Raw genomic sequence first — 288,358 nt, forward strand, 5'->3', positions numbered from 1 at the left:
ATTAAAAATATTTGTATCTCCAAGATGCAATGTATGAAATCTTCAGTTGTAATATTCAGTAAACATTAAGTGAATATACAAAAAATCATCATTAAAAAGGGTACATTATTCAAACATTGCATAATCTAGTGCTATCAAAAGTGTGGCGAGATTGTGATTAATTCCGACGCACGTTTCGGCGCTATACCAGCGCCTTCTTCTAGGGAATCGAGCCGCAGATTCCTGTGTCTCTAGGAGCAGATGAGAAAAGAATGATATGAAACTCTTCTTGTCTTTAAAATGAGAACACAATGGTTGTTCTGTAAAGGGATAGCAGTGCTTCCTCCAGGTATTCTTTATATGATACTATTTTGGCGAACGTAGATAGAGGACGTTTTTCTCCTTCGTGTTGAAATCTGGAAGAAGTACTGGTCTCCAATCAGATGGGCTTGGTTTAGGCAATTTCTGGAGGTAATTGCCGACCCGTGGAGATGTGATGTTAGAGTGGGCAGGGTTGCTGTTCATAAAACCAACAGATGATGAAAACCGGGATGGTGTTTTCGTGGATGCGCTTTGTAGTAGCGTGGACTGCTGCCCGGGCCGCAATGATATATTCGGATAAAGACAAGGATTGGTAAGTCATGGTTTACATCTATAAGTCCTAAAAGGACTCAAATTACTGATAGGGTGATTATATTAGTAATTAGTTACGCAGGACTACTAGTTCAAAGTGTGAATGTTATATGGGCCCAGGTGAGAATGGTAAAATTGAGCTAGTTGGTCCCTGCGCGCTCTATCAGTAGTACCCCCATCTTCATTAAAGCCACTTTGCCATTGATAGTGGCATCCTGATCCACCCATTTACCTGTTCTTCAAGTTTGCCAGGTACCGGACCAAAGTTATCATTGATTACCCTCTCCGGTTCGTTATGTATGCAGGTTCCCAGGTACTTTACCGGGTCAGTATTCCACTCCAGTGGAATTCCAAATTAAGAGGTTTGTGTATGGTGTCAGTGGGATGACAAATGATGTGTTCAAATTTACAATAAGTCCAGAGTGTCTTTTGAACCAGATTTACTCTTTGAGCAGTGGTGCCAGATGCACTGATGGTTGTCTTATATAGACGACCATATCATCTGCATACAATGACATGCGTATTGGGCGCTGGCGAAACTTAAGCACTGCCTCCACATGTCTTTGACACACAATGCAGGCCAATGGTTCTAGTGCAATTGTGAAAAGGAGTGGTGAGAGAGGACATCCCTCTTGGATGCCTCGATGTGTGTGTAGTACCGAAGACATGTGTCTGTTTATCTGAACCCTAGCCACCGGCCTCTGTATAATAATTTAACTAATCTCATGAATGAAACTGGTATATTCTTGTGTTCAAGTAGTGTAAAGATATATTCCGATTCTATTGAGTCAAATTCCTTGGCCCCCATTGAGAAATAGAGCCATGGCCTCCAGCTCTGGGTTCAGCTGATGTTGCAGTATTGATTAAAAGTTACTCTATTTTTCTAATTTGATGTGAGCAGACCTGCCAACTTGAAATAAAATTTGCTGTGTGAGAAAGGGGGCATGGCCCTGAACGTCACACTGCTTTATGATGAGAATTATGTTTGAGGCCTGTCTGCCGATGTGGCCTGCCCCATCTACCTCCTTCACCCTCCAATAAAACAAAAACACTAATCTTGCTGTGGCTGCAGCCATGTCCAGGGGTGTTTTCACAGCTCCTATTGGACTTCAGCTGCTATATAGCCTTCGAAGAGGAGATGAACATCAACACTTTTTAGTGGTTTCCATGTACTCTTGCTTGCTACCATGTGGTTTTGAATCCTCACCGGGTGACTGTGTGAAGAAATCCAAAATCGCGTGACAAAGGGTGGCACCATATGAGTTAGCAGGTCTGTGTGGGATTTTCCTTGTGTTGTGTTTACATTTTTTTTTTTAACTTTTTTTTTCTTTCTTTTTTTTTTTGTCCTCATTTGCCTTACCCTTAATATGGGAGATACCAACCACCTTGCGAGTCCTTCACTTTGGAGTGGGACAACATTTCCTGTTTTTTTAACCTTCTCCTGTGCCAGGACGCAAGTTGTTTTATTGGTGGCAGAGAGGTCCCAGTACAAGAGGGGCTTGTGCTGACTCCATCTAGGTATATTTCAACCTGTAGGACCAATGTCGTACCGAGGCTAAACCCGGTCCAAGAAGTATTTATGGCATAATCATAGGACCCGGGAAAGAAAAACCCGCAATACTTTCTCCACTTGGTCAACAGATCCCAAAAAGCCAGGTTACGTTTACTACATTATCTATTGAGGTCAGCTTTGGATGTTTCATATAAGGAAGTGAGCCACCCTGAGTGTGTTAGGGCTGTTTTCTCTGCCCAATATATGCAGATTTGCCTTCTGGCCAGTAAAATGGCATAGAAGAGGAAGGACCTTGCTTTGCCAGTGATGTTATCTTCCAGACCAAAGATGATAAGTGAAAGAGTTATTGACAGTGATGAATTTAGAATAGAGTTTAAGGTAAGCTTCACTTCCTCCCAGAACCGACCGATGTCGGGGCAGTCCATGAACTTGTGGATGTCAGATGCTCCCATAAGGTTAGATTTATTGCATTTTTTATCCGGGAGGAATTTGGAAAGTTTCAACGGTGTTATATGTGCACGATGGGCTGAAAAATAGTGATTTCTTTTTAGCTATGATGGTTTTACGATTTTGTGAAGAAGAATGAAGGAGTTTAACCACATCTCCTCGCAATGAAGGCCAGTCGCCTCCCCCCACAGTTCATCAGGAAGGGTAAACTTCCCGTTAATTTCTTCCAACAACTGCCAATACCATAGGGCTACCTCTTTTCCTCCCCCTGGTCTTTGTACTAGCTGCTGGTCCAATATGCTAACCTTCCCAAAATGTGCATCTTTGCAGCACTGGGATCTCACCCAGCTGTCCAATTGAATGTACGTAAATCTTGAAAGTCCGGGGCCAGTGCGGTCATATACCTCATCCCATGCTATTAATGATCCTTCGTTCAATAGTTGACCCCATCTTGTGATCCCGGCTTGTTCTATTGTGGAAGAAAGACTGTCTCTCAAACATAGTGGTAGACCAGGCGAGTCCCAAATTGGGGCAAAGTTAGAATACTAGGACAGCCCCAATCTCTTTTTGATGTTAAACCAGGCCTTAGTCCATGACTGTAAAATTATTTGTTTGATTTTTTGGAAAAATGTCTGACTCCCAAATTTAAACATGAACCCATCTACTGTTAAATTTGCCCCAATTAGCATAGCTCTATACATTGACCCATTAGGATGATTGTATGGTGTTTTTAAAAGCATCTTTGAGTGTGACATCTGGAAGGCCCATGCATAGTATAGTAGGTCCGGCAGAGCAAGACCTCCCTTCTCCCTCCTCCTCCTCAGTTTCTTCCATGCAAGTCTAGTGGATTTATAGTTCCAAATGAAGGAGTTAATTTCTCGTTGGCATTTTTCAATCGTTTTAAGATCGAAAGGCAGGGGAATAGCATTAAAGATAAACGTAAACTTTGGAAGAATACACATTTTGACCAGATTGACTCTGCCCATTATAGAAAGTGGCAGATGAGTCCAAGATTTCATGAACCTTTTACTCTCACTATATATTCTGTCCAAGTTAGTTTGACCAATGCTGCCCATATCTTGGGTAACTCGTATCCCGAGGTAACGCATGGAGGTTGAGATGTTTACGCTCAACTGTCTATCTGATATATTCCATGTCATTATTTCACTTTTACTCGAGTTAATATTATAGCCTGAGATTTGTCCAAACTCTTCAGCCCGCTTGATGGCAACTGGAAATACCTTTGCTGGATCAGATGTAAAAACCAGGATGTCATCTGCATAGAGGGCTACCCGCCTTTCCCACTCACCAAAATCAAAAGATGGAATATTAACCTCCTCCCGCAAAACCTGGGCAAATGGTTCGATATATAAGTTAAAGAGGAGGGGGGAAAGCGGGCAGCCCTGCCTTGTACCTCTGGTAATTTTAAAGGTATCCGTCAGAACCCCATTGACTAGTAACCTAGCCGACGGGGCGCCGTAAAGTTGGACTATAGGTCTACAAAAGCCTTTCCCAAAGTTAAATTTTTTAAGTACATCATTCAGATAGGGCCAATTCACCCTATCAAAAGCCTTAGTTGCATCTAAGGTGAGGGTAGCCAAAGGTAGGGAAAAAGCTGAGGAGATGTCTATAGCCCCTATCAAGCCATGTGCTAGATCTGATAGTTGTCGCCCTTTGATGAATCCTTTTTGATCTTGGTGGATTATAGAGCCAATTACACTGGCCAATCATGCTGATATAATCGTTGTAAAAATGTTATAGTCATTGTTGAGCAGCAATATTGGTCGATATGACCCGCATTCCAGGGGGGATTTTCCTGGTTTCGGGATAAGTACAATTGTTGCTTCCCCCCATGATTTTGGCGGTAGATCTCCTTGTATTAAAATGCCATTAAATAAATCCATCAACACGGGGGCAATGACCTCTTCCAAAGATCTGTAAATCTCCCCCAGGAGACCATCTGGGCCTGCCACTTTCCCTTTTTTTGTTTGACAGATTGCTTTCCTCACCTCGGCCTCTGTTATCTCAGTTTCTAGGGACTTATTCTGTGTTCTTGAGAGTGCTGGAAGTGTGATTGCTTCCAACCATCTATCCCTTGCCTGCTGGTCATTGGGAAGATCTTCTCTATAGATCGCCTCAAAGAACTCAAAAAAGGCTTTACCAATGTCTAGGTTGAAGGATCTTGTCATGGCCTCCCCCTCTACTCTGATTTCTCTAATATATTTGAGGGCTTTGTCAGATTTTATCTTCCAAGCCAAGACTTTCCCTGCGGCTTCTCCAAATTCGAATTGGGAGATCTTACTCGCTTTCCATCTTTTGTTTACTCTCTCTTGTAAAATATTTTCCAGTTGTGATTTAAGTTCAGCCATTTTTGTCTGCTCCTCTGATATTGCTAAGGACGGGCCAATTTTTAACTCTAGTTGCTTCATGTCCTGCTCCAGGCTGGCTATCTTTTCTCTATATAATTTCCGCCTATAGGAGGCTCTGTTAGTAATCTGACCTCTTAAAAAGGCCTTATATGCCTCCCAGACTACAGCCAAGGCTGAAGAATCCAGATTTATGTAAAAAACCACTGAGGACTCAGCTACCAGAAATGTAACCTCTTCTTCCTCGGGCAAGAGTGTTCGATCAAACGACCGAGATGGTTGTTTGATCATGCTTCCAGATCTCATAATGAATGTTAAGGCGGAATGATCTGACAGATGTGATGGGAGGTAATCTATCGTTGTCAAAGTGTCCTTCAAACAGTAGCTAAAAAAGGCATAGTCGATTCTAGATTTATGTTTGAAGCGGTTATTCCGAAATGACACCCCCATCTTGTTACCGACTCTTTCTCTCCACAAATCTGCCAACCCAAGTTGTGACATGATTGTAATAAGGGTTTGCCTAGATTTAATGGAGCTGCAGGCTTTTGAGTTTGTTGATTTATCTAGTCTGGGGTTGAGCACGATATTAATTGCCCCATCCAGATCACCGGATTCTGGGCTGATATCAACTGATTCCTAACGGCATCCAGATGTGATGGATCATCTGAATTGGGACCGTAATAGCCCACCAAGATGCGGATCTGACCATCCAGCGAAACTCTCAGTAACAGCCATCTCCCTGTGTGGTCCTCTTTATAGTCTAGAATTTGTGCTTTTGCAGATTTAAAAAAAAAAGAATATTACCCCCCTGATGTTAGCGTTATGGTCTGTCGAACAGAATTTATCGATCCATCTCTGTGTTTTAAATATAGTGGTGGCCTCTGCTCTTAAGAGATGTGTTTCCTGGAGGACTATGATCTGCGCTTGAGAGTCTATCAAGTATTGTAGAATACGATCTCGTCTACCTCTCACTCGCAGACCATTGACATTCCAGGACATGTACTGAACTGATGTCATGTTATAGTAACTATCTCTAGCTCCATCGCTCTTCTATGCCCCCTTTGGCAGATTCTTGATATTAGCATGATAAAAGTCACAATTTGAAAAAAAAGGACAAGCTGAAAGTCTAAAAAGGGCAGACTCTTGAGGACGTTTTATTATATTAACCTTTCTTCCCCTCCTCCCCTCCTCCCCCCCGGGAAACCCACCCCTACTTACTCTGGCCTGGTGTCTGGCCAGATTTATGCCCACCTACAGCCTTACCCCTAGGCCCCCCGCTGCTGCTGTATTTGAGGTAAGGAGCTGCTTTTGCTATGGACATAAAATAGGAACCCTTTATCGTGTCCCAGATAATGATTTTATTTTTATACATTAGACAGTTTGTAGATTGTTTTGAGTTTTTCTTTTTTTTTCTTTTCCCCTTTTCTACCCTTTTTTCCCATCGAAAACTGGTGTAGGTTATATAACCCCCTTTTTTTTATACAAGTATTATTTTTAGTATGTTAGATTCGTTTATTTGTTTATAATGTTTTTTTTTGTTTATAGTGTATTTTTTCCACTCTGATTGGCGTAGGAAGCTGGGAAAACGTACATATAGGCGCCTCTATACTAATCTGGCCAAGCCTGTGTTATTTTGTGCTCTGGGCCTGGGCATGATCTCGAATGGATTCTAATAAATCATCAGCATCCTGTATAGTACGGATATTGTGCATCTTATTATTGTACATAATCTGTAGGAATGCTGGAAACCTCATTTGTACTGTTGCGCCTAGTGACCTAAATGTATCCATGCGCTGTCCCAACTTCCACTGTCTGTCAAGAGTGGTTTTGGAAAGGTCTGACCATATCTCAAAGGAGAATTCTGGACCCTGCATCATTCTAGCTTTCAGGGCAAGATTTAGGATCTTTTCTTTGAGTGCGTATGTCAAAAAGTTAATTAGGACCGTTCTAGGTTTGTTTCTTGCCGGGTTCAGGCGGAAAGGATCTCTATGCACTCGCTGAATATCCTTGTCTAGATCTTCGATTGTTTTGTCAAGGTTGAGGGATTCTTTTAAAAGCTTGGTTATAAAGCTTTTAAGGTTAGCACCTTCCTTTCCCTCGGAATCTTCAAAAGTCTAATGTTGTTACGTCTGGAGTAATTTTCCAACACTTTGATCCGTTCTCACATACTCTCTCCGTCTCTTTGGAGGGTGTGTATTTTAGATCTGGCAGCCTCTAAGTTTGAGGTCAAAAGACCCACTGAGCTTTCCAATATTTCAGTTCTTTCACATAGGCCATCCACCTTTTGATCTAATACCTCACATGATGCTCTTATTTCATTCTGATTAATTTTGGAGACTGCAAAGTCATGTCCTATCTCCTCCCTCATTGCGGCTATGGAACTGACCAGGGCCTCGAGTGTGTCACCTACTCCCAGGTCTTCTTTTCCTCGAACTACTCCATCCTGCTTTGTCTCCTTTCCTGATGTTGTCGCAGATCGTCTCCCCTCATCTACCAACTCATCTAGTAAAATAGGCGCCTCACTAACATTAGTAGTCTCAGAGTCTGTTAAAGGGCCAAACGGGATGGCATCTAAAGGAGCCTCGGGCGCTTCCACATCGGGAGACGGAATAGAGGAGGAAGCCAAATCAGGATCGGCAGTAGATATACCCTGCTTATCCTGCTGCAGACCCTCTCCCCTAGTTGCTGCCATACCTTGAGTGATCTCTAACACTTGGGGTAGCACTTTGAAGAAAGAGCGCAGTGATGGAGTTATACCTCCGGGTACTTTCGGATTTTTATTTTTAGACTTTTTTTCCTAGAATTTATGTTTCCCTCCTTTTCAGTTGCTCCCTTGGTTTCGACTAGCCTTGTTTTGGACTCCTGACCTGTTGTTGAAGCCAACCCCAAGGTGCACTCTGGGGCCTGTGGTTTCCTCTCATCCAACCTTGACCCCTTGCCTTGATTCCTGGTCTTACTCCTTGTAATCCCTACTTGCAAATCTTTGCTTTTACCACTACTTGCACCAAACCCATCCCTGGTAAAATCAAACACCTTAAAAAGGTTTGGGGAGAAAAGAGTTCTCCCCAAACCTCTGACTCAGGCGAGTCTGCCACCTCACCGATTGTATCCAGCTTCGACGCCTTACCAGCTAGGGGGGATTCCTGCAGGGCGGTGTCTTTCGGCGTTGTTCCCCTTCCCTTTCTGCCACCAGAGACCACGCTGCGGATCCCCTGAGCAGCGGCCGCACGGCCACGCCTAATCTCCACGGCGGCCCTCCTCCAACACGGGAGAAAGGCGGAGGCAGGAGAAGGAGGTGTCGCGGGCAAACACATTCACTAAATCCCGACGGTTCGTGCAAGTAAAAAAAAACCTAGAAACAGGTAAGCTCCGTTATACTAGATTTCTGCGGGTCATGTCCTTCGGTGTAGCTCCGTTGTCTACGGTGCAGTGGTGCAGAGTCTCAGGAGGCTGCTCGGAGCGTGCGGACCGCTCTAGCCTACGGCCACCAAGGTTCCCCCCACACATTACAATCTGTGTTTACATTGTGTTACTATTTGAAGTGCTGCATAAATAATTTATACAGTGCCTACCTACTCTGTGCCAAGCTACCAGAGGGTTAAGCTCAGGTTAATTTGGGGTGTGGCTGTTATTTCACCCAAACAAAGAAATGTGGCTGCTGCTTGAGTAGGGTTTCACTTCTCTCAACCAGTAGCCCAATTTCCTACACAGGTTTGCTAGCTTTAGTAAATCTGGGAATGCACCAAAAACAATGGGTACACATTAAAACAACTATGCACCACTCATGGATCGCCTCCCAAATGCAAAATAAGCAAGGCAGTGCTATGCCCTGTCTTGCCTTCCTTTCATGGGGAAAATCCCCCACAAAGGCACGCAAATCTGATTTGCATGACTTTGTAAATCACAAAACACATTTTGTGTTGTGAATGCAGCAAAAAAGTGGTGCATCCATGACCTCAAATGCTAGTAAATTAACCCCTATGGCTCCCATTATCAGTGTTCTGTATCTGTTAATGTCGGTTACTTACCGGTAAGGTTCATTACTCTAAGTCTACGACCTCCTCGTCACAGTCCTTACATCAATAAGCGACAGCTCCTCCCTGCAGCCTTAAAAAAAGGAAACAGAAAAAAAGAAAACACCTACAGCTCCATCCCTTCCCTCTAGGTCACACCCCCATCCGGTGGGATACAAAACATCTGACCTCAAATCTGGAAATCCTGTTTTTTTTTCTGCTGTATGTCTTCAAACAGGTTCTTCGTTTCACAAGTCTCCGGGATGTGCAGCTGAGTATGTACTGGTCTGCCTCAGCTGCTTTGACCGGATTTTGCAGGGTGTGAGAGTTCCTGCTTTTGTGCGACCTGCTCTGCCCCAGTTTTGCCTTGAGCTGGAGCTCCCTTTAACCCTTTGGGCGCGGTCGCGATTCTGCGCCTCTGCGGCACTTTTATTGAGTGGGTGGGTTCATGATGGCCCCCAGCCGTCATCAGCACATGAGCACCGTGATGCATGAAGTCCGGGGGCAGTCATCAATCAGCATGGAAGGGGTTAACGGGGCCCACTTTCCTCGGTGCTCCGAGCCTGCTGTGTGCTGCTGTAGCTGCCAGCACGCTCTGCTGTGTGTGTGCTGAGTCAGTACACTGTGCTGCCATTGGCTTGGACAGGGCGAGCCTCTCCTTGGTTCTTTGTAGACCTCGTGCTCGGGGCCAGGTGCAGTGGCATAGTGGCCCGCCATGGCTGTTTGGATGCACGGACCTCCCTGCTGCATGGGCTCAGGTGCCTCCTAGGGAAGGAGTGGTGTTGTTAGGTCTTCCTTTTCACACATGTTATGTTATGTTAAGCTGAACTTTTTGAGCGCACGGCTACCCCAAAAGGGTGTCCCGGCGCTTTAGCAAAGAGGCCCAGAGAAACAAGAAACCAAAGGCATACACACTACAGTCACAGCGGATTACTTGGTAAAGAGCAGAGTCTTCAACTCCTTCCTAAAAGCTTCCTCAGATAGTTGGGACCAATCGCATGGAGGGCTTTAAACGCCAGAGTGAGGAGTTTAAATCTAATTCTCCCAGAGATTGGCAGCCAGTGCAACCTAGCTAGGAGCGCAGAGGCACTGGCTCTCCTGGGCAGGCCATAGATGGCTCTGGCCGCCGAATTCTGGACAATTTGCAGTCTGGATAACAGATACTTAGGTAGGCCTGCAAAAAGCGCATTTGCATAGTCCAGGCGGGATCCCACAAGCGCCTGGACTACATTCCTACGATACTGCAATGAAAGCAGAGGAAGGAATTTCCTAAGCATCTTAAGGATGCCGAAGCATTTCCCTGCTAATCCCAGAATGTGTGGACGGAAAGAAAGATCATCGTCAAACACCACTCCAAGATTTTTTACCTGAGAAGATGGTTTCTCTGGGGGGAACATGTCCTGGGGCCACCATGTCTTCCAACCCGGATCAGGGGCACAGCCGAAAAAGAGCAGCTCAGACTTGTCTGAGTTGCATTTCAGGCTGTGCCGCTGAAACCACGCAAAGACTGCACTCAGACAGTCCTTGATTCTGCCGCCGTTGAAGACCTCTCCCTTCCTGCAGGTGAACAAGAGCTGGGTGTCATCAGCGTATGAGATGACCCGGGCCCCAAACGCCTCCGCTACCTCCGCTAGAGGGGCCATATATATGTTGAAGATGGTGGGGCTCAGGATAGAACCTTGAGGCACCCCCACCTCCAGCGAAGGCATTTCAGCCGAGAACGGCGGAGCCCAGATCACCTGTCGGCGGTCGGCAAGAAAGGATTGAAACCAGTCCAGCACCGTCCCTCGCAGACCAATCTTCCTGAGTCTTGAAAGGAGACCTGCGTGTGGGACGGTGTCGAACGCCGCCGATAGGTCCAACATGACTAACATAGCCTTTCCCCCATGATCGAGCGTCTCCCTGATGGCGTCGGTAACCTCTACCAGAGCTGTCTCCGTGCTGTAATTCGCACGAAAGCCAGACTGGGAGTCATGCAGCAGTTTGTTGTTCTCAATAAAGGTGGTCAGAGTATGCTGAACATGTTTCTCCAACACCTTCGCCAGAGCAGGGAGGAGGGAGATCGGTCTGTAGTTAGCCCATTGCAGGGGGTCGAGCAGAGGCTTCTTAATCAACGGCAGAATGAGTGCGTGTTTCCATTGTCGTGGAACCACCCCTGAGCTCAAAGATAGATTAAGCAGGGGGTTCAGCAAGCTGTTCACCGCTGAGGCCACCCTGCCCAAGCATTTCGCCGGACAGGCATCCAGAGGCAAGCCAAATTGCAGCCGGGATAACAGCTCGAGCGATGTCTCACAGGACAACTGGGGAAAGACAGATAGTAAAGGCCCAGATTCAGCCTGTAAGGGAGCTAAATGGGTCGACTTACCCCCTAAAACAGCGTCAGCCGTTCGGCAATCCACAGATGGGAAAGTGTCCTGAATCTTTAAGATTTTAGCCACAAAAAAGTCGGCAAGCTGTTTGATCCATTCTTCAGTATGTGAATGGACAGGGGTACCTACAACAGGATTGACAAACTCCTTCACAATCCTAAAGAGTTCCCGGCTCGTATTATCGGCTTTGTCAATTCTCCGCTCGAGATAGTTCTTTTTAGCTGCGGCAATCTGTTTATAGTATGACTTTATCGCGTCGCGGTATTTCGTTTTCTCCACAAGATCGTACTTGCGCCGCCAACGCCTTTCCAACTTTTTGCAGTCTTGTCGCATTATGCGTAGAGTGGAGGAAAACCAAGGAGCAGAATCAAGATGAGGGGTTGTTCTAGCAGACCTCGATGGGGCCAGCTCCTCGAATCTTGCCTGCATCCAATTCTGGACCAGGATTAAGTCGGCTTCCAAAACCCCTGTCAATTGACACGGGTATTGGCAGAGAGCATCAGAAAGCATATCTGCTGTCACTAGGTGGAAGGCTCTAGATTGCCGGGAACCTTCCTTCAGAGCCCTTTGGCTAGGCTTAGATTCAGCACTAAGGCAAAGTTTATAAGATGATGATCTGACCAAAGGACCGGGAGTGGGGGGGACACCTCAATAGGCATAGAGGAAAAGATCACATCTAATGTGTGGCCTATCACGTGAGTGGGGCTGTGAATAAAGGGGGCTAGCCCTAACATCGCCGTGATATCTCGGAGTTTGGCGGCTTCAGCATCGGTTAGACAGTCCATGTGCAGATTTAAATCACCTAATAGCAAGCAATGCGCCGAACGCATGCATGGTACTGATAAGGCCGACTGTAGATCCTCAAAAAAAGGACCCGATGGGTCCAGGGGGTCTGTAGAGGAGAATTCCGGTACAGGTCTGGGACGCCGATAGGCGGAGCGTAAAACCTAAGGCTTCACATCCAGCAATGTTGTCCACCGCAAAGGAGGAGCAATCAAAGGCCTTGTCCACTATCAGAGCCACCCCACCTCCTCTTCCCTCAGTTCTATCCTTCCTTAAGATGGAATAGTTAGGCGGAACAGCAGATGCAATGTCGGGTTCCGAACCCACTCCCAACCAAGTCTCAGTTAAGAATAAGCAAGAGATCTTGGAATTCGCGAGAAGATCCCATATGTCCGAGGCATGGCGAGGAAGGGACCTAGTGTTAAGCAACGCGCAATGGCAATGCAGAGGAGGGGTAGATAGAACACGAATAGATGGTAATGTAGGGTGCCAGTTACACACGGGGCAACCCTTGCCTAGTCGGCGACCGCCGGGGAACAGAGACAGACAGTCAGAGCGAGGGGGGCGCAAAGCAAACAAGCTAGCCGCGCTATACGTAATCATCCTGGAGCTGTTGGAAGTCAACCACTAGGCAGGCAGACAGCAGGAACCCAGAGCAAGATGCTGGAGCCAAGAGCCAGAGTCCGGCCTCGTCCGCCTCCGAGACGCGGACGAGCGCAGACGGGCAGGACTCTGGCACGACTCAGGCGCAGGGAAGGCGCTCCGCTGCGCGTTACCGCTGCACGCAACCAGCGAGCATTAAATAGCGTTGTCTCGGCGTCCCAGGTGACCTGGACGCTCAAAGATGGCGCTCGCGCTTCCTCCCAAACCAAGATGGCGCTGAAACCCACAACCTCCCGGTAACCCGGACCCGCCAAACAGCGGTGGTGATTCCTGAATTACAGTGCAAGGTAGGGGCCAGGAGCACATTAAAAACAGGGAAGAAGGAAAAAATAAAACTAACAAAAATCCGAAAACGGGAATGTTTAAAAATAAGCTAGGCAGAAATAGCGCGCGACCAGCGCGAACAGCAGCGGGGCACCAGTGAGATTCTCGCCCTCAAGGGCACTAAGCAGGCTCACCTTCCGGTCAGCTCGCCCTAAATAGCGTCGTCTCGGCGTCCCAGGTGACCTGGACGCTCAAAGATGGCGCTCGCGCTTCCTCCCAAACCAAGATGGCGCTGAAACCCACAACCTCCCGGTAACCCGGACCCGCCAAACAGCGGTGGTGATTCCTGAATTACAGTGCAAGGTAGGGGCCAGGAGCACATTAAAAACAGGGAAGAAGGAAAAAATAAAACTAACAAAAATCCGAAAACGGGAAATGTTTAAAAATAAGCTAGGCAGAAATAGCGCGCGACCAGCGCGAACAGCAGCGGGGCACCAGTGAGATTCTCGCCCTCAAGGGCACTAAGCCCTTGGTTCACCGGGGGCTTGCATTTTGTCGGAGGCTCACGCATGACGGTCCTTCGGCAGAAAAAGTCTCCTCTCTGGTGTTCTTTGTGTCAGGGGGGGCTCGCGCAGTGACTGGAGCAGTTTGAACATCCTTGGAGGTGTTGGTTGCTTCCGCCGCTGCTCCTTCTTTTTCGTGGGAGTTCCAAAACTATTGGTGGATTGACTGTTTCTTCTGCGTTTCTTCCTTGTTTCGGTGGTTCCTAGTCTTTGGTGGTTGTGTTCCCCTGGGCCTCCCACTCTTGCTGGTGGTTTGTAAATCTGCCCCTACGACTCTCATTATCAGTGTTCCGGCCCCTAAAATCTGCAGGTCTCAGTATTTTCTGGGCATTTCCCCTCACTAAAACTGCGAGAATACAGTGTTTGTTGTATAACTCAGAATTCCTGTAAGTCCAGTAATAGTTATACCATATTTAAACAGGCAACTCGTAAACATTTACAAAATGCTAGGTCTTTGTTAAGAATCAAAAACCAAAGAACAGTTCAAGTATCAATGGATTCCAAGGTCCATTCAATCCTGTGGTTAGCTGTGTCGGGCGAGTTTGGTAGTGCTGTGTATAAATCACCATAGTACAGATGTCTTCAAACTGTGGCCCCCCCCCCCCCCCCCCCCCCCCCAAGGGAGGCGTGGAGACATCTCAGGGGGGGTGCGCGAGCTTCACAGAAAGATTTCCCCTTTACAACATTTATTCGAACATTTGAAGCACATTTACTGCCGTTTATTTTCGTGAATCACGGCCATCGCAAACAGGACTCTCTGATTGAAGGCAGCAGTTAGAGCAAATAATAACTATGTGGAAACTTCAATTTTGACATTCCTTTAATCCGAGACACAGCAGCATATAGGCAGAAAATGGCAGCAAATTTCACTTTCATACTACATGAAACATAACATATGCAGCTTTGCAAGGAGAGCGGTGCTTATTCCCTGTCCTTTGCTTTTCATGCTGGTGCCTTTTGGCGTCATAGCTGCTGCCTTTTACATCGTTTCATTGGACATCTGTCTAAACATTTGAAGCTACTCGTAGGTCAAGTTTAAACATTTTCCTGCAGTATAATTTCCTTATTCCCCCATCTTCTGTTTTTTTACCACTGCCAAACATAAATTGAATTTTGACTCACAGCACAGCACTTGTACAAACATTATCACTCAACAGGTGTTCACGCTATCAGTCGAGCTGATATTCTCTCACACATAAATACACACGTAGGGCATGCAACAGTTCCATGGACTGTACACGTTCTTGAAACAGGGAAAGGTTCACAAAACGTGGGTGGTTTTAAGCACCACCAAAAGGGAAAGGAATATTAGTGACTCGGAATCTAATATCCAGAAACTTTGGCACGCGCTGGCTTTCAGATTAAAGCAACCAAGTCACTCAAATTCTACTAATTAGGGGTCGCACCAAAAGGTACACTTCTGGAGTCACTTCTGTCGACCTTCAATGTCCGTGTGATGCTTTATTTGCTGAGAATCTTTCTGAGAGGCAGAGGAACACCCTGATAGCCAGACAAAAAGGAACATTAAATAAAAATAAACGGAAAAAAAATAGAGCGATTTGAGGTCTTACACAGGGCATAACTGTGCCATGCAAATGCTGATGACCTAGCAGCCTTGCACTTTGTTGTCCATTGGTCTCAGTTGAGAGTTATCTCTGTGAGTGCTGGCAATTTAGCTAATAGAAGTTTGGCCTCTGCAAATCTGCTGTGATGCAAGCATTTTCAGAGCTTGAGGCAAAATTACATTTGACCATTTGTCATAGTATTTTCCATAATATGGTATTTTCAGGCCATTAGTTGCAGTTTTGCACCCAATCCTGTTCATTTGTAATAGTGGATTCAAGGAGCCTCCTGCACAGCCTTAATGTAGTTTCAGCCCATTAAACCCCAATACTTGATGTGTATTCCAATCCCAGCTCTAGTCAAAGAAGTTATTTTCATTGCCGGCACCAGGGCCCATGATATCTATACTTCATTCACATGATAATACAAAATAAACATATATAGCAGTGAAAACTTCAATTGAGATGTATTTTCTGAGCAAAGGCCTTGCCCCGAGAATGATGTAGTTGCCAGGTCTGCCATCATTCTGCATGTTAGCTAGATCAGGCTGCATGGTATTATATGTGGTCCTAAAGGGCGGGGGTGCATGCACTGACCTTGTGGTGGTTTTCCCATTAAAGGGCGTTGAATGACTTCAGTGGTTGTGGGCCAGATTTTCAACTCACAAATCTCAACTTTACAAAACCCTGCTAATGTTGATTTGCTGTTGTGAACATTAGTTGTCAGCTGACACCTCAGGGATAAACAGGTTATCAAAGGTGCCAAATCCCAGAAATGTTTGTGATGGGGGGGCTCGGCTCTTAAAAAACGTTGCCTAAAAAAGTTTGAAGACCTCTGCCCTAGTATAACACAGTACACTTACTGCACATTTCATTTTTGCATTCTCGCCCGCAAGCCTCAATAAATTTGCATGTGGTGTAACCCAGGTATATGGTCATATTTTTCAATGTTGTGTCCACTGTGTATGTGTAATGTAGGATATATGTCACAACGTATACTTATTTGTCAGCTTTGCTATTTTATCACTTTTAAAATTCTCTTGGCTCTGGAGATGCTGCGTTGGAAAAATTGAAGTGCATGGTATGGTACAGGATAAAAGACACACTTTCATCCAAAGAGATAGAAAATGTTGGATGGGACCACCGTTAACAAGAAAAAGATGGTAGATAGAACTCAGAAGAAATTCCTATATTTGTTTTGGTCTTCAGTGTTCTCTGATGGCTATTAAGAACAACTCTCACTTTCCTGATTTTGCCTGCTGTTGCTTACACAGCGTACACAGTTCAACCCCTGGAGTCTGCCCGGTGAGGGAGCGAGGGAGCGAGAGAGCGAGGGAACTTCAACTCCCTACCTGCAGAGTGACGTGCCCACCAGCACCGTCACTGCATCGTCATTGGTCACGCCTGGAGGCGCTTAAGTGGCGGCAGGGGCTACCGCAGCGAGGGCGCTGATTTTCCTTATTGTGCCTGCTGTTACTTACACAGCACACACAGTTCAATCCCTGGAGTCTGCCCGGGGAGGGAGCGAGGGAGCGAGGGAACTACAACTCCCTACCTGCAGTGTGACGCGCCCACCACCACCTTCACTGCATCGTCATCGGTCGCGCCTGGAGGCACTTAAGTGGCGGCAGGGGCCACCGCAGCGCAGTTTTAAGTTTTAAAGACAATTAAAAAGGGAAACATAATTAACTGGTCCCCCCAAAAATCGCCGCCTAATTGCCCATGCCCACCCCAAGTATTTAGCTACCCCAATAACTATCGACTCCTGGGTTGAAGTACACAAAATTCTTAATGCCACTGCACTGTCACGTGTCCCAAGGTTTTTGCATACAGGTGTAAGCCATACTCTCCTAGGTGATGAGTAGGCTTTACATGCAAACAGTAAGTGGCCTACACTTTCCACAGCTGTTTCACATACTGGGCATAACCTATTAGTCGACCTCTGACAAACCCGCCGTTAGTTTTTTTAGAGGGATAGAACCAGATCTTAGCTGAAATACTAGCTTCCTATCCATAGGGACCGTAATAGTGTCCCAGTAATTTTCCAAAATAGGACAAATTTTTGGTTGTGGCAGATGGCGAAAGTAGCTCTGGCTCCGAGTCTGAAGTACTGGAATTTGGAGATAAAAGTGGCAGGATTGATCCCAGCCTGAAGAACAAAAGTTCTAGTGCATCTAACCTATCTAATTAAGTTCTCGCAATTATGCCTGGCCCTTGTGTTTGGAAATCTCTTCCGAAATTTCTGTAGTACCTAACTCACCGGAACTGATCTCACCACATGCGAAAAGGTCTGAGCAGCAAATGGCATCAGCACCGCTAAGGAATGGCTCTATGAAACCCAAAAAAAGGGACAAGATGGCAAATGAGAGAACGTCCCAAATAGGTCTTTATGACGTAGCACCATATGCGCAAGTCATTGAGACTCTTTTAAAGAAATTACACGGGTAGATAGACACTATTGAGAGACGAGTTATGTCCGAGCTAAAAATTGTGCAAAAAGACATTTCAACACTAATGGAATTGGTCTCAGCTCTGCCGTCACCACATGTTAATACTTCATGTCAGAGACCTATACCAGAGAGGAAGGATAAAGACAAGGAACTACAGCAAAACAAGCGAAGCCCCATTAGTGATGTAACAGAGTCTAAGAGACAAGAACCCTCTGTATCGCATAGTAAGGATATATCAGGTTTGCCCAGATCACAACCAGCTACTAATTGTACAAATGGTAAACTACTAAATGGTAACCTAAGGAATGGTAAAATATACACACAACTGTTTGATAACCACCACCGACTAAGGACAGACGAGGAGGGATCCCTTAGTTTGCCCCCCAGAGCTACCCCTTATGTCATTGTCCTGAAAAATGTCCAAAAACTTAGTGAAAATGTCACCGAAACATGGGACTCCCTAAGGAATGTACACTGGTTCCCCAGTAACACTCATTGTAGTCCTGGGTTATTGTTTCAGGAAATTAATTATGCTAAGAAGAGTGGGCTGGGTGGACAAAGGGGATAAGCAATGTGATGGGGATTGTATTGTAGTTAATTTTCATCATACAAACGTGGTAGGTCGCCTATTGGAAGAGGCTTCAGCAAAACACTCTTGGCAATACAACGATTGTAATGAGGGCATAACTGTTTTACCTCTGGGGTAATTTTATAGAACTAGTTCTGAGCCATCCGTTCAAACAGGGAGAAATCACCGCAACCCTGCAAATTTCAGGGTATCGTTCATGCCTAATAGGTTTGCACCCCTTGAAAGCTGCAGTGAGGTTGACTGACTGGGCTTAAAAAAAACTATATTGGATAATAGGCTATGCAACTTAAATCAAGTAGATATATCTTGTGATGTAGTAGTTTGTAAGATAGCGGAGAGGGTGAAGGAAGTTAATCCTTGCTTTCTCTTAAAAGAAATATAAGTAAATCCTATGGAAGAGCTGCAATTAGACACTTGTAGCAATCCTACTTACCAAAACAGTATAATCTGGGTAGTTCCAACAGACTGCTCACTGGTCGGGTCACTACAAGTGATGACAGGGAACATTGCAGGGGTCAAAAATAAATTACTAAACCCAGTATGGCTAAAGAGCATACAGCACTGTTCCCTGATCCTTTTACAGGAAACCTGGGCAAAGGAACCCTTTTATATTAATGGTTTTAAAACTTTCTTTTCAAATGCAATACCATCCATGGATGGGGGGAGCAAGCGGAGGCTTTGTAGTATTAACTTCTATACTAGCACCCCTGTTTTAAAGAAGAACTGTACAAAGTTAATGTATTTTCTGCTTCTAGCTTGTACCCTCCAAGGAAAGAAGAATATTGTACTTATTAATTTTTTATAACAATATATTTGATAATACTAGACAGGAGATAATTGCACAATTGGAGGGAGAGTTGGATAGTTTTTTTAATGGACTGAGGGGAGGAAGCATCATGATTTGGGTAGGGGATTTTAATACGGAATTATGTGGATATAAAATAGGGGACAAATTTGGCCTTGCAGACGTACTTGGCGATCACATCTCTCACTTCCCTCATAATTTATATGGCGAAGCAATTAATCATGTTATGTTTAATTTCAACGTAGAAATTATGGAGTCAGGATCTCATGAGGGAGTACATATTAAACACACTTATAAGGGGGCCAGGTCCGCTTCATGTATTGACCACATTTTAATATCCAGAAATTGTAGGTGTATGGTGGAAAATTGTGTTATACTACCTAGCCTGCTAAGTGATCATCACCCAGTTCTGTTAACATTAAATTCTAAATCATTCTATAGAAAGAAGTTAACCCCACTCGCAACTAATATTAAAATCCAAGGTGAAAATAGGATCTCGATAAAATGGGCAGGGGTAGACCCCACAGCCTTTGTGGAGACCATAATGCAAGAAAATAATCATCACATAATAAAATGCTTGGACAACCAATCCGGTAATGTAGATATTGTCTCGGTCTTTCAAAATATCTCTGATGCAATTTCCAAGGAATCGAAAGCCAAAATTAATAAAAATACTAATGATTGTCCACATTGGTTTAACCTTCATTGTTCCATATTAAATAGGAATTTGAAGGAAGAATTAAAAAAAAAAACAAGGAATGGAGAACAAATTATTTGCCTTCGGAAGAGCTATAAACAAGCCCTAAAGCAGAGAAAAACCGAAATAAGGGAGAATGCTTGGGATAACCTGGTCCAAGCAGCTGAGACAAAGAACTCTATTCTATTTTGGAAAACTATCGACCAGCCCTTGTTTAAAGACGCTTCCTTGGCTAGGGTTAACACATTAGTTACGCCGGCTGAATGGTTACTTCATTTTGAAAAAAAATGTAATCCCTCACAACAGGTGATGGAAATCGAAGAAACCCGACATTTTATTCTAATAAATACTCCCAAGATAGTAAGAATCACCAAAGAAGAGATACAAATTAAAAAGTAGTGTAGGTGGTGTCCCTATTGATGTTTTTAAATATGATGTAGAACTTTGGTCCCCTATTCTAGTCCACCTGTTTAATGCTATTGTTAACAGGGTGTTACTATTAACCTGGGCTGAAAGTGTGATTGTCCCCATTTTTTAAAAAAGGTCATAGAGGTAGCGCAAAATGCTACCGACCAAACTCCCTTCTGGACTCCACCTCTAAACTTATGGGTAAAGTCCTGTTAGCCAGATTGGAAAGCTGGTTAAAAGAAAAAACATCTTAACAGCCGCCCAGTACGGTTTTAGAAGGTGGATTGGAATGGTGGAGCAATGCGTAAATCTAGTGCTGCTTATTGGGAAATACACACAGGCCAAAGAAGGATCGCTCCACCTTTGTTTTGCCCCTCTCTCCAGCGCGTTTGACCTGGTAAATCATGCCAAAGTATGGCAAACTCTACCAGATATGGGCGCACCTTGTGATATAACATATTTTTGATCACAGATATTTGCCCAACTAATTTCGAAAATATGCTATGGCCAGAAAGGGGAATGCACCACACATTTTACAGTCACTAGAGGAATCAGAAAAGGTTGTGTCCTCGCACCTCTTGTATTTTCCCTATACATCAATGGTATTGACTTTTTATTACAGAGCTTTCAAACTGATGCCCCTGTTATTGGTAAACGTGTCACCCCTGTTTTATTATATGCATATAATGCAGTCATAATATAAAGGAATGCAAATGGCCTCCAGCTTTTGATTGATAATTTTACAACTTTCATGACTGAAAAAAATCTACAAATAAATTTGAGTAAATCACTGGTCATGACATTTGGGAAAATGAAATCAAAAAGTAGAAATCATAATGTTGGGGGAACCATAATTGAAAGAACATCCACTTTTTCTTATCTGTGGTTACTTTTTAATGGCAAAGGACCTTGGGCTGCACATGTAAATTCTTGCAAATTGAAGTTCTTGAAAACTAGCGAGGTTATCCTTAGATTCTCTGAGGAAATAGGGAACATGTGAAATATTAAAGCTATATGGGAGTAAGTGCATCATAAGGGTGGGTTATGGTGGAGCACTTTGGGGTATGGCAGACATCTCCCCATTACAAACTCTCGAGAATAAATTCTTGAGACAGGTTTCATCTGTCCCAACTTCAAGAGCGACCTATATAGTTCATAAGGAGTTAGACACACCGTATATGAGTGACCTGATTAATGTAGCAGCCATTGTATCCTGGCATCGAATTTGCACTAAAGTAGAAGCTCACTTTACTAAAGAAATAATCTTAGATTGCCTCAAATTAGATCACCATAGGAACATACCTGGCTGCATTATATTCATAGTCTCATGGCCGAGTGCAATATGGAAATTAATTTTAAATATCCTGTGAGCATTCAGACCTATAGTAAAATAGAGCTCAAGAGGAGATTCCTGAAATGCAGAGAAACCAAGAGGTTAGCTGAACTTAGCACAAAATCAGGTGTTAAATCCTACTGTGTAGGACCGCTTTCCTCTGGACACAGCCGTACCTTATCTTTACTAGAAATGTACAGCACAGATTTTACTTGACAAAATTAAAGTTGGGTACACTCCACTTCAAAGTAGCATTCCCTGAGATGGGTAAATGGAGTCGAAACCTACCTAAGTGCCCGTGTGATGGCAACAGCCCCCAGAGTACTTTGCACTTTATATTTTTTTGTAACTTTTACAGGGACATCAGAAAATCAATTTCACAACCCCTTTTTATCATAAACAAATTGTATTTTTATAAGTCTGCTTTTTATCATGTCTGTAATTTTAATATTTCATCAATATGTAAAGCAGTGATCCTTTTTACTCAAATGGCACTTAAACGGAGAAAGGATCTCACATATGTGGAACTGCTAAATTATGAGCTTGATTAGGTTGAATTTTCCTTATAAATCTTATTATCATACATTTTGTTATTAAGTTTTTTTTTATAAATAACATGCTGTTATTGTTTTGAATTTTAAATTAGATCTGTATGTATCCTCTTGAGACCTGTGAAGCTCTATACAATCTATATTGTGTATACTTTTAAATATTTAAGGATACTGTTGTCCACACTCATGATGAATTATGTTCCTGTGAAAATTTTCAATACTATTTGTACTTTTTTTCTAAATGTTATGATGAAATGCTTTTTCATAGATGTAGAATGCTTTTATGGTTATATATTTATGTACCAAATAAAGCTTGTTTGATTAATTGAACTCCCAAAGTTAGACCGGTGAAATGAGTTTCAAAGGCACACGTAAGGTGAAGGAAAGAGGCGGACTAGTGCTCCCTATTGCAATATTCAGAAACAAATTAATTTTTAAAGATCAAAGTGGAAAAGCACTTCTACAAACCGCCAGCCTGGATAATCCCGCAGACGAGCCCTGTTTCTTTTGTATAGAGCCCAGTGTTGCTGTGGTGCCTGTAAAGGCCACGCTAACAAGCATTAAACAAATTGGCAGCAGTTTGAAAACATGTTTTATATAATATAGCATGATTATTGATTTCTTCTGTCCATGTGCTTTTCCTTCAAATGGATTCGGCATTCGCCTATTAACCTCTGAACATATAACTACCAAGAATGTCCCTTTTTCCATCTGTGTGTCTCTTCACATTCCGTCCCCCACAGACATTAAAATTGGGGTTGAACTGTGTTCTTTAACATTCTCGTGAAGACAAATGTCCAGGTACAGCCCTGGTGAGCTTCTAGGATGCCCAGCTTGGTTGAAACGCACATAGAAAGTCAGTGGGAGACTGATGAGCATAGAAGCAGATTTACGAACATTTAACACAGTGCAGCAACCAAAAGTGCTGCATTGCGTGATAGGGCAGGCAGAACACAGCCGTATCTAATGACATTCGGTGCTGGTTTATCCCCCACCTGCACCGAAGCTCCTCGAGTTTACATTGTGCCATGCAAACACCCTTGCAGAATAGGGTAAGAGTGTATATGTGATGTCTAGCATACACTTTGTACAGGAAGGGTGTGGCTTAACGATCAGAGCTGAAATCTGGAACTAGGCTCGAGCCTCAGAGTTGGCTCAATTTCCTCTGATTCTGGGCAAATTGCTCAATCTCCAGGTGCCCAAAAAAAAGAATGTGTCCTTGTGTAATATAATTGGTGCTCATGTAAAGTTCTTCAGGTCAAGTCACACCATATACAACAGCATAAACAAAGAGAACACTATGTTTAAAATAATTTAAAATGCTTCCCACATTGGGTGCACACACGTAATCATGGAAAAGTTAGGAAAAATGAAAGCTTCTTGGTATTGGCATTGTATTACCAATGGGGTGCCTCATTGATGCTAAGCAAAGCAAAATAGTGCTAGCATTATTTTGCATTACTTTAGGGCTACTTCCGGTGCAAATAAAGTTCTTCAATGAAAAGTAAATCTCAAATCAACAGTTTCTGATGGTTTGCTTTTGTGACACAAACCCTGTGCAAATTGTTAGTAAATGTGCCCCAAAGACGCAAAGAACTGTTGCATTTGTTACAATTGGTACTTCCTGCAGCTGAAATCCCTCTGTCTAATCATTCATTGGGTTATAGTAATTAGCTTTGGACTTTGAGTAACGCCCCAATCAGATAAGTTATTACTACTGTCTTTGTGTTTGAGTCAATCAATCTTTATAACATGAGTTTTGTATATTTCTGCAATGTTTGCACGTTGTGCTTCTTCAATCAAAGTGTTAAGTGTTGTTAATCAGATAATACATTTGATAAAACTGTTATTGGTGATAAAACTATTATTTATCCTTCATTTTTAAATCAACAATAAATGCGCAGGTACATTAATAATTGTATGAATTCAGAATTCATCTTTTTGTCTTTCCCTTTACCCTGTTCACTACTCCTGTGTGTCAATCACCCCATAATACTTCACGAAGGTAGTCATAAGTGAGTGATTAATTGTTGGATCCACATGGCCTCTGCAAGGTTAACAATGGCACCATACAGGTTAGTACATGTCGGTGTTTAATAAAAAGCAAAGGAAAAGAACATTATCTGAGAGATATGGATGCATAGGCGAAAACCGTGGTCAATTTGGTGAGCATGTTAACTATCTTTCCAAATGAAAACCCGAGCCGCTGCCTTGAATTAGTACAGTAAAAGAGGGTCACAGCAATTCTGAACCAATGGTTGTGGACAACCTGCAGCCTCAGCTCACCCCATTCCCATATGATCAGTGGAAATTACTGTACCTCTTGACACTTGTCGCCAACTGTTACGATCCTTCCCACTCATTTCTACTCCAACTGTTTCACCAAACACAAAGTTACCCACAGCACAGACCCTGACAGATGAGACTAAGGGCCACATGTATCAAGATTTGGAACAGTGATTACCTAATTGCGATTTTCAACGAATCTTAATTAGGTAATCACTATTCCAAACGTATGAAACTCCAAGAGTTTCATTTAGCGAATTGTAGGGACTCGCAAATCGACCTACCTCATTAATATTAATGAGGTAGGTCGCAATTTGTTACCCCCCCTAGGAATCGCTAAAATCACGGGGATGGACCCATTGCTTGTAAATAAAGCAAGCATTTTTTTGTTTTTAAAAAAGAAATATGAAAAGTTTTCAGTTTTCAAGAGCAGGCAGAGGTCCATGAGACCGACTGCACACTCTTATTAAACTTTTTTCGCCACCATTCCCAAAGGGAAAGGGGTTCCTTAGAGACCCCTTCCCATTTGCAAATGGGTTACCATCAACTTGAAGTTGGTGGTAAATTGTGAATGTTTTGCGACCGCATTCATGGTCAAAAAACATTCATACATTCTGCTGCAATTCACTATTTGAAGGGACGCCCTATACACGCCCCTGCCAAATGCCAAATAGCTAACCCAATTTGCTATTCGGTAACAGGTTACCTAATTGCAAAAAAGCGTTCATACATGTGAATAGCATTTTTTGCATACACAAATGAGCCGATTCCTCAAATCGGTCCGTTTGCGAAGGCAAAATTGGATGATACATGTAGCCCATTGACTTCCACAACCACAGCTCTTTCCCTATCAGCATATTTCTCCAGGGATGTAAACATATTTTTTATTTTCTTCAATGTCCGTTGCATTTTCTGTGTTGGGCAGTGCCATTCCCAACAAACACTCCAAAGGAAACTTATAAACCTGGATCAACAAATCTTGGCATATTAAAGCCCTCAAAAGACTGAAGCTGCACATATTTTTTATTACCACACATACATCCAACTGGAACAAGTTCAGAAAATGTCCTTGTACAAAATATAACTTAAATGAATGGAAACCTGCTTCAGAGTTGAATCAGCAACTGGGTTAAATTAAATAATATAAATGAAAAAAAAACAGCATGTGGCGTCACACAGGCAGGGTCTTCGTTGAACTTGTCATACCGCTCCTTCCAAAGGTTTTGGTAATGTCCTTGATTTTGTAACCTATGTCTGACATGTGCAATGCATCAATGCTACAAAAATATCTTGATCTCTTATTTTTTGGGGAAAGTCGCTACTACTTTTACCACCAATGTGTTCCCCCATATGCTTCAGCACTGAAAAAATATGTTCTACTATCAAACACCTAGGTTCCTTACAAGTCTGTCAAGTGCTATGGAAGACAGTCAGATGGATCGGTCTGAATTAAATGTCATTGAACCTTTGGGGCATATTATCAAGGGGGTTTATCTCTGCTTTTTTGGCTTTAAAAGCCAAGAAAGCGGAGATAAAATTATCTCCCTATTACCTAGCTGTCGCTAACACCAGTTAGCGACAGCTAGTAGGAGATAATGACCATCTTGTGCCCCGCTTTGCTTGTCAGTGATATTTATCACTAATGACATGCAAAGTGGGCGTGCCAAGATGTTAGCGACAGGAAACAGTTGCTAACATCGCTATCTCCTATTACCAACTTTTGGAGATATTCGCGCTAAGCGCGAATATCTCCAAAAGCTAACCCCTGCCCTTGAGCAGTTCTTATCCATGTTATCCAATGGTAGGTGGATAACATGGCTAAGAGCATTAGCTCGGTAATGCATGAATATCGCTGACATTTCAGCGATATTCATGCATTTTGGCCGATTTTTATTGCTTAGGAGATAAACCTTGATAATAGCAAGGTTCCTAAGCGATAAAAATCGCTGCAGCTCGGCGATAAAAATATTGCCGCTAAGCCAACATAGCGATAATTATCGCTAGTTGTAGGTAAAATGCCCCCTTGTTTGTTGATAATAGGCTGCATCAATCGCCACATGACATGTCTCCTTAAAAGTATCCTTCAAATTGCATGAAATTGCATGAAAAGCAAGGGATATGAAAGTGCTGATATCCTGTCCCCTCATTTTTAGTTTAATGCTGTTGCAAGCTACAGTGTTTTTTTTGTCCCCACAAGATGATCAGATACATCTGTTACTTTCTCCTAACCGACCAATCAGATTTCAGTTGACTCCTTCACTGGCATTTAGGTAGACAAGGGCAGCAAAAGGGCAGGTCAGCAAAGCGTCTTCAGGTGTGTTGCAAGCCAAGATACAGTCACTGCTGGGTTCCTTCAGGTCAGTGTTGGCCACTGGCTGCATGGAGCTGTATGTGTTTTACCTGCAGGACCCGGCTCCAATGTGAAACCTTTCACATTCCCCAAAATAGGTATGACATTATCTCTTGTGCATAAGTTCCAGTGTTTAAGATTATTATTACATACTTTATGCAGATAAAGTTTTCATGTATTTCCACACACAAAAATATGTACACATGAATTGGCCCACATAGACTCAGGGAGTTAATTTAAGAGGGGCAGTAGGTATCACATCTGAATGCAGCTACAGCACTCCAAATCTTTGAATGCTGTTTCCAGGGAGTGAATTTACTGAGAAAGTGAAAGGGGCCACACCTCCAAGGCTACATGAGAAGAGATCAATAGAGGGTCTCAACATCTCAGGACACACCAAGGTTATTCCTGATGAGAACCTGATTCTTAGTTTTAGGGGAACTTCTGGGGCAGGACCCCATTAATCTGATTTCAAAACGCAAGAATGCAGTGACTCTTTTGGCCACATAGGGAACAATTTTGAGATGTGAACTGCACAGATGGCAAATATTTTTTGTTCTTACACATGATACATGTTTTTCCGAGCGACAATTAATGCTTCAAAGCCATACTCAGGTATTGCGATGCAGTTGAAGGACAAGTAACAGGAAAATTAGCAAGCCCAGACCATCAAAATCCGACTTCTATTTAATGGGATAAATGTGGCATCCTTTTGAGATACAGCATAACCCCAGTTTCTCATAAAGCATTGTGCTCCAAAGACTTCTCTTAAGTGGCAAAACAGTGACGAATATTGTGCATTTGGTTGGGCGAGGATTCTTTCCCTTTTCCCTAAAGTTCAATACTCGGTTCTTTGTCTGTCTAGCCTTCCCTCCACTGGTACCATGGCTACTGCATTCAAAGTCAAGCAAAGGGGAAAATGCCAACTTCTACGAATAGTCTACCAAGCCTGAGCAACCCACTTTTTAGGCACATACTTTTTGATCACTGGTGTAGGCTTTCTAATCACTTTCTTTTTCCACTAAAGAAATAGATGACAGCTTTTTTGCTCAACAATGGTTATGAATAACATCAGACAAGTAATATCGTTCAAAGATATTGTGCAATGTTTTGGGCACATCTTGTTTCATATCATCTATCTCACAACACTGACTTTCCTGATCAGACTGCTAGCTAGACAACATAATACAAATGTAGTTAACATGCCAAAGGAGATGTGGTTAAGATGGCTCTTCTTTCGTTTTTAGTTGTTTTAAGAAATTGGGTTGGTGGTTGACTGGGGTGTGAACCCTTGTCCTGGTCAAGCAGCAGGCACAATACTTGTCAGGGTGAGACACAACCCAACCCTAAATGAACCTGTGGTCAAGCCTCTGGTAGCTTGGCACTGAACAGTCAGACTTAACTTAGATGTAATGTGTTAAGTATTTGTGAAACACTTCAAACAGTAATTAAGTCAAACATACTACACAAAAAGAGTCATACCAAGTTAAAACAATAGAACTATTTGTAATAAATAAAAGAAGACCAAAACTACAAATTCCAAATTGTAGAACCAGAGATATACAATTTTAATGATTTCAGCGAAAAAGTGTCAAACAGTACAAAGCACCAACTGTGGATGTCTGGTTGCGCCCGACCAGGACAAAGTCACATGTTCAGACTGACTGCGATGGAGCACGGTCCGGCTGCGGAGACCAGTTAGGCCAGCAGAATGAAGCACCTTAAATCCGGGTTGGAGGAGAGTTGTGAGGGTTTGCGTCGAAGATGCACCATGTAGCTGAAGTGGTGCATTGATTCCAAGATGTTGCAAGGCTGCGATGCGTTGTCCGGCTTCATCATTGAAGATCCTGCTGATGAGGGCTTGTGATGCGGAGTCCAGAGTCAAGGATGTGTCGTGCAGTCGGGGTGATGTGTCGGCTCCTGCATTTGATGTCAAACTGACCCAGTTATAGTCCAAACCTAACTAGCCTATTTACCTAGTGCCTCCTCCTGTATCGTACCTTTGGCTTCCTAGCTGTCACACCTTAATTTATCTGGTTTCTAGTCCTCAGGCTCTCCTAGTAGTCAAAGGCTTACTGGTAGCTTGGTTATCACCAATTCCTTTTTGAGAACCAAGTAAGTCCTGGACCGAGTGGAATGGGGCTGGAGGTTATTCTGTCTTGTATGAACTAGCACCTATGTACTTTGTTTAGGTGGTAATTGGGGGGTGTGTGCAACCACATTCGTGTCTGAGGATTACCAATACATGTGAAGTTGGTACCAAACAACTAAAGAAACCTGCGCTGTTTCTCTAACCCATACCCCCATTTTACCCTAGCTGAGAACCCGGCTATGAACATCTGGCACTCGTGTCATTCTCCCAGAGTAAAGCCTTGCGTTTTAGCATAAAAATCCATCAAACGTACCCTTTAAGTCTTGAAACTCAGCAAGAAATTTTTGAACCATCATTTTTGACACTTAAAAAAAATTAAACAACAATTGATTAAAAGGAAAATTACAAAGTAATTACTTAGATTAAAGCTGGCAGATGGAACAGGAGCTCCAGTGTGAGCTCCTGAGAGCCTAGATCACCATTTGTTGGAAACGCGGCACAAGCAACGAGCACAGATGCAGGTGAAAAGAATGAGTTGATTAGAAAAAATAAATAAATTGGAAATTGTTTGAGAGGACTTACCAGCTAGAGATGACCCCGGAGCGCTTTCTGCAGATGCAGCAACAGGAAAATTCAGGGGGATTGCCCTCTGCTGAGAAGAGAATGATGAGATGCCCTCAATCTATCGTTGGAAGACTGAGACAAGGCTGAAGATCTCTCCGCATCACCACCGGTGAGGGTGAGTCCAGAGCTCTGCTGCCCCCAGGTACGGGGGCTCCGCTGTCCTGGGGGCTGCAGGTCAGGGTGGGAGGGGGCATGGATGGATGCTGCTGCGGCTCTGCTGAGAGTCTACTCTCGGTCGCAGACTGGAGCGATCCTGCCACAAACCTGTGACTCAATCGGAGCAGGCTCCATGCTGGCAGACCCCACCAAACCTCCCCCGGTGAGGGTTCTCATTGTTTTCCTTTTCTCCCCTCCCAAAACCAGAGCCTGTTAATGGTCGGTTCTAGCGGCCCCAATTAAGTCCCCGCCCATGACTGTCCCCCCCCACTATTTTCTACCGGTCCTGGTGCCCTAGGATGAGGGGCAGTATCTAAGGATCAAATGCACTAGATGGCTTGGTCCCTGGAGTGGATACAAGAACCCATTTTGGATTTTTTTTGAGCCACCATTTTGAAGACCATATCATCTCCTCTTCCCTGGTGCAGTTGTAAAAGAGAAAAAGGGCTATACTTCAGTGCGCCAGAAGTAAAAAACATAGAAAGAGGACTACCTTAGCCCCTCTATGAGACTCTAAAAAGAAGAACACCCCTCCCCTCCTGAGCATCAGCCCCCTCCTACAGAGACCGTAGACACTGAAAAGGAAAGATGACTATCCAAGACCACAGAGCGGCCATCTTGGATCAGGAAACCTCCTTTCCACTGTATATACCCTTCTTAGTCTCCCATCCGTTACACCAACTTTTGTGAATCTAAATATTAGCCACCCTTCCATTAGTTACAACTGTAAAAGTAATATAAATATTTAAATTTACTCATGTTTACTTAGACACATGTCCTGTAATCCAGAGTAACCAAAGAGTCTCTTGATTCTGTCATATCCTTCCAGTCCATTTCACCACGGCCCACCTTTGGGGGACTAAATGAACAAAATAGCACCCATCCCACATTTATTTATCCCACCAGTCCAAATCATCATGTCTACCTCCACAGTACTCCACTTTCCTATGTCACATCACCTGAAATCACTTGGCCCGAACTCCTTCTACATCTCCTACCCCCGAACCTCTCACTTACCAGTTCCAAAAACTTAAACACAATCTGATAAAATAGCATGATGAAACACTCATAACAGATCTTTATCAACCCCTCCAAAGGTTAGGAGAAAACGGATCTCATCTTCTACACTACCTTCCTGCGAAATGGAATACTACCCTCACTAACTACCTACGCATTATCAGAACCTCTAACATACCACACAGACACATACTGACGATCTCACACTCTCCTATTTTTAAAGGCAAGGTCACCCTCACTATCTACAGAAATGGAATCGCACAGATTGAAGCCAAAGACACCTCCCTTCGCTCCTTCAAATCCATATTCCCCACACTCTGCAAGGCTCTCTCCCACATGCTCAACTCCTCCTGAACACAACCCCCACACAGAAGCCATCCAACAAGAGGTCATCCACACAAGTCTCCCCTGTATTTACAACCTTTCCCTCCTCAAGACCACGGTTTCCGATCCCACCCTCTCTCACTCTAAGCTGGACACCAACACCCCACTCACCTAGATCATAATCCCCCACTCCCAGAACATTGACCACACAGTTAGAAATATCCTGCCATTAGACAGAGGTTTGCAAAGACTGCGGGAAAGAGAACCATTTTGCAATAGTCTGCAAAGCGAGAGAACGATCAAGTGCATCACATCGAGAAAACAAAATAGAGGCAAGATCAAGTGCATCACATCGTGAAAACAAACTGGATACCAGAAATTTACAGATGCGATGTTCTACGCACACCCACCAGGCCAAGCAGCAACATCATTTGAGGTAAGTAGAAACTGTATGATGCTGATTGTCAACAAGTTCTTCATCTAAAAGTTTGCCACCATAATTTTCAAGCAACAGTAAAGAAAATGCGTGTGCAATGCCAATGGTGACTGCCAGATGATGTGCACATGTAGGATTAGCTTCTTGCAAGGAAGAATGCTGGTCAAAACTAGGCCGACAAGTAAAAGTGCAAAATTCATTTGGAACGTGTCCCAGGATTGCACTGAAAGTAAATGGGTGCTCCATACCTTTTATCATAGACAGTGACACATTGATAAATAGTATACTTGTGGAGGATTACAATAAACTTTCTTCAGTTGCCCGTTTAACTCTCTCAGAAACCAAAGTTAATGCAGGGGCTGCTTTGACATGACTGGAATATCAAGGTTCATTCATAGCCACTGTGAAGCATAACAATACGAAAGTACAAGCTCCGATTCATGTCTTGGCAAGCACTTCATTGAGCGCATGTTTACTCAGTTTCAGTACCGCTTCTGACATGGGGCTGAATTCTGTAAACTACCACATCAATGCCTATCACAAGAGAGTGAATCACTTTCCGTATTTGTTTCATTGATTAGGAAGGCTTTAGACCATGGAAGTGCAACTTCACATAAATGAGGAAATTGGTCCTGTTGCTCAAATATATTGTTGAATTGTATTCCATTTACAAGATGCTTTTGAGAAAGAATGTGATACCTTATTAAAGCATAATATCATTGAGAGCTCCATTGGTCTCACACCATGGGCATCACCCATAGTGGTAGTGCTGAAGAAGGATAGTGGAGGAACTGAGCAGATCTGCGTTGATATGTACCAAGCAAACAAAGTGATTGTAAGAGCATTCAGGTCCACAAAATGCCAACATGATTAAGCAGCGGAATGGAGCTAAAAAAAAATTCTGCCTTGATTTGAACAAAGGGCATCACCAGCTCGAACCCACACAAAAGTGCAAGTACATTACTACCTTTTTGACTCATGTTTCTTTGTTTCAACATTAAAGGCTAAGTTTCAGAATGTCACCAGCTTCTGAAAATGTTCAGGATGACATTTGTTACATAATACAGCCAGTCACAAATTCCTTTATTTCAGTGATCATATACTTGTTTTTGGGGCCACACAAAAGGAACATGATAATGCTCTGAAACAAGTGTGTTGTATGCTTGCCGATGCAGGTCTCACTTTAAATGCAACAAAATGTGAGTTTCACAAAATACTCAAGTTCTTTGGCCATGTCTTTTTTGATGGGGATGACTCCAGACCAGAAGAAAGTGCAAGCCTTGTCATCCATTTCTGCCCCACAGGATGTAACTATGCTGAGATCTTTCTTTGGTATGGCCAGTAACTGTTCAAGGTATATACATGACTTTCTCACTGTAAGTGCCCCAGTGAGAGACTTATTGTAATGAAATGTCACATTTAAATGGTCAAGCATATGCAAACAAAGTTTCAAGAAAATCAAGACTGCAATTGAGAAAGCAACTGAAATGGCCTACTATGATCCGAAATTGCAGACCAAGGTTATTGCCCTGAGAAACATTGTGTCTTATGCTAGCTGAAGTTTGTCAACAACAGAACATGCTTATTCACAACCTAAACAAGAAAGCCAAGCTATAGTGTGGTCTTGTGAACATGTTCATGTGTTCCTGTATGAAAAACATTTCACAGCTGTCACTGACCACCAAACACTGCTCACCATTTGCGGCAATCCTAAAGCCAAGGTGCCCCCTCGTGTTGAAAGGTAGGATTGTGATTACAGGAGTATGATTATACAATTGTGCATCATCCAGGAGAAGTTTAAAGCCTTGCTGACTACTTTTCATGTGTGCCAATACAGTGTCATGACACTTCTTCTAAAGCAGATGATGCCTATGTTAAATTCAATGTGAAGTCCAGTATCCCTGCTGCCATATCGGTTGGACAAATCATTGCTGCCATGAGTACTGACCAGGATTTGCTTATACTCAAAGACATTATTACACACCAGTAGTGACAAACCCATACTAGACCTCTTCATGATGACCTTCAATACCAGAAAATCAAAAAAGTGCGAGGGAAAATTTCAGTTACTCCAGAAGGCCATCATCTTACGAGGGTCAAGAATTGTAATACCTGAGAGTCCAAGACAACAAGTTATTGAACTGGTCCATGAGCAACATCATAGGGGTAGTTGCTACTGAATGAAATTTACGGGAACAACTCTGGTAGCCCCGTCTTGATTAAAGAGTTGAAAAAGAGTTACAGGCCTGTCATTTGTGCAACTGTTTGTCATCTAAAACAACCCGAAATCCGTTAAACATGTCTGATCTCCCAAAACATGCATGGAAGAAGATAGCAATTGACTTCTTTGGACCCAATGACAATGGACATCATCTACTAGAATTACCAATGAATATTCCTGTTTTCCTCTGTTGGAAGCCCTGTCATTAACTACTCATTACAGAGTTATTGATAGACTATTAAGTATTTTTGCAATGTGAGGTGTTCCGTTGATTTTGAAATCTGACAATTGCCCACCTTTTAATAGTCAGACATGTAAAGACGTTATCAGTCATTTAAATATCAAGCTTCAGAAAAGCATGTCTCTCAGGTGAATGGTGTGCTTGAGAAATTTGTAAGTACCCTCATGAAGACAGTTCAAAGTGCTGCATGAGAAAATCTTGAACTCAAATCAGTTCTTCAATCTACGCTTCATTCATGCATCTCAGTAGCATTACAAAGGGGGGGAGGTCTTCCCTGGGTGGCATAAGTTTTGGGGGCAGCAGCCTCCACCCCCAGCCTGCCACTCCTACTTGTGGCCATCACAGCAAACACAGGAATCGCCAGCACCCCCTCTCTTACATTTGGCCGTCACAGACGGCAAACTCAGGCCACAAGCGGCACAAAGCCTAACTATGCCACTTGATACAGGTCAACTCTGCATCTACTACAGGTGAAAGCCCGACCACCTTAATGTTTAGGAGAGCCATGGACATCAAGTTGCCACAATGGACAAATGAGAGATCTATTGATACATTTTGCAGTACTAACTTTTCTCACAAATGTCACATGAAGGCCTTTGCATATAGAACCCGCTATGCTCGGGACACTGTGTTCAACAGATGAGACCAAGTGCGACTTATCAACCTGAGAGTCCAGAGAACCCTGTTACTGCACAGATATCTTTGTCACCAATGCCAGTCAAGAACCCTTCTCCGGTATCTCCTCAGTCTCACACGACCAGTTCTGGGCAATTTATTTCAGCACCAAAATGACTTATTGAAGAGTTGTAACATATATATGTATTATTGGTACTATTTATGTGACAAAGGGGAAGATGTAGTGTCTTGTGACTTCGAGTTGATGGGCTCTTTTGGCTCCTGATGGACTTCGTAGAACAGTAACATAAGTGTGTGGGTGATCATGGTTACACACTGATTAATAAAGATGCGTTACACCTAGCTCAATGTGTGGCGTGATGATTCACAAGTACCTAAGCTGGGGTAGGACGCCACAATTTGCAGTTTGTTATTTATCACTGATAGACCTAGAATGATTAGCCTGTGGTCCAGTTTGGTCTCTCCAAGACAGTACATGTTCCAAATCTGGTCTTTTAGGGATATCCATTAATTGCTACTCTCTAGCATGCCTCCTTGCTCTTCTGTGGTAGGTTCTGTGGACTTATAAGACTGTCACTAGGATGATCCCACTTTTACTTCTGAGTGGTCCAAGCAAACCAACCAAACTAGGTTGCACAGGCCTCTAAGGCTATCAATAGGGTAACTACACTTATGGACAGATCACTGTGGTTTCCATGTATTTCTATAGTAATCAGATATTAATATGTGGGTGGTCTTCTGGGGCTATCACTAAAATAGGCTATATTTTTGTTTCCAGGTCTGCATCATCAATTTAATACTACAGGCTCTGTTGGCTAATGAGACCATAGTGGACCGATTTCCCTTCTGTCTGCACCCGCAAAACTTTTAGATAAACTGACTCAGTGACAGCTAGCTGACCTTGTAGAGGCAAATGGCCTTCTACATGATTCTCAATCGGACTTTGTACTTGGTTACAGCACGGATACAGCTTTGGTAGAAGTAGCTGAATCAGAGAGAGCCACTGCTGATGGTGGCCCATCTGCCATGATAGTCTTGTTAGACCTGTTAGCAGCGTTCAACATGGTCGCACACCTGATCCTACTAGAAAGATTAAGTCATGTTGGATGGCGCTCTCCTGGATTCTGTCCTATCTATAAGACTGCTCCCAGCGGGTTTTTCTCCTTTCATTTTGATCTTCACTAAAGCTACTACTGTGTTAAGTGCCTCAGGGCTCCGCCTTGAGCCCACTGCTTTTTAAAATGTACCTTGCTCCACTGACTACTCTCATTGCATCGTGGGGGGTGTAGGGGGTTTCTTATGTGGATGACACTCAGCTGGTGTTTTTTTAAAGAACAATCCACTGCTGCCTTCCAGAAATTCAAGGAGTGCCTGAAAAATATCTCAAATTGGATGAGCAGTAACTGCCTGAAAGAAATGCTGATAAGACTGAGGTCTTGTTTTTAGTCAGGCACTTCCTATCCCTTCTTGCCTCTGGTGGCCCGTAGAGCTGCCCCCCAGACTGTTCCAACGGACTCAGCAAGAAATCTTAGCATGAAGTGCCAGATGTACGGCGCAAGTCCAGCAGATCTCTTCAGCTTGTTTTTGGAAGCTGAGAACTATCATGAAATTCCTACATTTGCTGCCAGAGGAGAACCTTAGGTTCACAGTCCATGCTTTGGTGACCTCACAGTTGGATTATGCCAGCAGCCTATATCTGGGTTGCCAGCAGGGGGGGTGTGGCTAGCCAGCCACAATGGCAGTCGGCTGTGGCTAGAGCTCCGAAGCCGCCTGGGGGCAATTGCCTGGTTTGAAGCATCTGGAGGGTCCCTAATTACAGCTGGGATGGGAATCCTGCTGGGGGAACCCCTTGAGAGCCTCTGTGTGCAGCCGAATTCCGCCGAGGGTCGCGGGACGCCTTTGCGGAGGACCGAGTCTGCTGAGGCCTAGTCTGAGCCTGTAGCCGGGGACTAAAGTTGATGCGGCTGGAGGAGCCTGGCCTCGGGGCTAGGAATCACCTGGAAATATCTGGACTGTCGGAGAGCTGACCGTGTGAGTGGCGGCTACCTCAGGCACCGGTGTAGGCCAGCAGCAGCGGGGGAGGACGGTGGCACTGAGCTACCCGCCAGGTGCCCCAGGAAGAGGGCAGGAATTGCGGACCGCACTAGCGCTATGGGAACCTGGCCCCATTTCCCATCGGAGGACCCCAAGCGCTGACACAGGCATAAGGGGACACTACGAGTGGCGCCGAGAGGAGGGGCTCCACCGCGCCACGCTTAAAGGTGGGTGGTGAGGCGATTGAACGCATTGGACTCGGGGTGGCCCGCTGCTCCTCCCCCCACTTGTCTTCTTCTCCTGGTTTCCCCCCCTCCGCCCATTGCTGGACCTGCGGATTGCCCAGGGGTTGAGTGACAGCGGCTGCGGTACTACTTGTGAAAAGGGGACTGTATAATACATGGCGCTGATTATACCCTAGAGGGAGGCACCCCTCCTATGCCGGGGAGCCCTGCTGGAGCGAGGATAAGATTTATTGCTGGACAATACCAGAACTATAGTTGGATGCGCCTCGGATGGTGGCAGGCCGGTGCGTGGACACTGCAGTTGGGGCCCGTCGACCGGAGACTGCTGTCCTGGCCTGGAACATTGAGCGGTGGCCTGCATCTTGGGTAGAGTCTGCGAGATAGCGCGGCAAGGTGCTGTACCCCGCGGAACTACCCCACGCTGTATTGCCTCGCTGGCTCGCATGAACCACGACTGAATTTAGACTGTCACCGAGCTTCCCTATCATGGTCCGAAAAGGGATGAAGACATTAGAGGGCCGGGAAGGCTTAGCCGCAACGCAACATGATCCGGCCGCTGAGGAAGGAGGGGCATCATCGGGTGCTGGAGCTACAGCTTGGGGCCCTCACCACCAATCTATCTCTGCTCAAGGCAGACCACAACGAACTAGCTGACAAAGACAAAGATCACAGCCTAGCGGTTGCGGACTTTACCCCGACTGTGGCGGACCATACTACATCTATCCAGCAGCTGCAGCCGCAGGTTGCCTCTCTAGTGGATCGCGTGGAGGATGCGGAAGGCCGCAATCGATGTAACAATATCCGCGTCATTGGCCTTCCGGAGCGCAGCGAGGGGCTTCACGCAGTGGACTTCATGGAGCAATGGTTCCGAGACCATGTCACTGCGGAGGGTTTATCGTCACACTTCTGTGTGGAGAGAGCACACCGCATCCCTACTGGGAGGTCTAGGCAGGGACGCCCACCTCGCCCCCTGATCGTACGAATACTAAACTACAGAGATAGAGATATCCTCCTTCAGAAGGCGAGAGAGAATTCCCTCATACAATACGAGAACTGTCGAATTTCACTTTATCCGGACTATACCAACGTGGTGCAGAAGCAACGTTCCTCGTACCAGGAGGTGAAAAAGAAACTCTAGAAGGCTAAGGTGAAATATGCATTATTGTTCCCCGCTAGGTTAAAGATTGTGTACGATAGAAAAACGCATTTCTTTGAGAGCCCCACGGATGTGAAGGAATGGCTGGAAGTAATGGGCATCGATGGCAGTCAGGACGCTACCCAGGACACATCCACTGGTGGATCGAGGGGAGGGCCGGGGCGAGCTGACAGCTGAGTCAGGAAGTAGATCAGGACGACGTGGCAATCAGCGGGAAGTTGTTGCTCTGGTGGGCAATTTTCGTGAGGACCAAGAGAAGATTAACACAGACACGGATGACAGTACAATGCACTCTGACTCGGACCATAGTGCGGTCCTGTTCCCGACGTCACACCCAGAACGGCAGATGATATGCTGGACAACTAAGAAGTCATGGGGCCCGGATGGAGATGGACAGACTACTTGATAACTTTTGGTATCCTTTTGGTGACAAATGGATGTTACTTGCAATTATAACACGCAGGGGGGTCCCGGGGAGGAGGGGGAACTGTATTTAGTTTGATTGCCGGGGAGGGGATGAGGGAGGGGCTGCTACTTCGTGGAGTGAGACACAAGGGCGAGACCACCCTGGTTTGCTGTACCCCAATAGGTATATGTACCCCCTTATAGGGACCTCCAGTCAGTAACTAAGAACAGGATCCTGATAATAATGCCCCTGGGCTGGCTAACCGTAGAGCCAGCGGCACCCGGCCTGACGGTAAAGATGAAAAGAACAGTGCTAGGCCCACCTCCCATTGCGTATGCAATTGTGTTTGGATTACTATGTTCTTGATTTTTCTGTTCGGCCCAGCACCGTTATTTTGCTGCGCCAAGTTAGTTTTGTTTTTGGAAAGGAATATAGGGGTCTCCTGGTCGATACTTACATTATGCATTGGGAAAGCTCTACTAACACTCAGAGTCCGGATTAAAAGGAGTCATGGCTGAGGTAGCAGGATCCTATAGATTTGCCACCTGGAATGTGCGTGGGCTCGGTGCGATACAGAAAAGGCATCAGATACATGCATTTTTATTGCGGCAACACACATAGATTACATTCTTGCAAGAATCCCACCTAACGGAATCCGAGTCTCAGACACTGAGAAAGAGATGGAGGGGCACTATATATTCCACATTCTACTCCGCCTTTTCCAGAGGGGAGACTATTTGGGTTCGGCATGGGATGCCCTTTGTAGAGATAGAAAGGAGAGTGGATGATCAAGGGAGGTATACTAAGGTGAAAGGCGCACTAGATGGAACACTGCTTGTAATCAGTAGTATATATTCCCCGAATTTTGACCAAGACGTATTTCTGAGTACGGTGAGTCGAGTACTGTCAGACTGGGTGGATATCCCTTGGATCTTGAGAGGTGATTGAAACATGGTATTAGACATAGGCATGGATAGGTTGCATCCTCCCCTTCAGATGGCCGGGGTAATCAAATTGACTGAGATGTTCATGACCTGGGCTGCAGGCTGGGGTCTGGTCGATGCATGGCAAGACTTAAACCCGACTCATAAAGAGTATTAATACTACTCCCCAGTACATAACTTACACACACGGATTGATAGATTTTTATGTTCTAGTTCCTTAGTGTCAAAGCTCAGTAACTTGGAATATTAAGCCAAAACTTTCTCTGACCACAGACCCCTAACACTTGACATTCTCTGGGGCAGGGTGCCGTCCCCGGTACCCACCTGGAGACTCAATCCACTACTCTTGGAAGATCGCCCCTTTCGTACATCTATGACCGACACTTTAAATAACGACTTTCTTGAAAATTGGGACTCTGCAACGTCCAACCTGGTGGTGTGGGATGCCATGAAAGTGGTGATACGGGGTGCTGCTATTGGTCAGTTAATAAGGGCCCGGCAAGAAATTCATCAGAGACTCTGTGAAGTAGAGACCCGACTGAAAATACTGGAGAGGGAGGCGAGTATAGACACAGGGAAGAAGGGTGATCTCCAGGCAGGGAACATTAACCATGCTGAAGTATACTGGAAACACTGAGGACCATTGATCATAAAGAATACTTACTCAGGCAACATGCAGAAGCTGACAGGTCAGGTACCTTATTAGCCCGCCTGGTGCAAGATCGTCCGCCCCCCCCCCGGTGATCACTCGAATCCGTGACAGATCGGGTAGTATAGTCCACACACAGTCCGAGATTAATTGGGCGTTTCATGCCCACTTGCAAGCGCTATATGCCCCTTTTCTCACAGAAGACCCAGACTGCATAGTGGATTTCCTCCAACACCTGCCCTTTCCAGTCCTGTCTAACGCTAACACAACAGGAAATCCGTGCTGCTATCCGGTCCCTTAATAGAAATAAGACACCAGGCATGGACGGGCTCCCCGTGGAGTTTTATCAGACGTACTCCGACATCCTAGTGCCAGTGCTGTAAAGGGTATACAAAGCGGCTTTTGAGGAAGGCCATTTGCCCGTATCAACGATGCAAGCCCTGGTCACATCCATACCCAAGCCGGGAAGGGACACGCTTGAATTGACTAATTATAGGCCCCTATCAATGCTCTCAACGGAGTACAAGATCCTTAATAAGGCTGTCGCCTTAAGGATACAACCTTATCTCCTCAACCTGATACACCCAGATCAATGCTGTTTTCTCACAGGAAGGAGTACATCCCGGGAATACGCGGAGGCTCCATGCTCTTATGACTGCCACACCACAGGACCACTCCCAGGCGGGCTGTATAGCACTGGACCTCAAACAAGCGTTCGACTCTCTGTCTTGACATTTATGTTTGAAACTTTGCGACGCTTTGGCTTTCCGGAAACCCTGCTGAAATGGGTCAGATTATTATACACGGATCCCTCGGCCCGTGCACGTAAAGGTCGGTACATCTCAGACAGCTACCCAGTTTACAGAGGTAGCCGACAGGGTTGCCCTTTATCGCCAATACTGTTTGTGATAGCATTGGAGCCCCTAGCCATAACCCTTAGGGCTTATGGAGAGCAGATGGGTATTTCGATTGGAGGAACACATAATCTGATATCGATATACGCTGACAATATCTTATTGTACTTTCGTGACCTAGAGGAAGATCACTCGGCTATAGCGGACGTCTTTAGCCGGTTTGAGGAAGTGTCTGGCCTAGCCATTAACCCAGAGAAGTCCACTGGTTTCTTTTATAGTGAAGCACCACACCCCCCATTTCTCCACTTTGGGAGATATCAGATCCCGGTAGCCCAGACTACGTTCAGATACCTGGGTATACAAGTTTATAAGCGGCCCGAAGATCAGATCCAGGGCAATGTCAGAAAGGCCATTACTAGCCTTCGCAGCAGTGTGGGGTTTTGTACGTCCTTACCCCTATCCATCATTGGTGGAATCGCCATATCAAAGATAATCCTGCTTCCCTGCATGCTATATTATTTTGTTAATTTGCCAGTCATTCTCCCACAACAGATATTTAATACATAAAACACGATCTTGATTGATCTCATCTGGGGTTCCGGACGGAGATGCATTAGTCTCCGAAAGCTTCAACTATAGACTAGACTGGGATGACTCAGGGTGCCTGACCTTCGAGGGTATTACTATGCCAGTCAACTTCAGTGGCTCGCGGGATGGGTAGCGGGTAAAAATTTACACGAGATTGACCTCACAACAGACCTGCTGGCACGGGGAGAATTGCACTCCTTGATATTGCCCAGAAGCAAGCTCCCTCCAGACTGCCATCCTCTCCTGCGCACGGCTCTGATATGCTGGAGAAAGGCACTGGCTTATACATCAACCACAGTGCCCTTTGCGGAGAATGTTCCCCTGTTAGGCATTCCAACACCACAGTGTAGACTTTCACAGCGCAGACTACGGCACTGGGTAGAAGCTGGGGTGAAGGACATGGGCGCATTTTTTGGGGATGACACTCTGATGGACCATGACTCCTTCCTACAGGCCACGGGTGCCCCTCAGAGAATGTACCTGCTGCACGCTACAGTATCCCACTATATATGACATACCTGGGCTCCACAGAGACTTAAACCCACACAACATGAACTGGTCCACTTGCTCTATTATATGGGAGCGGGTGGTCATTTGGTACAGTGGCTGTACACGGGGATCAGAGAACATGCAGATATTCCACTCACCACACTTAAAGATACATGGGTACAGGACACAGGAGAGGTGCTGTCAGATAAGGCTTGGCAGATGATTATTGAGCATCCCAAAAGGGTATCGAGGAATGTCAAATTTAAATTCATACAGGTTATGGTGCTCCACAGGGCGTACCTCACCCCTCAGAGACTACACAGAATGTTCCCGGACTCTCCCCACTGTTGCCCAAGTTGTAAAGAGGACGAAGCTGGCTTTCTCCACATGTTATGGGCATGTTCGAGACTGTGAAGTTACTGGGCGGAGATTTGCAAGATAATGCGTACAGTAACTACCCTGCCAGTGCCCGAAAACGCTCTATATTGTTTAGAAGGGTATCATAAACGACTTAAGAAACAAAAAGGTAAATTAAAGTTCCTGGACCTGGCCCTGTTGTTAGCAGTTAGAGCTATAACGATGAGGTGGAAGTCTCCTAGATCACCCAGATTATCTATGTGGCAGTCTGAACTGATCAGGTAGGGTAGGATGGAGGGTACGATGCTGAGGCGGGAGGAGGAGAGAGGGCAAAGGAAGCATCCCATAGCGCAAGACTGGGAAATTATATTGCTGGCATTGGAAGAGATAGAGATGACAATATCACAGGCGGAGTTGATGTAAACAGAATGGAAAATACAGGGTATGTCAGTGTATGTAGACCAGGAGAAGTAAGGGACAGGGGTGGGAGTTGTGGGGAGGGAGGAAGGATCAGGGGTTTGATCCTTTATATTGTTGGTTATTGAAATGGGCAATGACACGCTGAACTGTTTAATGGTGTGCATGCAAATGCTCCTACAAAATAGCATATCGACAATTTAGTACGGACTATTATATACTCCTATTTGCGCTGAGCTATGTTATATGCCATGATGTAACTGCTACTGACCGACATGTTTTGTTGGGGAGAAAATGAGAAAATGACTGTACTGTATAATAGGTGGATAGGATATGCTATATTTCTGTTGTGCATTGCGAATAAAAAGTTTTTAAAAAAAATAATCTGGGTTGCCAGCCTTCCTGGTTCATAGATTTCAGATGGTCCAGAATGCGGTGGCAAGGCTAATTTGGCAGATTTCCTTTCATCATCATACTTCCCCTCCCTGAGACAGTTACATTGGCTCGCAGTGGCTAAGAGGATAGAATGTAAGGTGCTGACCCTTACTTTTTGAGCCATGAGCGACATGGCCCAGGCTATCTTAAGCTAAGGTTTAGCCCATATCGATAGGAGCACACACTGAGATCCAATTACCAGTGACTGCTCTGTGTCCCACTATATGCCAAGAGTAAGACTCAACAAAATGCAAAAAGAACAATTGATGGACAGAATGCAGAACAAGTCATACATTCACCCCAGTACAAAGAGCTGGGCATAAATCCATAGTTATTTTGCTCCCCATGCCATTCCAGTTTGAACCCAGCCATATACAAATCAGTCTTGACCCTGCATCCAATGGAAACACTCCAGCCTGAACTACCAGGCCAGGTTCTCCCTGGATTGGAAACAAGCATCCTGGGACCGGTTTCGGGGTATGGCTGGGTCCAAACTGGGGTGGCGAAGTGAGCAGAAGAATTACCATGGATTACACCCAGATCTGTGACTGGGGGTGAGTGTCTGAAAAGTTTCAGCACTCCGTCCATCATCTTATTGTGCTTGCTATGTTCACCCTAAGTGGCCAGGGTATGCCCAGATGTGGGTCCCTTGCTCACTTTGCCACTGGATTCCAGCTAGCCTGGCTCATGAGGAGTGAACCTCCAAAACCCGTCCCAGGATGCTTGTTTCCAAGTACAGGGATGACCTGGCATGGTAGTTCTGTTGTAAATAAAACAGCGATGATGTTAAGCATTCGCTGAAGACATGTTATTGTGTCTTCGTTATAGTTTTCCCGCTCATACTTGGAAGTACGGCCGGACTCCATCTTGTTTTCCAGCGTCCATCTTGTAGGCTGCATTGTGCCATGTGCTCACCACGAGGCAAGTCCTACTTCACTGACCGTCACCCCTGGAGTTTGCCCAGCAACAGGCTATAAATAGTTTTAGCTTATCTAGCGCATGCCCAGTACGTGTAACATCTGTTCCTGCTTAGGGAGGATTGGAATGTGCATTCGAGGGGTTCTTTGAACCGTTAACTCCACCCATGTATCAATCACGTTTGAGAAATGTCCATATAAGGCTGTAAATCATGCTTTCCAAGTTGTAACCGCCCACTTATGAGCCCCTTCGTTGTATATAAAAGGGGACCACATGTCCGAGTTCTTTGTGCTACCTTGTACAATACTGTAGAGTGTTGTGTGGGCTGTAGTACCACCTTTAAAGGTTTATTAAACTATGTTTTTTTATTTCCAGTTTCCATGCCAACTTCTTACGTAGTCTGAGGACTTTGCGTACAGAAGGGCAAACTCTTTTTCGCAATCGCAGGCCTTACTGAGGCCTGAACACATCAGTTCTGGCTGGACTGTTCCCATGAGGCACATGGTCAAGACTGATTTGCATATGGCTGGGTCCAAACTGGGGTGCCTTAGTGAGCAGAAGAATGATGATGGATAAAACCCAGATCTATGACTGAGGATGAGTGTCTGAAAAGTTTCAGCACGTCAGCCATCATCTTATTGTGTTTGCTATGTTCGCCCTAAGTGGCCAGAGTATGCCCATACATGGGTCCCTTGCTCACTTTGCCACTGGATTCAAGCTAGCCTTGCTGATGAGGAGTGAAACTCTGAAACCGGTATTAGGATGCTTGTTTCTGGTCCAGGGAGGACCTGGCCTGGCAGTTCTGGCTGGACTGTTCCCATGAGGCACAGGGTGAGGACTCGACAAGATGATATGTCCTTCTCAATTAGGACCGTTAAACTGTGGAATTCTGTGCCAATTTATTTGCAGCAGATGGAAAAAGAACATGAGTTTAGGAATGTCCTAAAAACCTGGCTCTTTAGGCAGGGGTAGTGTTATTGGCTGATCGCTCGCTATAGTCTGCTTAGCACCGGGAAACCTATGTTTGAGGTAGCTGCACGCTCTACAAATGATTACTGATTGATTGATTGCAGAAAGCAGATTCACCTGATTTAATGTGGGCTATATTCGAATTCCTAATGGGTATAAAATTGGTGTTATTCAATATATGTGCTAGATCAATGCCCTCAACTAACGAATTACCAATTATATCTCTTTAGATGATTTGATTGTTGAGTTCCAGAAGAATGCTGAAGTGATTGTAGCCGGTGATTTTAATTCTTCATTTGAACCTTTTCATTCTCTCAGTATAATAATTGGAAAGGAAGATGAACAGGGGGGTATTCCTAGCCTTGAGGGCAAACCTCATCAATGCCTCTACAATGTTTCCCTACAAATTGCATCAGTAACAGCGGTGCACAGTCTGAGAGCATATAAAGGGAGAACACGATCTGACCAAATGAGAGCTGCTATATTCAAGAGGGGAGCTGCTGCTAGTGTGATTGACTACATTTTCCTGGAGGTCAGTCTCTGGCTTCTTATTTACATCATGGTGGTTTTACCGCATACAGACAGCGACCATAATGCCCTGATTGTTAAACTTTTAGGGAATGACCTATCAAGATCACCATCAATGCAGAGTAGAGTGGTTCCTGAACCTGTTGTGGCCAACAACTACAGGAGAGTTTCATGGCTTAGGGTTATGGCCAATGAGAACATTCTTTCTGAGATATATCAGTGATTCATACACTGTGGGGGCCATTAGGGTGGGGGTCCCGTGGGGGGTATTAGGATGAGCCCGCCACAGTGGCGGGCGCATCCTGCATTTTTAGCATTGTGGCGGACTGTGCTCTCAGCACTGCCCGCCACAATGCTAAAAATGCATGTTGTGCATGTGCATGCAGAACGTGGCAGGCACCGCGCGGTGCCTGCCATGTTGTGAATGCACATGTAGGTGGGTACCATAGGTACCCCCCATGTGCCTCCCCCCATCATCCTGGGTGCCCGCAATGGGCCCCAAACTTAAAGACCGCATGCCCCGCCACGGAATGTCACCCTCCCGCCTGCATCCTAATATGGAAGGCGGTGTCTAGCAGACACCGCCACCATATAAACCCTTTTCCGCCCCATAATATGGCGGGGGAAATGGGTGGCGGGTGGGCAAGGATGGCAGGCGGATCACCACTGCCCGCATGGCGGTGGCGATCCGCCCGACATCCTAATGGGCCCCAGTGTATCTAATTATGAGTTGCCCTGAGGAGGCTATACCAATTCTAGATATTCATGATAGTTTTTTTCAACAACTAACAACGTTTTTAAATGAAAAATCCAAAAGTAACATGGTATCCCCTCCCAACTGTGAGCAAGCCAAGGAAGCGCTGAGAAGCGCTATTAGGAACCGCAATTGACTCGAGATTAGCAAAGCCCAACGGGACTAAGAGTGTGCTATAGAACATGCAAAAAGGAAGTGTGAGGATGGTAATTGGCAGGACATGCTCCAGGCCCTTAAAATGAATGATGGGCGAACATTTTGGTACATTATTGCAAATAGGACATTTAAAAGTTTTAATCCCAGGAGGAACAATATCCCGCCAGAAACATCTTCAGTCTAGAAGACAGCCTATCTGCTATCAACATTCTTAATGGTACAAAAAGATTATGTCCCAGTGGAAATCAAATGAAACAAAAGATCGATAAAGCGTATTAATCAATAGCATCTGATCAAAGTGAAACACCACCATTTATTCCTTTCAACAATGAGTCTGCTTTAATTGAATCATAATATTTGAATAAATCATTGCATACAATGGAAAACAAATCCTAGAGGGATATATTCTTTAAAAACAGGTGCACAGAGGAGTGAGGTGGTAGGTGTATAGGAAGGATTGTGAAAATGGACAGCGGTGCATACATGTACATCAATAAGATAATTGTAAACTATCCTGACAGTGATACTGTCCAATCAATAAATGTCAAGTTATAACACATTTACAGATAAACATTCTCTGTCACGTATGTCTGACATAAAAATATAAAAGTGTTGACATTTCGACCCTAAACGGAACAGTCAATTTCACACATTGTGGGCGGGGTCTTTATCAGGACAAAGGTGAGGGTGGGGAGGGGTTTTGGCACAAGTAGACACAGCTGTATTGTTTTGGGCTGTATTTGAGAAAAGCTTGGCTCGTAGGTTCTCAGACTTCTTAAAGATGATTGAGGTATTCGAAGGTAAGGGCCCAGGTTGATGAGTAACCTGTAGTTCCCTGCAGCTGGCAAGAACGGTGATCAGCTAACCAACATACTTAAGGCATTAAAGACACCCGATCCCAATCTCATCTCTGGTGACCTTTATAAATCAGAACCTGGTCTGTGGGCTAGTTACATGAATATCCTCTATAATGCAATAGCAAGGGATGGGGAGATTCCCAATATTGAAAAAGGGAAATGCTAATTGTCCATATATCTATAGGCCTATTAGCCTAGTAGATAACCTTTAAAAAATATTCGCCAGGCAGATCTTAAATATATTACAAGTGTGGATGGAAGACCAGAGGATTTTGAATGTCTTTCCATCAGGATTTCATGCCAAAGTTTGTACTTTAGATCAGGTTTTTAAATTTGCGCTACTCTATTGGAAATATGTCTTGCTGGGTAACCTACAACTCTATGTGGAATTTGTGGACCTGCATCCTGCATTTGACTTGATACCTTGGGAGTGTCTTTGTAGAGTACTAGTAGACATGAGAGTGTAGTTTAGTTCCTATATTCCCAATAGGCTCTGCGCATTGGAATAATATATCCTATAGATTAGACGTAGGACTGAGGTTGACTAGGTCTCTATAGAATATATTAAACTTAATAGTGAATGCCAGCTAGCTCAGAGGTCACTAGAAACGTTCTCGAATTCACAAGAAGTGATTAGTTTCTGACAACCGCATAAACATGACAACTTTGTTTCCCAAGAATAAGAATTGTATCTCTAGAGTCGTGGAAACAATAGATAAGTGTTTCACTCAGTCACTCGTGCATGCTTAGTTTCTACAGAGGTGCAGAGAAATAGAGAGACGGCGTTTTCATTGAACAGTCTTCTTTCTCATGCAAGAATAGAGAACTGCTACAATCGTAATGCAGACTACAAAGTATAATGCGTACAACGAGAACAATATTATAAAATAATACTGTGAGAGCATTGTATGGTTTCTAAACCATATATAAATACATAAATAACAATGGCTAAAAAGTACTCAACTGGTGCTTCTAAAAAACGCCTACCTCAATGTGCCTAACCTAAGTCTAGTAGGTGGGAAGGAGTAAGTGTGGTGTAGCATAGGTTTAGTTTTTCTTTGCCAAGAATATATCCAAGGTTTCTCAAGGTTCTAATCAGCTCCATACCTTTAGTTTAGAATGAAGGAAGTCTGTTATCTCAGTCTCAGGACTCGATTTCCCAACACCCCGCAAGGGGAGCTTGGAAACACTGGAGCTGGATTCGAGAGAGAAATGAAGCCTCTCGATCAGTGCGACAGCTGGAGGGTCGGCTTCCTTCGGCACTTGCTGTAGCGAGCTGCGTCGGGAAAGTAGATAGTCAAACTGCTCTGAACCACCGTGTCTTGCTAGAGCAAGTGAAGGCATATTTATACCTTGAAGGTGTCTAGTTTGATGTAAAGTTGAGCATAATAACGTCAGAAAAGAACCCCAAGGGAATAGTAGTACTTTGTAAAGTACAGGAGTTCTTGGACAAATCAATATTCAAGCAAGGGAAGGTCCCTGCCTTTCCAAGAAATCGTTGTGAGAAATTGGTATGGGTGAAAGTAGCCATGCCTGTATTTGGTCTGCATGGGCTATGTCTAAATAAGGGAATGATTTCTATGCCTATATTAGGGCAATGAGAATTGTACCTATATAAGGGCATGAATCGAGAAAATTCACTCGGATCCTAAAATGCCATACAACAAGAGCCTCAGGGGGGTTAATAGAATTACTCACTAGGTTACATGAAAATAACTACGCACGGGTCTGGTGGGGCAGAGAAGGTGGGTTGAGACAGCACATCCCAGTTGCAAGAGGTTTTTGACAGGGGTGCATTCTGGCCCCCACTTTGTTCATCCAATATATAAATGATGTGGTTGAGGACCTGACAATGTGTGTTAACAGATCCCCTGCTCTCAATGGGGTAAAACACCAATTACCCTGTATGCTGACGACTCATTATTAATCTCCAAATCCCCGATGGGGTTACAAAATCTGTTAAATACATTTTTGGAGCTCTGTAATCACAGGGATTTGGAACTGAACTCTGCAAAAACTAAATTTATGGTTCTTGGTAATTGTGTCAAGAACAGCTGTTCAGTAATGGCTTGGAAGGACCGTATACAAAGGGTTTTTAGTTTTGACTATTTGGGGTGACCCTTTTGGACAAAATTAGATAGTCCATCCAGGTAAATAAATGAGCTCTTATGATATCTCATTGCGCTGCAATATATGGCGCAGAAGTCTGGGGCTACAGTGATTTGACACGGCTCACAGTTATGGGAAACACAATTTTTTAGATCACTGCTCTTGGTCCCTGTAAGTACCCCTTTGGTTCCACTTAATTTTGACACAGGGATGAAGAGCATCTTGTGCATTTAAAGTCACTAATATTTTGGCTCCACACCTGGACTACTCTGGAATTCTCTGAATATAAAGATCGCTTGTGGGATGTCAAGAATAAGGACTGTGCTTTGGAGATACCTTGGTTAAGGTTTGTTTGCAACTTGTTTAAATAATTTGGTCTGAGCAGAGTGTGGGAGTCACCCAAATTACTGTGTAAGGCGGACACCCGGTCTTAAAATCATCCTACCAATCACGCCTTTTCCGTGAGACGATTTATGTTCAGTTTATGGATTAAGCAGAAGAAGCTTCTGAATTTATTGCAAATCCAGTAGTTGAATACATAGGTAGTCCCATGGGAAACAATTAAATTATAATTCTTATTTGTGTAGGGAAATTGTGTTTTATACAGCTATTATCAGTTGGCCAGTCCAATTTTTTAGCACTTTTTATTATTTTGTTTTTATGAACTATCATGAATTTTATATATTTTTGGAAACTAGGATTAGATGTAATTAATAAAATAGATATGTAGGGGGGGTGTGGCTTGGCGCCCGACGTGAATGGCGGTGTCCGGGCGAGGCTCTTTGGACGGTCCGGTGTACGGCATCTCTACTGACTCGCTCAGCCCTTGCTCGAACCCTATACAGAGATGGGGGACGTCGGAATATCTACTCCTCCTTCCCTAATTTTTGTGGCTTCTCCGGAGTGCGACATTTTGATTTATGAACTATGTAAGTTCCGCAGCTGCATTGCCGCGCTACGACCGCCATTTTGTTTCTCCCTCAGCTGAGCTCCGTCACCATATCAATGGTTTTCTTGGAACTCTGTGGTGATTTCTCCTTCATCCTCATTTTCCTTTATTCCTTGGAGGTATGGTACTTTCTTCGCGCATTTTTCAGTAATTTTCTCTACTCTTTCTGACTGACTTTCACTCGGCGGCCATTTTGTCGCTCCCGCGACCTATGAAGACAGTCTGCTTCAGTTTCTCCTATAACGCAGCTATTTATGGGTAGATCTAAAAGCAATACGACTGCAACGCCCACCAAGCATATTTTCATTAAAAACTCGAAGATTTTTACCGAGTTTTCTCGAACCCAATCTACCTTATCTTCTCTTTCTGAAGACAAGATGGCGGCATCTGAGACTCCTACAGCACCTACTGGGAAATCTCTCACAAAACGCCTCAGGCAAAATCCCCCTTCACCTCCGAAGCCATCATCTCCTGTTTCGATGGAGTTATTATTGGAGGAAATCCGGGCTTTGCGCCCTTTTATGGAAGACACGAATGCGAAGCTCCAAGTCCTCGCCGATTCCTGGTCGCAGCTCGACTCCAGGGTAACAACTGTGGAGCAATCGCTTTCTTCTCTATCAAATGACTGTGTGAAGATATATCCTCTACATTCTCAAGTGTCTACCCTTCAGCGTCAGGTGGAGGAGCTTGAAAACCGTAACAGGCGCAACAACCTTCGTATCTACGGCCTTGAGGAAGGACAAGAGGGGACAGACCCTATTGGTTTCTTCAAATCCTTCATCCCTAAGGTTCTTCGTATGCCAGAAGGTACCATGTTGAACATTCAAAGAGCACATAGATTAGGTCGCCCTCCGTCTTTGACCTCTCCTTCTCAGAAGCCTAGAGGGGTGATCCTGTATTTCCTGGAATACAGGGACCTTTTGAAAGTAATTTCAGCAGCGAAATCCTCTCAGCGCATTACCTGGTCCGGATCTACTTTATTCTTTGCTCAGGATTACGCCAAGGCCACTGCTGCTAGGAGGAAGGCCTTCTTGGATTTAAGACCTGCTCTTCGGGACATGGGTGCTCGTTATGGCCTTTTTCACCCGTGCCTTTTTAAAGTTACTTATAATAACAAGACTACAACATTTGAGGACCCTCTTCGCCTTCGAAGCTTCATCAACGCTCATCATACTGATCCTATGGAATCCTCCTCCTCCGCTGTTGGCTGACTTTATGTTCCCTACCCCTCACTCTTTCCTCATCTTGTCCTGTCGCATTTCCTGGTTTTATTGCTGACGCATGTTTTTCCCCTGTTGTCGTATCTGTGACAATTGTTCTCCTATTTTTCTCCACAGTTTCTCCCTCCCCTTGCTGCGATGCCTCCCGGCCCTCCGTCCTGTTTCTCCCCGGTACACCCGTCACTCCGTTTGGTTCCTCCTTCCCCCTTGTCTCTTTTAAATCCGTCATTTGTAAGTATGTCACAATTTCATGTTATTATCTGGTTGTTCTGTTTTCTTTTTCTCTCTCTTTCTCTTTGTTCTCTCTTCTACTCCTCATTTTTTCTTGTTATCTCCTCAGCTGATATTCCACCCATTTTCTTCCTACTTCTTCTTCGTTTTCCTTCTTCCTTCATTTCTTTTTTCATCTGTTTTACTCCCCTTCATTCTCAATTTTATCATATCCTTCTCTTTTCCTGCCTCATATTCTCCTTTAAATACAATTCTCCCTTTGGCACTATGTATTGCATTGTTTGCTTTATTTTCTTTGTTCATACTTTTACTGCATATCATTCAGAGTTACATCTTGGAATGTTAAAGGTTTAAATAACCCAATTAAAAGACAGCGTGTTTTAGCTCATTTGTCTAAGTTAAAAACTGATGTCGCCATGTTACAAGAGACCCACCTTAGTGATACTGAATCGTCTAAGCTAAAAAGATTATGGGTTGGTCATGCTTTTTCTTCTCCTTCTTTAGGGAAAAAGAATGGCGTAGTTATACTTGTTCATAAAAAATTTGCTGTTACTGATTCTCATTTTGAAATTGATACTGATGGTCATTTTGTCTTATTACGAATGAAGATTGACAATGTGCCTATTGTTCTTTTTAATGTTTATGCACCAGTTAATGTTGACCATACCTTTTGGCCCCTTATCTCAGATAAATTAATTTCTCTAACTGTTATTTTTGGTGGTGACTGCAACCAAATTCATGATCCCTTCCTTGACAGACACTCCCCAGTTACTTTTGTCCGTTCCAAAATGCATAACCAGTTTACTTCCACTGTTCGTCGTAATTCCCTTACTGATATTTGGAGACTCTGCCATCCGGATCTCCGAGAATACAGTTATTTTTCCCCTCCTCACAAGACTCAATCACGTATCGACTACCTTTTCCTTAGTAAATCCCTTACCCAATGTGTCCTTAATTCTGAAATTGGCTCCATTCTCATTTCTGACCATGCCCCTGTCCTTGTAGACTTTGACCTGATACCCTTCTCATCCTCACCTGGCAGATGGCGTTTCTATAACTCTCTCTTAACTGACCCCAAGTTCACAGACCAGTTCGGTGCTTTTCTTACTGACTTTTTTCTTACTAATTCTACCCCTGATTCCTCCCCTGCCATGATTTGGGACTCCTTCAAGGCAACAGCTAGAGGTTTTATAATTAATTTTGTCTCTAAAAAACGGAAAGGTTATGAACGTCAGTCCTCCCTCCTTTTAACAAAAATTAAAAAACTGGCATATTCCTACTATCAATCCCCCTCTGACTCTTCTCTTAAGGACCTTATTTCTGCGAAAGTTGCTTTCAATAAAGCCTCCACCGATGCCGCTTCCTCCTATCTTTTGAAATGTAATGCCCGCTATTATGGCGGTCAAAACAAGATGGGTAAACTTTTGGCCAACTATCTAAAAACCCGTAAAGATAGAACACGGATTACCTCCATCACTGATTCGGATGGAGTCTCTCACTTCAAAGATGAAGACATTTTGAACAACTTTGTTTCCTTTTATAAACAACTTTATACCCCTGAATCCTCTCCTCTTCCTGATGATTTAACTTCTTATTTTCATTCTCTTACCCCCCCCTTCCTCTTCTCATGTTGATTTTTCCTCGCTTGAATCCAACGTCACTTTGGCAGAAATCTCTCATGCAGTCTCTGTACTCCGGCGTGGCAAAGCCCCTGGCCCTGACGGGTTTACGATTGAATTTTATAATCACTTCTCTAAGCAACTTTTACCCCATATGCTCTCTCTTTTCAATTCCTTTATTTCTGATGGCTTTTCTCGGGGTACTTTTCAGGAGGCAATGATCTGCCTTATTCCTAAAGACGGCAAAGACCCTACCCTGTGCAAGAATTATAGACCCATTTCCCTTGTAAATACGGATTACAAGATTTTTGCCAAGTTACTTGCCCTCCGCATAGATCCTGTTTTACCTGAACTCATTGGTCCGGAGCAATCTGGCTTTGTCAAAGGTCGTTTATCCTCTGACAACTCGAGAGTTTTTTTTAACGTCCTTACTAAAGCCTCCACTATTCCATACCCTTTAGCTGCCATTGCTCTTGACGCCGAGAAGGCTTTTGATCGTATAAGTTGGGATTTTATGTTTCGTGCCCTTTCCTGGATTGGCTTTCCCCCAAAATGTATTTCCCTTATTGCTCTCCTGTATTCTGGCACCAAAGCTTCTATTTTCGCCAATGGTAAGATTTCTGATTATTTTTCCCTCTCCAGAGGAGTTGGCCAAGGCTGTCCCCTCTCCCCCTTATTGTTTATTGTTGCTCTCGAGCCCTTTTTAACAAAGATTAGACAAGATAATTCTATTACTGGTTTCGGCTCTGGCCCTGCTCAAGTCAAACTATCAGTCTACGCTGACGATATTCTTTTTTACTGTTCCAATCCTGAATCTACTATTCCCTCCTTCCTTCGTCAGGTTGAAGCTTTCTCCTTAGTTTCTGGTTACCGACTTAACCGTGATAAGTGCGAGATCCTTCCCCTCAATGTCTCATGCTTGCGACATTATTTTGATCAAACCGGATTTTCCTGGCAATCCTCAAAAATTAAATATCTAGGCCTTTGGTTTTCCTCTTCCATTTCAGACACTCTAAAATTCAACTTTGACTCTATCACTAAGAAACTTTCAGATTCTATCACTAAATGGAGTCCATTATTTCTTTCTTGGTGGGGACGACTAAACTCGATTAAGATGATGCTAGCCCCTATTATCTTATACTCCCTCTCTATGATTCCTATTCACATCCCTAATTACTACTTCAAACGACTAGATTCTCTGCTATCTAAATTTCTCTGGCAAAACAAACCTCCTCGGATCGCGCTCTCCTCTCTCAAAAAAGAAAAATCTCAGGGAGGATTAAAATTCCCTAGTTTTAAAACTTATCACCATTCCTTTTCCCTGAAACAATCTCTTCGCTGGATTTCTACAGATCTCCCCACATACCCACCGACTTGGTTATCCTTGGAAAAATCTTTAATTTCTCCTTTTGACTTTTCCGAACTCCTTGCTTTTTCAGCCCACACTTCTTCTTTGCGTTCTCCTATTATTGCACACTCGTGTCATGTTCTTACCCCTCTCCTCCCCTCTACTTATCCGTCCTCTGCTTCCTTACCTCATCAACCCATATGGCACAATAAGCAACTCCGCATTAAAAACCGCTCCTTCTGCTGGAAATCCTGGCACTCTAAAGGCATAAAATGGGTTTCACAGTTGCTTTGTGTTGGAGCTCCCTTATCCTTCTCGGAATTGCAAACCCGTTATCTTCTTCCCAATTCCTTTCGCAAGCAGTATACTCTACTCCTTCCTGCACTTTTTTCCTTCCTTCACTCTCTTCCGGCTTCCTCTGAATTTCCCCCACTTTATCCTCTCTTGTCTCCTCTCCTAACTTCCTCCCCTTCTGCTTCTCGTATCTATTCATGCCTCCTAACACCTTCAGAACGCCCTAAATCACCCACTGAACTGGCCTGGGAACAAGACTTATCAACCACATGGTCCGTCTCTTTATGGGATAAACTGTGGATTAAGATTCACAAAACTTCCCGTGCTGCCAACACCACACAAACCCTTTATTTTATTTACCAAAGGCTATTGTTTTCTCCTTCCAAATTGGCTTCCTTCTCCCCTGACCTTTCTCCAGCATGTTGGTCCTGCTCTTCCTCTTCGGCTGATTTATCCCATATGTTATTCCACTGTCCTAACGTTACCTCCTTCTGGCATGGAATTTGGTCACGTATTTCTGCTATTTTCCATTTCCAGATCCCCTTCACTCCATCCGTCGCATTCCTTGGCTCCCTCTCTCCAGAATTACCTCAATCCCCTTCCCATTACAAGCTGTTTGATCTTTTTCTTGCTGTAGCCTTTCATTTAATTACTTCCAATTGGAAAGATTCCTCTAATCTTACTTATTCTGCCTGGTGGAATGCCATTTGCTTTAATCATCGTTTAGATACCAACTATGTATCCCCTGTTTCCCTAGCCATCAAACGTGACCTTCTTTGGATCGCACTCACTGCGTACCTTTCCTCTACTTCTTCCCCTTCTCCTCCTCCGATCATTGCTACCCCTCTTCCCATACCTGATGCAGTTCGTAAACCCCCCTGAACATTATATTGTTGTCTTTTTACATACTCCTGGACCGTTTTTTAGTATCTCAACTGTTACTTATATGATTATTTCCTTGTTACTACTTTGCATTCAATGTAATCTGTGCATTTGATATCATAATTGAATTTGGTTTTCTTATCTATTATCATTCCCCCCTTTTTATTTTTCCCTCTCTAATTCCTTTTTTCATGAACGAGAGTGTATCGTTTATTGATTCCACTTTTCATTTATTTTTTTCATTGAGTATTTCACCTTTCCTTGTATTGTACTTCTTCATAATGCATTTCATTTTGTATTTTCTGTTGGTTTCAATAAACTTGAACTTAAAAAAAATAAAATAGATATGTAGAGATACGAGTATTAATCTGAGGGACTCTCCTGATATTTAGAGAAAAAAACAGCCTTATTGTAATGGCACTGCACATGGGCTGCTGGGGTGTGTTAAATGTTGTAATGTTCTTTGAGAGCATATTTATGTATTATGAATGTTAAATGAAGCAAAACTGTTGCATCTATTACATCGATACGTTGTACCTTTGATGGTTTGTAACTGAAAAAAGGATTTTGAGAAGTACATACAAACCTGCCATGTAATTTATCAGCACCTAACCTCTTTTAAACTGGAATAAATAGGACTATAAGTCCCAGAGTTCAAAGAAAAACATTAATTTGTGAGTAGCACATCATGAATAGATATGAAAAACTATGCAGATCTTTTAATACATTGTTAAGTATGAGTTTAACCATTTGCAAAACATTTTTCTCTAGCAATTGGAGCATGCAGTAAAACAGCAGATGTACACTATACAGTTCTAGCGCAATACATTATGAACCAAATTTTCACACACCTAGTGGCTGATTATGATGTTGGTCGGAGTTGCCTCTGACTGACATCATCGTGGAGTTGGGAACTACTATCCTCCGGCTGGCGGTTCTTTGGATGCACAGAATTGTGTTGTGCCCACATATGGTGTGGTTGCATACTACCATTTTCTTATGGGAGCTTGTGATGTGGACATAAACTGGCCACAGCACAAGCTCCCATAGGAAATGGGAGACTGTAGGAACCTCGGCGTTCCTGCTACATGGTGCAGGGATCAACAGGTACCACCATAGGTGCCCCCTCAGGCCCCAAACGAAGGCCACAAGGAGAAGAGGGCCCTGCTAGGGACCCTCAAACTCACTTTCTGACAGGCTTTGCATGTCCAAAAGCCCGGCATAGACAGCCTCGGTCTATTGGGATTATGGGTCAAACTCTGACCAATCAACGGGCTCCTTGAGCATATCAGAATCCAGTCAGAATATCCAGTAGGTTTCAATTCTGTTGCCTACATTGAAATTAGGCGGTCAGAATTGAAACCATCGATGTTGGTCGAAAAGTCTCCGACCTGCGGTCAGAGGCTTTCCGACCGACATCAAAATAGGCACCTGAGTCTGCACCTATAAACCTCGCATACACAAATACCTTTTCAATTCATTTTTTTCTCAAATTCCAATGTAAATCACTTACCTAGAAATTGAGTTTGTTGGTGAAATAGGTTTTTTGGCTCTTATTAGATAGATTCAATACTCTCAGGAAATGAGGAATCTAAGCATAAGAATGGCACACCACTCTCATACAAAGCAACAATTAATGGCAACCTTTTCAACTTTGCACTCTCTGATTGTGCAGAAGGCAGCAAATAAAAGCATGCCTTTCATAGTTTAGCTTTGTAACTACACTTACTGATGTTTGGTATTTGTTAACCCTTTCAAGCACTTTCATAAAGAAGCCCAATATAGTAGAGTTTTTGTGCGTATTCACAACTTATTCACAATACTCACAACGAATTTGTGAAAAAAAACTGGAGTCCAAAACGTATTTAATTTGCTAGTTTTATGACTTCAAAACTGCAGAACACTTTAGTAGCAAATCCTCATTAGAAAAGTAAAACCTTATTATACAACAATGACTCTAAACACCTCTAATTTCTAAAAACAGATATCTCTCTCTTTACCAGCCTTCCCTCAATACACTCTTAGTACAGTCTCCATAGCTACCCACTAGAACCAGTAGGCCACAAGTTCGCAGCACATTCTAGAAGGGCCATACTAATTACAAAATCAACTACAGCAGGTGTGGTTGATTATTCAGAATTAAAAACATTAACTTGGTTGCATTACATATTTACTTTTTTACCAGAGCAAATAAGAGATATGGGTCCAGATGTACAAGGCATTTTACCTGTTGCAAATGCCCCATCAGGCTCATGGACCACTGCCTACTCTGAAAAAATAAAAAAGTAGCTTTTCATTTTTATTTTTTGAATGCCTCCCATTTTCCTTTATGGAAAATAGGCTGTATTAGGTAAAAAATATTGCTTTATTTAAAAATCAATCACAGACTTGGTGGTCTGCTGACCCCAGCAAGCCACCATCGATGTGATTGTAGCCATACACAATGGGTCACAAATTGCGACCTTCCTCATACACTGTTGTACATCGCAGTTTGGAATTTCCTAATAGCGAATCGCTAAAATTTGCTATCTGGAAATCGCAAACACATGATTTGTACATTTGGTCCTACTTATTAATCCTCTAAAGACACTTCCTAAATTTATTAACCTGCATATTCACAGCAACTAATCACATTTCTCTTTTTTTAAATCAGCACATGATATAATTTTTAACTTCCTTTCATTTTGAAAACTGGCACATTCAGCTCCAGACTTCTCCTGTCTGCTACGGCTGCTTCACTTAAAAATGGTTACAGTGTGGATTGTGGGCCACAGCCATGTTTTTTGGGCCGGAAAGTCTGCTAGAAAGAGTGGTATTGACATTTATTTATAAAGTTTTATATAGGACAAACTTGACCCAAGAGGGTATCAGAGCGCTTTACATTTAGGATTGTTGCGTTACAAGTTACATCAGATACAAGAGCGTAGGAAGGTACAGTACACATAAACAATGTTTCAATATTTCATAGGAGGGAGGGGAGGAAGGAGTAATAGCGGGGAGATGAGGAGGAACAATGCCCATTGTCCGGCTGGGTAGGTGACGGTCAAGGGGGAAACCAAGGCCAATCTCCTCATTAGCTGTCAAGCGGCTCCACTGGTCATCAGCCATGTTACACAGGTCTCAGCGTTCAGGAAAAAACTGTTTTTTATTTATTTTTATTTGCAAAGGTTATATAGCGCTATCTAGACCCGGAGGTATCAGAGCACATAACCAGGGGAGCGTTGCATTAGATGGTACATCAACAGGATTATAAAGCACTGGCTAGACCCGTAGGTATCAGAGCGCTATAACAGAGGAATGTTGTGTTACAAATTACATCAGTTACAATAGCGTAGAAAGGTACAGTAAACAAACAACGAGGTTGAGAGAATTTATAGGAAAGGAGGGGAGGAAAGAGCCATAGCAGAGAGATGAGGAAGAACTGTGTCCAATATCCAGAGAGACAAATATAGAGGGAAAGGGGAGAGGTGGAGTGAGAAGGGAAAGGATGAGGGGGACGACAGAAAAGAGAAAAAGGGAATGCCAGCCCAAAGACTGAGTGGGTAGGTGACAGCCAGGGAAGATAATCCTAAGCCAGTCTCCTCTATAGCTCGCTAGGAAGCTCCAACAGGCATCGGTCCGACAGCTGGAAAGAAAGGCGTTGAGGAGAAAGCAGAGCACCAGAAATTCAATGACGGGGGGTGGGCGAGACAGGGAGAAGGGGAGAAACTTTGCCCGTTCCGGCAGGGCAGGTGAGGGTCAGGGGATGAAAATGCTCGGACTCCGCTATCAGGATAGAGATCATGTGTACTCCGGGCGAGACAAGTAGAGAGGGAAGGAGGAGAGGTGGAGTAAGAAGGGAGTGGATGAGGGGGGAGATGGAATAAGAGATAAAGTGAAAGTTAGCCCAGAACGGTAGGTGACGGCCAGGGAGGAAATCTAAAGCCAGTCTCCCCTATAGCTATCTAGGAAGCTCCTATGGGCTTTGGTCAAAAAGATGGAAAGAAAGGAGACAAGTAAAAGGCAGAACAGCAGAAATACGTAGAGGGGGGAGTGCGAGGCAGGGAGAAGGGGAGAAAACTGTGTCCAGTATCCGGCTGGGCAGGTGACCATCAGGGGATGAACCAAGGCTGATCTCCTCAATTAGCTGAACAGAGCAGCTCTACCGGGCGTCGGACAAAATGCTTGTACTCTTCTGTCTGATTAGAAGTCAAGTGTACTCAGGGGAATGTCAGAATTGTGCGGGGTTGGGGGGAAGGGGGTGGGAGCCATGGTCCGAGAAAATTCCAGACGTCCTTTCGAGGTGGGGCACAATCCTGGCAGGGTTTTGTAAGTAAAAGTAAAAGATCAGCAAGGGGGGAAAAAAGTCACCACTGTCGGCCATGTTGGGGTCGGGCATCCTGGAACTCTTTTCCACACCGTGAGTGTGCCCAGAATGACAGAGGTTAAAAGGGAAGGAAGGGCCAGACTCCTAATAGTTCTAAAAAAAAGGACACAGGATCTCACCAATGCCCTCCACGTATGTCACTGTGTCTCAGTAGTAGGTACAGTCGCTCTCTCGATTGGGAGCCACGATTAACAAATGTCATGACATCAGTCAAGCGTACAGCAAATAGGCATGTAGGCATACCGTGTTTCCAACCTTCTCGTTACCCGCTCCAATTGTGGCGGACTCTACAGTGGAGCCGGATTGGTTGTTGGCGTGCTTGCAGTTCTCTCCGCTTTCTCTGCTGAACGCTGTGTGCTGCGGTTGCAGGTGATATTGTTATTTCTAAGCCCTCACCTTAGCAAACAATGAAGAGAGAGGGGATCAGCAGGTCAGTCCACTGCAAATACACAACACCCAGAGCAGCCCAAGAGCAGTATCCTGCCTGTACTCCTTCCCCCCTGTGAAAACTCAGGTCCCAAGTGCGGCTCCCAGTGCAGGCCTGCCGCGCAGCCACAGCAGAGGTCACGTGGCAGATGGGGAGAGAGAAGGCAGCAAAGTCCACCGGAGGCACACCCCGTACCTCTTGTTAGGTGATGTTGAATGGCTTACTTGGCGCTCCTTTTCATGCAGCAGCTCCTGGGCAGTAGCTCATCGCGGGGCACCGCACCGAGTTTGCACGCCAGTCTGCGGTCAGATAAAGACCTCCCAGCTCTTTCATAGGAGTAGCTCTGAGAAATCTGGAATGAGGATCACCTGGTTATAGCGAGATCTCAAATATACTTTGTGCACAGACTCCTCTGCAATGGGAGAGACAGCAGGTCACTCTCTGGGTATTTGAGGGGGGCTGGGTGTACTGCTTCCCCCACTCCCGCGGAGAGGGGTGCAGAAGGCAGGCTCCGTGGTTGTGGGACCCAGCATGAACATCCCCGGTTGGGGCACCCCCGGGTCAGCTCCCCTTACCTCTCGGTGCATAGAGGCCGCACAAGCGCTGTGCTCAGTCCCGCTCCGGTAACTGGTTCCCTTCTGTGGTGGCATAAGGGCAGAACCGGACAAGCAGCATATTGTGCACAAGTGGGGGATCTGTTGGTGTTGGAGCCCTATTCATAGGTGGGTCGTCATCCTAGGTGCGAGGGCCACATGCATCGAGAACCGCAGCCAGATCCACCCCCACACCGTCCGGGTGCTCCGAGGGTCGTTCACCTCCGTGTTTGGTGCGGGCGCATGTGTAGCACTCTGTGGGCCTCTCCCTGCATTCTGGGGCTGCTACAGGACCTTACTCTGTGTGGCTGTGGTGGTGTCTGCCATAAGGAAGTACTCCCTTCATTGAATCCGCAGTTGGTGCTCAGGAGTGAAGCCGCGACGGGGATCACACTGACATTGGCAGTAAACCACAATGTGCGCAGTATAAACTTCCCAGCTCAGCAGCGTAGACATGGAGATGGGTTTGGTTAATGTGGACTTGGATTGGCCAGAGAGGGTTGAAGTGGCGTTAATTGCTTCCTTTGGTTGAAAGCATTGTGGATTGCCCAACCCCGGATGTCATAATTGTGCATTGTGGTGGCAATTACCTAGGCATACTGACTTCGATAGGACTGGAAATCTGAATGAAGGATACCTTTGTACAAATAATGATACTTTTCCCTCACACTGCATTGGTGTACTCCAACATATGCCTAAGGCAGAAATGGAAGTGGCCTAATCAATTCTGTCCACGGACCTTGTGGATGTTTGCATACTCCACGTTCTGCGGAGAATGCGAAGTTCATGCAAAACGTCTGACTCCGCAGTGGAGCGGAGTTCAGCCCCAGGCCCTCCTGCCTCTACCCCCTCAAATAAATATTTATAAAATAAAAATTAATGTAAATAGAACTAACTTACCTTTATCGATGCGTCTATGGGCTGCCCTCCTCCTCCTTGCCGTGCTCCTGGAGAATCCCCTACTTCAGACAAACATCTGGTGGCACTGCGCATGACGTAGGGTATTCTGCAGGACCACGACAAGGAAGAGGGCAGTCCAGAGATGCAGCGATAAAGGTAAGTTAGTTTTATTTACTTTCATTTTTATTTTATCCGTATTTATTGAGGGGGTGGAGGCACATAGCTGAGCTCCACTGAATTTTTGCCCATCTCCGTGGAGCTCCGTGTAGAGCAACTTCACTTGCTCGACCCAGGATTTCTTTCTGTATAAATATCTGTTTGTTTTCAATTTTTTTTAATTTTTGCCGCAACATTGCAAATAAACAAAACAAAAGCAGACATTCAATATACACCAGCACATTCAAAATTCATAACTATATGAGTAAATCTGTAGTTCACACTGGATACATCACTATCAAAATAAATCTACAAAAACAAGTGTGAGTCTCTAAGCGCATCTGTGAGTGCGTGTGTGAATGTTTGAGTCGGTCTGTTAGTAGTTGCATAACTTTCTGAGAAGGTCTGTTAGAGGCTGTATGAGAGACTAAGTGCATCTATAAGAGTGTGTGTGAGTGTCTAAGTAAGTCTATGAGTGGATGTATGAATCTCTGAGTATATATGTGAGTGGATAAGTGAGTCTCTGAGTGGGCCTGTGAGTGGATGCATGAGTGTCTAAGTGGGTTTGTAAGTGGGTGTCGGAGATGTGAGAGGATCTGTAAATGGGTGATTGAGTCTTTAAGTGGTTCTGTGAGTAGGTGTGTGAGTGTCTAAGTGGGTGTTTGAATGGCAGCATGAGTTGCTCAGTGGATCCGTGAGTGGGTGCATAAGTGTGTGAGTTGGTCTGTCAGTGTGTGCATTAGTCTTTATGTGGGTCTATGAGTGGGGGTGTGAGTGTCTGAGTGGGTCTGTATGTGGGTGTGTAAGTCTCTGATTAGGTCTGTGAGTAGGTGTGTGAATGTCTGAGTGGGTCTGTGAGTGGGTGAATCTCTAATTGGGTCTGTGAGTACATACATGACTCTCTGTGTGGGTCTGTGAGTGAATGTGTGAGTGTCTGAGTGGGTCTGTGAGTGTGTCAATGAGTGTTTGAGTGGGTCTGTGAGTGAGTGTGTGGGTTTCCAGGTGGGTCTGTGAGTGACCGCTTGAGTCTCTGAGAAGGTCTATGAGTGAGTGCATTATTGTCTGAGTGGGTCTGTGAATGGGTGTGTGAGTCTCTGATTGGGACTATGAGTGGGTGTTTGAGTATCCGAGTGGATCTTTGAAAGAATGTGTGAGTATCTGAGTGGGTCTGTGAGTGGGTGTGTGAGTCAGGTCTGTGAACTGGTGTGTGGGTGTCTGAGTGGGTCTGTGAGTGGGTGTGCAAGTGTTGGAGTAGGTCTATAAGTTGGTGTATGAGTCTCTGAGTGGGTGATTGAATGGGTGTGCCAGTGTCTCAGTCACTCTGTAATTGGGTGCATGAATCTTAAGTGGGTCTGTGAGTGAGTGCCTGAGTCTCTGAGTAGATCTTTGAGATGGTACCTGAGTGTCTGAGTGGGTCTGTGAGTCGGTGTGTGAGTGACTGAATGGGTTTGTGGGTTGGTGAGTGAGTGAGTGAGTCTCTAACTAGGTCTCTGAGTGGGTGAGTGAGTTTCTGACTGAGTCTCTGAGTGGGTACATTAATTTCTGAGTGGGTCTGTGAAAACATGTGTGAGGGTCTGTGAGTGGATACATGAGTGTCTGAGTGGGTCTGTGAGTGGGTATATGAGTATCTGAATGGTCTGTAAGTGTGTATGATGTTCTGAGTGGATCTCTGAGTGGGCATGTGAGTCTCTGAGTGGTTCTATGATGGGGCGTGAGTCTCTGAGTTGGTGAGTGGGTACCTAAGTCTCTAAGTGGGTTTGTAAGTGGGAGGATGACTCTCAGTGGGTGTGTTAGTGGGTACATGAGTCTCTGAGTGGGTCTGTGAGTCAGTGCATGAGTGTCTGTGTGGGTGTGTGAGTAGGTACATGACTCTGAGAAGATCTGTGAGTTGCTGCATGAGTGTCTGAATGGGTGTGGGAGTGAGTGCATGAGTTTCTGAGTGGGTCTTTGAATAGTATGTGAGTCTCTGAGTAGATCTGTCGGTGGGTGTATAAGTGTCTGACTGGGTCTGTGGTTGTGTGCATGAGTCTTTGAGTGGGTGCATGGCTTTCTCAGTGGATATCTGAATGGGTGCACAAGTCTCTGAGTACATTTATGAGTGAATGCATTAGTGTCTGTATGAGTCTGTGAATGTATCTTTTCTTTATTTTTTGGCTATATTCATGAATTTGTCATGATGGTACATGGGGCCACGCTGATGTCATGGCAAAATTGTGAATTTGCATGTGAAAAAACTGTTTTGCAACATATATACATCAGGGGTCCCTCAAAGATCCCTACATTATAGCCAAGGGGTTAGGCTACATCCTGCCAGACACCTTTTCCCAGTTTTTACCATTTCATTTGAGCCCGGGGCTGTTCTGAGTAACTAAAATGACTGCTGTCACTCCCTGCTCAGGTTGTGGCCAACTAATCATGGCATTCTTGTTGATGTACGCATTTTTGATTCATCCTGAATTAGTCACAAATTAGCATCGATAGTAGCTATACAAATTTGAATTCCCTTTAATATCTTGAAAACTGCGTAAAGGATTTACACCAAATAACAGAAAGCACAATCTATGAAGCAAAAGCTAGCTTTCCGCCCAATTTGTTGTATTTCTGTCTAATGGTTTACGCTGCAGACATGTCTAAAGAGTCTATGGGAATTAATGTGGAAATAAACACTTTCTTTTGACTACCCTTTTTTCTCAACCCCTGCTCAAAGAATCACCCCAACACTTTCCATACCTAACAAGTTTCATGGGAATAGCTTTTTTAGGAAAATTAAGGGAAGATTGACATGGACAGAACCATCCACACATCCACTCACACCCCTATACAATATCTCATATACCCACTCAACACCCATACAACCACACTCACATACATATTCACAGACTCATACAAGTACTCAAACAATCACTCAATCCTTGATAGAGCCACTCAAACACCCACTCACTCACTCACTCACTCACTCACTCACTCGTAAAGCCACTCAAACAACTATTCAATCACCCATACAGCCACTCCTATAACCAGTTACTCACCAATACAGCCACTCACAGAGCCATGCAATTCCCTATGCAGCTACTCACACACAGACCTGTTCACCTATACAGACACTCACACACCCACTCACTCACCCATAGAGCATCTCAATACAGGCCCTCACTCTATCATACAAGCTCTCATACACTCAGTCACACACCAACACAACCAATTATATACCCATTCACACATCCATATGAGTACTCCCATATCTGCTCACTTACCCATACAGCCATTTACAAAGACACTCACTCTTCAATACAGCCACTCACACACCAAATCACTTAACCACTCACTCCAACAGCCACTCACTTATCCATAGAACCACTTACACACCCAGTTGCTCACTCATGCAGCCACTCCTACACCCACTCTCTCACCTACACAGTCACTCACATACCCACTCATACAGCCACTCACTCACCCATACAGCCATGACACATCTACTCACACTGGATACAGCTACTCACATTCCCATTCACACACCCACTTAGCCACTCACACAACCACACATATTTGGGATGCACAGAGTCACACAGCCACTCACATAATATATCTTAGAAGGAGTATCACTTATTGGTAGTACACCTAATATACTAAGTTAACTGTTTTAATAGCTTAGTAGATATGTTTAACAATCATAAATTCTTAGACCACTCGCTGGATGATATCACTGAGGTTATCAGTGATGTCATTTGAGATGTCACACAGCTACTTACTCACCTATTTTTCTATTTTTATACCAAGATGCTCCTTTGTGTATTAGTAGCGCTATACAAGTACGCTTTTACATTACATTACATTACATTACATACCCTTATAGCCACTGACACACCCACTCACATACCATTGCAGACACTCACACACCCACTCATATACCCATACAACCAATAAGACACCAACTCACACACCCATACAACCACTAACATATCTACTCACACACCCATAGAGATAGTCAGAAACTAATACACACACCCATACAGCCACACATGAATACACTCACATGCTCATACAGCTACTCAGACATCTACTCACACACTGATACAGAAAGTCACACAGCCACTCAGATATTGGAAATAATATCACTCATTAGTAGTAAACCTAGTATACTAATCAAACTTTTGTATTAGGTTAGTTAACACATTTAACAGTCATACACTCTTGGAAAAAATACTTACACACACTTAATATCTGATGCACTGCCTCCACCCTAACGTAAACCTTCATACACCCTCTCTCAAAGACATATTACCATTTTTGAAACCATAGACACACCAATACCAGTTAGTACATACCCACTCACTGATCCATGGGTCTATACAAACCTCCACTCACTCACCCATACAGTCACTCATACACACAGTCACTCATCAAAACAGTCACTGATTATATGTACTCATACACCCATACAGACACTCACACATCACCACTCACCCATAGAGATACCCACGCACCTATTCAGTCACCCAAAGAATGAACCGCACAGCCATTTATTCATCTATACAGTTATACACACACCACCTCACTTATTCGTACAGATAGTAACACATACTTACTCTCTTCTACAATCACTGACACAAGCACACACTCACCCATATAACCACTCTCACACTCCCTCACTCACAGATACAGTCACTTATATACTCCGACACTTACATATACTGCCTTTCACATATGCAGTTGCTCACCCATATACCACTGAGCCATCCATACACTCACCGACACAGCCATATGCACACCCTTTCAAGCATACTGTCCCTCAATGACACATTCATGAACCCATACACCAAGGGATTCACCCACTCATACATCCATGCAGGGAGTCACAAAGCCCCTAATCAACCAACTTAGACACTCGGGTACCAATACAGGTACTCAGAAAACTAATTAATAACCCATATAGACAGTTATGTATCTACTCACTGTTAGAACTGGGGGTCTCTAGTAGGCAATGGCTTGCACTGTTGTCAAAATAGGGACCCTTGCTTTAATCAGAGTAAGGGGGCTACACTCCTAAATAACCCTGCTCAACCCTGTGGTAGCTTGGCATGAGCAGGAAGGCTTATCTCAGAGGCAGTGTGTAAAGCATTTGTGAACACATACAGTAATACAGTGAAAACACTACAGATGGACACAACGTGGGTTTTTATCAAAATAAGTATCCTTTATACAGACTTAACACAAGACACAAACGACACAAATTGACAATACGGTATTAAGAAAATGACATTAAGATGGTAGAAATAACTTAGTTCACTTTAGCTGGTAAATGCAACATGTTTCTCACAAAGTACCCTTGGATATATCATGCAAAATAAACAAAAGTTAAGCAGGGAGAACAATGCGTTGGTTTCTTGCTTCGGGGGCGGCGATGCGTCTGTTCCTCAGTGCTTGCGCAAAGTAGGCAATGCGATGAGACAAGATGGCGCCTTGATGCGATGTGATGATCCGGTGCGATGCGAGAAGATGGCGCACTTAATGCGATACAACAAGGTGAAGATGATGTGTGCACGTCCGACGGCCGTGCGGCGACTCTGTAACTTTGGAGCCACGACAGGCCCTATGACACGCATCTGCAGTGATGCGACGACGACCCTTACATTGGTGACTTGCTTCTCCGGGGATACAACGGCATATAGCTGCAATGAAGATATGCTTCTCCGGTGATGCGACCCTTGCAGTGGCGATAGGCTTCTAGGATGATGTGACTAGCAACAGCTGCAGATTTTACACGCTTCTTCTCGTTGAGTCGTGCTTCGTGCCCCCAACAACACACAGACTTCTGCAGACAAAATTCCCAGCAAGGACATTTAGGGGGAAGCTGGTGGTGAAGTCTATCCCTGAGACATCAGCAGGAGGCAAGCACAGTTCAAGCCCTTAGAGATTCTTCTTCAAGATGAAGAAAGTTGCAAATAAAGTCTTTCTCCTTTCCTTTGCAATAAAGAAACCACTGTCAGTGTGGGCCAGGGTCATCAGACGTGCTACAGGAGGTGGAGCCAGCATTGTGGGAGGCAGGCCCAACCCTATTCAGGCCCATGTGCTACTCCTCCCACCACTCCCAATGCATATAGATCTATTCAGCCTAGTGCTGACTCACCCTGCCTTCTTGGGCCACCCCAGCCCCTGTCACTCATATACCAGACATGCAATACACAACCTAGCTTAGGCAGGCTGGATGGTTAGGCAAGAAAATACCTATCTTCTAAAAGTGGAATTTTCAAACACAGAATTTGAAAACCAACTTCACTAAAAGATGTATTTTATAAATCTGAGTTCAGGCATACTAAATTCGTTTTTCTACTATGTTCCCTGGGTCAGGTACTATTATCAGATGTTGTAATCAACTGCCCATTCTGGCCTATCGGGACAGGTAGTCTTGCATAGGTGAAAAACAAAATTGGCTGTAATTCACTATCAGGACATGCTAGAAACATCAGGGCAGGTACTACCTTTCACGTACAATGCACTCTACCCTAGGACCTACCTAAGGAGTGGCTAACATGTAGAAAAGGGAAGGTTTAGGGACTGGGAACTGGGTGCACTTACCACGTTGACATGGCAGTACTAGACTGCACACAGGCTCTTCAATGGTAGGCCTGAGAAACACTTTACAAGCTGCTTCTGTGGGTGGTACAATCAGTGCTGCAAGTCCACTAGCATTCTTTGATCTACAGGCCCTGGGCACACATGGTACACTGTACAAGGGTCTGACAAGTAAATCAAATTAGCCAATCATGGAGTCACTAACCCATTACAATAATTTACAATAGGGAGCACTTGCACTGTGGCACTAAATAGCAGTAGCACAGTGCCCAAAGCATCTAAAACCAGCAAAAACATATAAAAAACAGAGGCGGTAACAGCAAAAAATGGAAGGGAGACTCACGCAAGGGTACCAGGTCTAACGCTCACCAACCCATGCAGCCAATTACACACCAACTAACCGGCTGATAATTTACACAAATTAGTCACTCACCTATACATTCACTAAGGCATATTTAATCACTCACTCATAGTCAGTAACGCACCCAACAAATCATCCATGCAGACACTCATACGCCCACTCATTCTTCAAATACACCTTGGGGTATATATATAACACTGGTTGGGTATGGGTTTTTGGTTGGCAAAGTGATTTTTAGGTTTTTTAGGATGGGTAGGAGTTGTTGGTTGGCACGTGAATTTTTAGGGTTTAGGGTGGGTATGGGTTTTTGGGTGGTAAGGACATTTTCTTAGGATGTAGAGTGGGTGTGGATTTTTGGCTGGCAAAGAAATTTTTAGGAGTTAGTTTGGATATGGTTTTTGGGTGGTAAGCGATTTTTTAGGTTTTAAAATTGGTATCGTTTTTTTGGGTGGCAAGGGCATTTTTAGGGTTTAGGGTGGGTATGGATTTTTGAGTGGCAAAGATATTTTTAGATTTTAGGGTGGGTAAGTGTTTTTCGGTGGTGAGGGAATTTTAGGGTTTAGGGTAGCTATGGATTTTTGAGTGGCAAGGGAATTTTAGGGTTTAGGTGGCGGTAGGTTTATGAGCTTGTGCGTGTCAATGGATTATTTAGGGTTAAGGGCTTGTATTGTTTTTTGGGTGGCAGGGTGATTTTTAAAGTTTAGGGTGAGTATCGGTTTTTGCATAGTAAGGGATTTTTCATGGTTTAATGTGGGTTTGGGCTTTTGGATGGCAAGGGGATTTTTTGTGTTTAGTTGGTTATTGGTTTTTGGATGGCATGTCAATTTTTAGGGTATAGAGTGGGAATGGGTTTTTAGGAAGGTAAGGGATTTTTTAGGGTTTAGGATAGATAATAGTTTATGGGGCAAGGAAACCTTTAGGGTTTAGATGGGTATGGGTTTTGGTTATAAGGTATTTTTTAGGGTTTAAGGTGGGCATGGGTTTTTGGGTGGCAAATACTCTTTTAGCATTTAGGGTGGGTATGGGTTTTTGGGTGCAATGGAATGTATCGGGCTTAGGGTAAGTATGGGTTTTTGGGTGTCAAGGATGTTCCTAGGGTTTTGGATTGGTATGTGTCTTTGGTTGTTAAGGGATTTCTTTAGAGTTTAGGCTGGGTGTGAGTTTTTGAGTGGCAAGGGATTTTTAGGGTTTAGGGTGGGTATGGGTTTTTGGGTGGGAAGGACATGTTTAGGATGGGTAAGGTATTTTTTAGGGTTTAGTGCAAATGTTACAGTGATATTACAAATTATGCCATAGAAGATGTCGTGAGTAATGTAATATCTGGGGTAATTAGCAGTGCATGGCAAGGGTGCACATCATAGTTACCTTAGGGCACACGTTATAGCTACTTAAAATAACTCTAACCATCACAGCTGAATTTCTAAGGCTTTTTGGATGTTAAATCTGAACGTAACTAGAATGTCCCTGTAACCTTTAGCTTTTTGATGAATTTCTATGTTTAAAAAAATATATTTCTTAACTGTAATGTCCCTGTAACCTTTGTTTTTTTCAGTGAATTTCTAGTATTTTTTTACATTAAGTAAAATGCCTATTATAATGCTGTTGATGGGGGCGAGTTGGCCACAGGTCCTGACCTGGCATTGTGCAGCCCTCACCCAAACATTCTGCTTCTGCCACCTCCTCCTTGCGATCCATTGGTCAAGTCCCTGCAAGTGCTCTTCCCACCCGCCATGAACTATTACTTGCGGGCCCATCAACCTCCTCCCTACCATCTATCATCTGAATCCATGCTCCTGCCCCGCTACCTCCTGCCTGAATGGTCCAATGTGCTGCCACTGCCCTCCATTTAGCTTGATGTCCCTGGCCACTCCTCCTGCCCTCTGTTGCCCAATTGTATGCCCCATCACTGCTCTCCTGCTTAGCCTCTTTGTTTAGCCTGCTGCCCCTAACCTCCTTCCTCTGATGTCTGTATTTTTGCCCCTGCTCCCTCTTTTTTGCTCACCATTTTCAGTGGACTTGCCACTTATCTACTCTGAGTCTTCTTTTGAGCTTCTAATGCCCCTCCCACCTGTCTAGCTTGGTCAGATAACTGCCACTTGTCCCTGCCACCACCACCCTGCCTGTCTGAGTTCCATCCCCCTATGCCCTCCCTTGTGTTTTCCCATGGTTAATTTTTCTGCCACTCCCTTCTGCCCTCCATGCACTGTTCTTCTGCACCTGCCCTTCCTGCCTACCATATGTGGTCTGATGTAAAGCCCTTTCTTCTACCATCTCTTGCCTGTGTTCAGCCCCTACCAATCCCTAATGTCCTCCATTGTCCTTTGGCAATGCCCCTGCCCCTCCCTCTTACCCACCTTGGTGATTGTGTTGTCACTAGCCCTCCCGCTTGCCATGCATAGCCTTCTGTGCTGCCACAGACCCTCCCACCGGCCCTGTGTGGTCAGCTTGCTGCACCTGACCCCCTACCACCCTCCCACCTTCCCTCCACTGCCTGTTTGTATGCTATTATAGTTTAACTGTTACCCGCCATGGTGTGTTGTGTTTCCAGTGTCCATGCCGCCTGCCCTCTATTGCCAGTTTGCTGTTCCAGACCTGTACCCTTGCCCATTGCTCTCTATTTCCCTGGTGCTCCTTCTCTCCTGCCTTGTCTGGTCCATTGTCATGCCCTTCCCTCCTGACCATCATGGTCAGATATGCTGCAACTGTCCCATCTGTCTGCCTGGTATGGCCAACCTGCTGCCCTTGCCTCTTTCCCCTCTTTTGTGCATGTGCATGGCCCTGTCCCCTCCCTATTGCTTTCCATGATCTGTTGTGCTGCACTGCCATCTCACTTGCTGGCAGTGGTGTGTTGTGCTACTGAAACCACTGATGCCTGTCCTGTAAGGTCATTTGGTGCCCCTGCCAATCTCTCCCCTGCCCACTGTTATCTAAGTCCATGTCGCTACCCCATTCCTCCTTCCCTCAATATTCCAATGTATCATATTTGCCAACGCCAAGAGGGAGATTTTGGAAGCAAAGCCTGGGGAATTGTTTTGCCCCATTGATTTAGATTGAAAAAGAGGTGATTTAAGGCAGGAGATAGGTAAAATAAATCCCTTTTGGGCTTATATACATCAGGAGTCTCCTTCCTGAATCAGGTCTTTTGGAATGTAGGTACATATATATTACCTACTGGTGGTTGCCAGTAGGTAGTTATAGCTAGGACATAGTTTTATTCATTTTCCAATAACTGTGACTTTTTTGGATAACTCCTTGCGAAATATTCAAAACTAGTTTGCCACTCACTTCAGCTTCTTTTTTGAATGTTTAGGCCAATTCATCAAGTGGGGTCCGAGAAAAAAGGAGGTTCCAAAACCCATTTTCCCATGCTCTTTTCCATTGCAACTTTAAACACTGCTGCAGACCGACATGCTGAATGGAATTACACCAAATTTAACAGGAAGGCAGATGTTGGTTCAGGGAAGTGCCTTTTTTTGATTTAGTGTAAATACGATCAAGTTGCAGAGTTATTAACCGAAATCCAAATTTATATACATAGGGATGTGGATCCTCCGGGGACAGTCCCTGCACTCAAATGTGATTGGATGCTAACACTTCAAACCGGGAAGTGTTGGCAGCCATCTTGGGACTTGGCTTGAGCCGAGTCCCCCAACAACCACTAAAAAGATTTAAAGGGGGCAGGGTAGAAATACTTTGACCCACTAGCCTTCTTAGGGGGTCCCACAGGGACCCTAAAAGGCCATGTTTTTTTTCAAAATAAATTTGGTGGAAGTTGTGTTCAATCTACAACTCCTGCCGATTGTTTTTTTTCAAACTAAGCGTGGCCTACTGTATTTCATTAGTGGGCCAGGGCCAGGGCCGGTTCCTGGAGGCATTTTCATATTAAAGGAGCAGGGTACATGGACCCCCCTATGAGGCCTATTAATGCCCCAGGGACCACCAGTTACCCAGGGCTTGTTTATTAATAAATGTGGCAGCCTCTTGGACCCACCACAGCCCCAGGGCCCACCACCTCCCCTGAGAATACATTTTATTGAATGGAAGACTGTGTGGACCTCCCCCAGCTGCTGAACCGCCACCTCACCGGGCCATTATTCTAGAACAATGTGAGGGTCTGAACAAACTCCCCAGACATCCTTTCACCACCTTCTTCTTGTGGCTTTTCTTAAAGTGAATGTGGGGCTGCAAGGACCTCCTTAGAGTCCAGGGAACCACCATGTCACTGGGGCAACATCGAAGAAAGAAGGGAGGCTGTTTGGCCCTCCTACTGGAGATATCCATGGCCACTCCCCTAGGGCCAGGTCTTGCTATGTCCTTGTGTGCTCACTCCCGGAACATAGCTGCTTGCTTTACCGTTCCTGCCAAAGCACAGCAAAGGCTCTGTTTCCTGCAGGCGAGAACATCATAAATTCTCTCGCTTGCTAGGCTCAGAGCAGAATTGCTTTTAGACAGAGGGAGCTACATACTTAGCAGCTCACTATGTCTAAAATCAATGCTGCTTCCCGTAGGTGGCAAGGACCCAGGGGTCCCCAACAGTTGTGAGTGGGTACCCTGCGTGGGACCAGGGCACCAACAATAGAGTTGGGTTGAAATTGGCATATGGAGGTGGACAGCATGGCCCCCTCCACTATTTCAGAGAGGTCGGGTCATCAGGAATTTGGGGGCACTAAGCCAAAACCAGCCCGGAAAAGAGGGCCACAAAGCTCCTTCCCATAAAACCATAAAAATACATTCTAAAGGGATAGAGCCCCAGGGGACGGGGTCCCCTGTGCTGAAGTCAGCCTTGGAGGGAGGCCGCAAGGCCCCCTCTCTATTTTAAAAAGGTCGGGCCCCAGGGCACGGGAGGCCTTTGGACCAAATCGGCCCAGGGAATAGTGCAATGTAGCCCCTCTCCCTTAATTAGAGAAGGAAAAAAAGCCAACAGGCAAGTCACAAGAGGCCCTACCCCTTTCCCCACTACTCTGAAAAAATGCCTCCTAGCGGAATACTAGTTGGGGGATGAAGTCCCTTTGACTCTGGAGTGTCCTTGGGAGTCAACTACCCCTCCAGTAACCTCCAGTATGTCCCACACAGCAGGATTTCTGAGAGGTTGTCAAAGGCAAAGCCTCTTTCTCCAGCACTCTGCAAATGCACCTCCTAGTGCACTACTTGCTAGGGGATAAGATCCTGTTGGCTCTTAAGGGTCCTTGGGGGCCAACTACCTCTCCTGTTAGTTCTAGTAAGTCCCAAACAGTGGGATTGCTGGGAGGCTGTTGGGGCCACACCCCTTTTCTCCTCAACTCTGCAAACATACCTCCATGTGTACTACTAGTTGGGGGAGAAGTCCCCTTGGCTCTTGAGGGCCCGTAGGGCCAACTACCCTTCCTGTTACCCCCAGTAAGTCCCACAGAGTGGGATATCTGAGAGGTAGTAAGAGGTCACAATCTCTTTCTCCACCACTCTGCAAACTAACCATGTCTTATGGGTGCCCCCAGGTCACCTAGTCTCCATTGGGACAGCCGGGGAAGACTAAATGCTCCTGTGATACCTGCTGGGTTCCCAACTCCTGTGGGAGCTGGCATTGCTTTTAGATATGAGGAGCTGCTTAACATGCATCTCAATCTGTCTTAAAGCAATTATGATCTGCTTCCAACAAGCAAGAGCATTTTTAATGCTCTCGCTTGCTGGAAGCAGAGTGTTTGCTGTCATTTGGCAGGTGTTGTACAGCTCCCTCCAAGCCACAACAAACAGCTATTTCCCGTGGTGGGCATCCCACCACTGGCAGTCCCCAGATCCATGTTTGACTCCAGGAGGGGGAAAGAGTGGTCCCCTAAATTCTTGGACTTTGCACATTGTTTTATTAACAGTGGAGATTCTATCATCAGGAAATGTATTTCACCTACTGAAAAGAAAACTTAAAGACATTTTTTAAATAAAGTTTATTTCTAAATATTCAGTAAAATATTGTTTTAACTTTTCTTTCTGCAATCAATATAGAAGAAAGCCCCTTTTTAAAAAATAAAAAAATTGTAACGACTACCAAAGTCAGATGGATGACGTCGGTAGTCACGAAGAGCACATGGTTTATATGAAGTGAAAAACATATATATAGATGTATTATACAGTATTTTTAACAGAAGGGCTTTATCAGTGAACTGTTCAAGCTCATATTTTTCTAGTGAGTTTCCAGTTTAATCACCTCCAAACCCTTTTTCCTGGTTCTGCGAAACCAGAGGAAGTTGTGATGACGTCGGTAGTGGTGAATAGCGTGCGTTTTTCAACAACTCAGAAAAATATATGTAGAGGTACTGTGAACAAATTTAGTATATCTGTTTCCTATTATGTTGTTGCAAGTTCAGCTTTTCTTTCCATTTTTCAACAAAACTTCTTTAAACTTATATTTTGCATTTCCGCTTCACTGTGGTAACTGTGACTATTTCAGTCACTGCAAATATCACATGACCGGTCAAGCATGGAATATGATTAGATAATATGCTTTCCTGCAAATTAAATAGGAAGTGCATATCCACTTCTACTTCTTGAATCTTCTTTCATAGAACTTCATTCAGAGCAGATGGATTCATTTTGCTGTTTTTTTTCAATCAAAAATGACAACACAGCAAGGAGATGAGGATCAGCAGGAAAAACAGCTGGACCAGGATGAGGTGGACAGTGAAGATCTGGAAAAACAGGAACTTCGATAATAGACAGCCAAATTGGCTTGGGATTTTTTTACAATCCCATCAGGTGAATCAAAAACAACTGCCAAATTCGTGCAATGCACAATTTGTGAGAAGACCTTCTTTAGAATTAAGAACAAGAAATATTCATGTTGGACAATGTCTATGTTATACCATCTAAAAACCTATCATAAAAAACCTCTCCAAAAGGTGATCAAGCAGATAAAAGCTGGCGGACCATCTACTTCAGTGGCAGCTACAACAAGTCCTGGTTAAAACCTCCCTTCTGAGATGGAGAGTACTGCAACATATATGGCTTCAGAGACTTCAAGAATGGCCACGTCCTGAATGGACTGTTTTGTTGTCATAAGTGCTGGGGAGCAGTCTCTTACAGCTATTCTCAATGCTGCAAAACAGAATTCATGCAATTTTTTTTTCCTCTTTTATAAGTTTTGCGCATTTATCAAGGCAGATTTGTTCAATTCCTGCTATCCCAGTTGCCATTGTTGTTATTATGGAAACCCCCCAAAGAAATTCAAACTTTCCTAAAGCATTTAAAAAAATCTCCTGTTAATGACTGGTGTATGGATAGTTGAATGAGTGTAGAGTGTTATCGGTGAAAACTACCACTATTAGTAAAGATACTCATATTCTGACTACCATTAAAAGTAAAGATACTCATATTCTGACCCCCACCAATCCTTTTTATACGTCCATCCTTTGGTGGAAACGTTATATTGATGACATCCTGGTTGTGTGGCGAGGAGATTACGGGTCCATTCAGGATTTCCATCAATGGCTGAATGCTAGGAACCAGTACTTAAAATTTACTGTTGAAATCAGTAAGGAGAGGTTAGCATTCTTGGACTTGTCTATATATGCAACATCAACAGGTTTACAGACTGAGCTGTATCGTAAACCTATGGCAAGGAATTTGCTGCTACAATATGATAGCCAGCATCCTAAGGCCCTGAGGGACAACTTGCCTTATTGGCAATTTCTCCACATAGGGAGAAATTGCTCTACTGATCAATCACTTCGACAGCATGCTAGGGGTCTGACTGAACAACTTAGAGAGAGACATTATCCATATGTGCTGATTAACCGCTCATTGAATCGCGTAAGAAACAATCATCGAGAAGCGCTACTGGAGCCCCCGGCTGCGAAACCACCTTTGGATAGGTTGACTTTTGTAAGTACATTTAGCACTAAAGCCAACCAAATTCAGAAGATAGTCGTAAGCATTGGCGGATCCTCAATCACAGCAGTGATAAGATTGCACAACCCTTATTTGCATTCAAGAGGGCGAGTAGTATTAGTGACCGGCTGGTCCACACTCGGCCTAATACTGTGCCTAAAAAAACTATTGGCACCCTTTGGAACCTCCCGGCTGTGGTAGGGCATCACCCGTGTGGGAGCTGCTCCGTCTGTCCACAAACGAGGCACACTACCAGTGTGGACATCGGGACAGACCGACCCTGAGAACAAGTGCATTTCTCAAATTGTAATAGTCAGATCCTAATCTATTTACTGAATTGCCCTTGTGCAATTAGATATGTAGGCATGACGACCCGGAGGGTACCTGTACGCATGCTTGAACATAAGAGCTCATTCAGGTGTAAGAAAACCATCACCAGGCTTACAAAACATTTTGTAGAGAAGCATCATGGACAAGAGGACTTCCAATGGACTGTGTTAGAGATACCCACTATGCCATCTCACATAAGTGATATCTATTTACAAAAGAGCAAACGTGGATATTTAAGCTCCACACAGATATCTCGGGACTCAATGATGACATACCTTGGTTGAGCATGTAACCACACGGGGACATACGTATTGACCAACTAGGCCTTGTCCATTATTCCTTAGGGCTGTTCCTGCTATTATGCCTGATTGAGTCTGTTTGGGCACATTGGTAATACATACCACCTGTTAATGGTGACTTGTTACTGTTATCCATCATTTATCGTTACCCTAGAGTTACCAACGGCAGGTACATACAAGCATAGCTATCACAGGGGTTATATCACAGCATCTGTGAGGACAGTCTTTAGCTCCTTAAGATAGGAGAATCTATACACCAGTCTCTCTTGAACTCTGACATCTGATAGTGTATGGAGGTGTACCTGAAAATACAACACTTGATAATCACCTCTCTAGCTGTTGACAGAGGTGTGAATTTGTTTGACTGCGCAAACTTTAGTTGTGACACTCTGGACAAGACTCCGTAGTTCTTTTGCGTTCAGTTAGGGACACGTTTGGTAGATGAGCATTTTTTGAAGTAATTACATATGCCTGAAACGTCTTGTCCTCGAGTGATCCTCTACTACTACAAGCGGGGTAAAAATCTTCACAGGAGTGATGGTTGTATAGGTATATCACATTTGCCTGATCGGTTCCTATCAGGAATCAGAGAACCCCAGAGCGATAGATTCCTAGAGAGGGTTAACTTAACCTTCATATAGTTTTAACTACTGACGCAACTTTGTAGGCACTAATGCGCTCAGCTAAGTATTCATGAGGCGTAACACGCAAGCACAAGAACTACTGACGTCTGAATTTTGATGTCACTTTGTAGTTCTTTACCGGGGAGATTGATGGGTTATTATCCTCGTGGGAGTGTTTTGCACATTAATGCCCCCAGCCTAAAGTTTAACCTCGGGGTCATTCATCTTTGATAACTGATTGTTTTATATAGGGGATATGAGCAATGTTTCTCGAACCTCAAGAAAACTACAGACGCCATGTCTAGTGACGTCATTCTGTAGTTTCTAAGACGCGCCTGACCATGTTTGCTCGTCGAAGACACACAAAGAATCACAATAATCCGAATTGCGTGTTGGTCGGCGATGATACACAAAGGATATCAATAAGCTGAATTGCGTGTTGTAATTCTCACCTCAATATCTGGTATGTTTCGAGAGGGACAAATGAGTAAAGGGTTTTTCGATTCTACAGTAAATTACAGACAACATGTTTATGACGTCATTCTGTAGTTCGAAAGACGTGCTCTGCCGGGACTGTTTGGCAAAGAAACTCTAAGAATAACAACATTAGATCTTTGTGATTATAACAGGGAAAGCGGCGCTTGTCTGTGCCCATATTTTACAAGCATTGGGCAGCTTGGTTATAGCTTGCTGAACCGAAACAAGCATCGCCTGCTAATGTATTTAAGGCCGCCTCCTGTTCATGCCGGTGCCTCCCCCAAGACTCAGAATAGTCCAGAGGCACCGACGAACAGGTAGGTGGTATTTGGCTAGTGTTAAGAGCTGCTTTTACTGTGGGGTGACAACCTATCATGTGTTAGAGTTCAGGTAGTGATTAGAGGATTGCTAACTGTTCAGTGTGAACCTCACTAAGGAAAGAGAAATTTATGAAAGTAGAGATTTACAAACTGGATATCAACGAGATAATGTTATCTGAGACAGAGTTAAACATATACACATATATACTGGTCTCACAATTGTTAGAGTACTTAAGAAGGGCGATAAACATTCAATCCCTACTTTATATACAGACTAATGATCACTGTTGTGGACATGTGGAGAGTTCGCCCAGTGGTTTTCTTAAGAGACTGGAAGTTGTTGAGGGGTTCCTAAGGGATGGAGAATGCACCGGTGGTGGCTGTGAATAGAAAACCTTCTGGTTAGCAGGAATTGGAGTCAAGGGGGGCTAGGGTTTTGTAACTTGAAGGGACTGTTAATGTTTGCAGCTCCTGGTTTATATACCCTGCAGCCTCCTTGTTTTAATCTTGCTTTCTGCAGGAGCGGGGCTTCCAGATCCTGAGCACGGTCCAGGTGAGGTGAGGTCTAGTCCCCGGTGAAGCTGGGTGAGCATAATTAGATTCATTCATTACATTTAAACATTTATTTTGTTGGATATAGTACCCAAGAAGTGACCAGAGAAATGTATCATAAGTTATTCTGATTTATTTTAGATGCCATCTGCATACTTTGACGTGGAGGATCTGTTTTATACTGGTTGTATTTATACAGCTTTTTAACCGTATGTTTGTTATTACAATGCTGAATAACAAAATATAATATTATAGTTTTTCATGGACAAAATAATTTTCACGAGTTAGCACACACATATAAGCACTAGCAACTTATTAGAGCAGAAGCCCTGAAGAAAGGCTAGGGACGGATAGCCTGCCTGGCTGAAACATGTCAGCTCTTTTTGGCAGTTATTATTCCAAACTGCATTTTGCACTGTTCTGTTTTTAGTTAGGGGGTGTGTCGGTGTTTATTAAAGTTTATTGTGAAAGGCATACCACCCTATTTTATTCAACACTTGCACACTTTTGTGTTTTGCACTGCTTCGATCTATTCGCAGGTCCGTTTCCCACTAGACTGCTTAAAGTGAATGTGTATAGTTAAGGAAAAGTACCAGCAAGGGATTTATTTTAGGTATCAAAGTATACAGTATGATAGTGTCTTTCTTACTGAGACTTATCAACTGAAACAATCAGTCACCGTTATGATTATTTGTATTTGCTTAAGTACTCATAAAAGCTACCACACTAGCCCTGAGGAATTACCACAATTCAAGATAATAATTCTTGTTCAATAAATGCAGTTTAGAGAATAATGAAAAGCAACACAAAAAGATGTTTTTAAAGAAACTTATTATTTGTATCTTCAAATCACATTCAAGTTTTGCAAGGGCTTTGCAAGGGTTCATGATCAAAATAGTTGCTGATAAGTCTCAGTAAGAAAGACACTATCATACTGTATACTTTGATACCTAAAATAAATCCATTGCTGGTACTTTTCCTTAACTATATACTGTTTGCCCAAGCCCGCAAGGGTATATTGGGTTACCCACTTCTTTAAAGTGAATGTGGACGGTATTCGGCTGAGTACCTGTTGGGACTGTGTACTCTATTGATCAAGAGATACACCATCCCATTGAACCGTTTAACCAAATGAGAAAACTGATCATGTGGAATAGTTGATGGTTACTTGGATATCAAGAAAAGCCGTTTTCCACCACATATCACGTTTAATGGTGAAGGGTGAATGATTGAGTGCATGGCTAGTGCCTGGGTGATTGGATGAGTGCATAGGTTGTGCCTGAGTAAATAGATGAGTGCATGCATAGTACCTGAGTGAACTGATGAGTGCAAGGATAGTGCCTGAGTGTTTGGATGTGTCCATGGGTAATGCCTGGGTAAAAGAATTAGTGTATGGGTAGTGCCTGAGTGAATAGGTGAGTGCAAGGGTACTGGCTGAGTGATTCAATATGTGCATGGTTAGTGCATGGATGAATGGATGAGTGCATGAGAGAATGGATGAATGCATGGGTGATGCCTCTGTGAATAAATTAGTGCAAGGCTAGTGCTTGGGTGAATGAATGAGTACATGGATAGTGCCTAGGTGATTGGGAGAATGGATAGATAGTGCCTCAGAGAATGGATGAGTGCATGGGTACTGGTTGGATGATTAGATGAGTGCATGAGAGGTGCCTCATTCAATGGATGAGTGTATGCATAGTGCCTCAGTGAATGGATACATGCAAGGGTAGTGCCTGGGTGATTGGATATGCGCATGACAAGTGTCTGGGTAAATGGATGATGCAAAGTTAGTACCTGGGTGATAGGATATGTGTATGGTTAGTACATGAGTGAATAATGAGTGCATGGTTAGTGCATGAGTGAATGGATCAGTGTAAGGATACTGACTGAGTAAATGAATGAGTGGATGGGTAACACCTGAGTGATTGGATGAGTACAATGTAGTGCCTAAGTTATTGCATGAGTACATGTTAGTGCCTGGGTGATTAGATGAGTGCATGGATAGTACCTGGGTGATTGGATGAGTACATGCGTAATGCCTCAGTGAATGAATGAGTGCAAGGCTAGTGCCTGGGTGATTGGATGAGTGCAAGAGTAGTGTCTAGATACATGGATAATGCTTGGGTGAATGAATGACTGTATGGGTAGTACCTGGGTGAATGGATGAGTGCATGAGTAGTGGCTGAGTTAATTGCGGAGTATAAGGGTCCTGCCTGAGGGAATGTATGAGTGCATAAATAATGTATGGGTAACTGGATGAGTGCATGGAAAGTGGCTGGGAGAATAGGTGAATGCATGGGTAGTGCCTGGGTGAATGGATGAGGTAAAGGGTAGCGCCTTGGTGATTTGATATGTGCATGGTTAGTACCTGGGTGAATAGATGAGTGTACGAGTGAATGGATCAGTGCACAGTAGTACTTCAGTAAATGAATGAGTGGAAGGATAACACCTGAATGATTGGATGAGTGCAAGGTAGTGCCTTGGTAAGTACTTTGGTGCAAGGGTAGTTCCTGCGTGATTGGGTGAGTGCATTGACAGTGCCTGGGTCATTGGGTGAATGGATGCATAGTGCCTGCATGAATGGGTGAGTACATGGTTAGTTCATCTAAATCAACAGTTTGGTCATTTTTTATATTTTTTGGAGAAAAAACGCAAACAAAGAGAACAGTTCTTCATGTCTAAATTTAAATCTTATTATCTGGGACTGAACAATAGAGAAGAGTGGGAAAGAATGGTCAGATAGAAAGAACAATGTGAGCTAAGGGAATTACGCATAGATCTGATCTATTAAAGTGAAAAGAGGCTTGGATGATACATTATATAAAAAAATGACCAAACTGTTGATTCAGACGAAATACAAATGCATTGGTAAAGTAAATGAATAGGAGAAATGTATCTGATGTCTACATGTATGCATATGTAAACCATTAGGCAATATGAATTGATTGTAGACTGTAGTTGAACAATGTAGGGGTCTGATAACCGGTGATGCTAATACCATATATTCAGCCTCGACAGTATTGAGATATAGTGGATATCCAATCTAGGGGTATCCACTTCTGGGGATTAATTCGGATCTCCGTGCTCCTAAGAATACCTGGATCCATCCATATATAGATATACATTGGATGTATGGAGCACTACATTTGGCCGTATAATTGCAGAAATTTATTATTCCTAAGTGCTATATGATTGTTACAATTCTTAATGATTAGGTATTACTGTCGATTGACTGAATATGAGGTATGGCATTCCCAATGATAATGGTATCAAAATAGACTGTAGTCCTACTGAACATAATGTATGGCATATACTTATTATGTCGATATCATAAGAGATGGGATATGTTAATGACCGTAGAATTGTATAAATCCTTTACATCTAGAAGCCACATGATTGTCATAAGTCTAAATGACTATGGAATACTTTCGATTTATAAATTACAAGGTACGGTACTGTGATTATACCATGATAAATTGTAGTCCTCTGGAACAGAATGTATGGCATTTATTCATTATGTCGAGATGAGAAGGGAAAACACGATGGTTAATTAATAAATACATATTGAAGTATATATTACTCTTGAGAGATAAATATGTATGTGTTGTCACTGAGGTAGTAAGAGAGAATGCCTATAAATAAAACATACAGGGATTAAACTACAAAAATGACGGCCAAATTATAACGAAGTTATATGAATTATGTAAATAAAATTGCCAATGATTTAAAACATAATAGTTGGATTCATAATGAATAATACATGAAGGTAGAATTAAAACATAATGGACGCCCCAAGTTCTTACTAATACGTGGTTTACTACAGAGTAACGATATTGTCAGAGTTATTTAACTTAATCTTTACTTTGACTGGGCCATCGTAATAAAGGTCGTTTAAAATAGAATGAGGTGAAATATACCGTAACTGGAGTGAATTGCGACTAACTAGAAAAGCAGGGAGGATGTCTCCATCGTTACATTCCATCAAACTACTGACAACAATATAGAAGAACTACAAACATGGCGCTCATAGAATCGCCTTGCTAGGGGGAATTGAAAGTAACCACCAATCGGGCCAAAAACCAATCTGTTTTGGACATGCAATCTTAATACTGAAACTCGTATAACATAGAGAGAGCTCAATATAGAGTGGAGAGATCACTGGTTTTAAATCAGATGAAATATCGATATAGGATGAATGGATAGTGACATATTATGAGCATGTTACACTAGCAACCATAGAAACAAACTACAAAAATGGCGCTAGGACGTCGGAACGGGACAATCATTACGTATTGAGTTAATTGATGCCAATTATGCTAATTATGTCAGCAGCGCTGGTGTATATAAACATCCAATCACAAAAGAGGGGCGAGGGTCAGATAAGTTTAGACTCTACCACCCCAAACCCTCAAGGACCTAAACTGTACACACGAAAGGGGTGGATAGAGTAAGTAACATACAAATACATATATACACAACAAACAGAGAGGGCCCCAATAGGGCAAATCGCTCTATTTGAAAAAACTGCCCTCACTCACATACCAAGGTATGTGACATGCTTCATCATTAGGCCTGCTTACAATACGCCCTGGTGTACCGCACACAGGGCGGAACATGAGGGAGGGGGAAAAAATAATACATTTCTCTTAACACAACATATAATCAAGAAAGATGAACATAGACAACACTTAACACATAAATTGGTGAGAATCGTACAAACACCAAGTGATCTCAACCGAAGAGTGCGACAAAAAAGTGCAGTATGAGGAGTGAATAAAACTGATTAAAGGTGTCAACCAGAGGGCAACCTTTATTAACCTTTTCTTGACACCTCTACCAGGATTAAAAATAAAGGAAAAAGGATGGGAAAACGCCTCTAAGAGATAATTAGGAACCTCAAGGCTTCCCTCCTACCACTGCAAGAGTCAACATGTTTCGACCGCTCTGTATGCGCCTGTAAGGTCACTCCGGTCTTCTTCAGGACCGTCGCATTCGGTGTCACTCTGGGTTCCCCCGTACTTTGGAGAAAAATTACCCCAACCGGGAGGCAGGCCAAATCGATCCGTGCCTCTCCTGTAATGTATGTGGAGAGTGTCCCCTCAAATGCGGGAAAACATTTGCTATAGCAAAGAGAGAGAGTAGAGAGAAGGTGATTAGAACCTTTATTAGAATCCACCTGCTCTTTCTATCAATTGTATCGTGTCTTCATTGTCTATAGCCATTAAAATTCAGTGTCTAGTGTTGAGTAAAAGACCCCGAATGCATATTATGCACGGACTTCTGTTCAACTTATCACTTGTCCCTATATAGTCAAATATATACAAGACACATTCCTTATAATTAACCATGTCTCTGCATTACCGTAATCACTCGTACCTAGTACCTAGCCCCACTTCAATAGCCGAGGGGCCATCATAATACCACAGTCTCCAGCTATTGCTGTTAAAGTGCCCCCACTCAGGATGTTGTATATTGGGTGGTTGACTTACCGAGTTTATATCAATTACAAACTCGAACTGGTGTCCGGTGAGGAGGACGCCAAAGAACGCAATCTGGAAAATAAGTATGGGGGATATGTTACCTTTGAAATCTCCGCATCCCCGTATACGTCTGTTGGTAGATATCTCACAAACTGCTCTTGAGCATTAGAGAGCCTTCGTTGGATGTTGGCTGTCATCTGCGATAAAAGCGCTCACCCCCTCGAGCCCTCTCCTTACCGTTCTGTAGGCTCGTCCTGGCTCAGTCACCCACGACCCGTAACATCCCGTAGATCATGCACGCCGTGTTTCAACATTCTCTTAATGTTGTGAACCGGCTCGGGCGTCCCACGTGACAGCGCCAGAAACGTCGTTACGTTCTGCGCTCTCTCACTCGTCAGGGGACCCATGGGAAATGTAGTTTAAGCTTAGAATGCTGCTTCGCAGCTCACTTCCAGGAAAAAGGACATGGTATTGATTGAGTGTTTTCGCCCCTAGTTTAGCAGGGCTATACGTGGGCGCCTTTGAGCAAATGACAATTCTTGACGCCAGTGGCCCATGGGCGAATAACCTGTGATTATGGCGTCGCTACATTGATGACATCCTAGTGATCTGGAGGGGCGAGAGAACATCAGTTGACCACTTTTTGGAGTGGCTCAACGCCCAAAACCCATTCCTCCATTTCACCTCTACAGTCACCAAAACCCATTTACCTTTCTTGGACCTGGTGATCGAACCCTCCAACGGTACCTTAAAGACCAAGGTCTTCCACAAACCGACGGACAAGAATTCCTTACTGGATTTTGGGAGCTTCCATCCTCGCTCCCGGCGGGTGAATTTACCAGTGGGACAATTCTTCCCGATCCGTCAAAATTGTTCGGGGACGGAGGATTTTTTTAGTCGAATCAGAGATTTTGACAGGTAAACTCCGACACCGAGGGTACCCACCAAAAGTAATCAAAAAGGCTAAGAAAAGGGCCCCAATGCCAATCGAGAGTCATTACTCATGAAGACTGTTAGACCTGAAATGAATAAGCCAGTGTTTGTGTCAACTTTTAATACAGCTTCACACCATATAAAAAGCCTAGTCATGCAGAATTGGAAAGTCCTAAACACCGGGGGGATGAACATTACAACACCACTCTTTTCATTCAGGTGTAGTCAAAACCTGAAGGATTTACTGGTATATACCAGACCCAGGGATCTTGGGGGAGTGAGGGAAACCAACGTACTACCTGGTTTACCTAGACTGATTGGTCACACTAGGTGCGGTTCATGCAGCGTCTGTCACCTTACACGCAACTCTAAAACCATCGACCTTGCCCTTCGCACTCCCTGTGTACAGAGATCCCATACCAACTGCAATTCCCAGTGAGTGATATACTTGATTACATGCCCTTGCCAATGAAGGTATGTCGGGATGACAAGTAGAAAAATGCGCGTGAGAATTACAGAACATCGCAGTACAATCAGATGTGGAAAGACCAACACTCGACTCAACAGCTCACTTCCAGGAAAAAGGACATGGTATTGATGATTTGGAGTGGACCGTCATCGAAAAAATCCAACTAGGCAGATACCAAGCAGATGATCAGGATCTTTTGCTCCGGCTGGAGCAAAGATGGGTGTATCGTTTGAAGAGCCATTTGGTAGGACTGAATGATGACATCCCATGACAGCCACTGAGCAGACAGTAGATTGCCACTAAATAATCAGGCGGTGAAGTTCCAACATGCAATGAAGTCTCTTGATAATGAAGATTAGTCTCTAGAGTTACATGGCGTCTTCTATTACGTATGATCACCCCAGGGTCTGGCCCTCCTTGGTATTTCTAAGTGCTTTTATGTTCTATTTAACAACTTACCCAAGTATCTACTTGGAGGTCTCTGGGGAGCCAATAGTGAACGTGAGGGAGTCCATAATTAAGCACCATATAGGGGGTATTCCCTTGCCAAACTCCAGTTTTTCCCATCTGAGTTCTTAATAAATTTTATCCTTATGGAGAGAGCTTAGTTAGGAGGTTCGTTTACATCATACACCATTCATTTAATGATATGTATGTTGTCTGGGGGCAGTCAGGTCTACGAGCGAGTGTTACTTGTCCACTGATCAGCTTTAGTAGTAACCTCCTATAGCCGCTTTGGTTTTTCGTTGAAGTCTATCTACTAAGTCACATTATTGACTTAGGGTAGACTATGGGAAATTATGTAATGCAAATATATATATTTGAATTTTTAAATAAATTAGACAGCGCCATAGGAGTCTTGAACTCTGGACGCGAAGCAGCATTCTAAGCTTAAACTTCATTTCCCATGGGTCCCCTGATGAGTGAGAGAGCGCAGAACGTAACGACGTTTCTGGCGCAGTCACGGGTGACTGAGCCAGGACGAGCCTACAGAACAGTAAGGAGAGGGCTCGAGGGGGTGAGCGCTTTTAGCGCAGGTGATAGCCAACATCCAACGAAGGCTCTCTAATGCTCAAGAGCAGTTTGTGACATATCTACCAACAGACGTATACGGGGAGGCGGAGATTTCAAAGGTAACATCTCCCCCCATACTTATTTTTCAGATTGCGTTCTTTGGCAGCCTCCTCACCGGACACCAGTTCGAGTTTGTAATTGATATTAACTCGGTATGTGAACCACCCAATATACAACACCCTGAGTGGGGGCACTTTAACAGCAATAGCTGGAGACTGTGGTATTATGATGGCCCCTCGGCTATTGAAGTGGGGCTAAGTACTAGGTACGAGTGATTACGGTAATGCAGAGACATGGTCAATTATAAGGAATTGTGTCTTGTATATATTTGACTGCATAGGGACAAGTGATAAGTTGAACAGGAGTCCATGCATAATATGCATTCGGGGTCTTTTACTCAACACTAGACACTGAATTTTAATGGCTATAGACAATGAAGACACGATACAATTGAAAGAAAGAGCAGGTGGATTCTAATAAGGGTTCTAATCACCTTCTCTCTACTCTCTCTCTTTGCTATAGCGAATGTTCTCCTGCATTTGAGCGGACACTCTCCACATACATTACAGGAGAGGCACGGATCGATTTGACCTGCCTCCCGGTTGGGGTAATTTTTCTCCGAAGTACAGGGGAACCCAGAGTGACACCGAATGCGACGGTCCTAAAGAAGACCGGAGTGACCTTACAGGCGCATACAGAGCGGTCAAAACATGTTGACTCTGGCAGTGGTAGGAGGGAAGCCTTGAGGTTCCTAATTATCTCTTAGAGGCGTTTTCCCATCCTTTTTCATTTATTTTTAATCCTGGTAGAGGTGTCAAGAAATGTTTAATAAAGGTTGCATTCTGGTTGACACCTTTAATCAGTTTTATTCACTCCTCATACTGCACTTTTTTGTCGCACTCTTCGGTTGAGATCCCTTGGTGTTTGCACGATTCTTACCAATTTATGTGTTAAGTGTTGTCTATGTTCATCTGTCTTGATTATATGTTGTGTTAAGAGAAATTTATTATTTTTTCCCCCTCCCTCATGCTCCGCCCTGTGTGGGGTACACCAGGGCGTATTGTAAGCAGGCCCAATGATGAAGCATGTCACATACCTTGGTATGTGACTGAGGGCAGTTTTTTCAAATAGAGCGATTTGCCCTATTGGGGCCCTCTCTGTTTGATGTGTATATATGTATTTTTATGTTACTTACTCTATCCACCCCTTTTGTGTGTACAGTATATAAACATCCACCAAACGCAGTCAGTTTATACAGGAGCTGACTGCAGTGAAGACGTGAGACCTGGAACTCGAAGGTATGTGGGACATGCGTTGCTAATAGATCTGAAATGGGAGGTTGTCTAGAAATGCTAAGTATGAGACAGCACTATGAAAAAGAAGACTTGGACGTGGGAGGGGGTCTTATACTATAGAGATATGAAAAAATGTATTAAGTAGAGATACCCCCAGTGAAAAATATACTTACTTTTCCCATGCTTAGAAAACCCCAGTGATTAGAAATGTATATACGTATCCACAGCCACTAATTTAATATGGCTGGCACCATACTTGAGGAAATATCAAATGAAGGAAGTTAACCTGCGGCTATGTGTATACCGTTATTACCGCAAATGTGATGGTCTATAATTGATATGGTTATAAGTTGACCATACTTGCACCATGTATACAATTTGCAGCTATGATTGTGAACTATGTTGCGAGTTTGCACTACGTAGCATTCCACTTTAAGAGCAATGATAATAGCGGTCTATAGATGAATAAAATGACTGAATAGACGACTGAAGTATTTTATAAGTGAAGGAATATTACATGTATTATCCCGCCCTTTCAGGTGCTAAAATACGCCGCCATTTAATAAAAGAGGTGGAAAAATATTGCTTAAGGCAGTCCTATCCCATGAGACCCTTCAATCTACACACCAATTGAGACCATCATGAGAAGACTGGTTGATCTATAAATAAAAGGAAAAGATCCTATATCCTTTGTACACAAAGTAAGTGTTGTAAGTATGTGGATGGAAGGGATATCGATCAGGAATAAGTGTAACTTAAAAAAACTAATAATGAGTCTCTTTGCTCTAATATCATAGGCAACTGAAGTTAAATTAAAAAGACACTCCGAATAATAGAGACCCAGAGAAGGATGAGTGAAGGTTCACCACTGCATGAATGAAAGCCAATGGTTTGGCAATTCATGTAAGGAAAATAAATTCATTTTTTGATGACCATTCTAGTTGACACATTTTAAAAAATAAAATCAAAGGGTAAAACTGTTTAAAATAATAGGTGTTTCTATAAACTTACACAGGTATTCATGATTCTAACTGTATACATTTATTTTTAGATTGAAGATGATTTGTTTTTAACTGATCTGTCCTGAAGAAGGTGTATAAACAACTTAAAAGACACCGAAACGCGTCGACAAAAGGACTTTTATTAGTATTGTTTTAAATTGTTTGTATATTTCATTGTATATTAATTTTCATGTGAATATTGCTGTATACTAGATTATAGACGCAACTTGTTAGAAGATAGAAACTATAGGCCGAACGAGTACGATCTGAGTCAGCCAGACTCAAAACTGTGTTGTTGTCTATATTAACTGATGTACTGAATAACTTTTATTGATGAAAAGAGAAAAAAGTGTTTTAAATAAAATCAACAAACGAAACCTATTTTGCATTTGAACAATCCTTAAGTTGTGTCATGATAGTTACTAGATGTTCGTTTTATCATTATGGGAATTAATTGAGGAACACAGAAAGGAAATCTTTTTGTTTATTATCTTCAGATTAATGTTTTTCATATTTGAATTTGCTTCCTGCAAGAATTTCTAGCAGGTCATCCCAAGCATATTCAGCACAATTCAGTGTCAGGTGTTAGGAATCGAGCTAGTCCTGTTTCAATGGCCATGCCTTGCTATCATGTGACCAGGGGTAGGGAGATAAATAGTCAGTCCTACCTTTAGCTCATTGCTCGATATTGCCAGTGTTTGGATTCCCTTCCTGGTTGTTGGATGCTGGAGGCTTCAGAGCTGAATTTTTCCTCTCTGTGGTCCTTTCCCTTGTTTGCTGAGCTGTACCCTCTCACGGGCTCGTGAGGAGGGTCATTCCTGTTTTTTATCTTGTTCCCGTCCCTTCCCCGTCTTTTCTTTCCCGTGTTAGGTATTTAGAGGTATCCTGGTATCCCTCCCTTTTTTCCCTTTCTTTTCTCTTCTCGTCAGTGGGGGGTTTAGTTTTGCTTTCCGTTTTTTGATTGAGTGAACCGGGGGCTCCCGGTCGCTCTAGCGAGCCTGCCAGCGTTTCGCGGTAGTGCTGTGAACCGCCGCTACACTTTAGCGCGTCCCCACTTCAGCGCTATCCGCCTCCTTGTTTGCAGAAGTGACGTTTCGGGTCACTCCGCGGCGGTACTGATTTTACACAAGCGCTGTTTGGAAAGCGCACGAAGGGTTCCCTTGTCTCTGCCCCTTCGGATTCTTGAAGTCCTCTAACGGGGTTTTTTTGGTAGTGGCTGCTTGCCTTCCCTGACCTTTTTCCCCGGTTTAACTTTTACAGCGCCAGTGTCATGCCCCATGCTCCCACATTGATACTGCTATAGTCTATACAGCAGTCCGAACCTTACAACGTTTGTTTGTTCACGTTACACAGCATCTTTGCGAGGTCAAGCCTGCACAATACACAGGTGAGAGGGGCTAACTGGTGGACAAGGCATGGTCATTGGGGGTTGATATTAGTAGTGCCCAGTGTATGTACAACATGTTGTTTTTCCCTACTTGTGCTGCAGGTGCAGAAGCGTAAAGATCGTGGGAGCAGTGTCCTGGTGCTGTCAAGGGTGGCAGACTTGGTGTCTTCTTCATACAGCCACCCTCTTTTCTAGTCCATAGGTGCACCCACAGTGTGGTTCCTGTGGGTGTCCAGTGGGCAGGAGAAGGGGACTGGTGCATGCTACGTCCCTGCAGTGTTCGGGCCGGTTGGGGCAAGAATTTCTAGCAGGTCATCCCAAGCATATTCAGCACAATTCAGTGTCAGGAACCAAGTAGGTGCTCCAAGGTTCCTTAACATGCACCTGAGTTCACCATGGTGCTGATACTAATGTTCATTCGTCCCACACGAATAAAGCATGTTACAACACATGCTATAACATCGCGTACTGTTGCAACGACTGCTTTGTTATTACGCAATGCATTTACATCGTAAGTCATTACAACAACTTGCACTAGGGGCGCACTGGACTTAGGAATAGTATTAATTACTATACCTAATCCAGTTTGCGAAACAGTAGGGAAGGTGTTGGAATTTATTTCCGATACCTGAGCGCCACCCCAGTGCAAGTTTTTGTAATACCTTGCAATGTAATTGCATCGCATACTAACAATGCAGTTGTTATAACAACCGGGTTGTAAAGGTAGCGCGATGCAAAGATAGCGTTGTAAACACTGTTTCTCGCACCACGCTGACATGCCATTAGGTTTATTAAATTGTATTCCCAGTGCTCATCTTTTCCCTGAACTATTTCCAAAAGTTCTCTTCTCTTTCTATCATGCAAATTAACTTGTGTTTTTAGAATATAGTTCACAGCATATGAGAAGCTAGACAAGTCACTCTTAAATAATATGTGCAATATATACGGAATACACTGAAGAAATCTAGGGTATTCTGAATAAAGTCTACTACATCTATACTCAGCTGCAAGTATTTCGACAGGCTGATCATCATACCTGAAACCTCCTCCAGCAGAAAAAAGATTTGGGAAACGCAGAGTTTTTAAACTTTCTTCCTATACACTTAATGGAGCTGTTAGGCGAGCAACTACAAGATTCCAGATGTTCCGCCTTGAAGATGACTAGTACCAATACCTTCAAGAACTAACTAGCGTGACAAGGAAGTACACTCTTGGCACTACCAGTTAGCCCCTAAAGGGAAGGGGAAGTGGAAGAGAAACAAGAGAAACAAACAAACACAGGAGCTCTTCAAATATTGTTGTCTCTGTTTCTGAAGATGTATTCTGGGCTTTCTTCCTGAGCTGCGACTTAACTTGGATTTGGTAACTATGTTGCATAAACTAAAACAGAATACAAACCCAGTTCAGAGACAATTCCGATATTCACTTAAAATATAACTGAATACCCTTTTATAATCCAATAACATACCAAGAAAAGAAAAGCCCATTCATATACTTCTATGTAGCAAGGTAAACTGTGTTTTTTCTGTTCGATTTGCTTTAACCTTAAAATGAGAACACAGTCATTATGAGCCTTTAGATTAATTGGATACACAAGGAGAGCAAACACTAATCAAATAACTTGTTAGTATAACTTAACTATCATGCAAATAACTGTACCTTTCCTACCTTACATACATGTGATCTTATCTGGAACTGGGTTTCTGTAATTAGATGGGTAAACGAGAGAAAGAGATATACAGGAATAACCTAGAATTGTAACATACCCTTGTATTGTCAGGATTGACTTTAGATCAAAACAATGCAAGTTAACAGTTTTCTATCACTGTAACTATTATTCAAGATTTACATCTTCTCAATAATTGGAATAGTCTTTGGAAATTGTCCTTGAAATTGCACTCCGTTTTCAAAAAGGTCAAAAGTCTTATTTTTACCAAATCAGAACCATTGTTCGAGTACTGTTTTTGCCAAGGTTTGTTTGGTTCAAGTCCGTCGTTATTTACACAAATTAAAAGTCTTACTTCTTTTCTTTAGTGCACCGGAAGGAAGCTGGCAAGCGGAAACCTTTGCAGGGGGACGAGTCCTTTACTGAAACCGCTCCGACGCTGAAAACCGGAAGTCCCGGTTTCCGACTCCGACAGGAACGAAGAAATCATCCGGACCTCAGGACTTAAAGCCGCCGCCGCAGCTCCGTGGACGAAGGGAGGAAAAGGTAAGAGGTAGAGGGAAGGAGGGAGCAAGGTAACGGGTAGAGAGTACCTTGAAGGCAGGGCTGGAATCTTGCAGAGACGCTGATAAGAAGACGCTGCAATCTCGAAGCGAAGCGTTTAAATAATTACCGATGAGGCTTTTATAGTCTCTCAAGCGGCAATTCCACGTGTGGCTCGATTACAGTTAGCGCACATGTCCCATGTGTATACCTCATGAATATTCTTTGATGCAACAGTTCTGCTATTAATCCAAAATATAACAAGCATTGCTAACTACAAGTTTTGCCCAAAGAATAACAAGCATTGCTAAAAAACAATTTGCCCAATACAATAGTCTTGTAACCTTACAGCTTTAAGTGTTTTACCAAAGAGTTCTGAGACAAGCTTGAAGGAACTAAGTACTCATGACAGTCCCCCCCCCCCCAAAGGTCTACTCACAGGTTGTGGCTTATTTGGATACAGAGCATGAAAAGAGCGAATTAAATGAGGAGCATGTACATGATTATCTGGCTCCCAAGATCTTTCTGAAGCGTCATAACCTTTCCAATCGATCAAGTAATGTAAACGACCTCTAATACGCTTTGAATCTAGAATTTTCTTGACCTCATACTCCACATGATCTCTTACAATAATTGGGGGAGGTGGATCATCAGAACGAGTGTTTAGGTTTACAGGTTTTAACAAAAATGCATGAAATACTGGATGAATTTTATATTCCTGAGGTAAAACCAATTTTACAGAAACAGGATTTAAAATTTTCTCTATAGGAAATGGGCCAATGAATCGGGGTTTTAATTTTCTAGGACCTTCAATTTGTATGTTCTTTGTAGACAACCAAACCTGATCTCCAGGTTTATAAACTGGTGCTGGGATTCTATGCTGATCAGCATAAACCTTCATTTTATGTTTATGTTTGATTAAAGTTTGTTTGACATTCTCCTGAAAATTACGTAAGCTGGCTAATCGTTCAGAGACTGCTGGCATATCAATTACTTTTTTTGGAAATAGTATGGGCAAAGTTCGGGGATGCTGACCAGTAAGGAAATAAAATGGGGAACAAACAAGCGCAGAGTGCAAAGTATTATTGTAAGCGAACTCTGCTAAAGGTAGAGCTTCAACCCAATCAGAAGATAAAGTAGTGGTCAAACATTGTAATCTCTGTTCTAAATATTGATTTAACCTTTCGGTTTGGCCGTCAGTTTGAGGGTGGAAGGCAAATGATAACGCTAAGTCTATTCCCAATTGACCACTCAATTGTTTCCAAATTTTTGACAAGAATTGTGGGCCCCTATCTGAAATAATCTTTTGTGGTAATCCGTGTAGTTTCACTATATTAGATAAAAACACATTACTGAATTCTACTGCTGATGGAAGTTTGGGCAAAGGAATGCAATGTCCCATTTTAGACAGCAAATCTATTACTACTAAAATTGTAGTAATTCCAGATGATTTAGGTAAGTCTGTGATAAAATCCAAACTAATGGTATGCCAAGGTGTCGGAGGAATTTCAATCGGTTGTAACAACACCATGGGAGCTGAATCAGACGATTTCTGTCGAGCACATACAGGACAACTCTGAACATATGGCAGTATATCAGATCTCATTCCATTCCACCAGAAATGTCTTTGGCACAACTCAAGAGTTTTATTATCTCCAGGATGAGCTGCAATAGCTAAGTCGTGATTCCATTTAATCACTAGTTCTCTCAAATCTTTTTTGGGAATAAACAATTTGTTTCTATGATAAAATAAACCATCAGATATTGTAGACTGTTTTTGTGAAAGCCAATCTTCTTGATTTAATTCTTTAGTCTGATTTCTGAGCATTGTTAGAAAATCAAGTTGTGAAATTTCTGCACAAATCTTTTCTTCTGGGATAATACTTTGTAATTCCTTAATTGACTTTAAATCCTTGTCGCAAACCAAACGTGAAAGTGTATCTGATAATAATTCTTTGGCCCCTGGTCGATAAGTAATAGGAAAGTCAAATTCACTAAAAAATTGTAACCAACGCATTTGTCGTGGTGTAAAAGCCTTACCGTAGAATAAAACTGCAAATTTTTCTGGTCAGAAAAAATTGTGATTGTATGTTTTGCTCACAGGAGGTGATGTCTCCATTCTTGAAAAACTGCTTTTATTGCTAAAAGCTCACGCTCAGCAATAGTGAGATGTTGTTTGGCTGGTAACAACCTTCTAGAATAGAAAGCTATTGGATGAAAATTTCCTGAGCTTACATCCTTTTGAAGCAGAACTCCCCCAATGGCTGTTTGTGAAGCATCTGCTTCAACAAAAAATGGTCTGTCTGTGTCAGGGTGTTTCAAAATAGGAGCTGAGGTAAATGCTTTTTTGAAGATGTTAAAAGCTGATTCTGCCTCTGAACTCCACTGGAATTTCTTTCCTTTTTGTAATAGTTGTGTAATTGGAACCACAATTTCTGAACATTTAGATATAAACCTTCTATAAAAATTTGCAAATCCCAAAATCCTTTGTACCTCCTTTACAGAGATTGGAGCAGGCCACTTTAAAATAGCTTCTACCTTTTTTGGGTCCATTACAATGCCTTCAGGGGATAGCCAGTAACCGAGGAATTCAACCTTAGGAGTTTTAAAAACACATTTTTCCAGTTTGACGAACAAGGAATTATCTCTCAATTTTTGAAGAACAGATCTAACATGTTCTTCATGTTCTTCAGAAATTTTAGAGTAAATTAGTATATCATCGATATATACAATGACACAGATGTCCAAAGAATCATGCAATACTTCATTAATGAAGTATTGAAATGCTGCTGGGGCATTACAGAGACCAAAGGGCATCACTGTATATTTGAAGAGTCCAAATTTAGTGTGAAATGCAGACTTCCACTCATCGCTTTCTTTTACACGAATTAAGTGGTATGCACCTCGAAGATCAAGTTTAGTGTAGATAGTTGACCCTTTTACTTGATTTAAAAGTTCAGGGATCAAAGGTAAAGGGTATCGATTTTTAATTGTAGCTTTATTAACTGCACAATAATCTATGCATGCCCGCAAATCTCCTGTCTTTTTTGCTACAAAAAACAGTGGAGATGAGACTGGTGAGGTGGAGTGACGAATAAAGCCTAATTCCAAAAGTTTGACCAAGTATTTTCGTAAATATAGATTTTCAGGTTCAGTAAGAGCATAAATACGACTGCAGGGTAGGATAGCTCCAGGGATTAAATCAATCCTACAGTCGTAAACCCTGTGAGGAGGTAATTTAGTGGCTTTCACAGAATCGAAAACATCAGAATAATCCTGAAATTCTACTGGAAGCTCAATAGATTCTGAATGAACAATGGCACAAGTAAGAGGGAAAACAGGGTCTCTATTCTCTTGATAACAATAGTTTTGCAATATACTGAATCTAAGGTTACAGTACGTTTAACCCAGTCTATTTTAGGATTGTGAAGTTGTAGCCATGGTATACCCAAAATGACCCCAAAAGCTTGAGTATCAATTAGATCAAAAGTGATCAATTCAGTTTGTCCATTATCAGCTACTAGAAGTAAGGGTGAAGTATGAAACCTGATCAGACCAGAATAGAGTGCTGAATCGTCCACAGATCGTACAGGTTCAGGTTCTTTTTTGGGGACTTGAGTTAAATTTAGTTTCTTTGCAAATCCTAAGTCAAAAAAGTTTCCTGTAGCACCTGAATCAATCAGTATTGGGATACTGTGCTTTTGTTGATTGGACAAAATAAAAATCACTCTTAAAGTGAAATGACGTGGCACATGATTCATAACACTTGTTGCATACTGTGAGATCTCTATGTTGTTAACTCTCGAGGAATCGACCTCTTCTTCCCTCGAGACATTTAGTTTTCCGATTCCTGAATTGAATTTTGGTTTATGGAGAAAAGTTTCTTTTTAACTGGTCTAATAGAGCAATCTTTGGCAAAGTGACCTGATTTTCCGCGATAAAGACATAAGTTGGCCTTTCTTCTTCTATCTTTTTCTTCTTGCGACAGGGGTCCTTTAATTCCACCTATCTGCATAGGTTCTATTTGTGCATTTTTTTCTTCATTAATTTTCTTTTCCGATTTAAAATGTAAATTTCTAAAATCGTTTCTTGGTCTCTCATTTTTTCTTTCTCCCAATCTATGATCTAACTTGACCACGAAATCTTGGAACTCAGTAAAATCTTCAGGTAAAATAACAATGTGCGCCAAAGCATCTTTCAATTCCTCTCGAAGTCCTTGATAAAATAAGTATATTCTTTTATCCGCAGGCCATTGGGTTTCAGCTAGCAACCGATTAAAAGTGGTCACACAAGTAACTAGATCTTTTGAACCTTGGCGCAAGTTCAATAACTCATTATCTGATGCTTGTAAGAAGACGTGTTTGGCGAAAAGACTTGACATAGCTGCCTTGAAGAGTGTTAAGTTATGAAGTAATGGGCCATCTTTATCTACTAAAGGCATAGCCCAATTGGCCGCAACACCTCCTAAATAGGAAATAATAAAAGCCACCTTAGTGGTATCGAAGTGAAAATTTGTGGTTTACACAAGAAGTGCAACTGACATTGACTCATGAAGGTGTTAAAATTAGTACTGTCCCCTGTAAACCGTTCTGGATTGGCTAAAGGAACTGGGTGGGTTGATACTACTGTTAATTGGACTGGTTGGGCTGCCTGACTTTGACCAAATACAGGTGTATGTGTTGGATTCTGAAATCTTGAGACTCCGAATTAAGGTGGTGTTAAAACTGGTCGTCTAACTTCCTCCTTATCTCTCCAAGATGAAAAACCATCTTTAGTATCATCTAGTTCCTGTCTAAGAGACTGATTTTCTAAGCGTAACCCCTGTACCTCATCATTCATTTTGCAAATGATCTCTGTCAATTCGGAAATATTCATGTTTGATAGATCCATGGAAATAGTCACCTTCAAGAGGAAAATAAGGATAGTTGGCTTCGCTTTCTGTTAGGCGAGCAACTACAAGATTCCAGATGTTCCGCCTTGAAGATGACTAGTCCCAATACCTTCAAGAACTAACTAGCGTGACAAGGAAGTACACTCTTGGCACTACCAGTTAGCCCCTAAAGGGAAGGGGAAGTGGAAGAGAAACAAGAGAAACAAACAAACACAGGAGCTCTTCAAATATTGTTGTCTCTGTTTCTCGAGAAGTATTCTGGGCTTTCTTCCTGAGCTGCGACTTAACTTGGATTTGGTAACTATGTTGCATAAACTAAAACAGAATACAAACCTAGTTCAGAGACAATTCTGATATTCACTTAAAATATAACTGAATACTCAATTTGCTTTCACCTTAAAATGAGAACACAGTCATTAGGAGCCTTTAGATTAATTGGAAACACAAGGAGAGAAAACACTAATCAAATAACTTGTTAGTATAACTTAACTATCATGCAAATAACTGTACCTTTCCTACCTTGAATACATGTGTTCTTATCTGGAACTGGGTTTCTGTAATTAGATGGGTAAACGAGAGAAAGAGATATACAGGAAGAACCTAGAATTGTAACATACCCTGGTATTGTCAGAATTGACTTTAGATCAAAACAATGCAAGTTAACAGTTTTCTATCACTGTAACTATTTATCAAGATTTACATCTTAATAATTGGAATAGTCTTTGGAAATTGTCCTTGATATTGCAGTCGGTTTTCAAAAAGGTCAAAAGTCTTATTTTTACCAAATCAGAACCATTTTTCGAGTATTGTTTTTGCCAAGGTTTGTTTGGTTCAAGTCCGTCATTATTTACACAAATTAAAAGTCTTACTTCTTTTCTTTAGGTGCACCGGAAGTAAGCTGGTAAGTGGAAACCTTTGCAGAGGGACGAGTCCTTTCCTGAAACCGCTCCGATGCTGAAAACCGGAAGTCTCGGTTTCCGACTCCGACAGGAACGAAGAAATCCTCCGGACCTCAGGACTTTAAGCCGCCGCCGCAGCTCCGTGGATGAAAGGAGGAAAAGGTAAGAGGTGGAGGGAAGGAGGGAGCGAGGCAACGGGTAGAGAGTACCTTGAAGGCAGGGCTGGAATCTTGCAGAGACGCTGATAACAAGACGCTGCAATCTCGAAGCGAAGCGTCTAACTAATAACAGATGAGGCTTTTATAGTCTCTCAAGCGGCAATTCCACGTGTGGCTCGATTACTGTTAGCGCACATGTCCCACATGTATACCTCATGAATATTCATTGATGCAACAGTTCTGCTATTAATCCAAAAGATAAAAGCATTGATAACTACAAGTTTTGCCCAAGCATTGCTAAAAACAATTTGCCCAATACAATAGTCTTGTAACCTTACCGCTTTAAGTGTTTTACCAAAGAGTTCTGAGACAAGCTGGAAGGAACTAAGTACTCATGACAGGAGCTCCTTTTGCTTCCTTCATTTGAAACAGCTCAATGGCATCACCAAAAACCTCTTTAAAATGCAAAGGGTGGATGCTATAATGTTCATAAGTTTCTTCTGTCCTGGACTGATCCACCTTCTCAATCTGACCTGTTGATGGAAATGTCTGACCTCCATATGTGTGATATCTTACAGGCTTTCCACATTTCTGTAGTAAACATTGTTTTATACAAGATATAAAGATGGGGAGAGGAGTTGTCCTAACGGCTAGGGTGGTCTACCTCTAATCTGGGGAACCAGGTTCAAGTCTTGGCAATGACACTGAACATCGTGTGATTCTGGGCAAATCACTTAGGGCCAGATGTAGGTAAATGCATGCTTGCAATTCCTAATAGCGATTTTTAGGAATCGCAAAATGCCATGTAGGTAGGAATAATTGAGATTAAGGAATACCTTCCCATTTATTCCTATGGGCCAAGAAGCCCATAGGAATTAATAGGAATTGCTCCCACTATTTGCGAGTCACCAAGAGGCACTCAGAAATTGCGGGCGCAATTTCTTGGGTGCCAGGGTTCCAAATGGAGACCCGGTTGCACCCCTGAAATGTGCATGTGTGCACACGTGGTGCACATTAAGTATGGGTAATTTTTTGAATAAGCGGTTCACGAATTTGCACGAAATCGCTAAAAAATCCACGAATTGGCCGATTTCCCAGTGAAATCGCGGATTTTTTTGCGATTTTGCACCATACTTAACTGGAGTACTTTCTACTGGCTAATCAGTAAGTGCTACCTCGTTGGGTAAATGTATAGTGCTTTTCCTGCACTACAGCTGCATAGGGCCAGAAGAGTTGCCTCCAGTGACCATGTGTGTGTAACTTTGCCATCGCACCGAAGGGCGCCGGGGTCCCTCGAGTGAGCTGTCCATCATAGTGTGTAAAGGGCAGGAAGATGGTGCACACCGCTAGTGTGTGTGTGGGGAGGGCAAAAGGGGGGGGCTTCTTTGCGAGTTCACATGCCTCTTGTGTGTATAAGAGGTCAGGCACAGATCAGAGCAGCCGATGAGGAGAAAGAAGCTACTGGTTACAGGAACTGCACGGGGATTGCACTCGTGAAAGTCAAGGATGAAAAGGCGTCCATCAAGCATCATAGCTAATTTTCGACGGTAGATATGGGGAGAAAGCACACCTGCCCAGCCTCGACAAAATGCACATTTTTTTGGGGCTGATTAACTTTGCCATTGCGCCGAAGGGCGCCGGGGTCCCTCAAATGAGCTGTCCATCCTAGTGTGTAAAGGGCGGGAAGACGGTTCACACCGCTAGTGTGTGTGGGGGGAGCAAACGGGGGTGCTTCTTTGCGAGTTCACATGCCTCTTGTGTATATAAAAAGTCAGGCACAGATCAGAGCAGCAGATGAGGAGAAAGAAGCTCCTGGTCACAGGAACTGCACGGGGATTGCACTTGTGAAAGTCAAGGATGCAAAAGCCTCCATCAAGCATCATAGCTAATTTTCGACTGTAGATATGGGGAGAAAGCAGACCTGCCCAGCCTCGACAAAATGCACATTTTTTGTGGGCTGATTATCTTTCCCTTCGCGCCAAAGCGCGCCGGGGTCCGTCGAGGGAGCTTTCCATAATAGTGTGTAAAGGGTGCGAAGACGGTGCACACCGCTAGTGTGTGGGGGGGGCAAACGGGGGGGCTTCTTTGCGAGTTCACATGCCTCTTGTGTGTATAAAAGGTCAGGCACAGATCAGAGCAGCAGATGAGGAGAAAGAAGCTACTGGTTACAGGAACTGCACGGAGATTGCACTCGTGAAAGTCAAGGATTGCAAAGGCCTCCATCAATCAAATTCAAATTCAAATTCAAATAATCTTTATTTCGATCATTAGAGATCATAAAAGATGTACAAATAAATGCCACATAAAAGCGTTAAAAAAGGAGTTCAGTGTTTTAGAATACAAAAGTTCATGATTATAATCAAATTTAAAATAATACATTTTGGTTTAAGAACTAATGGTTCATGCAGTATTAGAATCCCTTATAAACCTTGCGTGTATTCTCCACATTGCCGTCAAAAATTTCGCCATTACAAACACAGTTGGAGCTGTTAAGTCTGTTTTAAGCACTCTGTAGGCTGGGGCATAAGTTCGAAAGCCCAAGTTCCTTAGATAGGGGACCAGCCAATAGCTCCTGATTCTACTGTAGGCTCGGCAGAACAGTACCACATGCAGATCACTTTCCAGCTTGTAGTTGCATGCTGGGCAGTTACCCAAATCCAAATTACCGGCCCAGGATTTAGTAAGGGACCTCAAGGGGAGAGAGCCGTATCTCCATTGCAAGAAGATCTTTCTCGCATGCACTGGCGTCATAGCATCTAAGAAGTACTCAGGACTGTAGGAGTCTTTTGCTTTGATAAACGTATCGGTTAGGGAAAGTTCCCGGATTGAGCTCAGAGTTCTCTGGCACATAAAGCTGTAAAACAGTTTAGAAAGTTCTTTCCTCGAGAGCCTTACGGACATTGCTTGCGGGTTACTCCATAGCTCTGGGACTCCAAGGGTCGTACACATGTCCCTGATGTACTTCAGCCATGGGATTTTAGCCACGTGGATTGACCTGAGAAGCTCCTGCAATTCTCTTCTATAGTGGGCCAAATCCTGACTACTCCACAAACGTCTCCAGTGGGTCAAAGGTTTGAGGCCCAGTTCCTCGGTGATTGGTCGTAATGCCAAGGCCATTCTCAAAGGGAGAAGAGGAGTACTCGGTGTGAGAGCCGCCAGTTGTCTAAAAAAGTTGTTCTCTGCGACCTGTATAGTCTGTAGCGGTGTATGTCCCCATAACTCGGCCCCGTAGGTAATGCCTCCCCTAGCTTGGGCTTTGTAGATGTGTATGGCGGGGGCCAGTGGGCGAAGAGGAGATTTTTTTGCGATTCTTGTAATTGCACCCGCCCTCTGAATTAGTTTTGTGGTTGCCTTTGTTTTATGTGGCAGCCAAGATAGATTCTGATTGAGGGTTATCCCAATGTACTCAATTACATGAACTCTTTCTAGGGATGTCGGTCCCAAGCGGGGATTTGGGCAACTTTTGAGTTTATGATTGAGAATCATGAATTTAGTCTTGGAGGGGTTTATTTCCAATCCCCTTTCATTGCAAAACTCCAAGAATCCATTCAGTACTCTCTGTAGCCCCATTGGTGTTTTTGACAACAGCAGGGTGTCATCCGCGAACATTATCGCTGGCACTCTGCTGCTGTTCAATTGCAGCGCATCGATATTAGGGATCCTGCACAGATGCTCTATCACCCCGTTCGTGAATAGACAGAACAGGGTCGGCGCCAACACGCAACCCTGCCTTACCCCTCTTTGGACAGGGAACCTATCTGTCAGCCTACCGCCCTTGCCGTATCTTACTCGGGCGTAGTTGTCTGTGTGTAGCCTGATTATGATCTGGAGGTTATCTCCAGGGACGCCCAGATCAACCAGTACCGCCCACAATTTGGCCCTAGGGACCAAATCGAAGGCGGCACGGAGGTCCACGAAGACCGCATAGAGTGACCCTCCTTCTAGATGAACCGTCTTCCAGTACAGGATGTTCAGTCTGAGTATTTGATCAACTGTTGAGACTCCCTTCCTAAATCCCGCCTGGAGGGGGCTTAAAATATCTGTCTCCTCCATCCAGCTTTGCAGCCTATCTAGGATTAGTCTGCCAAACAACTTCTGGGATACATCAATGAGGCTGATTGGGCGATAGTTGGCGGGGAGCAGGGGCGACCCTTTTTTAAATATCTGGACCACCTCCGCTCCCAGCCAAGTATCCGGTATTTTCATTCCTCCCAGCACTGCATTGAATAAAACCATCAAGTAGGGTGCCCAAATCCCAGGTTCCTGCCTGAAGAGGTCACCCGGCACCCCATCCAAGCCCGGCGCCTTTCCAGCGGAAAGCCCCGCTATTGCAGCCCTAATCTCTTTTATGGTAAAGGGAACAGAAGTGTGTGTGGCAAGAGTAATAGGTGTTGTTATTTCTAAGTCCTCATTTTCGGGCGAATATAGCTGCTGGAAGTGGTCTTGCCAGACGTTTGCTGCAATGTTGGGTTCGATAGCCGAGGGAAGATCCCCGCTCCCATGGTTGATTATTCTCCAGAATCTACGGGAGTCCCTTTTGGCTAGCGACTCCGATAGATTCTCCCAATACTGTACGTCCCACTCTATTTTAGCGTTAGCTATAAGTGATTTGTAAGCACTCCTTTTGGAGCGAATCTCCTCCCTAGGGCCTCCTTCTTTTATAGTGGATAGGAGGTCTCGTTTTGCCAATCGACATGTGCTATTATACCAAGTGTTCCTGGTTGTTCCCTGGATTCTTGGTCGCCTTGTGCTAAAAAGATCACCTTCAAGCTTCTTAATTAGGTGATCGCGTACTTTTGCTAAGTCCTCGCTATTTTCTTGTATGGAGTCTAAATTCCATAGGTCAAATGCCTCCTCGAGGATAGGGATAATTCCAGCATAGAGAGAGGCTAGCTTAACTTCACTAGAGGCAAGCTTTTCCCATCCTATCCGCCTCCTGTTGTTGTCCAACAGGTGTCCCCCTTTCAATTCCTGTTCGCTTGATGCAGTCACCCACGGAGAGGGGATGGCATACTCTAACTCCAAGGCATTGTGGTCACTATCATGCCTGGGTATTATTTTAAAATCCACTACCCTTTTCCATGTCTGCATTTGTACCATAAAATAATCTAATCTGGATTCTCTCCCTACTTTATTAAATGTACATTTGCACGGGATGTCAGACCTAGTGCGGCCGTTACAGACTCTCAAGCCATAGGTGAGATTTAATGTATTTATTTGGACGGCCAGCGGTGTCCATGCTTTAGGAGGGGGCGCTTCTGTCTGGGGAACCTGCCAACTTGAATCCTCCTCTAGGGAGGGTCCATCAAGTAGTCCAGGTAGTGGTTCAAAATGAGAATTGAAGTCCCCTCCTATTAGGTAAGAGATATCCCCAGGGATGGTTTCTAGAAGGAGCGACAGTGCCTCTATGGTTTTGGAAATGGACGCTATTTGGACTGGCCTGGAATAGATATGTATGACTAGTAGTTTAAAAGGACCCGGCCATTCGAGAAGGACGGCCAGTATGTCTTCCGAATCTACTGTATATCTTGACGCTTGGCATCCTAAGTCGGAAGCCACCCAGGTTGCCAAGCCTCCAGATGGTCGGCCCTTCCCACCCCAGGTAGCTGGAATTGAAAATGTCTGGAAGCCCCTGAAGGAAATCTCATACCTTGTCCAAGTCTCTTGAAGGAGACAAACACTTTTTGGGAGTATTAGTTCTAGCCATAAGTCGGAGTCTATTTTGTTGGCCAGGCCTGCCACATTCCAAGAGAGTAATTTTAGAGTTTGTGGGGCAATCTGCGTACCAGATTGGTTAACCGTGTGACTTGTGAGGTATAACCGTAGTGCACTATCTGTATGCCCTTCAACCATGCGTAGGCCTTTCGGGGCAATTTCCCTATTATTTGTCTCATGGGGTAGGTCTGAATTCCCAGTAGTGGGCCTCTCTTCCCTGTGGTTTGGGGAGTCATGGTTGCCTTGTTCCGCCCCTGGTGGTTGCTCATGTGCCCCTTCTACAGAGGCCAGCTGTCAGTCCACCATTTCAAGGCAGTCATAACGGTTAGACAGCAATAGAAATGGTGGCTGGTAAAATCTTGGGGGCCATGGCACCTCTCTATCAAATCCATCCCTTCCCATTCCTCTTCTCTGTACAGATTCCCATCCCCTGCAGTTGTTATATATGATCTGATGATCAGGGGGAATTCGCATTTGATTAAAGGGGAGTCTCCTCCTTCCCTGGCTACCCTCCCAATTTCCCTGTGAGTTCTGGTGGTATCCTCTTCTCTGGTCGCTAGTTGTGTGGTCATTTGCTGGATAAAAGAACGAAAGAGGGACTGGGTGAATGGTACTTCCTTCGTCTTCCAGAAAGGAACTACAGATGAACGGAACTGTTCCGGGTTCTTTAAAACTCACCAGTATACAGTCACCGCTGATTGTTTTAGGTCTCTTGCCTACCCACGAGACTCTCCTAACCATGCGGATGTCGCTGGTCAAACCTCTGGGAAGAGGTCTGTGTATTGAGAGCCAATTGAGTACTTTGTTTTTTTAAACGCCGTAACTGGAAAAATTACACCCCTGAACGCCTGATTAACGAATTAGAGAAACATACCCCTCAGGTTTGTCAGTCCTTACAAGACACATGGAACAACTATGAACGATGGCTAGGTAAGGCATTAGACAACATCGCCCCGTGGACCTCGAAACCCCCTGTCAGGAGAACCAAATCAGAACCGTGGTACTCAGAAAAATTAAAAATAGCAAAATCCCATTGCTAAACAACAGAACGCAAATGGAGAAAAAACTATTCCCCTGAGCTTAAGGGAATTTACAAGTCGGAACTAAAAGTATATCAGAAAATGGTAAGAGAGGAAAAAAGCGCATTTTACAAAATCAGAATAGAAGAGGCAACCAATCCCTCTAAGGAACTGTTCCGTATCTATAAAGAGCTTACAGACACCTCGTGTTTAGATACGCAGGACACATACTCCAACGACATCTGCGAACAAATAGCCGATTTCTTCATCGAAAAAGTCGAGAAAATCCAAGCCACTTTTCCCAAATCCTTTATATTAGTAAATGAGGTAAGGATCAGGACCCCCCCCTATTCAAAAACCTACCCTTACTCAATTCACTACCCCTGAAAAAAAAGACTTGATCACCATTATTAACAGCATACATTCTGGTTCCCCCACCGATGTATGTCCTCTGGACAAAAGTAAAGACATTATGGAAAGCTTTCTAATAGATCACATAAGAAATATGATAACTCTTTCTTTTCAAGAATGCAATGTACCAGAGGATTGGAAAACAGCGCAAGTCATCCCTCTCAAAAAAAAACCCAACATCCCTATCACTCAATTTCAAAACCTAAGACCCATCTCCCTCCTGCCAACATGAGCCAAGATCATAGAAAAAATAGTCAACTCTCAACTCATGGCTTTTCTTGAAAAGGAAAATATACTCCACCCCACTCAATCGGGTTTCAGATCTGGATATTCTACGGAATCAGCGGTACTGTACTCAACAGAATGTATCCGCAAGATGGTATACGAGGGAGAAACAGCAGCGCTGGTCATGTTAGACCTAAGCGCAGCTTTCGATACTGTGCTTCATGCCACGCTGCTGTCCCGACTCTCAGACATTGGAGTGAAAGACCACGCTCTGGCCTGGTTCCAGTCCTTTCTTTCTAAAAGATCATTCCAGCTGCACTGTCCACCCTTTAAATCATCTTCTCGTGACGTGAGCTATGGGGTTCCTCAGGGCTCGAGTCTGAGCCCTACCCTATTCAATATCTATATGGAGCCCCTGGCCCACGTCATAGAGAGCTTTGGGGTGGGCATTGTCAGCTATGCCGACGACACCCAGCTCATGTTCAAGCTTACCCCTGACAGCGAGAAATATGCCTCTAATTTCTCGGACTGCATGAGTGCCGTAGCCACCTGGATGGACAATAATTGCCTACGTTTGAACGGAGACAAAACAGAGGTGTTGGTGGTAGGGAACAATGCTTCTATATGGTCCCAGGCATGGTGGCCTACGGCTCTGGGCGATCCTCCCCACCTTGTGGAAAAGGTGAGAAACTTAAGGGTTATGATTGACGCAGATCTTTCAGGAAAATCTCAAGGCAATAAAATCACAGGCAAATGCTTCGGCACCCTAAAAACACTACGCAAGATCATTGACCTCATCCCTACGGAGACCAGAAAAAACATAGTACACGCGCTCATAACTCCCCACTTAGACTATGGAAATGTTCTCCTATTAGGCCTTAACCAAAAACAGTTACATCAGCTACAATGCATACAGAATGCAGCCGCCCGCATGGTTCTAGGTCTTCCCAGAAGAACATCCTCCAAAGCAGCCCTTTCCAAACTTCACTGGCTCCCTGTTAGGGAACGAATCAGGTTCAAAAGCCTCTGCTATGCCCATAAAATCGCCCACAATAAAGGACCTATCTATCTTAGAAATCTGATGTCTATCCATCGTCCGCTCAGAAACCTAAGATCTTCTGGATTGACACAATTCAAACTTCCCCGTATCCACAGAGCCAGAATGGGAGGAAGATCCTTTCGCTACCTTGGAGCTAAGCACTGGAATGCTCTACCAGTTCATTTGCGTATGGAACCCTCAGAAACGCTTTTCAGAGCCAAACTAAAAACACACCTCTTCCCTCAATAATTTCCTTCTCCCCTCCCCCCTTCTCCCTCTGACAGATTCAGTTAGCAGTTAGCGCGGGGACACACAGTTTGTGCAGCCATTCGCTTTATAAATGTTTTATTATTATTATTATTATTATTATTAATGACTCCCCTGTCTCGTTTGAATCTGACTTTAATTCGGGTACCCCAACTAGAGTGACAGTATGTGGAGCTACCTCAGGTGGGAGGTTGACAGTGACTGTTCTAGGTGGTTTTACCCCTGGATTGGTCAGGTCTGGTACATTTTGATTGGTAGTCAAGGGGGGTTCGAGGGGACTTTTATGTTGAGGATTGAGCTGCGTGTTATCATTAGCTAAAGATGGTTGTTGTTGTTGGGTGGGAAGTTGCTTTTTGGGGCCGCCTACAGAAGTAGCTAACGTTGATGATTTAGCTATTGGGTTTGCTGGTTGTTTACTGAGTGCTTTAGTATTTTTAACACCCGATGAAGTTGTTGCTGCCTCGCTAGTTTTTACAGGTTTAGGAGGATCCGAGTTGGTTTTATGTTTTGGATCGATGTTGGGAGCTGTGGGGCGGGGGGCCCCCGATTTCCAACAGTCCATAAACTGTGAGGCAGTTTTCTCAATTTTAATTAGTCTCGCCTCCATTTTCATCAGGCGTGCTTCTAGGGGGCTTAAGATTGATTTGAGGAGATGACCTATATCTGCTATTGTTATGTCCTCTCCTGCTGCCTCGGAATTGTGTTCAGTGGTGGGAGGTGGCAGATCAGTGAGGGTGTCACTGGGGCGTTCCTGGGAGGGGTCAATCGATATGACCGGTGCGATTCTTTCCTGGATAGTATGGTCTGTGCTAGATGTGTTGTGTGTTGACCCTGCCTTTTGCCTAGTTTTTTTTGCCTTCCTTTCCTTGTTGCACTGTTTCCCCATTTTCCTCTTTTGTATGGCACCATCCCTTAAGCCCCTATCTGCGCCGAAGCCCGCGTTGACCCTTTGTGTGGCCCCCATCGCTGTTCTTGTGGTGGCTGGCTACTCGAAGCCCCTTCCTGTTTGGGGTCTTGTATAGTGCAGCCTGCCATAAGCAGTAAGGTCTCTCCGCGACATCTCACCATCTGGAATTTAAACGTCAGATCGGCGGTCAAGCATTATCAGGATATTGCTGATCTTGTGGACAATGACCCCCCTGACATCTTTTGTCTGACAGAGACATGGCTGCAAGACACCGATTCTACGGTATTGAATCTGGCGTTCCCCGTTGAGTATTCCATCTACATGCTCAACCGCTCTTCGAGAGGGGGTGGCGTCGCTCTTGCTGTTAAATCGTGCTATTCTTGCGCCTGGAGTGTGCAAAACATCACGGGCTGCGAAAGCGCCCTGTTCAAGGTCGCGGTTACTCCGCATTTTACCTTGTCAGGATTGCTGATTTACCGTCCACCTGGTAGTTCAGTGGCATTTCGAGAGGCTCTTCCTGAGGCGGTTAGTTCACTAGCAGTAGGGTCTGCCAATTTTTCATCATTGGTGACTTGAATCTCCATTTTGACACTCCGTGTCTTTCTTCTGTGGGAGGGATGGTGGCGGACCTTGAGGCCCTTCAATTGTTCCAGCTGGTCTCGGACCCCACTCATAGTGGTGGCCACACTCTGGACCCCTTTTTTTCTAACTTAGAAGGGGTTACAGTGGCCCCCCCCGTCCTCCTGACCTGGTCAGACCACTCACTCGTGACCATCCACTGTCCTCTTGACGAAGCCCCACTTAAGGTGCCACTGCGAGCCATGCCCAGACGGCGCTGGAGCAAATTAAAGGCGGAAGATCTCCACCGCCTTCTCACTGACGACCCACTGGGTGCAGTGGAGAACGTGGAGTCTGGTTATGACCATTTCTGCGGATGGATAACCAGGGCCCTCGACTCCCTTATCCCGATGGTTTCTAGTAAGTGTGGCTCCCGCGCCCCCAGTCCCTGGTATGATGGCAATCTGAGGGCTCTGAAAAGTGTCTGCAGACGTGCAGAGAGAGACTGGAGGAAGAGGTACGACAGCAGCAAAAAAAACCTGTATATGGCTGCGGTCAAGTCTTATCACCGCGCGGTTTGTAGAACCCGGGCTGAATACTACGCTCTGGAGTTTCGCAATAGTGGGAATCCTGTTAAAACCATCTTTAAGGCCCTTAAAGACCTTGTGGCAAGGAAGCCGGCCGGTAACTCCATCAGCTCCAATATTCATTGTGAAGCGCTGGCGGCTTTCTTCCTGGAGAAGGTCCAGACCATATATAGGGCCTTCCCCTCCTCCACTGCTCAAACCAGTATGGGGCCTCCCATCCGGCTGGATCAGGTGGTGCTAGACTCTCTCCCCTCTCTCTCTTTGGAGTCTTACACGGCCTTGGCTCTCCGAGTTAAGTCGGGGTCGCCGGACGACCCGCTCAAGCCACCTATGTTCAGAGACCAGGTTTTTGCTCGCCCGGTTTGCGACTTAATCAACACGTCGCTAGCATCAGGCCAGGTGCCTTTGAAATGGAAGCATGCGGTAGTAATGCCCATTTTGAAAAAACCATCTCTTGACCCTACAAAATCGGAGAACTACCGCCCGATTTCGCTTCTCCCGTGGCCAGCCAAACTCGCGCGAGGCGCATGTCAACACCGCCCTCACTGGTCTTCTGTCGCGTGCCAACATTCTGGACGACACTCAGAATGGTTTTCGGGCTGGCCACAGTACGGAGACAGCACTGTTATCTATGGTCGAGCACCTTCGGGTAGTTCTGGATGCAGGTCAAACGGCGGCGCTTGTTTTGTTAGACCTTAGCGCCGCCTTTGACACGGTCTCCCATGACATTCTCCTGCAACGTCTTGAGGAGATAGGGGTGATCGGCACTGCACACCAGTGGTTCCGTTCATTTCTCAGGGATCGTTCCTTCTGTGTGGCGTCCCCGCCCTACCAGTCCAAATGTCATCCTCTGTCTCTTGGGGTCCCACAGGGCTCCTCACTGAGCCCCACGTTGTTTAACATCTACGTGAGGCCGCTGGCTGAGGTTGTGAAGCTCTGTGGTATGACCATGGTGTCGTACGCAGATGACACCCAGCTAGCGGTCACGATCAGTGGGGACTCTGGGGTGGATGCCCCAAGATTCAGAGAAGGACTCAGGGCGGTGGCTGGTTGGATGACGTCCAACTGTCTCCAACTAAACGCCAAAAAAACGGAGGTGATGATCTTTGGGAAGCGGACGGACCTATGGGGAGATACTTGGTGGCCCTCTGAGCTGGGGCCGACCCCCACTCCGGTTGCGGAGATCAAAAACCTTGGTGTTTGGCTGGACCCTTCCCTCAACTTCGTTGGCCACACCAAAAGGACGGCGGCTTGCTGCTTCGGCATCCTGCGCAATCTGCGCCCTGCCCTTAAATACTTCGATGCCGCAACTCGCCAATTGGTGGTGCAAGCAACGGTTTTGGCGCGGTTGGACTATGCCAGCTCCCTTTTTATAGGATTAAACCAGGCTGAGTTAACTCGACTTCAAAGAGTGCAGAACGCTGCGGCCAGAGCGATCGTAGGTCTTCCTAGGTTTTGCTCGGCCGGTCCATCTTTGCGAGCCTTGCATTGGTTACCCGTTAGGCAGCGGATCCACTTTAAAGTTTTGTGCCTTTCCTTCAAAATTCTGAAGGGCCTATCACCTCCCTTACTGCACCAACTTTTGCGCCCTTACATCCCGGGCCGCACTTTGCGCTCGCTAGACCAAGAATTAGCGGTAGCCCCTCGGTTCAAACTCAGTCGGGTGGGGGGCCGCTCTTTTAAGGTGCGGGCAGCCGCACTCTGGAACGCTCTCCCTTTGAAACTCCGGACCTTTGGTGACCTGCTCTCCTTCCGCAAGGCCGCTAAAACTCATTTATTTTCTGAGCTTTGTTAAATCCTTCACTCCCCAATTTCTTAATAATTATTTCTGTTCCCCAGTTGTGTTGTGTTCGCCACCTTGTCGGTGCGCCGGGACGCTCCTTCGCTGGAGCAGCCGTGCGCAATACAAATAGCACTAACATAACATAACATAACATAACATCTGCACTCAAAGTGCTTGCTAAATTTGGGATGTCGGTTGTTAAGGGAAGTTCTTCCCTCAATAGTATGGGGCTTTGAGTGGGTAGGTCAGTTTCCTCCCCCGTATTTGTTGTGTTTGGTAGTTGGGTGATTTGCTTCAATGGCAGTGAAAGAAGACTCATATCCTGTAGGTCGCTTAGTGTTCCCTCGGAGAGGTCTATACCAGTGGTTCGCTGTACCCCACCGTAAGCACCGAGCTGTGAACTATCTATGATCCTCCTATCCTCAGGGGTTTTTGCCAGCGCTATAACGCCCATCGATGACCTCCTGACCCACTCTATTTCCTGTGAAATTCGCCTTTCTAGAAGAGTGATGTCATCTATCAAGAGGGAACCTGCCTTCAGAAAATATTTGTCAATTTTACCTTGATTAGGGGCAGTTGTTATGGGGCCATTAGCTGCCAAGCTGGCTTTACTCTGCGTCTCCATTTTGCTCATAATGAGCAATGAACAATATGGCTCAAGGACGCCTGGGGAGAGGGCGATGGCTTAGTGAAATCAAAGGTGGATGCTTGGGGAAATCCTGGTATAATGGAGTGGCCCAGTCCAGTCTCTAACGTTCTCGAACGGCCTCAAACGGCCCGCTCTTTGCCCGGTCTTTGCCCCGAGCTTCGTCCCGCGCGCGTCCCGCTGCGCGCAACGAGTTGACTGTTTATGTCCTCCCTGGTGGGGGGCAGAGCCGCTGCGGGAAGAGGCTACAGGTGTAGAGACTGCCTCGCAGTCCCGCAGCGGTGTGGGCGGTGAGGGCGGGTCCTGGAGTCAGCAGCAGCAGCTCTCTGAGGAGAGCAGCGTCCAAAGGGAAAAGTGTTTGATTCCAACGACGAGTAGGTCAATCAGGAGCAACAAAAGCACCCAGCCAGGTCAGCCCCATGACTCCGCTTCTGAGTAGCACCCGCGCAGCGGGTGCTGCGAAAGTTTATGGAGCACCGGGTGGGGGCGAAGCTGCTGCGGGAAGAGGCTACAGGTGTAGAGACTGCCTCGCAGTCCCGCAGCGGTGTGGGCGGTGAGGGCGGGTCCTGGAGTCAGCAGCAGCAGCTCTCTGAGGAGAGCCGCGTCCAAAGGGAAAAGTGTTTGATTCCAACAGCGAGTAGGTCAATCAGGAGCGACAAAAGCGCCCAGCCAGGTCAGCCCCATGACTCCGCTTCTGAGTAGCACCCACGCAGCGGGTGCTGCGAAAGTTTATGGAGCACCGGGTGGGGGCGGGGCCGCTGCGGGAAGAGGCTACAGGTGTAGAGACTGCCTCGCAGTCCCGCAGCGGTGTGGGCGGTGAGGGCGGGTCCTGGAGTCAGCAGCAGCAGCTCTCTGAGGAGAGCCGCGTCCAAAGGGAAAAGTGTTTGATTCAAACGACGAGTAGGTCAATCAGGAGCAACAAAAGCGCCCAGCCAGGTCAGCCCCACGACTCCGCTTCTGAGTAGCACCCGCGCAGCGGGTGCTGCGAAAGTTTATGGAGCACCGGGTGGGGGCGGGGCCGCTGCGGGAAGAGGCTAGAGGTGTAGAGACTACCTCGCAGTCCCGCAGTGGTGTGGGCGGTGAGGGCGGGTCCTGGAGTCAGCAGCAGCCGCTCTCTGAGGAGAACCGCGTCCAAAGGGAAAAGTGTTTGATTCCAACGACGAGTAGGTCAATCAGGAGCAACAAAAGCGCCCAGCCAGGTCAGCCCCACGACTCCGCTTCTGAGTAGCTTTCTGCTGAGCTTTCCATTGACGTAAATAATTAATTTACTCTCTTAATTTCTATGCAGGTAAGTACTTAATCAATAATAACTCAGATCGGAATAAAAAAAGACAGAGTCCGTGGTGTTAGAGTTTCTAAGGGTTTTATTCCTCATAAAGGAATGGTCTGGACCAGGATATCATGTTCTGACCACCACAGGGGTGTCAGAAGGGATAGAGCGCTACCGTTTATTAACAATACATAGCTTATATACTTGATTTATACCATAAGAAGTAATGTAAGAGGCGTAACAGCTGAGAGAAGACAAGATAACAGTATACACGTGGTACTAGTACGTAATCAAGAGGCGTGAACTAGAGGTGTGTGCTAGAAACGTCACTGATAGGTGACGCAAGTGGGTGGCACCAAGGGGTGGTGCTAACAGAATTGTTGCAATGTCAGCAGAAATCGGAAGCTTGGATGCGCGCGCAGCTGCATGACGTGTGATTGACGGGGTGCAGGGGACTTGACATTTACACTGACGGAAAGAGACAGAAGTCTGGCATGTCAGATCAACTTGTACTTCTATCATATCTGATATCTGATGTTTAGGAACCATACTATCTGGGCGGAAAGGTCTCTAGGGCAGAAGCTATTCTATGCTAACTGTGGACGCGTGTATAAGCGCCTAAGTGTCTGCATGTGAAGCGTGGGGGCACGGGGCCTTCCATGGAAGCATGGTAACAGAGGCTATGAATTACTTGCATTGAGACAGGTCGGCCCTTTGGCTCTGCAGCTGGGGAGGATGTTTACAGGATCTAGTAGGCAGGAATGTATTCTCGGGGAGCGGAACAGATAACTCGAAGGTTATAGTCAGTCTTGGCAGAAAGCAGGCTGAGCTGAGCGCGAGGGGCCGCGCTGAAAGTAAGTCAGAGTTCACGGGTACAGAGGTAGCCTGGGCAGAGGCTGCCAGAGTCAGGAGCCACAAAAGAGGCTCGATGGCAGAAATTCAGGGCCTACTCTGCTAGAGCAGGAAAAACATGTAAAGTGTACTACAAAAAGACGGTGGCATAGCATACCTAGGAACGGACTATATAATCCATTCAGGGTGGATCTGAAAGAGGACATGTTAACGGTGGACGCAAATGTATTTGCGTCTTCATAGCTGGCACAGGAGGGAAGTTACATGCACTTTAAGCTGGTACACGGAGTCGGTGGGGTACGCGCTAGGGAACATAACATGACCAAAAATTGAATTTTCCTCATTCCCTCCTTGTTCCCTACGGACCCTTCATGAAATATCGATCCTCATGAATCGATCAGTCTGTTCTTGTAACATCATTTGTTCTTCTTTCTTTCGGTTACGTTTTGAGAGAAAACTGGAGTGTTCAATACAAGAAGTGGCACACAGTCCACAAATCGCTGGCCCACACTGTAGGCACAGGCAGCAACTGAATACTAGGACTAGGCCAATACCTAGGAAGGATAGGATCTTCCATCCCCAAGCTGTTAACGTTGTCCAGAACCAACCGGACCAAGTCCAGGTGCCTGGATTCTGATGTATCTGATTTGCAATTTTATGGAGACGGGTGATAGCTTGATATACAGATGGTGCGTTTTGTGGTATGAAAACACAGCAACTTGACCCGATGACCTTACAGGCTCCACCTCTATCTGCCAAGATGACGTCAATAACAAGACGATTCTGAAGGACAACAACCCGCATGGCGGACTGCTCTTCGGTTAAGTTACCTAAGGCGGAGGCAGTTTCATTTACTACTGCTTCAAGTGTTCTAGTTAATCTGCGTATTAATTTACTATTCTGAACAGGTCCTAAGAAGAAAAAGAATCCTTTATTAAAGTCGGTGTACTGTTCCCATGCCGTTTCTGTGTAGTCGACAAGTGGGATATCTCTTCTGTGTCTATTCTTTACTAGATTAGTATTTCGGTGGTAATCAGGAGGAGCTAGAAAAACAGGTGGCAGAAGGAATGCAAGGTAACAGGTACCATCCCAATCTGGAGGTAGACGAATGTATGCGGTATGACCACAAACAAAGTAAGAGTGACTGATGGCTTTGAAGGATGATTTTCCATGATCACTGAATTCGACCACAGTAGTGCATTTACTATGACCTAAGTGTACTGAACCTTTCTTCTTGATACATAATTCACCAGTGACTGGCAGTACTGACATAATTGGTAGAACTGGTGTGGCTTCGGATTCGACAGTAAGAATCATAAGGCTAATTGTATAATTACCTAGTCCATATACTTCATTTTCTAGATCAGTTCCTATTCTAGTGGGGAGTCCCTCCTTATCTGGGTAACAGACGTCGAGCAGGACCAAGTTCAGATTTCCCCAAACCCAACCCCCATCGAAAACAGCAATATCAGGATCTAAGGAATTAATTATTTTAAACCATGCTCCGCAGGAGCCATTATGAGTGAATGGGTACGGAAAAAGGGGCAGAGCTCCCTTGTAATTCTGGTAGGGAGGGAGTCGGCCACATATCCAGCAGTCTGTAGCATTGTTAGTTTGATGGGAATGGTGTAGCATACTAATGAATGTATTGTTGCGCAGCGCAAGTCTGTAGGAAAGCTCGTGTGGAGGTAACTTGCTAAAAGTGTGTTCAGCAGAGACATTGTAGGCAGAATGTTCACGCTTGAAAATAGGATAATAGATGGGTAATACGATGCTGACAATAATAATTAGAATACTGAGAATAAACATTATTAATAGTGTCACTATACAGTGACTACGAAGTGATTTACAATATGTACGTTTCTTGGCCTCTCTCTCTCTCTCTCTATCTCGATCTAGGGAATACATGTCAGAGACTATTTAACCGATTCACCTAGGGGAGGACTTAAACAATTAAACCGTCTGACTTGCTAGATCGGAGTTTCATGCGATAATTTTCTTGAGGAGTCTTTTCTCGTTTAGATTCTGTAAAGTCTTTCAGTTCGGCACAGTCTTTGGTGGGGGTGGACGAGTCTCGGTCAGGTTTCAGTCCAGAGAATTTTTTTATATGACTCGTGTGGACCCACCCCTTTCTTCCTTCTATCTTCACGGCCGTCCTGGTTGTTAGAAGAACGGTCTTCGGAGACTTCCAGCGGGGCTCCAGCGGACTTTTCCTGTCGAAGTTGCGGACGAACACAAGGTCACCAGGACGGACGTCGTGTGGCTTTACATCAGTGTTGTCAGGGAAGGCTGCGGCAACCTGTGAACGACATGATTGGAGTGCAGACATCAAGGAGGCAAGATAATCTGTCAACATATTAGAATCGACATCAGTAATCCTTTTCGGAATGGGCGTCCCCCACATATTCGGTGGTCTTCCAAAGACCACCTCGTACGGAGATAGCCCTGATCTCGAATGGGCGACCATTCTCATATAGAATAGTGCCACTGGCAGGGCGACTATCCAGTCGACCCCTTTCTCCTGACATATTTTGGCAAGGCGGATCTTTAGTGTCTGGTTATGCCTTTCTACAAGGCCTGCTGCTTCGGGATGTCGGACACAATGGAACTTCCACTGGTATCCCAGTAATAAGGAAACTTCTTTCATTAATGCAGATGAGAATGGCTGACCGTTATCTGAGTACACGACACGAGGCAAGCCGTATCGTGGGAAGAATTCACGAACCAGCTGCTTGGCAGTGGTCGGAGCAGTGTAATCTGGGACTGGGTATGCTTCGGTCCAGCGGGACAAAGCACAAACAATTACGAGAACATATTTAAATCCCCGACAACGGTCCATCTGGATATAATCCATCTGGAGGACTTCAAAAGGGTGGTCGGGAGGATGAAATCCACCTTGCTCTACAGGGACGCTTTTTCCTGGATTGAACTGACAACAGATCATGCAAGTACGCACTTTCTGTTTTGCTGCTGCTCGTAGGTGTTTATTGTTCCAGAGATTTTGTAAACTGTCTAACATTGCTTTCTCTCCTAGATGTGCAGGACTATGTGCTGTATTTATCATGACTTGAACCATAGAGTCAGGGAGAAACCATGTAGATTTTCCCTTCGTCATCCAACCTTGATCTGTCTGGATCCCTCCTAGTTCGATCCATTTCTTTATTTCTTCTGGAGTAGCATGTGTCTGAATGTCGATAACATCTAGTGTGGGATCCCTGACTGTCATACAGTTTGTCGGATCTGTTGTCATTGTCGTATCAGTTATCTGAGTGTCGGTCAGTGCTGTATGTTTTGCTGTCTGGTCTGCCAGGTCGTTACCCTGGGAAACAGAATCTGTGACTTTAGTATGTGCTTTACACTTCATGACGGATATGGCTGAAGGCAGATGTATTGCTTCTAACAGTGCTTGAATGAGAGGACCGTGTTGTATCTTGGCACCATGAGAGGTCAGAAAACCTCGTTCTTGCCACAGCATGCCGAAGTCGTGTACGACTCCGAACGCATAACGGGAATCAGTGTATATGTTGACATTTCTGTTCTTGGCTAGAATACAGGCTCGGGTCAGAGCGATGAGCTCTGCTGCTTGAGCAGACAGTGTATCAATACGATGTGTGTCTTTAACTTCAGTTTCAGTGGTCACGGCATACGCGGCCACTAATTCTCCTGTACTTGTTCTCATGCATGAACCGTCCACATAAAGTGTCAGGTCTGGGTTTGTCAATGGAATATCTGTTAAATCTCGTCGGGGCTTTGTTACTGCATTAATGATCTCTATGCAATCATGCGGAGCTGGATCTGTCATAACTGTAGGTAACATTGTTGCTGGGTTCAAGATACTGCAACGTCTGATTTCTATGTGTGGCTGGAATAGTGTTAATTCATAACCTGTCAGTCGTGCTATAGTCAAGTGTTGAGTTTGGGTTCTGTTTAAAAGAACCTCTACTGAATGTGGAACTTGTACTGTTAACTGATGACCTAGAACAATTGAATCGCTCTGTCTGATTGCTAACGCTGTTGCTGCTACTGACTTTAAGCACGCAGGGAGTGCCTGGGCTACTGAGTCCAATGTACTTGAAAAATAAGCGCAAGGCTTATGTGAACCTGCTTGATCTTGAGTGAGGACAGACAATGCTGTACCGTCACGTTCTGTAACAAAAAGTGTAAACGGTTTGCTGTAACATGGTGTCGCTAAAACTGGTGCTTGGCATAATGCTTTCTTTAATTCCTCAAAGGCTTGTGTGTGTTCCCGAGTCCAAGGGAGGGCAGGCGAAGTTGCTGCCTCCTGCGTCGTTAACTGGATGAGTGGTTTAGCTAGAAATGCATATTGAGGAATCCATTGTCTGCAGTACGAGGTGAGGCCTATAAAGGCCCGCACTTCCTTTTGTGTCTGGGGTCGTGGCATATTTACAATTAACTGAATGCGATCGGGAGTGAGCTGTCTCCCCACTTTGGACAGCAAGTGACCCAGGTACACAACTTGCTGAACACAGAATTGTAGCTTCGAAGGAGACACCTTGTGTCCCTTGTCGGCCAGGAAATGTAAAACTGTCAATGATGCTTGTTCACATTCGGGCTCACTTCGTGCGGTGATCAGTAGATCATCGACGTATTGCAGTAAAGCGGTGTTAACTGGCATTTGAACACAATCTAGTTGTCTTTTCAGTGCTTGACTATAGATGCTGGGGCTTTCTGTGAATCCTTGAGGTGCGCGGGAAAATTTGAAACTTCGTCCATTTAAACTGAATCCGAAGAGATATTGGCTCTCCGGGTCAATAGGTACACTGAAGAAAGCGTTCTTGAGGTCAATTACAGTAAAGAACGTTGCTTCTGAATCAATAGCAGTCAATAGGGAAGAGATATCGGGGACCACAGGGTACTGCGGTACAATGCATTTGTTCAGCTCTCGAAGATCAATCACCAGCCGATATACTGGCGGTGCATTGCGGTCTGTACGTTTAAGAATTGGAATGATGGGTGAATTACAGATATTGGAGTTGGTCTCTACGACCACTCCCTGGGCAATAAGCTCTTCAATGATTTTCAGTAAAGCCACTACAGCATCGGGTGGTAACTTGTATTGTCTGATTCTGGGTAGGACAACTCCTGCCTTGAGTGTAACACGATATGGAGTGATATGCATACAACCTACATCAGCTGGGCCTTTTGCCCATAAGTGATCTGGTACATTTTTCAATCTGACATCAAAATCACGTAAAACATAATGACCCTTGAAATCCCGTAGAAAGAGTCTGACTCCCTCCGGGGAACAGCATGTTATAGCTCCTAGAGCCTTCAGTGTTTTAATTCCTAACAGATTTTCTGGACATGATTTCGTAAGTAACAAATCTGTAACTCGGGATAATGGACCTACAGCTAATGGTACTGGTTCCGATACTTCATTTACAATAGGCTGTCCTGAAAAACCAAGGGATACATTCTGTGAGCCTGAGAGGGGTGCCCCTGGGACTTCATTGTGACTTATTGTAGTGCGACTTGCCCCTGTGTCTATTAAAAACTTTCTGTCTTTTCCCAATACGTGACTGTGTACATAAGGACCTTCTTGACCTACAGGAATTTCAATAAGAGGCAAACCACCTTCCCTCTCTAGGCTGTTTCATGTGTATCGGGGGTAATCTGGATATGCAGATTGGGCATACTGGTACATCTGTTGTGAAACTTGCTGAGTCGCGGCAATGGGCTGTGGCTGTGGTACTGCTACTGTCTGTGCTGTATGAGATGAAGCATGCGTAGGCTGTGTATTCTGCATTGGCTGTACATTTTGTGAGGTCTGTTGCTGACCATGTTCATGTCTAGGCGGATGCGGTCTTTCTTTAGTTTTACCTGTTGAGATGTTATGTTTCAGGACTGGGCATTCATGTACATAGTGACCTGGCTGCTTGCAGTAATTACATGTCCCTTTAACGGGAGCTGTAGCGTTATTGGTCTGGGCCCCACCTTTTCTCTGACCGTCGGCTGGGACCGTCTGAGCTACTAACATTTTCATTTTCGTGTCTTTCATACGCTTCTGTTCCTGATCTTGTTCTTCTCTAATTCTGTTCTGATGATATTGTAACATTTGTAACATCTGGGATGGCGTATTTGCCTGCCAAGTACTTTCAACCTTATACACTCTATTTTTAACTAATGGTAGGGAATTCTCGACTAACTTTGATACGAAAAGGTGTGGATATGACTCACTGCTGGGTTGTAGGCCACTATTTATAATGAAACATTTCTCGAATCTTGAATAGAAGTCACTGGTATCTTCATCTTGTTTCTGTTTACAGGACGAGATTGCGTCCCAATCTTCCTTTCTAGTTGTCAATAATCTTGGCAAAACCTGTACTATTAAACCTGGTAATGCTTTAGTCCTATCCCCAAGGCCTACCCCTGGGATTCGTTTGCTTTCTTCGTCTTCTATTTCTGCCCATGCTATCTTAGACTCTCCCACCTCCCAATCCTTTTCTTTTAATTTCTCGTAAATGCCCGTGGGCAACAGTACTTTTAACATTTTCATAATATCATCATACGTGTAATCCCCCATCAACAACATGTCTTTGAGCTCTCTGTGAAAACCTGCAGGGTCTTTATCATGACACGGTACTAATTTCTTCATTTCTAACAGTTCTAACTTAGTCAGTGGTGTGTGGACGTACACACGCCTCAAAACTTGATCCGCACCCATAACTGGGTGTACTTCTCGTAAGGGGTTCTGACTTTCAATGCCACTTAGGCATTGCATGTGATACTTTTTTCTTTCTGGAGGCGGGGCGGGAACATATTCAGAACTTATGAAGGTGTTATATTTACGTCGTTGTTCTAGAATTATTTGTATTAACTTGGTACTGAAACCTCTCCATCTATCCATGAGTAGTGCTTCTAATGTTTCGTGTAAGGGACCTGGATCGGAATGGTGGTTTCTGTACTTGATGAGGAGGTGCTGAATCATGTATACACCTGCTAATTTCTGCTCGTCTGGGGAGAGGTTCAAGAATGTCTGTGCTAACGTATCGTCATTATATATGTCTGGGTTTTCGGCCCATAACACGGCTGACCGGGCTAATTCCTGTTCATCCATAGAATTGAGTACATGGTACCCCATTCGGTCTCGAAGCCTTTTATCAGTTTCCTGGAACTGATGTTCAGAAGAATTCGGGTTTGTTAGAGCAGAGAGAAAAACTCTCTTGTTTTCCGGACGGATGCCTTTCCTAAGGTAGTTTCCCTTACCTACATACGCTATAGTATCTGTAGACCTTCCTTTTTCTGTAAGTTCTTCTTCCTCCTCGGAGGAAGCTTTATCATTCCCTTCCTGGTGTGCAATTAATACTGCCTTTCTAATTTTCTGGGACATACTGGCTATGCAAGCCCCCTTGTCATGTTTTCCTTCGGCTATATTTTGACCCCACTTTGTTAGTCCCTCTAATTCACTTTGATCTGTCTCGGGCCTGTCTCGTTCTCTTATTAGACAATTTATGAAAAATCGTAATATCTGGGCTTGAATGTCAACTTTCTGTTTATGCATGGCATCTTTGACACTGTCAGGGTCTTTCCCTGTCTGTATAAACTCGTATATTCTATCGAGACGCTCCTTCATTCCTACATAGCATAGCAAGATATCAGTGGCAGATCTTAACCGTAAGGATGCCAATATCATTAGATCGTTTCTTCCGGGTACTGGATCATATCTACAAACTGACATGTTTTCCTTTAGTGCGTCAAGGCGGGGGGACTGGAACGTGAAAGGATTCTGCGTGTCCCTTAAATTGAATCTGTGAGTTAATGGCGGGGTCTGAGGACCCGCGGTCGCACCTCCTGAGGCGGATGCTTGGGCATTATCTCTCCGTGGAGTCTGGATCTGAACTTGAATTTGTCGTTTAGTAGGATCAGGTAGGACCTGTTTCGGTAAGTCAATCTTGAGTGCGGGAAGTGGCGGAGCTGGCGGAACAGGGGAAGTCTGTCGCGGTACTGGCGGAACATGATCTGGGGGCGTAGTGCCACCCCCATCCCTGTCAGTAGGCAGGGCACGAACAGGCAGATTGGTGTAAGCTGGTGCTACATCCTCTAGATAAGCATTTAAGAATATGTCTTTAGTAGTTTTATGCATTACTTTAGTTGGAACTAATGGTGTCGGTAAGTTTTTCGGTATTTCTGATAGGGCTTCAGATGTGCCATCTGCTGCAAGATACATACCGTTTACAAGATTATTTCGGGCACGGTCTATTTGTTCTGTTTTTACTCGGATCCCTTCAGTAACTAATTCGTTTTCTTGGTCTTTCTCTGATTCTTTAAGTCTGTCTTCTCTACGGAGTGCTTTGTCAGCACGCTTACGTGATTCCTTACGCCAAAATTCTATGGCGTCCTTCTGAGATTGTCTAGCTTTCTTTTTCCATAATGCTTCTTCTACCCTCATGATGCACTCGGCATCCCATGTTCCGGTGACAGGCCATCTGTGTCTTTCGTCTAGGTGTTTGGTGTAATCGGCCCATAAATCTAGATATAATATGGCGTCTATGCCATGCTTCTGATACATAAAATTGCCGGGAGTGTCCCTAGGGGGAATAGGAATTTCTTCCTCCAGTATCCCTTTCCTAGTTCCTATCTGCTTTAACTTGTTGAAAAACGGCATTTTGCTTACTTATTACTGAATGCTCGATCCTTATTCCTTAATACTCTTGACAGCTACGTTATACGAGAAACACAATAATACACGTTAAACAGTCACATTCATAACACAACATTAATCACATAAGAACATTGAAGACATAGATGACTACCCCCCTATACTGGATGTACTGCTCAACAGTACAGATACACTGGTGTAACAGTGCAGAAATTCGGAATACTAGATATACTGCTAAACAGTACAGATACACTGCCTAAAAACAGTGCAGACCGGACTTGCGTACCCAAACCCGTCTAGATACGACCCAGCAATGGTACTCACCGGGAAGCACGGAAACAGAAGGCCTCGGAAAACTCGACTGGACTCGACTCGGTACTTCGGAAAACTTCGGTACTTCGGAAAACTTCGGAAAACTTCGGAAACCTGGTGGGCCTCTTAACACCTCGGACCTTGCTTCTTTCGGCTAGGCTCTGGTCGGGATCCTCCGCACTCCTCACCGCCTCGTCTGGGCACTGATCGCAGTCTTCGTCACCTCCGTGGGTCAGAGGGAGATGCAGGAAATCCTGCCAGTACGCGTAGGTTCCTTCTAACTGATGGCAGGGGACATAGCTTGCAACGCACCAACCGGCGCGTGAGGTGGGGGAGGGGTCCCTGTTCGGGCGCCAAAATGACGTAAATAATTAATTTACTCTCTTAATTTCTATGCAGGTAAGTACTTAATCAATAATAACTCAGATCGGAATAAAAAAAGACAGAGTCCGTGGTGTTAGAGTTTCTAAGGGTTTTATTCCTCATAAAGGAATGGTCTGGACCAGGATATCATGTTCTGACCACCACAGGGGTGTCAGAAGGGATAGAGCGCTACCGTTTATTAACAATACATAGCTTATATACTTGATTTATACCATAAGAAGTAATGTAAGAGGCGTAACAGCTGAGAGAAGACAAGATAACAGTATACACGTGGTACTAGTACGTAATCAAGAGGCGTGAACTAGAGGTGTGTGCTAGAAACGTCACTGATAGGTGACGCAAGTGGGTGGCACCAAGGGGTGGTGCTAACAGAATTGTTGCAATGTCAGCAGAAATCGGAAGCTTGGATGCGCGCGCAGCTGCATGACGTGTGATTGACGGGGTGCAGGGGACTTGACATTTACACTGACGGAAAGAGACAGAAGTCTGGCATGTCAGATCAACTTGTACTTCTATCATATCTGATATCTGATGTTTAGGAACCATACTATCTGGGCGGAAAGGTCTCTAGGGCAGAAGCTATTCTATGCTAACTGTGGACGCGTGTATAAGCGCCTAAGTGTCTGCATGTGAAGCGTGGGGGCACGGGGCCTTCCATGGAAGCATGGTAACAGAGGCTATGAATTACTTGCATTGAGACAGGTCGGCCCTTTGGCTCTGCAGCTGGGGAGGATGTTTACAGGATCTAGTAGGCAGGAATGTATTCTCGGGGAGCGGAACAGATAACTCGAAGGTTATAGTCAGTCTTGGCAGAAAGCAGGCTGAGCTGAGCGCGAGGGGCCGCGCTGAAAGTAAGTCAGAGTTCACGGGTACAGAGGTAGCCTGGGCAGAGGCTGCCAGAGTCAGGAGCCACAAAAGAGGCTCGATGGCAGAAATTCAGGGCCTACTCTGCTAGAGCAGGAAAAACATGTAAAGTGTACTACAAAAAGACGGTGGCATAGCATACCTAGGAACGGACTATATAATCCATTCAGGGTGGATCTGAAAGAGGACATGTTAACGGTGGACGCAAATGTATTTGCGTCTTCATAGCTGGCACAGGAGGGAAGTTACATGCACTTTAAGCTGGTACACGGAGTCGGTGGGGTACGCGCTAGGGAACATAACATGACCAAAAATTTAATTTTCCTCACCATCATAGTGTGTAAAGGGTGCGAAGACGGTGCACACCGCTAGTGTGTGTGGGGGGGGCAAACGGGGGGCTTCTTTGCGAGTTCAAATGCCTCTTGTGTGTATAAAAGGCCAGGCACAGATCAGAGCAGCAGATGAGGAGAAAGAAGCTACTGGTTACAGGAACTGCACGGGGATTGCACTTGTTAAAGTCAAGGATTGCAAAGGCCTCCATCAATCACCATAGCTAATTTTCGACTGTAGAAATGGGGAGAAAGCACCTCTGCCCAGCCTCGACAAAATGCACATTTTTTTTGGGCTGATTAAGGAGTTGCTGAATTTGACCTTCAACTCGGGCACCTGCTTTATGTATATCTGTAAGTGCTTCCTGCAGGAACCTCGTTGTCTACTTGTAACTATTCTGTGACCCTGCTTCGAGGGTCAGAGCAGGGTCAGAGAATAGTTGCAAGTAGGCAAGAAGGCGCACAAAGGAAACACTTACAGGGTTACAGCAGGTGCCCAAGTTGAAGTTAATTTCTGTGTAACCATTTTGTAAAAGGTTAAAAAGAAATTAGCTTCAACTTGGACACCTGCTGTAACCCTGTAAGTGCTTCCTGAGCAAAATTCGTCCCGCTCGCGGATTCGCAGATTTTGCTGCGATTTCGTGCGATTCGCGGATTGTGAAATCGTGGAAAATCCGCAAATTCCGCGAGCGGAGCGAATTTTCCACCCATACTTAGCGCACATACATGCCCTAAGGGAATATGTGACAAAATCCTGCAATCAAAAATCCCGCATACCATGACTCCGCATTAATTACAATGCAGAGCCATTACTCCGCAGTACAATCACTCCGCAAAATTTGACCCCGCATATAACTTTACAACGCATGCTTTTACAACGCAAAGGCATGTGTGGTGAAGTTATATGTGGGGTAAACTTAGAAAATGTACTTACACTATATACATATATGTATATATATATATATATATATTCACTTAAAAAACCATAGGTTTCAGGCCTTATATAGTTAAGTATTAGCAATTAAAAAACCATTGAAATTGCTCCTATATAGTTAGTTGTACTAACTATATTTCGCGCACCCGCAATCCACTGCTGATGATGTCACATATTACATCATTCATGACATGGTCAGTGACATCACTTATGACATCACTGATGACATCTCAAATGACATCACTGATGACATCACTGATGACATCACTGATGATGACATCATCCAGTGACTGTGTGTTTCTGTAATGTTTAAATATGTTTTACATATTGAAGAATGAGTGGATGTATAATTGTCTGGATGAAGGATTTAGTAGGTGCGTGACTGACTTTATGAGTGAGTGATTAAATGTGTCTTACTAAATGCATGGGTTAGTGACTAAACTGTCTGAATGTGTGCATCAGTATGTCTGTTGTTGTGTAAGCTGCTGCATGTGTTGATCAATAGCTATATGAGTGGCTATATGGGTTATTGATTGGTTGCCCAAGTATTTGATTGGGAGACTGAGTGTGTGTGTGGGTGGCTGGGAGGTGTGTGACTCTGTGCATAGATGTGCGAGCAGTTGATTCACTAGGTGTATGAGTTCAAGAGTGCATGTGGAAATAGCTATATGGGAGGTTGACTGTGTGCATGGGTGTGTTGGTGAGTTAAAGGATATCTCAGTGCTACATGTCCAAGTAAGTACATATGTAAAACACAGTGCATGTGAGAGTTGGCATATATAAATGACTATACATGAGAGCCAGTGAATGTGCGAGTGGCTGTGTGGATCATTGTGTACTTGTATCAGTGATTGTATAAGAGAGTAAGTATGTGTTAGTATATGTTTGAATAAGTAAGGTATTGTGTGTATAACTGTATAGTTGAGGAAATGGAAGTGTGATTGATTCTTTGCATGACTGACTAGGTGTGTGAGTAACTCCATGGATGAGTGGCAGTGTGTGAGTGTCTGTATAGGTGTATGAGTGCATATGATAGTGTTGTATTGATGAGTGACTGTATGTATGAGTGATTCTATGGGTGAATGAGTGAATGTGTGTGTAGACCTAGGAATCAGTGAGTGTGTATGTAGTAACTGGTATTGGTGTGTCAATGGTTTCAAGAATGATAGTCTGTATTTAACACTAGGTGTATCAAAGGTTATATTAGAGTGTGAGGAGGTGCATCCTATTATCACATGAATTATATAATCAGTGATGTGATCAGTAATGTCAAATGAGATGTCATCAGTGATGTCATCAGTGATGTCATTTAAGATGTCATCAGTGATGTCACTGACCATGTCATGAATGATGTAATATGTGACATCATCAGCAGTAGATTGCGGGTGCGCGAAATATAGTTAGTACAACTAACTGTATAGGTGCAATTTCAATGGTTTTTTAAATGCTAATTCCTAACTATATAAGGCCTGAAACCTATGGTTTTTTAAGTGAATTTGCAAGGTATTTAAAATGCTAATTCCTAACTATATAAGACCTGAAACCTATGTTTTTTTAGTGAATTTGCAAGGTTTTTTAAATGCTAATTCCTACCTATATATGGCCTGAAACCTATGGTTTTTTAAGTGAATTTGCAAGGTTTTTTAAATGCTAATTCCTAACTATATAAGGCTTGAAACCTATGTTTTTTTCAGTGAATTTGCAAGGTTTTTTAAATGCTAATTCCTAACTATATCAGGCGTGAAACCTATATTTTTTTTCAATAAATTTCAAAGGTTTTGTAAATGCTAATTCTATTAGTGGATAACGTTTATATATGTATTTATCCATCTGGGACCACCTGAGCAGCCATCTTGTTTTCCAGGAGAAGTGAGGCACAAGAGAGCACAAAACAAGAGTGGAAAACGTAAAAAGGGGGCAGCGTTGGGACCCCTGACCCCCTAGCCCTTCTCAGGGGGTCCCAGAAGGACCACCAAATACAAAAAAAACATTTATTTGTTTTTTAAGTCGCGGGGTACGCGCATGGTACGTGTACCGTACGCGTACAGTGCGCGAACCCTGCGATTTTTTTTCATATAGATTTTTTTTTTGCCCTTGGGGGTCCTTTTGGGACCCCCTGAGAAGGGCTAGAGGGTTGGGGGGTCCCTACCCTGCCCCCTTTTCGTGTTTTCCACTCTTGTTTTGGGCTCTCTTGTGCCTCAGTTCTCCTGAAAAACAAGATGGTGGCCAACACTTCCTGGTTTGGACAGTTTGGAATGTTGACAGTCGACTGCCAGCCAATCAGAAACACACTCCCGCACGTAAGGGTACGCGCACGTATGCGTACGGTACGCGTACCGTACGCGTATGATGCGCGTAAGGTGAGCGCATATAGATATATAATTTGCTCAAATTCAGTTTTCTCAACAACTACTGGAGGGATTTTCACCAAATATAGAAAAGGCACTACTGCATACCTGTCCCTACCATTTTGCCAAGTTTAGTGCAATTCCGTTCAGCCGTTCGGGCTGTAGCCATGTCTAAAGGTCCCATAGAAAATGCCATTTGAAAAATTTCAAATTCAATTTTCTGAAGAACTACTGGAGGGATTTTCACCAAACATAGCAAAGGCACATCTGCATACCAGGCCCTACCATTTTGCCAAGTTTGGTGTTATTCCATTCAGCCGTTCGGGCTGTAGCCGTGTCTAAAGGGGGGAAACACATTTTGGGACCCGCCTTTTGGCCCCCGCTTGACGAATCCCCCCAAAACTTTCAAGGATGGAGCGGAGCTGGCCAAAATTCTGGAAAATTACACACAGATTCCTCAATCAGTGCCAAAGTTATTCCCAATAGAATGTTGAGCGAATATAGATATATAATTTGCTCAAATAAATTTTCTCAACAACTACTGGAGGGATTTTCACCAAATATAGAAAAGGCACTACTGCATACCTGTCCCTACCATTTTGCCAAGTTTGGTGTAATTCCGTTCAGCCGTTCGGGCTGTAGCCGTGTCTAAAGGTCCCATAGAAAATGCCATTTTCTCAAGAACTACTGGAGGGATTTTCACCAAACATACAAAAGGCACTGCTGCATACCATTCCCTACCATTTTGGCAAATTTGGTGTAATTCCGTTCAGCCGTTCGAGCTGTAGCCTTGTCAGAATGTCCCTATGGAAATTAACATGGGGAAAAACATGTTTTGGGACTCCCCTTTTTTCTCAGCCCTCGCTGACGAATCCCCCCGAAACTTTCAGGGAAGGAGCGGAGCTTAACGAGGCAAAATTAAGGACAATTACAGGCGGATCCCTCAATCGGCGCAAAAGTTATTCCCAATAGAATGTTCGGAATTTCCTATGGTAACTAGGTCCTAACTATATATACCTACTGGCGACCGCTAGTAGGTAAATATTTATATATATATATTCACTGAAAAAACCATAGGTTTCACACCAGTTATAGTTAGGAATTAGCATTTAAAAAACCTATTAAATTCACTAAAAAAACCATAGGTTTCACATCAGTTATAGTTAGCTGGAAATTTTACTGACATAAAACCATTGAAATTCCACGTTATAGTTAGTTGGACTCACTATAACTTGCGCGTGTAATGCACTGCTGATGACGTCACATATTACATCACTCATGACATGGTCAGTGACCAGCTTTCCAATCAACATCGCCCATGAATGGGTACAGAACTGGCATGTTGCAGACTACGAGGACCAGAATGCTTGAGAGCGTAATCCACCACGGCTCCCACCTGAGGGTAATCACTGGGAAGCTATGAACTGGCCGGAGTTTGTCTGCAAAGCTTCCAGATTCGCAGCTCCTCCTCTGACGAAGGCTACAGGAGTAGCAGAAATGCATTAGGAAACGGAGCGTTTAAAATGAAATAAAGTTTGGATTCCAACTCACCGTGATGTGTGCGACTCGTGTTCTTCCTCTGGGGAGAGAATTTTGAATATATCGGTGGCGTGGTCCTGCCACAGAACAACGCACCCCTACGCAAGAGCGCCACAATACTGCCTACCTTGGACTGACTTTATGAAACGACCCGAAAGGAAACTGGGCAGGTGGCAGCCAACAGGGACTGGCCCCTGGGAGTAGTCTCCGCTCGCACGAAAGTGGCTTGTAGAGAATCACGGATGTGAACCAATTGTGGTTTCCAATCAACATCGCCCATGAATGGGTACAGAACTGGCATGTTGCAGACTACGAGGACCAGAATACTTGAGAGCGTAATCCACCACGGCTCCCACCTGAGGGTAATCACTGGGAAGCTATGAACTGGCCGGAGTTTGTCTGCAAAGCTTCCAGATTCGCAGCTCCTCCTCTGACGAAGGCTACAGGAGTAGCAGAAATGCATTAGGAAACGGAGGGTTTAAAATGAAATAAAGTTTGGATTCCAACTCACCGTGATGTGTGCGACTCGTGTTCTTCCTCTGGGGAGAGAATTTTGAATATATATATATATATTACCTACGGGCTATCGCCAGTAGGTATATATAGTTAGGATTAATTCCCTATGGGATTTTTGAAAATTCTATGTCTAATAACTTTGGCGTTTGAGGACGGAATCGGCTGAAATTTTCAGGAAAATGGCACATTTTGTTTCTGAGCAGCCCCGAAAATTTGGTGGGGTTTCGTCAAGGGGGGGCTGAGAAAAAAGGGGGGTCCCAAAACGCGTTTTTCCCATTCATTTTTCCATAGGGCGGTTGGACTCACTTTTAGCTCGAACGGCTGAATGGATTTGCACGAAACTTGGCAAAATTGTAGGGACTGTTAGCCCAATGTGCCTTTGCTAGGTCTCAATATATGTGCTCCAGTAGTTTTTGAGAAATTAACGTTCAAAACAAGATATATATCTGTAACAGCGCTCCGGGCAGCGATCCGGTCCGCTTACTTTTCGCGGAACGGAACTTTGCGCGCAGAAAGCTGATTGGCTCTCCGGTGTCTGTCAACATTCTAAACAGTCCGGAGCGGCCGCCATCTTATCTCTCGGTAGGATCGAGAGAGAAGAAGAGGTGAAAAACGAAGGGGGAATTTATTGAAAGGGGGCAAGGTATACCCCTCTTGACCCCCTAGGAATGTTGTTGGGGTTATTAAAGGGTCCCGTGGGGAAAATAAAAAAAATGATTTTTCACGGTAGAAGCGCTTCACGGGCCGCGAACTGGGCCGCAAACTGGTAGCGAAACGGGAATTCGCCATTTTGTGCTTCGTTTTAATTGTTTAGAGACAAAAATTATCGCCGCACATCGGCCACAATGCATGAATATCGCTGAAAAGTCAGCGATATTCATGCATTATCCAGCAAATGCTCTTAGCCATGTTATCCACCTTCCATTGGATAACATGGCTAAAAACTGCTCTGTGCGTGAGCTTTTTTTTTTTTTTTTTGCTGCGTGACGTTTGTTAACGTTCGATTCGATGGAAATCAGGAAGTGTTGACCACCATTTTGTCACTGCGAGTAAATATTTTGTTATAAATGAATCCTTATTGATAAACATTGTCTGCGCCATCTTGCGTTTTTGTCCAATGCCACAATTTTGTCGTGCACGGCAGCCATTTTAGATGCCTTGACCAGGGCCACTCTCTGCACGCCGCCGATCCTCAGCATGGCTCCCCACCCTCGCAAGCATCTCCCCCACGCACTGGTCACCCCCGCTCTCTCTCTCATGCATGGGACATATACTTCCCCCCATCTGCGCTGCTCCCGCCCGACACCTCCCTTTCACCCTATTCACTACCGCACCCTCTGACACTCCTCTTCCTCTGTGTCCGATTGTCCAGGCCGGACCTAGGCTATCACCTAGCCCTGCGGATGTAGTTTATGGCTCCAGCTGTAGAGTATGCAGACATGCCAACACTCCCGATTCAGGCGTGAGACTACTGATTTCAGTGCTAGTCTTTCGCTTCCCGATTCCTGCAAGGAAAAACCCGGGGGCATATTACCAACAACTAGCGGTAATTTTTGTCTCTAACTTGTTTAGAGACAAAAATTATCGCCGCACTTCGGCGAATTTTATCGCACATAAACCTTGCTATTAGCAAGGTTTATCGCAAATGCGATAAAAAACGGCCGCAATGCATGAATATCGTTGAAAAGTCAGCGATATTCATGCATTATCCAGCAAATGCTTCTTAGCCATGTTATCCACTTCCCATTGGATAACATGGCTAAAACTGCTCAGGGCAGGTGTTAGGTTTTGGAGATATTCGCGCTTAGCGCGAATATCTCCAAAAGTTGGTAATAGGAGATAGCGATGGTTAGGGACTGTTTCCAGTCGCTAAAATCTTGGCACGCCCACTTTGCATGTCATTAGTGATAAATATCACTGATATGCAAAGCGGGGCCCAAGATGGTCGCTATCTCCTTTTAGCTGTCACTAACTGGCGTTAGCGACAGCTTGGTAATAGGGAGATAATTTTATCTCTTTTTTTTTGGCTTTTAAAGCCAAAAAAGCGGAAATAAACCCCCTTGATAATATGCCCCATGATTTCACGGGGGTTTCAGCTGACAGGGCTTGGTATTGTGTTAAGTGCTAATTCTTCCAGGAAACGTCAGAGGGTCGATGCAGGGGTTCTAGAAGGGGTGATAAACCATTTAAGCCTCATGAACAAGCGCATGGTCTTTTAAAGATTTGTGAAGTACTCGGGGCGGCGGTGTGTGTGCGTGCCCTCTTTCAGGAGCGGGCGGGGGGGCACTGCCAGCAATTTGCAGGCCAGGCAGTGTTCAACACGTGCATCACCCTTTCTCTGCCTGCTATTGCGCTCCATGCTTCGGAAAGGTAAGAAAAAGAACGTGCATTTGAGTTTGAAATGTCCGATCTTGTAGCAGTACACTTGCAAAGCCCACACATGACAATAACCCGATTCAAGGCCCCATTCACCCGATTTTTTAAACATATATAGCACTCCAACAAAGTTAGATTTTAAAACTTTATTAACCTTTAAATATAACGAACGCAACAAAAACTGTAAATATATTTAACCATTTTTTGAAATTAACCAGAACTATAACGATAACAACAACAACAACAATAATATAACTTTTATGCCTAAATTACGCAAACATTTAGCTAATCTGCTAAAGGGGGGGGTCGCCATTTCTTTACAATAATCAATAATGAAAAATCCACATCAATAGGGTTGCCCGTTTTCTCGATGCAGCACTATAGTGCAACATACACAGCACCTGGGGTGTCAAGAGTGAACAGGTCTTTCTTTGTTCCTTAAGATGTTATCTGTGTCAACCTCTTCCGAGAATGCTGATGCGTTAGGATTTCCTTGTGTTTCTTAATAGCATTGGTGTCTGTACACTTCTTTGTCAATTCTGTCAAGATGATAACTGCTTCATAAACAGACGATATCTTTGTTTAGTCATTAGTGTTAAGTGTGTCTGAAACTACAGTGCCCTTCTGTTTTTTTTTCTTCAGGCTCTACAGAGTTTTGTGTGTTGTTCTTTTCAGCGACAATTATTCCAGAGGTTTCAGGTTCACTTGTTTTGTTCTGCAGTGAGTTAACAGCTTTAGAGAGTTCATGTTTATTTGCTATGTCCTGCTGTTCGTCAACTGCTTCAGAGACGTCAGCCTCATTTGTTATGCTTCAGTAGATCCTGGACCTGCCCGGCCGCGCCTAAAATGGCGCCGGTGTAAATGGGACTCGTAACTGCTTGTTGTGTACTGGTTGCCCAACCTTGATATCACGAGATACATATGCAGTTTTGAAGCACATGGCGGAGGCTTGTCTGCTGTAGTGGGGCGCCCCTTTATCGTTTCAGTCGCCATTCCGCCCGCTTTTGCTACACTGTGCCTTTTCCGCCATTCAGCTGTTTAGCGCCCGCTCTTACGGCTACAGCGTCTCGCTCACCATGTAGTTGAGTTGCTCCCACTCTTGCGGTGCAGCGATAGGCGGCTTCCACAGGACTCTTAAAATGGCGGTCGGCTCTTCGGATTTGGGCCTGGTCCAGTAAAATGGCCCTGGGACACCTTGGAACTCGGACGCTTGTCTGCCAGGGCTTGGGTTCCATTCTCGAAAGCGTCCCCTCAGCCTTGAAGATTGTACAAAAGTTTTGGGGGCCGTCGACTCCCGCAGGCTTCCGGTGGGGAGCGGCTGCCATGATTGCTTGCGGAATGGCCACAACGGAGCTACGAGATGGTGGTGCTCTCATGGTGACGCCAGCTTCAGTCTGAAACATCCAGAAACAAGGTGGGGCTTTCATCGTTTGGGAAAAAAATGTTTTAATCCAATGAAAAGTGTTATTTTTAGGTCACATGACCTAGTCTTACATAATTAGGAAAAGAAAAGTAAAATGAACCAATGAAAAGTTTTATTAACAAGTCACATGACCTGTTATGCTTACGTTACGCGCTGCGCGGCGCGCTCTGGATCGTTTCCGGGAAGCTGCGCCTTGCGCAGCGGAGCACTTCCGGGTGCGCTAACGCGTCGCGTCATATGACGCATTACGCGACAATGCAGGTCCAGAATATAGTCAAAATGTCTCCACCAACCAGCGGTTGGAATACAACCGCTTTCAGCAGTCCAAAAAGTTCGGTTAAATCTTAAGAGTGGGAGCAACTCAACTACATGGTGAGCGAGACGTTGTAGTCGCAAGAGCGGGCGGTAAACAGCTGAATGGCGGAAGAGGCACAGAGTACCAAAAGCGGGCGGAATGGCAACTAAAACGGTAAAGGGGCGTCCCACGACAGCGTGTCTTCAGGTCAAACGGATTGTGGGACAAGGTCCAGAATGGAAGATTCTTCAAAAGGGAAAAAATTCCGCCGGACCCCGGGAGCCGGCCGCCTATGCCGGGGGCGATCTCAGGCCTCACCAGGGCAACACGACTTGGGGAGGGGGCAGGAGCCAAGCGTCCCCTCTCAGTCCGCGCCATCTCACCGCCCCTCGGGGGCCTCCGTCAAGCGGTTTAGGGAGGCACCGTATCACATTGTTTTCTAATGCAGTCAGGTCCACAAATGGACTCCACTTACTTTGAATAGTGAAGCTGCAGCAGGTGCAAATAAGGTTTAAACAGTGTTACAAGAGCTGCTTAGAACTCTGAAGTATGGCACTCAACAACCAGGACTTATGCCATTTATGTAAGGCAGTGACATGGAAGCAACTCAGGGACAAAAAGCATGAACGAACATTCACGTATTAAAATCTTATTTGGAGAAGGGGTAGAATCCAAACGCTCCCTGCCAGTTCGCGCCACTACACCGTATGTGGAAAATCTGAAGCCATCATTCTACAAACTCTCAACGCTTGTTATCAGTGCATGAGTTTCATGCTCGATCGATTGAGCTAGCCGGATCGGGCAATAAAAAGTATAAAATAGTTATGTAAATAGTTATTTAATAAAATGTTTTACTCTGTTTCTTTGCTGGTGTGTTGTGTATATTTATAATATTTGCATAGGGTTTGTCGTTATTTTGGGCGGTGTGGGTGGCGGAGTCGAGCTGTTTTGCAGCCCTCATGGTGTGGAGCTCAGTTCATTTCACTATTTTCGTATTTCTCATGAAGGGTTATTCCTAATGTTTGTATTTTACCGAGGTCAAAAAGAGATCGAATTAGTGGTCTACTGATTTTGCTCGATTACTTTTATTTTTTTTCACGATTTTTCACTATCTGCAAAGACTAAACAGAGTATTGCGACTTTGTGCTTGTTTGTAAATAGAGAATGATCCAAAGAGAACCAATTGTAAAACAGTAAATGCTTGGATAATAATCAATCAAATGGAGAGACAAGCAGGTACGACGGATTACAACAGGGGTAAAGGTCTGCGTTAACTACCGTTCACTATCTGCAAAGAGAGAGTACTACTAAGAGAAAAGAGGGGAGTGGGGGGGGGCAGCGTTCAAAGCACATCAGCGTGCATAAACACGAAAACGTTTTTACCTATCACGTACTTGACATTTGACAGCTTTTGATATTTGCTATTAAAAAACCATTGAAATTCACAGAAAAAACCATAGGTTATAGTCCATATATAGTTAGGAATTTGCATTTACAAAACCTTGAAAATTCAATGAAAAAACCATTGGTTTTAGGTCATATATAGTTAGGGATTTGCATTTAGAAAACCTTATTTTACTCGCATAAAACCATTGAAATTCCATATATAGTTATAAGCGCTAACTATATATTGCGCACCCGCAATCCACTGCTGATGATGTCACATATTACATCATTCATGACATGGTTAGTGACATCACTGATGACATCACTGATGACATCTCAAATGACATCACTGATGACATCACTGATAACATCTCATTTGACATGACTGATCACATCACTGATGATATCATTCATGTGATAATACCATGAACCTCTTCAGACTCTAATATAACCTTAGATACAATCAGTGTAAACAGACAGTCACTCATCCATGGAGTTACTCACACACCTAGTCAGTTATGCCAAAAATCAATCACACCTCCATTTTCTCAACTATACAGTTATACACACCTTACTTATTCAAACATATACTAACACATATTTACTTTACTCTCTTATACAATCTCTGATACATGTTCACAATGATCCATACAGCCACTCACACATTCACTGGCTCTTATGCACAGTTATTTATAGATGTCAACTCTCACATGTACTGTGTTTTACATATGTACTTAATTTGACATGTAGCACTGAGATATCCATTTACTCACTAATACACTCATGCACAGTCAACCGCCCATACAGTTGTTTCCACATGCACTTTTGAATCTATACATATAGTGAATCAACTACTCACACATCTATGTACAGAGTCACACTCCTCCCAGCCACCCATACACACACACTCAGTTTCCCATACAAATACTTGGACAACCAATCAATAACCCATACGGTTACTCATATAGCTACTGATCAACATATGCAGCAGTTTGTAGAACAACAGATATAATGATGCACAAATTAAAACAGTTTAGTCACTAACCCATGCACTCAGTGAGACACATTTAATCACTCACTCAATCAGTCAGTCATGCACCTAGTAAATCCTTCATCCAGACACTTATATATCCACTCATTCTTCAATATGTAAAACATATTTTAACTTTACAGAAACATACAGTCACTGGATGTTGTAATCAGTGATGTCATCAGTGATGTCATTTGAGATGTCATCAGTGATGTCATCAGTGATGTCACTAACCATGTCATGAATGATGTAATATGTGACATCATCAGCAGTGGATTGCGGGTGCGCAATATATAGTTAGCGCTTATAACTATATATGGAATTTCAATGGTTTTATGCGAGTAAAATAAGGTTTTCTAAATGCAAATCCCTAACTATATATGACCTAAAACCAATGGTTTTTTCATTGAATATATATATATATATATATATATATATATATATTCACTGAACAAAACATAGGTTATAGACCATATATAGTTAGGAATTAGCATTTACAAAACCTTATTTTACTCACACAAAACCATTGAAATTTCATATATAGTTCGTTCCACTAACTATATATCGCACACCCGCAATCCACTGCTGATCATGTCACATATTACATCATTCATGACATGGCCAGTGACATCACTGATGACATCACTGATGACAACATCCAGTGACTGTATGTTTCTGTAAAGTTAAAATATGTCTTACATATTGAAGAATGAGTGGATGTACAAGTGTCTGGATGAAGGATTTAGTAGGTGCATGACTTGAGGAAAAAGAAATTTTACATGGCCAATGTGTCCCCTGCGTGTACCCCAACGTTTAGTGTATGTGCATGTCATCCATGTATTTTCCCTCTATGGCCTGCAATAATAATGCCTCTGCATTTCTGTCCCACATTAGGATGTCAGTCACCAAGTCTTTTATGAAAGAAACATTAATTCTGCACTGAGGCCCATGCTGCCCATGTGTTTGCATTGTGCACGTTTAAAGTCGACATGAACTCATTTTGTGGCTCAGCCTGAGCCAGGACCCGAATTAAGGTTTTCATGCCTCCAGACACTCTGAGAGCTACAGCTATGTATCCCTGACCTCTCGCATACTTTTGGCTCAGCCGAGAGGGGCCCAGCCTGGGGTGCCAAGACAGTATTTTGCACAACAGTTATCTGCTTGCTCTACAGAATCACATTCTCGCCTGGTGAAGAAGGTAAACAGAACCCGTCTGCTGAGATAGGGCCTAGCCTTCCTGTCTCCGTTTAAGTGATTTGCAGAGCTCGCATCCATAGAAAGCCCAAAGCCCCCATGCAATGAACGAAGAAATATATGTCCACACTGGCTCTTGGTGATGAGCAACCTTTGCTTGAGCGACCTTTACTTCAGATAATACATCCCCGAACCTGAGATATCAGATAATACCAGACATGCAGGTCGTCCTGACACTGAAGGCCTCTCTACTAGACCGAAAGTCAGCTCCCCCCAGCTTCCCCCAGTTACACGTCAATTACACGTCATGATCAAGTTGCACACACAAGTAGGGTAAAGGTTCCAGCTGGCCATGCAAACCCCCTCCATGTATCCACCCACCTATGACTCACCTATGACTCCTCAAGTGAACGCCCACATGTACGCCCTCATGCACGCCCTCATGTTTCTTATCTCTCTTTCTCTTGCTCTGCCTGGAGCGCTCCTCCCTATGTACGAATTGAATGTATAAATATTGTACTCTGTGAATAAAGTTCAGAAGACCCTTCCTGAACCTTAGTGGTGATGGAACCGATTCTCCCTTAACTCGAGTTATTGAAATAAAGCCCTTTTGAATCGTACACCACAGACTCTGCCTCTCATTTTATGCATGACCCTTTGTTTAAGTATAGAAATTATGACAGGGTAATACTTTATTTACCACATAAATCTGGCGCCCGAATAGGAACAAATCCCCTTCCCCACGCGCCGGCGATGTAGGTCCAGCCCTTGCCCCCTTCTACAGCCGTTACGGACTTCAAAGTGTACACGCCAGTGGGACTTCCTGCTTACTCCCTCAGGCCCACGGAGGAGACGGACTGCAACCAGGCATCCACACGAGGCGGTGAGGATCGCGGATCATCCCAACCAGAGCCCAACCCGTGAGAGATCAAGGTCCGAGGTTTCCAGAGGTCCACCTGTTCCACAGCGCATGCGCAGTATCAAGTTCGCGCAGTATCAAATATGCGCAGTATCAAGTTTCTGAGGCCTTCAAGTTCTGCTTCCCGGTGAGTACCACTAGTGGGAACGCATAAAGTTCAAGACGGGTTCATTTATTTGAGCTCGGTAAAGACGTGTCCGTTCACACGAGCACAGTAAAGACGGGTCCATTTCGGTGGGCACGGTAAAGACGTGTCTCTTTCTGAGACCGGTATGGTTGTACTGTATTCCAGTGCATAAAGTTAACTGTTTTCAAGTACATGTTTTACTCCATGTATCAGGTTAGACTGTATCTGTTTTAGTGTTTTAGTGTTGTAGTGTGAATGATTGTTTCAGTCAGTCTATTTTAGTGTGTATTGTGTTTTCATTACGTTGGTTTCAACATGCCACTGTTTCCAAGTTACGTCAGATAGGGACCAGGAAAGGAATATTAGAAGAGTCAGTTAACATCCCGCCTAGAGACACACCTGGTCATTACATGTATAATAAGCACAGGCTAGATGCCATATTATTTTTAGACTTATGGGTAGATTACACAAAGGATTTAGAGGAGAAGTACAGATGGCCTATCTCGGGAACGTGGGATTCTGAATGTATTATGAAAGTAGAGGAAGCGCTATGGAAAAGGAAATCAAGACCCTCACAGAAAGATTCTATTGAGTTATGGCGCAAAGAGTCACATAGGAGAGCAGAGAAAGAATTCCACCAAGCAGAGAGAAGTAAACAAGCAGCGGAAAAAGCCAAAGAAAAAGAACTGCGGGAGGAGGGGGAACGGGTCAAGGCAGAACAGGCTGATGGAGAAAGAAATGCCGTTGTTACTGGTATTTATCCCGTCCTCTCAGAAGAACTAGCTAGAGTGACCCCCTCAGAAACACCCCGTAGGTCGCGAACTCCACCACCTGTACCCTATAGAGTACGTAGAATAAAGCCAACAGCCTCCGAGTCTTTTATTTCCTCCTATCTAGAAGAGCCCGCACCAGACTACGCAAACGCAGATTTCCCTCCGCCCTCATCAGCGGCTCAGCTCCAACAGCTCCAGCAGGTCGTGAAAGACGACGTAGGGCCAGGGGCGGTAGGGGGAGGGGGGCCACCGCCAACGCCAACAACGCCATATAAGTTTACTGTAGATGTAACAATTTCACGTTGTATATACGATCCAGTACCAGGAAAGGGTTCAATGCTCGTGTTTTCACTAAGATTAAGAAAAGCCGTCGACTATTTGGTCACATTACCAGACATGAAAGAACACCTACATAAAATATACCGTTTCATTAGAACGGGAGAGGGACCCGAGTGTATAGAACAGGCCATGGACCACAGAAAGGTGGAGGTTAAGAACTACATCCTACGTTTTATGATTAACTGCCTGATCAGGGAACAAGACCAAGAAGAAGGGGATGTAGAGCATGGTTTGACAGAATGGAGTGATAACATAGATGCCGGTCGGCATGACAAACAGGGACAGACAGATAGCATGACGATGAAAATACGAAAGGAAATATTAGCAATACACAGAGTGTGGTCTGACGAGAGGGGTAAGTCATCAACGGAAGAGTTAGAGGAAAACGAGGCGAAGGACAAAATGAATTATGTAGGCAAAGCACGACAGTTTGACAGGCCCAAGTGCCTCGACTACCGTAAACAGGGGTCGGCTATAAAAGAAAGATATTCCCTAGAGAATTTATTCCAAGCTACTGAAAAAGCACTGAAACGACGGATAGAGAGCGAGCGATCTCACACCCCACACGAAAAGGAATTGGCCCGGTCAGCCACCCAGTGGGTGTCTAATTCTAATATATATATAGCAATGATATAGTGGCCCAGACTTTCTTGAGCCTTCCGCCGAACGAACAGCGTTTTGCTGGTATTTACATGGTCCAACATTTGATAACGTTGTATGAAAGTCAATATTCCGATCCCGGTCCGTTGTATAAATTACTGGACGACATAGTTCTAGAAAGATGGACAGGCCTGGGTACTGACTTAATTAATGTCATCCTGGATCAACGACATAAGTATCTGAATTCTCTGACCACATGCATGCTGCCGCGTAGTTCATGCATGCTTCCTGCCCCACACCACGACAGAAAGCATCTGTACATAGACAGACAGAACCCCCTACGAGAGGTACATCCCGTCAAAAATGCAAACAATGAGCTTCAACGAGTGTATGTTTACACCCCCTTGACGAAATTAGAAATACTGGAAATGAAAAAGATGTTGCCCTGCCATGATAAAGATCTGGGGGGGTTTCACCGAGAATTGAAAGACATTCTCCGCATCGGAGATCACACGTACGCTGACATTCTGAAACTATTGAAAGTACTGTTGCCTGCAGGTATTTATGAAAAGCTTAAGGAAAAAGATTGGGAGGTGGGAGAGAAAAAGTTAAGTTGGACAGATTTGGAAACAAAGGATAAAGCCAGGCTTCCGGGGGTTGGTCTTGGGGACAAAGCTAAAGAACTACCTGAACTCCTAATACAGGTTTTGCCGAGATTATTGATTATGAAAAAGGAAGACTGGGATGCTATTTCAGCCTGTAAACAGAAACAAGACGAGGACACAAGTGATTTCTATTCTAGATTCGAGAAATGTTTTTCTATTAATAGTGGCCTTAAGCCCAGTAGCGAGTCATATCCTCATCTTTTCGTGAGCAAATTAGTAGAGAATTCCTTACCCCAGATCAAGAATAGAGTACTGAAGGTTGAGAGTACTTGGCAAGCGAACAGCCCTTCACAAATGTTGCAAATGCTACAATATCATCAGAATAGGATTAGAGAAGAGCAGGATCATGAAAAGAGACGCATGAAAGAGACAAAAATGAAAGTGCTGGTTGCCCAAACGGTACCGGCAAATACGAACAAAAATGGCACGATACCTGTTAAAGGGAACTGTAATTATTGCAAACAACCAGGTCATTTTGTAAAAGATTGTGCTGTCCTGAAACATAATATAGCTACAGGCAAGACAAAAGAACGACCACACATTCCTAGGCAGAATGGTACGCAAAATAGCACCCCACAGAACACACAACAGACAGTAGCGACATTTCCACCCCCACCACCGCCTGTTCATGCCACGCAACAAATGTATCAGTACACGCAGTCAGACTATCCAGAATACCAACAGTTCTCATGAAACAGCCTTGAGAGGGAAGTTGGCTTGCCCCTTATTGAGGTTCCTGTAGATCAAGAGGGTCCCTATGTACATAGTCGTGTATTGGGAAAAGACAGAAAATTTCTGATTGACACAGGGGTGAGCAGAACTACCATCAGCCATGACGAGGTTCCAGGGGCACCTCTCTCGAGCTCACAGAATGTTTCCCTGGGATTTTCAGGAAAGCCTATTGTTAATGAAGTATCGAAACCAGTCTCCCTTGGAGTCGGTCCACTGTCACGTACCACAGACTTGTTACTTACTAAATCATGTCCAGAAAACTTACTTGGTATAAAGACATTAAAAGAATTAGGAGCAGTTATATGTTGTTCTCCGGAGGGAGTACGACTGTTCTTACGTGATTTTAAGGGACATTATGTGTTGACAGATTTTGACCACAGACTCCAGAATGTACCACAGCACCTATGGGCACAAGGTCCGACTGACGTAGGTTACATGAACATAACACCACACCGTGTCACTCTCAAAGCAGGAGTAGTACTACCACGTATACGACAGTACAAGTTATCACCTGATGCCGTAGTGGCCTTATTGAAAATTGTTGACGAACTCATTGCACAAGGGGTGGTAGTGGAGACTGACTCGAATGTATGTAACTCACCTGTCATTCCTATTCTTAAACGATCAGACCCTAATGAACCACCAGTTTACAGACTAGTTGTTGACCTTCGAGAATTGAATAAATGTGTAGTCCCTCAATACCCAGTGGTCCCAGACATTTCATCATTACTGACTGCTATTGATTCTGAGGCAACGTTCTTTACTGTCATTGACTTGAAGAATGCTTTCTTTAGTGTTCCCATTTATCCAGATAGCCAGTATCTTTTCGGATTCAGTTTAAATGGACGCAGCTTTAAATTTACGAGAGCTCCCCAAGGTTTTACAGAGAGTCCTAGCCTTTACAGTCAAGCATTAAAAAGACAACTGGACAGTATTAATATGCCTACCAACACTGCACTGCTCCAGTACGTAGACGACATCCTAATTACAGCACGATCAGGACTAGACTGCGAAAATGCATCACTGACAGTTTTACACTTTCTGGCAGACAAGAGGCACAAAGTGTCCCCTTCGAAGTTACAATTCTGTGCACAGCAAGTGGTGTACCTTGGACACTTGCTGTCCAAGAGGGGTAGACAGCTGACACAAGAACGTATTCAGTTAATTGCTAACCTTTCACAGCCCAAGACACAAAAGGAAGTACGGCCCTTCATTGGCCTCACTTCATACTGCAGACAATGGATTTCCCGTATGCCTATCTAGCCAAACCACTCATACAGTTGACAACACAGGAGGCAGCGTCTTCGATTGTCCTCCCTTGGACACAAGAACATACCTTGGCATTTGAAGAATTAAAAAGAGCCTTATGTCAAGCGCCAGTTTTAGCGACTCCTAGTTACAGCAAACCTTTTATGCTTTTCGTAACTGAACGGGATGGAACAGCATTATCTGTCCTCACACAAGATCAAGCAGGAAAGCACAGGCCTTGTGCTTATTTTTCTAGTACACTAGACCCAGTGGCCCAGGCTCTGCCAGCGTGCCTGAAATCAGTTGCAGCAACAGCCCTAGCCATAAGACAAAGTGATTCGATAGTGTTGGGACACCCCCTGATAGTACAGGTACCACATGCAGTGGAAGTTCTCTTGAACAGGACACAGACATAGCACTTGACTGTAGCGAGACTGACAGGATATGAACTGACGTTATTTCAGCCACACATAGAGATCAGACGATGTAACATTCTGAACCCTGCTACACTTTTGCCCTCAAGTACAGTAGACACCGCACCACATGACTGTGTGGAAGTAATGAATATAGTGACGAAACCAAGACAAGACCTGACAGATATTGCACTTCCAGACCCTGACCTGACACTCTATGTAGATGGATCATGCATGAGAACGAGTGCAGGAGAGTTAGTGGCAGCATATGCCGTGACCACTGCTACTGAAGTCATAGAGACACAAAGAATAGACACACTGTCAGCACAAGCAGCAGAGCTCATCGCTCTGACACAAGCCTGCATAAGAGCTAAGAACTTGAAAGTGAACATTTATACAGATTCACAATATGCATTCGGCGTTGTTCATGATTTCGGAGTTTTATGGAGGGAAAGAGGTTTCTTGACCTCTCATGGTGCCAAAATTCAGCACGGCCCGCTTATTCAGGCTCTGCTAGAAGCAATACATTTACCTGCAGCCATAGCTATCCTGAAATGCAAAGCACACACCAAAATTACAGACACCATTTCCCAGGGTAATGACCTGGCAGACCGAACAGCTAAACTTACAGCCCAGACACCAACAGACACGACAAAGACAAAGGTACCATTACTGACAAAAAGCATGACAGTCAGGGATCCTTCACAAGATGTACTCTACATACAGACACATGCCACTTCAGATGAAATAAAGAAATGGACTGAACAAGGAGGGGTCCAGACTGACCAAGGTTGGATGACTAAAGGCAAAGCTACATGGTTTCTTCCAGATTCCATGGTACAAGTAATCATAAACACAGCACATAGTCCAGCACACGTGGGAGAGAAGGCAATGCTAGACAGCTTACAGAATATCTGGTTTAACAAGCACCTGCGTGCAGCAGTGAAGCAGAAAGTACGTACATGTATGATCTGTTGCCAGTTCAATCGAGGCAAAGGCATCCCGGTGGAACAAGGCGGATTTCATCCTCCTGACCATCCTTTTGAGGTCCTCCAGATGGATTATATCCAGATGGACAGATGTAGAGGTTACAAGTATGTCCTGGTAGTTGTGTGTGCACTATCTAGATGGACAGAAGCGTATCCAGTCCCAGATTATACTGCTGTGACAACCGCCAGGCAATTGGTACGTGAATTCTTCCCTAGATACGGATTGCCCTGTGTCGTGTACTCAGACAATGGTCAGCCTTTTTCTTCTGAATTAATGAAACAAGTGTCCCTACTGTTAGGATATCAGTGGAGGTTTCATTGTGTACGACACCCTGAAGCAGCAGGCCTTGTAGAAAGGCATAATCAGACAATAAATACGAAATTAGCAAAGATCTGTGCAGAAAAAGGCGTGGATTGGATGGTAGCCTTGCCGGTTGCCCTCTTTTACATGCGTATGCGAGCTCATTCCAGAACAGGCCTATCACCATATGAAGTGGTTTTCGGTAGACCGCCGAATATGTGGGGTACGCCTATGCCTAAGAAAATAACTGATGTTGACAGTAACATGCTGACAGATTACCTGGCTTCCTTGATGTCTGCACTACTCTCTTGTCGTTCACAGGTTGCCGCCGCCTTCCCTGACAACACCCAGGGTAAAGGAGCATGCCATAGTCCCTGGTGATTTCGTGTTCGTCAGGAACTTTGATCGATCCAGCCCCCTTGAGCCGCGTTGGAAGACACCGAAATTAGTGCTACTGACCACGAGGACAGCCATCAAAGTCGAAGGAAGAAAAGGATGGCTTCGTGCCCATCATTGTAAAAAATACTTTGGAGACTCTGGAACTTTGATAAAGACAAAGGACAGTACAGACTTTGAGCCCCCTTTGCTAGAAAAGACTCCACAGCAAGAGAACAGGTCCAAATTACGATCTAGAAAGTCAGACAGCGTTTAATTGTTTAAGTCCACTAGGTGGTGAATCGGTTAGACAGGATTTCTGACATGTATAGGATCGCGGACCAGAATAGTAAAAAGAGCAAAATGAAAGAAAAATACTGCTAGATATTACGTAGCAGATGTATCGTAACTCTGATTTTTCTGTCTCTTCTGTGCATCACTATAATATGTATCAGCTTAACACTACATGTTTTCTTTCCTCCTATTGCCTCACATATGCACTTTTCCCTAAATGACACTGTAGAGCATACATTTAGTGAACTGCCACCCCATGAACTGTCATATCGACTAGCCCTGCGCAACAATACTTTTATTTGGATGTTGCACCGTTCTCATCAGACCAGCAATGCGACAGATTGCTGGGTATGTGGCCAACTTCCACCTTATCAGAAAACGAAGGGAGTTCTGCCCTTCTTCCCTTTTCCGTTCTCGCAAAATGGTTCGTGCGGAGCATGGTTTGCTTTAATGTCATCACTAGACAGAAAGTCCACAGTTTTCCAGGGCGACTGGATATGGGGTAATTTGAATAAAGTAATGAATGTGGCATGTTTTCCAGACGATGACGGACTTCCCCAAAGGAAGGGAACCGATCTAGAAAATGAAGAGTACGAGCAAGGAAATGCTTCCCTCAGCTTTATGATTCTGAATGTTCAGCCCATGCAAAATGCAGGTCCACCGACTATTTCAGTCCTACCAGTGAAAGGTGATTTGTGCGTTAGAAAGAAAGGATCAGTACATATGGGACACAGCGAATGTCTTCTTTCAAAGCATCACGCCATACCTATTTCATTTGCTGTCAGACAGCCTATGTACATCTGCCCTTAGACTGGGGTGGAACATGCTATATAGCGTTCCTGCTGCCACCCGTCTTTCTGGCCCCATCCCATTATCATCGAGATTCACGATTAGAGCATGTTAGACACAGGAGAGAGACCGATTCCCCAGTGATTGATCAGACAGAGACTGCCTGGGAGCAATATACAGATTTCAATAGAGGATTCTTTTTCTTCATAGGTCCCGTCCAAAGCAGTAAACTCATACGCAGGTTAACAAGAACTCTGGAAGCAGTAGTGAATGAGACTACATCTGCCCTGGCTAACTTGACCCAGGAGCAGTCTGCCATGCGACTTGTTGTTCTTCAGAACCGCCTTGTTCTTGACGTCATCCTGGCGGATAGGGGCGGGGCTTGTAGAGTGATCGGCTCCAGTTGCTGCATTTTCATACCAAATAATGCGCCATCTGTGTACACAGCAATAACAAGGCTCCACAAAATTGCTCATGATATACATCAAGACCCAGGCACATGGACTTGGTCCAGTTGGCTCTGGAGTGTAATAGAGGCTTGGGGATGGAAAGTGTTGTCGTTCCTAGGAATGATACTGCTTATGATATTCGGCTACTGTCTCTGTCTGCGGTGTGGCCCGGCGATTTGCGGCCTGTGTGCCACTGCCTGTATCCCACATCCACGTATACAAAAGATAAAAGATGAACAAATAATGCTGTATGATCAGATATACGGTCTCATGAATATAGATATGTCCTGAAGGGTACAGTAGGGGACAAGGAGGGAATGAGGAAAAAGAAATTTTACATGGCCAATGTGTCCCCTGCGTGTACCCCAATGTTTAGTGTATGTGCATGTCATCCATGTATTTCCCCTCTATGGCCTGCAATATTAATGCCTCTGCATTTCCGTCCCACATTAGGATGTGAGTCACCAAGTCTTTTATGAAAGAAACATTAATTCTGCACTGAGGCCCATGCTGCCCATGTGTTTGCATTGTGCACGTTTAAAGTCGAGATGAACCCATTTTGTGGCTCAGCCTGAGCCAGGACCCGAATTAAGGTTTTCATTAACCCTGGGCGAAGAACTACGCTCCGTTTGCGGAGTTTGCGAAGTTTTGGCAACTCCGCGTTCCGCGGAGTTCGCGTAGCTGCCGATAACTCCGCTATCCGGTGCGGAGCGTAGTTGTCGCGCGCTAAATAACATTGTCGCGCGCTAAATAACATTATCGCGTGCGCGGCAATGGCTTACCTTGGTTCTGCGTTCGCTTTTTCCCGGTCGCGTCGGCCACCATGTTTGTAAACCCTTCCGTGCAGCTGTGCGAACGCGATAACGTCATTGGAAGCGCGATAAAGCCATAAGGACGCGCGAGTATGTTTGTTGGTAAGATCAAGTTGCCGAACACGCAGAACCTGCAATCTTGCACAGAATAACTCGCGAGCATGTTAAAAGTTAAACCATAATAATAAATTACCATTTTGGTTAGCAAACAAGTGAGAAACCCCTCAAAGTTGTACCTTTGGATGTATTTTTTGGGGGGAAGGAGTCCTCTTTCTGTTTCTACTGTATTTTTGAATATTAAGGAGGAAGGGCTCTGGAGTTTACAACTTCCTGTTCCTGTCCACCAGGCTCCTCCCAGTGCTTTGTCCATGAGGTGGTCACTTTCATTTGGATTTTGAGCTGGCAGGATCACTTTCTGTGTGTGTTGGCTGCATTACTGCTTTTTTTGAATCTTACTGAGGACTTTTGGATTTTGAATTCTCTTTTTCAAGTAAGTTCAGTAATGTATGAGTGAGTATGATGTTGTAGACTTGTGTTTGTTTGATTTAAAATGTTTTAACTACATTATTCATTCCTTGATTTAAATTATTGATGGGTGCCTACTTTTATGAGGTCCCAACTTGTATTTCTTTTTAAATTTCATCCAGGCTACATAGAGAGGTACCCATGGGTAAAATCATAATTCTGTGTTTAAATTTTTATTCAAGTTTGTAAACAAACATCATGGCTGGCATTGGATTATGGTCATCATTATGCAATAGCAATGTCTGCTGTGGAATTTCTGTTTGTGTAATGAAAAAGTTTTTTTATTTTTTTAAGCCAATAGCTGACCCTAGTACTCCATGTAGTTAGTGTGTAGGCATGTTTGAGTTCATTGTAATAACTTTCTGTGGTTGGCCTGGCCATGTGTTGTTGGCGGCCATTTTATGTTTCCCAGCCACTTTGGTCTTGCCATAGGCCTCCAAACTTGTGGCCTACTCTTCCAGTAGGCCAGAGGTAATAGTCATAGGGTCATGAAAGGTAATCAACTGTTTTTCTGGTGTACCTCTAATTAGGAAATCATGGATGGACTGGATTGATTTAGAAAATCTTATGTTTATGTGTGGGGTATGTCAGGTTTCGGGTGTCTGTCAATTTCTGCCATTAGGTAACCCTAGGAATACAGCTCGGGTAGTTTTGGTAACGTCGCGCCGTGTGAGAACGCGACCTTACCTTTTTTGTCTTTTTCGCGCGCTCAATGTACTGGCTCGGGAACGCGATAACGACTTTTTACTCGATTCGCGTTGCCGAACACGCCGATTTTGCATTCTCGTGAACAATATGTCCCGAGTTGCATAAAAGTTCCTCGAAAATGTTTAATGTGTCCCCTGTGCTACCAAAAAGTCCTCATTTTTTGTGTTATTTACTTATTTGGTTGTAGTTTTGTCTTCCTGGAGCATGGGCCACTCCCAGTTCCTTTCTGTCCTCTATGTAATGATTTCTTGTTTATGGTTGGGGTGACCAATTTGGGGGGTGGTGTCTGGTGTGTTCATTTTGTGAAGCAAAGCATTGTCCCTTTGGCATAGGCATTTATTGTCTGTCCTCTCTTTCTTTTCATGTAGTGGTGAGGGCCATTTTGTGTGTACTTACTTCCTTTGTGATGATTCTGCTATGTTGTTGTTGGTGGGCAGGCCATGTGGTGGCGGCCATTTTGTGTATGCTTCCTTTGTGACTGATTTTGCCATGTGGTGGAGGCCATTTTGGGTGCATCCCCTTTCCATGTTGTCTTTGGGTGTCCCTGTCCTCCTGGCCCTATGGAGGCGGCCATTTTCTGTGTCCTTCCCTGGTCCTCTTCTTTTGCCATAGCCATCCAAGGCTTTTGTAGGTACTACCACTCAAAGCCATAGGTGCATTCAAGTTAATCAACTATTTTTGTGGTGTAACTTTAATTACACCGTGTATGGCTTTGGATTGCTTCACATTTTTTTGTAATGGTGGTACTTTTAGTTTTTTGGTTGCTTGTGTGTAGCTATTATGGCACTCCCTGCCATTAGGTAACCCTAGGAATACAGCTCGGGTAGTTTTGGTAACGTCGCGCCGTGTGAGAACGCGACCTTACCTTTTTTGTCTTTTTCGCGCGCTCAATGTACTGGCTCGGGAACGCGATAACGACTTTTTACTCGATTCGCGTTGCCGAACACGCCGATTTTGCATTCTCGCGAACAATATGTCCCGAGTTGCATAAAAGTTCCTCGAAAATGTTTAATGTGTCCCCTGTGCTACCAAAAAGTCCTCATTTTTTGTGTTATTTACTTATTTGGTTGTAGTTTTGTCTTCCTGGAGCATGGGCCACTCCCAGTTCCTTTCTGTCCTCTATGTAATGATTTCTTGTTTATGGTTGGGGTGACCAATTTGGGGGGTGGTGTCTGGTGTGTTCATTTTGTGAAGCAAAGCATTGTCCCTTTGGCATAGGCATTTATTGTCTGTCCTCTCTTTCTTTTCATGTAGTGGTGAGGGCCATTTTGTGTGTACTTACTTCCTTTGTGATGATTCTGCTATGTTGTTGTTGGTGGGCAGGCCATGTGGTGGCGGCCATTTTGTGTATGCTTCCTTTGTGACTGATTTTGCCATGTGGTGGAGGCCATTTTGGGTGCATCCCCTTTCCATGTTGTCTTTGGGTGTCCCTGTCCTCCTGGCCCTATGGAGGCGGCCATTTTCTGTGTCCTTCCCTGGTCCTCTTCTTTTGCCATAGCCATCCAAGGCTTTTGTAGGTACTACCACTCAAAGCCATAGGTGCATTCAAGTTAATCAACTATTTTTGTGGTGTAACTTTAATTACACCGTGTATGGCTTTGGATTGCTTCACATTTTTTTGTAATGGTGGTACTTTTAGTTTTTTGGTTGCTTGTGTGTAGCTATTATGGCACTCCCTGCCATTAGGTAACCCTAGGAATACAGCTCGGGTAGTTTTGGTAACGTCGCGCCGTGTGAGAACGCGACCTTACCTTTTTTGTCTTTTTCGCGCGCTCAATGTACTGGCTCGGGAACGCGATAACGACTTTTTACTCGATTCGCGTTGCCGAACACGCCGATTTTGCATTCTCGCGAACAATATGTCCCGAGTTGCATAAAAGTTCCTCGAAAATGTTTAATGTGTCCCCTGTGCTACCAAAAAGTCCTCATTTTTGTGTTATTTACTTATTTGGTTGTAGTTTTGTCTTCCTGGAGCATGGGCCACTCCCAGTTCCTTTCTGTCCTCTATGTAATGATTTCTTGTTTATGGTTGGGGTGACCAATTTGGGGGGTGGTGTCTGGTGTGTTCATTTTGTGAAGCAAAGCATTGTCCCTTTGGCATAGGCATTTATTGTCTGTCCTCTCTTTCTTTTCATGTAGTGGTGAGGGCCATTTTGTGTGTACTTACTTCCTTTGTGATGATTCTGCTATGTTGTTGTTGGTGGGCAGGCCATGTGGTGGCGGCCATTTTGTGTATGCTTCCTTTGTGACTGATTTTGCCATGTGGTGGAGGCCATTTTGGGTGCATCCCCTTTCCATGTTGTCTTTGGGTGTCCCTGTCCTCCTGGCCCTATGGAGGCGGCCATTTTCTGTGTCCTTCCCTGGTCCTCTTCTTTTGCCATAGCCATCCAAGGCTTTTGTAGGTACTACCACTCAAAGCCATAGGTGCATTCAAGTTAATCAACTATTTTTGTGGTGTAACTTTAATTACACCGTGTATGGCTTTGGATTGCTTCACATTTTTTTGTAATGGTGGTACTTTTAGTTTTTTGGTTGCTTGTGTGTAGCTATTATGGCACTCCCTGCCATTAGGTAACCCTAGGAATACAGCTCGGGTAGTTTTGGTAACGTCGCGCCGTGTGAGAACGCGACCTTACCTTTTTTGTCTTTTTCGCGCGCTCAATGTACTGGCTCGGGAACGCGATAACGACTTTTTACTCGATTCGCGTTGCCGAACACGCCGATTTTGCATTCTCGCGAACAATATGTCCCGAGTTGCATAAAAGTTCCTCGAAAATGTTTAATGTGTCCCCTGTGCTACCAAAAAGTCCTCATTTTTGTGTTATTTACTTATTTGGTTGTAGTTTTGTCTTCCTGGACAGGCCATGTGGTGGCGGCCATTTTGTAGGTACTTCCTTTGTGCATTTATCATTGGCCTCCCTGCTTTTGGTCTGATCTGATAGTAGGACAGAGTCCCAGAGGTGGTAGTTAGTTACTAGTTAGCGGGGCTGCTTTATGTAGCTGTTTCTATTTGGTCTATTTAATTACCATCATTACGGCATGTGTGTATGCCATTGCATTTCCAAGTTGGTTGTCTGGGCAGGGGGGTAGGTAACTTTTTTGTGTGTGTAATAATTTTATGACTTGTATGTGTTTTTGCCGTGAAGTTTTACAAACTCTTAGCCATGGGGTATTTTGATTTTCCTTGCATTAACCTGTCATGACTCATGTGTAGCAGGCAACCTCCTTTTTCTGTCCATATTGGTATATGATAGGCCTGCTTGACTTTATTATTGGTTATTTCTGGCTGGGAGCTGTGGTGCTCGTACTATTAGTCTTCTTTTTTGTGTTTTATACATTGCCCTGTGTGTCTTTCAATTGTTCATGTGTTGTTGGCTTACTGCTTGTTTGACTGACGTTTTCTGTCTTCTTTGCTTGTAGGTGCACAGAAAAAGACTGAGGAGGTGCTGGCTGTTTTCATCCATCGCCCGTTCAACTGCCAGACGGACGTCCTTCAATTGTACGCCACGTGTGGTGTGTGACTCATCTGACCACACATCTCTGCAATTTGTGCTACTGAGTGCTGCTGTGTGCTGCTGACATCAGAAGAAGATGGGTCCTAAGAGAGCAGTTACCAGGTCCTCCACCACCAAGAAAGTTGCTGAGAAGAAGGTACAGAAAAAGGAAGTGTCACTTAAGGCTGGTATGGACCCCCAAACCTTTTTTGGGCCCCCAAAACGTACGCCTGCAGCAGCGGTGTCCGTGGTGCAAGCTGGAGCCAGCACATCCGCATTAGCGGGGGCAAGCCACCAACCCAGGGCCAAGCACATGAGGGTCGAAGAGGTAGCCGACCTAGTGTTACAAAGCAGTGATACTGAGCCTGAACTTAACTTATCGCTGTCTCAAAGTAGCACACAATCCACGCAAGCTGAAAGTGCTGAACAACCGCCGCCAGCAGTAGATGTTCAACAACCACAACCACTTCCCGCAATAGTTGTTGAAAAACCACAACCACCGCCCGCAATAGTTGTTCAACAACAACAACCAAATCCCACAGTAGTAGTTGTTGAAGAACCACAGCACGCTATAGTACTTCCTCAAGAACAACAACCACCGTCTCCGCACGCAATAGTGGAAGTTGTTCCTCCCGATGTCGGGGCAGTTCAGGAAGTAGAGCCTCATTCCGAGCAAGAAGAAGAGGAAGCCACTTCTGGAGGTGATCTACTGTCTTTAAATTTACGAAAGGAAAGGAGGGTTAGTGGCAGTGCATCGAGTTCTTCGCATAGCATCCCTTCAGATGACCTTGATAAGGAATGGCATCCACAACGAAGAACTGAGCATTCAAAGGAGAGGCATCAAAAGACCAGGCTGGGAAAAAGGAAGGATCCGTCAAGGCTTGAACTTCCGGAGTTCGATGTAGGTGAACAGGATACTGATGGTGATAAAGACGGGTCTGACACTGACAATGTCATCATCACAAGCGTTATTCCTGGTGCAGAGGATGTAGAGACCAGCATTTTCACCCTATCCAGAAGGGCTGCGATTAGTGATGAGCAGGTAGCACGTGTAACTCCTACACACTCAGCGCCCAAAGTAACACCAGCTCCCATTTTTGCATCAGCGAAGGCCCGGCAGCGTGCGACATCCAGCGCAAGCGCCACCTCAACAGAAGGAGGTAGTGGCAGTACTAGTACTGAACTGTCACATAGGGAAATGCAACAAAAAGGCTCCAGTTCATCCGGGATTGGAAGTGGGTCCTCCTCTTCCTATGGCAGGAGACAAAAGTTTAGCTCCCCAGTCTGGGATTTTTTTACGGTTCACCCACATCAGGAGAACATTGCTATATGCTCCATTTGTCACACCAATGTTAGTCGTGGTAAGATTGGTACAAACTATGGTACTGGAGGCCCAACGACCCATATGAAAAAAACACACACAATTGTATGGAAGAACCACCTTGCAAGCTTACAAAAAGATGTAAGCACTGGTGTTGGTGGGGAGGATACAGTACTACAAGGTCCACTCATGGAAGAAGAGGGAGACGATGACCTTCTATCTGGGAGTGGTACACCAATGAGCCCTGTCGCCAGCACTGGAGTGGTGCAGTCCAAATCCTCAGCATCAGCAACTTCTCAGTGGCACCAGAGTCAGCCGGAGACACCAAGGGCAAGGAGTGAAAAGTCTGCGTTGAAAGGTGGTCCGTCTAGCAGAACAGACAGAATTACCAAGCAGCTTACCATTACTGGCATGTTTAGGCAGGAGGGAAAGTACGAGCGGAACCACCCAACAGCACGTTTGTACAATGCGAAACTTGCAAAAATGTTGGCACTGGACCTTCTCCCATTTTCATTTGTTGAGGCAGTGGGATTTCGGCAATTAGTGGCAACACTCGCCCCAAAATGGGACGTTCCCAGTCGCTACTATTTTGCAAGAGTTGCTATTCCAGCACTACACCACGACGTGCTGGGATTGATTGGGAAAGCCTTACAACAGAGTGTTGTCCATTGTATCCACCTGACAACCGACATGTGGAGCAGTCGCGAAGCCACAGCAGATTACATGTGCATCACCGCACACTGGATCTCTTTTGCAGGTGTGAAAGACAAGTTAACATCAGGCCTTCTTGATGTTGCTGGGATTTTCAATGACACTCGCAAACATGCAACTGTAGCCATGTTTGGTATGGAGAAAAATCATACTGCTGACAACATTTTGTCTGACTTTAACAGCAAGGTCTTTGAATGGCTGAAACCAAGAGGCCTTAAGATTGGTTTTGTTGCCACCGACAATGGCAGTAATGTAGTGAGGGCAATGAAAGATGGACAGTATTTCAGGGTACCCTGTTTGGCACACTGCATTAACTTAGTCGTGCAAGACTTTCTGAAACATGAACTCAAAGTCAGCACCATACTGACCATCTGCAGAAGAATATGCACGCATTTTAACCATTCTTTCAAAGCGCGGAAGCTGCTACGCGTCATTCAGCGGGAGCATAATTTGCCAGTCAAAGCACTGATCCAGGAGGTCCCAACACGTTGGAACTCGACTTATTTCATGCTTGAGCGTCTCTTTGAGCAGTACATACCACTGAATGCTTATGTAATGTCAAGAAGATTTGTGGATCCTACTGTTAATCTTAAAAGCCTGACCGTTGAGATGTGGCAGTGGGACATCATTAAATGCTTGACAGAGATGCTACAACCTTTTGAGGTGTTCACACGTGCAGTTAGCAGGGAGGACTGTACTATGGGCCAAGCCATCCCATTGTTGTACATGCTCGAGCAACAGCTGAAGGAGGTCTGTGAAACATACGAAGGTGACGAAGAAAAAGTTGATGCATGTACCTTGGCCAAGGCCTTACGCAACCGCTTATCTGTAAATGCAAGGCTTAAAATGATTGTGTCAGATCCAAATTACATAACTGCAACAATCTTGGATCCACGGTACAAATTGTTTGTCAGCAGTAGCGCAGTCATTCCTTTTTCAGATGGGGATGTTGCCAATTACAAAAGTTCCATAGCTGTGGAAGCTAATGATTTCGAAACTGAACGGCTGTTACTTAAAGGCCTGACAGTGCCAGCCCAGGACAGTCAAAGTACTCCAGGCCATCCTCCTGAGGCAACTCTGGCAAGTTCATCACAGCATGAGAGCGGTGCGTCCGCTTCCCAGCAGGCACCAACAGTACCAAAAGCAGCACCTACACGATCTGATTCAGCAGACACAACCAAAAGCATAACTGCTTTTTTTCTACAGAAGGGAATGGGTAAGTCCGTTGCTGTTGCAAAGGGGAAAGAGGAGCAGCAAAGCCGAGCACCATTGAACACTGAGCGGATGGTTCAGGCCTATCTGGATGACACAACAGAGGTGTTCATGGAGCAAAGCCCATTGGTCTATTGGTATGAAAGAAGGAGACAGTGGCCAGTGCTGAGCAGGCTGGCGATAAAGTATTTGGCTTGTCCTGTAGCCAGTGTCGCCTCTGAGCGGGTTTTCAGTGCTGCTGGTGCCATTGTGACATCGAAAAGGACCAGTCTCTCCCCCAGAAGCGTCGAGAGGCTGACAATGATAAAAATGAATCAACACTTCATACCACCAGACTATACTGTACGTGAATCAGAGCAGGATGAAGAAAGCGAGCCCGAAGAATTTATCACTGCTGGGTTACATGACCTACTGCTGTCCGGACCCGCAGAGTTTGAGGACGAGCACCTCTTCCCTGACCAATAGGCTGTTAAATTGTGACTTTTTCCCTTCTTTTATTTGTGTTATTTATTTTCTTATTAAAAATGACTTTCTGGTGCATAACTGCTAATCTTAAAATAAAAAGCTCAACCAAATCCATCCCCACCACTCATTCTTTTAATGTACCTACTGGAGTTGCACACCTGTGCATTTTATTTTCGCTGTATCTTTTTTAGTTACCTCCTGGAGTTGCACGCCTGTGCATTTATGTTCCATGTTGACTGCACTCCTCAGAGTCTTGCTGCATCTTCTTGACTCCCACTCAAGTCAATACAATTCCATCTTGGCAGCCATACATTTGATGTTGTAGATGGAGTATAGTACAATAACAATAATGTAGCCTCTAACAGTCCCTCCATAATAAGTGAACCGTACATGACTACAGCCATCCTCTATTTCATTTGAAATCTGCAACTCATAATAACTGCCTTGCTGAGTCTTACTGTTAAGGCTACCACCTCTGTCTGCAGGCATTCAGAGACGACTCTTCTGTGTCAAAAGAAACTTGAGCAGGCATCCACAACTGAAGTCAACTTGTTGTGATGACTCGCATTACAAAGGCTCGGCAGCATCTGTGATCAATCTTCTGACAGTGAAAGAGAAGAAGAGCAAAACAGGTATAAAAATGAATGATGCCATGCATTGCATTGGATGTATTTTTTGGCTGACTCTGAGCTAATGTGCATGGAGTTGAAGTATACTAGTAACTTCAGTTCAGACTCACGTGATAGCCAATTCTTCCATGTTATTTACTAATAATAGAAATTATTTACGCACTTGTGTTCCTACTACTACAGATGCAGTCAGGACTTAATTTATCTTTGCTGTCCGGCGGTTGGATCTGAGCTGATTGATGCACGATGTTTCTTGGAGTGGAATACAAGGTAATAAATAAATACAAATAAGAGTCACAGCACAGTAGACCCAGGCTACTACATGTTTGTGCACAGTGCTGTGGTAGAGTACAATAGTGGTATGATTGATGACTGAGAATGACGCATTGATTTTGTTGATTAATTTTGTAAATGCTAGGTTGCTTTTTCAATTTCATTCACCTTTCTGTGGGTCTGAAATTTTTAGGGAAATGCAGTTTGTATAACGGCCAAACCTGTGTCGTCGTGGGCCTGTTGTTGTGTGCTTGCTCCTGTCTTTTTTTGTACTTCTACATTAAAAATGATATGCAACTAGTAGACTTATACAAATTGTATCCAAGCCGCTTCAGTCTGAAAGTCCTCTCATACGACTACTCCTCTTGTTTTGTATTGTTTTTTTATCTTCACTGTATTACAATTTGTTTAGGTCATTCACATTCTTTTGTATTTGCCTTTTCTTTTTCAGGCTGGACATCTTTCACGGTTCACCCACTGCTTTATAGTATGAGCATCAACTCTCATCCTTACCACAGATCCTCATCATCAAGCAATTGGATTGCGGGAAACCAAGAATCATATTCAGCGTGTCCTTTTCTTACGTCCATTGCTTACAATCATTAGCTAGCTGATCAACATCATAAATCATCGTCTTCATTGTTTTGCTTTTGTTGTCTCCAATCTCCATGCGTACTGTTTTTCTTTCTCAAACCTTTCTCAAAACCCCTGTACCCATCCATTAAACAATCCCTAACCCTCTTCCCCCGGGCTGCGTGGTTACATTGAGGTGTGATGTTTCTTACATTAAATATACACCAACAATTTGATCACGCGCTTGCTGGGGCAGATGTGGTCAAAGCAACAATAGTGAAATGTCAACAAGGCATGGCCAGGATCTTCTGCGGCTTCCCAACTCAAGCTCTGTGTATAACGCCAAATAATTTACCATTAACATCAAACAACGAATGCATCTAATGAATTGGCGTAATTTTTTGGGTTTAAAGTGTAAAGCATTATGATTTAGAAAAGTTTGACGTTGCCGTGAGTACTACAAGTAAAGTTGAACTTCTTATCTTCTCTTGCACTTTGTTTCCAGTCCCCAAAACCATTGTTTTGTTTCAGTTTAGCAGTTGCAATATTGGGTCACCCATGCAATGTACTGTACTTACTTATACTACCCCCACATTGTCTGTCACGCAAATGACTGTCTCTTTCTTTTTGTCGCTACTGGCAGGGTCTGTCTACTACTATCACAGAAGTTCTGATTCTGAACCACAGATTCTTCGCCATTGTCTTGGAAATCAAATGCAGCCCTTGCAGTGCCACACTTCATGATAAATCATCATCATCTCATCAGCAATCACAGGTAAGATAAGTTTGCAGTGAGGTATAACGCAAGACAGACTGGTCGTTCTTCTAATACTACAAATATAACTCGGTGAGGGTTTACTGCATCTATCTGTTTGCATGTTAAAGAAAGATGTGGGCAATATATTTAATTATTAAAAAGCACTGTCCGCCGACCTGCATGGCCAAATTAAACCTTGCGAGGTTGCACAACGTACATTATTTGGTGAAACACTCCCCCCTCCAACCCCACAAGAAACGCAAATGAACTTCAAATGTTTTCTTTTTAACATAACTTTGTGTCTCGTTTATTTTAACATAATGTAATATATAACTAAAGATGATACAAAAATAAAATATATATAAATCCTACACCAAGCTGTCCCCCTACCCGCCTCCCCTAACCCCAACCAAATTCCCACGCTCAATGTCATGTAAAAAAAAAGTAAAAACCCAACACCCAATTCCCACCCACCAACAAAAGGATTGAAAAAGGGGCAAACAGGGTCCATCTCATAGCCGGCGGGCTTTTAAGTGTTGATCCACCAGGATCTTTACACGCTCCTCTATCTGTTTTTTAGTCTGACTGCTTTGAGCCTCCAGCCTGGCTACCCGGAGGAGAATTTTTCGCTGGAACTGGCGGCACCTACATTGGCAGCCATGTTGTTGTGGGGGGGTGGACGATGCGGGGAAAATCTGGCGGCGGGCGGCTGCCTGAGCACGCCGACGTACTCCTGCAGGCTTGGGGGCCGGGGCATTGGAAGAGGCAGCAGCTGCTGCCGCCGCCTCCTCCTCCTCCTCCTCGGCCTGAGCCACCAGCCGGCGGTAGGCCTCAACGATGGCCTGCAGTTTCCGCTGACGGGCCCGGACTGCCAGCTCCTTCCTCGTTGGTTTAGAAGGAGTAACTATAAAGAAAGAGACAGAATTGTTGTAATCAAAAATCCCAGCAAATAAAGAACGCAAAATGGATCCAACACATAGTGGGCGGCACAGTACAGTAGCAATAGCAAGCAAGTTGAGTACCTAAAATGTTGTTTTATCTATCTTGAACATTCTACGCCTTATATACTTCATTTGTCTGCCTTTTTGGCACGGCATTATGCCTGCCCTAGTAACATAGTATGGGTGTACTTCAACGGTCACATACGAACACCTGTCTTTTTCATATCTCGTTCTTTTATATCATATACTCTGTGCTTCCGGGAAAAGTGACAGTCTCAAACTAACATTAAATTAACAGTGGCCAGCTAGTACTAATAAATGTCTACTCTAGAGACTATCATTCTTTATATCGCCAACAAACGTTAGGTGGTTTGTGTTTCGCCAGCAACGACCCGGAATGCATCCAGTCGTCCCCTCCTTCCCTTGCCTTTGTGTTTAACCAAAACACCGCTGCCAACACTAGTATCCACTATCCACTAACCACCAATATTGGATGTGTCTCCCACCCACGCAGGCAGCTGTGTTTTCCACTTTCTATGCTTCCACAACAACCCACGCATCCAACTGCTCTCAAACACCTGCATTGCTGATTCCAAAGTATCCTTCTATATTATATGATTAGAGCTTTTTCCTTGCACCTTTCATCATACTTAAAATCAATCTCATGTTAATCCATCGCGGTCATGTAATGTTGTGGATAAGACTTTTTTAGTCTGCCACCAACCTTTCACAGCTGAGTTGTAGTCACATAGAAGAGGCATGTATAACTAATTTTATCAATTCTGGCCGGTGGTAATGCTTTTGCTAAGCTTGGTAATGAGAACAGTGGCGTCATATATTGTCCAGTAGAACTTCAAGTTCACTATAAATATCAGAGTACAGTGAGGAAGTTTTCCCCACCCACCAAGTAATGCGGATCACTATTGAATGTAACTTACCATCGCCCACCGTTGTTGTCTCCTCCCCCGCTGCTGCCGGTGCTGCTGTAGGTGCCTCTGGTGGTCCTCCATTCCCCTCCGGGATCGCCTCTGCCGACGGCGTTGCAGCGCCGCTGCCCCCGTCGGCACTGGTGGATGGTACCGGTTCTGCAAAAATAAAAATAAGTAATTAAGTACACCTTTTTAGATGGATGCACAGCCCCCATTGTACTTGTTCACCAAGAACGGAGTTCTGCAAAACAGTTAAGTACAACGTAATCACTAGTAGTCCACATTGCCTAGTACAGCAGAGTAAGTAACACACTACACATATCAGCATTTATTTGGTATGGTATGGTACCCAAGCTCATCTCATCTATACTGGTACTCTAGTCCTTGGAAAGTTAGACTGAACCATGTAACCTAACCAGTTTACTTTGTACATCAATGACATGTCTACAGTTTTGCGCATGCTACCTCACAGCTTGTTGCGCAGTACGAGGAGACGCCTTTGAGGCCACATGATAGTTCAAAGCATACACCTGAAGAGTTTGGAAAATAGAGGCCCGTATTTACTTTTTGAATGTGGATTGTGGAGTCCAGTTTCCTTACAGCCTCAGGTTACACCTTTTTTTTTGCATGACAGCTAAAAAGTTGAATAAATGTATGTAATGTTTTCATACTGTCTAACGTGCACCACTTTTGTCATTATCTTTCGGCAGATGAGAAGATTTACTTCTACGAAGCAAAGATTTGCAGAGCTTACCAACAAGAGGCATATGCAACCAGTATACGTTCAATGGTGAGGGGTCTCGGATATTTCCCACATTTCCCTATCGTGCACTGGTAGCTGTACAAATGTAGGATACTTTTTATTGAGCCTTTTTTAACTCTGGATTTCTTCTGGTGGCCCTGCCCTTGACGTATTTGACAGAACAACTTAAAAACATTGATGTTACTTACTTACTTCTAACAAAATAAAGGTTTTGAAGTACCACATTGACTCGGAAGTATATTTTCAGTGTCTGTTGTCTTGTAGACTTACACGAGAGAGTGAGAAAAAGGGGGTTACTTAGGTTATGGATTGTGTAATAAAAAAAGCATTTGGCATCTTCATATTGGGGTTCAGGAAAGGGGTAATTGAATAATTGACCAATGACTGAGCCCATATAGGTTGTCGTTCATTGAATTGTGGGTTCCTCTGAGTTCTGTGACTGAGGTGTAAGACTGTAAGTAAGTAAGGTCCAACCTGCCTATCAACAACAACATCCAATTTTGGGGTGCATACATAGTTATGTATGTCACTGCATAGAAGAATACCCGCAAGAGTAGTAGTGGTATTCATTACTAACGCTTACAAAATAGTAGACCAACATCTGCATGCATACTTGGTTGGTGTCAATTGCCAAAGAAGAGACATTACAGAGGAAAAAGCATAAGACAGGAGTGGACCCTGTGCCTTCCGCTATTCGATCACAGATTTTTTGAAAAGATTGATACCTTAACTAAACAGTTAGGTGAAATGTCATTAATCGGTTGGAAAAAAAGCTCCGTTAGAAAGTTAGGGAAATATCATTGTTCCAAAAGAAAACACTGTTGGACTTACTAGGGACAGCAGCAGGATCCTCAGTAGAGGAGCTCTGTGCCTGTGGTTCACAATCACGTTCACCCGCCGACTCGGTCCCAGCCTTCTGCTTGCCCCTGGGTTCTGTGGTTCATGTAAGAAATAATAAAGAAAGAGAAAACATTGAGTGCTGTGAAACATAGACAGCAAGCATTTCAAAAACCACTGCTACAACATTAAAAGAAACAAACATTGGTCTACCAAATGACTACTGCCTTGCATGATTCACTGACTAGTGTACTTGGTGAAAACAAATCAAATGTTCCATAAACATTCTGATTGCAGATTACTAAGTAACACAGAGGCAGTAAGACCTGAACAACACCACAGATTCAAGAATGTAAGTAGCCATTTCTTTTTCATTTTTTGCCAGCAAAATACATAGATCGCAAGGAGGAGACAAGCTTAACTTTGTGCATACTAACTAACACGAAATTGTACGTTCATGGCATCATATTTTGTTTTGCTACTGACTGAATGCTACTGCTGCCCTACCCACTCAATAAACAAACTACATCAGTTCTATGGAGGGCTGAGGCAGGGGCGGCTATAGGCTCATGGTGGTCCTGGACTCCTGGCCAGGGAGCGTAGGTGGGGGCCCGGAAGAGGAGGTCGGGGCGGAGCACGGAGGCCAGTGAAGAGGGGGGAGTCAGGGTGTTTGGAAGTGGAACAGAGCCGGAGGCACCAAATCCCTGCCAGGGGCCGCCACGCAAATATGTATCCATCCTCTGAGGATTATTAAATTAAGGATATATATTGGTGGGGTGGCCCCTGGCGTTTGGTGGCCCTGTGCAGTTGCACAGCTTGAACATGCCTAAATCCGGCCCTGGCTGAGGTAAGAAGAACAAAGTAACTTTTGCATTCATTGCCAGAGGAGTATTATTCATGCAGAAGAGAAGGCCGTGAAAAAAAGATACAATATGCATTGCAAACACGTACAATTATCCATCAACGGCTATTTCACTGACGGACAAAGGAAGGACAAGACTCTATTAATAGCATTAACTAACTTCAGTTCTCTACAATAAAGAAAATCTCACACCAATAAACAGCAAAAGCTAGCGCCAAATTGAACACGCAAGAGTCAGTGAAGATGAAGAAGCGCAGCATAGACCAGTGTCATACAATTACAGTAGATATAATAACGGAATACATCGGAAATGTAACTAGGAGCACCAGTCATTGCGTTACTTATTCAGCCAAGATTTACAAAGATACAACAACAATACTTATACTACTATAGAGATATATTATACACACTTTTTTTTTTGGGTAGCCACTCACCAAGACCCACGACCTCGACGCCAAGCAGGTCCAACAGGTCCTGCTCCCGGTCCAAAATGTCTGCCCAACGGTGGGTCAGCTGGTGGTGGGTACGCCGGATACCGGAGCAGCGGAAGACTGCCCGGCGCACCTTCACCCACCGCCGGAGACGCTCCTCAATATGCTGGTAGCCGGAGCCGGGCCTGCCACCTGCTGCCAACATCAAGGGGAGGTAGCGCTGGATAAAAAAAACCAGGGCAGCCACCTCCTCCTCCCCAAAAAGTTGGCGGGGCCTCACCCCTTGGGGGCGCATTCTGCCGCAAGGCAGCCTAGTTTTTTGGGGCACTGGCGCCTTGCCCTTTGAGCCGCCGCTGCTGCTGGCGCCCTTGACCATGGTTCTGGGTGGAGGGTAGAAGAAAACTAAAAGTTCAAGACAAAAAGGTAGGGGAAAGAAGAAGCAAGGTAAAAGAACAAGAAGGAAGTAAAAAGCAATAGAAAAGTTGTAAAAGTAGAAATAAAATGAAAAATATAAACCTAGGCACAGAGAGAAATAGGTAATAACTAAAGAAAGTTAGAAAAAGTGGGTAAAAAGACAAGGATTAAAGAGATTTTAACAGGATGCAAAAGTAGGCCCAAAACCATAGCCAGAGTGTGTGATCCACAAGATGGCTGCGCCCATCGCGACCGCATGGGTAGGTGTGACGAGGAGGACCCGGACCCGGGCCCTCCCGGCTTACCTTTACCTGTGTCCCCTTTTGTCACCCAGCATACAGAAGCCTGGAAACCTGTAACGGACTGGCAACAAACAGCACGGGAGCCGGAGGAGCCGTGTTTCTTTAACTGGGCGGAGCTGGAGCCTGAGACCACCCACAGCCAGGAGGTAAAGGTGCGCCCAACCGGGAAACAGGTGTGTTTTACACCCGGAGGGAGTGGAGAGTGGTGGCGTGAGCGAGGAGCAGAGTGGAGGAGGACCGAAGACGAGGAACCGAAGAGCGAGGAGGAGGCGTGTGAGGAGTGGAGGACGGGAGACGACGGAAGCAAGGAACATCAGCTGGAGGAGGCGTGTGAGCAGTGGAGGACGGGAGACGACGGAAGCAAGGAACATCGGCTGGAGGAGGCGTGTGAGCAGAGGAGGACGGACGAGGACGCAAGCGGAGTACAGCACCGACCGGAGTCGAGTGAGCAGACGGGGAGACCGGGAGCGGACTGGAGAGCAGATCACCGGAGAGAGGAGGCGTCAGAGGAACAGTGGAGAACGGACTCCAGGGACAACGGAGACAGCGGAACACCGACCTGGGTACCCGAGGAGAACAAGACCTGTGACAACAGCGACAAGCCGGGAGGCCACCGAGGACGCGCATCGCCCAGCCACACTTCACATGAAGTGTGGCTCGAGCAGGTACGGTCAAGATTCACGGGGTGGGCGGGGCGTAAGTGGGGTAAACCACCGTAAAACCGAGCAACCGACCCTCAGTGCACCAGTACCTTCCCTTCACCTCACCGGCACTTTGGGAGAGACGAGCACGTGTGGTCCCTCACTACCCTTCCCTGACAAACCCCCTACAACCACGATCTAATAGCGGTTTTCTTTCTTTCTGTTTCTTTTTTGGACCGAATCTGTGACGAGAGACAAGACGGCGGAGGCAAGGCCTACAACGCCCAGAAGGCACCGGGAAAGTCGGAGACTGGGAACCGCCAAACAAGCAAAAGAGGACATTGATAATCCTTTACCGTTCTATAGAGTACCAGTTCAAAAGAGGAGGCTTTACAAAATAATAAAACCATCTTTGCCTCGCAACCCCGTATCAGTGAGTTTATTGGACAACCCTCCCGAAAGCCCACAGTAGGTTCGCGCGATATTTAGCGCGATCACGCACTTTTGTAGTGCGAACGAGAAGATGAGTTCCCGAACATGTCATGCACAACGCGACCACGTTAATTGTGACCCGGAACAGGAAATAAGGGAACGCAAGCAGGCGGGACAAACCTCTGTGGTAATTTAGCGCGCTAGCCATCCCGAGCATGCAGGCAACGCCCCGAACACGCGCACCGCGCTCCCGAAGACGAAAAACGGCGCGCGAACGGGCCCAGCAAGCAACTCCGCATGCTTGCGGAGCTACGCGTAGTTCGCGGAGTGCAACTACGTCTTCGCGTAGCTCCGCGGAGTCCGACTCCGCGAACTACGCCCAGGGTTAGTTTTCATGCCTCCAGACACTCTGAGAGCTACAGCTACGTATCCCTGACCTTTCGCATACTTTTGGCTCAGCCGAGAGGGGCCCAGCCCGGGGTGCCAAGACAGTATTTTGCACAACAGTTATCTGCTTGCTCTACAGAATCACATTCTTGCCTGGTGAAGAAGGTTAACAGAACCCGTCTGCTGAGATAGGGCCTAGCCTTCCTGTCTCCGTTTAAGTGATTTGCAGAGCTCGCATCCATAGAAAGCCCAAAGCCCCCATGCAATGAACAAAGAAATATATGCCCACACTGGCTCTTGGTGATGAGCAACCCTTGCTTGAGCGACCTTTACTTCAGATAATACATCCCCGAACCTAAGATATCAGATAATACCAGACGTGCAGGTCGTCCTGACACTGAAGGCCTCTCTACTAGACCGAAAGTCAACTCCCCCCAGCTTCCCCCAGTTACACGTCAATTACACGTCATGATCAAGTTGCGCACACAAGTAGGGTAAAGGTTCCAGCTGGCCATGAAAACCCCCTCCATGTATCCACCCACCTATGACTCCTCAGGTGAACGCCCACATGTACGCCCTCATGCATGCCCACATGTTTCTTATCTTTCTTTCTCTTGCTCTGCCTGGAGCGCTCCTCCCTATGTACGAATTGAATGTATAAATATTGTACTCTGTGAATAAAGTTCAGAAGACCCTTCCTGAACCTTAGTGGTGATGGAACCGATTCTCCCTTAACTCGAGTTATTGAAATAAACCCTTTTGAATCGGACACCACGGACTCTGCCTCTCATTTTATGCATGACCCTTTGTTTAAGTATAGAAATTATGACAGGGTAATACTTTATTTACCACATAAATCTGGCGCCCGAATAGGGACAAATCCCCTTCCCCACGCGCCGGCAATGTAGGTCCAGCCCTTGCCCCCTTCTACAGCCGTGACGGACTTCAAAGTGTACACGCCAGCGGGACTTCCTGCTTACTCCCTCAGGCCCACGGAGGAGACGGACTGCGACCAGGCATCCACACGAGGCGGTGAGGATAGCGGATCATCCCAACCAGAGCCCAACCCGTGAGAGAGCAAGGTCCGAGGTTTCCAGAGGTCCACCTGTTCCGCGGCGCATGCGCAGTATCAAGTTCGCGCAGTATCAAGTATGCGCAGTATCAAGTTTCCGAGGCCTTCAAGTTCTGCTTCCCGGTGAGTACCACTAGTGGGAACGCATAAAGTTCAAGACAGGTTCATTTATTTGAGCTCGGTAAAGACGTGTCCGTTCACACGAGCACGGTAAAGACGGGTCCATTTCGGTGGGCACGGTAAAGACGTGTCTATTTCTGAGACCGGTATGGTTGTACTGTATTCCAGTGCATAAAGTTAACTGTTTTCATGTACATGTTTTACTCCATGTATCAGGTTAGACTGTATCTGTTGTTGTAATGCATTAGGAAACGGAGCGTTTAAAAGGAAATAAAGTTTGGATTCCAACTCACCGTGATGTGTGCGACTCGTGTTCTTCCTCTGGGGAGAAAATTTTGAATATATCAGTGGCGTGGTCCTGCCACAGAACAACGCACCCCTACGCAAGAGCGCCACAATACTGCCTACCTTGGACTGACTTTATGAAACGACCCGAAAGGAAACTCGGCAGGTGGCAGCCAACAGGGACTGGCCCCTGGGAGTAGTCTCCGCTCGCACGAAAGCGGCTTGTAGAGAATCACGGATGTGAACCAATTGTGGTTTCCAATCAACATCGCCCATGAATGGGTACAGAACTGGCATGTTGCAGACTACGAGGACCAGAATGCTTGAGAGCGTAATCCACCACGGCTCCCACCTGAGGGTAATCACTGGGAAGCTATGAACTGGCCGGAGTTTGTCTGCAAAGCTTCCAGATTCGCAGCTCCTCCTCTGATGAAGGCTACAGGAGTAGCAGAAATGCATTAGGAAACGGAGGGTTTAAAATGAAATAAAGTTTGGATTCCAACTCACCGTGATGTGTGCGACTCGTGTTCCTCCTCTGGGGAGAGAATTTTAAATATATATATATATATATATTACCTACTGGCGGTCGCCAGTAGGTAGTTATAGTTAGGATAATTTTCAATGTTAAATCTCAACATTCTATTTTGAATAACTTTGGCGCCGGTTGACGAATCTGCCTGAAATTTTCAGGAAAATGGTCTCATGGCGGTCCGGTCCTTCCCTGAAAGTTTGGGGGGGATTCGTCAAGCGGGGGCCGAGATAAAAGGGGGGTCCCAAAACGCGTTTTCCCCATGTTAATTTCCATAGGGCGGTCGATTTCACTTTTAGCCCGAACGGCTGAATGGATTTCCACCAAACTTGGCAAAATTGTAGGGACTGGTAGCCCGATGTGCCTTTGCTATGTCTCAAGATATGTGCTCCAGTGGATTTTAAGTAATTAAGGTTCAAAAAAATATATATATCTATAGCCGCGCTCCCGTGCGCGCACGGGAGTGCGCTCCAGGCGCGACACGCGACTTGCGCGCAGGAAGCTGATTGGATCTCAGTTGTCTGTAAACATTCTAAACAGTGCGGAGCGGCCGCCATCTTGTGTCTCGGTAAAATCGAGACAGAAGGGGTTTGAAAAAAAAAGGGGCAAATGACCATAAGGGGGAAGAGTAGACCCCCTCTGACCCCCTAGGTTTGATGTAGGGACTAAAATAGGGTCCTGCAGGGCATTAAAATTTTTTTTTCGTTTTGCGCGGGAATATGCGCTCTCCCGTGCGCGCACGGGAGAGCGCTCCAGGCGCGACGAGCGACTTGCGCGCAGGAAGCTGATTGGATCATAAGGGGGAAGAGTAGACCCCCTCTGACCCCCTAAATCCAGGACTATATTTATGAAGGCCTTGCGCTGTTAGTTTTGCGCTTCCTGTGCGTCAATTTTTGTGACGCACCAGCGGTGTAAAAAAATGCGCATTGTTATGCAATATTCAAAAAGTGACGCATCTATCTAGATGCGTCACTTTTTAAATATAGTGCAACGAGGTACATTTTATTACACTGCTGGTGTTATGCGTCACTTTTCTGTGCGCACTCCTTATGACGTTCCAGATGTGTCATATTTAATGTATGACGAATCATGTTGCAGATACAATATGGCGCAGAGTTTTAAAAAGTGACCCATGTACCTAGATGCGTCACTTTTTAAAATAGCGTCAGGTATAATGTATGCAGAGGGGGTGTTCCCCCACAAAAAGCTTTGTAATAGCGACGCAGTGAAATGTTTGAGATTTCACTGCGTCACTTTTAGGATGCTGTTGCATCCTTTAAATATAGTGCAACGAGGCACATTTTATTACACTGTTGGTGTGATGCGTCACTTTTCTGTACACAGTCCTTATGACATTCCAGATGTGTCATATTTAATGTATGACGAATCATGTTGCAAGGAGTTACAGATACGTCAGTATTTCTGACATATGTGTAAACATAAAAGTGATGCGAGGCCGGCGCAAAATTTTGACGCAATAGCATCCAAAAAATGACGCAGGGAAATCTCATAGATTTCAGTACGTTGTTATTACCAAGCTTTTTGCGAGGGATTGCCCCCTCTGCATACATTATACCTGTTGCAGATACAATATGGCGCAGAGTTTTAAAAAGTGACCCATGTACCTAGATGCGTCACTTTTTAAAAAATAGTGTCAGGTATAATGCATGCAGAGGGGGTGTTCCTTGCAAAAAGCTTGCTAATAATGACGCAGTGCGTCACTTTTAGGATGCAGTTGCGCCAAAATCTTGCGCCTGCTTCTCAGCAAACCTTTCACATGGTGCTTTTTCCATGTGAAAGGACACATTACTGGAGTTGCGTCACTTTTGTGACGCACTCCTGCAATGCGTTACTTTTGTGTTTAGAGATATGTCAGAAATACTGACATATCTGTAACTCCTTGCGAATTGATTAGTCATATATTAAATATGACATATGTGGAATGTCATAAGGAGTGCGTCCAGATAAGTGACGCATCGCTATTTTCACGTAGCGATGCGTCACTTTTCAGAAATGAGGCCTCCAGTTTATTCACTGTGTCATAAATTTCTTTTCTAACACTCACCTTCTTTCAGTCCTCCTACTTCACTTCCTTTCACCTCTCATACCTTTCTGTTCTTTCTTACTCATTCTCCTTTCAATTATCAATGCACTATATTTCACTTACTCTTCATTTTTTAAGATTATAGCTCTTTGATGAGAATTGGAGGTAGTTCTGAAAAGAACTTTTGGTTTTCTTCTTTTAACTGAAGAGGAACAAAAACAGGGAATAGAAACTGCTCAACAGGAGCAAAAAGAAAAGAAAAAAATTAGGGGTGGGAAGGGCAGTGATGGTTCTCTAATGCCCGAACCATGAGCTGGACACTTTGCTCCCCATAGGTGAGGAGTTGATTGCAGTATCTGCATCTGACGAGCCCATGGTTGAATGCAGGTTGGATGTTGGCTACCTGCCCCTGAGATTGGTCTCTTCCAGAAGAAGTTGCTCCTCCTGTTGATGTAGAGGGAACCTCCTGTGCCAGAGCCCTGACACTTTCTCGGGCAAAATTCTGGGGGTGCCTGGTCTCCACATGGCGAATCATCGTGAAGTTGCCAAAAGAGTATTTCTTTAGGGGGTTACCCCGTGACAGGACCTTTTTGCAGATCCTGCACTCCACTTTTGGTGCATTCACCTTCTTCTGGCCTTCTGGAAACTTAAAAAATTTCCAAATGAAATGTCCCTTCACCTTTGGGGTAGGTGGCTCTTCATCAATGAAGTCATCTTCACTGCTGGATGATCTGGCAGCCATGATGAACCAAGAAAAAAGGAGCAGCAAAAAAGCAGGTCTTTCAGTCACAAAAGTGAAAGAAGAAGTGAAGGAAATGGGTGGGGATTTCATTCATTGTAAAAAAAAACTGTTAGCAACCAATGTAAAGTGTTATTTTAGGGTCACATGACCCGACGCGCTTACGCTGCGCGCTCGGGTGCACTTCCGGGTGCGTTTACGCTGCGCGATCGTAGGCGCTTCCGGGGCGCACACGTGGCGCGATCGTAGGCGCTTCCGGGGCGCACACGTGGCGCGATCGTAGGCGCTTTTGCGTGCGTTTAGGAGCCGCGCACGTAGGCGCTTCCGAGGGCACGTACGTTGTGCGCTGAAGTGACGTCATCAATCTTTAATAGAAATGCATAATCATTTTCAATATTAAAAAAAACAAATTTTATTTGTATGGTACGAAATGTTTTGCATTATTATTAACTTTTCATTCATATTTTTTTTTCACAAACGACAGTTGCGCTCTGGGTGCGCTTTCAGATGAGCTCTCGGAGAAGCTTACAGGAGAGCTTAGCTGAAAGCTTCCAGGAGCGCGCACCCAGAGCGCAAAAGAAAAAAATTATAAAAAAAATGAATATTTTAAAAAAACAGCAAATTGTAAAAAAAAAAAGGTTAGAAACTCGATATACAAAGGAATTAGCATTAAAAAAACCTATGAAATTCACTGAAAAAACCATAGGTTTCACACCAGTTATAGTTAGGAATTAGCATTTAAAAAACCTATGAAATTCACTGAAAAAACCATAGGTTTCACACCAGTTATAGTTAGCTGGAAATTTTACTGATATAAAACCATTGAAATTCCCACGTTATAGTTAGTCGGACTCACTATAACTTGCGCGTACAATGCACTGCTGATGACATCACTCATGACATCACTGATGACACCATCCTTGTGACAGAGTGACAGACCTAATTTCAGTGTAATGTAACGCTTGAAACACATATTCAAAAATAGAAACAAACATTTTCTAAAAAATGGAGATACCCAAACCAGTAACAACAACCAATTCAGTAATTCCACCATCTATATACACATCCACTCATTCACCAACAGTTCTATATAGTCACACATACATATACTCACTCATCATATGTAGTGATACACCTACACATCCTGTTACACATCAGCAATCATCCAAAAGTTACTCACACACATACTCACACATGCAAATAAACTATTAAACATCCATTTCTTTGCATATACATTTATACACACACTGCCACCTTACTTCTAAGGAAACTTACCCATACTTACTCTCTTAAACAATCACTTATAGAAACACATACTTATTTACACAGGAACTCCTACAATCTCTCACTATATATACTATACTCACTTATATACATCAATACTCACATATACTAGATTAAAACATATGTCGTTACTAATGAAGACACTAGTGAGACAGTCATTCACTCACTAACACACACATATATACACTCATCCACCCATACAGTCCTGCACATATGCTGTCTTCAAAACACAACACATAATATGCCAGTTACCCAACCAATTTTTTTTAAAAAAACATCCATTTACACACTTATTTAAACATTTATTCTTCCATCGACCTTTACAAATACATATATAAAACAAATTTATTTTTCAGAAAGACACACATTCACTGGATGGTCTCATCAGTGATGTCATGAGTGATGTCATCAGCAGTGCATTGTACGCGCAAGTTATAGTGAGTCCGACTAACTATAACGTGGGAATTTCAATGGTTTTATATCAGTAAAATTTCCAGCTAACTATAACTGGTGTGAAACCTATGGTTTTTTCAGTGAATATATATATATATATATATATATATATATATATATATATATATATATTTACTGAAAAAACCATAGGTTATAGACCATATATAGTTAGGAATTAGCATTTACAAAACCTTATTTTACTCACACAAAACCATTGAAATTTCATATATAGTTAGTTCCACTAACTATATATCGCGCACCCGCAATCCACTGCTGATCATGTCACATATTACATCATTCATGACATGGTCAGTGACATCACTGATGACATCACTGATGACAACATCCAGTGACTGTATGTTTCTGTAAAGTTAAAATATGTCTTACATATTGAAGAATGAGTGGATGTATAAGTGTCTGGATGAAGGATTTAGTAGGTGCATGACTGACTGTATGAGTACGTGATTAAATGTGTCTCACTGAGTGCATGGGTTAGTGACTAAACTGTCTTAATTTGTGCATCATTATGTCTGTTGTTCTGTAAACTGCTGCATGTGTTGATCAGTAGCTATATGAGTAACTATATGGGTCATTAATTGGTTGCCCAAGTATTTGTATGGGAGACTGTGTGTGTGTGTGGGTGGCTGGGAGGTGTGTGACTCTGTCCATAGATGTGTGAGCAGTTGATTCACTAGATGTATGGGTTCAAAAGTGCATGTGGAAACAGCTGTATGGGCGGTTGATTGTGTGCATGAGTGTATTTGTGAGTGAATGGATATCTCAGTGCTACATGTCAAAGTAAGTACATATGTAAAACACAGTACATGTGAGAGTTGACATATATAAATAACTGTGCATAAGAGCCAGTGAATGTGTGAGTGGCTGTATGGATCATTGTGAACTTGTATCAGTGATTGTATAAGAGAGTAAATATGTGTTAGAATATGTTTGAATAAGCAAGGTGTGTATAACTATATAGTTGAGGAAATGGAGGTGTGATTGATTCTTTGCATGACTGACTAGGTGTGTGAGTAATTCCATGGATGAGTGACAGTCTGTGAGTGTCTGTTTACACTGAGTGTATCTAAGGTTATATTAGAGTCTGAAGAGGTTCATCGTATTATCACATGAATTATGTCATCAGTGATGTCATTTGAGATGTCATCAGTGATGTCATCAGTGATGTCATTTGAGATGTCATCAGTGATGTCATCACTGATGTCAATGACCATGTCATGAATGATGTAATATGTGACATGATCAGCAGTGGATTGCGGGTGCGCGATATATAGTTAGTGGAACTAACTATATATGAAATTTCAATGGTTTTGTGTGAGTAAAATAAGGTTTTGTAAATGCTAATTCCTAACTATATATGGTCTATAACCTATGGTTTTTTCAGTGAATTTCAATGGTTTTTTAATAGCAAATATGAAAAGCTTTAAAATGTCAAGTACTTGGTAGGTAAAAACATTTTCGTGTCTATGCACGCTGATGTGCTTTGAACGCTGCCCCCCCTTTTTTTTTCTTTTAGGAGTATTCTCTCTTTGCAGATAGTTAAGGGTAGGTAATGCAGGCCTTTGCCCCTGTTGTAATCCGTCGTGCCTGCTTCTCTCTCCATTTGATTGATTGTTATCCAAGCATTTACTGTTTTAAAATTGGTTCTCTTTGGTTCATTCTCTATTTACAAACAAGCCCAGAGTCGCAATACTCTGTTTAGTCTTTGCAGATAGTGAAAAATCGTTTAAAAAAACAAAAGGAATCGAGCAAAATCAGTAGGCCACTAATGGAATCTCTTTTTGACCTCGCTAAAATAGAAACATTAGGAACAACCCCTCATGAGAAATACGAGACTAGGAGATGAACTGAGCTCGACGCCATGATGGCTGCAAGACAGCTCGGCTCTGCCACCCACCCCGCCCAAATTCGATCAGTTCCGGTGGAGCCCCAACGTGAACAGGTAGAGAAGAACTTGCCCTCCCCTCTTTGACTGAAGGTTCTTGTTGCCTGTCCCTTCTGTTGTCATTTAACAGAACTTTTTGGACTACTGAAAGGGGTTGTGTTCCGACCGCTGGTTGGTGGAGACATTTTGACTATATTCTGGACCTGCGTTGTCCCGTAATGCGTCATATGACGTGCCGCGTCAGCGCACCCGGAAGTACTCCGGTGCGCGAGGCGCAGCTTCCCGGAAGCGATCCAGAGCGCGGCGCGCAGCGCGTAACGTAAGCATAACAGGTCATGTGACTTGTTAATAAAACTTTTCATTGGTTCATTTTACTTTTGTTATTCTAATGATGAAAGGCTTGGTCATATGACCTAAAAATAACGCTTTTCATTGCTTTAGAACATTTTTTTTTCTTAAACATATATGTTATAATGTTCCAGGCTAATGTATTTTCCCGGAAAATTTACAACTGTCCTGCAAGTAAAATATATTCCTTTTTCGGGAAAAAGGGCGTTTCTTCGTCCTATGAGGGAGCCGTTGAGCAAAAGAGGCTCGGCCTGCTGTCTTAGTCGCTGATAGGCCTGAATATCAGATTCTTATCGATCACTTTATGTTGCAGGAGTAGAAAACACAACAGCCCTTGACCATTTATCTTTACTGCGTTCCTGCGTATTATACCTTTTATCCGTCATGTAATTGGCCTGCTTTATTTCACTTGCCTTTTACTGATTCGAAAACAGTGGCTATTATTCAAAACTTTACCAATGTAAGTACTACTACCATGTTTTGTTTTAAAAACCTTTATTGTGAAAATGGCAGTATACAAATACGGGCCTATAACCACGTGGGCCGGCCACGGAGCAAACTGGAATCGTATATAATGAGGGGACATTTACACTGTAGAACAACGTAACGGGCGACCCATTAGGTTGCAAGAACTAAGGTGTCTAACATTTGCGGAATCGGTGGACGTACATTTTATAATTAAAGTACGACAGGGCCAGTTACAATAAAATTATCTAGATATACATTTGCGGGCAAGTACCATGGGTGACGTTAATTCAAACTTTCAATAGTACAGTAATCAATAACACATCAGAACTTAATATCAATAGGGATGTCCAAATGTTCAATCAATTCTCGTCCCCGCCCGCCATGTGCTTCAAAACTGCATACGTATCTCGTGATATCAAGGTTGGGCAACCAGTACACAACAAGGAGTTACGAGTCCCATTTATACCGGCGCCATTTTGGGCGAGGCAGGGCAGGTCCAGGATATAGTCAAAATGTCTCCACCAACCAGCGGTCGGACCAGAACCCCTTTCGGCAGTCCAAAAAGGTTCCGTTAAATGACAACAGAAGAGATAGGCAACAAGAACCATCAGTCAAAAGAGGGGACGCTTTTGTGAATGGGGCCTATGCCCTAGCAGGCAAGGTGTCCCAGAGCCATTTTAGTGGACCAGGCCCAAATCCAAAGAGCTGGCCACCATTTTGAGAGTCCTGTTGCAGCCGGCTATCGCTGCACCACAAGAGTAGCCGCAATTCAGCTAGATGGCGGGTGAGTCACTGTACCGCAAAAGCGGGCGGAACTCAGCTGGAAGGCGAGTCAAACGCTAAGAGGCGCCCCACTGCAGATGAGGTGCCTCCACCTGGGGAGGAGGGAGAGGGCCGTTCGCGCCGCCTCCCCCCCGGGCACCCCACGCCATCTTTCGGCGCAGCATTGTAGGATGGCCACACCAGTGAAACTTGCTGGACACCACCTCGGTCCCATCCGGATCTCGGCAGGTTCGAGTCACTGTACCGCAAGAGCGGGAGAAACTCAGCTGGATGGGGGGTGAGTCACTGTACCGCAAGAACGGGCGGAACTCAGCTGGAAGGCGAGTCAAACGCTAAGAGGCGCCGCACTGCAGATGAGGTGCCTTCACCTGGGGAGGCAGAAGAGGTCTGTTCACGCCGCCTCTCCCCCCCCCAGGCACCCCACGCCGTCTTTCGGCGCAGCATTGTAGGATGGCCACACCAGTGAAACTTGCTGGACACCACCTCGGTGCCATCCGGATCTCGTTGCGTTGTGCTACCTTTGGCGTACTGTACAAGCAAAAGTAACCGCAACTCAGCTGGACACGCCTTCTTTCGGCGCAGCATTGTAGGATGGCCATACCAGTGCGGCAACTTGCTGGACACCACCTCGGTGCCATCCAGATCTCGGCGCATTGTGCTGCCTTCGGCCTACTGTAGCAGCAAGTGCGGGCGCAACTCTGCTGGACGGCGTGTGAAACGCTAAGGGGCGCTGCACTGCAGATGAGGTGCCTCCACCTGGGGAGGCGGAAGAGGGCCGTTTGCGCCGCCTCCCCCCCGGGCACCCCACGCCATCTTTCGGCGCAGCATTGTAGGATGGCCACACCAGTGCAACTTGCTGGACACCACCTCGGTGCCATTCGGATCTCAGCGCGTTGTGCTGCCTTCGGCCTATTCGCACATCGGTCCACTACTGACGCCGCCTCATGGGCCAACGGATTTTGTACGCTTTTTATAGCCCAAAGCCGCATAACAGGTCATGTGACTTGTTTATAAAACTTTTCATTGGTTCATTTTACTTTTGGTTTCCTAATGATGGAAGCTTTGATCATATGACCTAAAAATAACACTTTTCATTGGATTAAAACATTTTTTTTTCCCACACGATGAAAGCCCCACCTTTTTTTTTCTCACTCGGCAATCAAAAAAGGTTCCGTTAGATGACAACAGAGGGGACAGGCAACAATAACTATCACTCAAAAAAGGGGAGGGCAACTTCTTCCCTACCGGGTCACGTTGGGGCTCCACCCGAACTCATCGAATTCATAGTCTACAGTGTTTCTGGATGTTTCAGACTGAAGCTGGCGTCAGCATGAGAGCACCACCATCTCGTAGCTCCGTTGTGGCCATTCCGCAAGCAATCATGGCAGCCGCTCCCCACCGGAAGCCTGCGGGAGTCGGGGGCCCCCAAGACTTTTGTAGAATCTTCAAGGCTGAGGGGACGCTTTCGAGAATGGGGCCCAAGCCCTAGCAGACAAGCGTCCGAGTTCCAAGGTGTCCCAGGGCAATTTTAGTGGACCAGGCCCAAATCCGAAGAGCCGGCCGCCATTTTAAGAGTCCTGTGGCAGCCGCCTATCGCTGCACCGCAAGAGTGCGCGCAATTCAACTAGATGGTGAGCGAGACGCTGTAGCCGCAAGAGCGGGCGGTAAACAGCTGAATGGCGGATGAGGCACAGTGCAGCAAAAGCGGGCGGAAAACCGCTGAATGGCAAGTGAAACGGTAAAGGGGCGCCCCACTACAGCAGACGAGCCTCCACCTGGGGAGGCCCATTCACGCCGCCTCCCCCCCCGCCCCCCCGGGGCGCAGCACGCCATTTTTCGGAGCAGCATTGTAGGATGGCAAAACCAGTGCGGCAAGTAATGGACATCACCTGGGTGCCGTCCAGATCTCAGCGCGTTGTGCTGCCTTCGGACTATTCGCACAACACACCGCTACTGACCATTGTTGCTTCTGTTTAAAAATTTTTTTTTAACGTGTTTACTGTTTTTGGTAAGTTGTATATAAGTTATTAAGGTGTTATAATCCTACTACTTTGTTGGAGTGCTATATATTTTTAATGTGACACATAATTGTGAAGACTTTGATGTACAAAAAGGCATCCCTGGAATCTTCCGCTTCAGGCTCGGTCCCACACACCCTCACAGTGAGAATCCCCTCCCCAATCACAATACAGGATCGTTATCAGATAGTAGGAACGCGTGTGGTGTGACGGATCTCATCGGGTGGGGGCCTTGATCTACTATAACTCCTTTGAAGAGGGGTGATTCTTTACAGTTGAGGCCATAAACTACATCCGCAGGGCTAGGTGATAGCCTGGGACCGGCCTGGACAATCAGACACAAAGGAAGAGGAATGTCAGAGGGTGCGGTAGTGAATAGGGTGAAAGGGAGGTGTCGGGCGGGCACAGGGTGTGATTCTCAGGGAAGAGCAGCGCAGAGCGGGGGGAGGTTTATGGCCCATGCATAAGACAGAGAGCGGGGGTGACCAGTGCGTGGGGGAGATGCTTGCGAGGGTGGGGAGCCATGCTGAGGATCGGTGGCGTGCAGAGAGTGGGTCTGGTCAAGGCATCTAAAATGGCTGCCGTGCACGACAAAAGTGTGGCTTTGGAAAAAAAGCAAGATGGCGCAGACAATGTTTTTTAATACAGATTAATTTATAACAATTATTTTTAACAATATATTTACTCGCAGTGTCAAAATGGCGGTCAACACTCCCTGATTTCCTTCGAATCAAACGTTAACAGACGTCACGCAGCAAAAAAAAAAAAAAAAAACGCTCACGCGCAGCCGCTGGAAGACATGTATCAACATATATGAGCATCCTCAGCCACCCTCAGAAAACATAGGGGGTCAGGATACGTCTCGCGTACCCCCTTATACCCATTTCTCACATTATTTTTCCTCCATCTTGTAATTTAATTAAACCGAAACACAAAATGGCGAATTCCCGTTTCGCTACCGGTTCGCGAACCAGAAAGCGCTTCTACCGCGAAAAATCAAATTTTTTTTAATTGCCCCACGGGACCCTTTAAATACTCCAACATCATTCCTAGGGGATCAAGAGGGGTCTACCTTGCCCCCTTTCATTAAACTCCCCCTTCGTTTTTCTCCTCCTCTTGTCTCTCGATCCTACTGAGAGACAAGATGGCGTCCGCTCCAGACTGTTTAGAATGTTGACAGACACCGGAGAGCCAATCAGCTTCGCTTTGCAAAGCTCCGTTACGCGAAAAGTTCGCGAATGGGAGCGCTACCCGGGACGCTGTCACAGATATATCTGTTTTTTAAAACGTTAATTTCTCAAAATCCACTGGAGCACATATATTGAGACCCAGCAAAGGCACATCGGGCTAACAGTCCCTACAATTTTGCCAAGTTTCGTGCAAATCCATTCAGCCGTTCGAGTTAAAGTGAGGCCAAACGCCCTATGGAAAACTCAAAGTTAAAAACGCGTTTTGGGACCCCCCTTTTTTCTCGGCCCCCCCTTGACGAAACCCCCCCAAATTTTCGGGAGCTGCTCAGAAACAAACATTGCCATTTCCCTGAAAATTTCAGCCGATTCCGTCCACAAACACTAAAGTTATTAGACATAGAATTTTCAAAAGTCCCATAGAGAAAAAATCCTAACTATATATACCTACTGGCGACCGCCAGTAGGTAATATATATATATATATATATATATATATACATATATATATATATAGTATATACATATATGTCTACATACATACAAATATATATAAATATATATATATATATATTCACTGAAAAAACCATAGGTTTGACACCAGTTATAGTTAGCTGGAAATTTTACTGACATAAAACCATTGAAATCTCCACGTTATAGTTAGTTGGACTCACTATAACTTGCTCGCGTGCAATGCACTGCTGATGACGTCACATATTACATCACTCATGACATAGTCAGTGACCTCACTCATGACATCACTGATGACACCATCCAGTGAATGTGTGTCTTTCTGAAAAATAAATATGTTTTATATATGTATTTGTAAAGGTCGATGGAAGAAGACATTTTTAAATAAGTGTCTAAATGGATGGTTTTTTTTTTTAAATGATGGGTTAACTGGCTTATTAAGTGTATCTTAGTGAATACATATATTAGCGAGTAATGTTTAAATATTTAAATATATGTATCAGTGTTTCACTATGTGTATAAGTGGGTGCATAGGTTGGTGAGGAGCTACATGTGTGTGTATATGGGTTATTAGATTTTTTTTAGTATGTGTGTCTGTATGGTTTGGTGGGGGTATTACTTAGCACATAGATGCATCAATGACTGACTCACTGGTTGAAGACAGCATATGTGCAGGACTGTATGGGTGGATGAGTGTGTATATGTGAGTGTTAGTGAGTGAATGACTGTCTCACTAGTGTCTTTATCAGTAACTACATATGTTTTAATCTAGTATATGTGACTATTGATGTATATAAGTGAGTATATGTGAGAGTGAGAGATTGTAAGAGTTCCTGTTTAAATAAGTATGTGTTTCTATAAGTGATTGTTTAAGAGAGTAAATATGTGTAAGTTTCCTTAGAAGTAAGGTGGTAGTGTGTGTATAGCTGTATATGCAAATAAATGGATATTCAATAGTTTATATGCATGTGTGAGTATGTGTGTGAGTAACTTTTTGGATGACTGTCGGTGTGTAACAGTATGTATAGGTGTATCACTACATATGTTGAGTGAGTATATGTATGAGTGACTATATAGAACTGTTGGTGAATGAGTGGATGTGTATATAGATGGTTGAATTACTGAATTGGTTGTTGTAACTGGTATGGGTATACGCACAAGGAAGCACATTATGCGCATACGATCGCGCAACGTAAGCATCCGACACGCTTACGCGACGTTAGCCTGGGCGCGTCCGGGGCCGCGTAGTGTAAGTGCATCGGGTCATGTGACCTAAAAATAACACTTTTTGTTGGTGCAGGACAGTTTTGGTTTCCAAATGATGAAAGCCCTAGTCATGTGACCTGAAATTAACACTTTTCATTGGTTCAGGACAGGTTTTTTTTCCTAATGATGAAAGCCCCCACCTTTTTTCCTCATTCTCCTTTTGTACTTTGAGTGAAGAAGACCTGTTGAAAGACCTCGCTGTACTTTTTTGGACTGAAAAATGGCTTCAGTAGCATCAGCAGCAGGAGCATCTCAGCCACCACCACCACCACCAAGAGGACCACCACAACACCACAGTGGTGGAGATGAAGAAGAGGAGGAGGAGGAGGAGGAGGAGGAGGGGAGGAGGACATTCCTGCCAGAAGACAATACCCCATATAGGCCAAAGCAGCACATTGTATGGGAGTTTTTCTCCATCCCAAGTGGCCTCAAAAAGGTGAATGCGCCAAAGGTGACTTGCCTAATCTGTAACATGGAACTTTCAAGGGGGAACCCTAACAAGAAATACTCATTTGGCAATAACACCATGATTCGCCACATGCAGCGCAGGCATCCCAACAACTATGCTGCGGCAGAGGTCCGAGAACTGGCCACAAACCCTCCCGAATCTTCACCCAGCACCTCCAAAAGAAAGCAACCCACTCCATCGGGACCAGAGACAAGGGAGATGGTCCCAAACATACAACCCTAGTTTGGGCAATACAAGATCAATTGTATATTTTGTGGTAAGACCTTCACCTATGGTGAGCAAAGCATACAGCTCATCAACTGTGCTGGTGACAACCACAATTGCCCCAAAAAACAATAATTTTATCCTGATTTTTTTTTGCTCCTTACAATTCCGTTTTTTGTTTCTCCCCATAAAAATAACAAAAGAAATATAAAATTGTTCATAAAAGCCAAAAAAAGTACAAAATGTTCAAAAAAACATTAAAAAAATATAAAACAACAAAAAGAAGAAAAAAACAGTTCTTTTTAGAACTACCTCCAATTTATAAAAAAAGGCTACATTTTTTAAAAACTCTGTCATTCTTTTTCCCCCATGGTATTCTCCCCGGTAGGCTCCCTGGTGCGCGTACCGGGCGCTACCCCCGCGCAAATCGAAAAAAAAAATGTTTTTGCCCCGCGGGACCCTTTTATGGCCCCCACATCAAACCTAGGGGGTCAGGGGGGTCTACTCTGCCCCCTTTTGGTCATTTCCCCCTTTGTTTTTGCCACCTCTTGTTTCTCGATCCTACCAAGACACAAGATGGCGGCCGCTCCGGACTGTTTGGAATGTTGACAGACACCCGAGAGCCAATCAGGTTTCCGCGCGCGAACTCGCGTAGCTCGCTGGTTCGCGCCCCGGTGCGCGTACCGGGGCGCACTTATAGATATATATATTTTTTTGAACCTAAATTACTCAAAATCCACTGGAGCACCTATCTTGAGACATAACAAAAGCACATCGGGCTACCAGTCCCTACAATTTTGCCAAGTTTGGTGAAAATCCATTCAGCCGTTTGGGCTAAAAGTTAGGTCGACCGCCCTATAGAAATTAACATGGGGAAAACACATTTTGGGAACCCCCTTTTTTCTCAGCCCCCGCTTGACGAATCCCCCCTAAACTTTCAGGGAAGGACCGGAGCGCCGCGAGGCAAATTTGAGGAAATTTTCAGGCAGATTCCTCAACCGGCGCATAAGTTATTCACAATAGAATGTTGCGATTTCCCTATTCAAAATAATCCAAACTATAACTACCTACTGGCGACCGCCAGTAGGTAATATATACCAAATAATGCATATGTATATAAATATATATATATATATTTAACATTTATATATTTCTTTAAATAATTTAAAAAAATAAATATATATATATTAAATTACAAATTATTATTATTATTATTAAATTAAATTTTAAAAAATACACTTTTCACCCTAAAAACTAATACCACCCTGCTCCCTTAAAATACCCCAGCACCCCAAAATCCTAAGCCACCCTTACTCCTTAAAATACCCCAACACCCTTAAACACTAACCCATCTTAACCCCATAAATATACCATGTACCCCAAAACTCAAACCTAGCCCTGAACCCTAAAATTACCCCTGTACCCTAAAGCCCAAACCATGCCCTGAACCACAAAAATACCTGTGTACCCCAAAACCCAAACCTAGCCCTGAACCCTAAAAATACCCCTGTACCCCAAACCTACCCCTGAACCCTAAAAATACCCCCGTACCCCAAAACCCAAACCTACCCCTGAACCCTAAAAATACCCTGTACCCCAAAACCCAAACCTAGCCCTGAACCCTAAAAATACCCCTGTACCCCAAAACCCAAATATACCCCTGAAACCTAAAAATACCCCTGTACCCCAAAACCCAAACCTACCCCTGAAACCTAAAAATACCCCTGTACCCCAAAACCCAAAAATACCCCTGAACACTAAAAATACCCCTTTACCCAAACCCAAACCTAGCTCTAAACCTAAAAATACCCCTGTACCCCAAAACCCAAACATACCCCATAAACCTAAAAATACCCCTGTACCCCAAAACCCAAAAATACCCCTGAACACTAAAAATACCCCTGTACCCCAAACCTAGCTCTAACCCTAAAAATACCCCTGTACCCCAAAACCCAAACCTAGCTCTAAACCCTAAAAATACCCCAGTACCCCAAAACCCAAACCTAGCCCTGAACCCTAAAATTACCCCTGTACCCCAAAACCCAAACCTAGCCCTGAAGCCTAAAAATACCCCTATACCCCAATATCCAAACCTATCCCTTAACGCTTAAATACCCCTGTACCCCATAACCCAAACCCACCCTTAAAATAACCCTGAACCCCTAAAACATATACTCCAACACCCACAAACTAAAATCATATACTTACCTTACACTTAAATATAAAAAACATATGCTTTTACCATTCATGCTTTTATAACGAATTTCGTTGTAAAAGCATGCGTGGTAAAAGCATATAATATATAATGGCATGCGTTGTAATATTTTGCGGAGTAACGGTACCTGCGTTATAAAGGTATGAGAAGTAAAGGTATGCGGAGTCAAAAATGCGGAGTGAAGGTGTTTTACCGCCCTAAGGGCATGAATGTGTGCCACATGGCACTTGAAAAAAAGAAAAAAAGTGCTAAGGAATCACAATTTCCAATTCCTTACATGCAAGAGCAAAATAAGGAATCGCAATTTTGCGATTCCTTATTTTGCTAGTAGGTTATAACTTACCTACATTGCTCGCTGCCAAATACCGATCGCAAACGCTGAAATTCTGTGAATTTCAGCGTTAGCGCTTGCTGTTTGGCCACATACATCTGGCCCGTAATCTCCCTGTGCCTAACAAAAATGAATGTGTCCTCATGTAACGCAACTGGTGCTATGTAAAGCGCTCTGATACCCGATACCTTCGGGTCAAGTTTGCGCTATATAAAACTCCGTAAAAAAAAAGTTCGTTTTTTAACTTTGGTAACATTTACTAACTCCTGCCATATCTTCTTGTTATTGGTAGGCACACCATTTGCACAAATTACTAGTATTTCCTCTATATCTCTATCTACCCTTACTGTTTCAATGTTTTTTTTTACATCTAATGGCAAATACAATACTCTCTGTCAGTCAAATATCTTTATTTGGCTGACACGCAGCCATAAAAGAGTACATCAAAACATTTATTTAAAAACAATTATTATGATACAGACAATATATAATAAACTTCATGACATAGAAATTTATATACAGGAAAGTAACAGTGATAATTATGTCAATGTTTCAACAAATAGCAGCATGACATACAGGTGACGTATAATTGATTTTACGGTAAACCCCAAATACACTACTCTACCTTTTAGACATTTTTGCAGCTCTTTTGGGGGCAACTTGCCTGGCTTTCACTTCAACCGTACTATAGCCTGAAATGGATGTATAGTTTGGATAAGAATTGACTCATAAATATTTAAACCTTGAAGTGCTTCTGGAATGGGAACCAGTTCTAGCTTGTTTTGCATAGCTCTAGCAGGCATTTTATTATCCTCTAATTTATTGTAGCAGTACTTACCGATAACTTGTCATGTGGACAAGGGATATCTTTCTTCTACAAAACAAGTACAGTGCAAACTTTTGCCAGTTATCATTAATCTCTATTTAAATTTTTAAATATAAGTCAACAGTCCACGTTTGATTCTTGTAGTGAGTGCGTCGACAGCATAAACAAACATAATCTGTTTTTTCAGCACATGTGGTCTTTCATTTTATAATCTCTTTTTCAAAACTATCAACTGTAGTACCTGTGTCCTGTTCCACAACTCCTCCTGTTATCAACTCTTCAGTTTCCCTTAAGTCCTGTTCTGAACCAAAGAAACTAAACTGCACATCATAACAAACCTTTCCCACCTTTGCCACAGTACCATGCAAAAGTGCCTCATTCATTTCTCCTACACATAAAGCAGGAGTTTTGACATAATACAGCCTCCTAACTAAAGTTTAAATTGTTGAGTGGTGTACAGCATACATCCTAAAATGAGGATAAACCAGCTACTGAGTGTCCCTGCAATGTTGTATGTTTCTCAGCTTGCAAGGATCCAAACATTGTAAAGTACTTATTTTGTGTTTAAAACTTTCCCTTAAGAATATACATAGGAATGTCCTTAATATATCAATGAATTGCGTCTAACACTGTAAATGCTACTACAATTCCATTTTTATACAGGGGCCTAACTATGCCTCCCCTGTACCTCTTCTGCAAGAACTTCTTGTACATTTCTAGGTACAATCACCTCTTTTCTTACTGGATTGCCATTCTTAATTCCATAACATTGTCCACTTTCTTCAATAACATGAACTAATCTCTTATCCTGGAGATACAGGGGCCTAACAAATGCCTCCGCAGCCTCCGTGGAATGGGGGCCCCAAGCTTCAGGGGGGCCACTCAGAACAGCACTCTGGCTGTAGAGCTTTTGATTGAGCCCAGAGGGAGGCCCTCCAAGTGCCTTGCAGGGAAGCCCCCTCTAGTTTCATTACGCCAGTGTGGAGATAGCTTTCTTCATTAAAGAAAGGCTCTGTACTAGAAGTATGCATCTATTCTCACCTATAAACTGTACAAAAGTTACTTCTGGTCACCGATCTTTTCTTCTGGTTTTGTCTCTTCATGCACAACACTATTTTCTCAAGAGTCTTCGTTCTATTTTGAATCAACATAAAAAGCTTCCTCTCCAAAGCAAAGGCCTTATCAACTAACTGCACACTCAACTCTGTGCCTCTTTCCTTCTTCTTTGCTTCTTCATAGTTCTTTGTAGATTTATAACCACTTTACTATGAAACATTCTGGATCTGATTTCCTTAAACTGCTTCTGTCCCTTGGTTAAGGTGCGTCCATGTATTTTACAATCTTTTCTGTTCTTACAGTGTACAGTGTGTAAACTCTTATTGTTTCTCATAGTCATAATTACATTTTCTTTATTTTGTATTTTTTGTAGCTATGTGCATATACTTTAAAGAAATGACTTTCTCCTCCTACCAGTAGCTCTTTTTCCTTTCACCACTTTTTCTGCATTTTTCACCTTTTGTAACTCATTTCTGCAAACGTACTGTGATTGCTTCTGTTGCTTTTTTTCTGAGCTTTTGTAGGCAGTAAAACTGTAGTTATGTAGATATTGTTCTGTAAAAAAAGTATATTTTTATTTGTACCAAAGCCAATCTACCAACTACTTTACTACAACTTACACATAATACAAAAACGTTTCCTGTTATAATGATGTTTTAAATCTACAGATGAACCTAGAAATATTAGTGAATGCACTTATTTCAATATAAAAAAAAACAGGGCAAAACACAAAACTTTATTTGTATAGTTACTTTAAAAGTTTAGCACCCTCTTCTACATCACAGCCACAGCATATCTCGGTTCCCACTTACACATGGTGAGAGAACAGTTTATACCTTCTGTAGTAAATTTTAAAATGAACATCAATGCAAGAAGGCATATGTATAAGCCCAATGCACTTAAAGAAGTCACTTTTTAAACACACCAGCATCGTAATATAGTGCTCTATCTTTACAAAGCCACATAAAGCCACTTTGTGCAGCTTTTCATCGCCCTAATAATGCAAGTGCTTTTTAGACAGCCCTTTCTGTGAATGTGATGCCACTGGAATCAAGCTATCCAGGCTGATGAGGGCTGAAAGCCCGAAACTGGTCCTTGGATGCCTGTTTCCAGTCCAGGGAGGACCTGGCTTGGCAGTTCGGGCTGGACTGTTCCCATGGTGCACAGGGTCAAGGCTGAATTGCATATGGCTGGGTTCAAACTGGAAAGGCATGGTGAGCAAAAAAACTGTGGATTTCGGCCCAGATCTCTGTACTGGGGTGAATGTACAACATTGTTCTGCATTCTGTCCATCACCTGTTGTTTTTGCATTTGTCGCCCGAGTGGGACGGGTATGCTCAGACGTGAGTCCTGTGCTCTCCATGCCACTGGAATCAAGCTATCCAGGCTGATGAGGGCTGAAAGCCCGAAAACGGTCCTTGGATGCTTGTTTCCGGTCCAGGGAGGACCGGGCTTGGCAGTTCGGGTTGGAATGCTCCCATGAGGCACAGTGTCAAGACTGATTTGCATATGGCTGGGTTCAAACTGGAAAGGAATGGTGAGCAAAAAAACGATGGATTTAGGCCCAGATCTCTGTACTGGGGTGAATGTATGACATTGTTCTGCATTTTGTCCATCACCTATTGTTTTTGCATTTGTGATCCCGAGTGGGACGGGTATGCTCAGACGTGAGTCTCGTGCTCTCCATGTCAGAGAAATCAAGCTATCCAGGCTGATGAGGGCTAAAAGCCCGAAACCGGTCCTTGGATGCTTGTTTCCAGTCCAGGGAGGACCTGGCTTGGCAGTTCGGGCTGGACTGTTCACATGGGGAACAGGGTCAAGACTGATTTGCATATGGCTGGGTTCAAACTGGAAAAGCATGGTGAGCAAAACAACAATGGATTTAGGCCCAGATCTCTGTACTGGGGTGAATGTATGACATTGTTCTTCATTCTGACCATCACCTGTTGTTTTTGCATTTGTCATCCCGAGTGGGACGGGTTTGCTCAGACATGGACTCTGCAGGATTGCTGCAATTGGAGTCACGCGAAGCCCTTGGCTCGCTCTTCCACGCCTTATTTTGGCGTCTGAGGAATATTCCTTTCCCACCCACTGTGGGTGTGGCTACCCATTTTGAACTGAGGTTAATCTTTTCACCTCGCTCGGCTCCCAACACGCAAAACGGATTACCCAATCGGAAGATCCTACGTACCCGGCGGACACCTCCACCACGGAGCCTCCCGAAGATATTATCTAACTCGGCTGCCAAGTTAACGCTGCCCTATTTTCACTAAGTGGCCCACCGAGGCACTATTGCATGCCTCTTTTACACCATTACCCCTCAGGTGCATCCCCAGCCCTGGAGGCCAAGCCATACTCCATCTCGGAATTACAGGCTATTGTGTAATGTAATTTTTAGGCACAATTTGTTGTCCTGATGATGATTCCTTTTATCTTTGTTATGGAATCGAAACGCCGTCGACCTACTGTTACACCATATGTGCAATGTATGTCCAATGAGACATGCAATCAATGGTGTAATTGAATTTCTGTTATTTCATTATTTTTCAGAAATCTCTCACTTTCTGCCTAAACCATTCTCCTGTTTCTTGCCTTTTCTTATCTTTCTATTTTGCCGATTTGTAAGCGTGGGGGCACAGGCTTGTGTCTCACTCTTTGTGAATGTAAGATATCCCTTGTGTTGAATTTTCCTAATAGTAAAAATTTCGGTGATCACTATCCGGCTGGATAAATCACACCAACTAATATAGTTCCATTGTGTCTATATTTATTTTTCTTGCCACTTATCTACACATAGGACCACTGTTGCTGAATATAAACTATGTTACCCGAGGTCCTTTGTTGACTCATTGGGTGCCCTTGTTGTTTTCCTGCTATGGACTGTTCCCATGGGGCACAGGATCAAGACTGATTTGCTTATGGCTGGGTTAAAACTGGAAAGGCATTGTGAGCAAAAAAACGATGGATTTAGGCCCATATCTCTGTACTGGGGTCAATGTATGACATTGTTCTGCATTCTGTCCATCACCTGTTGTTTTTGCATTTGTCATCCTGAGTGGGACAGGTATGCTCAGACATGAGTCCCGTGCTCTCTATGCCACTGGAATCAAGCTATCCAGGCTGATGAGGGCTGAAAGCCCGAAACCGGTTCTTGGATGCTTGTTTCCAGTCCAGGGAGGACCTGGCTTGGCAGTTCGGTCTGGACTGTTCCCATGGGGAACAGGGTCAAGACTGATTTGCATATGGCTGGGTTCAAACTGGAAAAGCATGGTGAGCAAAACAACAATGGATTTAGGCCCAGATCTCTGTACTGGGGTGAATGTATGACATTGTTCTTCATTCTGACCTTCACCTGTTGTTTTTGCATTTGTCATCCTGAGTGGGACAGGTATGCTCAGACATGAGTCCCGTGCTCTCTATGCCACTGGAATCAAGCTATCCAGGCTGATGAGGGCTGAAAGCCCGAAACCGGTTCTTGGATGCTGGTTTCCAGTCTAGGGAGGACCTGGCTTGGCAGTTCGGTCTGGACTGTTCCCATGGGGAACAGGGTCAAGACTGATTTGCATATGGCTGGGTTCAAACTGGAAAAGCATGGTGAGCAAAACAACAATGGATTTAGGCCCAGATCTCTGTACTGGGGTGAATGTATGACATTGTTCTTCATTCTGACCTTCACCTGTTGTTTTTGCATTTGTCATGCCGAGTGGGACGGGTATGCTCAGACGTGAGTCCTGTGCTCTCCATGCCTGTGGAATCAAGCTATTGTTAGGGTTTGTGCACCGCAAAGAGCATGTCCACTCTCATTGCACTAGTGGTCTCTGTAATAGCTCTCTTTAAACATACTACTGAAAGCCTTTCTTGTTATCTCAGCCCCTCCCTAAGACTTCTGTGTATGTTGCTCAATGTATTCACAAGTTTGGACATTGCTGTCATGTTTGCACATTGGACCTTGCTTTTACCAAGGCTTATTTAGAAAACATTGAACCTTACTTTTACCAAGGCTTATTTAGAACACTTCTCCCTAGGCCATGTGTTACTTCAACTCATTAGCATAATAACTGAAGCTCTGCACACCTACTTGTGAGAACCACACCCAGTTCTTCAAACCACACCCAGCTCTTCAAACCACACCCAGCCCTGTCTATAAAAGGCACCCCCTGAGCCTTACCAGTGCTTGTGCTCGTCTACCTCCCACTTACCTGAGAACAGATACTTTGGCGCTGGCACTCCTGCTCTCTCCAGACCTTCATTGACTTCAACGGGCGCAGCTTCTGGCTCCTCCTTCTTCTGGTTTCCAGCTACTTCTTGCCTCAGCCCCTCTTCTGTCTACTGCAATGGACCTGCAAAAGAGAAAGAGGTCAGGGTTAGACTGATCAGTATCCCTTTTCAGCAACAAGTAAGTGCAAAACCTTTTATTACCTGAAAGAACTTTATCGGCGATTTCTGGATTCATGTAAAGGCAATTTGGAACAAGATATCTCCCACGAACAACGCCCCCCTCCCCCAAGACCCCCAAAACCCCTAACTCTCCTCCGCCCTCCCCTCCTCCCTACCGGGTGTGTCGCTTCTGTGCCTTGTAAGGGCGCTGGAACATAGTAACTGCCTTTAACCCATAATGTGAGGACGTCCTTTCTGGTGGGTATGTCAGAAAGCTGCAGCCAGCGTAGGTACTTGGAGCAAGTGTTTTCATTGAATTCTTTGGTTAGTAGGGCCAGGAAAGGCTGCCAGACAGTAGTAAATGATGCTGTGTATTGTGTGAGAGTTGTCTGAATTTGATCCATGCGGAATATACACCGGAGTCTGTGGAGCTATCCTGTGTGTGTGGGACGCCTCGAAGTACCCCAGAGCGTGAGGATGTGCTGGACTGCCGCCCCCATTTGCTTTCCTCTAAGGGATTTTAGTGGGAAGATGAGTGTGTTCGGGAGACCTAGCAGTGTGTAGGCTGGAAATCTAGGAATGTCTGTGTCAAAGTGTGAGTTTATGTCATCTAGAACCTCCGTCCGGTAGTCTCTCAATTCTACATGATCCCAAAGTAGGTGAGTTAGAGTCCCTGGTTCAGCACAGACCCTCCAGCATGTGGGGCTACGGAGTGGGTTACCTTTATTTAGACGGGCTGGAGTCAGGTCCCAATAGGAAGTGACCTTAACTGCTGTTTCTCTACTGGCCCTGTTCCTGGCCGTGTGGTATGCCCTGTAATATATATCCCTCCCACTCCTTATCCGTGAGGCTTCTCCCCAACTCGGCTTCCCACCTTCTCTGGCCCGCCCAGCAGTGTGGAAGCGGCTCAGGGCCGACCATTTTATAGAGGTCCGTATTCGCCTTTCTTTCGGTCTTTTTCGTGAAGAGCCGTTTCTCGAAGTCCGTGAGTCGCCTACCTACTAGTGGCCGTGTGTCGGGCTGTGTCAACCAGTGCTTAATCTGAAAATATTGAAAGTGCCATGGGGCAGATAGGATATACATTTCTTTTAGGTCATCGAGTTGGATGAAACCATCCAGGTCGAAAATGGTGTCCCACCGACCTGCAGTCAGAAACCCTCCATTGCTCGAATGCCTGTGGCTCCATCCCCGTGCAAAGGTAGGGTTATCAATGAGCGGTGTGATAGGTGAAGGGAAGGTGGTGAGTCCCCCTCTGACCGCCACCGCATCCCACACTTTGAGTAGAATCCGAGTGATAGGCGACCTTTTATGGTATGCCGGTCTATCCGAGCGTTTCAGGAAAGGAATCTTCCAAAGACATGTCTGGGCCATCGCTCTGTCCTGGAAGACCTATCTCTTCTCTTTCTCAGGGCAATTACATTCTAAAAGATAGCGTATCTGTGTCGCTTGGAAATATCTCAGCAAATTAGAAATCCCCAGACCCCCTTCTTGTGGTGCTCGTTGAGCGAGATCTCTGTGCATCCGTGGATGCTTCTTGGCGCATATAAACTGCTGTATGATGTCTTGCAATTTCTTTAGCATTCCTATCGGTTGAGTCATTGGAATGGTCTGGAATACATATAGACTTTTGGGCAGCAGGGTCATTTTGATTGCCGATATCCGACCCAACAGCAAGAGCAGTTGTTGTCGCCATTTCCTCAGGCCTGAATTTGGGTATAGAGATCCAAATAGTTCTGGTCGACAGTCTGCGCTGTACTTGGTGTCAAGGCAATACCCAGGTAGGCGATCGAGGTGCGAGAAACCAGTCCCCTGTATGTCAATTTTCCGCTAGCAGACCTGCAAGCGTTTTGGCCCAGCCGGAGGATCATGGACTTGCCCATATTCATTTTGAACCCTGAAACTTTCCCTAAGGCCTCCCTTTCTTTCAGACAAGAGGGCACAGACTGTTTGGGATAATCCAGGGCAAGCAAGATGTCATCAGCATAAAGGCTGATCGTGTGCGGTTCACCCCCGAATGTAATGCCCTTGTCTGGTGCCCCGTTTGATGTAAAAGCGTTGCAAACCAATGCTGTTGATCCGGACGGAAGCCCGGGGCGCATCATAGCAGCTGACAACCCAAGCTTTGAAGCGATCGCCAATACCAAATCTCACTAGCATCTTGTCCAGAAATCCTCAGTCCACCCTGTGAAGCGCTTTCTCAGCGTCGACAGAGAGTAGCACCGCATCGGAGTTGTTAAAGTGGGCCTTGTCTATGACATGGAGGAGTCGCTTGGTGTTGTTGCTGCACTCCCTGTTTGGGATGAATCCCAACTGATCAGGCTCTATGATGCCTGGTAAACACAGTCCTAGTCGTGCTGCCAAGATTCACGTAAAAAGCTTGAGTTCAAGATTTAGCAAATATATAAACCTGTAAGCAGCACATTGCATAGCATCTTTGCTCGGCTTGGGCAGTACTATGACATCGGCCGCAAGCATGTCGGGGGGGTATTGAGCCCGGCCCTTGAAAATAAATAAATAGCTTAGTCAAGAGTGGCGCCAGTAGGGAGGGGACAGAATGTCTTGTAAAACCCAGCGGAGAAGCCGTCGGGCTCCGGCGCTTTCAGAGGCTTCAGGCGCGCTATTGCGGCTATCACTCCCTCCATCTGCGTAGGTGCGTCTAAGGAAGCATCGCCCGTCTCATTGAGTGCCGTGACCACCGCCTCGTTGAGGTTAGCTGCCCCCTCAGCGTCTAGAGATGGATTCGCACTGTATCGCGAGGCATAGAAGGTCCGAAAGGCTTTTGCAATTTCAACGTCGTCGTGGAGCTCCTGTCCTTGGATGCCCTGTTTTAGTGGTGACTTTAGACCTCTGAACCCACGCCATGAGCTTACTCGCTAGCAGTCGCCTGGTTTTATCGCTTCCCACGTAGTACGTATGATGCAGTCGAAGGGCCGCATATTCCACGCGATCTAAGTCTAGTCCTGCTAATTGTGCCCTGGCCGCTTTTAGTTGCCGCCAAACCCTGGGGGCCTGATATGGCTGTGTACTCGTTCGTGTTCCGACACCTGCACAGAAAGCTTCTCCCTTTTATCCCTACGGTCCTTAGCCTCAGCTGCCGAAATCGCAATGCGATCTCCTCGCACCACCGCCTTTAGTGATCCCGATACCGCTGTCACCGGTACGTCAGGCGTGTCATTAAGTGCTAGGTATTCTGTGATGCATTTGTGCAGTTGTTGGGAAACTCCTTGTCGTTGTCGGAGGGCGGCCCGTAGGCGCCATCGGCCTCTCTGAGTTATACGTAGGACGGTCATAGTGAGCATTACCGTGTCATGGTCTGAGAGGGCAGCGGGGACTATGTCTACGTCTGAAACCGTTGCGGCAAATTCAGGGGACCTCACAAAATTATCTAGTCTAGCATATGTGCGGTGCACATGAGAATAGAAAGTGTATTGAGTAGTGAGGGGGTGTGCCTCCTGCCAGATGTCAGAAAGGCCTCTGCCAGCCAACCACTTCCTTCTCTAAAGGGAAATCGCCCCAGTGGCACCATATCAGTGACCTGTTCTATCCTTGTCTTGGTCCATCACCAGGTTGAGATCACTACCCACTAGTGTGAAGCGTGTCTGGAATGCAATGGTGTCTAACAGGGCCCCTTTGAGGAACGACTCTTGCCCGGAGTTTGGGACGTATATAGATCCGATGACCATGGGCATGTCCCCCACCCACACATTATTAGCTAGGAGTCTGCCCTTAATTTCAGCAATCCTGTCCTCCACTTGGCCTTTTATGTGACTAGCGAACAAAATAGCACACCCCAATTTTTTCTCATTAGTGGAAGAGTAGAATTGGCAAGGGAAAGCTCTGGATCGCATTCTGGGCCAGTCCCTAGAGAGGAGGTGCGTCTCCTGCAATAAGCATATCGAAGCGCCAGAGTTCTCCAGGTAAGAGAATACCACCCGCCGCTTGACAGGGTTATTGAGCCCCTTTACATTCAGGGTAATGACTTTAAGGGTATTGGCAGACATGGTTCCCTTTAATGTGAAGGTTGTTGCTTCTCGGGGGCGCTGTCTGTTTCTGGCGGTTCACGGAATCTCCACCTGTGTGCGACACACAGGTGCCCTCCCCTCCCCCTCCCTTCCCCACCCCCCCAGGCCCCACCCAAATCTCCTACCCCAACAAACCACCCCATCCCCTTCTCCCCAACATGCCAACTTTTGAATCTCACCCTCCACCCCCACCCTGACACCAACAATGTGTCATAGTCGTTGGTTAGCGTGCGCTCACCCTTTTTCCTTGTATTGGCCATGCTAGGCTGTTATTCTCCAGTTCCATGCCCTCCCTGTTTTTGTGGGCGCCAGGAGTCTGCCTTCTGTATCTCTGCTGAAGAGGGGCAATGTGCTTGGATGGGAGGATTTCCCCTTGGGCTGAGGATAGATTCTTCTCCGCGTTGGGAGACTGTGTGGCTATGCAGGGGGGATGGGAAGTGGCCTCCACCAACACCCGGACCCCCTTTGCCGGCCCCCGACGTCTCCGGTGCCCTGATGTGACTGTAGGCTCCCGACCTGGTGGGTCTCTCCTATGCTGGTGCTCCCGTGCCTGCCACCGGCTCACTTGGGCCCAATGCCTCTTCCTGCCTGCGCCGCCTCCCACTTGGATATGGCCTGACAGATCCTGCCTCCGGTCCCACGTCCGCACTGCAGGCCCACTGCGTGGGGGCTAGAAGCTGGCCCTGCCAGACCCCAGGTGTGGGCCCCCTGGGGCCCGTTCCACTGCTACTATGTCTCGTAGATGAGGTGCCCCACGAAAAGCACCCCCGCAGGGCCTGGTCACAGCACACTGTACCACCCAAGGCCTCAGGGTCCCAAGATGGTGCCGCTTGCTCTAGCTGGCGTTAGGATCTGCACTGGGGCCCCTGGCCCGACCGTCCCTCGCCTCCTCACCGCTTCAATAGGCCACAGACGCCGCTCCACTCCCACACCTTCAAGGATGGTGACCTCTGGAGTCAATGCCCGGAACTCTGTCCCTCCGGCATAGGCCTCACATCCCTGGCCTCCATTTCTGCACCTAAGCGTCCGCTGCGGCCCACCTGCTGCTCGCTGCCCTCTGGGGGCCGTAAACGGACTCCCGCTGCTCCGTAGACCCACCGCAAACACAATCGGGCAGCACTCTGAGGCTGGCGGCGCACCGCTGATGGGCCTGCCAGACCTCTTGAACTCGGGGTCTTTCTCCTCAGGCCGTTTCCTGTCTGCTCCGGCGCAATCTCCGTTAGGGTGCCATTTTGCGGTGTCTGGGGTCGGGTCATCCTGGGTCTCTGCTGCGATACTCAAGCCCCAGAATCACGTATATACCAGGCGCTGAGTGTATGCTTGCCTCCCCGCGAGCTCCTGTACGTCGATGGGGAGGTTTTTTGCAGGATTTGGCTGGCTAGGGGAGCCCGGTACGGGGAGCCTCTGGGATCAGCGTCCACCTAGATCGCCATCTTTGCCACGCCCCCGGGATACCCTTTTTTTTATCAAATTCCCCTATACATCTTCTTTTCCTATGTAATTTCTATAAAGAATTAAAAAGTTATGTACATACCAGTGAATTCAGTTTGTAGATAATATTGTTTCTTTAGCTCTTTCTGCATAGTTTGACACTGTTAGGTTTGGTGCACCATAAAATGTCAACCTCTTCAACTTTGCACTCTGTTATCATGAAAAAGGCAGCAAATGAAATCATGTCTTTCATTTTAGAATACACTATCTCCTCTTGTGCATAGTCAGTGTCTGTTAACCCTTTCCGCCTCTTTCAAAAAGAGATTCCAATCTATGTGTGTTTGCGATTATGGTGAAGAAATTGTGATAAGAAATGGGAGTTCAAACCTATATCCAGTTTTTTTAATTTCGATATTGCACAGCAGTTTATTACATAGTCCTGAGTTGGAAATTAAATCTTACCATTACTTAAATTGTATCATCACTCTTTCTCTTTAACACCCTTACCCACAAATACACTCTTACCTCAGTGCACCTAGCAACCCCATACAACGAGAAGGTCACAAGTTCATAACACTTTCTAGAAGGAACATGCTGCTTCTAAATAAGATACAGCAGGTGTGCTTTAATCCACAGATTTAAAAGTATATCAATGTCAGTATTGCATTTCTTTCCTTAAACAATGGCCAATAACAAGACTCCTTGCTAAAGCATCCAACACACTACCTACTTTTATTCACTTTAATGCTGACATCATCCAATGAATTATAGCTTTAAAAAACACCTCAATTTTAACCACTTTTCATTTGGAAAGCTACCTTATGCAGCTCCAGCCTTCTCCTGACTGCTATTGCTCCTTCACTTCAAAATGCTTAGTGTATGGATTGTGGGACAGAGGTATATCTATTAGGCTAAAGAGGAAGTACAAAAGAGAGGTATTGACAGAGACTTGGGTTTGCTAAATGTGCAGAATACTTATTTGGCCAGAGAGGGTTAAAGTTTCATCAGTTGCTGCCTTTGGTTAAATCTATTCTGGATTCCCAAGCTCCTTGCCTCATGACTGTGCACTGTCACGGCATTGACCTAGAACATTGACTGTGGTGGGGTAGGGCTGGAAATCCTAATGAAAGAAACCTTTGCAGAACTGATGTTGCTTTTCCATCACACTGTCTTGGTGTACTCTAATATATGTCAAAGACAGAAATTGAAGTGGTCAAATCAATTCTGTCCACAGATTAACAAAGCTATGAAACATGTTAAAAACTGTTTCTTCATTCCTCAGAGACCATCACATGGGCTGTATCTATAACAACATTCTGCTTTTTGACATGAATGGAATTTATAGAAATGATGGAGTACACTTTACAGATGAAGGCAACAGGGTATTTCTTACTAACCTGAAACTCAGAATCCGCTCTTTTGTGTAACAGCCATATACACACACCCAACCAGAGCCCCCTTAGTACCTGAAATATTGTAAAGTGTTTTTCTAAAGGTTTTCTTTTTTCCTTGATTTTTCGGGATCTTCACAACGACGTCACGATCCCCATGGATACATTGCAAAAACGGAAAACAAAAGCAGACATTCAATGGACACCAACATATCCAAAAATAATATGTAAAAAAATCCATTCTGAACATTGCTCTACACATATTACTATATACATACTTCGTTCAAAGCATGTTTAAACCCATATTTTTGTACTAAGTTTCTCTTAAAACCATCATTCAGACCAATTTTTTCTGTTTTTGTGCTAATTTGGAACATCGCGATGACTTTGTTACCGCGACGATCATGTCTTTTTCATTAAGTGGAAACACACTTTACAGTATTTTACACACTGTACACTTCAAACTTATGTTTTTCTAGTGTATTTCTAGAACAACCATCTCTAAAACCTATTTTCCATTGTAAGTGCTGGCATATCTTGGTGTGATTACCCCTGAATTTTTGCCTCTGCCTCTTTTGCAATCTAGATGCTTTGGGTACTTTGCCACTGCTGATCAGTGTACCCTATGTAAAATGTAATGGTAATTGGTTGGCCCTGATTGGTATGTTTACCTTACTAGTAAAGTCCCTAGTGATGTGCACTGTGTGTGCCAGGACTAGTAGTGCAAAGGCGCACGGAGAAGGGAACTTAGGCCTGCAGTGTAGGACCTGAGTGCAGTTTGCTAATTTAGCATGTTGTCCTGACAAGTGCAACCACTTGTCAGGCCTGACTTTCCCTTTTACATACACATTGGGCACCCCTGTGGTAGGGTGCAGTGTAGGTGAAGGCAGTACATGTACTAGTGTGTATTATGTCCTGACAGTGAAAAAAAGTCCATTTAGTTATTCACTGCTAAAAAGGCCATCCTGCCCATAGGACATAATGGAGTACTGGGTGTTAAGTTTTTTAGTCTAGTTTCCTGTCAGTTTATAATGGAGAGGTGAAGTTTAGTATATATGAACTCACAGTGTCATCACACATCTTTCTGGGAAGGTGGTTTTGTCAATGTGAGTTCGGAAACCACTCTTTTAGAAAGTTGCTGAGTTTGTGCTCTAATCGTTTCTGTGTGTCTCTGCTCAAATGCAGAATGTCTGTCTGGATCTGAAAGGTGAGAGGAGCTGGGAGAGGTCTTGACCCAGGGAGGGGCTGAGATGGCACCAGGCGGCTCTCCGGCATCTGGAGAGTAGGGGGGGAGAAGCCCATGAGGTAAAAGAGCCTGAGCTGGTACTTTAAACCAATTGACCCATCTCCTACTGAGTGATTAAGGATCCAGACCCCCGGTATCAAAGGGAGAGAGGTGACACTGGGAGGGTGACACCCAGAACTGATTTAGGGAGGGGTCAGGGATCCCTAAGCACAAACAAACTTCAAAGACAGTAAGGGGTATAACTATGAGAGTTGAAACCCCTGAATGTTGGAATGAAACAGAAATGGATTGAGACTGAAAAGGCTTGGACCCATTGTGTGGTCAAGAGGAACCTCTGCTAAAGAAGGAGCAACTGAAGAGACTGCTGTGGAAAGACCAATCCTTTGTGATCTGGGGCTGGTCTTCAGTTTGCTGTTCTAACCAAAGGAGAGGCTTTTGGGACTGTGCTTGGAGGCACTGGGTCCCTCTGCTTGAAGAAGACTGTGCTTTGTGCTGTGTCTTGTAACCCCAAAGGCCTGAGGTGAGCAGGCACCCTGTTTGGAAATACAGGATCATAAATGTTTCCGGTGAATTCCCAAGCAACACGGTGTGCACGTGCTTTTGCAGCTTCAGACCCTCAGAAGTTGTGCCTTGTGATCGTGGGCACGCAGGAGTAAGCTGAGCCTCAGACACGCTGGGTGCGTGTCGTGGTGTCGTGGTTTAGGCCAAGGCGTTGGTAAGGAGCGCCTGGTCGTGGTGTGCACGGTGAAACGAAGTAAGACTCAGATGTGCTGGGTGCGTTTCATGGTGCCGGACAGGGCATTGGTGAGGAGCGCCTGGTCGTTGTGTGCACCGAAAGAAGAAGTGAGCTTCCGACATGCAGTGTGCATGTCGTGATGCAGCCAGGGCGTTGGGGAGGAGCGCCTGGTCATTGTGTGCACTGGAAGAAGAGGTGAGACTTGGACACGCAGTGCGCGTGTCGAGGTGCTGCCAGGGCGTTGGTGAGGAGCGCCTGGTTGTTGTGTGCACCGGGAGAACAGGAGAGACTCGGACGCACAGTCTGCATGTCGAGGTGCAACCTGAGGCGCTAGTGAGGAGTGCCGGTTGGGTGTGCACCACATTTGAAGTAAAGTCTCCACAGTGCTGAGGGCGGGTCTCAGTGTTCCCTAAGACCGACGGAAGGAGGGCCAAGTCATTTGGGCCCGCAAGGAAAACAGCAGCGGCCCAGACTGGCAGCCCTGAAGCAGCAGAACCTCCGGCCCGTGTTCGCCGCAACTCCGTGACGCAGTTCTGGATCAAGGTTGCGCCCCCCAGGTAACTTGGATCACCACCTGGGGTGGGGTGCGGGCCCTGACGGACACTCTCTGCCTCTCAATTCTGTCAGCTGTGCGGGCCTGTTGCTTCAGCTCAGATCTTGGCCCGTGCTGACCCAAGGAGGGGCAGTACTGGGGCCGGAGTGGAAAGCAGTACTTTTGGGTCATCATTTGATCCATAACGGGGGCACTGTTACGGAGCACCTAAACTGTCGTATTACACTTTGCATTTTTGCTGCTAATGAGCTATCGAACTGTCATATGACACCTGACCTAATTTGTGCCTGACGAACTACATGCTTGGTGCGCAACGCACTGCATTATTTTTCCCTTGCAGATTACCTGATTGTAACGTGGCGCATTGCATTAATTCTTCATTGCACAGCATTTGATTATAACATGGCGCAGTGCATTATTTCTTCATTGCACAGTACAGAATTGTAGCGTGACACATTGCTTTGTTTCTTCCTGGTACAGGGCATGCTGTTAGTGATACGCATTGCATTATTCCTTCTATTGCAAAGTACATAACTGTGGCGCTACGTATGGCATTGTTTCTCTGTTGCACAGTACAAGAGAATATCATTACACATTGCATTATTTGTTTCCTTTTGCAACGTGTGTGATTCCAGCAATACGACTGGCCTAATATTTTGGAAAGGATTAGAAGTGAGCTTAACTGTTGGTTAGAAGCGGTGGTTGGGATTAGAACCTACCAACCCACCGGAAAATATACTACCCATTCTTCTATGTTGATTTTGCAGCATGTGGTCATATTGTATAACGTCTTATATAAAGTTTATACTCATTTTATAGAAACTCGTGTGGAGTCTATTTGTGGTGAGATCATTGGGTTACTGTGAGCGTTAGCCTAACGTTGAAGCGAGGGGTCAGGGACTCCCGCCTCCATTATTTGGTGGCAACGGTAGGCGATAAGGACCCCCACTTCCAACATTCATTTTTGTGGTGACTCTGGAAATTGCAATGATGTCGCTCATCGCGATCCCCGCTGTTAAGTCGAGAAACAAAAAGCAAATGCAGAATTTCGATAGCCACACCACCATTATAACTATATAATTAATTCTAACCATCACAGTAGATAACTCACTATATAAATAACTCTATAAAAATATTTATCAGAATCTCATTATCTCTATAAGAATGTGCATTAATGATTCACCAATATTCGCAACGACGTAGGTAGTCGCTAAGTCCCCACAATGGTACAAGGGATCACGCTAGCGGTCTCATTGTTGCCCCGAGTATAGCGCACAATTAAAAAAATCTATTTTGGACACATAACTTGTGTCACTAACACCTCCATTTCTCAACAATGGGGTCAGAGTATCTCCACCCTGACCCCTTATGCCGGCTTTCACACACATTTTAAGCCCTAGGAACCATTCGTAGTAGATAAAATTGCAGCCGCAACTTTCTATTCAGGTTGAGACCAGCCAATCAGAGCATTCCCGTAGGTGCTTGCATTTGTGATTCATCACGAAACCTTCACGGCCGGAGGTACCACTATAAATTTAAACTTACATTTCTCACAAACTACTGAATGGATTTGCACCATATAACCAAAAGGCACTTCCTTGAACTGAAATCGACCACCCTGCCAAATTTGGTGTATGTCAGTTCCACGGCTCTTGCTGTAGAGGTGGCTAAAGGTTCCTATGGGAATTAACAGTACAAATGCACCCTTATTTCACACACTAAAGTCTTGGTCCCTATTGCACGGATCCCCCCAAACTTTCCCAATCAATAGTACCCACATGACACCTTTTTGTGAAAACTTCATGCAGATTGGTCAAAGGATGCCAAAGTTATAGCGAAGTCAAAAAATGCTTTTCTGATGGAAAGGAGGTCCTAACTTTAACTACCTACTGCCGACCGCGGATCACTGAAATATTATCGACGGTCACATTATCGACTTACCAAAATATCGTTGAAAAATTATCGACGACAAAAATATCGACTTTCTATACTTATTACACAAATTACAAAAATATCGAGTAAAAAATATCGAGTACTAACTATATCGAATACATAAATATCGCTTCAATAAATATCGACTACAAATATATCGTTGGACATGAAATTAGCCCTAACACTACAAAAATATTGACTACAAAAATATAGACTACCAAAATATCGTAAAAAAAAAATATCGAGTTCATGTTTGTACACTTTCATTTCTAAAATACCATCTTTATCATCAATAAAAGTCATTTCTCTATACAAAATACATTTCACATATAATACCTGTTACTTACATAAAATTACTATTAATCCACATTTGCTATACATTCTATTACATGCATTTTATCATTTTCTACATATTCTTTGCATTTAACTAACATTTTCATTACTTATTTTCACATAAAAATATATTTCATTTAAAAACGAACCTGCTTTAATGCGGGAATCACCACATACCACCATTCTCACATCAACAAACACTCCAATTAACTAAAAAAAATTCAAACTAGCCTATACAATGCTTCCTTACATCCTACAACCAATCAAATCAAAGCACACATAATACATATACTATAAAAGGGATACATGCATTCTACCATTTGTTGCTGCTACCTCTCTGGAAAGTAGATGCCAACACTCTGAAGATTTTTTTGCAGAATAAACATCTTTAAAGATCCAGCTCACTAGCTAATTAATCAAGTAAGTAACACAGCATTTTTGTAGAAATCTAAATTAGAAGTGCACTATTTTCCTTACATCTCCTAAGTCTTACACTTATTTTATTTTCATCTCTTCCTACATTTCTGATAGAAACTACTCCAACACAACTCCTATTACATGGTCATATTTCTTCACGTGCAAAATCAGATAGTAAGTATATATTAATGCTCTGTTATACACCAACTGCTGTTTTTAAACACTAATTTACAAGAGTATTTAATTTTTAAAAACATTATATTTACAGATATACTGAGATTGTCCTATTTCTATACCAAAAAGGATAAAACTACACTAATTACACATGTAAGTATAGATGTGTTTGTTATAAAACAGCCAATTTTATTATTGCACATTTCGAATCAACATATCTTGCTTTTTACATCTTCCCTATAGATCATTTGAAAGATCCAACATCAACTATACCAAAACACAAGAGTACCCTTCTGAAAAATGTAAGTATAATTGTAATTTGTCTAAAACTGGGCACAAAAAACGCTAACTATATTCTTAACACCATGTTATATATTTTGAATTGCCTCTACAGATATTCTGAAAACATCATACATCTATTCTACATATCCTATGAAAACATCCAACACAAACTATACCAATATACAAGAATACCCTTGTAAAAAATGTAAGTATACTTGTCATTTCTCAAAAACTGCCGAAAATAACACAGACTATGTTCTTAACAACATGTTATCTATTTTATATTTCCTCTACAGATATTCTGAATACATCATACAGCTATTCTACCTACAACAAAGAAAACGACTTATTTAGAAGTTAGTATACTTTTAAATATTTTCCATTTCCAAATGGTTCAATATAAAAATTATAATATTTTGCATTTATTTCTTCTATCTACTGTACAGATCAGACCTGTACTAACTTGATGTACTCCAGCAATTACTACTACTCTACTATTTAAACAAGTAAGTATATGTAATGTTTACATCAAATGTACAAGTAAGCAAAAATGACAACTGCTTTTGAGTAGGAAATACGTTTGTTATGTGTAAACATTAACGTTGCTTTTCTATATTTTCATACCAACAGCAAATAAAGACATACATACAAGAACATCCTTCAAAAGACATTTCTGCTTCTGTGACTACTACTTTGATTAACTGTAAGTATAAATGCATCAATAATGATGTTAGCACCACAAAAGGAAAAAAATGTGTTCTGATTTTGTTTCTTTCTACTCTTTCCTAGAACAAGTAAATCAAAATGACTGAAGGTGCAGAATTTGTCATGTCTCAGAAAAATAAATTACTATTATGCTACATGGGTTATGTGTATAATCAGGAAAGACAAAGTGGTAGAAAAGTTTTTTGGAAGTGTACCAAATATTACTCAAACAAATGTTATGGGAGGGCCACTACTGAGGAAACTAATGTGCTATTTACTAGTGTCACAGAAATTGAAATTAGAGATGCTTTAGAAAGTATTAAAAGTGCTAGCACACAAAGTGACAAACCAACAACACAAATCCTTAAAGAAGAACTGGTAAAAGTCCCAGCCCATGCTTCAGGTCAACTACCCTCTAATGACTCCCTGAAACGCACAATTGCACGCACTAAACGACTCACTAGCACAACCCAACCCAACCCAACAACTTTTGAGGAAATTATTATTTCACCAGAAATGGCCATCACACACAATAAAGATAAATTTATTCTTTTTGATAATGAAAGCAGTACAAACAGAATAATTATGTTTGCAACTGCAAGTAATTTACGAAAAATCCAACAGTGTCCCCAATGGATGATGGATGGAACATTTAAACCCTGCCCAAAACCTTTTTATCAACTGTATTCCATCCACGGTTTATACCATAATTCTAACATACCTTTCATTTACTGTTTGCTACCCAACAAACAGCAAACCACTTACACAGAAATATTAAATGTTCTCAAAACGGAAATCAATAATTATTTTCCTGAAAAAATAATTATTGATTTCGAATTAGCTATGATTAATAGCATTTTGAGAACATTTCCCCACACAGCAATCCAGGGTTGCTATTATCATTTTAATCAGAGCATATGGAGGCATCTCCAAAAATCTACTTTAAGTATACTATACTCTACAGATAGCACCTTTGCCTATCAAGTTAAAAAGTTAATAGCCCTGGCCTACGTCCCTGTTACAGATGTAGCTGAACATTACAATTTATTAATTGACAGCGCATATTACAAGAGGAATGAGGATAAACTAACCCCATTACTGGACTATTTTGAAGACACTTGGGTGGGAAGGTTGCACAGATCTGGACATCGACGCCAGCCCAAATTCCAAATCCCTTGGTGGAATGTCTATCTTAGTACTTTAAACCAAGAGGCTAAAACAAACAACAGTGTAGAAGGGTGGCATAATGCTTTCCAAGCAACTACAAACAGAGGCAAACCCACATTCCATAACCTTCTAGAAGCTTTGAAAAAAGAACAAAGCTATCAGGAACTAAGAATGGAACAATCAGTGTCACAAATAGGTCCAAAACTCACTAAACAAACAAAACAAATGTTCCGACTACTTCAAAGTCAAGTCACACTATACCCTACAACTAGAGGATTAGAATACCTGGCAATAATAGCTAAAAGTCTACTATAAAAATGTCAACTAAATATACGAATGTCTTCTTACAATAATAGTAAAATTTACATGTCATAAACATATATAATCAATTATAAATAATACATATTTGTTTGACAAACGTATTAAAATTATGAAAACATTTTCGTAACAAATATGCAATTTTTATAATTTAATCACACATACACATAACATTAAAATTCGACATTTCCCACCCAATAAAAATTGTAAATTAAATACTTACAATTTTTGGAGATGAGAGACGCAATCAAGGAAAAAGCAATCCATACAATCCAATCCAATATCTTACTATTCCAATATGGGAAACCCTCAAAAACCCGAAAATAAAGTGTAAAACTTAAAAAAACGCTCCAGGAAATCCCGAAAACAGTAGTGTGGACACTTTAGTATTTAAAGTGATATACACACAATTTTTAAAAAACGGTCACGCATATCAATGTATCAATCCGAATCGAAACCCTCAAAAAAACCCGAAAAAGGTTGAAAAAGTATTAAAACCGCTCCTGGCAAACACGAAAAATAGGAGATAAATGTCAAAATATAAGCATAATAACTCAAACATTTGTTTCTCCGTAAAAAAACACGCTTCCTTCCATGTAGTTTTCATGCGAGGAACAGAAACCTGTAAAATAACATACATAACGAAACCCACCCACAAATACCCCCTTCACATTTGTAAATATACTAACAATTAACATTAACCATGTAAGAAGACATTTCCGAACACTTAAAATAAGACTTGAAGCAAAAAAAGCACGACACATCTATAACGGAGACTTTTCACCCAAACGCTACTTAAACTATTAATACATACACCAAAAAACACTACAAAGTTCGATTATACCCTCAAACATGACCACTTACTTATAATTTGTAGGTAAAAATAACCTTACCTCTCTCCACGCGAAGCAACTCCCAACCGCGAGCTTCTCCAGTCCAGAATGGAGCGCAATAACCTTACCTTAAAGTAGTCCCCTTAACCCATTTGTGTAAAAGGATAATAGAAAATACAATGTAATATTTAAAAAATATAATACATACACATGTATAATGTAACAAATTAATACACTATACTCATTACAATTTTCCTTATTTAAGAAAAATACATATATTTAATATAAATTAATATATAATAATTATTATATATTAATAATATTAAATAAATATGTAAGACTTTGAATAAAAGATGTAAATATTTGGTTATTGTGTATATTTATATGAATAAGTTTGTGTTTATTTTTAAGTAAACATTATAAATGTTTATGGTAATAATTAATAATAATAAATAATATAACTTATTTATTGTTATTAATATAACAATTTGAACCATTTACTATATAAACAATGGCCAGAAAAAAGTATTTATTTTATCTGTGAATGTATATATTTTTGAAAATAATAAATGAATGTTTATGTTTATTAATTAATAATAATAATAATTAATAAAATAGTTATTATTTTTATTAATTATTACAAAATGTTTTATAATAATTTCTAACTATAACAAAAGTATATAATAGCTTAACTAATATTTTGGCAATACCAGATATTATAATTAAACATATTGTTTCCCTATACAATTATAAACTTTACAACCGAATCGATTTCTATGTTTAATGTAAAAACAACATTTTCTGAAATATATACCAACAAATATTTTATTTTGTATTTCAATTTCTTCTAACAAATGTAATAATAGTCATGTTACTTGTTAAAATAAAAAATGTTTTATATATATTTAATGATATTAATATTTAATATTAACATTATTAAATATTAATGTAAGAAATGTATAACAAATCATTGTTTTATGTATTTCTATATAAATACTTGAAACTGTAAGTGACTGATGGGAATATGTAAAATTTACTGAAAGAATGTTGTAAACAAATTTATTTTTATTATTGACAACATGTATATAAATGTAAATATGTTATTCTGTGAATACTAAAAGTAAAAAAAATGTGATGTTATATTTGTTTGTGATTGTATTGTAGTACACAATAAAAATTTAAAAAATTGTTTAATAAAGTTTTTTGAAAACATCCATGTTGCATTATTTTTTAATATTAAAAGACAGTAATGAACAAATGTATGCAAATGTGCTGCACACTGACCAATTTAATATGTCCTATTGCTACTCCAGTCAAGCTAATATCATAGAAGCTGCAGGACACTAGCTAAAAATTATTTACTATTCCTACTCCACTCAAGCTAATATCATAAAATGTGGTGGAGACTGACCAATGTTTATTTATTAATCCAACTCCAGTGTAGGTAATATCAGTGATGGTGCTGGACACTAACCAATTAATAATTAGAATTCCAACTCCACTCTAGCTACTGTCTGGAAACATGCTAATACATATATTTTTTAGATAAAAGTAAAACTTAATAATGTAAAGTTATATTATTTTGTATTTTCCTGTAATAGCTTTAATGTATAAGTGTTTTATGTTACACTATACACCAGCACTCTAAAATACCCAAAACTGTCCCTAAACACTAAAAATACCCCTTCACCCCAAAGCCCAAAACTGACCCAGAAACCTACAAATACCCCTTTACTCAGAAACTGAAAACTGACCCTCAACCCCAAAAATACCCCTTTACCCAAGCACAGAAAATTGACCCAGAGCCCCAAAAATACCCCTTTACCCACAAACTGAAAACTGACCCTGATCCCAAAAAATACACCTTTACCCAAGAACTGAAAACTGACCCTGACCCTTTAAAAAACTCCTTTACCCACAAACTGAAAACTGACCCTGAACCCTACAAATACCCCTTTACCCACAAACTGAAAACTGACCTCAACCCAAAAAATACCCCTTTACCTAAGAACTGAAAACTGACCCAGAACCCCAAAAATACCCCTTTACCCACAAACTGAAAACTGACCCTGATCCAAAAAAATACACCTTTACCCAAGAACAGAAAACTGACCATGAACCTTAAAAAACTCCTTTACCCACAAACTGAAAACTGACCCTGAACCCTACAAATACCCCTTTACCCACAAACTGAAAACTGACCCTCAACCCTAAAAATACCCCTTTACCCAAGAACTGAAAACTGACCCAGAAGCCCAAAAATACCCCTTTACCCACAAACTGAAAACTGACCCTGATCCCAAAAAATACACCTTTACCCAAGAACTGAAAACTGACCCTGAACCTTAAAAAAACTCCTTTACCCACAAACTGAAAACTGACCCTGAACCCTACAAATACCCCTTTACCCACAAACTGAAAACTGACCCTCAACCAAAAAACCCTTTACCCAACACCTGAAAACTGACCCTGAACCCTATAAATACCACTTTACCCACAAACTGAAAACTGACCCTAAACACTATAAATACCCCTTTACCCACAAACTAAAAACTGACCCAGACCCCAAAAAATACACCTTTACCCCTGAACTTAAAACTGACACTGATTATTAAAAAACACCCCTTAATCCACAAACTGAAAACTGACCCTTAACCCTTTCAAAACCCCTTTACCCACAAACTTAAAAATGTCCCAAATCCCACTAAATACACCTTTACTCACGAACAGAAAAATGACCCAGAACCCTAAAAAATTACGCTATACCAAAAATTATTAAACTGACCCTGAACACTATAAATAATAATGAACACAACATTAAACATTAATATTTAATTAACAAAAAAATAATATTTAACAAAAACAAAAAGAAAATATATTATCACATTAGCTATAATAATAAATTTGATTAATTAATATTGTTTAATTCCAATTAATTAATTAACATGAACATACATTTATACATTACATTTAAATGCATCCAATTAATGTAATTAAGTCATTATTATAAATTAATTACCAATTAATGATTTTAAATAATATGCAAAATATTAATAAGATCATTAACTAATTATAATTAATTTGTTAGCAATTTACACATTTCAATAATATGCTAATTCATAATAAAATAAATCACTAATTGTTAATAATTAATAACCAATTTATCAATTAAAATAATATACAAATCAATAAAAAAAACAATAATTAATAATAATTAATTAACAATTAATCAATTAAATAATATGCTAAATACTTAATAAAACAATTAACTAATTAATAATAATTAATTACCAATTAAAATCTAATTAAAACAATTACCAAACATATATTGATTAATTATTATTATTAAATTACTTCCCACCCTATTCCCCTATAAACCCACAACCCGCTCCTAAACATTAACTACTATTTATTTATATATTATATATATATTTTTTTTTAACATTTTTTTCTACATATTCTCGATATTTTTTACTTTCACTATATTTCGATATTTTGTCTGGTCGATATTTTTGAGTGGATATATTTGTATTCGATATTTTTGGGTCATTTTTTCAGTCGATATTTTGTCCAACGATATTCCTATAGTCGATATTTAGTTAATGTCGATATTTTTCCGTCGATATTTTGTCCATTCGATAATATGTAGTCGATATTATGTCCAGTTACCGCCGACCGCCAGTAGGTAATACATTTATATATAAATATTTTTAAAAAAATATATATATATAACATTCACAGCTTTGTTCTGTTGAAGGCTTATGTGACACTCATATCCTCCTTCCAAACTTCATGCACAGAACCCATTCTATTCTTTGACATAGGCCAACCTCTACCTAACAATTTTTTATCCCTGCACACTGAGATGGAAAACGCTATGTAAATGATAGCATGAATCATGCAACTACATGCAGGATGTGATGCAGGTGAATTTTTTTTCTCCCGAAAACACTGTGCCTACAAAGCAAGAGAGCGAATTAATCATCCATGTAAGTGATTTCTTTAGTAGCAGAGGATTTTTGCAATTTAGAGCAATGTGTGAGTGATAAATGGAACAGAAGGTAGTGACATGAAGAAATATATGCCAAAAACAAATGTTTCGACACAGAAAAGTGAAATCTGTGCAGATATGGTTTACTGCTTTACTTACTACCTACAAAAATGTATGAGTATTTTCCACCAATATTTGAGCGAGCCCAAGGGGGGAAAGACAAATGACAATATATGTGATTTACTGCAAGTGTCTACATTCAGTGGAGCATTTCAGCAGGAAAAAAGTTGATCGCATAAAACATGTCCACCAACGAACTGGAAATATCAGCACACAATAAGTCAAAATACAGCATGTGGAATAATACCACAATAATGTCCCAAGCCACTTATCACTAGAGCTTCGTCACCCCTATTTCCTAGAGAGGGAAGCGCTACAGGGACTTCCTAAGGATTTGGGGGGCCCTGGGCCAATCGCATTTTGGGGGCTCCTGGTCAGAACAGCTTTGAATTTATGATCCAATTTCAGCCTTTTCATGCCCTGTTTGGCCAGTTCACTGACAGAGCTCAGGCACAATGGTGCAAATTATAAACGTGTTTACATCAATGTGTGTTTTCAATCTTGTAAGACAGCAACAGCTCACTAACATTACTGCAAATAATCTCTGTGACACCCTCCCATTTCTCATATGTGAGGTCCTGTTTTATGTAAAAGAAACTTTTTTGATGGCTGTTGCGTGAAACAAACACATTTTTCTGCAAAATGTCTGTAATGTTTTCTCACAAATCACACACTTTAAAAACAGATTTAAGGAAAACGGCATTTAAAACCGTCTGTTTAAAAATGATTCAAGGTCATCAGGGCAAAAAAACTCTGTAGAACAGAGCTGGCTCTATCAGGGGGCCCTCGGAAAGACGGAGGTCCTGGGCCAGAGCCCACTTTGCACACACCTTAAAACGTCTCTGAAGCGCTGAGAAGCTGAGGTCAGCGCAATGTGAGCGCAAAGACAACAGCAGCAGCTGTGACATCGAGAGAGCTGCACCCTAATTTGGGACAGCCTGTATCTTCTCAGCGCTAAACTGTAATGACTGTCGCAGCTATGAGAGAAGTACAATGCCTGAACCGATGAGCACATAGAAATAATGACGAACTGCAGCCTATTAACCACAACATTCATTTTTACATATTATAATCTGTCGCGTAGCACGTTTTTAGAAAGCCCACGCTATTGATCGTAAACTTTAACAAAGTTATTATTTTGCTTTATTAACGGAGAGGCTGTGTGCACCGTGCACCTTAGGGACGCTGAAATGCCAACTCACACACATGCTCGGTAGCCATTATTTCTGTGACCCGCGCTTTCCTTGGCAGATTACCTTCATCAACAGTGACTATGAAATGAGGAGGAACGGGGCATCATGCTATTAGAGGAAAACTTTAATCTTGCACCTTGACATTTATTAATACATGACTTGAAATTATGGCTGCAGCAATGTCTGGCGTTTTACAAATTGTTAGCATTTGCCTCATTTACCATATATTTCACCATCTGCTTCCTAAATACAGATTGCAATAAAAAATGTGTTTGCAGATGAAACGGATCAAAAGTTACTAACAAGCGCCACACATGGCAGAACTCTTGGAAAGATTAACTGGTCCTTTTTGTTTCTAATTTCGAGTGGTAACATTGAGTTGAAACATTTAGGACCCCACACAATTGTTGTGTGCTAAAAATACATTGTAATGAGACAATACCTCGACAGATTGTGCCATTTTACACCACATAATTTGCGTTGTCTTGCTAGATAATTTGGCCACATATTGCATACATTTGTCCTCCACTGCAGGAAAATTGTAGTGGCCTTGAATAAAAAATATACACATGCTTGGTGGAGATATCCATTGAAAGGTTGTTTTGCTAGACAACCACCATAGTCTGCATTATTTACGAGCAGTACAGTGTTTAATTTGTAAAACAGTAAATGCCAGTGCTCAACATTTTTCATAAAAGCCCAATGCCAGTGCTAGTGAATGTGGGAACTGCCCTATACCAAGGCTGCTTGGTCATGCCTCTTCCTTCCACCATTATACGCTCTCTGCCTCTATACTTCACTTTTGCAGATCCTTTTTCATCCTTGCTTTCCCCCCTGTGTCTCTACTTTTCTGTCTTATCTTTCTTTCCCTTCTCTTTTCCCCCTTTTGTTAGGTCACCCTCTAGCTGTCTGATATGAGAAAGACATATTGGGGACTTCAGAAAGATGACCTGGAAATGCATTACGCCTTTTGCTTACTATTGGCTTTGTGGTTTGTAAATCACATTTTCCCCCTTTCCATTTGCTGGCTATATTTGCTTTAGGCTGTGCAGCTTGAGCTTGTACCTCCCTATGCTGAAGCCTGTTTACAGTATTCTTCCACAAACTTGTTTTCTTGTTTTTGCTGCCATCTTGTTGTTGTGACTCCTAGCCCGTCTCTCCACCCCGCTCCCACCTCCCAGCTGCTCCTCCCTCGCTCCGCCCCCCCTCCACCATCCACTTATGACAAATGTACCTGCACGCAGCGTTCACGCGCAGCGGCCGCCCCCTATGCGCGCCAAAGGTAAGCCCGTCTACGCCCGTCCGCGCCTGGACCGCGCCCAGCGCCAGGCCCCCTGGTCCCCGCAAAGTCCACCCCACCCGCATAACGTACGACGCCGTAACCCTCTCCACACTCAACTCCGGCCGTCTCCCAATCTGCCATCAAGCTGCCCCGGGACACACCCATGGACCCTTCACCTGCCACTCCTGCAAGTTCGACTGCATCAGGACCCAGATTAAATCCACAAATGCCAAACAGAGCTCCGACACTAACCACCTGAAGTGCATCCTGCTTAACACCCGCTCGGTCCACAAACACGCCACTGAACTATGGAACCTTCTAGACACCACAACGCCGGACGTCGCCTTTCTTACAGAAACCTGGATGAACGCCTCATCAGCGCCCGACATCGCCATAGCTATCCCGGACGGTTACAAAATCATCCGAAAGGACCGCATCAACCAAACAGGAGGAGGCATAGCCATCGTCCATAAGAACACCATCCGCATCACAACCAGTTCCGACGACAACCTCGCAGCCGCCGAACACCTTCACTTCCCGATTCACACGGACCCTAAGACCACACTCAGAGGCACCCTCATCTACAGACCACCAGGACCCCGCACACAATTCAGCGAAGACATCACAGACTTCATCAGCCCACACGCCCTCCCCTCCAAGGACTATATCCTACTAGGGGAACTCAACTTCCACCTGGAAAAGAACAACGACAGAAACGCCACCACCCTTCTGGACAACCTCGCCAATCTCGGGCTCAAACAACTGGTAAACACCCCCACCCACTACGCTGGACACATGCTCGACCCAATCTTCTCCTCCAGCAAGCACATTTCCTTCAATCACGCCACAGGACTCCATTGGACGGACGACTGCTGCGTCCACTTCATCTTCAGAAAGACTACGACTCACCACCACCCACAACAAATCCCCCGTAGAAACTGGAACAAAATTACAACCGACCAGCTCACCACATGGCTATACCAAACCCTCCTGCCAAATCATTGGACCCAAATTAAGCAGCCATCAACCTCACACAATGGATCACCCACATCGCTGACGAATTAGCACCATTGAAAAACCATCAAAACAAGCCAGGTAGCAAAAAAGCCCCCTGGTTCAATGACGACCTTAAGAAATCCAAAAAGACCTGCCGCACCCTCGAGAAAGCCTGGCGAAAAAACCCAACCACAGACAACATGACCGCCCTCAAGGACGCCACCCGCAAACACCATTAGCTGATCCGATCCACCAAGAAATCAGCATTTAAGGATCGACTCGACAACAACGCCCACAACAGCAAGGAACTCTTCAACATCGTCAAAGAGTTTACCAATTCCAGCGCAGACACCAACGACATCACTCCCTCTCAAGACCTCTGCGACTCTCTAGCCTCATTCTTCCACAGCAAAATCACTGACATACATAACCGCTTCGGCGACCAGTCCACCCCCCCTACCTCCGAACCGAAGCCCCCCACCACCACACTTTGCGCCTGGAACCCAATCAGCACTGAAGACACCATTCGCTTGATGAACTCCATCCACTCCGGATCGCCAACCGACCCATGCCCCCACCACATCTTCAACAAAGCCGACTCCATCATCGCACCCCATCTCCGAGACATCATCAACTGCTCCCTCAACACCGGCACCTTCCCGGAAAGCTGGAAACATGCCGAACTCAGCGCCCTCCTGAAGAATCCCACAGCAGACCCCACCGAACTTAAGAACTACCACCCCATTTCGCTTCTCCCATTCCCCGCCAAAGTCATTGAGAAAACCGTCAACAATCAGCTCGCCGCCTTCCTCGAGTCTAACGGCTCCCTTGACCCCTCACAGTCCGGCTTCCGAGCCAAACACAGCACCGAGACCGCCCTCATCGCAGCCACAGACGACATTCGAACACTACTTGACAAAGGAGAAACAGCTGCCCTCATCCTATTGGACCTCTCCGCAGCATTCAACACGGTCTGCCATAGCACCCTCATTAAACGCCTCAGCAACATTGGAATACAAGGAAAAGCATTGAACTGGATCATCTCGTTCCTCACCGGAAGAACCCAGAGAGTCCGCCTCCCCCCTTTCAGATCAAAGGCCACTGAAGTCCTCTGCGGCGTACCACAAGGGTCATCGCTCAGCCCCACTCTCTTCAACGTCTACATGAGCCCCCTCGCATCCATCGCGCACCAACACAACCTCAACATCATTTCCTATGCTAACGACACACAGCTGATCCTCTCCCTCACCAAAGACCCAAACCCCGCTAAAACCAACCTACACGAAAGGATGAAAGACGTAGCCGAGTGGATGAAGAACAGCCTTTTAAAACTAAATTCTGACAAGACGGAAGTCCTCATCCTGGGATCATCCCCCTCTGCCAGGGATGACTCCTGGTGGCCCCTGGCCCTAGGCAGCGCACCCAAACCTACGGACAACGCACGCAACCTGGGCTTCATCCTAGACTCCTCCCTCTCGATGGCCAGACAACTCAACGCCATCTCATCATCATGCTTTAACATCCTACGTATGCTCAAAAAGATCTTCCGTTGGATCCCCACCGAAACAAGAAAGACGGTCACCCAAGCACTTGTCACAAGCCGACTGGACTACGGAAACACCCTCTAGGCCGGAACCACAGCCAAATTACAGAAAAAACTCCATCGCATTCAGAACGCCTCCGCCAGACTCATCCTTGACATCCCCCGCCACAATCACATATCCGGTCACCTAAGAAACCTTCACTGGCTCCCCGTCAACAAGAGAATTAGGTTCCGTCTCCTCTCCCACGCACACAAAGCCCTCTACGACCTAGGACCCAAATACCTCAACACGCGCCTGACCTTCTACACTCCCACCCGCCAACTACGATCGTCCAATCAAGCCCTCGCCGCGATTCCACGCATCCAAAGATCCACCATGGGAGGAAGATCTTTCTCCTACCTAGCGGCCAAAACATGGAATTCTCTCCCCACCCACCTCCGCCTTACACAGAACCACCTCTCCTTCAGAAAACAACTCAAAACGTGGTTATTTGATAAATAACATACCCCCCCTCCCTCAAGCGCCTTGAGACCCTCTGGGTGAGTAGTGCGCTATACAAATTTTAACTTGACTTGACTTGACTTGGCTGGTCATTCAAAGACTGAGGTCACATTTCAAGTTGTGCTTTAGTGGGAGCCTTACGTATATTTTGCCTTTGGCTGTCTTCAAATTGAGAGCATTTATAAGAAAGAGGAATGCAGTATATTTTTTCCATGGAGCCTGCTTGAGCCCTTTTATTATTTTATTTTAGACATAGCCATCTCAAAAGGTATCTCTTATCTACTGCATGAAACATTTGCATGTTTTTTGCGAAATTCCTCTTTTTTGGTGAGTCCTTTTCATTTTTGAAACTGCCTATTTAAGAGCAAAGTAAAAAAAAAACATTTTAGTCTCTTCGTCAGCCTAGCATATGGTGATCTTCGGCAAGTTACACTGTTCATGGCCCATTCACTTTCAAGCACAGAATAAGATCCTTTCACTGAAAGAGCCAGCCTCATTGTAACACAATTTAACAATGTTTGGTTTTCACTTTGACGTCTATAGAATATGCTTTATTTATGACATCTGTAGCCAGTCATTTTGGAGAGGTGGATATGTTTCAAGACATTTTTTCTAAAGATTTTGTGTTCATGATTAGCTATACAATAATTAGGAATGGTGTCTGCAACTGTGCCTATTTCAGAACACATATATTACTGGATTCCTCAAATCTCCTTGCAGGCAGTATGGCCATGTTTCAATGGTGCAGTAGGTGCAGTGAAACAGGTGACAAAAGGTCTAGGAAACACACTGAAAACGGATTATTTATTATTTTTGAATACTAAACCACCAGTCACAAGTGCAGTTACCTTGCAGGCAGTAGGGCCATGATTTGAATGGTGCAGCAGGTGCAGTGGAACAGGGCCAAAAGTTCTAGAAAGCACACTGAACACCGAATATTGCTATATGTCACTAAAAAACAAGCAGTCGCAAATGCAATTATGTTGGAGGCATCAGGGTCGTGATTTGAATGATGCAGCAGGTGCAATGGAACAAGGTGTAGGAAACCCACTGAACACTGGTTATTCCTAAATGTTACTTCTAAAAAAACAGTCCCAATCACAATTATGTTGCAGGCACTAGGTTAAAGATTTGAATGGTGCAGGAGGTGCAGTGGCACAGGGGTCAAAATGGCTAGGAAACGCACTGAACACTGATTATCGCTATTTTTAGTTCTAAACAAGCAGTCACAAGTGCATTTACATTGCAGGCACTAGGGTTATGATTTTATTGGTGCCGTAGCACAGGGGTCAAAAGTCTACAAAACCCACAGTTTTTTGGCACACAAGCCGTTTAGTGCCTTTATGTTACTAGTAAACACGTAGTGAAGTGGAAGTACCTTGCAGGCACTAGGGTCATGATTAGGGGTGTGAGGTGAACTGATCCAGTGGGACACCAACCTGCGGACAAATACCACTAAAATACTCATTCGGGCCCATAAACCTCACTCACCCATTTATCGGGTAAATGAACCCAGCGGGGGATCAATTTTTAGGGCTAATTATATATGTCCGTTTGCCTCTCAGTCTTGTGCCTATTTAATACTAAGTCCTTTCTTTACACAAGGATCTATTTTAGTTGATTATATTTGGTAATTATGACAATAAAGCATGTACCTGTTCTGTTCATTAAATAACCACAGACTCAGATAAGTTTTAAAGGTTTATCCTAATTTTTACCATAAGAATCACAGACAAATTACAGAGTTTACTCCATCATTCTGAAGAAGTAAGATTCTATTTATATAAATTAAACTATAATTTTAATGACAAGCACCTCAGGAAGAGAGGATAGAGAGAAAAGACACATTAACACAATACACAGATTTATATTTACCTAGGATGGTGCAAGATCAGACCCCAAGGCCAAGAATTATGGTCCCCTTAGAAAATTCAGGTGATAGGTTCAGGACAAGAAAAGGACAGGACGCGTAGCCTCTTCTGGATTCGACACCTGCGTCTCACCCCTCTCTGATGCTAATTTCCTCCCCGGTTCTTCCACTCTCTTCTTTCTAATTCTATTATTTCTTCGATTTTTCCACGATCTTGTTTCTAATTTTATTTGCTTTGAACATTTCAAAGTCTACTTCTTTAAGTATTTCAATCAGCATTCGGACAGCATCTCTATCTCTCAGCACTCTGGCAGCGATTGAGCTAAATAATCTAACTAACTGCCCCAATTATACTTTCTTAATGGCATGTTCCACCTCTAAAAGTTTCAACTTTATGAAATCCTTATTCTGATTGGACAAGCCGAGGGGATGATTATTACACCAAGCTAAAGTATTGTCTTATGTTCCCGCCCATTAATTTGTTTCTCCCAATCTTTATTTTCCACCCATGTTCATAATGCATAAACAACAATGTATACAATTTCTACAGTTGTCCATTGAGTCTTCAGGATGTTTCAGCTGGTTCACAGGACTTTGGGGTTGATTACGATGGCGGGCGGATCGCCACCGCCAGCCCAGCGGTGAGGACCGCCGGCTCGGCGGTGGCGATCCACCTGCCCGGCAGTGTTGATCCGCCTGCCATCAACCAGAATATTCCCACCATCAAATTAGGATGGCGGTGGGGATGGGAATGGTACTGCGGCAGACGGAAAGACCGTCCGCCGTGGTCCCGCAAGGTGGTCCTTTTCCACCCTGCCTTGCGGGGCACGGTACAATGGGGCAATGACAGCAGTGCCGTGCAGGCACTGCCGTGGGCATTATGATGCCTGTCTTTTTCGGCAGAGATCCCGCTGCAAAAACACAGGCGGAGAATGGGGGTTAGTTGCGGTGGGGGTGGGGGGGTTGCACATGGCGGGTACCTATGGTACCCCCCTGCATTTGCATGTACAAGGTGGCAGGCACCATAGGGTGCCTGTCACATTGTACATTCAAATGCACAACATTTATTTTTACATTGCGACGGGTGCGGCTTGCAGCACCGCTCGCCGCAATGTAAAAATACCAGATGCGCCCACCAGTGTTGCAGGCGCATCGTAATTGGCTTTGCGGGACCGCCACACCTATTGTGAGTGGTCCCTTTTGCCAATGCGGTGGCGAGCGGACTTTGTCCGCCCGCCATCGTAATCGACCCCATAGTGAGAAAGTGTCCATAGCCAGGTACCAAGAATTGAAGTCACCTCTTCTGAGTTGTCTCTTCCACTCTTGCGGGTGGTCTCTCGTGGGTGTCAGACATTAGCTCTCTATAAGGCCCAAATACAAACTAATGGAGAGGTCAAAGAGACAAAGTATTAGATTCAAAGAAAATGATTTCACTGTTTACCACCTATCTCTACTCTAGCATGTGAGTTCTTAAGCAGCCATTTTAGCTCTTATTGCACAGAAGCAAAGCTTTTCCTCCAAGCGTTAAGACCTCATGCAGCTGACTCATGCGCAGTTTAATTTCCAGCGTTAGCAGATATCTTTAATTGCATTCAGGTTACTCGTTAGTAATACACATATGCAAGTTTCCCCCTTTTCTAGTAAGTGTAAAGTGTTGAGTAATACGAACATTATTAGTAATTTATTACAAGGTTATATGAGAAGATTATCTCTGATCAAGTTGCTTACTTGCAAATCCTTGCTCCATCAATCCCCTCTCTGATGGCATTTAAGCCAACAACAATCACCCATACTATATCAAATGCCAACTTTAGCATATCTTGATTCCGTCTCTATCTTATCAATTGCTACATCATCTTTTCCTTTAATATTCTTCATTTTCTTATATAATTCTCCTTTCAATTCTTCAAGCCTAATTTCTTCATATTTCCTTTTCTTTCCCTGTTTATTTACTTCATATTTTCTCCTCCTTTTAACACATTTGAACCAGATCATTACTATCATAGGTATCATAGTTATTCCAATTATAGGTAGTATTACTTGAGCCACAACCCCTTTTCCAAAATTAGTAACCCATGACCCAATTGATGTTAGATTATTTGTTAGTCTTTTTCATACACTGTCAACTTCCAGTGGTTTTAATTCCTTTTCCATATTGGTAATATTTTTAAAGTATTTACCAATTTCTATACTTTTATCAGGTATGTAAATGCAAAAATGTTGCGCTTTCAGTATTTTACAGACTCCACCCTCTTTTGCTAATAAAATATATAGGGCAAATCGATTCTGCAAAGACATAGATCTGATCGCAACCATTTCAGTATTGATCATTAGAAACCCTCCAGCAGTATCTGTTGATAAGAGATCAAATACTGTGGACAATTGACAAATCCTTCGTGTATTCAGAATTACTCCCACTGAAGATATCAATGCTCTAAATATGTCTCCTACTAATTCTGCAAAACTATCTCTTTTACTACGTATTAGTTCTTTTTTGTTTTCATTGCTTCCAGTGATTATTTTCACATGATAGACTTTAGGGAATACTATTCCAAAATAGCAACTCCCATACCATCTTGCAGGTAGCTTAAAGTAAGCCTTATTTCCACATATGTAGTACATTCCAATAAATACTGGATCAGTTCACCCTTTTAGCCCCCATCCTCCAGTAACCAAGAAATTACGTTCACATTCACTAGACCCATAAATACATCGTTATAGTCAGTTTTTAACCTATGAAGACAGATTTTCCCTTTCTTTTCGAAATCTAGTGCAATCGCAGCATGAGCCTTGTCATGTGTAAAAAGCTTTCCTTCTCAGCCCATGGGGGAATTTAGGGTTTCTGTTCATTGCATTTTTTCTGAAAATCTTGTCTCCTTTCTTCTACTAAATTCAAAAATAGTTTTTCTTCTTCTTTTAGTGAACATGTTTGATTATGCTTTTGAGCTTCTGCTATCTCTATTGCGTTTTGTGCTGAGAAAAAGTCTCCCATAAACTGTGCGGCTAAACTAGTGAGCACTGGATTCATATTCTTTCTAACAGGAACTATTGGAAATATCACATCTAAGTTTGAATAATAATACAGCAATTTTCCTGTTTTATAGAACAGACTTGCTAATACACTACATGAAAATCCATATCTTGGTGGTAAACGGTTATATGTACACCTTCTGCTACTCAAGCAGGTAATTTCATACATACATAACAATCACTAATCTTCATAGTATCTACATATTCAAACAATAACTTGGTGAAAACATTTAAATTTGTGTTATTATCTGTTACTGTGTGATGTATTTCTAACTCATCTGATGCTTCTAGTTCTACTCTCTCTCCCTTTATTTTAGCTAGTTTCCTATATGTGTCTGTAATATTTTTCCTTTCTATACTCATCAAATATGGTATCAGAATGGTTAAACCTAGCCATACTATAATCACTATTAGGATGCTAAAGATACATATTCTACAACATTCTTTAAACAATTTCGTTTTGGTCTTTCAGCAACTCTATTTTTAGCCATTTTCAGAAGATCTCTCTTCTTTGTTTACCTTATTTCAGAAATTTTAAGATTTCAAGGTTTGTTTCAATTAGGTCTCACCTCTCCTTCGTCAATCTGATTTGCAGTTATTTCTTCATCACTTTCTTCATTTAAATCTAAATTCTCAAGTTCTTCCAGAATCACATAAGTCCATTCCGGTCCTTTGAATTTGTTATTCAATATTCTTTATCTTTGACTCTTTCGCCTGTGGTTTTCGCTTGTCCTTCCTGATTGACTAGTGACTTTGTTCACTTGATCAGTCTCTCCATTAATTGTCTTCAGATGATACCTTAATCTTTTAACATATCTAGGCCAATTATCACCTTTTCTAACCCTTTTGGGTTGCACTGTACTTTTACCTTCTTCGTCACTCTCAAGTGTTCCTTTATTTATAATATGTTGTGGCACAATTTGATTTTCTTCATCTTCTGAATTCCTCTCTAGTTGACCGAGTTCAGGACTTCTCGAAGTGCTACCATTCACCTGGGTATAGAGTCAAAATATCAAGTTTTTATTATCGACTAGACACAATATTGAGTAAAAAATATTGAAAAGACATAATATCGACTAGACAGAATATAGACTACCAAAATATCAACTAGAAAATTATAATATCGAATAGAATGGACATAATGCCGAATCAAAAATATGGAATGGACATAATATCGACTAGACAGAATATAGACAACAAAAATATCGAATTTAAGGTAAGTTAATATTAATTTTTAATTTTTGTGTAATATAATTCTGTAGCGGGTTGTGGGTTTATAGGGGAATAGGGTGGGAAGTAATTTAATTATAATTAATCAAATATGGCATTTTATTTATTGGTATTTATTTAGAATTAATTGTTAATTAATTATTAATTGGTAGTTAATTAAAATATAATTAGTAATTAATTTTAATTGATTAATTGATAAATATGTTAATTTTAGTAATTTATTTTCTGTAGCGGGTTGTGGGTTTATAGGGGAATAGGGTGGGAAGTAATTTAATTATAATTAATTAAATATGTTATTTTATTTGGTGGTATTTATTTAAAATTAATTGTCAATTAATTATTAATTGGTAATTAATTAAAATATAATTGGTAATTGATGTTAATTGATTAATTGATAAATATGTTAATTTAAGTAATTTATTTTCTGTAGCGGGTTGTGGGTTTATAGCGGAATAGGGTGGGAAGTAATTTAATTATCATTAATTAAATATGTAATTTTATTTATTGGTATTTATTTAGAAGTAATTGTTAATTAATTATTAATTGGTAAATAATTAAAATATAATTTGTAATTTATTGTAATTGATCAATTGATACATAAGTTACTTTTATTACATTATTTTCTGTAGTGGGTTGTGTGTTTATAGGGGAATACCTTGGGAAGTAATTTAATTGTAAGTAATTACATTTTTTCAATATTTTATTTTGTGTCTAATTTTTAAATATTTTTATATTGTAAATTAATTTATTGGTAATTGGTAAATAATTAGTATTAGTAGGTAATTTTTATTATTAGTTAATTTTTATTTGTAATTTTAATTGATTAATTCATATATTTTATGAAATTGTAAAATATTTTAATTATTTTGTAATTGGTATTAATATTTATGTTATTTATATTTATATATGAAGTATTTACTTTCCCTACTATTGCACTCACTGGAGTGGGAATAGTAATTGTTAATCCTACGCTATTCAACGCTTTCCCTACTTTTGCACTCACTGGAGTAGGAATAGTAATTTTTCCCCTACGCTATCCAACACTTTCCCTATTGTTGCACTCACTGGAGTGGGAATAGTAATTTTTACCCCTACGATATTCAATGCTTTCCCTACTGATGCACTATCTGGAGTTGGAATAGTAATTTTTACCCCTACGCTATCCAACGCTTTCCCTACTGTTGCACTCACTGGAATGGGAATAGTAATTTTTACCCCTAAGCTATCCAACGATTTCCCTGCTGTTGCACTCTCAGGAGTTGGAATAGTAATTTTTACCCCTACGCTATCCAACGCTTTCCCTACTGTTGCATTCACTGGAGTGGGAATAGTAATTTTTATTCCTACGCTATCCAACGCTTTCCCTACTGTTGTACTCTCTGGAGTAGGAATAGTAATTTTTATCCCTATGCTATCCAACGCTTTCCCTACTGTTGCACTCACTGGAGTGGGAATAGTAATTTTTACCCCAACGCTATCCAACACTTTTCCTATTGTTGCACTCACTGGAGTAGGAATAGTAATTTTTATCGCTATGCTATCCAACGCTTTCCCTACTGATGCACTCTCTGGAGTTGGAATAGTAATTTTTACCCCTACGCTATCCAACGCTTTTCCTACTGTTGCACTCACTGGAGTGGGAATAGTAATTATTATCCCTACGCTATCCAACGCTTTCCCTACTGTTGTACTCTCTGGAGTAAGAATAGTAATTTTTATCCCTACGCTATCCAACGCTTTCCCTACTGTTGCACTCACTGGAGTGGGAATAGTAATTTTTACCCCTACGCTATCCAACACTTTCCCTACTGTTGCACTCTCTGGAGTGGGAATAGTTATTTCTACCCCTACGCTATCCAATGCTTTCCTTATTGTTGCGCTCTCTGTAGTGGGAATAGTAATTTTTACCCCTGCGCTATCCAACACTTTCCCTACTGTTGCTCTCTCTGGAGCTGGTTTCCAATCCTTCTGACTAGTGCTTGGTTGTTCTTGATCAGCTACTTCAGAGTTTGTTATTCCAGGCTCTTCAGCTGCAAAACCTTCTGCACCTTCAACTTCAATTTCCTGCTGCTGATTTTCTTCATCAGGGGCTGGTACTCTCTTGGTATGGGTGGCTTGAATCCAGTTAGGCAATCCTTCACATTTCACTGCTGTTGTTGTGACCAGTATAACCTGGGTCGAGGTACTAAACCTGGGTGTTAGACACGTCTCTCTGGTGTGATTCTTCACCACCACCCAGTCTCCAGGATTTAGATTATGTGCTTGATCCGGCTGCCTGGCCTCTGCGTCTTCTACAACCTGGTGACAGACAGAATGCACTAGGTCAGCCAATCTTTTACAATAGTGCATTACCAGATCATCAGTTATGTTTAACAGTCTGTGCCCAGGTATGAAGGCTAATCTTATTGTTCTTCGCATGAGTACTTCATTGGGACTCAACCCTGTGTTTCTATCCGGATTGTTTCTGAGTCCCATCAGAACAAGAGGCAATGTATCTGGCCAACACAGTGATGTAGATGTGCACACCTTTGCCAATCTTGATTTTATTGTGCCATTCAGTTGATCCAGCACTCCAGAAGCCCCTTGGCGATAAGCACAGTGCAATTTTTGTTCAATCTTGAATGCTTCACAGATCAATCAAATTATTTCATTATTAAAGTGAGATCCTCTATCTGAATCCAGTTACTGGAAAACCAAAACGTGGTATAAGTTCCCTCAACAGTAATTTAGAAACTGTTATGCTGTCATTTCTCCTGGTCGGATATGCCTCTACCCACCGAGAGAACAAACACATGATGACAAGGATGTACTTCAGTCTTCTACATGGGAGTAATTGAATGAAATCAACCTGCAACCTTACAAATGGTCCCTCTGCCTTTCCAGTTCTTCCCCAGCAGGCCACTGTCTTCCTACCTGGGTTATTCTGTTGACAAATTAGTCACCTCTGGCAAAGCTCTCTGTGACAGTCCTAAACTTCGGTTTGAACCAGTCCTGTCTAAAGAGTCTTATCATAGCATCTCTAACTATGTGGGTGTCTCCATGGTACATTCTTGCTAGCTGTGAGAGTAAGCAGTCTGGCACGACTGGCCTGCCATCTGGATAAATCCAGACACCATCCTCTTCTCTCCTTTGACATCCTGTTTAAATCCACCCTTCCTGTTCACTTACTCCTGCCTTATCTTGTGATTGTCTTGCTTCATCCCATGTTTCTCTAGCTGAGATAAGCATAAATTGGCATCTGATTCCTGTTGTTTCAATTTTCTTGTTTACTGTCATTTTAGTCTTGGCACAGTACTGAGCGACTTCGTCAGCATAACGATTACCAGCAGTAACATAGTCATTTCCTGACTGATGTGCAGCACATTTGACCTCAGCTACTTCCTTTGACAATTGTATTGCTTCTAAAAGCTCTTTCACATATTGTCCATTTTTTATACGGGTTCCTGAAGAAGTCATGAAATCCCTTGGCATCCAAAGTTGGCCAAAATCATGCACAACCCCGTAACCATACTGGCTATCAGTGTAAATGGTTACTCTCCAATTCTTCCCAATTTTGCATGCTTTAATTATCATCTCATATCATCATAATAAACGTTATTCGGTTTTACATCAAGTAAACCATAAAAGTCACAATTAAAGATACACAGTCCATTAAATACATACATTAAAAGGTATACAATTCATATTTTCAAAACGTAAGAAAAATGCTACAAGTGCAATAGTTAAATATCAAGATCTCGCATAAAAGACACTTAATAGCATACTTAAAACCTTAGGTGCCACTACCCCCACAATTAGCTAATATTTTAAGCAGGCCCTAGTTCTCATCAATCCTTTTAAGTACTCTACAGTGAAAATAATACACTTCGGTTTCAGCAACTGTAGATACAATAGGGCTGAGAGCACCTGACTTAAAGTGAGCCTCCTTAAAAGGGGGATAAAAACTGTCCCCGGGGCACATCATAATGTTTACAGAGGAACATAAAGTGTAGCAGATCCTATGGAGACAGGTTGTCGCAACCACAGGGTGCTAGTACCTTACCTCCTCTGGACCCCTTAGGCACCACGATTAAAAGATTAAAATAATCAAGTCGGAACCTAGTCAACAAAAGGCCCTCGCAAGTAGTCAGGGTCCCCAAAAGATAAGGCTCTGTTAAAGGCTCAGTTATTAAGGTCAGATATTTGCGGACACTGGGTTTACACAATTCCTGATCATCCCTTTCCATCTTTCTTCTAGAGATGAATAAGTTTTTAAAGGATTCAAAAAATTTTTTGTAATAGTTGAAGGCTTTAAAAAGAGGTCAGGGCAACCCAGCTCTAAAAAGAGACCTTTAATGTACCGTAACAAAGGGATTCAGGACATATGGTCCAGGGACATACAGTCCATGATAATTTGCTGGGTTAATTTTAGTTCTGTGTTAAGCCAGCACTTGAGCCAGAAAACTAAAGGGCGTAAAGTGAGGATATCACATAGAAAGGGGATCCCCCAGTTCTTCGTGGGCTATCAGATTTGATACGCCAGTAGGCATTCCCAGCAGGTGTTTTAAAAATATATTTTCTACCACCTGCAATGGGTCTGCCGTGGTGTACCCCCACACTTTGCTGCCATAACTTACAGATGATACGCCCTATGCCTGATAGATTTTCAGCATCGCTGCGAATGGGCGTTTGCCCATCTTAGCAGCAAAGCTGAAAATTGCGGCAACCGTTCTGGTGAACTCCCCCTTCTTCATTTGGATAAGAGGCCCCCACTTCAAATGCTCGTCCAGTACTACCCCTAAATATGAGAAGACAGGCGTTGTAGGAATCTTCTCGGGCCTACTGAGAAACAAAACTTTTTCTTTTGTCGTGGCCCCACCTGCATAATGTAAGATTTTGCATTATTAATCTTTAAATCACGGGACCCCATAAAATTCAGAAAGGCATATAATAAACATTGCAAACCTCTGGCAGTTCTAGCTATCAGGACAGCGTCATCCGCGTATAGGAGGACTGGGAGACCCCGGCCACCCACATGCGGAAAGTCAGCCCCTATCGAAACCAGGGTTTCCTTCAGGTCATTGATATATAGAGTAAACAAGAAGGGTGCCAGTATGCATCCCTGTCTCACCCCTCTCTCAATATCAGATTCCCTGGAGATCCTGTGAATATCTCATATTTGCTTTGGTTTCTCTATACAGATCCATCAGAAAGTCCACAATAGGGGCCTCCACCCCCATGGCCCTCATGGACTGCCACAGCTTGACCCGATTAACGTAGTCAAACACGGACGATAAGTCCATGAAGGCCATGCAGATCGAGCCCGGGCGGGCCTTCGTGCACTTGCCAGGGATCAAATACAGATTTAGACATTGGGCAACCATTGACTTTCCTGCCCTGAACCCATATTGGATGTCGGAGATGATGTTGCCTTCCTCTGCCCATGAAGACAACCTTTGCAGTAAGGCCCCTCCCATCACCTTTACCACAGAGTCGTTGAGTGAAATGGGCCGATAACAATGTGTGCTATTACGATCCCCCTTTTTAAATACTGGGACGATGGTAGAGATTGCCCAAGCAACAGGACAGCCGACGCTAGCTGCTGCATTCAATACAGCAGTCAGGATCGGGGCCCAAAATAAGGGGTCCGATTTGAAAAAGTCTGGCCGAAGTCTGTCCGGGCCTAGAGCCTTATTGCTTGATAGACCTAAGATACCTGCCTTTATCTCTACCCTCTCAAGAACAGTAGGGACAGAGGTTTGTGAATAGGGTGATTGATCAAGGTTGCCCTTCTGGTCCTTGAACATAAGTTGGAAACGAGACACCCATTCCTCTTCCGTTATATGAGAGCCAAGAATGTTACTTGGATCTTCAGAGAACAGTGGTCTATTAAAAATGCCCCAGAACTGTGAGCCATTCCTCAGCGTGCTTGCCTTCACCAACTCCCTCCAGGTCTCCTCCTGGATCACACTTTTACATTTAGCCAGGGCCAGTTTATATCCTTTCCGGCAATCCTAGATGTAAGTAGGGTTCCTCTGAACAATTTTCAGAGCTTCCCTTAGCTTACGAGCAGCCTGTGAGCAGGAGGAACCAAACCATCTCGGATTAGAGTTGAGGATCCTGCGGGCTGAAGCCCTCAACAGTTCCACGGCTTTGCCTGTGATAGAGCAAAAGGCACTGATAACATTCCCTGGCAAACTCTCTGGGTGAACACAGTGGGCAAGTTCCACTGCACATGTGTCTCTTACCTCCTTATAGAAGGCATCCGGATCAATCTGAGACCATTTTAGCCAGCGTCCGCCATCTGTGGGTCTCATTTTCCACTTTTCTGCCACCCTGGACTTACTAGAAAGAAGCAAGCCACTCAAACATAAACAAAGAGGATTGTGATAGCTGTAAACTATGTCTTTGATAGTAAACCTCTGAAAGAGGGACTGGGAAATTGAGGAGACTAAAATGTGGTCTATAAAAGACCCTGTGCCTCTCCCTTTAAAAGTGGGAATCATGATTTTGCTATTTGGGGCAGAAAGGGACATCAATGAACGCAAATCAAATTCATTTGCTAAGTTATTTAATTTGTCCCCCTGTAAAGAATTTTCATAATGAAAGCCCTCTATTTTATGGCATCCCATATCACTCATGTTGGTTAACTTAGGATCGCCGCATGGGTGAATATTAAAATCTCCCAGAACCATCAAAGGGTGTAAGCTTAGGTCACACAACTTCCTTATATATTGACTCAGTTGACAAATGCTACCATCCTTTTTTCATTGGGTGGGTTATAAAAATGTATCAGGGTCATTCTATGATTCTCCTTCTTAAAAGTAATGGCTAGTATGTCGGGTGCGGCGGGTGGACACGTTTGTACCCGGCAGTCGATGGCCAGGGAAATATAGGTGACTGAACCTCCTCTAGCTCTACCGCTGGTTGATGGAGTTGCAGGGACGAAATAACCTTTGAAGCCCTCCAAAAGCAAATTAAAATCCACTAGCCAGGTCTCTTGCAGGCTAATTAAAGAAAATTGTCTAATAAACTGGTGCCACAAAGGATCGCTGAATTTATCTGCCAGGCCTGCTATTTTGTCTTCTCAGTGGAAATAGGATCCTCAAAGAGGTGGTAGAAGTGATGTATTAGGTTTTGTGTATTGAAGTACTAAGTAGTGACAACCACCTTTGTTTAAAATATAAACATGTCAAAAACTGACATGCCTCTTTAAAGCACCCACTTTCACTCACAATGAGTACCTACATCTTCACAAGTATTTTCTTGATTATTCCACAACTTTGCAGTTATTTAATATTACTGCAAAGGAGACACGCTAATTAGGTACAACAACATTCCAATCCATTGCCTTTAGTTTCCCTATAGAGTGTTGTAATATAAGAATATTAACGCTCTAATCAAGTTTACCCTCTATATCTGCTGGCCAGCTACATTCACTGTTATGGGAGTTTGGGATTGCTTTGTTTTATGTATAGGACTGTATAACCTGTAGTTCATAGATTTATATCAGAGTAAGATCGTTCAGGAAGTTAATGTGCTTAATGCAGAGTTCCTTGTATACTGCCGACTACATATCTAAATTCCCAAAAGGCACCTGTTTAAATAGAGCATCACTCATAAATATCTGGATTTAGCATGCTGGGCACACACTTGCAGATGTGCAAAGCTTTTTTGCACTCGTAAATGGCTTGAAAAACATTTTACAATATACAAAAGGTAAATTGCAATTCAATCACAATTTGCGTTTGCTACCAAATACTGATTCGGTATTTGAAAGGGGTGTCCCTTCCTAATACTGAATCAGATGTGTTAATGTTTTGAGGACAAATTCCAGTCACAAAACAGTAATGTTTTACCACTGATGATAACTCATTTGCAAATGGAACGGGGTCCATTTGGGGACCCTTTACCCTTTGAGAATGTTAAAAAAAAGAATGTTTTAACAAGCAGGAAGTGGTCCCATACTCTTAAAAAATGAAATTGCAAAGTTTAATTTTTTTATTTTTTTATTTTTTTTATTTTTGGAAACCTTTATTGTGCAACAAAGCTTACAGGTACGGGCCCACAACCATGCAGGCCGGCCGCGAAATCAAGTAGTAGCACATAAGGCAAAATCAAAACAGCTCAGCAGTCCCAGAGACGAGGGGCATCAATTATCCGATACATCACATACTGGAGAAAAGGTGGGACCACTGAGTACAGGATAAGTGAGGTTAATTTTTAAAGCTATAGATAAGAAGGATCAGACGCAGTCACTTCATCGAGAACACATGGCGGGCAATGATCCCAGCGAGTCAGCAACAAACCAGGCAATAATTAGAGGATCATCAGAAGAACTTGAGGATAAGAGCAAACAGTACAATACATACTGGTCAGTACCCGCCCCATGAACGTGGAACATCCTGACTGACGGTAGTGGAGAGACCAACAGCCGAAACAATAAGCAGCGCTACACCTAACCACCATACTGACCCAAAGGAAAAAGAAAAAGCAAGAAGAGTCAAGAGAGAAAGGAGAAAAATAAGGCCCATAGAACCAAGACGAAACAAAAGACCCACCCCCAAACCCCCCACCCAGCACGCATGCAGAGGCTACGGCCTACCCCCCCCCTAGCAGTGTGCCTGTCGCCCAAAACCGAGTCCCGAAATATAGACTCAGAGAAGAGAAAAAGGAAAGGAAAAAAGAAGGAAAGGGAAGGGAGAAAAAGAAACTAAAAACTAATGGGAGAGGAGACATGCAATCAAGACGATCTGCTCCCACCACCCACCCGTGCACAATTTGAACTCACGAGAAGAGAAATTCGCTACAAAGTCAAATACAGGAACATGATGAGGAAGCGATCATACTTGTACAATCGAAAGTACGCCATTTATCCATGCACGAAGTAGTAGTCCGCCGATGTAAAGTATCTCAACCCTGTCCCTGCCTGTCCAGGGCCATAGACACGGAGTGCACATTGAACCAGAAGTGGACGGGCCCGGAGAGAAAAGCAAGAACTTCAGGCCACAACCCACGGCACCAGTCATGATGGTCTCGGAGCGGGCCAGCAAGAGAAAGCAACAGTAACAGCAGGTACCACGAGCAACGCCCCGTTGACCAAGAAGGGGCACTCACTCTACTAGGACAGACATCAGATCCCGGCTCAGCAGGGCAAGGCGAACAATCGCTGGGAGTCACGGCAAGGCAGGCCCGGACGGACCCCGGCCGGAGTCCCTCCGTCATTTCCACTCCTTGGAAGCGCTCTCGACAAAAGAGAGCAACGGGCACCCAGTCCTCCAGACAAGCGACGGCCGTAATCTCATCAACCTCCGGGAAGGTCCGTGCAGCACAGTTCAGCGGTTGGTCCGCACACGTGGGGGGCGGCTCAGCGAGCCCGTCAAGAAAAACACCGTCCGGCCTGGCGGTATTCAACATCATGGACTCACGCCAGGAACTCAAGGCAGCGAGGACGTCGCCAATCGTAGGATCACCCCTACAGTATTCAGCAAACGTGCCGTGCGGCAGGCCAGTGTCCCCGTCAACGACGGGTCTAAGATACAGGTCGCTGGCCACCATCTTGTCAGCGCAGCGGGGCCACCGTACACTCCAGCCCCGATCCGGTTGCCAGCGGGGTGCAGCAAGAGCCAGCCGGGGACAGTCAGCCGCACCAGTGATGCAGGGAGGCGGGCCACCCAAACATTGGAGGTAGTCGGCGCCCACGGCCCATGGGCGCCGACCACCGAGTCCGGGCGGAGGGTATCAAAATGGCCGGCTTGGAGACAAAGGGGAGACACGTCTCCCATGTGGTCAACCCCCGTCCGTGGGATGCGGCACCCCGCCACCAGGTCCCACCAGGCCCCGGGACCATCCAGCCGGGCCCGGTCAGTCGTCACCGGTCCATCCGCACAGTGGCCTCTTCGGTCGAGCCCTCTCCTCCACCAGGGGCCGGCGTAGGAACTGCGTTCCAGTCGGGGAGCCGCAGGCAAGTCCGGGCCCGCCCGCCTCGCGGGCTCCGAAGCGAACAAGGGCACAGCTCAGGAACCGCAGCACCCAGGGGCATCCGGAGCAGATAGTAAGAATCAGCAATCTTTCATGTTTCCATATTTCCACGAATACATCTTCTTGGGCCAGGATACGGCACAGGATTAATAAAACAGGCGAGAAGGTCTACGGAGCCGAGCTACAACGCGGCCATCACGGTCGCGAGCTTGGCTCCTCCCCTAATTTTTTCTTTTAAATTCATCCCGTTTTCCTTTAAGGAAAAAGGGCATAGTTTAAAAGAAAAACAATTTATTTATTAAAAATCAGTCACAGACATTGTGATCTGCTGCCCTCAGCAGGCAATCATCCCTGTGGTGGCTGTAATTTCTGATGGGTAGCAAATTGCTACTTACCTCATTATATGCATGAGGTAAGTCTATTTGTGACCCACATGGAATCGATAATGAAACTCAAAAGAGTTACATACATTAGGAATACTGACTTCCTAATTGTGATTCAGGAAGAATCGCACTTGGGAAATCAGTATTCCTAATATTTGTACATCTGGCCACTAGATCCTTACAACACCTACTCAAACTTTATTCTTCAGAGGTCCATGAAATAAGTACCATTGAGTTGGATAGTTTTTTAATATATTAATAAACGGTTGGAAGCTGTTTTTTGTAGCGCTTTGTACTTTACATGTGTAATTACACAGAGACATATCTAAATGCAAACTCTTCAAACTAAGTAGTCACCTATTTGATTCCGTCAAATCTTCACCATATCCTGCTGTGTACCGTAGTAACCTCTTGAACTGATGACAAGGGTGACTTGGATCTAAGTGTTGGTTAAAATGGACTAAATAATTTGCAAGTTAACCAGAAGGTTGGAGTACTCCATTGCTATATATGGTAGCAATAATTTCATGTCTCAAGCAAGACATTCCTTTGATTGTCGTTACACTCAAAATTGCTGTGTTCATGTGGCCACTGCACACTTTCACAAATTGAGTATGAAATCCCACCACACCAAAAATCTTTATTCATTTGGGTGTGGACCCCTATTTCCCAGTCTAGGATTTTTTCATCTACATTACTCAGGCTCTGTCTGAGCCAGTAAGTTCGCTCAGAGACTTTAGCTGCACCACTTCTCTTCTAAAATTGTGGCACCCACAACCTCTATGTCCAGTGTTTATACCTCCCCCTTCAATGATCCCCAGAAGATCCAGTTAGTCCCCTTGGTGGAGCAGCTCCACTCAATCACCTTTCATCACCATGACTTCACCTCACTTTTGCATCAGTCATAGTGCCACCACCATATGCGGCCCAGGCCTCCTTTGCCATCCAGTGCCCCGCAGCCCCGCAGCCCCGCAGCCCCGCTGGAAGTAGGTGGTGCAGTGGTTGGGCTGGTGCTCAGACCCCACTATAAACACTGACAGGTCAGTAGGCATCAGCGTGCTGATTGTGAATTTCAAAATTGGTAAGTGCTGTATATAGGGTTCATGGTTCAATGAGAGGAGCGAGTGAACAGGTTTGTGCTTTTTAGTACTCAAGCTGCTATGTGTATGGAAGCTATTAAAAGGGCAATATATTTAAATGTTAATCTCTTCTAAAAAGCACTTGTGTCAAGCCAGGGACAAAATAGTAATAAAAAGGGTTAAGCGCCCTGCTGTACATTATAAAGATATTTCAAGCTAGAGAGGTGTTTGATAACCATATAGAGAAATGAGGTCGAAGGCTGAGTTTCTGTATAAGGTCATGGAATTTTGAGATGACTTGCAACATAATTTTTAATGTACAGCAGGGGGTATTAGTTTCCTTATAATACATGGTCACACCATCACCCTTCCAACCAGCCACTTAAATTCAGTATGTCTTGCTCTTTCATGTTTTTTGCAGATATTAAGAATGAAATCAGTAGCTGCACTGCTAAATAAAACACAGAAAAAAATGGTTAGTAATTTCTGCAAAAATATATGTAAGAATCAGGATACTGTGAATCAGATTAAAATGGTGTGGCTCAGATTGTGTAGAACACGCACCAATTCTATCTTTTTGGTAATGATGTATAGCATGGGAAAAAGCATGTTTCTATAAATATCCCCCTTTCTACTTATCACATTTTCATTTTAAAAAAACATATGAAGAGAAGGAAAGGCCACTTCCTGTTTTCCAGCAAATTAAAAGATTACCTGCCAATCTTCCTGTTCCCATTCTCAATGAAGGAACTGGAAAAGATCATCAACAATCAACTCATGACACACCTGAACCAGAACCAGCTACTCAAAGGCTCCCAATCCGACTTCCGCAGCAATCACAACACCAAAACCACCTTAATCACAGCCACTGACGACATGCAAACTCTGCCAGACCGAGGAGAAACAACAGCTTTGATCCTCCTCGACACCATATCACACCACACACTGATTGAAAGACTCCCTCAAATTGGCATCCAAGGGGACACGCTCAGATGGATCACCTCCTTCCTCACTGGAAGAACCCAGAGAATCCACCTCACTCCTTTCAACACATATATGACCCTGCTGGCCAACATCGTCAGCCACGGTTTCAACATAATTTCCTAAGTAGATGAGACCAAACTCATTCTCTCACTCACTGACTACTCTACCACCACAAGAACCAAATTCCACAGATGCATGACAAAAATCACCGACTAGATAAAGAACAACTGCCTGCAGCTGAACACAGACAGGACAGAAATACTCAACTTTAGCAACAGCAGCTACGCATGGAATGACACCTGGTGCCCATCTGACCTAGTACCCACACCCACTCCCTCCAACAATGCCAGAAACCTCAGAATTATTATTGACAACAAGTTCACGATGAAATCACAGCTCAACTGTGACTTCTCTGCCGGCTTCCTCACTCTATGCATGCTATGTAATATCTTCAAGTGGTTAAACCTACAATGACACAAGCCCTCATCACCAGCCGACTGGACTATGACAATGCCCTCTACATTGGAATCGCCGCACACCTCCTACAGATAATTCAGACCATACAGAACGCCGCAGCCAGACTCATTCTCAGCCTTCCCTAACGAACCCACATCACACCCCACCTCAGGTAACTCTACTGCCTCCCCTTACAGAAGAGATGCCAATTCAAGCTGCTGACCCAGGCACACAAGGCTCTCCCTAACCAAGGACTTGCTTACATTAACCACCGGCTGAACTTCCACCAAGCACTGCGAAAACTACACTCCACTTCCCTTTCACTTGTTCATACTCCCCTCATCTACTGAAGCAGAGGTGGAGGACATTCCTCCTCCCACATCACAGCAAAGACAAGGAACAGCCACCCCATAACCTCACTTTCAAAATTGTGACTGGCCCTGAAGACCTGGCTGTTAGAATATGCCTCTGGGACCTGCAAGCTCCTGGATACTCTATCGGGTGATTAGCTGCACTTTATAAATCCTGATTAATTGCGCTGTATAAATCCTGATTGATTGATTGAGTAAAACTTCAGCTGCAAGGATGCTCAATGACCTAGCTTTCAGCTTGGTTTGCTGCTCTGGCAGTAGGCATTATGATTGCAGAACTCAACTTACCACAGTTGATCCTCTAATCAATTTCTTTAATACAGGTGAACAGAGACTAAGACCGGGCAGTGAACTCTGATCCGCTCGCGGAGTTTGCGGAGATTTCCCCACTACGCATTACGTGCAGCGTCCGGAGTTCTGAAAACTCAGCATGCAGAGTGGAGTTTTTTCCCTTGCTCACGTTCATCAACGTCAACATGGTGCACACGAGCAAGGAAAGTCCACCTCCCAGCGAGATTTTTCCTTGTTCACGATCGTCAACATCAAGTTGGCAAGTGCGAGCATAGAAATCAACCTCCTGTGAGAATTCTCATCGGAGGTGGTCACCTTTCTCACTGCGGGTAGTCGCGTATGCTTGCATTGAGAACCTGTCTGCTCGTGTTAGAAAGCTGCTGCTCGAGTAAAGATCTACTCAAGAGGAAGAAATGAAGCAGTACCCTCTTGCGCTGTGCATGGTGCCGTTTGCGATGACTGCACAATGCAGGTAATCACCTGGCACTGAAAATCACTGTGAAGAGCATTTATCCAATGCACTCCTCTGCTTGCGGAGCTCCACGTAGTGCGGCAGAGATTTTTTTTGTTTGCACTACGCAGAGTTCCACTTAGAAGAACTCTGCGAAATCCACCCAGGTGACATGATTCTGCTATCCCTGTTCAGCTAAATCTATGAATCTCCTAAGCAACTGGTAAAGAGATCTTCCCTTAAGAAACCCGTCCCTGTCCCGTGCATCCTGCACTCCTGATATGTATAAGTATGTTTGGTGCATTCTGTGATTAATGACTATATTTGTTAATGCCAATGCTTGTTTTACAATTGCACTCCGTGATTAATGACTATATTTGTTAATGCCAATGCTTGTTTTACAATTTTACAATTGCACTATTACCTGTATTCTATGGAGAAAATGAACAATAGTTTTGATGCGACGCTCTCACGCTGTGTGGAGTTTTGAACACAGCGTGAGGAGGAACTGCATAAAGAAAGACTTTCAGGGAGCGTTTAAGCTGCACGCGTCCATGGCAGCTATGCTCTCGCGCTGTGTTCAGTTCTGAGCACAGCGTAAGGGTGAGGTTGACACAAGCGGCAGAACGGACGTCCTGGGGTGTGGAAAGGCTATAAAAGCCACACCCGGACTTCCAGAAGGTGCATAGCCTTCCAGAAAACTTCAGGGGAACATCGCGCTTGACTTAATACTTACCAGAGATCGCCGGAGTAGCCTTGGGATTCCAGAGACATCGGTTCAGCATCCCATCCAGAGTCTTCAGGAATTCACGATGTAGCTGCAAAAGAAAGAAGAAAGCTAAGTACAATTTCTTTTGGTAAAGACGCCCACCGCTAGCAAAAGACTTCTCTTCGAAGATAGAATAATTTTTGGACACTCTTTTTTAATAAGAGGGACTTGAAGAATTACAGATAAAAAACAAAGTTGGACCAAGTTAAAAGTGTACAGTTAAAGCGCTGCAGAATATGTCAGTTGTTATGAATATATGTTAAATTCTTGTTTAAAAGCGAGAAGTCGAGTTGAGCATCAAGCAGGGGAATACTGAGTAAGTAAATTCTTGAAAGGTTTGATAAAGTAAAGAAAGGCTGAATTAGAAAATATACAAATGTTATGTTGTTGTTTCACACAGAATATTCAAGTTACTACCCAACGCAATAGGCCAAGGGGTGAAAAACTCAACAAACACAAGCCTCTAAAGAGCTCACGCCATCTCTAAGAAACAACTTCCTGCTGACCCGACTTCGCTCACAATGACTTCCTCGACTTCCAGGACGTGAAGCCTAACATAGTAGATCGCAGGTAGGAACCTTAGAAAACACCACTCGGATGATGCTAGATGTTCTTTAGTCAAACATTAAAAAATAGGACAACATTTTAAAGAGAGTTTCTTGTTGCTTCGCAGGTCGACTACAAGAAAAAAACCTAGCATCCGATTCCGGCCTTCCTCCCTTACTGTTATCTTTCACCCTAGTGTTATATTCGAATCACAGGTTGTAGGATAGGGTTTCTGGGAGTTTGGCACATAGCGTCTCTGCAAAACCAATCAAGCACCTTACAGGTAAGGGTTTGAGGACACACAGGTAAGAGTGCTTGGTATACCTGACACCAGGCTTACCACAGACATCACAACTCAACTGTAATATGGAAAGCAAAGACAGACTTTTTTCCACAGATTTTAGAATTCTGTGCATTGTACCTTGTTTGCATTTGAGACCACTTCTTCTACAGACTGATAAAAGTTACTGTGTAATGCTTCACTGAATCTTGTTTCTTACACACTGATTAAACCCAACACCTTGACCTAATATCACCTGGATAAGTAGTGGCTTTTGACTCTAGTTTCATTCCCTAGAAGCATGCTCTTATTGCTCCATGTATACCACTGAACAGCACTGACCTGTCCCCCAATTGAGAATTGATGATGGTGCTAAATGTTAAATTACCACCAGTGAGCCAGCAAGCCATCAAGCCAATGCTAGATACTATCATAGTTCAGACAAATGATTTCTAAGCCCTGTGTGGCAGCATCTACAGTCAAAACTTTAAAACAGTGCTTAGAACTGCAGTTCTTCAGTTTCAAAGAACTGTTTGCAACAACCTATGTTAAATTATGCAACATGACTATGCTTCTTTCATTTCCTTAGGAAGGCTGAAAAGCTTACCGTCCTGACAGATCCAACCTTAAAAAACCACAGAAGCATATACTCTATTATTAATTCTGTCATTAGCCAAAGTGTTTTATTTTTAATAAAAATATTTATGCTATACATATTTCCTTACAGATGCTGTCAGTAATGTCGCCCACATTTCATTTTGCTTCTTGCCTTCCCCAGCACATTCTTTTGCTCCAGCCCCGATTGTCAATTCCTTCCCCACCTTCCTATCACGCTTTATAAAATAAATGCTTTATTTTGTTCTCTTCTGAGGGGCCAGCAGCTACAATTTTCTATAGTGCTGGCTGCTCCTTTCTCTAAAATGTGCTTTCGCACACATTTTAATTTACCACTCCAAAAAGTGTGTCTACCATCTTGGAACAGTAAATTGAAGGTAAACCAAATAGTGTAATGTTGCATACATGAAGATGTAAGACATGTAACACATGCATACATATACATCATCACACTGGGGTTGGCCATTTTGGCTTTGTTTTTTTGGATCCTGTTCAGCATCAACAACAAGCATTAGCACAGCCAAAATATTGGTTAATACCTTTCCAAAGCAACGCCTATTGACTTTGTATATTGTTTATTATTTACATATTTAGGCCCTAATTTGAGTGTTGGTCGGAAAGCCACCGGCCACAGGTTGGAGGATTTCCGACCAACATCAAGCTTTCAAATTCGACCTCTGTGTTACAATGGCGGTGGTCGAATTTGAAACTGTCCGGCTGACTTCTGACGGGCTCATTCGGAAACCGAACATAATCCCTTACGGACCACTTTTCCTCCATCAGGATTATGATGTCAGTTTCTGACAGGCTTTCCATTTCAGGCTTTCCCACAATGTAAGCCTGTTAGAAAGTGATTTTGGTGGCCCCTAGCAGGGCCCCTTCTCCCATAGGCCTACGGTTGTGGGCTGGGGTGCACTATTGTGACCCCTCTAAATCCTTGCACCATGTAGCAGGCACCATGAGGTGCCTGCTTCAAGGTGCAAGGATTTACTGAAACTCCCATTTCTCTATGGCAGCTTGTGCTGTGGCCAGTTTCCGACCGCCTCACAAGATCGTATAAGAAAATGGGATATGGTGCGGTCGCATTGTAGTTGCGATTTTGGACTACTGACCCGAGCTCGGTCAGTTTCGAAACCGCGGGATGTTGATCGGAGACAACTCCAACCAGCATCCTAATTAGGGCCTTAGTCATCTTCCAGGCGTATCAAATGGATTTATTCACCTCGTATTATTAACAGACCACAGCTCAAACATCCCACAGCGCAAACAAGTGTTCTCCTGACCAAGCTGTTCTTGATTTCTTTCTGCCCCCTAGAGTACTCCTTATCTCAAGTGAAATAAACAGATTCAAGGGGTGAGGAGAGATTTCTCTCACAAATCTCTTTCATCTACCTATGTGACCTACTGGAGTCAATGTAATGCTGATTAGCTGTCCTTAATCAAAGTTAATGGTGACTCAAATTCTCCTGGACTCACTTAAGTGAGTATGCTTATTTTCAAACTGTCAGGAACTTGCAACATTGGGGCACTTGACGCTCCCAAGAACAATAATGGTTATGTTGTTGTAAAAGTACATAATTGCTAGATCATGACATATGTCTAATGGGAGGTGACCAACTTGGATTTGCAGCTAATAGTTCCTAATTGTGTCTTCCATATTAGTGAGATGCAATTCTGATATTTCTGCATCCCTTTGCATCCATCATTTAATGGAAACAGAGACCTGCACCTTAATAAGAGACATGTGAGAGAGGTGGCCAATATGTGGTCATTTGGATTGATATAACAATTGTGGATGTTAATGCCATCATTTTCATGATGGACATATATAGATCCAAAAATACTGCTTCTTTTGTGGAGATAGGGGCAATGAGGATAAGGCCTCATAAGACAGGACTGTGTGGTGTGAGGCATTCATGGTCCGGCCACATGAGAGCATTTTTAGCAAATAACTACAAAGCAGCTACATGGTCTTTGTTTTCTTTACCATGCTGCTAACACGAGTATGTGGCAGACGGATGTGGATTTGGCAATCAGCCTAGTGGCAGCTATATCACATACTGAATTAAGGTTAATAAAGAACTTGAGCCCTTATGTATCAAAACATTTCCCCGTAGCCATATAATAGGTAAATGCCTACGATACATCAGCCCCTTGGTGTATTTCAGTATCAGTGCTGGATATCTTATGTCTGCAAAGCTGCCTCTGCTGCCTTTTGTAGATAATGTATTCGTAAGGAGTGGGAATGGGCCAGATGGACAAAGCCATTTTGTTGTCGTAAACCCTGCAGCTCACAAAATCACAGAATTTGAGACAGCAAATGGATTCTTATGATCTACTAAATACATTTTGTGAATCCAAAAAACATTTTTAACATTCAAAATGGGTTTATTGATCCATTTACAAAATTAATTAGGAAGGGTATAAAATGAGAATCTCTTCTGATTGAGATTTGGAATGGTATGTAAAAATGGTTTACAGATGTAATTGACATCATAAATCATTGAAAGGTGACCTACTCCTCAACGGAATTGGCAAAAGAATCACAAATTGGAAGCAATCCCTTTTGGACACAAAACCTTTAGAAATTGTGACAGCTGACCTACGGCTGAGCAGTCTTTGATCCAGGGCATCACATACTGCGCCTCTCTATGTGTTCTGAAACTAGGATTTTTTAAAACAGCATCTGTTCCACAATGATACCCTCCAAAGGGCCTCGGAAGAAACAGAGAACACACACTAAAGAAAAGTCTGACAGATTTAGTAACCCCCTAAAAGTACCTCATACCCCATGTGCTGATGGCACTGTTGTGTGGTGGGGCCCTAGGCCCACATGGTGGTAATGACTGGACGCAGACACAGATAGTTGGGGGGGTAATAAGCCTCGAGCATGTGCGCTCTGCTCTCTTTATTGACTGTGTCACGTGATGTCGTGACATCAGTGGTGGGTGGGTTTAAGTGTTACATGACACTTTCAGCAACTAGACTGTGTCTGCTAGGACACAACATTCCTCCCAAAATGTGATAAAAATTAAGGAAAGACAAAAGTCCGAACCTGTGGGAGGAAGTACATAAATATACACTAATTACAGATTTACAGTGAGTCTCTTCAGCTGCTTGCTTGATGACTACGGTGGAAATCGCTGCTGAAATATTAATTCTTCTGCGCTCGACGTCCTGGTTCTCGGTGGGCGTACTCTTGTGGACTTACGCCCTGGGGGTGTGTTGGTCAGTCCACTGAGATCTTGCTTTTGAAGGTGACGCCAAACAGGATGACCATATGTTAGACTTGAAGGATGTTGTCTTCTACTGGTCCGTCGGTTTCTTCACTGTAGGCAGCTTGGCTTTACATTACAAAGGATGGAGTGTTTGAAGGACATTCTTCTCACTAGAACGCCCCTCTCTCGGGTGTTCTCCTGCCACGAGATGACCCGGAGGCCCTTTCCATCAGGTTTCCACTGGGCCGGGTATTCTTCCACAGCGTTGCTCCAACTCCACAGTCTGCGTGTGAATGGAGGAGACGATGAGGGTACTACCTCACAAAGTCCATAGCTCCACCTGAAGGGTAGTTGTTGACTCCTGCCTTTGCGCACAAGTTCCCCTTCTTCCTGGGGCGTGCAGGTTAGACGGCAATGGATCCATCTCTCTTGTCGGGACCCTCTGCCACCGGTGTCCCTGAGGCCTTTGCCCCTTGGATCCCCACTGGCTGGTGTGGATTGGTCAGTTCTCCTTGTTCAGGCCGTCTGAGCTCCCTCCGCATCCAGGTTTCCGCTCGATTCCAAAGGTGGGTGTTGCCAATGGTCTGGCATGTGCTCTCCTACCGTCTACTGGTCGTCGGGGTCTTGTGAATAGGTGCCTGTTCTGTTCCTGTTGCTATCGGTGTCCTCCTGGACGTTTGGTTCACTGTACACAGTGTTGTGGTGTGTGTCACCTCTTCTTCTTGTAGGTGTGTAGACTTGTCACACCTCTCCTCACCTTTTCCAGATGTTGTTCTTGGCGTCGTGCCACATGACTTCTTTCTTTATTCTTTTCTCCATGGCGTTGTGCCACTCATTCTCCCTTCTCCTTTTCGCGACACGGTGCGGTCACCTTTCTTCCTTTGTTTTGCTGACCAGGCTTCTTCAAGCAGCGTGCACTCCTCCGGTTTCCGTCTGGTCTTGTCCTGTCTTTAGGACCCGGTCTTCTCTCCACTCTTCGGTGACTGGACCGGTCAATATGATCTTCTCTCTTGCCTCCTATTACTTCTTTTCTTGTAGAAAGTGCGTCCGTCTCTGCGGGTCTTCTTCCGGACATTTTCCTGATTTCTCAGCTCACGGACGTCTTCTGGCAGGACATCTTCATCCTGAATACTTGACAGAATACCTTTGCTGCGCCTTTCTGGCGGGTCAGCATTCCGGCGACCTGTGGACAAGTCGGCGTTCTCTTCACCTTTCCGGCGACCATCTTGGTGATCGGCTTTTGCGTTGGCGCACTTTTGTCTGTGCTCTTCATCTCTTCTGCAGGTTCCGGAAGGTTACGTCACCGCTCCTTGAATCTTCTCCGGTGGGTTCACTTTTCGTGCGCACTGCCGGTTAGGCTCTTTAGCTTCTTGGCGTGGTGATCTTGCGTCACTCTTACATTGCACGTCATTGTGCATGGCAGTTGCAAATTTGTGCTTCACTTCGTACCGTCGTGGTACATCTTAAGTGTCGCTTTGTTTCTTGCTCTTCTTTAGCTTCTCTGGCGTCTTCGCTCTTTTCCACGTGCATGCTGCACTTCTGCTTCTTCACGCTTGGGTACTTGCCGTACACATCTTCTCGTGCTTCGGGTGTGACTTCATCTCTGTCAGGCGCTGTCCTGTACCGTCCGCGTCCGGGGTACTCTTGCACGCTTCCAGTAGGTCGTCCTCGACTCTTGCTGCTTGCGATAGACGGTCTTGACTCTTCCTCGCTGTCCAGCGTGATGTCGTTGTCTCTCCTGCGGTTGCGGTGAGCACCTGTGGCCAGCAGGCGTCACCTCAGCAGTGATGATGGATCTCCGTCTTCGTCCGCGTCGCTGCAGGCTTGCTTTCCCTCTGTAGGCTTTCCCTTGGCTAGTCTTGTGCTAGTTAGCTTCATTTGCTTGCAGTTCTGAGAGCTGCCCACTAGGTGGCAGTATTCCTCCACTTTGCTGGCAGTCCACGTCGTTTTCTTCCTCGTGAAACTTCTGTCAGTTTCGTGACTCTGTCTTTTGGTTTGTGCTCCACAGGAGCGTCGCTGGGGCAGGTGGGGAGGCAGGTAACTTGCGATGGGTGCTGCTTTCATCTTCCTACCTCGATCCCCCTATGAGCTGCAGACCCACATGGACTGTCCTGGTTCCTCTTTCCATGCACCAGCAGTCCTCGATGCTCCCTGACCACTCTGCATGCCGGGGTGAGTTGTCTCCCTATTCCAGTGCTTCTGGGCAGCGCTGGATACTGACTGTTCCTTTTAGAGGGAAGGAGGGCTGGCTCCAATACACGTTGTAGGGGAGCGGGGGAAATTTGCACTAATTGCTAAAGCGGCGTTTGCCGCGCTTGTTCTGAATCAGTCCTCCGCCCCTCACAGCAGGCCTTGTCTTTTATGGGCGGCGTGGGGGTTTCTGCTGGTGACTCCAACGGTCACAAAGCTTTGCAGTGTTAGCGCCCAGCAGCTCTCCACACACTGCGGGCGCTTCCCTGCTACTTCGAGTACCCTTCTCCCCTCCGCCGTAGCTTCACTCTCGTGCTGCGCGGGGGGGGCTTGTAAAGTTGCTCCCGGCATTGGCGGGTGTTCTCCGCTTGTAGTTCGCAGCGCCCGGCAGCATTTCCTATCACTTTCCCCGCTCCTTGCCCGCAGCAGCCTCAGCCCCTTCGCGCGTGGGCAGGGGGAGGGATGGGGACTTTGTCCTGTCATGCGCTGCTGCTTGGTCGGGCACTTTGGACTGCGGGTGGGCACCGCTGATGATCGGTGTATTGCGGGTGACTCCGCTTCACTGCTTCAGGGACCGGCAGGTCCCCCCACACGCTGCGGGCTCATTCCTTCCGACGGTTCTTAACTCCCGCCGCCGCAGTCTCACACCCCACACGCTTCGCGGCGTGGGACGCTGCAGGCAGGCCGCGGGTGGGCTCCGCTTTTCTGTGCCACCATAAGGGGGGTCACTTCCTTCAGGCTAGCGCGGCCCCTGAGGCATTCATTAGTGCCCGGGCTCACCTCCAGCCTATGGGCCTCTTCAGCCACGTGGGTGGGCTCCGCGTTGGCTCTTCACCTTGGGCACAGACGCGGCCGATGCGGGTGGGCACCGCTCGGTCCGCTCACTCCCGTGGGCACTCGGCAGGGCTAGAGAGGTGCGGGGTGGGCTACAGGTCACTTCCTCATCGGCGATTAGTCCCGGGGCAAGGCACACGCACTGCGGGCTACTCGGCGCCGGCGCCGATCGTTGCAGGGGGTGCCCCTAGACAGGCAGCATTCTCTCCCCCTTCATCTTTGGCTGTTGCACGCCGGGGGCACAGCCACTCCTCGTCGCCAAATGTTGTGTTGTGGGGCCCTAGGCCCACATGGTGGTAATGACTGGATGCAGACACAAATAGTTAGCTGGGTTAATGAGCCTCGAGCACGTGCGCTCGGCTCTCTTTATTGACTGTGACACGTGATGTTGTGACATCAGTGGTGGGTGGGTGTTAAGTGTTTCATTACACTTTCAGCAACTAGACTGTGTCTGCTGGTATGCACCTGTTACAACGCAATTTTTACTCCGCACTACCACTACAACGCAGGCATTACAACGCATACCGTTACAACGCATTGCGCTGGGGGGCGCTCTAGGATAAGAGGTAAGTTTAATTTACTATCCAACACCTTCCCTAGGGTCCACGGGGACTGGAGTTAGAATAGTAAATTATACTTACCACTATCCAGCACCCCAAAGCGCTATGCGTTGTAGCGGTATGCGTTGTAAATACCGCGTTGTAATGGTATGCGGAGTAAAAGTATGCGTTGTAACAACATACATCTGTGTCTGCTAGGACACAACAGGCACCTCCAACAATCTGCTCATCAGCAAGCCCTGAATCCTAAAAACATAATACCGCTAGGCCTTAGCGCTGCCCATAGAGCTGTACAATGCTGTTCTGACCGACACAAATACTCCGAACCTAATTCGGAAAGACCGTGCAGTTTACAATCTGACTGGGATCATTGTAATCAGTCGGGCAAATTTTAAACCATGCGAGTTGGTTGTAAGAGTTCCAACACGGTCAAAGGGATTCCTATTGTCACAAGGAGGCTTTCCGCCTGACATCGGTATGAGCACCTATGCTGCGTTGCATAATTACACCACTGTTCCTGGAAAAATTGTAGTGTGGGAGTGCAGGAACAATGTGTACTACCAGAATGTGACGAGCTGTTGTTCATGGCACTGTTTTTTTGCCTTTTTCTTAGCATAAAATGCCTCCTTAGTTTAGTAAGGATTTACATTTTGCGACGCTGGGATTCATCGGGCAATTCCCCCCCACTAGACTAATTGCCTATGGCTACTCCTTTGATGTGGCCACGTGCTAAGGTCTAGCTGATTCCTCAGGAGTGGTACACCTCCAGAAGCCCACCTTGCAGCATCACCAACTTTGAACCATTGCCAAGCCTCTGATGAGGGTACAGAAAGGAATGAGCTATGGAACAAGCTGAGATGGAAATGAGATATGTTTATAAATAGAAGCAAGGGCTAGTTATTTATTTTTTACTATGCCCAATAAATTCCATACATCTGCTTATTACTTTTGCAGTTGTTTTCATTGCCTAAGTCCTTGTGTCAGCTTACTCCTTCCTAGGACAGTGACTGTACGACTAATTGTGCAGAAAATAGAGATTCTGATCTTAATTCACATTGAAAATATATATACATATATATGCAGAATGTTCAAACACTTAGTAGCTCTCAGGTTTTGTTCACTTGTAGCACTGTTCACATCACAGCTTACAATAAGTTCTTGAGAATAACTCAAGCTGGCTCCTTGCTCTTCAGATATTGCTATTCATTCTATTTCCTCTTTCTTCACAACGTTTTGGAAAAAATGTAAAATGCTCATGAACATTTATTTAGGTAACTTGTGGCTCATTATTGTCTCTCTCTGATAATAATGAGTACCTGAAATGAGGGCCCATTGTAACTCTACCAGAGAACTCCCTGTGAATGGGTCAATGCAATATTTCTACCGCAATTTCAGAGGATTAAAATTCACCTGGTATCAGCTGGGCTACTTAAATGTCTTCATTTTCAGAAGCTTTTCCTCCCTCCCTGCATGCATTGTTTCTTTATTTACAAGCATGCCAAAGCAGGCACAGTCCCTAGGTATTGTCTTAAGGCCATAATGGCCATCAGCCCTTTGGCAGCATCGCAAGACTAGACAAAATGACAAGCGGAACCAGCTCATCTGCAGCACACACAAGATTGGCTCCCACAATGATGCCTCCAAATCGATGCCTGACGGTGCATCCAAGAAACTGTTTTGAAATACAATCTGCCAAAAAAAGACCTAACTTTGGTTGCAAAGTGTCTTAGCTCCAGTTGTGTGTGGGCCTGGGCTTCTTTTTTCAGGATGATGGCATAGGGCATGGCACATCAGGCTGTTTCTGACTTTCCCCCTTTCATACAAATTAGCACAATACGGCCACCAGTGCAGACTGGCTCTTTTTTCTTTGTTCCTGTAAGGCTGCAAAGGAGCGCAGGCATGATTAGCCTGGTCAGCTTCCCGATCAGGCTGGCACACCTTGCAACAACTGGGGAACCGCTACTTTCTTTCTCAAGCCTGCCTATCAATTCTGAGATAATGGAAGATTTGCGTTCTTCCGCTCCTGTGTGAGAGAGTGTGCTAAGTGGATCCCAGCTCACAGGAGTCCCCTGATTCCCAGGTCACCTTGGGCAATCACTAGGGGCTCAACAGGCCTAAGTATACGTGTTACTCCAGTGTCACTGGACATTCCCAAGAGTATGAAGGCTCTGTGCAGGGATACACCATTAACGCCACAGGCTTGTTTTATGCCCCATACAAACACTGACTCCTCAGGGGAATCACTAGGAAGAGGGCCAATTGTGTTGGGGCATGGGCTGTTTGGCTCCTGTTGGTGCACTCAGGTCACCAGAAGTGTTGGTGTTAGCCTTTCTGGCCTCTAGACTTTTTCAGATGTTTGGGAACTCGTTTTCAGCTTACTCTTTCCCAGATGAGGTAGAGTTTATGGACCTCCATACCATGACCTTCAGTTCCTAGCAGCTTGTGTGTCCCAAGGTATATCAAGGCCATCTTCACTACTTTCCTGTTGCACTTCTCAGGTCTCAGTCTCCTGGCCACTTTCAGGGCACCAGTTTAATAGATAGAATCCTGGGATACACCTCTAAGGACACCTTCAAGTACAACTGCTCAACAGAAGTTTCAGGGGAACTATCTTCTAAGGTAACTAGCAAGTCCACCCTATACTGTCATTCTGAGGTATTGGGGAGACCAGTGCCACTGACTCTGGATACACATGCCTACTGAGTCGAAGCCAATGTGAATCCAGATTGTCCCACCACTGTAGGAAGGGGTTCATCCACAAGGGATCTTTTTGTCCTTGTTTCTACAGGTACAACTGCTTCTCAGAATCTCTCCCTTTTTCAGGGGTTTGAACTGGATTGGAACGTTCAATGAAATAGATATCAAGGCCCAATCAAAAAATGATACCTCATCAATCCACCTCTCTCCTATCCCTCCTGCACAAAACATTGGGAGGCAACGTAGTCAGTGGTCACAACTCTATTAGAGCATTAAGCTTGCCCTTATTAGTCTCTGCTAAAGTGGTTCTTTCTCATCAAAACTTCAAAGAGGCCTCCTGAACAGAATCAAGACACATGCTTTGCTGCTTTCATATTGTTTTTCTGGGAAGGGTATGCTTGTCAGCCAGTGTGAATGTAATTCACCAATAAAGATTCTGTTCACACCCTCTTCCTCTCCCAAGATCAGGATTAACTCACTCCAAATGAACCTAATGTGGGGGGAGTGCATCTGCTCACTGTTAGAGTAATTACCTTTGTACAGCTTAGTATTTCAAAGCCCCAATGTGAGTATTGGCATAGTTGTGTAGAAGAAGTGGAAATATGGCCATAGTAATATTATATTTGCACTCTGAACATTTGTTTATCTATAGAAAGAAAATGTTAACTTTCCTTTCGGTTGAGAAAATGCATGGTTGGTACTTTTGTGCAATACAAAATCACAGGGACGCACTTCAGACTCACATTGTTAAAGAGAAATGGATATATTTATTATTGAATGACAATTAAATCATAAGGCCTGCAAGGGCCAAAACTGATTGATAAGGGGTTCTAGTGGTGACAGGCTACCTCCGCGCAGATGTCACATTGAGTTAGTCAGTGATTCCACTCACTCAACCCGCACAAAATTGCATTAGCATGTGCTCACATGATCCAGTACAACAAGCTCAGAGCCACTCACCCCAGCTCCAGAGCGTATTTGAAAAGGCGAGCACTGGGAGTTAGAACTCACTCACGTCTATTTCCTCAGAACTTTCAGTGAGTGAGATTCAGTTGCTGAAAATCAATCACAATAGAGATCCAAAAACTGGGTGGCTCAAAAGGAAAACATTTTGAGTTAAATCGGGTCACAGCACAGTCATCACATTATATCTCCACATACGGAGTTCTTCAGGACAAGGGATATGTGGAGCCCTCTACCTGAAGATCTCCAAATCCAGATGCTAATATATTTCAAAAATTAGAAAAAGTTTACAAAACATTTTTAATATTTTAAATATAGAACAGTATAAAAAAAGTTACAGCTATTAAATGTTACAACATTTATTTCCGTAATTTTAAATTAAATATGTTATTAATAATTATGTTGAGTATATTAAAATAAAATAGAAAAACTTCTGTTTTAAAGTAAAATCACAGCTAATGAAAAAGACTTTCACTATTAAGCATTCAAAATATTAAAAGTAATATATAAAATAATCATGTATTATAAAAGGCAACTTTTTAACAGTAATTACTATTTATATATATATATATATCAATGCTCGAAGGTGTCCACCTTTGAGTAGCGAGAATATACATGCGGCCGTCCAGCCGCAGAGCAGGCAACACCCCGCTAGCCTTTGGGGTCACGGCAGTGAAGCAGCAGCCGTATATGGAATTGAGGACGGGCACTCTTGCGGGGTCCATACAGGACTTGATTTGTGCTTTCCACACGATACTTCCCATAACGCACAGTCTCATCTGAGCCTCCCAATGGTGGGTGTGGCATATGGAAAATGGAGAAGTTGGTTGGCGGTCATGCACGCCGCTTACGTTAAAGCCCCTGAAGAGAAGCATATGGAGCTTCGAAACGCGTCGGGCAGATCCATTATGGAGCGGCATCTGCAAGCGGATTCCCGTCCTCACCTACGCATAAATTAAGCTGCTGCTCGTGTGCTACTCAATGGCTGACAACCTTGGAGCGAGAATATACATGCGGCCGTTCAGCCGCAGAGCAGGCACCACCCCGCTAGCCTTGGGGGTCACGGCAGTGAAGCAGCAGCCGTACATGGAATCGAGGACGGGCACTCTTGCGGGGTCCATACAGGACTTGATTTGTGCTTTCCACACCATACTTCCCATAACGTACAGTCTCATCGGAGCCTCCCAATGGTGGGTGTGGCATATGAAAAATGGAGAAGTTGGTTGGCGGACATGCACGCCGCTTACGTTAAAGCCCCTGAAGAGAAGCATATGGAGCTTCGAAACGCGTCGGGCAGATCCATTACGGAGCAGCATCTGCAAGCGGATTCCCGTCCTCACCTACGCATAAATTAAGCTGCTGCTCGTGTGCTACTCAATGGTGGACAACCTTGGAGCGAGAATATACATGCGGCCATCCAGCCGCAGAGCAGGCACCACCCCGCTAGCCTTGGGGGTTACGGCAGTGAAGCAGCAGCCGTACATGGAATCGAGGACGGGCACTCTTGCGGGGTCCATACAGGACTTGATTTGTGCTTTCCACACCATACTTCCCATAACGCACAGTCTCATCTGAGCCTCCCAATGGTGGGTGTGGCATATGGAAATGGAGAAGTTGGTTGGCGGTCATGCATGCCGCTTACGTTAAAGCCCCTGAAAAGAAGCATATGGAACTTCGAAACGCGTCGGGCAGATCCATTACGGAGCGGCATCTGCAAGCGGATTCCCGTCCTCACCTACGCATAAATTAAGCTGCTGCTCGTGTGCTACTCAATGGTGGACAACCTTGGAGCGAGAATATATATATATATATATATATATATATATATATATATATATATATATATATTGCGCTCTAAGATTTTCCTATGTTTACTTAGGAAAAGAGATAGCAGCACTCAAACGGATTCCGGTGTCCACATCTTTTATTTCGTGCAGGAGCTACACAGACGCGTTTCGGCGTACTGCCTTCGTCAGTGTATAAAGCACTCCATTTTCGACATGATACATAAATAAAGTTTTCTCTCTCTCTGTGTCATGTTAACATGGACATAGACATAGGACATTACCCCTATGCGACGCTATGGGCGCCATCTTGTAGTGATGTTATTGCACATTCTATTTTAAATGCATTGATCATACAACATTATTCATGCCCACAGATGGATGGCAGTTCTGCGTCAGAGGGTATAATTATACTCAAGTGCAATGAAATGACATTGTTATTAAGCCGTGGATCAGCTTATGTCCCATGTACTGGCATAGTCCATGTAATTATGATTTCAAAATACACTAAGACAAGTCATCTTTTTCAGATCAAAAAGGAAACAGTTCAGAACACCAGAACCCACCAAGCTTCAAGTGATAATAAATCATGACAATACATATTCTCATCATAAAGAAAACGAAATGTTTCTCCAAGAAGCTACCTATGGCTACAAACAGTCTGAGTAAAACTCCCAATAATAGATGTAACCAAGAACAGCCAGAAAAATTACACCAAATATCTATCAGTCATGGTAGTATAAGTGATGTTGATCTATTCATGTTCAAAATGATTTCAAAATCTCCAGATACATTATACAGTCTTGTAGATCATTGTTATCCAATTCTGCTGATTTATCCATACATGTACCCAATAGTATGTGTGTATATGTGCATATGCACAGTTATACGCGCTTATATGATGATGAATACACATCTCTCTCTTAGTGTACACATGGCGTCATGCAGTATCAGCGGATTTTGCAATTCATATCAATCACAGTACAACATTATTTTGCCCAAGTGAAAAGCCAATTCTTCCCCACTGTTCAGACCTCGAGGGTGTTTGGTTTACAGGTCAATAATATACCTAGACTCAAGTCTGCGTAGTCGTCTAAGTCTGTCTCCACCCCTTGCATTTGGTTCAATGGTGTCTAGACTGAAATATTGTAACTGATTTCGGTCCTTGTTGTGATTCTCTGCGAAATGGCGGGCCACAGGATTCAATGGATCTGCCTTGTCTATGGGCTGAGGTGTTCTAGTATTCGCAGTTTTAGCTGATTAATGGTACTGCCAATGTAGCGGAGGCCACATGGGCATACCAAGCAGTAGATTGCAAAAGGGGTGCTACAGGTGATGAACTTTTTTATTTTCATCGTTCTACCTGTGTCAGGTATAACATAGCATAGAACTTGTTTGCTGCCTGAGCAGGCTTTGCAACGTCCACAAAGAAAGAAACCCCTCATTTCTTTCAGTGTATTGTTTCTAGGTGGCAGTTTCTCGAGATGGCTGGTGACTAGTAATTCCCCCAGTGATCTAGCTTTGCTAAATGTCACCAGTAGGTGTGCGGGCAGGTCTTCACTGAGCACACTATCTGTTTTAAGGATGTGCCAGTTTTTCTGTAACATGGCTCTCAGATCTTTTGCTCCTGAGGAGAAGGGAGTTATCATTCTAAATTTCCCTTCACCTTCGCCTGTCATTAGCTTTTTCCCTCGTCCTTTCTTGGATGACTTTGATGTTAGTAGTGTGTGTCTAGGTATCGGGTTGGAGCAGGCAAGAGGACTTGGGCCCCTGTTCTTGTGATAGTTTTTCAAGGCAAGACACCATGCACTTTGTAATGCTTTGCGATCATTACTTGAAGCTACGGAAGCATTTTATTTTCCCAATCTTAAAAAATAAGGGCTTCTTGCAGGTTCAACCAGCCTTAGTGTACCCGCAGATGCTGAACAGCCCGTGGGAAATTTTTAATACTGCCAGGTTTTTAGTTGCGGCAGTCAGAGCAAGAAGCAAAAGAAAATAACCCCTTATGTGGCTGTTTTTATATATGTGTGAAACTCTTGTTTCTCTTTTGACAGTTGCTTTTAAATTGTTTCATTAATTTAGTAGATTCTTCTGTTACGCTGTACACTATTAACATGAAATATTCAGTCCTGAATCTTATTGCTCATTGCTTATGGAATGTTATAGATTTTATCTTTTTGGAATATTGCGTACCTTTGTATGCTTTTATGATTTTAATTAATCGAATAAAGCAATTTTGACTGACTGACGTGTAGGGATTTGTCATTTGTATTTAACATTATAATATGTTTTTCTTTTTTAATTTTTCATAATAAATATATTTGTATTTCAATTTTTAACCTATTTATAACTTTTTATACTCATTTTTTTTTCATTTTTTGTTGTTAATATTTTGTTTGTTTTTAATTTTGAACTGACTGCCGTGGGAATATTGTTACCCCTCCGCAATCCAACATTTTCCCTATTGTTGCACTCACTGGAGTGGGAATAGTAATTTTTACCCCTCTCCTATGACTCGAGTGTGGATAGTACATTTTATCGCTCTGCTATCCAACACTTTCCCTACTGTTGTACTCACTGGAGTGGGAATAGTAATTTGTATCCCTTCGACATCCAACACTTTCACTACTGTTGCACTTATTGTAGTGGGAATAGTAATTTTTACCCTTCCGCTATCCAACGCTTTCCATACTTTGCACTCACTGGAGTGGGACTAGTAATTTTTACCCCTTAAATATGAAAAAAACGTTCCTTACTGTTGCACTTGTTGGAGTGGGAATAGTAAATGTTAACCCTCGACTATCCAACACTTTCCCTACTGTTGCACTCACCGGAGTTAGAATAGTAATTTTTACCCCTCCGCAATCCAACACTTTCCCTACTGTTGCACTCACTGGAGTGGGAATAGTAATTTTTACCCCTCTGCTATATAACACTTTCTCTACTGTTGCACTCACTGGAATGGGAATAGTCATTTTTACCCCTCTGTGAAAGTGCAGATTTTGCTATTGTTTCTTATGAAGACATTTTCTGCAAAATGTCAATAAAGAATTGAAGAACAAAAAAAGAATGTGTTATCTGAAATAACACTAAACATACTTCCTGTTGTCAATATCTAGGACATTTTGAAGGACAACATCAGAAACATGCTTCTCTGTATTAAATAACGAAAGGATTTGCCTCTGAACGGCCCATATTAATCCTCGTTATTTGGCCGTCGCAGAATTAATATTATTGGCGGTTCTGCTGAATCTATTTGTGTGGGAATATAACAGTGATTACTTGTTTTGGAAGCAGGAATAGGTATTTTATCATTGCTTCACACGTTTTCCCCCGGAGTTTCACAACGATTTGTGTCTGCTTTTAGTAGCAGGACACTCAAATAATAGAATTAAAATGTACACGGTCCTGGTGGGTTCAGACTGTTCTGCCATAATTATGGGGGCTGCGGAGTAACATTCCACCAGTACCGTGCAGTTAAAATGGAAGGCCACCGAGGGCAAGGGGTAGACAGATATGGGGTTTATTGATGGAAGCATAGGGGAGGAGCTGGCACACGTCTGGATAATCAGTAATCAATATGTTTATGTTTTTGTTTACCAATAGTATATGCTTTCATTGTTTGGGCCTCCCACTTGGCAGGTCTTGTTCTCCTTCTCTATGTTTCTTCTCTCTACCTGGGTTTCTTTTGCTCTCCCTTAGGCGTTTTTTTTTTGTTTTTTTGGGCAAATGCCTGAATATGTACCACTGGTATGATGTACATCGATAATATGTAACTATTTTTTTCCCCTGGAAATGAAAAAAATAAATAAATAAATAAAGGCCCCAGAATTATGAATACATGAGCAGCGCCAGTTTTTCTAGGAGAACATTTTCATGAAAGTCCAAATTCTGTGGAGTTTAATGCTCCTATGTATGACCTGCTTAGAGCAGGTGGTAAAAGTGAGCAGGGGTGCCTGTAAAGGACGTAGGGTGGATAAAATGTGGCTGTGATGGTGTGTCCTGGAACAGGTGAGCCTGTGGGCTGACACGTGGGAACAATCTATGGTGCCTTCATGCTGTAGGAATGTGTCATGTGGGGGCTTTACTCATCTCTTTTCAGCAGCTCCTCAGTGGGTCTTTATACAAGAAAATTGATAGTAACTACTATCCATAATTATGGGCGCCGCACATTGCTGGTTCCTGATGTCAGTGCACCTGCAACCACTGTCCAACCTTTAACCTGTTTCGGCAGACTTTCTAGCACCTGGTGAATTTGGTTGTAGGAAAGCCGAGTGAGACTGTGATTGGCCGGAGCAGTATCCTCCACAGTGGTCCTGCTATGGGAGACTCGTTATTGGAGCCATATTTCCGATGAACCTGGTAACCCCTGCTTCTGGTCCCATCGCAAATGTATTGGCCAATCACAACGAGAGATTTTGTGTCTTTAAATAGAGCAATTTGACTCCAAGTGTAAGCATGCTTTGTTACATTTTTTATATTTTCCATTATCATTAACCTCTCAACATGCATGGGGATCTTTGGTTTACACATATGTGTGCCCTGGACTAGTGAAATGAAACACTTTTGTGTTTTTCAGCCATAATCGATGTCCTTGAAATATCAAAATATTAATTCCTTATGCATGTGTTATTCTATTACAGTATATCCTCTTAGCTGTGCCCTGCAAATATTAGACAGCAGATTCCAAATCCTGTGGGCTGATCCACGATGGCAAAGGTACACTTTTGTGTACCTTTACTATTTTTTTGGTATTCACAAACTACGAGTTTAATTTTACTAATATAAATTTAAGAACTTTGGAGACTCAACAGATAAAAAGACAGACCTATCTTTTTTGTGTGAACACTCTACAACAAATGCGGAGTCTCTCCAGTTGAAAAATTTGCTTTTAGTAAAATTAAGCTTGTAGCTTGTGAATATAGAAACTTACAAAAGTGTAAGTTTACCTTTGTAAATCCGGCTCAACAAGTTTAATTTTACTAACAGTGATTTTACAATTACAAAGTCTTCGCAGCCCCACACATAAAAATATGTCAGGCCTATCTTTTTATGTGTGGAGTCTTCTCTAAAAATTCAGGGGCATATTATCAAGGGGGTTTATCTCCGCTTTTTTGGCTTTAAAAGCCAAGAAAGCGGAGATAAAATTATCTCCCTATTACCTAGCTGTCGCTAACACCAGTTAGCGACAGCTAGTAGGAGATAGCGACCATCTTGGGCCCCACTTTGCATGTCAGTGATATTTATCACTAATGAGATGCAAAGTGGGCGTGCCAAGATGTTAGCGATTGAAAACAGTCGCTAACATCGCTATCTCCTATTACCAACTTTTGGAGATATTCGCGCTAAGCGCGAATATCTCCAAAAGCTAACACCTGCCCTGAGCAGGTCTTAGCCATGTTATCCAATGGGAGGTGGATAACATGGCTAAGAGCATTAGCTTGCTAATGCATGAATATCGCTGACTTTTCAGCGATATTCATGCATTGCGGCGATTTTTATCACATTTGCGATAAACCTTGGTAATACCAAGGTTTATTTGCGGTAAAAATCGCCGCAGCTCAGCGGTAAATTTTTGTCTCTAACCAAGCAATAGCGATAATTATCACTATTGCTTGGTAATATGCCCCTCAGTTTCTCCAGTCATAAAATTATTATTAGTAAAATTTAATTTGTTGCTTGCAAATACAAAAATATAGTAAACTTACACAAAAGTGTAATTTGGCCGTTGAGAAACAGGCCCTATGGGTTTATTTGTATCAATGTTATTTTAAGTTTCCGGAATCTCCGCAGTTGGGGCAGAGAACTTCACACATAAAAAGATAGGGCAGACCTAACTTCTAATCTTCTGGGTCTCCACCATGAGTGTCTAGTCTCCGTATTCATAAAATTACCATTAGTAAAATTAAACATGTAGTTTGTAAATACCAAGGGGCAGATTTATGTTAACTGGCGCATCCCGAGGGATGCGCCAGTTAACATGCGCCACAGTGCGCCACAGCTACGCCACCCATGGTGCGCCGCATTTATGATGCGGCGCACCATGGGACAAAAACGGCACAGATGCGTGACGCATCTGTGCCGGAAATGTGGCGCATTGCTGGAGTTGCGTCGCAAGCGCGACGCAGCTCCAGCAATGCTCTGGGGGGGCCTATTCTTTCAATGCTGCCTCAAGCCTTACGCCTGCTTCAAGCAGGCGCAGGGTTTTGACGCAGCATTGCCCTGAAAGTGACTGAGTGAAATCTCATAGATTTCACTCAACCACTTTCAAGAGGCGTTCCTGCGCAGGAACGCCCCCCCCCTGCGCAGGAACGCCTCCTCATGGCGCAGTGCTGTACAACGTGACGCATCTCCTAGATGCGTCACGTTGTAAATAGGGCGCAGGGATGCGCCACGTTTCCGGACGTTGCGTCACGCAACGGCGGCGTAAACGTGGCGCAAGCCCTTCATAAATCTGCCCCCAAGAACATAGTAACTCTACACAAAAGTGTAAGTTTACCTTCTTGAACCAGTCCCGGAGAGTGCAACCATCCTCATGTGTTTGTTCTGAAATGGTGGTGACAACTTCAGCACCTACAACTGCACATGAAAGTGGAGCCATCACTGTGACAAACTGTTAAGGCCGCTTAAAATGTGCTGTCTGCTCAGAGAGTTTACTCGCTGCCTCGGGTCTGACCGGTAAAGCTTGTTTTAATGGATTGGCTTTAGTTTGTCTCTTCCTCCCACATATGTTTTATCTTCTGAACATTCTCGTCGAGGCAGCCAATGCGTGCCACTGTCCATATTTGAGACACAGTAATACCTAATTAAATAACAATATACTTTGTGTAAACATCTTATGTCCTTTGGAGTTGTTTTGCTAACTCAACAGGATAATTTTCTAAAACCCCTTCTGGCAAACGTGGCCTCTCCGCCCCTTAACTTGTCTTTTTTCCAATTATCACTCGGGATTAACTGATTAATTTGTAGCCGCTGGCAAACATATGCTTGTGGCAGGACATCATTCCATCGCTCCGACAAGTGCTATAAAAAGATCATTATTTTTATTAGCATAAATAACAGCATGCTGACAGAACGGAGGTAACTGCAAATAGGATATCGTTTTAGCTGCCTTTAATCACTACCCAGATATAATTAAATGTAAACATATTGTAGAAGTGCGCGGCCAGTTATCAGTGGCCAGGGCTTGATGGCCCTGTGCAGTGATTTGTAAGAGTCACTTTCGCACTGGGTTGTGCGTGGTTTCTGTACTGATGTTGATGATTTCTTTTACCCTGAGAATAAGGCAGCTTCACGTCACTCTCCATTATTTGAAATTGCCCTGTGTTCAGCGTCAAAAGCAGGCAGCAGATGGGATGCCTCTGAGACTGTGCACCAGCTACTGTTTGATTAACTTTAAGCAAGGAGGTTAGTGTCGCTGATTGGATCGATTGGCACGTATAAACGGTTTCATAGCGCCAAAGGATAGCGTCAGGGTGCATGGGAATGCACCATAGCTTATACATGAGCACACTTCAATCAATTCATAGATAAAACCATACACTTAAGATTGCTGAAAAGTAAAACTCTCATTGCTGAAACTCTTGAAAAAAAGTTTCTGACCTTTTCTAGAAACAAAGGGGCATATTATCAAGGGATTTATCTCTGCGTTTTTGGCTTTAAAAGCCAAGAAAACGGAGATAAAATCATCTCCCTATCAGCAACAGGGTGCTAACACGCAAATTCGCATGTTAGCACCCTTTTTCTCTACGCTTCCCCTTGCATCTCTAATGAGATGCAAAGGGGGCGTTCCAGAGAAAATAATTAGAGAAATGTTGTTACGCGACATTTCTCCTATTATCAAGGATATCGCTAACCCTGTTAGTGATAAAAAAAGCAGCGGTAACCGCGGTTAGCGCTGCTTTTTTTACACCTGGTATTTTTCTGACTTAGCCATGATATCCTATGGAAGGTGGATATCATGGCTAAGTTTATGAACCCCTATCATCAAGCTAACGCCAAACTTCGAGAGATTATGGTTGGTTTTCCAGCGAAAATCTCTCATTTGGCAGTTAGCGCGTGGATTTTTATCACGTCTGAGATAAGCGTTGCTAATAGCACGCTATCTCAGTGATGAAAATCCACGCTACCCGGCGATAATTATCCTAGCACCAAGTGCGCTTAGCGATAATTATCGCTGGGGCTTAATAATATGGCCCAAAATCCGATGGTTCTTTTTAGCAGCATGTAAGCATAGAGAGGAGGAAGTCATTATTATTGTCAATCAATTCAACAGGAATTACACATAATAACCACAGACCACTGCATAAGTTTAGTTAATTGATTACAAAGCCAGAAAAACTGCACATAAAGACACCTCAAGATGAGAGTGTAGAAAAACATCAGAATCACCATGAAGCCAAACCTCTGCATCCAGTTTGAACAGTGCAACATAAACAAAACAAATAATTCGGGAAGCAGAATGCAGAAGATCAGAAAACATGAGTCTAAGTTTCCCTGCATCGAGTGTTGATGAATATAAAACATTAATCTATCGCTATGTTAAAATGAAGTCTCTACTTAAGCATCTCCAGGGACAAGAAATACAAGGTGTCAGCATGTGAAGCCTCTCCACCATCGATGGGTCAAAGTTAAAATGACACAAATAATAAGCACATTTAATAAATGAATAGTTGTCAGTTTCACAACATGAACTCTTCATTGTAATGCTTTCTATTCCTTACACTCCCTTTCTACGTTAATTCTCCAGGTTACTATTCAATGGCCTAAACACATCACGTTTCATGCTGTTACATTTCGAAATTCTAACACTTCATGTTAATACGGCAAAGGAATATATGAGGGTGCGCTCTACACGTGTGACTACAATGCGCCCCTACAAATAAAATGCGGTTTCAGTGACATCACTCTCGAATTAGGCGAATCAAGGCATTTTGAAAGTTTGAGGAAAACCTCTAAGTATTCCCAGATGGGAGGGTCAACATGCTTTAAACAGCCTTTCTTTTCTCTGAGTCAGAAATAAACACTTCTTGGAAATATGCTTTCATTAAGTAAAATGCACTTGTTCAGATTTAATAAGGAAAAGTGGGATCAAGGGTTATAACAAATGGGAAAAAGTTAGATTATTGCAATTTTTGTAAACATGTTTGAGGATAGGAATTTTTCTAGAGTAGATGGATTCTGAAAAACTACATTATATCTGCATTTTAAAATGTCCTGAATATTTACAGCCAACATGATAATCTTGCTAATTTAGTTAACTTGAGGCCTTCGATCTGGGTCATCATGGGGCAGTCAGAGGTTACTGAAAGTCAATAAACTCAATGTTTAATCAGAGCTATACATCTAAACAATCTCTAGCAGAGCCAATTGGTATGGAGTTGGCTGTCAATGTTTAGGCTTTCTCAATGCTTTTTTTGTTTTCCAAGGTTTTCTAAAACATTATTGTCGTGGGACCCACTGGACTCTCATATATATAAAGTGATGTTATAGTGAGGTGTTGGAATAAGACACCAGGTAACATTTTAAACCCCCCAAAACACTGAAATTTGACAGTTATAGTTTTTACCTTGCACCCCCATAATGCACTGCTTATAACCTCACATATTGATTCACTCATGAAATGTTAAATGGCATAACTTACAATAGTTCTGGGCACAAGTATAGATTAAACAGTTTAGATACAACGAAATTATTTACAAGAAAGTCGACACCAGTAGTTCAATGTAAGTTGTTTATGTAGATTATATTGTTTAGAAGGAAAAACATCACTAGCCGACACGTGTTTCGTCACCAGGTCAATGCCTGTGATACAGGGCTGGAAACAATACAATGAAATGAGAACAAAATAATGCAAAGTCACAATATTTACATGTGCGTGTTGTGCCATGATAGACACAGAAGGGTGATATCACACGACACCCTGATTAATAGTGGAAACCCCTATTTATTTTATTTATTTATTTTGTGGGTCTTATATAGCGCAAACAAGATCCTTGCGGATATCAGAGCGCTTTACATAAAGTCAGGCTAGATATACAAACTAATAAATGCAGGCACATCAAGTATACATAGCAAATGGATCAACGTGAAGCAATAGGTTACAAGGACAACATATAACCAAAGAGTTAGGTCGCAGTCAGAAAGCGTGCCTATCCAGTCTAGTGGCCCCTTATGGTAGAGAGGGTTAATGGTGAGGGGATGATTGGTCTCCGCGATTCCAAAGTCTATAAGTAGGTGAGTTTTGCCATGAGGAGTGCTTTCACTTCCTTTTTGAATGAAACAGCAGAGGTGTTCATTCTGGTTTCTGGGGGAAGTGAGTTCCATATCCTGGGCGCCATCCCAGAGAAGGATTGTTTATATGTTTTCTTCCTGTTGAATTTTTGCGGTTTCCATAGCAGATTTTCAGCATTTCTTGAGGGTCTTGTCCCACTCGATATTGTCAGGTTCTGTGTGAGGTCGCTGGGTGCTTTGTGGTGTAAGGCCCTATGAGTCATGCATGCTATTTTTAGGTGAATTATGGCTTCAAGCGGGAGCTTATTCAAGGCTTTTAAAGCTGGGGAGATATGTGAGCTTCTTTTCGAGCCAGTGATGAGTCTCGCTGCTGCATTTAATGAGGCTCTTAGGGGTGCTATTGTAGCCGTAGGTAGGCCACACAAAGAACCAATTCCATACTCCACCCGAGGGATAACTAGTGCTTGTACTGCCAGCTTGAAATCATTAGCTGGCAAGAATGGTTTCAGCTTCCTCAGTGTGTTAATCTGAAAATGTGCTCCCTTTGTTGCATTGCTAATGTGTTTCTGCATAGTGAGGTTGCTGTCAAGAGATATTCCTAAGGATTTAGCTGAGTCTACAATGTTAGGTTGAACGTTGAATGCGGTAATATGTTTGCTCAAGTCATGCATAATGGGGACTTTGGCGGGGGGAGCTATGAGAAGGAATTCGGTTTTTTGAGCGTTCAATTTGAGGTGATTTTCTGCGAACCAAGCCTGGGTGTTTCAGACCGTTGCATTGAGCACTTTGATGTCTTCCAGAGAGTGAATCTTGAGATAGAGTTGTGTGTCGTCAGCGTACATATATTGTACGTTAGACGCATGTAGCAGTTCGATGAGAGGTTCCGGGACAAGGTTAAACAGTGTCGGAGATAGTGAGGAGTCTTGTGGGACCCCCAATGTGACTGGTACCGGATTGGACAGAGTGGTGTTGACCTTGTACTTTTGCGTTCGGTTATGGAGGAAGGAGGTGAACCAATTTAGCATTGATCCCGATAGCCCCATTCTCTGTTTTAAAAGATCAATCAGATTCTCATGTTTAACCGTGTCAACGGCTGAGGATAGGTCTAGCAGGATGAGTAGACAAGCTCCGTTCTGAGCCAGGATTTGTAGCGCATCATTGACAATGTGTTATGGCTGTTTCGGTGCTATGACTTGCTCTGAAGCCTGATTGGTGTTTGTTAAGAAGGTCAAAGTGATCAATATGTCAGTTGAAGATGAACGCATTTTTCCAAAAGTTTGGTCAAGGTAGGGATATTGGAGATGGGACAATAGTTATTTAAGTCAGTGGGGTCGGCTGTGGTTTTTTTTAGTATGGGATAGACCTGTCCGATTTGGAGGGTGTAGCCTTGTTGGAGGGAACCATTGGCAATTTTGGTCCAGAGAGGCAAAAGACATGGGGTTAAGTCTTTAACTGAATTTGCTGAGAGATGATCGGTGAGATGATTGGCAGGCTTTAGGGTAGTTAGAATCTTGCCTAAAAGCTTCTTCCGTATATGTAGCGAATGATGACCAGGCTGCATTGTTTTTTAAAAGAAACTTTGGGGTGATTGGTGTGGTGCGGAAGAGGGTGGAAGTGGGGTGTTCATAAGCAGTCTGGAGTGTAGAAATAGGTCATTTAGGGGATCCTTCTTGATATTGTCAGTTTTCTGAATGAAGAAGGCAGAACATTCTTCACAGATAGGTTGCAAGCTGGCTGAATCTTGAGGAAGTTGTGGACCGTCCTTAGATTGGGTTTGATTAGTTCAAAGAGTTTTTTTGGGCGATTTCTTGCTTGATCTAGTTGGTGGCTGAAGAAGTCAGCTTTTGTGCGCTTGATCTTTCTATAATAAGTATTTCTCTTTTTCCTTAGTAACTTGAGGTGATACGAGGATGGGACTGATATCCAGATGCATTCTTGAGATCTGAGAGACCATCTATCCTCGTTGAGAATACCATTGTACCCAGGTTTAGAGTCTTTGGTGGAAACTCCCATTAGTTGCAGGGGGGCTACCTCATTAATTATCGAGGTTATAGAGTTGAGGTAATGGTTGGTAAGATCATGTACGTCGGAGTAACGTACAGGGGGCAGAAGACGGTTGTAACAGGAAGAAGGTAGAGTGTCGGGGTTGAGTTTTTTTAGGTCTCTTTTCCAAATCTTTGGTTTTGTGGATTGAACCGAGTTCAGTTTCAACGTTTCGTTGATAAAGAAGTTGATATCATAGTGGTCTGACCAGTCACAGGGTTGGATCGAGTCCAACTGAATGGTGTCACTTTTGGAGATTATTAAATCTAAGATTGATTTTTTTTGTGTGTAGGGCCGTTACAGAATTGCGTGAGGGCTACGTCATCAAGGAAGTGTTTGAGACTATTAACCACTGTGTCGTTTTGGTCGTTTCAATGGAGATTAAGGTCGCCCAAGAATATTTGGGTTTTCTGCCGTCCGGTGTTCGTTGAGATGATATCCATGAGATGTTCGGTGAAGATGAGGTTGTCTCTAGGTGGATGGTAAATGATGTGTAGCGAGCATGTTGTATTGGCATTACTGCTAAGGTCGAGGCATATGTATTTGCATGAGGGGAACACAGGGGATATGGCTCTGTTTACAGTGATGTTGCTACTATGTATGCAGGCGATACCACCACCGATCTTGTAGATTCTGTCAAATCTCTTGATGTCATATTTAGGGGCAACTAGAATTTCGGGGAGTGGATTGGAGGATTCCGTTAGCCAGGTTTAAGTTAATATAGTCAAGTCTAGCTCCTGTGAGATGATGAGATCAGCTATGTCCGCTGCGTGTCTAGAGGCAGATCTACAATTTAGGAGTATGCATTGGAGACGGGTGTGGTGGGGGAAGAGATGGCATCTTGGATGAGAGGGACTCTTCTAAGGTTGTTATCGATGATACCTCTATTGTTTTGGGTAGAGGACCTGTGCTGGTTGGGGGGGATGGTGGGAATGGGCATCTGAGTGGGAGTTAAGGTGTTTGTAAGAGTGGGTTCATAAGAATGAAGTAGAGAGAAGAGATCGCTCTCAGAGAGCGGATTGGTGCTACGCATTGGGTGAGTTAAGATGTTACGAAAGGGAACTGTTTTCCAACTAGGTAGGGTAGATTTCGATATTAGAGTAGGGATGTTCGGGAGTACTCTAGAAGTCAGTGTTCTTGGAGGAGTAGTGTGCCTTGATTGTTTCGAGATCACCTCCTTAAGAGATTGTAGTTCCTTTTTGATTTGGTGCAGTGCGGTCATAATCTCATCCAGTCTAGGGTCAGGTGCGATTGTGTATGAGGTTTGTGGCTGTGGTATGCATGTTGATGGCTGCGGAGTGGTTGGGTAGAGTGAGTGCTCAAGTGCAGGTAGGCGTAGTGTTGGAGAGAGTGTTGCCAATGTGGGTGGATGAGTTTTTGGTGTGGATGGAGGTGCTAAGCACTTTGATGGTTGCGTAGTGGTCTGGGTGGGAATGTGATCAGGTGCACAGATTAGTAGTGTTGGAGGCGCTGTTATGGAAGAGGATGGGAGTGTTGTGGAGGTAGAATTGTAGGGGTGGATGTCTGAAGTGTGGGTGTGGGAGGGGATTGGGAGGGGGGTTTTACTGAGGTTAGCAAGTTTTCAGAGTTGTAGAGGGGTGTCCTTTTAGATGCAAACAGATGATTAGGGGAGGGGTGGGTGAGGTTGGGTGAGGAAGTGTAGTATGTAGCATAATGGGGCAGGGCTAAAGGAATGGGAGAGATGATTCTAGGGGGGATGCAGTTAGGGAGGAGGGGAGCTAAGATTGTGTTCTGAGGGGGTTCCAGATCCATTGGGAGGGGCGTATGTTGTGTCCAATAGTCTGACCGGGGGTGTGTGTGTGTTAGGTGGAGAGAGGTGAGGTGGATTGGTGGGAGGGGTAGTCTGGGTGGAGTTGATGTATGAGTCAAATATAGGTAGAGGATGGGATGATAGGGGGCAAGGTTGTCAGATGGGATGAGAAAAGTGGTATATACTGCGCTGGAGATGGGGGTCGATTGGGTAGCGGATTGGGGATTAGACACTCATCTTTTAATGATGGGGAAGATGTTGTCTATCAGAGTTAGACTGCGGTCATTGGCTTGAATGAAAATAGTGCTGTTATTGTAAATGGTGATTTTTGCAGTGGCTTGGAAAAGCTGGGAGGGGGAAATAACAAACCCAAGTGAGGTTTTCCTTGTGGAGGAGATGGAAAGTACATCTAAGAAAGCTCCCCTCCATTGGGCTCTTCATTTTGTGTGGAAAATTATATCTTTGGTTGTAAAACCGTTATGTGGTGAGCAGTAGGGGTCAGCGAAGAGAATTTTAGGGTGATGTTTTATGAAATTGTGTTTGAAATGTTTGCCAGAATTTTTTTGAGAGGGTGGGGGGGTAAATTATATTGTAGGTGTGTGTCCCTGTGAGCTCCATGCTGTGACCAGCACAATTAGTAAGAAGGGGTGGAGCACAGGGTTGGTAAGAGACTCGTAGTGCCGGGTGGGATGTGAGAAGGAGTGATGGGGGGAGGTTAAGGAAGGGTGAGGATAGCAGGTGAGGTGGTGGTTACAGAATCCTGAAGTAATGTGGTGAAGGGGAGTTGGAAACTCGAGTATCTTGGTGATTGCCAGTAGATAGAGACGGGATGGGACGCAGGTGGGTATGAGACTAGTGGTGGTGCGTTGCGTGACGAGGAATGCTTGTGGGTGGGAGGGTAAGGATGAGGGGGGACGAGGCTTAGGAAAAGAATATGGTGGGGTGACACCGTTCCATGCCCATTTACAAACACCACAGCATCCACACTTGTTTGAAACCCCGTGGTGTGTGGTGTGAGCCAGGAGGTAGTGTTTGTAGAGTGTGGCACAATGGGACTTAATCTGGAAAGTAGTGTTCTTCCACGTCTGTATGTGATGATAGGTCTAGGGGTAATGTTTGTACTGAGTGCTTTATCAGCTAGTAAGATGTTCCAATGTTTGTTGATGCTTTTTCTGATTACTACGCTAAGGTCATAGTAGTCAATTATTAGTCTTGTTTGCTCAGTGCAGGGTTCAATTCGAAGTTTGGGTTGCAGGGTTCTGTCTCGATTCACTTTCTTAATTCTGTTGGCAGCTTTGTTAATGGTTCTGGAATTATAGCCTCTTTTGTGGAATCTGTCTTTTATATCAGGCATGCAGGTAAGAAATTCAATTTCATTGCTACAGTTTCTACGTGCTCTAACTAGTTCACCATATGGGATGGCTTCAATCTGGTGAGCCGGGTGAGAGCTGTCCTCTTGGAGAATCGCATTGCAGGCTGTCTCTTTACTATACAATCTGCTTTGAAGAGAATTGTCTTTGACATATAGTTCTAGATTTAGGAAAGGGACCAGTGATGTGCTGTGTTTACATGTGAACTTCATGTCCATATCGTTGGTGTTGAGGTGATTACAGAATTTCTCTAAATCTGCCTGTCTACCGGCCCAGAGGAGAAGACAGTCGTCTATATAGCGATTCCCTAAAGTACAATACAAGATGTGTTTACTTAACCTCGTGAAACTAGTTCTAATTATCAAGTCTACTCTTAAGATATCCAATCCAGCACGTTTGATCTCAAATTGTCCCTCTTTATTTCACTCTTGATGACGGAAAGACATGTTTTAAAATATTGTTTTTACTAGTCATTGTCTCTAGATATGCCTCAACAATTGTCGTGATGTTTTCTTTCCTTTTGCCTTAAATCAACAGAACATTAATGACATTGCCCTGACCTTTTGGCTAAACAACTGCACTAGTCATCTGGTATCAAACCTTTTAAGTGTTATAAAAAGTTGCTTCCTAAACTTATAGATAAGGAATTTCATTTAACATATGAATTATCTGCATCTAGGCTTATATTTATGGTTTTGTTTTGTTTTTCCAACTGTCTTCACTGTATTTAGTCAGGTGACGCATTTAATTTTGCAACAGCCTCACATCTTCACCAGAAATTGTTTTTCATTTTAAGGCTTTTAGGATTTCCAATATTATTCAGGGTGTCATGTTATATCACCCTTCTGTGTCTATCATGGCACAACACCCACATGTAAATATTGTGGCTTTGCATTATTTTGTTCTCATTTCATTCTATTGTTTCCAGCCCTGAAGAGTCAGAGGCATTGACCTGGTGATGAAACATGTATCGGCTGGCATTGTTTTTCCTTCTAAAGAATATTATCTACATAAATAACTTACATTGAACTACCAGTGTTGACTTACCTGTAAATAATTTCCCTTTACCTAAACTGTTTAATCTATACGTGTGCCCAGTACTATTGTATATTTTGCAGTGTTAAGGGCTTTTGCCCTTAACTCACACAGAGGTTCAGGGTCTTCCTCTGCACTGGTAGCACCATAATTAAGTTTGTTCCAAACCAACCACCACATCATTTCCCATTACCTACTTGAGCGCCACTGTCCTGCTCCCTCCCCAACCCTTAACGGAGCCTACGTTAAATGTCATAATTGATGACATTACCAATGTCATCTCAGTCATACCCTCCGGTCAGATCCGGCTTCCAATCCACATTTGGAATGGACAAAATGCCTAGGGACCCCCAAAGCCCTTCACCAAACCCTCCACAGTCAAAGTCAAAAGTCAATTTCTTTTTTATTTGTTTCGGTACTCAACTGAGGACCACAAATATTATATAAAAAGACAGGTTACAGGGAAAGGGATTCATTACAGATTAATATAATGTTAAAAAAGATTTTAAAAATGTATAGAAATTGTAACATACAAATTCATTAGGTGGTTGTTTGCACACAAATAACAATTCTTTTACTGATGAAATTCTACATTTACGGTATATAGGATCAAGATGTCTTAACCGTGCTGTTACTACGTTTGCGTTTGGGCATACAAATAAAAGATGCTCGATGTTCTGATCTCCCCCTTGACAAAGAGTACATAATGGGGATCCACCTGATGTCCATCTTGATGTGAAAGTTAACACTGGTAAAATACCTAATTGCAGCATTGTAATTGCCCTCCTAGCACCATGTGTGAGGGAAAACCCTAGGTATGTCTGTACATGCTTGTACTCCAATGTCTCAACGTAAAGTTTATACAAAGATAATTTGCTACAGTGTGCCGCAGAAGTATTGGATCGACTAAAAGATTGGGCATTTTCGCAGGGTTTAATACCCATTTTTCAAGCATGTTTCTGTACATGCTTGTACTCCAATGTCTCAACGTAAAGTTTATACAAAGATAATTTGCTACAGTGTGCAAGATCGAGTTCAAAACTCAATTTAGGAGTAAAACATTTAAAAAAAAGTTTCAGTTGCGAGGCTGACCAGGTAAGCAAAATATCCGTACTGATCTTAGCAATTTGGAATACCACGGTCATATTCCTGAAGAATATTTGCTTTGAAGCATCTAGTTCAAAAGTCTCGATCTTTAGCAAGGATCGTAGTGATCCTTCTTTTGCATGAAGGAGATTGTAAGCCCACCTGATAACATTAGCTACAGCTGTAGCATAGGAACTTGTAATTGAGAATTCAAGTCTTAGAGCTTGCACCGGTGTAGATTCTGAGACCTTCAAGACTTTCTTCAAAATATTCCCTTCTTTTTGGTCCATATAAGACCACTGTTTTATTGGGATGTATTCTGTGGCATAGGATAAAACAGGGGGAATCTTTACTCTGTATACTTTTAGCTATGAAGAGAAATGCCTGTTCCCTGTAGCAGAATACAGTCTGGAAAGGGCCCCGGCATGTAATTCTGATTTCCTCTTTAAATTGTTTATCTGCTTTATATTTTTCAGACTCTTTGAGAAGATCCTGCCGAGATAAGTATATTCATCGACCTCTTCTACTTTTTCTCCGCCGAGCCTCCAGCAGTACTTAGCACTTTGTTTCCTACCAGAAAAGGAAACAACTTTTGTTTTAGTTAAGTTTGGGATTAAGAAGTTGTCCTTAGAATATTTATATAAGATATCTAGAAGCTTTTGCAAACCAAAGGGCGTAAGGTCCAACATCACAATGTCATCTGCATATAGCAGGGCGTGTATGCTTTGTGCAGCAATCTTTGGAGGCAAACTTGAACCTTTTTGCAGATGGTATGGCAGGTCACTGAGGTATAATGAAAATAATATCGGTGCTAAAAGGCACCCTTGTTTGAGCCCGTTAGCCATTTGTATTGTTTTAGTCAAACCTTTTTCACACCCCATTTGGATTTGACACCATGTTTTGGTATGGAGTTTAACAATAATCTGCAGCAGTTGTTCAGGAATATCTAGCCTCCTTAACTTATTCCATAAATTCGGTCTGTCGACACGATCAAAAGCAGTAGAATAATCAATAAATGCTGCGTATACTGACTGAGATTTCCGTACTGTGTATTTATCAAGAATGGTCTGGAGTATTGAAATGTTATCGGTGACAGAATGGTTGGGTCTAAAACCTGCTTGAAACATGGGTATTAAACCCTGCGAAAATGCCCAGTCTTTTAGTCGATCCAATACTTCTGTGGCAAAGATTTTCCCTGTAGAATCCATCAACGCTATTTGGCGATAGTTACCAGCTGTGATTTTGTTCCCCTTTTTATAGATAGGAATAATGATACTCCCCTGCCATGACTTTGGTATTTTTCCGGATTTGAAGATGTAATTAAAGAGGGGTGATAGCATCTGACTCCACTCCTTGGGGTCAGCTTGAAGGACCTTGATGGGTATTTGGTCAGGGCCTGAAGCGCCAGTGCTTCTTGCTTTTCGAATATGCGTTGCAATGGAGAATGCTGAGGTATTAGTAATCGGGGTAATATTCCTTTCCATAGTAGTATCGGCGTCCTTTCCATCTGATTTGATTGGGTTTGCCTTATATAAATCACTCAGATAAATTTCCCAGTCCTGAGGTGAGACTGGAATAGCTTGAAGTTTCTTTTTTGTTCCGGTTATTTTAGCAATTAGGGACCAATATTTTCGCTGATTATATTTTTTAGCAGCTATTTGAATATCGACCCAGTTATAGTCCTGCAACATTCTTTTAAGATTGTATTTCTCTCTTCGTAATTGATTTTTTAGTTTATTGATTTCTGCCTGAGTTGTTGTTGAAAAATTCAAGTATTGTGCTCTAAAGAGTTTATTGAGCCTTTTTGCAGTAGGTGAGTTCCAGGTTTTATTTTTGTTGTTGTTCTTATTATTTCCAGATGTGACCTGTCGTAACTTATTTAAGAGAGCACACTTGAGTTTATTAACTATACATTCAAAATTTGTTATTGGATCGTCTGAATGTATATTAGTTAGAAGTTGAGTGTGTGCAATCAGTGCGGTTATATTGTCCAAGGTTGATGAGTTCCAGAAAATCCGCCTCTGATTAGTGTTGACTTTTTTATTGTGCTATTATAAAATATTATCTGGTTTGTAGGGGAAGGTATGGCCATCCAATGGGTAGTTAGATGTAAAAATGCATGATCACTCTCATCTATAAAGTTGGTATGCAAATGCGTAACTGTCTCCAATAGATCCATTCCACAGATTATATAATCGATAATTGAGAGAGTTCCATTTCCCCGTCTAGTATAAGTTGCCGGTATATCTCCTTCCACATTGCCATTCAAGATTGTCCCATTTAAACTTGGCAATAATGCTAATAACAATTTACCTCTTTTGTCCGAATTTTTACCTTTAGGAAATTTTGGGATGGACATTTCCAATGTTTCTTCTTTATATAGGTTTACCCATTTTCCAATTTCAACGTTTGAGATTTTTCCATTCAGATCTCCCATGATTAGATATGGCATGTATGATCGATCTTCTATTATCTGAAAGATTGCTTCCATGATATCCTCAAATAGGGCATCTTGGTTAGTGCCAGGTGGGGCATATATATTAAAGAGCAGAGTTGCCTTTTGGGGAGCTGTAATGTGTGTTTTCAGCGACACCTTAATACACTGAAAGTTTTCGGAATTGGTCTAGACGATCTCTTGAGCCCATAAGTATTCCTCGCTTAACAGGATTGCCAATCCACCCTTTGCATGGCCCCGATTAGTTTCTTTTGCAGGAATATCATAAACGTAGTAGCCTTTCTGGCAGAAAGTTTTTGTTGCCCAAGTTTCCTGTAAAACCAGGATATCAGGTTGATTTTTAGTTGCTTCGATCATTTTATTAGTTGTTTTTCCAGCCATATTCCATGAAGTGATCTCCAAGCCATTGTTAAACGGTATGTTGTTGATGGTTAATAATTTTTTTACTGTTTAACGTCTCCGAGATCCAAGCCCAAGACTTTTTGTTTTTTTTAACCTCCTTTTCTTCTAAGTCTTGGCTCCAGACTACCCTTTCACCATTATTCACATGAAATTTTAGGGTGTCATTTCCTAAACGGTTTAATCCCGAATCTTCTGAATTGATAGTGTTTTTGTACTGATATTTGTTTTGCATGTCAGAATTTAGTCCTGAAGGGCCATTGTACCTTTTATTATATTTGTTTTCCTTTGGTTCAGGTCTTTCAATTACATCATAGCCACATTTATGTATTATCTCATTTTCTCTAAGAATCAAACCTCCACTACAATATTACACAATATGTAGGACAAATTTGACACAGGGCTTTGCCTGTGCCAGGGTTTGCACCCACTTCTCTACAAGCATCCTCATTTTGTTCCATTACTGCAGTCTCTGTTGGAAATTCAGTCTGACAGCTTTTACTTCATCAAAAATATATATATAAATTGACGAAAAACCAAAATAAACTTTTTGTTTAAAAAAAACATACATTGTCATAGTTGTTCCTGGCACTGAAGTAAAGTACTTTGTGTGCAGATGAGTACCTTTTGAAAGAGCATAATCTTTCCTCACATTGGAGTTAGTTAATAACTAAAGTAGGCTGATGCACTGCACCATGGTGTTTGCTGTAGCGGATTGAAGAAAACTGTGAATATAAAAACAATAGCCCAGTGGATTAAGAGGGCTGAATGGAAGCCCCTATAAACACATTATGTATAATTTTAGTCCGATCTAAATAATTTGGCCAGTGCCAGACCTACAAAATAATGGTACTTTCATTTACAAATACTAATGTGGGGGACTTAGAATTGTGAACAGCACCAAAAACAAAAGGGGATTTCATTTATTGGCCATGACATACTGCCTCAAATCCAATATTAGTTTTTATGTTAATAGACACAACACTTTAAATAACATTAAAACCTATTGTTAAAGGAATCTCAAGTGCAAACTTTTGGCGGCCCTGGGCAGACTTTGGGAACACTCAGGATTACTGAAAGATCAAGTAATTGTAGTCAGTCTCTGGGACAGTGGTGCCTGACAGAATGCTACAAAGTATCACATTAACTATGACAGTGCTTGACTTCTACCTAGGTCTCTCAGTGGAACTGGGTGAAAGGTACAACAACATGGTAGGTTTGAGAACAGACTTTTAAAAATCCACTAAAATGGCCCAAAACCCAAGAAAACTACAACCCCACCATCCAAAATCTACTAGGGTCCAATCTAATGACCAAAGTGATGTGTTGGGACACCATGTCACTTCAAAAAGCCAGGGTCCAGGTATTGGCACTACTGTGGGTTCAGTACTCAGTACACAAGATGGGACAACTTTCAGGGGGAGATCAATTGTGGTACTAACTGATCTTACTGTCACAGTTTAACACATGGGGTACCAATAGTGTTAGATTGGTGTCATATTTACAGAACCAATATGTTAAGCCTGGCTAGGTGCAGTGAATGTTTTCAATTTGTTAAGGCACCTGTGTTACTAAGGTCACAAGTTGAATCAAGAGCTCACCAGTTCTGATTGGCAAACTTGATTATATGGTTAGGGTCTAACCACGTTTCAAATATGTATACTCCAAAAATCATAAAGGCTCAAGAGATTATTCAAATTATTTTGGAATTAGAAAGACCAACCTTAGAAAACAGGGTGTAAGGCCTACTATAAAGAGAGAACATCTCTGTGTGCCTCTCGGTCTAGAATGAAGCACATATAAATACCCAAAAGTATGAAATGGTTTAGTTTCTCATACATATGGAATGATGCAGGCACATCACACTGACAGTAAGCTAATGTTCTCTGGTAGGGTTAGGCCTTTGGTCATGTAGATGTTTTCTGGGCTATTATGGTAAGCTCTGTGTAAAGGTAGTGGGTGCCTCAGTCCCTCAACAGCACATCTACAGAGGGTTCTGTCTTTCGTACATTTGGTCCAGTATTTCTCCGTACACCAAATAGTAAAGTTTACACCGCATCCTAGGAAGGTCACAGCTTCAAGGCTTCTCTAGAATCCTAAACCTATGACTGGACTTAAAGAAAACAAGAAGAAAAAGTATTCTTTCTGACTAACGCCTATAAGGGTTGGGTACATAGTCTCATTCCAAAGACAAGACCTAGTCCAACTACTCACTGGATAGGACCTCCATTTATCCTACGTTAGGATACTCACTGGTTGACAGGACCAGCGAATGCACCTGCTTGGCTCAAAATTTAAGCTCTCCTCTCCTGCTTCTTCTTTACAAAGGGTCTCTAGAGGTCTTTGGCCTTTGGTCATGCTAATGATGGTTCTAGCCATCTCTACTTCATGATACTGGTTGTCTAGCTCCCTCATGAACATTTCTAAGCAGGCTTCAATCAGTCATATCTGGCACCATGCACTACCGACCAAGCACCTATTTATCTCCACACAAGTAGTAAAGCTTTCACTTATTTCCAGGCATTGCAGCATCAGGATTTTCTCAAGTCCTAAACATTTTCCAGGATGTCAGGAAAACAGCTGGTGCAGTTCTAATATCTAATATCTAATAGCTAATATCTATCAGTCCTGGGCACAGAGCCTCCTTCTAAAGACTAGACAAAATACAACTATTGACTGTCGAGGTACAGTATTTACCCTGCCATAGAAGCACTCACTAGAGGCCAGGACTAGCCAAAGCACAAAATCTTGGCTCAATATTGAAACTGTCCCTCAATCTGAGCAGAGCCCATCTTCTTTAGGTTTTGGGCAAGAAAGAGGTGGTTGATAAAACCTGCCAATCAAATAGACTTTGTTACTCGAGGACTCCTTTTTTATAAGGCAGGTATTAAGAGATGTGAGATATCGGGGCCTATTTGCAGTGTTCTCCACGTTATGTCCCCATTTTGAATACTGGGTGCTGGTTTTCTGACTCTGACTGTGCCCTGGGCTCTACTAACCAGACCCTGGGCCTTGGCTCCTGTGTAAAAAGTACATGGCTATTTTGTATAATTACAATTGGCAATGATAGACCTCTGCAAGTCCTTAGTATATAATAAGGCAATGGGGATTCAAACTACTTATAATTCCCTTGCATATAATAGGGCAGGGAGGTTTGGAGACCCAGTAGACTTCCTGTACTGGAGTGTATAGTTCTGTGGTGCCTGCTGACTTTTTTTTTAAACCAGCCAGGCCTTCCAGGCTGCTTTTAAATTGAAATTATAGGCAAATCCGACTTCAGATTTAAAAGTACTTCCAAAGTAATAATCTATCCTATTTTTACATATAAGTCCCCCCTAAGGTCTCCCTAGGCCCCCAGGAGTAGGGGGCCTGGTAATTTTAAACAGGGACATTATAAAAAGCTGTTATTAAGCCCTGGTGAGGTAAAACTGGCAAATTAATTTTCCCCATTGTAGTGATAGGCTAACATTGTAATATTTTAGTTAAGCATTAATATTGAAAGGAGCCACATAAAAATATACTTCAAGGTACTACATTAAAAGTTAGGATAAATCCAACAACTTGTCACTCTTTGATTTAAAATAACTATGACAGAAAATAAGTTATTCAACTTTCTTTTCTGTGAGCCAACATCTAGCCTTTCAGCTGCTTTCTCCTGATTGGTCAGCCTCTTCTGAAGCTGGCCAGGCTGCTCTTATGAGGTGTGAAAAGCCCTGCTGGAGAGAAAACGGGTTTCCAATGGGCGGAGAAGTGCAAGCTGAAGAGCAGATGGCAGCAGATGAGAGCAAGATGGCCGCTGATCGACTGTAGTGAGTAGTCGCATCTCACTCCTCCTCCCTTCCACAGCATTGATGGTTTGAAATTGACTCCCGATACAGCGATGAGATCGGGTCCCTGGGGTCTCAAAAGCGGCAATTCCAGCAGGAACTCCAGCGGCGCGAACGTCTTACTGTGGCGGCAGTATACCGGCGAGTATATTAAAACAGCTTTCCCTTGAGCCCGTTGTAGAATTACAGCTCTCATCATGCTGGTTTATAAAGAAGCTTTCAGCATGCCACCATGTGCAAATAAAGTAAATGATGCTAAAGATCTGGCAGCACAGAAAAACCCCACTGGCAAGGACAAGAAGGAACCTAAAAAGTTAATCAGCTCTGTTGCCCAGCAGGGTAACACAACAAGCACCACTAAAAAGACCTTGGGGAAGAAGACGGGTGAGACGCAGGCAAGCGTTGATGCAGTACCTACCCCTGGCGCCCCCGCGACAATGTCCCCCCTCAATCCATAAAGAATAAAACAAAGGCAAAGGAGATTATAATGCGGCAGCCTACAGTGGCAGAGAGTTTTGCAAACAGACCTGCTGAGATCGCAGAGACTGCAGTCAGTAGCGTGAGGCGCGGCGAGAAGGAGTTCAACCCGCAGAACGTCCTCGAGGATGCCAACACGCCGGTAACTAGGCAACCGGAGCAGGCGCTGACGCTAGAACAGAAGCAGAAGCAAGGGCTGGAGAGCGGATCGGAGGCTTCTGCGGAGGCTACCACCCCAATCGAGGACTTGGCAGAAGGAGTGCTAGTACCCAACTATGACACTGACACTGGGAATACTGCAGGCACTGTGAGTAAAAAGACTGCTGGTGATAGAATCTCTGTACAGGGCGGAGGTGGAGGCTGTGATGGAGGCAGTTTGGGCATCCCGAGTGTACAACACAATTCCCCCACAGGCAAAACTCAGGGTGATTCAACGAGTACTGAGTGGGCGGATGGGGGACAAGGTGGAGGTGGTGATATGAGCACTTGGTGGAGCAAGCCGGCTCTGGCAGCCCTACAACATGAAATGAATATAGCAAGTCATTGGTGGAGAAGTGTGGCTCACTGGTTAGAGGAGGCATACCCTGAAGCTGAGGTCAGACCCGGGACCAGGGTTCGATTCCCGATGCGGCAGGGTCCTGAACCCAATTGTCCACGGACTCGATAATTCTCGCTTCGGTGCCCACTCTAAGCACGAGTTCACACTATGCAGCTCTGGGCAACAAGCTTGCTTAATCTCCACAACGGCCCCCGCGGCGGGATGCCTGGCTTTCACCTTGGGGATGCCCAGCACGGGTGATCTCACAGGGAAAAACCAGGACGGGTTCCCAAGGCAAGCGCCGAGATGCCCAAGGGTAATAATCGAGCGCTATATAAGAACACACATACATACATACATACATACATTGCGAGAATGGGGCCTGCGGCGGGTCCGCTTCACCAGGCCGCTTCTACTCGGTCAATGAAGATTCAGAGTCGGTGGGCACGGATGAGGGGAGCACAGGAGAGACCACTGACTCATGGAGCAGCTCCACTGCTCCAAAATGCACCCAAAAAAAATGCAGGTCCAGGAGGAAACCCAATCCCCCATGCAGCCCCTCAGACCCCTCCAAAAAGCTATTGTGGGACTACTCAGCCACTTCGCAGACCTATCAAGACATGGATGGTATCCCGCTCCTACCCGGGGGACAAGCCTCACCTCATTTGTCACCCCAACCAGTCTCACTGGACTTGCTATTTAGTACCCTCAAGTCCATGCAAAGCGAGGCTAGGGTTGAAAGCCGGAGGGCAAGGCAGGGGGCAAAAAAGATACGGAACCCCCTAAGAAAGATGAATACACTTTATGACGAGGTCACTGAGAGAGTCACTCAAGTAGAAGAGAGGATGGGGAAGCTGGAGGATGATTTCAGTAGCTCCATACCTTTAAACAAGAACAGCCGAAAGTGGTGGAGGATGTGCAGTGGAAGATGGAAGATTATGAAAACCGTCACGCCGCAATAACATTAGACTACTGGGTGTGCCTGAAGGGCTAGAAAGACAAGATGTCAGGCTATTTGTTGTGAACTTATTGAAAGGGGCCTTTCTGGAATTATCTTCTTGGCAGTGGGAGGTCGAAATCCAGAGTGCGAATCGCTTTCCTCTCACAATAAAGAGAGGACAGAACAGGTCTCAAGAGGGTAGACCTAGAGCTATTCTCATATTTGTAGGCAACTTTCTGCTTAGGCAATTAATCTTAAAGAAAGCAAAACCAGAAGCTAAGCGATCTTTTAATAATGTTACTTTTTTTGCTAGGCCGATTTTTGCCATGTTGCGGTGGAGCGTAGGTGGAGACTGAGGCAGCTAATTACCCCCCTACAGGCCCTTGGTTCAGAAGCCTATTTGTTGTACCCAGCTAAGCTGAAAGTGATCACCAAAGGGGAGATGAAAATGTTTCTTTCTGAAATTAAGGCAAAGGAATACATGGTGGAGGTGCTGGGATATAGGGAAGGGGGACGATAAGAATAACGGCACTTTTTAGGCCTGGTAGTACCGTCTCACTGTAGTGGATACAGGGCTTGCAATGTTAGACTTTAAGGGGAGGATTTTCTGGTTTTTGTTGGTTTTTAGTACTTAAAGGAGGGAGGAGGAGGAGACAGCTACACTCTAAAGCAACCACACATAGGTCATGACTGATTTGCCTGTAGGGGGGGAGATACAGGGGAGGAAGGGGACAGGGGGAGGGGGGTAAGGGGGCAAGGGGGGAGGGGGAGAGAGGGCATTCACAGCACTTACAGCACAGCACTTTCTTTGTTTGTTCAAATGAAAACTCAGTAAAAAAGCTAGAATAACCGTTTGACGCATTTTAATGTCTTGTCGAATTGCTTCAATTAATGTTTGCGGATTGAATGATGTGCAGAAAAGGCTTCGGGTCTCTGCTCTATTGAAAACAATGAAATTGGATTTTGTATGTTTACAAGAAACACATGTTGAGGGAGGGAAGGGTTTCCTGCTGGAGCAACTAAGATTTACTTTAGTAGCTCACACACAGCAAGGGTCTAAAACAAGAGGGGTAGCTATACTGGGTAAAGGGAGGAATTGTTTAGTGACTAGGAAGGTTGAGGATCAGTGGTGTAGGTGGGTTTTAGCGGAATTAGTATGCAGGGGGGAGAAGTTTACTCTGGTCTCGATATATGGCTCCACAGAGGACGATCCGGACATTCATAGCCCCTCAGCTTCCGAGATCCAAACAGGGCAGGGGTACACTGGGCGGAAGAAGAGATCATTTCGTGCCCTAGTAGCTATGGCACAACATAAAGCGTTGATAGACCTCTGGGTTAAACTGCACCCGCAGCTGGATGGTAGTACATTCTTCTCAGCTCCACACAAAATTCTTGTAAGGTTAGACTATTTATTAATCTCTAACTCTTTATTATCTAGATCCCAAATTGAGAACTCCCCCAAATAATCTCGGACCACAATCCCTTGATTTTATCTATTAACTTTGTAGGGGCAGCTGTTAAGCAACATATCTGGACATTCAAGAGAGCCCTTCTAAAAGATAGTGGATATATTAGTTATATGAATAATTGGATATGGGAATTCTGGATTACTAATAGGGGGAACACATTCTCAGGTAATGCCTGGGACGCATTCAATAATAATGGTTCTGTCGGACTGAAATACACAGTAATATAGTATTTCCTGGTTTGTTACTCACAACATCCATCCCTATAAGGGTACAACGATAGCGGTACCTATACCAATATGAAACAGAACACACTGACCACAATGAAGATTAGAGTAAAGTTTTAGTCATATACTTTTATCTTCTCTGAATTGTATTAAAACATTGATTATAGCTGTCCAGACAAACACATGGTACCACAACGTTGTCTACATTGTAACGCAGTCCTTGTTATCAGATTGTAATTACTTCAAACTTACATTTATGGTACCATAGTACCATTTTGTATTACCATGAGACATTCAGGAAAACGTCAGCCCTTTTGACATGTTATCAAAATATAGGCTTGATAGTCTTTTCAATAGAATTAGAAATGTAATGTTGCCCGTCCACCACTAGATGACGGACTCCACTCAAGTACTGCCAACAGTATTAGCAGTGGAGTGAAGATTAATTGACACGTACGTGCTCGAATCACGGCTATCACGCAGGGTTAAGAAGGAGCTAGAAACAGAGCCGGTCGGCAGATCCGGTTCTCAGAAGGAAGGAGTTAGACCGTGACACCTGTTTTACATGTGATTACAAACGGGGAATAGGGATAGCCTCACGCCAAACATGCAGTTTGCATATTCACCATCTTTTATATAACAGGGTGGTTAAAATCATGTCCATTTTTGTCAAATGGCTCCACTGTAGGGCTCATGCGGGGTAATCATGTTCCGACCTTTCATGAACATGAACCATGTGGGACAGGCCGCCGCACCACACCACATCCGTTAAATGCCCAAATTGAATGATACCACTCGTATTGCAGGGCCGGTCCCGCGCTTTTTTAAAGGTTAAAATCATGTCCATGTTTACTAATTGGCATCACTGTAGGGCCCACGCAGGGTAATCACGTTCCGACCGAATATCAGTAGTAACCACTTGGGACAGGCCAACCGACACCCTTGAATGCCCATCCGAATAATGCCACTTTATTGCATGGTGGTGTCTTGCAATATTTTAATCACAGTACAGAGATGTTGGCCACCACGGAGACCAAACACCTGGTTTAAGATTAAGAACTACCAGTACTCCTTTTAAAATCAAATCTGCATGTCTAAGCACTGGTTCTTCACTCGCAATTCATTATAACCTCTCCTTCAAATAAATGGGACAGGGACACGCATGGCAATAAAATGCAGGGATGCAGGGTACAATCCTTGATTAATGGTAACCCCCCCCCCCCTTTTTTCAGATCACGGACACAACGCCTTACTGATCGTGTCAACGCTGTATAAATAATCAATACAGAGGTATGTACACACACAGGAACAGTCTTTACATACATCAGTTCCTTACTCTGATAAGCCGAGGTTTTTAGGCTTTTAATGTGAGTAGTGATCATCACAATCTTGTATCATAGATCGAAGAATCATTCCGATATTGGCTAAGTCGGATGATCACCAATACTACATATATAGGACCAGGTACCCAAGAGAAGCCGAGGTCCAGAAAAGGTGAGCATAGCTAGTGCTATCACCTTTTGTGCTTAGTTCCACTGACCCCCATTTGACACATGTCCATTATGTTCATAGGTTGTCCCACAACCGTACAGTCCTGATGAAGACCCACCCCTGATGCGCACAACCAGCACATCGCCCCCCAGGGTCGAAACGTCGACGCATTTTCTATATCGTGAAATCAACTTTATAAAATCTACTAGGAACCAAGAATTGATTGATATGCCTAGTGGATTATTGCTCTTATAGTTGATGCTACTAATAATTTTGTGACTTGACAATTTTGTATGTTGTTTTAAATGTATATGAGTCCTACTCAAAATGTATGTGGTATATATGTTTTGTGTTTGTCTGGACAGCTATAATCAATGTTTTAATACAATTCAGAGAAGATAAAAGTATATGACTAAAACTTTACTCTAATCTTCATTGTGGTCAGTGTGTTCTGTTTCATATTGGTATAGGTACCGCTATCGTTGTACCCTTATAGGGACGGATGTTGTGAGTAACAAACCAGAAAATACTATATTACTGTGTATTTCAGTCCGACAGAACCATTATTATTGTTCTATTACCCACCCAGGTTCTGAGGGTTACAGGGTCACCCCATTACATGTAATGGGACGCATTCAAGGCAGGAGCTCGAGGGGAGACACTTAGCTATTCAATTCATAAGCAGAAATCCGAGAAGATCGGAGTAGAGGAAATAGTGAGAATTTTAGCTAAGGCGGAGGAATATCTGAACCTACTAATCCAGGAGGGTATGCCCTTTGTGCAGCAACTATTACAAATTATCTTGTTAAAAGCTGAAGCAATAGAAGGCATTGCTAGTAAGACTGCAGCCAACTATTTAGCCAAGAAGGAACAATCCTTTGAATTGAGTGAGAGGGTTGGACATATCTTGGCAATCCGCACCCGGCAGCAAGCTGCAGCAGGAGATATTAAGGGTATCCTGGATAGGCAAGGAAACATGGTATCCGATCCCGAGGGCGTACAAGAGGTGTTTAGACAGATTTACACAGATCTCTATGGCACAGAAGAGGGTGGAGGAACTATAGGCATAAAGGACTATCTTAATTACAACTTAGCTCCGGAGCTGCCCGAGGAGGAGAAGGTAATTCTAGAATCCCCAATCAATCATGAGGAGGTGGCCTCAGCACTAGCGGATCTCCCCTCAGCTAAGGTGGCAGGTCCAGACCAGATCCCCGTTGAGTTCTATAAAGTATTCCAGAAAGTCCTTATTATGGAGCTCCTAAATACGGTTACACAGGCCATGCAGGCGCACTCAATCCCAAGCTATTGGGGAGGGGCTGAAGTTATAGTTATTCTTAAAAAATGTAAGGGTCCCACAGCCCCGGGGTCTTATAGGCCTATTACCTTAATGAACTCAGATGCAAAGATCTATTCCAAAATTTTAGCGAAAAGACTTGCTAGAGTGATTGAGGGCATGGTTAGTTCCACACAGCATGGGTTCATTCCAGGCAAGGGCACCACTCAGCACATTAGGCAGGTCATTACTTTGTTTGATGCCATCGGAATCCCAGGAGACCCTATCGCAGCCTTATTTTTAGACGCAGAAAAGATGTTTGACAGGGTCTCTTGGGATTACCTCTGGGAGGTAATGAGATGGTATGGCCTAGGCGAAGGTTATATTCGAGTGGTGCAAGCACTGTATAGGGAACCTACAGCCCAAATTAGGATTAATAGGGGACTTACCGCACTGGTGCAGATCAACTGGGGGACTAGGCAGGGTTGCCCCTCATCACCTCTGTTGTTCGCGCTTTATATGGATCCCTTACTGCGTAAATTAGAAGGTAACCAAAATATTCCCGCTGTAAGCATAAATGGCATGCAATTTAAAACGCTAGCCTACGCGGATGATGTGGCAATTGTTACTCCCAATCCTGCCCTAGCCATTGATGAAGTAGAACTGGAAGCACAAAGATTTGTAGAGATTTCAGGATATAGGCTCAACAGCAACAAGACTCAAATGGTTAAAAACCCCTACGCTGTGTGTAATGACTCTCGGGTAGTCAGCGCTGCAGTTTATTTGGGGTGGAGATCTCGGCTGACCTAGATACGGTATTAGAACGGAATAGGGCACCAATATTTTGTATAAATTTAGTGTGGATCTAGTGAGAATGAATAATCTCTACTTATCTCTGGTAGGGCACACAAATATAATTAAAATGCTAATTCTTCCTACGTTTTTACATTTCTTTAGGGCAATACCCTTGTTATTTGAAGCTAACTGGTTTAACAAATTGGACGCACTCTTGAATAAGTTTATTTGGGCGCTCGGAAAAACCAGGAGGGCGCATAGGTTTATCACTCTACCTAGGGCTAGAGGAGGGTGGGGGCCCCTGACTTTAGACTCTATTACTGGGAAGCAGGATTGAAGTATATGCAGGGGTTGGTGGGAGGTGGTGGAATAGATCCTAAAATAACATTCACTTCTACCGAAGTCTACGCAACCATTCTTGGTACGGACACGGAGAATTCCTTTCTTAGCTGCACCGAATACTCCTACTTCAAAAGGACAAGGTTCAAGACTATTCGGGCCACCCTCAATATCTGGACTGCCTTTTTGAAGAAATTCGGCCTGGGGAGGTTCAATAGATATACGCTGCTTTATAAAAATAGAACTCTACCCCCACTGATATTTGCTGACTTAACTATGGCAGCTTTGGCAAGTAGGCGGATTGTGAAGATAGGGTATCTGTTGGGACAGGATGGAGTTTTACTTCAATTTTCAAGCCTTGAGGCTAAATTTCATATAAACAGGAGGAGTTTCTTCAAATACCTCCAGGTATGGAGTTTTTTAAGCAATAGGAAGAGAGGGGCCTCAGGGTTTGCAAAAAATAACATCTTGGATGCCATAGAAAGGGGAGGGGAGCGCTCAATCTGTAGCTTTTATGCAGCCCTGGCAGCGATTAAACTGGATGATCTGGGAAAGCATGGAGACAAGTGGGCAAACAAACTTGATATTGATGCAGGCTACTTTCAAGATTCTCTAGAGCTACGGCGCTCAGTACTTTGCTCCACTACTCTACAAGCTCAGCACTACAAGACATTATACTCTCTCTATATCACTCCGGCACGAATAGCACAGTGGGGAGGAACTTCTGGGACAACTTGTCCACGATGCAATGCCCCAGACCCAGAGGCAGACAGTATACATATATTTGCTACCTGCTCACAACTCCACACATTTATTAAGGATATTGAAAGCTTTCTGGTCCGGTCGCTTGGGCTTAACACCACCCTTACACCACCTCTGATATTACTCGGCATTAGTACAGATTCGGATAGTTTGCATGGGGAATTTTTGTTTGTGGCCATGGCAGTTTTGAGACTCGCGATTTCTAGGACTTGGTTGGACAAAATGCCACCGGCAATGCAACAGTTGCTGGCCACCCTCCTGACTGTCTACAACTTAGAAAAAGGCATATATGCTAGAAGGGGTAGGAGGGCAAGGGCGTTAGGGAAGAAAATCTGGGAAGCAATACGGACGTGGAAGGAGGGTGTGGCTGGGAGCTGAATTCATAGACCAGTAGAGTGGTTTATTTTAGTTGTTTTTCGTTTCAGGTCATGATTTGTGTTATTTATAAAAACCTGCAATAAGCAGTTCTATGTTTAGGCTGCATTTGCGCTATTTTACGTTTACTGTTATATATTGGTGTTTAGCTTAATTCTGTGCAGTGAATTTCTGATTTCCTTTTTTCTTCTGTATTGTGCTGTGCGTACGTGCAAAAAATCAATAAAAATAATAATAAAAAAATCCGACTTCAGATTTAAAAGTACTTCCTAAGTAATAATCTATCTTATTTTTAGATATAAGTCACCCCTAAGGTCTCCCTAGGTGTCCCAGGGGTAGGCCTGATCATTTTAAACAGGGACATTATAAAAGCTGCTTTTAAGCTCTGGTGAGGTAAAACTGGCAATTTCGTTTTCCCCATTGTAGTGATAGGCTAACATTGTAATATTTTAGTTAAGTATACATATTGAAAGGAGCCACATAAAAATATACTTCAAGGTAGTACATTAAAAGTTAAGATAAATCCAACAACTTGTCACTCTTTGATTTAAAATAACTATGACAGAAAATAAGTTATTCAATTTCTTTTCTGTGAGCCAAAATCTAGCCTTTCAGCTGCTTTCTCCTGATTGGTCAGCCTCTTCCGAGGCTGGCCAGGCTGCTCTAATGAGGTGTGAAAAGCCCTGCTAGAGAGAAAATGGGTTTACAATGGGCGGAGAAGTACAAGCTGAAGAGCAGATGGCAGCAGAAAGGGGGTGAGGGGTAGCTAAACTGGTCTTCAAGAGTAGAGTGACACTTTAGGACAGCAAAGGCTGACTCCAGCATCCTGCCACCCCACCAACACAGGAGCCCTTGTAATTAGATTAGGAAGAGTGTTGGAAGTGGAGTGTTTAGGAAAATTAGCCACATCAGTATGTTGGGTTAGCCTGCTCTAGATCTTCTGGAGAGACTTTCTCCATTTTAGATTTTGAGAGACAGTGCCTTCTGGGACAAGAAAATCCCACAGTTTGGAGGAAGTGGGTGTACGCCTGGGTGGCGTCCTGCATCCCATTAGTTGGGATACCCCTCTGCTTGATGTCCTGGAACACTGAATGAATATCTACTGAGATCTGTGGCCTGAGACTGCCAGAAGAAGAAGACCTGCCCGGCTCAAATCTGGATTTGCATCCAATGGACTGCACTCTGAAGTAATGCACCTGCTGCACAATATGGTACTACAGCCTTTAAGGGCTTTGCCTTGCTTCAATACGGATTAAAGAGTGGAATCCCTGCAAGCTACAGGTTAACAGAACCCTACTGCATCATCTCCTCCAAGCGTTCTCATCCTGGAGTGCACCAGTGAACTTTTAAGGATTTAGCCAGGTGCATTATGAAAATTGTAGTCCTGATATCCCAAGGACCCTCTAGGAGATTCCAGATCATTGAATGTGTGTTTTGGACACCTTGAACCCTCAAGAGGAACTTCAGGAAGAAGTTCCGGAAGTTTTGAGAAGTTTTGAGAAACTTTTGGAATAAGCTCCACAAGCTGACCAAATCAACATTGAGAGTCAAGTCGACTACCTTCAACCACGACCCGACCTAGATTTCAGGTTTGTTGCACTGAAAGCTTCAGACTTCCAGTGTTTGACCAAGGCCTTGCAGAGAAGCAATTGGGTGATGTTGCATCAAAATCGGCTTGCTGGGGGGAAGTGCTTGGCGTCAAGTGAACATTATCCAGAAAGGTTTCCAAGTCTGAAGTTAAAATTTTGACAGAGGCCTCCGGCTTCGTGTACTTGGTCAGGGCTCCATCACAGTGGGCCTCAAACAATGACGTTGTCCCTGTTAAGTTAAGCACAGCCAGATGTCTCAAAGTGGCACTATATTAAGCATTAGAAATTGTTTACTCTTAAAAAATTCATATCTTCAGTTCCCTACATTGGATCTTTGTCATTTTAGTGTCTATTTGTTCATGAAAATATAAACGATTCTTTTTAAATTGGAGTTGGATTTTTATTGTGTGGGGTGTCTTTCTTATTTAGTGTATTTGTGTTTTTAAATGCTTTACACAGCTGTCTCCTAAGTTATGATTGCCTGCTTGTTGCCAACTGCCAAGGGTTGAGCAAGGGAATAATTGTTTGAGACCTGACTGACTGAATTATTTATTAAGCACACTATTGCAGAGGCGTCTTGGTGCTGAGTGAGGATTAGGATTGGCCGCTTCCAGTCTAGGATTTAGTAAATAGCCAGGTTTTTAATGCCTTTCTAAACCGGATCTTGTTCGTTATCAAGCGTAGCTCTGTAGGCAAGGAATTCCATAGCTTTGCCGCCTGAAATGAGAATGTCTTGCCACCCCATCGGGATCTCCTTTTCTCAGGAAGACAAACCAGACCTAGACTGACACTTTGATTGTGTTTTTGGCCTTATTGTTAGTGGTATGTTACTACTTATCACAATTAATTATCCACTTTCCAACAACAGACATACCCCTGGAATTGGTTAATGTCACTGTTTTGTTGGAAGTTAACATTGAAGCAGACATTACCACCAAGAAGGAATATTTATAATCAATATCTGACGTTATTGGATGGTCCTGGGCGTGGAAACTGCTACAGACCAGATCCAGATAATTATCGCTGAAATTAAGACCTTAAAAGCGGAAATAGCGGCGGACGCCAATTTTGCTAGTGCCAAAGAAACCTTGACCAATCTTGAGGCAACCCTTAAGGATTTTGATTTAACAACACAGAATCGGAAACTTGAGAAATTGGCTAGGGATATCAGACTGTATGATAAGAAAAAAACATACCCCTACTTACAGGAGGATTATTATCGCCAAGACCAGCAAGGCAGATTCACCAATCGGGCACGGGGTGGTTTCAGAGGAAGGAGAAACTACCAAACATTCTCGGACTCCTCCTTCAGCTCCGAAGGGGAACAGGAACAACCTGGTCCAAGCTTCCAACCATACTACCCCGACTACGCATCATATCAACAACATCAATTCAACCCTTTTTTAGGGCAACGCCAATGGACGTGGCGACCGCCACGCGGCAGAAGCAACAACTGGCAGCGTGGCCAACAACGCGGGACCCAGCAGGGCAACAACACTTGGAATGGAGGTCGTGGCCAACCCCAAAAACAGGTCCAATTTCAGACGGAACCCCAACACGGAGAACGAGTAACACGCAACAAAACCTACAGATGGTAACGAGCTATGAGGGTTACCCCAAACTCGGACTTCTCGGAGGTGCTCCATCTTTGACGGATAGCCCTGTCGTCAACATATCTAGTCTAGCCTTGAGTGATGATGAGATCAAGGTACTGGGCAAAGGACTATCTTATGTCCCCACGAATATTCCCGATGCATTCCTGACTCGTAGTGAACTTTTTCAATTCTTTCGGAAGATTAGGCTAAGATACTTCTTCCGCAACTCTGAACCTTCATCACCGTCATCGGTCACGGGTCTAAGACCACCCTCTACATTTGTCCCATTCAATAGCACGATGTCACATAAGATCCTTGCTTACGAATCTGTTGTCATTAGGGATGTACAAAGACTACTAGAAACTAAACCATTCATCAAATACAACACCAGCAAGAAAGAGAAAATGGCTCTGCAATCGCTTGCTAAGAATGAACAATTAATAATCAAGCCTGCCGACAAGGGCGGGGCCATTGTGGTACAGGACGTTACTGCCTATGAGTCTGAAGTCATGAGGCAACTGAATGATGGTACAAGCTATCAGCTCCTGAGATCAGATCCCTCGAAGATTATCGCCAATGAAATTTTGGAGCTCACCAAAGCAGGTCTGGAACAAGGTTTCCTATCGGAACTAGAATTCAGCTTTTTGAATAAAAAGTGTCCACGTCTGGCAACTATCTACACTTTGCCTAAGATTCATAAATCTATGATAGCTCCCCCAGGTCGCCCCATTGTGTCGGGGTGTGGCTCGATGCTTGAGCCACTTGGGAAATATATTGACTTTTTCCTTAAACCATTGGCTGAAGGTACTCCTGCATATCTTCGCGATACGATGCACACCATTACCATTGTTGAGAATTCCACGTTTGATTCATCTAAACAACGCCTTGCCACATGTGATGTAGTATCCCTCTACACATCCATTCCCCAGGAGGAGGCACTGATGGTCATTTCTCGTTGCTTGGATCAACGCCCTGCACCAGTTCAAGTACCAACTGATTTTATTGTTGCCCTATTACGCATAGCGATGACCAAGAACTTCTTCATATTTAGAGAAAAATTCTACATGCAGACATCAGGAGTAGCCATGGGGGCGCCCTTTGCTCCTGATGTGGCCATTCTCTATATGGCAGCTTTTGAACAGGATACCATTCTTAGTCTGGTGAACCCATTCAGAGACCAGTTGGGTCTATGGATGCGCTACATAGACGACATCCTGCTAATCTGGAATGGAGATTTGGATGGATTGATGTTATTCTTTGGTTGGTTGAATAACCAATCTGGACATCTTAAATTCACGATTGAATCAGATAATCACAAAATCAACTTCCTTGATCTCACTATCTATGAATGCTCGGGGCATCTGCTAACAACACTTTATCGAAAGCCCACTGAGAGGAACTCCCTGCTACATTATAATAGCCACCACCCCAGAGCCCTACGAGATAATCTACCGTTTGGCCAATTCCTGCGGATTCGCAGGAATTGTTCCAACAAGGACCATTACTTCCTAGAATCTGAAGAACTAAAACAACGACTTCTAAGCAGGGGATATCCTAAAACACTACTCAGACGAGCCAGGAAAAGAGCTTGGTTTTATCCCCGTGAAGAGTTACTTACACCGAAAACCGACAGAGGAGATCATCAAGAAAGGATTGTATGCGTAACCACCTTCAGCACACAGAGCAACAAAATTAAACGCATCATTAATCGACATTGGGAATTGATTTCTGATGATATTCAACAACCAAACCCGCCACTACACGCATTCAAAAAAGCACGGAGTGTGAAGGATCATGTGGTTTGCTCCCTGTTGAAGAGCAGAGACGACCCAACAGTTGCAACGCTTTGGAACTTACCGGCCATAGTGGGTCATTTCAGATGTGGGCAGTGCAAGGCATGCGACAGTGTCATCCAAACCAAGGAATTCACGTACCGTGAACATAGAGTTCCACTTAGAACTCACACTAACTGTAACTCATCGAACATTATATATGCCATCCTTTGCCCGTGCCTGCTGATATATGTAGGTCAGACACAGCAGAAGGCGAAGGCCAGAATTCTTCAACATATGAGCAGGATAAGGTGCTCAACAGCTGGTGCACCTCTAGTCGAACATTTCACAAAGGCCGGCCATGCTCCAGAGAGTTTAAAGTGGGTAATTCTAGAGAAAGCCACCTTGGGACCCCGGGGTGGCAATGTTGCGAACATCTTGAATATACGGGAGTTAAAGTGGATGGTGAGGTTTGACTCCATTGAGAATGGGCTCAATGAACAAGATAGTTCTTTCTCACAACTGGCAACCTTATCTCTTACCTGAATGTCATGTCATTGGCTCTATATGGGATACATGGGATTCTATCTTATGACATTAGCCCGATATGGCTTGTAAGTCTATCCAGTGCTCTGTTATAGGTGAACCTTTACCT

The sequence above is a fragment of the Lissotriton vulgaris genome, chromosome 10 (genome assembly GCF_964263255.1).
Source record: "Lissotriton vulgaris chromosome 10, aLisVul1.2, whole genome shotgun sequence".
NCBI lineage: Eukaryota > Metazoa > Chordata > Amphibia > Caudata > Salamandridae > Lissotriton > Lissotriton vulgaris.